Below are 288,358 nucleotides of genomic sequence, written 5' to 3' on the forward strand. Positions count from 1 at the left end.
CTATTCCAGTCTGGCAATTAACAGAGTTTATTAAGGAAAATTTACACACATGGCATGTCTTAGGCAGCTGCAAGATGAAGCAGATAATCCTCTACCACTTGAATGACACCAGAAAATTATATAAGGTAAAAAAAAAAAAAAGTGGGAGAATAGTCATGGTATTAATACATGAATGCTAAGGTTCAGAAATTACCTTCATGCTTGATCTGGTCAGGACAGTAACCTGTTCCAGGAATCAGCACATAGCAGGAGGCAGGGGAGGGTTGCTGATTTATGTTAGAATGAACATTGATTATAAAAAGACAGTCTCTAAGAGGTTTTTGAAGTAAGCAATCTTCATTCTGGCCTGGGTACAGCTCATAGGTTAGACAGCAGTCACGTCATAGAACACTCTCTCCTCCACACCTGTTGGCTTCAGCAGAAAAGTAGGGCAGACTGATTGTCTTGACTTGGATTAGGAACCAAAATGTAGAGGGGAGTGAGTGGGAGTGGAGAGGAGAGGTAATTTTCTGATAGGACAGGTCTTGATAACATTACACTCCCTATAGCCAAGGAAGAGAGAGAGAGTCCACATTGAATCAAGCCCAAGAGAGAAGAGGAGTTTTATCATCTGAAGCCAGGAAGAAGTGATGCTGAAGAAACTAAAATAACAGATATTCATTACAATATTCATTCTAGACTCTCATAATAATAATATTGAAGTTCTTAAAGAAGTTCCCACAGAGTTTTTAAGTGCTTAAAAATTAGAAACTACCATTCAATATGTAGACCACAATACTTATCCATTCAGTAAATATTCATCATGTGTCTACTATGTGCTTAGTAGATGAGCTCAGATAAGCTGGAAATAAGAAACAAACAAAATACCCCTGTCCTCATGGATCTTAACATTCTCAGATATCAGTAACAATTCTAAATAATGAGTCAAAATTGGCATCTGGCTGGAAATTTTATTGTGATAGCTGATATAAAAGAAAATGCAATTTAGTTTTCATAAATTTTTTTATTTGTCTGTAAACACCATAGTAAGATCCTACTGAAAGAAACTAAGCTGAGATGAGTCATGAGATTTACAAGCAACTGGGAAGAGTACTGGCTTTTGTGCCTTGATATTAATGGGAAATTACATTATCTAGTTACACTCAAGGTGTTCTGTAGCATTCTTGAGCTTTAACTTTTGTGTTACCTAACCTGCCCTTAATAGTGACACTGGGAAAACCATTCTTGTAGTGTATATTTAATTTCAAGCCAAAATCGTTTACAGTTGATTCTGGTAGCAATAAGCAAACTTCCCTTTGTAGGTCAATAGGTTAAGGTACATGGATCAAAACAAGATATTCTTTTTATTTATTTATTTATTTATTTATTTATTTATTTTTTAAATTAAATTTATTGAGGTAACATTGGTTAACACTATTATATAATTTTCAGGTGTACATTATAATTTGACATCTATATATTCTATTGTGTGTTTGCCACCCAAAGTCCAGTTTTTTTCAGCTACCATATATTTGATCCCCTTTACCCACTTCACCCTCCCAATACCCCCTATATTTGACCCCCTTTACCCTGTCTACCTCACCCCTCCTTCCCAACCCCTACCCTCTGCTAACCACTAGTCTATTGTCCATGTCCATGAGTCCCTGTTTTATGTCCTGTTCATTTGTTGCTTTTAGGTTTATATCCCACATATAAGTGATATCATGTGATTTTCAACTTTTTCTGTCTGGCTTATTTTGCTTAGCATGATGATCTCAAGGTCCATCCATGTTGTTGCAAATGGCAATGTTGCATCTCTTCTTATGGTTGAGTAATATTCCATTGTATACATGTACCACAGCTTCTTTAGCCAATCATCTATTGTAGGACACTTTGGTTGCTTCCATGTCTTGGCCACTGTGAATAATGCTGCTGTGAACATTGGTGTGCAAATATCTTTTTGGATATGGGTTTTCAAGTCTTTGGTGTAAATACCCAATAGAGGGATTGCTGGATCATATGCTAGATCAATTCTTAGTTTTTAAAACAAGACATTCTTGTTTCATGTGTATTTTGTTAGTGTTTATCTGCTGGAGATTGAAATGTCTGTGTCCCTCCATAAATTCATATGTCGAAAACTAATTCTCAATGTGATGGTATTTCAAGGTGGAGTCATCGGGAGGTGATTAGGTCATAAGGATGATACCCTCAAGAATAGAATTAGTGTCCTTATAAAAGAGACCCCAGAGAGCTACTTGCCCCTTCTGCCATGTGAGAACACAGGAAAAAGATGGCCAGTGATGAACCACGAAGTGGCTCTCGCCAGACATCGAATCTGCCAGTACCTTGATCATGGACTTCCCAGCCTCCAGAACTGTGAGAAATAAAGTTTTATTGTTTAAGCTACCGAGTCTATGGTATTCTGTTATAGCAGACAGAACAGACTAAGATATTATTCTTAGTATAATAAAGACCTAACACTGGATGTAAAAAGCTTTGGAAGGAGAACAGACACAAGCTTTGGCAAATATATATTTATGCTTCTTTTTTTTTAACACTTGAAGAACATAGAAACTATAGTTGTCTAACACAGTGATGATCAATTTTGGCTACATATTAGAAGCACCCTTTAAAAAATACTGGAATGGGGTAAAGAGAGAGAACTGGGCATTGGTGTCCTTTAAAAAATATTGAAGGTGATTTTAATATGCAACTAGAATTGAGAACTGCCCGAAGAATAAGACGTATTCATTAGAGGGGGAAACAGTAAATATTTTTAGTCTAGAACAATTAAGTATGTTTATTTTATTGCCATTCTGTCTGTCATCAGTGAATCACTTTAACTCTCATTATTTATCCACCTTTAAAAGAGGAATAAATTATCCTACATACATTTATCCATCTTCTTTCTTTTCATTCTTTTTCTTCCTCTTTTTTTCTCTTTCTCATGCATTTATTCATTTAATCACTCATTCATTAAACAAATATTTATTAAGGGTAAGTACTGTGTTAGGTACTAAGGATACAGAAATAGAATTCATACTTTCAATCAAGTATTACATTATTGATAAGGTAGCACGTATAAATTAGTCATCCTGAGGTTCTCAAGTAAAGTTCAATTTTTTAGAAATATATGTTAATCTTTCCCTTGTTTGATTTACTTTGTAAAAATTTGTGCTGAAGCTTGAGTTGTTGTGTTAGGCAAACCAACATTCCTGACCTACTGTGCTTTCAAAGAGTCCTACAGTAAGCTATTCATCTGCCATAGTGTAATTTTCAATCTTTCATATATTGAATGAAAGGATGTTAAAAAAGATTTTTTTGAACATTGTTAGCTTAATGGGGATAGTAGGTGTGTTGGGCTGAAGTAGCAACTTTAGTCTCTATTGGGGGAAATTATGCTAATAATGTGATAGGGAAGTACTGTCATCAATTTTCTGGGAATTTTTTCAAAATGAAGATTCTCTGGCAACACTGACTTTTTATATTGCACCAAGTGGAATAGGCTGACTTCATTAGGAGTTGATTGTGAGTTGCTAAGGACAGAGTTTGGCCCACGATATATATTTTCATTTGCTCTGAACAACCTATATACATCCAATGTAGGTTTCTATTCTTTCTACCTCTGAATTTTAAAACTCTTTTCTATTTTAAAATTCAATACCAATAATCTTCAGTTTAATGCATTTCTGTGGTACTTAACCTCCATGCATACGGAAGGTTAAAAAATATCACTGAATCAGGAAAGGAGGAAAAGAATTTCTGATAATAAAGCTTCAGGAGATAAAAACATGCAGATGTGTAACTTCTTTGGTAACCTCTTAAAGTGTATATACATGAACATTTCCAATAGATATAGGAAAGTTTTGACTAACAGTTATAGGCTACATATCCTGTTTTGGCCATGGTGTCAGAAAATCCAGGGTCACAACCCAAAAGTCGATATTGCTGCTTGGTCCCCCAGCAATATAGTTGAATCTAATGGTGGTGATACAGAGATATCACAGTTTAACAGGGGCATCTAGCAACTGCAAGTGATCTAAAGCAAGGCTTCTCACACTTTATAGTACATAAGAACCACCTGGAAAGCTTGTTAAAGTAGATTAGTCTGTACCCCTGAAATTCTGATTCAGTAGCTCTGGGGTGGTATGGGAAACTTCTCATTTCTGATGAGAGAGAAGCTAGCTATCCAAGGACCATGCATTCAGTAGTACTGATCTAAAAGTATATGTGAATTAAGAAGTTCACAAATTCTGAACTTTAATCACATTCCTATCTGAGTAAAAATCTGATGGCTATAGAAGGTAAACTCCAGAGAAATAAAAACTGGCAAAAGGTGCATATCCTTTGGCTGGATAGAATCATAATTCTTAGAATACTAGTAAAAAGTTATAAGTATTCAATAGTATAACCCTTGAAACAATTAAGAAAGGCTCTTTTGCTGTATGATGATGCTGGGATGATGTATACAGAAATGAATGGTAGTTTGTCGAATGGATGAGTTTAAGTATAGAGAAATCATTCAGCTTGAAGGTGCTATCCTGATTCCAAGCCCTTTATAGTTGTAATTTAAAGTTCCTGGACCAGCGATTACTAGATCAGCAGCATTAGCATCACCTGGGAATTTGTTAGACCTGAAATCCTTGAGCCACACCTCAGAGTCATTCAATTAGAACCTCTAGAGGTCTGGACCAGCAAACTGTGATTAATTGAGTCCTCCAGGTGATTCTAATGCTTGCTTACATCTGAGAATCACTGCCAGACTAGTGGTTCTCAAATTTAGGGTGCATCAGAATCAGAATTACCTGGGAATACTTTTTAGAATATAAGTTCCGGTTCCTTCCTCAATGTGGGCCTAACTTTTAAACACTTTTGGAGAGTCCAATATATACGATATTTTGAGAAATAATGCCCTTAACCAGAGGCTTTCAACTTTTTTTAACCAGGACCTACATTTTACATCGGGACTCATTAAATATAAACATATTTATAACTAAAACAAGACTGTCACAAAACAATACTTACTTTTATACATGCAATACATTCTAATATTTTTCATTCTATTTCATTTAAAAAGTACTAGAGGTAGAAGCAGTAAATTGATTTCATGATCCACTAATGGGCTGCAACCACAGCTTAAAAAAGACCTTCTGGATCAGTGCTTCTCAAACTTTACAGTACACTTGAATCACCTGGAGATCTTATAATGCAAATTCTAATTCAGTAAGGCTTGGATGGGATTTGAGATTCTGCATTTTTAACAAGCTTCCAAGTGCTGCTAATGCTGCTGATGCGTGTGTATTACCTTTCTAATGGCAAGGCCCAGACCATAAAGAGTGCAAGAAGGTAAGGGCAAACTTGATGCCTCTCCCTGTCATGAACCACTTACCTCTCTTTCTGACAGAGTTTTAGAAGAAATTGCAACTTGACTAGTGATAATTTTCTGTCCAGATGTAGTAGACAATGAGTTGTCTTAACATCATTGACAGCAGTTGTGGGGGTCAAACTCTCAACTTATGTGAGTGTATGTAGGCACTGATTCTCCACAGATCATGCCAGATTAGTGCATTTATGGGAACCCATTAGGAGATTTTTGTCTTTTAATCATCTCCCGATTAAATACCAGAACTGGAAAATAAAAGACTAACTAGGATCATTTAGTTCTAGAACAATGATTTGTGTCTTGTGTCATATTACTAAAATATCCTTCATACATACATGAGAAAATTTAAAGGAGAAGGTGGAAAATTTAAAGGACCTACCCTAGGGAGGTCAGGGTATTACCAAGGCAAAACTGACTGACTGATTCCTACAGGTGGCATCACCTGGGTGAATACACAGGTTAGGATGTGGCCCTCAGTCTTGAAGGCTTGGAGTCCTGATGTCAGCCACAAAATGGTCCCAAGCCTCTCAAAGGGCTGATTGACATTAACATAGCTCACAGAGATTAATATATAAAATAAGAATACTGGATTGTTTCTTTTACGATGAAAAGTATAATTGCCAAGAAGACTACCCTTGTGTTTTTAGGCTTGTGTCCTTTCTCTCCCTTTAGGGACTTTATACGAGAAGGGAAATTATAATTATATACAAGGTGGCTGGATGAACATGAAATTAGAGAAAAACAAGTTTGTTAAATATAAATGTTTGTGTGTCATCTCCACAATAGAGCTTGCTATAGAGCACTGCTATAGGATGTAGAGCACCTTTTTTACTTGGCCAGGCTTTAGACAGGTCCTGCCATTGTCTGTCTCTGAGAGTCTCTGTTTTCTAGACTGCAGCTGACAGATCAACATTCTTATCGAATCTTTCTTTAACCATGTTAATGCATTTAGTCAGTACATTAAGTATTCTGTATCTTTTAGATGCATATCTCTACTCTAACCCATAATTATGGGTGATGTGTGTGGTCTCTCAAAGGGCAATTTAATTTCCATTTTTTTGAGGGACATCTCATTTGCTCCTTTTTATTAGGTACCATAGATTTAACTATTAGACTATGAGCATCAAGGAAATATCATTCCTTACCATTTCAGTCTAAATATTTTCTCATTCTTTTTTAAAATTGTATTTTAATCAGATTAATATAATACATTTCATAGATTTAAAGACCAATAATGCTAAAATGATTGTAACAAAAAAAGGGTGGAACAATGCCACTTCTCTCCCAACTTGCTACCCAGCGGCAGTCATTTTCAACTTTTAAAAACAATTCCTACTGGCACGTACCTCTATCCATGTTTCTAATTAATATCTCTATGCTGTTATTTCTTGAGTTTTCCATTTTAGACATTTAATGACTTCTTTCTATGGAAGATGAGGATTTACAAATCTTATACCACGTCTATACATTAACTTCTCCTCTTTCTAAACTCTCAATTTAATTGTTTTAGCAAGTCAGTAGTGTGTACATTATTAGGATTATTTGAATATTATGCATTGCTGAGCCCTGAGGTATACTTTCAAAGCATTCCCTTTCCTGTGTAATTTCTTGGCTTTCCTGGAGTTAATGATTGCTTTCTATTTCCCCTAGTTAGCTCTTTAAAAAACAAACTTAGAATGGTGTTAGATTTATAGAAAAATTGTAAAGCTAGTACAGAGAGTTCTCATATATCCCATACCCAGTTTTTCTTATTATTAACATCTTACATTAATGTGGTACATTTCTTACCATTAATCAATCAATATCAAGACATTATCATTATTAACTAAAGTTCATACTTTATTCACCTTTCCTTAGTTTTTATCTACTCTCTTTTTTCTGTTACAGGATACCACATTCTAATTTGCAGTCATGTTTTTCTTGGATCTAGGTTTGAGAGTTTTTGAGGTTTCCCTGTTCTTGATGACCTTTACTGCTTTGAGTACTGGTCAAGTATTTTATAGAATATCTCTCAGTTGAGATTTGTCTGACATTGTCATGATTAGGCTGAGGTTATATGTTTTGGGGAGAAGGATCACAGAGGTAAAGTGCCATTTCATTCTTTCAATATGGTCGTTGTATCTCTCCCTCCCCCTCCCCCCCACTCCTAGTGGCATTTCTTCCAGACCCTCTGCCCCGCTTCAGTTTGGATTTGGTGTTACATATAGGCCTGCTTTCATTCTAAGATTGACCTTCACAGTTTTCCTTGAGATTCTCTTCTCCTTCCTTTCGTGGTAGATCTCTGTTGTTTCCCGGATCTCCTCTTGTTGTTGTTGTTGTTGTTCTTCTTCTTCTTCTTCTTCTTCTTCTTCTTCTTCTTCTTCTTCTTCTTCTTCTTCTTCTTCTTCTTCTTCTTCTTCTTCTTCTTCTTCTTCTTCTTCTTCTTCTTCTTCTTCTTCTCTTCTCCTCCTCCTCCTCCTCCTCCTCCTCCTCCTCCTCCTCCTCCTCCTTCTCCTCCTCCTCTCCTCCTCCTCCTCCTTCTCCTCCTCCTCTTCCCCTTCTCCTCCTCCTTCTCCTCCTTCTGGTTCGGCTTATCATTTGGGTATCCTCTAGTAGTCTCTTGAGGAAGAGTATAAAGGAGATAAATTTTTTAGTCCCTGTAGTCTGAAATGTCATTATTTTCTTACACTCAGATAGTTTTACATTTTTTGATATATTATTTGTTTGATAACTTCTTCTACTCCTTGTTCTCTGTTCTCTCATAGTCATGTATATGTTGAAACTCCTAAATTAATTTTTACATTTTCTTATCTTTCTTCTCCTACTATTCATCTCTGACTTATGTTACCTTCTAGTAAATTCCTTTAAGTCTTTGATTTTATCATGTTTAATTTGCTAGAGTTATTTATTGTTCTTTAAATGTTTTTTTTAAAAGCTAACTGTTCCTATTTTGTGAATGAAATATCTTATATGAGGAAACTAATTTTAAAAAATATTTTCTTCAGCATCCTGTACTTTCTCTGTTTCCGCCAAGTTCCTTTTCTCTGAGTCTGTTTGCGTGTTTCTTGTTAATAGAGTTTCTTCACTTCTCTGGTACTTCTTGACTATCAATATTTGAGGGAGGGATTAAAAAATCCGATTGCAAATTCGGCGTGTATGAGTGAGGCTTGTTGACTAGTGGAAGAGGTTGATCAGAAGCTTCTGCTTGGGACTATATGACTTGTTGCTAACATTCCAGGAGTCAAGTGGGGATAGGGCAAGAAGGGACAGGAGGTGGTCTCCAGATTCAGGAGACACACTTAATCATTTTAAATTTTATGTCTCATCCTTGCCCTCTACTTTGCCTAATATCTTCGACTTGAAGGCTTTCTAGTTCAGTAAAAAAGAATATTGCTATAGAGGAAAAGAGATACTTACTATCTCTACCAGGGGGAAGGAGGGAACCTGTGGGTCTAACACTCTATACATTACACACTTGACCTACTCATCTGTTTTCAGTTTACTGCTCGGCTTCTGATATGCCTGGTACCTACAATTACTGAAGTTTTCCAGCTTCTGCAACATAATCATCTTGCTTTTTTTTGTTTTTCTGTTTTTTGGGGTTTTTTTTTTTGGCTTTTTCCTTTGGCAAGACAGATTTCGATTTCTCTTTCTGTTTTACCAAATTAGTGAATAGTCTTCCATCTATTTTGCATCATCTTAGTCTTCTCCCTTTCCATCTTCATCCACATTTAATAAGTCATCAGAACCTTTTGATTCCACCTCCTAAATATCAACGAAATTCACCATTGTCATTGTTCTAGTTTAGGCCCTTGCAACAGTGTCCTACATTGTTGCAATAAAAGTCTATGTGCTCCTTATGTTTTTAATCTTTTTCTATATTTACTGCTCCCTAAAATTTCTTTCTAAAACAAAGATCTTATTTTTCACTTCTCTGTTTAAAATCTATTGAAGGAATTCCTGTTACTTACTAGAATAAATTCCATACTCTTTATACACACACACACCCTTAAAATTCGAACCCTAAATACCCTGTCCAGTCTCATTCCTTGCCATCATTCCCAATGTAGTACTCTACATTGCAAACTATTTATCATTTTCTGACACACTTAAGGACTTCTCGTATATTTCTAATATTCTAGTAGATGTGGCATGAACTGGCTCCAAAATTTGTTATGACTGAACTCACAACAGTTAGAAGATCTTAGGTACTTGTGGCTAAGCAGGGCAAGACAGGAAAAGGAGTAAGGAACTGCTTTCATTTCTTTTCTCCCCTCCATTTAAAATTTTTTTTCTAAATTAAGCAGAAGTTTTGGCTGTGAATGTTTAATTAAAACAAGCATATGAGATCATAACTACCATATACTGAGTATCTAGTATGTTTTATGTTTTAGATACATTCTCATTAATCTGCATGACAATTCTGTAAGGTAGATATAATTATACTTACTTCTCAGATGAAGTTATGGAAATTTAGAGTAATAAAGCAAATAAGTAGTAATTTTAGAGTTTTGATCCAAGGGTTTTGTTGGCTTTCGTGACAACCTGTGTGGACTTAGTGGATATTATGCTAAATAAAATAAGTCAGAGAAAGAAAAATACTGTATGATTTCACTTATGTGTGTAATCTCAAAGCAAAGTAAATGAATAAACAAAACAACACAGAAACAAACTTAGTTGGCTTTAAAGCCTCTATTATTCCTGATACTTCAGCTGCCTATGCTAACCCATTAAGACCATGATTTTAACCAACTTCAAGTCTTAGATTTCTCAGGGTCATCATAAATGATGAGGACAAGCAAGCTTAATGTGTCAAGGCCATAGGAAGATAGGTATCAAGTCCATTTCCTAATATTAACATGTTTAAGAATAACTGAAATGTTTTATTCATCTCTTAATTTTTTTCATGTCAATTATTATACCTGCCATACTCAAAGTACTAAGAGAAATCACCTCACTCATGGTTTCCTGATGACAAGGCAATCATACTATGTTACTTTTCTCTTTCATACTGCTTTGTGGCCCAGAGACAAGCACCTATCCTAAGAGCTGTCAGGCCTTAGGCTAGCCTGTGGCCTCCCACACAGCCTGGCATGAAAAAACAAATTAAGTAAAATGCCCGAAATTTTCTCACTTAGATACGGAAATTTGCAAATACAAAGAATGTCAGGCAAGGGTAGAATTGGAGCCATGGTGGATCATGGCAAACTGAAGCAAAGCTGTGAAATAAAACAAAACAGATAAAGACGTAATGCAGGGTCCTAACAAGAAACAAATGGCATATGCAAATGAAGATAAGTTAAAGAGAGTTTATCAAAAAGAAATTAATTATAGATGTGTGGGGCAGGTGTAGGGGAACCACAAGGATGGTAGAGGAACCTAATCTCAGTAGCTCAGTAACACCCCTAGACCTGAAGGGACAAGGGAAAGAAGAGGTTGGAAGAGGAAAGTTGTGTAGAGTGACTCATCTTGAGAGGACCTGTGATTTTGGTTGAGGGATACAGTCTGCCTAAAGAGGTCTTGCAGTGAGAGAGCCAGGAGAATAAATACAGTGACCTCATTCTGTTCATGTAATCTATACAGGCCAGGCTTTCTGGAAGGAGAACACTATGGAGAAGGATGAAGAGTGGACCTAGAGGAGCAAAGTAAGAATATTTAGTCACAGCAAGTTAAAAAGAAAGAATAAAACACTGAATACAGAAAGGAGAAGAGAGTAGACATGTAGAGCAAAAAGGTGTTATGATAGAGAAAGAGATAGTGAACGTTTTGTCCACAAGAAAGATAAAAAAAGTAACTTTATTCCTAGAGATACAGTGGATTCTGATGACTTTCCAGTTTGAAATCCAGTTCCAATTTTAGTCCGTGTAGCTTTACAACAGACTCTCCTCCTTCAAAATAGTCTATTAGTAATTCTGTTTCTTGCAACTCCAAAAGCCTAACAATATGCTGGGTAAAATGAGAATACAATTGACTCTTGAACAAGCGGGGTTGGGGGTACTGACCCTGTGTGGCCAAAAATCTGCATATAATTTGACTCCTCAAAAATATAACTACAGTCCACCCACCACATGCACAATTCCCAAACACAGACAGAAAAGTTGATGTCCACATTTCAAACCCTCGCTGTTTAAGGGTCAGTTTATTCCTCTTAGAAATCCTGAAAAGACGTTTGAGACAGATATGCCACTTACTGAGAAAGAATAGCACTATCTTTAGCTTTTGGTAAAGTGTCCAGATTTAAAAATAAAGGTGTCAGTGTCATGAAAACCACTTACTTTCGAAATTGAGAAATTATAAAACTGACCTAATTAAATTAACTCTTGAATTATGGAAAACATAGACTGCTCTTTGAAATAATCACAGACCCTTCTACAAGAAATTAAAATCATTTTTTCTTCAATTGCCTCCCCCCAGCTTATTGATTTATTGATGTTCTAAACTGCTCATATTGAAATGTACAATTTGATCAGTTTTAACATATGTATTTATCATTACAGTCAAAATAACATTTCCACCTACTACAAAAGTTACTTTGTACCTCTTTATAATCCCTCCCTCTACTCACATCCCTAGGCAACCATTAATCTATTTTCTGTCACCATAAATTAGTTTGCATTTTCTAGACTTTTATATGAATGGACCAGTTTCTAGGTTTTTTGTCTAATTTTTTTTTTTTTTGCACTCTGCACAATTATTCTGAGATTCAGAATATGTTGCTGTGAGTATCAATAGTTTTTTCTTTTTATATTGTGGAATAGTTTTCTTTGAATGGATATATCTTAATTTGTCCATTCATGTATTGATAAACATTTAGGTGTTTCTAGTTTGGGCTATTACACAGTTAATTTTAAGGCAGAAATAGGAATAACATTTTTCTAGAAGACCAAGAGATGTTAGTATCAATTGCTTCAGTAAATGGAAAATCAAAGTGCTAGACCTAGAGTTGGAAGATCTGGGCTGGTCATTTATTGGCTGTGGGGCTTGAGGCCAATAACTTTAAACTTACCGAGTTTGGATCCCCTCATCTGTAAAACATGTATATATACACATACATGCACACACACATATATGTATGTATATATATGTATATATGTATGTATATATATGTATGTATGTGCTTGTGTGTATACCTGCCTCGCAGTTTTGTAAGAATAAGACAGTTCACATATTTAAACTATCATTCAAATATTAACTTTGATTACTATGAAAGACCATTGAAAACTTAGGAAGCAACCCTTTTTACTTTTCTAAGCCTCTTTGTGGACTCTTGTGTTTGGGACCAAAAGACACTGTCGAACCATGACTCTGAGCAAAAGATGAAATATGTTGGTAAATACTTTTTTCTTCTTTGTCTTTCAAGTCCTTCTCTCCTATTTCTTCCCCTTCTCTTCTCCCTTCTCCTGTTTGTTGTTATTGCAGGGTGTCTTTTTCTTCTTGAGGGCAAGATTCATAACTTTCTCTTTGCTTTTATATATTACTTAATATGTTATTCTTATATCGGATTTCCCATGAATATATATTGAGGTAATAGTAAGTATTTATATAGTGTTTTCTAGATTACAATGCATTTTCAGATATATTATCTCATTCTGGCCCTCAAAATTCCCCATAAAAGTAAGCATAGCAGATAATACTATTCTCATTATCAAATGAGGAAACTAAGACTCAGAGAGGTTAAAACCAAGCTGCGATAATAATCTCTCTCTTTAAATACGAGCTCAGAGTGCCTTTTACTTTGGCAAACTGTCTACTAGCATTCTTGACAGGATTTAGGTGGATGCTTTAGCCTCCATTTAGTACCAATATAGAAAATCTTTGAAGGATTAAAGGACCAAACTGTTAAAGAAAACTAACAGTTGGTGGCATTTTGATGCTTACATTGCAATATATGCTTTTATAGGGAACCACAGGTCTGAAATTTTTCAGGATATAGTATTAGAACTGTAACTATTGGTAAAATTTGAGATACATATAACTCTTATTCTCCTTCCTCCTAAATATAATTCTAAACAAAATAAGAATTTAAAGTTACTATAAGTACTCCATACCACTTAAAAGTAATTTCTTTCTAGAATATTGTTTCTGATTTAACCAGTATATGAAACACTGCTTGAGGACAAATTATTTCCAACTTTTTTCTCCTTTTATCTAATCTTACTTAAAAGTTTTTTTTTTTTACCTATTGCAAAGGTGTAATAATTGACAGCACATAGTACATCTATTTTGCATTTTTATGTGTACAGAAAGTTCAAGGTTTTCATTTTCTTTTGGACTAATCTTTCCTCCTCTAACTCTCTCATGAAAGAGAATTTTTTCCCTCTTGTAGGTAAAAAAAAAAAAAAAAAAAAAAAAAAAAAAAAAAACAAGAAAACAAGAAATGGGTGGGGACTTTTCTTAGGTAATCACTTTGTACTTCTATTGCTTGGACTTAAATTAGATGTTATCTCATAAGATCTAAATTCATACTTTATATGGTTACCACATGACAAAGGGGTTAGCAAATGCACTTTGATATGATATAAGCTGAACTGTGTACTCTTCATAATTAAGGTTGTTGATATTATTACTATAAATTCTTGTTTTGAAAATATAATAAGAGCTACTTATTTATAATGAAGGACTTAATCTAGTTGAATTACAATAATTCTATTTCTTTCTCTAATAAAAGTGAATCGTTAAAGTGATACCAAAAAAAAAAAGGCCATAAAGGCTTAGGGAATTATTTTTCTATACATTTTCATATAAGTGAGATTTCACATTTCATAAAATTTGAGTTTATAACAAAGCTTGTAATATATTGTTTTGCTCAAAAATCTTAAAATGTTATAAAGCTAATGTTTATTTTTTATTAGTATGATATTAGATGTTCCATGAATTAAAAAATACTAATAGCTTTCAACTCCATAAGAATTATTGGCTATATTTTAAGTGCACTAGATAATATACCTGTCTTACTCTAGAGATTGATAACAATTCTATGATACTTTAGCTGCGTGAAATTTAAAATTTATTAAACAGAAATTTATAGATTAAGAAAGCAATACCCAAGTATATTATTTAAAGTTATTAAGATTACTACCAGGAAAAAAAAAAAAACAATAAAGGGAAGAGGAGATAAGAAAAAATGAAAAGTAATTTAACAGTGCTAAATTTTGTATCTTTCATAAGTAGCAATCAATAGATATTGTTGAAAGTTGATAAAAAAATGAAAATACCTTTTAAAAACTTAATACCATAGTACTGTTTAAAAATTTTAGTCATGTGCATACATTATATTTACAATTTAAAACATTAAAACTTAACATAGTACTATTTTTTTTTATGTGACTTAACTAGAGTATTTTGAGCTCCAATTCTCTATCCCTAAACTGATTCAGGAGACAGGAAGGCAGCTTCCCAGTGGATATGGCTGTACTTTAATTGCTACTCAGAATGAAGTCTTATTTAGGCTGTGGAGTTTTATTCAGCACTCCTTACTGAGACACTAAAGTAAGTGGATTCATCCTACCTAGGTCACAATGGTGGTAAGCAGGGTAACAAAAAGAGATGATTTACCATCCCCTAAACAAGTAGTAGTACAGCAGTCCCCCTCTTATCTGTGGTTTTATTTTCCATGGTCCAAATATATTAAATGGAGAATTTCAGAAATAAACAATTCATAGGTTTTAAATTGTGCAATGTTCTCATGGACATGGACCTAGACTAGTGGTTATCAGAGGGTAGAGGGTAGGGGAGGAGCGGGGAGGTAGATGGAGTAAAGGGGGTCAAATATAGAGGGGTAGAGGGAGGATGAAGTTGGTAAAAGGGATCAAATACATGGTACCTGAAGGAAACTGGATTTTGGATGGTAAACACACAATAGAATATACAGACATGAAATTATAATGTACACCTGAAAAATATATAATTTTATTAACCAGTTATCCCAATAAACTTAATTAAAAAAATAAAAAATATAAAGTTTATATGGAAAAACAAATTTGCAAGAAAACCTAAAAAAAAAAAAAAAAAGATAAATTGTGCACTATTTTGAGTAGCATGACGAAATCTTGCGATGTCTCACTCTGTCCTGCTAGTACATGAATCATCCCTTTGTCCAGTGTATCCACAATGCATATGCAGCCCGCTCATTGGTCACTTAGTAGCCATCTCAGTTATCCAATCGACTGTCATGGTATCGTATCGCGTTGTTCAAGTAACCCTTATTTTATTTAATAATGACCCCAATGCACAAGAGTAGAGATGCTGGCAATTTGGATATGCCAAAGAGAAGCCATAAAGTGCTTCCTTTTAGTGAAAAGTTGGAAGTTCTCAACTTAATAAGGAAAGAAAAAAAATCATATGCTGAGGTTGCTAAGATCTATGGTAAAAACAAATCTCCTATCCATGAGATTATGAAGAAAGACAAAAAGAATTATGCTAATTTTGAAGTCGCACCTCAAACTACAAACGTTACAGACAGTATGTGATAAATGCTTAGTTAAGATAGAAAAGGCATTAAATTTGTGGGTGAAATTTCAAAAATTAAAATTTTGAGAGACCACATTCACATAACTTTTATAGTATATTATTATAATTGTTCTATTTTGTTATTAGTTGTTGTTAATCTCTTAATGTAGATAGTTTATAAATTAAATTTTATTATAGGTATGTATGTATAGAAAAAAACATAGTATAATAGGGTTCAGTACTATCTGTATTTTCAGGCATCGACTGTGGAACATATACCCTGTGAATAAGAGAAGACTACAGCAGTATCTTGGAAAAGAAATATTTAATGTACTTTTGGAGAAATAGGACATGCAAGGGTTGGATTACCTATCTGTATATAATCAGATTGCTAACTAAATGCTTTAGTTTAGAAAGAAATTAAGTATTGAAGAGGCTGAAACCCGAGCACAGTATTTTGCACATAGTGAGTATTTAGTCATTTCTTTTGAACTGAGTGAGGGATGTATAATGATATGTAATGGTACTAATACTGGGCCTATCCCCAGGAATCCAAAGTCATTCAACCTGAGAACCCAAGCCTAAGAGGTAAAAAACAAAAGTAGTGGGGGAAGTCACACCACTTGTAAAAGAGCCCAGAGTGGCAAATGTTTGTTATTTCTTTTATTTTTATGAAAATTCCTTCTGATAGATTCTGACTAGTAAATAGATTTCCCAACCATCTGGATGGAAGCTCAAGTGTAGCGAAGTATGACACACCCATAAGGTGTATCATAGTTCCATGACTGCCTTTGACCCACAAGTCATTATTGTAACATCTTGTTGGTATGTGTTCTTATACGTATTACATTATATACATTCTTGAAAACATGTCATTAAAATTTCAGTACAATTAAATTAATTACTTTTAAAGGAAGTTAAATTAGTCTCATTTTAGAGTAAACAGCTGCATGGAAGTTAAGAAGTTTATTATGCTACAAGGTATGGTAGTTGAGTTCATCATGATTAAACGACTCTTATATTTATGAACAAAAATGTTGAGTTGAGGTGAGGATGCCCTAATGTTTACTTTCCTTCACTTGGTTTCCCCTATAAGCACATCCAAGAAAAAAATTTAAATGCAAGTCGTTTATGTGGAAGGGCAGGAGAATAAAGAAGTAAGACAGGAAAAGAAAGACATTCAATAAATGGTGCATTATCAAGGTGGCTAACTGAGGTAATACTTGCTTTCAAATTGGTGCTATGACTTCATTTTTTTTTAATTACATATCATTCCTTGGGCATCCAAGTTTGTTGAGTGAGATTCACATACATTTAGTTCACCATCTATAGTTGATACTTGTTACATTATTTAGCTTAGAAAGAAATTAAGTTTTGAAGAGGCTGGAACCCTAGCACAGTATTTTGCACATACTGAACATTTAGAAATTTTCTATTGAACTGAGAGAGGAATGCATAGCAATAGATAATGATACTAATACTTGGTCCATTTCCCTCAATCCAAAGTCATTTGAATTGAGAAGCCAGCCTGGAAAAAAATAGGTGATGGTGTGGGAACTCTACTCCATAAGAATTATTCTAGACCCTTTATGATTCTGGATTACAATTCAGGGTCATCTAAGAAGTATGTCAATCAGATTTATGGCATAATATTTGAGTATGTGTTCTTTATCCATTTTTACTTTAGGCAATTCTTTTTACTTTTTTTTTTTTTACATTATGAGATATAGCAAACACACAGAAAACAGTATAACTGGCACTTATGTATTCACCATGCAGAGTTTATTTTGTTTCAGTTTTCTTAATAAACAAAGTCTCTAGATAAGTTAAAGCCCTGCCTTTATATCATTCTCCTTTTTCTCATGATAATGACTATCATCAAAATGGTATTTTTTCCATGTTTGTTTTCATATTTCTACTTTATGTGTATCCATTAACAACATAGTATTTTTTGTGTGTTTTTAAACTTTGGTATAACTTATATTGCCTTTTGAAACTTTTTTTTTTAACGCAGAATTGTTTTTTACAGATTTATCTATGTTGTAACATTTAGTGCTATATAGATTTCTGTAGTCTAAATAAATCACATTAATTGCATTCTTCTATTCATGGATATTAGTGGTGTCCAGTTTTTGCTATTATAAAAAATGCTGCAAAGCACATGTGCTCAGTTTTCTCTAGGGTATCTACATAGAAATAGCTTGTCTTTTCATGTAGATTATAATAACTTTTGCAAGATGAAAGTTTTTACTTTTAGATCTTAAATAGTTGGAATTTATTTTTGTTTTTGCTATGAGATAGAGATCTAATTTTGTCTTTTCCCATAAGGAAAAAAATATGAAAAATTTCCATTTTTTCACATTAAACTAAAATATTTCAGATATGTATCTAATAAAGGCTTAAAAAAACACATAACCACAATTCCATTATCACACTTAACAAATTAACAATAATTCCTTAATATTATTTAACCTCTCATCCATATTCAAATTTTACCAAATATCTTTTACAGTTGATTTCTTTGAACCAGAATTCAAACCAGGTAAACACATTGCATTTAGTAGACACATCTCCTAAGTCTTTAGTCTATTATAGTTCCCCAACTGCCAATTTTTAAATACCACTTATTTATTTAAGAAACAAGGTCATTTGTAAAAATCCCACATTCTGGATTTGATTCATTACATTCTTGTGGTATTGTTTAACATAGTCATCTATTTACCACATTTCCTATATACTGGTAATTTGATCTAGATGCTTGATTATATTCCAAATTCAATCTTTCTGGCTGGAACATTTTGTAGGTGGTTCTATGGAATTCCTATTTCATTACATCAGGAGGAACATAATATCTAGTTGTCTATTTTTTAATAGACTTTATATTTTGGTTTTAGATTATAGTAAAACTGAGCAGATAGTACAGAGTTCATATATTTCTCTACTTCCACTCTTGCAAACATTCCCTTATTACTAACATTTTGCATTAGCATGGTACATTTGTTGCAATTAATGAACTAATATTGATACCTTATGATCACTGAAGTTCACAGTTTATTCAGATTTCCTTAGTTTTTATTTATTTATTTATTTATTTATTTATTTATTTATCTCTCTTTTTTTTAACCTAATATCTTTAATCTGTTCCAGGATACCAAGGCTGTCTCGCTTTTAGATTTTAATTTTGACCTGTGGGTTCAAGTGTTTTCAGGTGGATGGAGTCATTATAAAGTTCTCCAATCAACCTTTATTTTAATGGTTTTAGCGTCTACTGGTAATCATTGCCTAATGGTTTTAGCGTCTATTGGTAATCACTGTGTAGGTCTATTTCATTAGGAGTTGCAAAGTTGTAATTTTTTAAAGTCTTTAATTTTTTCTGCAATTATTCGTTAGAATTCTCCTGTAAGGAGGAACATTCCCTTTTCAGCTATTTGGTTACTTTTGAAATACTGTACAATTTATCCTACATAGATTTTAATAGTTCTAAACATTAGTGAGTCTAATATGTCCATGTGATATATGTGGGAAATTTCAATTACTTTTAACTTTTAAATTATGTGCATAAAAGTACAAAGAAAATATTTTATACTGCTAGTCAAAAGCTGTGGCTTTCATCTTCCTCTAAGTAATTTTTGCCATTTATGCAGACAGCCCAAAACAATGTTTAAGAGCTAATTGTTAAGTTGCTTAAAGAGAAAACTGTTACAGTATATTTGTTTTGAGCCAAACAAATTCAGGCACTTAATTGGCATTAACAATTAGTAGTCGCAGTTTTTTTTTTTTAAGACTTAGTTATAATAAATATTCTTTCTAATTAATTCTCATGATGTAGTAACAAATACCATAATAATTTATAGTTGAAGAATTGAGACCCAAAGAGTTAAAGGAAGCAGCCTGAGGAATTCAGTAATTTAAATACACAGGCCTATTAAAAAGAATTAGTAATAAAAATATAAAAGAATTTAACCCCTGTTACAAAAGTATGGCATATCATTGGCTTTACTTTTCTCAAATACAATTTACTTGTGTAGGCGAACTTAATTTTCTAATGGTAAAAAAAAAATTACATAATATTAGAACCATAGGGGGAAAAATACCTAGTAATTAGTCAAAATTAGTTTCCAGTGAAGCACAGTGGCCTCTTGAGGTCTAATTAACAAAATATTCCACATGATTCACTACCTACTTTATTTTGCTTACAAACATCAATAACACAATCGTTTAGAAATTAAGAGGGCATGATCCAAATTTTTAAATGGATATGAAGATGGGGTCCTTGGCTAGTTCTCAGAACTTTTCATGTTGTCCACCTTATGAACATATCAGAAAATATGTTCTTAAAATTGTGGCATTTGAATTGAATATGCTAGACTTAGCTGATTCATGCTAATGACCCGTGGAGGTAATAGTTGAGGGTGAGAAAAACTTAGAATGAATAATGAAGGAGGGAAATGATGAGAACCAGTTGTACCTGATACTAACTGCACTTATGGAAGACTGTAGCTCATCCTACTAATCTTCCTTTTCTAAGTTTTCCCTTAGGAAAAGAAGCCAACAGGAACTATAGCCAAGCTGCTTCCTAAACATACATGGAGAAATAGATTGGTGCAGAGCAAGAGGTAGGCTTGCTCTGATCATAATGGAGATATGCCACACAGATTCCCCTTCAAGAAATTCTTCTGCAGAGAACCTAGCTGCTTAATAGCTGACACACTTGGACTCTAATGCATTCGTGTCAGACCATGCTTTCCTTAGGCTGCTCCTAGTCAGTGACAACAGGGTATAAGAACCAGTCTATTTCTGTACAAAACAACCCTCCTTTAATTGGCAGCTTCCTGCTGGCCTGGTTGAGATTTTTCAGAATCGTTCTATGGTCTGAGGCTATTCTTGCCCAATTCTTCCCTTCCCCCTCTTTCCTGTCACAGGTGTAGGGCCCGCATCACTCTCCCTGTCTACTCCTGCTCCCTTCCTCTTTCTCTTTCGTAAGCATGCCCTCCAACGAATACCTTGCGTCTCTTGTCTTGGTGTCTGCTTCTCCATGGATTTGAAATGACACATTTACAAAAGAGTCGAGCCCACTAGATTGAACTCACAACTGTTCATAACAAATATAAACAATTTCTTTGCAAACTATATAGATCCATAGATGGATTATGATTAGAATATATACTTTAATTTTAAAATATATCAATGCAAATTTACATGTATATTATTAAATAGCTTTAGGATCTTAATCAGCCATCAGAATATTTCCTGGGTTTTTGATCTTGGAAGGTACATCTATCCACTATGTAAATGCCATTGTCTAGTTTGGGGATATTGTAATTATGTACATCAGAACTTCCCTTCTAAACCTCTTTATGAACTTTATAGTAAAAGCAATTCAGAATTTGAATTCTACTTTTCACTTGTTCTTAGCTCTTAAAGGTAACCATGATACATTAAGGACTATGTGTTAAGTAAAGCATATCAGCAGAAGTAGAAACAGAAAGTAAAAGAAGGAAGAGGTCAATCATAGTTCATAGCTTATTTGTATTTTTCCTCCTACCAGCAGCAATACTGTAACTTTGGTGTGCTTTCTTTCTAGTGCAAATCAATAATAAACAGAAACAACAAACTCTGGGCATCCCTAAGCAAACTGATCCTGGACTTAATTTGCTTACCTTATATCTCAAATACTATTTTATACCATGCTTAGGAAGCTGTGGATTCCTTGAGTGTTTTCGTTTTGATTTCCTAGAAGAAAAAATATTGTCACAGTCAACTGGCTTTGCACAAAATCATATGCTGTCCATCAAAAAAAAAATAAAAAGAAATTTGATTTGGGAAAAAAGGAGCAGTATCATTATATTTTCTTAACTTTAATCCCCTGGCCTTGGAAAATATCCAGCACTTAATAAAAAAAAGATCTGTATTACATTGTTGATAGTTAATATCAAATATCAAAATGATATTGAAATATCAAAAATAATACCTTTTTATTATAGCAAAATAGCTCCCTTTCCTCCAGAGTGATTGTGAACCGGGACTCCAGGTTGACAGAGAAGTAAGTGTGACAAAAAGTAAATATGAAATCTCAATTATTTTAAATGTCTTAGGGATAAAATTAGGGATTTCCAGAAATAATGTTACTTGGGATGTATATGTATAATGTTTATTTTCTATTATCTAAAGAATATTTTTAAGTATAAATACTTGCAAAGGACAACAATTCATTTGATTAATATTTACCCATTTTCCACAACATGCCAGGTACTGTTTTAGGTTTTAGAACATTTGAGGATCCTGAAAAGGGGAGATGACTCCCAGTTAGGCTTAGAGACACCTTGAGCTCAGCTATTCTTAGAGAGTGACTGTGTACTAATTTTGTCTCTTAACAAAGGATTTTATGTGTTATTAAATCCTGGAATATGTTGTTTCTTTCAGTTCTCTTTCTGTACTTTTATGCAAATTATGTCTAATAAATAGCAATTTAGACACCAATCTGCTGAAAAGAGATACCATATCTAAGAAATTTTAGAGAGAACAAAGAAAACAAACCGGAAGAAATAATTAAAGAAATAAACCAAGATTTCCTAGAACCAAAGGTCACAAATCCTCTGATAAAGAACATACCGAGTGGTCAGCAGATAAAATAAGTAAAAGGCTCACAATGTGCACTAGGAGAAAAATAAGAAAGAAGACTCTAATAGTTATCAGAGAAAAAAAACTATGAAAGATCAAGAATTAAAATTGCATCTCATTTCTTGAGACCAACACTGGAAGCTAAAAAACAGTGGTATAATGTCTTTAAAACCCTCCAGGAAAATTATCTCTAGAGTTCTACACATAGTCATACCATCAATTAAGCATCTAGCTGGACTAAAGACAATTTCAGACATATAAAATCTCAAAAACTTTACGTTCTTTCTTGGGAGGCTACCACTAAAAAAAGAAAGAACAAACTAAGAAAAAGGAAATGCTCATTGAAAAATGAGAAACTCAAGGAAGAAGACAAAGGGTCTAGGAACTAGGATATCTACCACTGTAGGAAAGAAGTGAGGAGGATCCCCAAATTGATAATAAAGACAAATTTATTTTGCTGTACAGGAGGCCGACAAAACAAAAGGTGGAGAGACAGGTCTCCCAAGAAGCCAGAAACTATGGAAATAATAGCTTTTCTGATGAGTCTCAACATAATAAGATCATTATTCACAATAAATATTTATTGAGTGACTGTCTTGAACCACAAACATTACTATTTTCATGGAGCTTTCATTCTAGCAGAGGACAGAAGATGATAAACAAGTAATTTCTATGTTAGAAAGCTGTAAAAACTAATAAAAATATAAAGTAAAACAAGGTAAAGAAGATACTAAAATTGCTCTAGGTGGAGAGGCGGATGATGAGGATAGACCTCAATGCAAATTGACATTTTTGCCAAGGCCTGGGGAAATAAGGAAATTAGTCACGTGGCTACGTGGCAGAAGAAATTTCCAGGCAGAAGGAATTGCCAGTAGGAGTAAAAAAATGTGAGAGGGAGAGATGTAGAAGCAGCAGTTGGAAATAAGGTCAGAGAGGTACAGGGTGGGGGCTGTGTCATGCAGGGCATTATAGATCACTGTAATAACTGGCTTTTCTTTGAGGGAAATGGAGATCCACCTTAGGTATGAAATGATTGGCTTACATTTTAAAAGTATCACCAGCTGCCACTGAGAAGAGATAGGCAGATAAGGATGGGGAATGGAGATAATATGGAGGCAATTGGATTGCCTAATAATTGCCTAATAAAGAAGCAATTATTCTAATAATTTAGGCAAGGATGTTAGTAGCACAGACTAAGGTGGTACATCTGTTGAAGGGATGAAAGAGGAATTAGTGATACACACATAAATAATGAAACAAAGTTAAGAAATGAGCTAATTATTAACTATAGGAAAAATAGACATGAGATAAGAAAGGAAAGGTAATTATAGTAGTCCATGCAACTCAGTTGTGAATAATATTCCTGTAGTCACAATCATGTAAACACATAATGTTAATTTAATCAAATATCATATGGCTATATCAGGAGGGTATGTGATGAGAGTATGGCTAATTTCCTTAACATTGAGAGTTCCTATATATCACTTAAAAAAAAAAAATCAACCAAATAGGGAAATGTGCAGAGGACGCAGACAGTTCAAAGAAAAAAAAGACAAATGGGTCTTAAATTTATGAAAACAAAGTTAACTTTGTCAAAATAAAAGAAAAATTAAAACTACACTGATATGTCAGTTTTCACCTAATCAGATTGGCTAAGACTCAGCAGTTTGATAATGTTCTGTGTTGGGGAAGATATGGGCAAATAGGCATTCCCATACATTACTGGTGGGAGTATAAGTTGGTATAGCGACTCGGCAAAATCTATCAAACTCACAAAATCTAGATGCTCTTTTGTGTTGGACATGAAGATGGGCCATTCTGATATCTCCTTTTAAGGAAGGTCTTGCTGTCAGCTGCTGGAAGTGCTGTCAGCTGTTGGAAGTTCTGTCAGCAAACTTCAACTGTCACCCCTTTCAAGTTTTGCCTCAACTGCAAAGCGTTGTCCCACCTAAAGTAAATGCCTTTCTGGGGCAGCCCACATCCAACTATTGATGAGGAGGGGATACAAAGGCCCATCCATTTCCACCTAATGTGGGCTGATTCTGATAGATCATGTTAGCTCTACAGTTTCCCTAGGGGGCTGGTTGGGGCTGTACCAGGCATCTCAAAGTTCAACTTCTCCTTCTGCTCAATCTCATTTCCTCCTTCTCCTTTCCCAAGGGTAGACACTAATAGCACATCCTGAACTCTAAATTTCTGTCCCAGAGTCTGTTTCCCAGAAAACCTAACTGATGAAACTTTTGACCTACAACTCCACTTCTAGAAATTTATTCCATGGATTACTCACACAGGCAAAATGACATATATTCCAGGTAATTCATAGCAGATTATTTGTAAGAGCAAAAACTGGAAACATCCTAAATGTCTGATTAAATTAGGTGACTGATTTAATAAAGAAATGTCGATACAGTGGAATACCATACAGCTATAAAAAGTTGAGGAAGACCTCTATGTAACATGAAAAGATCTTCAAAGTGGGTGCATGTGTATTTTTATATGCATGAAGGATGGCACAGAGATAGAAGGGAAATTTTTCATAGTATACATTTTTTTGTACTTTTCAATTTTAAACCACCTGGATGTGCTACATAATTAGAAACAATTATTACTCATTGAAGTGGACTTTCAAAACTACGTATTTACATCAAATTGGTACAGCCACTATGGAAAACAGTATGGAAGTTCTTCAAAAACTAAGAATTGACCTACCATATGATCTAGCAATCTCTTTACTAGGTATTTAACCCCAAAACTTGAAAACCCATATCCGAAAAGGTATTTGCACACCAATGTTCATAGCAGCATTATTCACAGTGGCCAGGACACGGAACCAACCAAAGTATCTTATGATTGATGATTGGCTAAAGAAGCTGTGGTACATATATACAATAGAATATTACTCAGCCTCAAGAAGAGATGAAATACTGCCATTTGCAACAACGTGGATGGCCTTCGAGATGATTGTGCTAAGCTAAATAAGCCAGACAGAAAAAGTTGAAAACCACGTGATATCACTTATATGTGGGATATAAACCTAAAAGCAACAAATAAACAGGACAAACAGAGACATAGACAAGAAATAAAAAAAAGAATTGTGCAGAATGATTCCTGTTTTTTTTTTTTTTAAACTGCGCACCTATACAGGTAGACACATTGATACAGTATAGAAAAAAGTCTAAAAGGATATAAAAACTTAACAGCGGTTATATTGTGGGGATAACACCAGAGAAAGATTAATTTTTTATTTCACGTGTTTGAATGTTTCTCAATTGTTTGAATCTAATGGCATGCTTACTTTTGTAATTAGAAAATAATGTTTAAAAATTGCGAGTCAAACTAAAACAAAAAACAAGAAAACAACCAGACTTACCGATTATTTTAGAGGAAACTTAAAATGATGCTTATAGGAAATAGAAAAACTAATTTTCCAAAATAAATAAGAAAACTAGACAAAGTCTACTAACTTTGCTTTTTCTCTCTTGTTTCATCTTGATTAACTGAATAACTGGCTCAATTTGTTAATTTCTTAAAACATCTAGAATCAAATTTTAGTTGAAAATCTAAAAAGTTCCAGCAACAGGGATTAGGAAATTTTGGGGCCTTTTGTAAATCCAGCTGCTTTTCTTCTTACTAGCAGCATATAATAAACCAAAATAATAAAAGATAACTAGTGGAATATTATTTATTAAAAGATGAGTGGAATATTATATTCAAAGATGAGTGGAATATTATTTATTCTTCTAATAGTAATAGTGAAAATAAAATGACTAGATAAATTAAAAGGTGAATATTCATGATGAATATTCTAGCACATTTTGGAATGAAGTCTAAGAGAAATTGAAGAGCGCTTAATTTCTTTTTAAAAACAACTTACACTTACAGAAAAATTGCAAGAACAGAACTACTGAATATAATTTATTCTAGTTTACCAATTTTTAACATTTTGCTGCATTTAGTTTATTATTCTCTCTCTAGATACTTTATTTTTTCTGAACCATTTAAGAATAGACTGTATACATCATGCCCCTTGACCTATTTATAGATTAATATTTACTATGAAAAAAATATTCCTTTATACAATCATCATACAGTTGTCAAACGTGGGAGCTACTTTTATTTAATCTATGTTTCATAGTCCATCTTTGTCAATTGTTTGAATAAATCTTTTATAGTCTTCTCCTCCTCTGGGCAAATTCCAGTTTATTGATCATGTAGCAACATTAGTTGTTGAGTCTCTTTAGTCTCTTTTAATACAGAAGTTAGTTCCTCAGCCAATTTTTTTTTTTTGTCTTTCATGACAATTATTTAATAGAATGTTCCTCAATGTGTGTTTGGTTGATATTTCCTTATGATTAGATTCAAGTGATGTTATGTCCTTCTTGGGTTGTTACATTGGGAAGCACACTATCACTGATCAAAGTGTTTTCTACTTTCCCCATGGTATAGTCACTATTTCCTCTTCCAATAAATATACAATCTGTGAGGAGACAACATGAAAATATGCTGCTTCTCATCAAACTTCCTTCCTAGATTTAGAATCCATTGACAATGTTTCCCGAAACCAATCTTTTCCATGATAGTTGGAAAATGGAGATCTTCCAACTCCACCACTCTCTCTGTACTTATCAGGGGGCCATTTCTTTTAAGGAATAGCTTACCCTTTCCCCACATCTGTCCATCTGTCTGTGTCTCTCTCTCTCTCTCTCTGTCTGTCTTGTCTGTCTCTCTCCCTCATCAGTACAGATGAATGGATTCTTAGTCAGTAATGACAATTTATTACTGTTCTTATCTTGGCACTCTAAATAATTATCCTAGAGTTAGCCAATGAGAGGTCTTCAAGCTGGCTCCTGTTGTCATGCCCACTTTATTTTCTGAGCACTTCTTTATTTGTCACACAACAAGGTGTTCCAGGTCATCTTGTATCTTCCTGTCCTAGTCCTGAAATCAGCTGTTTCTCTAAGAAGCCCAGATTCCTTTTCATGAGGAAAGGTATTTAGAAATGAAGATCTGGGCAAGGGGAATTTAATCTCGAAGTTACTTTCAATCACAAAAATCAAGAGAAATATATATATATTTTTAAAAATCTTCATATTTATGGCTGATTTAGCTATTTCCTTTCTTCCCCTTGTGGTAAGAAGGAAGGAAACTTGAAGCTTGATTTTTGGATTTTTTCTTATTTATTTTAATATATGATTAATTCTGGCAACAATTATTAGCAAAGAACACTCACTGCAATAGCAACTATGGATCATAAGTCTCTAGGTTGCTACTAAAATATAACACATCCTCAAAAGAAATTTGTGATGGAAGTCAACATAGGTTTCGAAATACTATAAGGTAATCTGTGGAACCCTGAAGGTAAGCATAATGAAATATGAGGCATCTCACTGAATTCATTTTAAAGAAATTGAATCAAAACTCTATAATATAACACTTTTTGTAGTTAGATGCTTGTTAAAAAAGACATTTTGCTTTTTCCAGTAGTGTAGCATGTTGAAACTGCAGTGGTAACATTATGCATTATTATTTTATGTGATAAAGGCAGATATACTATATACAAAATGTTTGAAATAAGTACATCGATTTCTACTTTAACCGAATGAAATTAAATATGTACTTTCTCTTGGTAACAGATTTTTAAATAATGATATGCTTTTGAAATACTGAAGATGAAATAAACAAATCATATTTTATGCGTGATAGTACTAGGGGCAAAGACCAAACAATTTCTTTGTTCCATGTGGTTAGTATTCACTTCCAAAGCCATCATTACTTGGGAATCACCTGGGTCGCTTTTTAAAAATCCAAGTATCTCAGCACCACTCTGGTCCACTTAAACAGTATATCTCAAAATCCACGAATCTGTATTTTTAAAATCTCCCCAGATAATGCAGAGACATCTGATCATCAAACTGATTTAGGAATTATTGAACATGGCAAAAAATATATTTATACCAGTGTGCAAGTAAGTCTCTTTATAGATATAAGTTGCCCAAGGGCAGGAACTGTACTTATAAATCTTTATAAGCCCCGCGCCTATTATGAGCTTTGTATATAGCAGGCATTGAATACTTGCTTCAGAAAATAATTTTAACTTCAAATTTTACTGGAGTCTTAATATTAGTTTGCACAGGGGATATAAACCCACTTTAATGTTATATTCATGTGACAGGAATCACCTTGCACAGCAGCCTGAAAGACAAAAATAATTGAATTGGTAGATTGATTTCTAATGCAGAATGTGGTTGTATTCAGTTATGACCCTGAATTCTGCTAACTTATGCTATGCTATTGAAAAATAAAGAATACTCACATTTTATAGATTGGTTTAGTCTGTAAATTGTCTGTCTTGTTCCACTTCCCAGTAAATGTTCTACTTGATGCCAAAATGGTTAGACCAAAAAAAAAAAAAAAAAAAAAAAAAAAAAAAAAAAAGATCCTATTGTAGCTAACATTTGTATGGTTTAAAACTGTTGTTATCAAAGTGTGTTCCATTAACTCCTGCGGGTCCTGAAATCCTTTCCAGTGATCCATAAGGTTAAGACTTTTTTCCTAATAATAGCAAGCTGTTCTTTGCTTTTATTACTCCCATTATCTGAGCATACAGTGGAGATTTCCAGAGGCTACATGATGTGCGATACTGAAACAGATTAGTAAAGAAAAGATGAGAATCAGCTGTCTTCTATAAGTAGACATTAAAGAAATTTACAAGAATGTAAAACCAGGCTGCTCTTCTATTTTTTTTGGAAAACGATTATTATTCATAAAAATAGATTATTTGTCAACACATGATATGCTTATTATTTTTTAAATGACTAAATAAATTTTAAAATTTATTAAGTTAGATGACTTTAATTCAAAAAAATTTCAAGGTCCAGAAACAAAAATTTTAACATAAGCCTAAACCTAAATGCAGTTCAAAAGGAACAATTCTCAATTCACTGAGGTCCAGCTCTCTTTGACTCCTTTTTGCTTAGCTAACACAAAAACGGGTACCAACGAGGTGGCAGAAAGCACCTATACACCTTGTGTATATGGCAAAGATAACACTACAGAAAAAGCCCCAGGGCTTCTGGGAGCTCTCTTGCTTTCCCGCCTAAACGAAGAGGAGGCGGGACCAAGACAAGGGCACAGCGGGTTGCTTCCTTCGTCCCTCCTCACTCCTTTTTCTCCGTGCCCCACCCCGCCACACACGCGTTTCGCCACGATCCCGACAGGCCCAGCGGCAAGGAGAGTCACGTGAAGCTGGGCGGTGGACGCTTGTGTCGCCCGTTTCTTCATCTCTATGGTTTTCAGAGGTGGGCGGTTTTGACGCAGAAGCTTTGGAGTTCGTGCGTGGACGGGTGAGTCCCGGACTTTGAAGGGTGTCAGGAGACAGCCATTTAGGGAGGGCGAAATGGAAGGGGGTAGGGTGGGGGAACGAAACAGCTTTAGAGACCTGATCTCCGGGTCCGGCTGTTTGTCCGCTCTGGGATCAGGCGACTTCTAAGCTCGGTCAGGGGAATAGCTGTCTTTCCCTGATGCATTCCGTTTAGGGGCTTGAGAGGAGTCCGTAGTCCTGCCTGCCTCCTGTCCTCCGCTTTACTTCACCCCACTAGATCCCTTCTCTCTGTCCCGGGAGAACTTCTCTCAGTGTCGAGTCGCTCTCTCTGCGGGTGACCTGGAGACACAGGTAGACTTGATTGGTTCCCTTGGCATTTGTAGATGTGGTTGGAAGTGGGTCGGGAGTTTACAGTTTGATCTCTGATGGAGTGAAGTATTAATCATTGAAACGAAAACAGAAGTGGAAAATCAGTGGAGACGCGAAGGAACAAAACAAACAGCAGGCTTCTTGGACTGTTCTGTTTTTATCTTTTCCAGTGCCTTCCCGTTCCCATTCTTTAACTAGTTTCCTTCTCATCATCCCATCCTGGGCCACCATAGGATGTTTCGAGAATGAACCAGGCGTTACTGGTTCTCTGTGAACGTTGGGAGAAGAGTTTAAAACGCGCTGTTTTAAGTTGCAATTTGTAGTCTTAATGTTTATGGTTTCTTTACTGTCTCTTTCAAATGCCTAAAAAAGATTGTAGGTCTTTGCAAATATAAGTAAAATAACCATTTTATAGCTATAGGACTAGAATAACATATTTTATTCTCCCTGTGGTTCCTGGAAAGACCCATTTTCTTCAACTGTAAGAGAGTTTAGGTTTCATTGAACCATATGACAGATGAGTAAAATGTCAACATCTTCAGACATAAATGTTGGCCAAGATGACCAACATGCTCTCTTTCAGGTGTTGGACAAGATAATGACTTGTTAAATATCGCCTATTCTAAAAACTTTTTGGAACTTACTACCACTAGTCTGTGAAAAGGTGGCTCTTCCATTTAAGAACATCAATTTGGCCGCCTAATTATGTCAGGAAAGGGTCCATGACACCTTTTAAGCGTCTTTACTGAGGATTATAAAACACAAAGTAATACTGACAAAAAGTAAAGATTCAGGAGTGGGTTGTGTGCCTGGAGAGGAAGGGAATAAAGAAAGTAATAGAAACTAATAAAAACTAAAGGAGAACAAAAGCATGTCTTGCTATCTTCCTTTATAATCTATAGGACATTTACTATATTCAGTAGGTTTTTTACAATCTCAAGGGGTGCATCTTGAGACTTACTTTTCAGGAGTATTTAAGAATAAAACAATGGTGTGTAATTTCTCCTATAATGCAATCTGATGTAAAATCATTATAACTGAAAGATCTTATTTAGAATTATAAGACTAAAGTAATTGATAAAGTTATTAAAACTAATTTGGCCACTTAATCTTTAGTTTTATCTCTTGAGCAGTTTTACAATGGCTGCAGCACTTGCTGAAAGTTAACTATTTTTTTCATACAGTAATGTTTAATATATCCCTTTTAAAAAGAGAATCAGTTTTTTAAAAAGTTTACTAACAACTTTTTTCCACCAATCAAAACAAAAATAACTTCCTCTTGTACCAAGGGAAAAGGTGGATTCTTTTTAAATAGGTGTTGTACTCACTTTGGTAAATTATGAGGAAATTGTTAATGCTTTTAAGCTGTTAAGTATTGCTATTTGGGCATATTTAAGAAGAAAACACATGGGCAGTATTTTTAAATGTTTTATATTTCCTATTATAAAAGTACTAGGTGTTTATTTTGGAAATATGGAAACATTATAGAAAATATAACACTGAAGGTCAAAATCCTGATTTATCTTTTCCCCTGCCACCTGGTAGCCACTTGTTTCCTTTCATATTTGGGAATCTGTATGGAAAAGTAGAGTTGAGTCAGACTCCGTGGGGAAAGATGGTACTAATAGAAATAGGCTTACATCCTACAATCTTAGAAATCTCAGAAGAGAGAGAATATACTTTCTTTCTCTGTGATTCCAGTGAACTACTACTATATGGGAGTCTCATTGGCCTAACTTGGGTCTTTGCCTGTCCTAGAGGCAACCTCTGTGGCCAGAGTGTTGGAATGCACTGTGTGGCCAGGATTGCATCTTGTTTTTACCCTGGAGTGGGGTGCAGCAGGAGATACAGTTTCAAACCACGTTTACTAAGGGTAGGGGGCATGTAGTTCCTAAAGGAAAATTGAGGTGTCATTTCCTGGAGAAGGGAGAATGGTTGCTGGATAGGCAAAAACAACAAATGCTTGCTAAAATAATTTTATATGTATTTGTTTTCCTTTCCCAATATAAATTAATTTTACAGTTTGTTGATTTTTCCTTTTTTAATGTCTATTTTATTTATAAAACTGAAACTCTTCAAGTGCATATATTTGCACTGTTATTACTTGTCTGTACCGTTGCTCTAGCATATTCTGACTTTATTTTGACTTTAAATATTTTGTATATTTGGCCAGCTTGTTAAAATTGATTATTGATAAATATTTTATCTACTGTAGTGAATTTGATTAACAATCCAATGGACATTGGAACTTTAATTGCTAACATTGGTGGCACAGGCTTTAGTTTAGACAGATCTATGTTCTAAAACCCAACTCCATCACTTCTGAATGTTGAGCAAGTTACTTAATCTCTGTGAACTTGAGTTTATTCCATTTGCAAAATGGAAATGATAATACTTATAGGGATCTTGTGAGGATTAACTTGATAAATATATGGCAGGTGTCTTGGATATAGTAGGTTCTTGTTAAGTGTAATTGTTTATAATAAAAAATAATCTCTAAAAAGATTTTATTTTCCCAATTTCAGAATGTTTAGCCATGGGGAGTTTAAAATATATAGGTCTGAGGAATTAACTATATTGTTCTTCATTTAGTTTGTCTTTATTTTAGCAGGTTTTTAAATTCCATCTTGAATATATAACAATAAACTAGAAAACTGCTTAAACAAAATAATTTTTAGTCGACTGCCCAAGTATTTGAAGATTGCCCAATTTAAGTATGATAACTGTCATGCTGGGGGAATGCATTGAGAGACTTTTACACAAACTCTGAGCTAAGTACAGTTTAATATTAAGTGGAAGATAGTACATTCTTTCATTATACAAGGGGAGCTTGTTGAGCATCTTGGAAGTTCAGATCAGAATTTATGGCGACTTTTGGTAATAGGCGGAAATGATAAAAAATGGATTTGTTTTTATTTTTAAGGATAAGTTAAATTCTGAAGAAGTAATGCTTTGAGAATATGATATGCTGGATACCTGCAGGTGGAAGAGATAACAGTTTAGAATGTTACTTGAAAAAACAAAAAAGGCAACTGTGGAATTGAACAACTTGTGAGGAATTATTGACATTAAATATAATTAATGATCTGGCATTAAGAAGTTAAATATTGCTGCATTAGGAAGAAAGGTGTTTTAGCCCTGTTCATGAGAAGAGAAACAGCTAGAAATGGATTGATCTCCCCTTCCCCCCACCCCCAAACTTAATAATCAGTTTTTTTGCAAATTGTAAACATTTGCTAGGCTAACAAGTTCAAGGTGAGTTTTACTGACACGAAAAATTGAAAATTTAGTGTAATCTTTGAGAAATAGATCTTCATCATTCATGTCAGCCGTACAAATAATATTTGCATTTTGCTTCAAAGTGATATAATGTTGGTCATTTAAAACTTAAAATGCCTTTTCTAATAACCTTGCTTGTTTAGACTTGGACAGTTGATTGATGTCTATTTATAAGCACCAAGTTCTAAATTATTTAGATTTTGCTTTTTCAAGTTTATTCAGTGAGTATTGGAATTAAATCAGCAACCTACATTTTTTTTTCCTTTTAAAAAATAAGCATCAGTACTTTGTCTATTATCCTAGTAAGATTAAGTGAGCTTTCTATTCCATGGCACCTAAAGGGCATTAGATTCTAAGATCTAATACAACTTCCTAGATTAGCTCTTATGTCTATACTTTCCTTTTCCATCTGCCGTGTTCTAGTCGTAGTGAACTACTTTTGCTCCCCCTACAAGCCATGTCTTTTTGTGTCTTTTATGCTTTTGCATAGACTGTTTGTTGTACTTAGAATGCCTCTCCACTGTCATACCATCCTCCAACTGGTGAGCTGCTACTCATCTTTAAAGTAGATTATTGAGTTATTCAATTTATAAAACTTTCCTCCACTATCAGGTGTTTATATCCTTTGTAGTTCCCATAATAATTATTTTTAGCTTTAAAAAATACTCTTCTTTTGTCATGCTATTGTATGTATTTTCTGAGACTGAGTGATTCTTAATGCCAGAAACAAGTCTTATTCATAATCATATTCTGACCACCCAACAGAGTGCCTGTCATATATACACGTTGGGTGAATAAATGAGTAAATAAGACATTTCATCTGCTTTAAAAATCAGAATAGAAACAGTATAATCCAATAGGTTAGGTCTGCACTCTGATGCATTTAGAGAACCTACTTGGACACATCTAGAAAATTCCATCTATACATTCTACTGCACATCAATAAGCATGTTTTATCTGTCTACTATGTACCAAAGCACTGGAGAGAGAGAGGAAAATCATTTTCCATTCATCAAGGAGCCCACAGTCTAATGGTGGAGACAGATGAGTTGATAATTACAACTTAAATTTATGCTAATTAAAATGTAAAATTCAGTTCATCACTTTCATTAAACACATTCCAGGGGCTCAAAAGCCATATATGGCTAGTGTTTGCTGTATTGAACAGTACAGATATAAAACTTTCTATCATTGCTACATGTTCTATTTGACAGAGCTGTTTTAGAAACATTGTAGATATGCTTGAATCTACATTCTCTATTTTCAGATGATAGTTAATTTTCATTTCAACTATGTACCTTCCTTGTTAAATAAAACTTTTAAATTTAGAAATCGGATTTTTTAAAATATCAAGTAGATTCTATTATATTTCGAATAAAGCAGCATTGTTTATTTTCCCAGGTCTTTGATCTGTGGTAGCATTTAAATTAAGTGGTTTCAGAATTTGAATTTTCAACTTCAGCATTGATATCATCTTTCTATCCTAATAATTCCTGAGATGATGAGGGAGTGTAATGATTAGAGCAGTGACTTTGAGATCAGAGAAACTTTCCTCTGCTATCTACTGGCTGTGACCTTAGGTACGTTTCTTAAAAGCGGTGAGCTTTGGTGTCCTCAGTGAAGTAGGAGTAATAATAATACTTACCTCAAGTGTTATTGAAGATTAAATAAGGTAATGGATATCAGGCACTTAGTATTGTACCCCTTCACAAAGTAGTGTTCATTAAATGCTAGTATTAAAAAGAAAATTTCAACAACTAGTTGCTTAAAAGAAAAAAAAATTTTGACAAAGTTGGGGAAATGGAGTATGGACCGATTATTAGATCATACCAAGGAATTGTTTAATTTGTTAAGTATAGCAGTGACACGATTATCAAGAAAGTCCAGATTTTTGGAGAGACATACTAATATATAGCAGTGAAATATGTCTAAGAGTTGCTTTAAAATAATTCATGAAGACAAAAGGGACAGAAAAATTGGTCTTAACTTCCATTTCTGGTGAAAGAGTGCCATATTTACCCTCCTGCCTGAAATAGCCAAAAAGGCAAACAAAATGTACAAAACAATGGTTTCCTAGATTTTGGACGTTGTACAGCAAAAGAGTGATTCCTGAGAGATGAGAAACAGATGAGGTGAGCTTTATGATTGCTCTGGCTTGCAACTTGAAGAGAGTTTTCCAGCTGCAAAGCAGGAAGGGGGAACTCAGGCAGAGTACGGTGGTCTCCCTGAATTGAGAGAGTCTGCGGAGGCCAGGGAAGCTGGTGTTTACAGGGCAGAATCCTAGAGAGGAGAGAGCTGAAAGGAGAGAGAAACTCCTGAGATCTGCAGAGGCTCCCCCTCAAATATTCAGAGGTGAGAACTGATCAGTGCATACATGTGAGGAAACTACCCAAGGCTAGGAAAAGAATCACTTGAAAAGATTAGAAACAATAGTACTTGGAGTTCTTGTAGAGGCAGGAGTAGTGTTTTTTATTCCTATCAGCCAGAGTGGAAAATGTCTTATCAGGTCATCATGTAGAGTTCTCAGAATGGTTTGGTCTTAGTAATGGGGTGAATTAGCTTTAACAAAATGCTGTGCCACCCCAGCCTAAAAGGCTTAAAAGCAAGACCTGAAAGGGCCAAACTGTTTCCCAGATACTTGTGTCCAACAACTAAGCAAGAATAGTTACAGGTTTACAGAACTATCCAGCACCCAACAAGGTAAAATTCAGTGTCTGGCATCCAATCAGAAGTTATTAGGCATGCAAAGGAGTAGGAAAATATGACCATAATGTTGAGAAAAAAAATCAAAACTGAAACACGTGACACAGGTAATAGAGAGGGATATCAAAAGTTTTTAAAACTATTCCATACAATCAAGAAACTAGAAGATTGAAATGTTAAATAAAAGCATGATCTATCTATCTATTTATCTATCCATCCAAATTGCACCTCCAGAGATGGAAAGTACAATGACTGAGGTGAAAAATACACTGATGAGAATAATGGATTAGACATTGGAGAATAAAATTTAAACCAAGGCTCATGAAATATATAAAATAATCTGTGAAGAGTTCTTGATAAAAGCTTTTAGATGTAAAGTCTAGATTACAGGAGATGAAGGGACTAGAGAAACAATGTAAACCATGCCACAAGGAAACAATTACATAAATTCAGAATTTGAGAAGTGCTGTTATATAGTGCCCCGTTTTCTTAAAAAATTAGGATTGTGCTATGATTGAGCAACATGGTGAATATACTTAATGTGACTGAATTGTATGCTTAAAGGTGGTTGAAATGGTAAACTTTATATATATTTACCACAATTTAAAAATTTTACTATTTTAACCATTTTAAGTGTACAGTTGGTAGGAATTATGCATTGTTGTACAACTGCTATTCATTTCTAGAATTTTTTTCTTCTCAAACAGAAAACTATATCCATTAAACAACTCTTCATTTTCCTCCTCCCCCAGCCCCTGACAACCACAATTCTACTTCCTATTTCTCTGAATTTCACTACTGTAGGTACCTCATATTAGAATCGTACAGTGTTTGCCTTTTTGTGACTGACTTATTTCACTTCATATTATGTCCTCAAGATTAATCCATGCTGTATGTAGCATGTGTCAGAATTTCCTTTTTATGGCTGAATAATATTTCAATGTGTATATAAACCACATTTTATCTGTTCATCTGTTGATGGACACAGGGTTGCTTTCACCCTGTGAGCATGGGTGTTTTTTAAAAAATTGTTTGCTAGTTAATTTTCCCACTATTAAGCATTCCCAGACTTATTTCTCTAGTATAAGTATGATGAGAAGAGAATTAGACAAGGAGTTACTAGGTCTGATTTCTGTTTCCAGCTTTGCTGCTAAATAGTTTTGTGATCTTGCTGAAGTTTCTTAAAGTATCATACTCTCTGGCCTGTTTCCTGTCATATTGAAAATTTGAAAATTTCTAAGATCTTCTAGAGCCCCAGTATTTTGGTATATTGTTTCTTTTTTTTTTCTTTGTATTTCATCAGAATGTTTTGAGGATATTGGGGCAGACTGTGTACAGAATCCTCTTATCAAAAATGCGTGTGTGTTTACTTTTTAAAGAACAAAAACCTTTGCCTTTTAAGCCACTGACCCTCCAACTTTTTGTGGCAACAGGAACTTTTTTTTTGCACTGAAAAATATGTTCATTATAATTCTTCCTTTTGTATAGTAAAATAGAAATATGAAGTAATGTGTCATGTTGTGCCACGTATTTTCCATCTGTCCCTTTATGTTCACTCTTTACCCTTTCCCAGCCTGTTTTGCCCTGTATAGGCTCCATTCCCTCTATTCAGTAGGGTGTAGCCCAGTGACAGAAGATGGTAGGAGAGCGAGTTCTGTGTATATATATTTTTGGCTTTCTCCTTGTAAGTTGTGACAGTTACATTTCTCTGCTGAAGGCCACACAGCTCTTGTTAGGCAACTCTCTCCCAAAGCTGTAGTCACAACTGACTGTGAGTTCTGGTAACTAATATCTTCCCTGGCCCATTAAGGCCTTGTGGTTTCCTCCTGTTACTGTCCAGGGTACTTCACTGTCCACGATGTTTGTAAACAGACGCTTTATTAAATTCTCCCCGATTACACCATCCTTGGCAGTTTCTATCCTTTTAAACTTTTAAATCTCAGATAAATTATGAGTGAATTGCCATATTTCTAATAATAAGTTTTTTGGATTAGTTTTTTTTTAATAATGGTAAAATACGCATAACAAAATTTGCAATTCAATCACTTTTAAGTGTACCATTCAATGGCATTAAATACAGTCACATTTTTGTACAGCCATTGCCACTATCCATTTCCAAAACTTTTTCATCAAAGAGAAGCTCTCTCTGTTAAACAACTTCTCATTCTCTCCTCCATCTAGCCCCTGGTAACCTCTATTCTATTTTCTATCTTTATGAATTTGCCTAGTCTCGATACCTTCTACAAATGGAATCATACAATTTTGTCCTTTTGTGTCTCGCTATTTCACCGAGCATAATGTCTTCAAGCTTCACCTATGTTGTAGAATATATCAGAATTTCATTCCTTTTTAAGGCTGAATAATATTCCATTGTATGGACCCACCACATTTTGTGTATCTATTTTTTTGCTAATGAACATTTGAGCTGTTCCTACCTTTTGGCTATTGTGAGTAAATGCCGCTATGAACACTGGTATACAAGTATTTGTTTGACTCCCTGATTTTAGTTCTTTTGGATATGTACTTAGGAGTAGAATTATTAAACGGTATGGTAATTCTACGTTTAACTGTTTTCCATAGCAACTACACTATTTTACATTTCTAGCTGTGCCCGAGGATCCAGTGTCTCCATATTTTCTCCAACACTTATTGTTTTCTGGATTTTTTTTCCTGATAATAGCCAAAATAATGGGTATGAATGAAAATCTCATTGTGGTGTTTATTTGCATTTCCCTAATTCATAATGTTGAGTGTTTTGTCATGTGCTTTTTGACTGTATATCTTCCTTGGAGATAGATGTGTCTATTTAAGTCCTTTGCCCATTTTTTGAATTGTGTTGTTTGGTCTTTTTTATTTTGTTGTATTAGTTTAGTTTTTAAATAATAACACAAGGTTTCTTAGAAAAGGTAGTGATTCCATGGGTTCGAAATGCTATTTAGGTTAGAAGGAACAAAAATGTCCATTTTCTTTACTAGAATAGGAAAGATAGATAATAGATTAGTTTATGATGAGTCTTACTTGGCAATGGAATTAAATATTTGCATTACAAGGGAGATATTTAGGTGTTATGTATTTATGTAATATATTAGCGAAATTTATATAGTAGTTTTTATTGAATTATCACTATCAGCAGCATCCTCTTGTATTGTCTTCAGAAAAAAACAAATTATTTGTAACTTACTGTATGTTAGGCATTGTGCTTAGGTTTTTACAAGCATTTTCTCATTTAATCCTCTTCACAGTAATTTGCAGTGTATTTTATGGCAGCACAAAATTGCCAAGTCATTAATCACAGGTCTGACTAACTTCAAAATGAATGGCTGATAAGAAGTCAAGTTAGTACATTCTGGTATCTAGAATTAACTAGATTGCCTTGAGTAAGACACTTTATACAACAATAATACAAACATCTACATGTTCAGGAGACCTTTAATTCGTGATGTTTTAATTTCGGCTTTAATTAAATCCTAAAGTTTAAGACAATATCTTCATGTAATCAGGGAAAATCTTTTTATAAAAAGTACCTGGGTAAATAGAAGTTGGAATACAGATTAAAAAGACAGGAAAATATCCTGTGAAATATATAATACGGTTGTCAACCTAGCTGGTTTGTGTCTGGAGAGTACATAAATATAGATAGATTGTCATAAAATAGTATCTATAAAGAGGTCTTCCTATGAATGCTAAAAAGAAATTCCACTGAAATTATCTATATAGAAAGAGACTTCTTTTGGCAGAAATGTATTGGTCTTATAAGTTGTCCCAAAGTACTAAGCAATTCTTTGCTGTTGAAGGAAACTCTGAGTAACATGTCATGGACCCACAGTGGAGTTCTGACAAGGAATTATTATGTTTTAATACAGGTAGGTACCCCATTTTCCATGTCAAGAAAATAAATATAGTGCAAACGAGAGAGTACTCATTGGAGCACTTATAAAATACAGAGTTCTCTGCAAATGCGAGGTGACATTCTTATTAAATACTGATTCCTTCATTCTGTCTTTACATATCATTTCCATTCACAGTAGAATTTCAAGGTTTTAATTTAATAGGAAAACCTATAAAGTATTCTAGGTGTGTTCTGCAGTGCATATAATGCATCATCGTTGATTAGTATTTTATATTTTTCTTGTTCTTTAGAAGAATTTACCCTTTCTAGGGTTATTCTGAGCCTTTTTTAGAGTTAGGCTAAGTCAGCTAGAACTTTAGCTATACATTTCCATATTAAAGCTTTATGGACAAAGCAAATAGGCTTAGTAATGAATGAATTAGCTTATTAACAAATTACAAATGAGGATATGGTTGCAGGTTTACATTCTATTGTATAATTAGATTAATTCATCCTAATAACAGCTTTTTAAATAGTTGAGTGTCATTAAAAAAGAATTTTACATGGTATATACCACATGTATACAATATATATCATAATAGATACAGCATATATAAGAAAGACTACATGAGACATATATGTACACTTTAAAGAATAATTGTAAAAGTGAACTGTGCGGGTAAGAAAGAAAGAACATTTCCATCACCCCAGAAGTCTCCCAGGTACCTCTTTCTGATCACAGCCTTCTTCAACCTCAAGAGATAAATTGCTATCTGGAATTTTGGTGATAATCATGATTATGTGTCTTACTAAAAAGTTAGTCTTTCCTGCCTTTGAACTTTATATAGACGAAATCTAGCCATATATATTCTTTTATGATTTGCTTCTTCACACATTATTCTTGTGAGACTTCTTATATGTTACTAGTAAAGCAATTTTTAGAGATATAACTATTCCTAAAATTAATTTTATAATTCTCTATCTTCTTTTTCAAAAACTATTTTGTTTTGAAGTAGAAAATATATAATGAATAATTGTATTGAATAATTATAGGGAATAATTATAAAGTGAATGCATTGCTGGCCCCTCAGACCACCAGTACTCCTGTCTGTTATGTTCCTATCACAATTCTGTCTCTTCAGAGGTAATCCCTTTATGACTTTTATGATTATCAATTTCTTGGTTTCCTTTAGTTTTACATCCCTAAACAATATGGTTTAATATTGTCTTTTTAAATGTCATAAAAATGGAATACTCATGAATTTTTTCTTTTATGTCTTTATTCATTTTATTATTTTTCAATTGTATTATTATTTGTAAGATTTATCCTTGTGTATAGTGTAGTTCATTTTTTTGTTATCATATAGTATTACATTATAAGAATTACTATTATTATTTTTATCCACTTAACTATTGATAGTCATTGGGTGTTATTAGTTTTTGGTTATTACAAACAGTGTTGCCATGAACACTCCTGTACATATCTTTTGGAATGTTTCAATTTTTCTACAGTAAAATTGCAGGGTTACAGGTATTCATGTCTTTATCAAAATAATGTCAAACTTTTCTAAAACAATCAGAGTTAATTTACGTTCCCAACATGAAGTATGAGAGTTGTCATTTCTCCACATTTTTGCCAATATAATATTGTTGAACTTTAAAATTTTATCAATCTGTAAGGTGTGAATGGTATTGAGAATACTGTTGAGCATCTTTTCATATGTTTAATAGCCATCTTGATTTCTCTTTTGCCCATTTTTTCTTTTGATTTTTTTTCTTTTTTAGGAACTCAATATAGTTTGGCTATTAGTCCTTTGGTGGTTATATGAGTAGCAACTGTTTTGTCCCTCTGTGAATTTAACTTTTCACTTTTTTTGTACTGTTTTTTGATGTCTTTTACAATGTTTTCTGTGCCTTCTATGCCATGTTGTTTAAGGATGTAAAAATAAAGGAAACCAAGAAATTGATTATCATAAAAGTCATAAAGAGATTACCTCTAAAGAGACAGAATTGTGATAGGAACATATAACACATGAGAGTGCTGGTGGTCCGAGGGACCAGCAATGCCCTAATCTGAATAATGAATAAACAGGCACTCACTTTCTATTCATTAAAGTGAGTTGCTATCTTTTACAATGCCTCGTATTTTTTTTTTACGATTGCTTTTCTTATAGTTATCAGTTTTATATTAAATGTTTTCTATATGTTTTAAAAAACATTTTCCTACTCTGATGTAGTAAAGATATTCTTTTCTATCTCATCTAAAGGGTTTACATTTTTTCTTTTATACTGAAGTGTTTAATCTACATACAATTGATATTTGTGTATTATATGATTATTCTTTTCTTAATGCATACTTGATGTCCCAGCTCCACTTACTGAGAAGTCTTACATTTCTTACTGATTTGCTATCCTACCTCTGTGAAACATGAGGTATCTGTATTCTGTTTTGGGGCTTTTTAATTTTTTCATTGTTCTATTTGTATCTCTGTGCCAATATCACGTCGTTGTATTTGTAATCCATTTTACTGTTAGAGCATGTTCTCCTACTTTTTTAGCTCCCCCCTCTTTTTTCAAGTGTGTCTTCGCGTTTCAAGTGTTTGCCAAGGTCCACTAAAATCCCATTGGGATTTTCATCGGGATTGCATTGATTTTGCTGTTTAGTTTGGGGAGATTTGCCAGTTTTACAAAATTTTGTTTTTCAGTTCATTAACATGGTATACCTCTACATTTATTTGGGTCTTTTTTGAAGAATCTTTTAATGGAGTCTTGTAATTTTTTTCTATAAAATTTTGCACATCTTTTATTAGACTTATTCCTACATCTTTCATATTTCTTTTTATTTTTTTCTTCTCCTTTTGTTTTTATTTTAATTGTTAAGACAGATACTTAATGTATTTTTTCTTAGTAAATGTATTCAAAGCTATTTTAAATAGTACATCCCACAAGTATTTTTAAAAAGCAACTGTATTGAGAGTTTCTGAAGTATAGTTTACTTACAATAAAATTTACTCTTTTTCGTGTATGCTAAGTTTTGGTAAACATTATGTATTCATCACAGTAATGAAGATATAGAGCAGTTCTTTTGCCCCTAGAAATTGCTTCATGCCCCTTTGTAGTCAAACTTCTTCCCCTCACCCTTAATCCCTGACAACCATCATTCTGTTTTCTATTGCTGTGCTTTTGCCTTTCCTACAATGTCAGATGGGCGGAATCCTACAGTAAATAATCTGGCTTTTAAAACTGCTTCAGAATTATCATATAGTTAATTGACTTTTTTATTCTTTTGGTGTACAGCTCTATAAAATTTAATACACGAATTTTGACAATATAGATTTAGTTTACTACCACCATGATCCGGATACAGAGAAGTTCCCAAACGGCCCCCTCCTGCTTTCCCTTTATAGATGCACCCTTCTCTGCTATTCATTGGCAATCACTGATAAGTTCTCCATCACTAATTTTTTTCTCTTCGAGAACGTGTATAAAGGGAATCATACAGTATGTAACCTTTGATACTGGCTTCTTTCATTCTGTATATTTTGAGATTTATCTAAGATACTGCATGTTTCAAGAGTTCATTCCTTTTTTTTATTGTAGTTGTATTTCGTTGTATGGGTATGCCACAATTTATCCATTCAGCTGTTGAAAGACATAGTTTTTGGCAATTAGAATAGAGCTTCTGTAAACAGTCATATATAGGTTTCATGTGAACATAAGTTTTCATTTCTCTAAGGGAAATAAGAGTGGATTGTTGGGTCATATGGTAAATACATTGTTAAGCTCTATGAGAAAATGTCAAACTATTTTCAAGAGTGACTGTACCATTTTTCATTTCCACCAGCAATGTATGAAAGTTTCACTTGTTTGCATTCTTGCTGTACTTAGTATTGTCAGTAATTTTTCTTTTAGCCAACTACATGTGTAGTGGTATCATTGTGGTTTTAATTTGTGCTTTGCCGATGGCTAATGATGATGTTGAACACCCTTTTATGTGCTTATTTGTTTATGAATAGAACTGCCGCGAACATTCACTTACAGGTTTTTGTGTGAACGTGTTTTCATTTCTCTAGGATAATTACTTGAAATTTAGATACAATTTTGCATAAATTGCTAAAGACCAACTTGAGGTAGTATAGAATCTCTAGAAAGCATAGACACAAGGAGAGTTCACACACCCACTCAGAGGCTTTTCTCAGTGGATATCAATGAGAAGCTCACCAACAAGATTGAGACAAGGACAGGAGACAGAGAAAGCTCCACTTGAAGATTAAGCCCATAGTAGGGGAGCATCCACCGCAAAAAGCTCATTTCAGACCTTTTTCCCTAAATAACAAAACCTTTAAGCTACTGGGAAAGGATAGCAAACCCTGTCACCTTAGAGTACAGAGGAAAATCCATTGAATTAAGAGGAGGAGAAAAGTGTCAACCCCTGGGGGATGGACAGAAAACTGTCAAAAACTCACATCATCAGATACAACTGAGGAGAGAGAAGGTCACTGAGAAAGCCCCATGCACAGCTCCAGTGACGCAGGTTTCTGCTGAAAATTGTTAGTATATCAGGACAGTAGAGAACCCATCACTGTAAAGCTAGCATGTTCCAACTAACAAGCACTCAGAAGAAAAATGACATACTACATACAAAAGAACAAAGATAAAAATAACAGCAAACTTCTCAGAAATGATGAAGCCAAATTCTGTTGCTTTTCCTTAACTCTCGAATTTCCAGTTTTCCTTCTAGTATCATCTCTCTCACTTAATACGTTTAACAGCCCTGGATGAAGAGCCTTTAAAAAGAACAATAGTTCATTTATTTTATATATATATATAACGTTTAGTAGTTTTTTAGAGCAGGTCTTTGGGCAAAGAATTCAGAAATATCATGTTTTGCCACTACATATTTTATTTAAATACAGATTTTATTTAAATCCTATGAAGAATGCTGGACATATTTGCTTTAGCAGGCATTTGGCTTAATACGGTTCAGGCCACAAATTCTGACCCACTTTTTATGGGTCGTAGTTCCAATGTCAGTTTAGTGTTGATAGCCGTTGAAGTACTGTACAGATTTGTCCCTTGTGGCCAGCCTTGGACATGGGTGCTGACTACCCGGTATTTTAGTTCACAGACTCTTTGTTATGCTGTTTAGAGTAAGATCCATATGGGTGCATCTTGGAGATAAGCTCAAGAGATCATACTTAGCACCTTGTGGTTTCACTTTATTGAGATCCTGTTCTCTGTGATATCCCCAACTTCCTTGCTCCCAAGGACCCCTCTTTTTTTGACTCAGTCCTTTCCCTACTCTGTCACATAATTCAACTTCATTAGCCTCCTGGGTCTGGTGACCAGAGAGGATTGAAAAATAAGCAAAAGTGATCCCTCCAGTGGTCTCAGAGCACAGTTCCTCTGGTCAGAGAATTTTTCCTTTCTGATTACAGATGCTTTCCTAGCTGCTGGTTCCTCTGCACTACTATAAGAGTGCTTTGTCGCTGGGGTGGGGGGAAACGAAACACACACACACACACACACACACACACACACACACACACACACAAATCCAGGGAAGTTCTCTACTCTTACTCATAGAAACCCCTTTCCCACTCATCAGACCAGAAATAAAGAGCTCTTTTGGGAGATCTTTCTGTCTGTACACAGTATACACTTTTGATGTCAGGCTAACTTTGAATTTTGGAAGGAGAGACCAGGGGAAAAAATTGCAAAACTCACTGCCACTTCAGTGAGATCTGTTTTTTTCCATTCTGCCTGCTAATATTTACTTTTCAGAAGCCTCAGATAGTTACTTCATCCAGGGCTTTTAAATGCTTTCAGTAGTAGAGACAGGAGGGAGTATGTTTGACTTCATCTTAACTGGGACCAGAACCTCCATAGTCAAGTTTTAAATATTTTCATTATGAAAAATTTCAAACATATACAAAACTTGCAGGTACCCATATCCTAGCTTCACCATTTATTAACATTCGGCCAATATTATTTCACCTGTAATTCCTCACTCCCACTGTCGCTTGACTTTTAAATGCAAAACCCAGATTATCATTTCATTTTATGTGGTCATTGCTATAAACATCTGTATGAAGTTTTTTTGTGTGGACATAAGTTTTTAATTCTTTTGGATAAATACCAAGAAGTGCAATTGCTGAATCACATGGTAAGAGTGCTTTTGGTTTTAAAAGAAACCACCAAACTCTTCCAAAGTGGCTGTACTATTAATGCATTTCTGTCACCAACGAGAGTGCCTTCGGCTCCACATCCCCTTCGGCATTTAGTGTGGTTAGTGTTTTAGATTTTGGCCATTGTAATAAGTGTGTATTAGTATCTTGTTTTAATTTGCATTTCCCTGATGATATATGATGTGGAGCATCTTTTCATGGCTTATGAACCATTGATATATCTTTGGTGAGGTGTCAATTTCATATGAATTTTAGGATAGGTTTTTGTATTTTTTTAAATGCTGGAAGTTTAGTTTTTTAAAGAAGAAACCACATATATTTCTATTTAATAATTCTTTTTCTTATGTCCATTAAGGAAATGTTTTAGTCCCTGTTTAAGTTTTTTTTTTCATTTTCTGCCAATTAACACCACCAGTATTTTAATGTTTTGACTTAAAATTTTTTTATTCATGCAGGCTATTTAATTTTTTTATGAATAAGTAGATATTATATTGCTTGCCTTTATTGTCTTTTCTTGTTAACAGGTAACAAAACAGGAATTACAAATTACTAGAAAGATGAATCTATGGGAATTAATCAAGAGATTAAAGTATTTGGAGAGGATAATGAAATCTGACAAGTGCTTTCTCATATTGTCTTATAAGGTGATAGCACGGGGTCACTCGTTGAAGTTACTAGGCAAACAAATTGAAGGTAGAAGGAAAAATAAATGTCTTGTTTACAACTTAAATGTCAGATGTTAAATTCAGAATCAGGGATTTCTACTATCTTTAATTTGAAGTTTTAAAAAAAATGAAGAGAGTGAGGAAACCTCGTATTGTTTGGTTGATAAAGTTAAGATGAAAATATTTGAGGCTACAAAGGATAGACTTGGAAGGTAGAATATCCTTTTTTTTAAAAAATCTCAATTATCAAGAAAATCATATGTTCTGATTTACATTTTTTATAACAACTTTATTGAGATATACGTCACATACCATATAATTCACCTATTTAAAATATACAACTCAGTGACTTAGTGTATTCACAGAGGTGTGCAACCATCACCAGATTCAATTTTAGAACATTTTAATTGTTCCAAAAAGAACTTTACCCTTTAGTACTCACTCTTCATTTCCTCCTATCTTCCCTCTTGCCTACCAGTCTAATTTCTGTCTCTGTAGATCTGCCTGTTCTGGAGTTTCAGATTTGCATTTTTGAAAGATTATTCTGGCTAAGGTAAAGAATAAAGCAAGGAGTCCACTTAGGAGACTATTGCAAAAATCCAAGCTTGATAGGATAATACTATGGACTTGGCTGTTGACATTGGAGCTAGAGATAAATTTGTGGGTTAGCATATTTTTAGAAAACTATGACTTTTTTGAAAAAGATACCTTTAAAATTGTTTTTTGAAAGAATGTTTAATTTATGGATAGATATTATAATATACAAAGTAATGAATTTATTCTTAATGAAAGGGTTCAGATGCTACAAAGAAGACCATAAAAGCTTCACATGCAGTATGTGAGAAAATGTTTATTAGTGGGATATGTACTGGGTTTTCAAACATCTGGAGCTTACAGTGTCATATGGCTTTACCCAGGTCGTGTCAGATTGGGCCTGCTGTGAAAAAGACTGAAGTGGTGAACTGTTTTACTAGTTTAACATCATAGTAGGTGAGACTGTATGTTTAGTTTTAATGATTGATATCATTTACATTTTTTGGCTTACACAAGGTAGAACTGATATTCAGGGTTAAAATAACAAATTTATGGGAAAGAAAAACATAAAAATTGCCCTATATATAAGACTCTCTGGAAATAATTTGTATATTAGTTTTCTAAATGACAATTGCTTTTTATTTATAATAACTTTTTTTTTTTAAGGTCTTTAGACTTAGCCGTGAGTTTCATTCTGGCCTGGACCTTTATTATGTGTTCTTAGAGGTACTTAACCTTTTCTAACTACATTTTCATCACTTATGAAATAGATAATTTTAAACAAACCACCATGAGAGAAACTGAAACATTTCGTGTAGAACTACCCTTCAAAGAAAAAAAACGTGATTCGTTAGATGGTTTAAGAGGTGCGATAGTTAAAGAAACAGTTAATATCATTTTAAACTGCCCAGAGCTCAGCAAGAGAATCATTGCTTTACTACATTATTTAAATTTCATCTATGTCCACGCCACCCTGAACAAGCTGGATCCCATCTGATCTCAGAAGATAAGCGGGGTCAGGCCTGGTTAGTACTTGGATGGAAGACCTTAGGAAGACCAGGTGCTATAGGCGTAAAAAATAATAAGGGATTATAAACTGACAAGGTCCTTGCAATCTGTGAGGTCAACCAAAGATTGCTCCACCTAAAAAATTAATAATAAAATAAAATAAAAATAAATTTAAGCAAAACTTGACAAAGATGAAAAAATAAGACTACAATCTATAGTAAATATAGATGCAGAAATCTTAAATGAAATAGAATTTTAAACTCATTTTAAAATTTTATGTACGGTAAAACTGACTTGTTTTTTGCTGTACAGTTCTATGAGTTTAACACATGTATACATTTGTTACCACCATTACAGTTAGGATACAGAGTATCGCCCCCAAAATCTGGTTCCTTGCTAGGCAAACCATCTAGGTACGTACTTGTAACTTCTGACAATCTGATCTGTTCTCCATCTCTATAGTTTTACTTTTTCAGATTGTCACTTAAAAGCATGTAACCTTTTGAAACTGGCTTCTTTCATTATCAGCATGATACCTTTGAGATTTCTGTTGAGCATGTCAGTAATTCGTTCTTGATTGATCCATTGATTGCTGAGTAGTATTCTATTATATGGATGTACTAGAGTTTGTTTATACATTCAACTGTTGAAAGTTATTTAAGTTATTTTCAGCTTTGATGATTATGAATAAAACTGCTAGAAACATTCAGATACAGGTTTTTGTGTGAATATATTTTTTTCATTTTGAGAGTAAATACCAGGAGTGTACCATCTTGTTATCCCACCAACAGTACATCATCTTTGGTATTATCAGGTGTCATTGGTTTTAATATTATGTTTGTTTCTGGTTTTTTTTTAGGCATTCTAGTGTGTGTGTGTGTGTGTGTGTGTGTGTGTGTGTGTGTGTGTGTGTGTAGATAGATATATTATTCATTATCATTTCTCTAACAGCTAATGATGTTGATCATCTTTTCATGTGCTTATTTACCATTTATATATCTTCTTTGAAGGGTCTATTCAAATCTCTCCATTTTAAATCGAGCTGCTTCTATATACTCTGTTATGATTATAGAAGATTCTAAAATATGTAAACTCAACTCTAGGGTAGTGCTAGTGTACTGGCACTATGCAAGCACCTAGAAGTCTGAGAAGATGAAACTTTCTGACTAAAGGAACTGTGGTTCCAAGAATGTAGGGAGAATTCCTATTGCTTCCCCCCACCCCTTATCTAGTAAAGTGGTTTTATTTGGGAAGTTTGGTTACTAGTAACACCAACACAGATAAAGAGAGAAGGAGCTTTGGGTTAGAGAAAAGAGAAATAAGTGTAGGAGAACTGAAGGGCTTTGGGATTTTTGGCTTCTGAGAAGTTTGGGGAGGTGAGATGATATTTCTGTGAATCTTTGACCTTTCCACTACAGAATCACAGAAAGTTAGAAAAGAATCTGGGAGACCATGTAACCTGATTCTCCTAATTTTATAGATAATGCTGAGACCAGATAGCTAGATAGTATCCAGAGTTTAAATATGAGTAGCTCAAATTTGAATTTAAGACTTCTAAGTCCAGGGTACCTAATTTTTTTATACATCATTGTTCCCTTCTTTCTCTTTGTTTTTAGGAGTACTTTGTTTGCAATAAGGCCAGGTGAGAGCTGCATATTAGGAAAAGATGAAGGGATCACCATCTATGTTGGCTTGTCATACAGAAGCTTTGTATGGGGATAAACACTGGGCATTTGTGTTTTCTTTGTGCTGTGACTTAGAAACCTTACACGAGGAAACTCAATTCTTAGGATATATTAATAGCTCTCTTTACTCTTGAGAACTGTCAATGAGACTAAAAATGCCTTGCAATGACTTGCAGACTTAAGGTATGAACCGCAGAAAAGAAAAAGAAAAACAATCAGGGGAAAAGAAAGAGAAAATAGGGTTGCATTTCATGGGGCTGGTAGGATGCTCTGAAACTGTTGTTTCAGATACTAACCTATTTTAAAATAAATTTTAAGGATGGTATTATTTTAATATTTCATTTTTAGGAGCTTTCTATTTTCAAATCTGGTAAGAATAATTCTGGCCTTTTTCCATAACCACCATCAAGATTTTGGTGTACTTACTTTTTCTTGTAGTAAGTATATCAGGAAAATATTAATGGTTATTCTCTGATCTGTAAAGTTTAGCAGAGGCAGCTTAAGAAGGTATTTTGAAAGATGAAGTAGTTTCTTTACCGGTCTTACCCAGTGTTACACATATGTTTTTATTAACTCTTCTTTTGTCTGTATAAAATAGGGATATGATGACTAATAATATTAACTACTCTTAATGCTATAAGTTAGTTCTGGTTATTTAGTTCTTCATATCTCTAATGGTCTTTCTCAACCAGAGTTTCTCCTCAACCAAAGGGAAAAAAAAATATTTCAGTGATTATTTTCTTAATTCTCCTATTGGTACAAAACCACTGCCATTCTAGAGGTGTAGGAGAAAAGTTAATTCATTGCCCAGTAGATTTCTTCATTCTCTTACGGAACACCTGTTGAGAAAGGCCGAAAGATTTCAGTGACTTGCCACTATTGTTACATAGGGATAAAGCAGGTTGCAGCTGATGAGAGTGCAGGACTGTGGGGATTTTTATGTTTCGTCGGTTTGGAGAAATACTGTGAGCAGTCATAGGTGTAATTGAGTATTAAAGAATATGAAACATGTATAGTCATTATGATTGAATCTAGGCAAATGAAATTGAAGTAGTTTCTTTACTGGTCTTAACTAGTGTTACACATGTTTTTATTTTATTAGTTTCTCTTTTGTCTGTACAAAAGGGATGTGATGACTAATAATATTAGCTACTTTTAATGCTATGAGTTAGCATTTAAAAATGGAAAGTGACTTTTCGTAGGAAATACTCTTTATTTTTATTTTTGTCATTTGCTTTACACGTTTTATTTAATCCCCACAACAAGCCAATAAGTATTGCCATCATTCATTTTATAGATGAGGAAATCGAGGTGCAGAGAGCATTTGTGGCACATCCATGATTAAATGGAGAGAAAGTGACAGTCCTGGAATTTAAATCCTGTTCTATCAAATTTGGCAGGAGAAATTTAAAATTTTTTTATTTTTCAATTATGATTGGCATACAATATTAGTTTCAAGCATACAGCATAGTGATTAGACATTCATATAACTTACAGAGTGATCATCCTGATAAATCTAGTACCCATCTGACACCATAAATAGGTATTACAATATAATCGACTATATTTCTTATGCTGTGCTATATACCCCCATAACTATTTTGTAACTACCAATTTGTACTCCTTAATCCTTTCCCTTTTTTCACCATTCCCCCCAACCCCTCTCCCATCTGGCAACCATCAAAATGTCCTCTGTATCTATGAGTTCATTTCTGTTTTATTTTGTTTGTTAAATTCCACATGTAAATGAAATCATATGGCATTTGTCTTTCTCTCTCTGAATTACCCTACTCAACATAATACCCTCCAGGTCTGTACGTGCTGTTGTAGATGACAAGATTCCATTCTTTTATTTAATGACTGTGTAATATTCCATTGTATGTATGTACCACCTCTTCTTTATCCATTCATCTTTTGATGAATACCCAGATTGCCTCCATATCTTGGCTATTATAAATAAGCCACAATGAACATGAGAATGCAAATATCTTTGTGAGATAGTAATTTTGTTTCTTTTGGATGAATACTCAGAAGTGGAATTGCTGATCACAACACATTGGTACATTTCTAGTACATCCTAGAAATTTTAGAAAATTTATATTGATCATTATTGTTTCTGTAGTTTCCTGGGTGGTTTGTTTGTTTTTGTTTTAAGTAGGCTGTTTCTTTTCCTTGTCCACACTTTGTTTTTCAGTGCAGTTATTGAGGAAGGGAAATTGCTACTTTTTACATCTTCCTTTACCAGCCTTAAGTTTCAAGTTTTACTATTGTAGTAAAAAGGCTCTGTATTGTATGTGTTTTGAGAAAGTGAAACATGTAGGTACTTGATGGATGCAGGAATGCTTTAGGGTATCAGAAAGTTGGGTCCTATAGGATATTGACCCGCTTTTCCATAGCATCTTAATTTAGCATGAATATGTACAAAAGTTGTTTGTCAAGGCTAACATTTCTGTGAGATGATTCTTGTTCCTACAGTAATTATTTTTTTCTGTTAGAGACTTGTATGACTTAAATTAACTTTACATTCTCACCCAAATCATTTAAAATAGCTCTTTCTCTGCTGAACAGAGTTAGCTGAAGTGTGAGCTTTTCTCATTTATTCTGTCAGTAATGTCACTTTGAGGTATGAAAATGCATCTTTTCTAGACACGAACGTTAATCTCTACTGTATTTTGGCAGTCATTTTGGTGTCTTCAATGCAGAACTTTCAATCTGATTAATCTCACCTAAAAGAAATGTATGAGGATGTTTTAAAAATTATTTGGCATAATTAAAGCCTAAGATATTATTGTATTTTTAGAAGTACCATGGTTGTGTAGTAAAGATTATATTTCTGGTAGCTTATTTCATTCCACAGATAAAATGAAAAAGAAAAAACTATTGACAAAGTTTTCTAAGATAATGCATTCAACCAAACTCTTTTATAAATGTTTAGTTTTGTTCTACCCTAAGTAAATCTTCCTTGGAGCTGTTCTTGAGCCCGTTCTACTTTATAAGCTAATGTAATATTTCATTTCTTTGAAGTCCTATTAATATGTTCTTGTAGCTCTTTTTTCCTGCCTTGCATTATTGTTAAATAGTTGTTACATGTTCCCTACCAAATTATAAGGTTTTTGTGGGTAGACTTTGTTTTGCTCATTTTTATACCTGTTGCAGTGCCCTCACAGTATCTTCTCAATAAATAGCCGATGACTTGAATGAAATAATGGCAGCCGGACATTATGGATTATCTGAAATAAAACAGTGATGCTAATATAGGATGTTAATCTCATTAATAACCATTCAGGATGGCTTTCTTCTAACAAAAAATACAAAATACTTTTACATTTTGTTTTTCTGAAATGAACTCTTAAAGCCAGAAATGACTTAGAATACAGTCTCAGGTCAGGCTTTTCCTGGTCACATAGTTAGCTAGTAGTAGAGCTAGAAGAAGAACCTAAGTATTTTATATCTATTCCAGTGTAACTGAATAGTAATATTTGTTATTACTGTTAGTAATAACTTCAAATTCATTAATTGGCACTGAGGAGACAAGCCTAAAACATACTTCATATCTTTAGATCTCCATAGCAAGTTGACAGGTCTACATTAAAATGATTTAATAAAAAAGGTACCATGATTGTGATACAGAATGTTAACCCTGCAGGGATTCAGAGGAAGAAATGAAGAGTGATAATGATTTTACATGAACTGTTATAGATGAAGTGAAATTTCATTTGAGCCTTGAGGAAGGGCTGGTCTGAGGGATAGTACAGAAATAGTTTTCCATGTTAAGACATTTAGAAACAATTATAAAATCAAGCCAGAAAGTTGACTATCCTTATTTCCAGTCGAAGAGCTTACCTATTATATAGTAAACATATTTATAATTATTTGGCATTATTCAACTTATATTTATTTTTAAATGACTAAATATTTGAATGTGTTTAATGCTCAAAATACTGTGTTAGGCTTCGTGTATTGTATTAGACTCAGTACTCATGTTTCAGCTTTCATGAAGATACATAAGCCAAGTTTAGTGAGCTCTATGGGTATATAAACTATGAATATGAAATTGATTATGAAAATATGTTAAATGTAATAATTTTTGTAGTCTGCACAAGGAATAGCTTGGCCAGCTAATCCGAAGCTACTTAAATCTGCTCTCAGAAGTCCATGCATATATATTTTTAAAATACAGCAATAGCAGATACTCATTTTTTTCTATTCTATTAGTTCATGGAAACTGTTGTTTTCATATATTCCACATGTTTTGGGGCTAACACACACCCTTCCCAAAGAACCATTGCAAATACTAGTGAACTTACTTGTTTATGTCTGCATTACTGCCTAGTGTGTACTTAATAAGTTGTTCTAGGTTGTAGCTTTAGTAAAGTAAATTAAGAAAAAGTGCCTCCTTCTGTGTTGTGAAATACTGAGGTAATTATGTCACTATATTGCAGTTGAATTGTCATGTCTGTTTTCAAAAGGGTAAACATGATGGCAGAATGATGTGTAATATTGTTTTCCAGTGGAGTGTGAAGGTGAAACACTTTGGGGATATTTTTGAGAACTTTGTTGCTGTTTAGATTAAATCATTATTTTCAGTAATATAATGAATGAATAATCTGTTCAGGTATTTTGAAAGTATAGCCAGTCATTAGAAAGCAAAATGTTATATGGAAATAATCCTTCCAGTCAGTTCTGGTGGAGCTCAATCAAACTGAATTGGGAAAGTATTGAAATGGTTCAGATTGAGAAAGTTTTAGACTTCCTTTTAGTTGATTAATAAAAATGGCATTCTACTAAAAAATAATACTGGGTAAAAAGTTAATATTGTACCTGATCAAAAGATATTTTATCTAAAACAAATCTAGATTAAAAGAATGCTCCATTTTTACAAGGAAGGAAAGATGAAGCCTAAGGCCTAGGAATATGACCGGAACAAAAGAAAATAAATACAATTTAATATTCAAATATACTCAGTACAACAGCGATGAACTCTTAAAAAATAAAGATTATAAAACTCATTTACTATAGCAAATATACTAATTAAATAAGATAATATTTTGTGTTCATCATATAAATGGAGAAGGTCGACAATAGCAAATATAGGGAAAGGAATACCCTCTACACTGCAGGTGGATGTGTAAATTGGAATGTCAGTATTGAAGGTTAATTTGGCAGTATCTATCAAAGTTAAAATGATCACACTACTTTTAACCAAGCAGTTTCATTTCTAGGTATCTGTTCCACAGATATACTTGAATAAAAATGAATAAAAATAAATGTATAAGAAAAAAGTCTTTGTAGCTGTATTTGTAATGGCAAAGTATAGAAACAGTTGTGCTCTATTGCCAAATGGTTAAATTGTGCCGAGTTATAGAATGAAATTCTCTGTTGTAGTTAAAAAGAGGTAGATGTGTATATTCCTTGATGGAATAATTTTAACTTTATTATAAAATTGAATAAAATTGCAAATGTGTATGGTATGATTACATAAAAAGAAGTAATGTAAAGCATCTCAAATGCTAAACATATGAGTATACATGTGTATATTATTTATATGTAAATAACTAGAACAGTTTCAGGAAAGATACACGTGAACTTTGTGAGGTTACTTCTAGGGAGAGTGACAGGATTTCAGAGAGATAAAAATGAAGACAGTTTCTGTACAATAACATTTTCAACAACAAAAATGTATTCTTATATTATTTGTAACTAAAATGCAAGTGGTCTTCTTGTTCCACACAAAAATATGTATCATATCCAGCAAATCAATATTCCCATCATTTAACTTCTGTAGATTCTTCATTTATTGCCTTCCCCTAACTCAGTTACAACAGGGTAGAAGGAAAGTGAGTGTGCTTCCCTAGGTTCAGTGATTTTGGGCATACAAAACTTTGGAGAAATTCTCATTGGTATCTGTTCCAGCAGTGGAGTTTGAATAAAATGGCAGAGCAGAGGTGCAAAATGTCACTGTGGTCCAATGTCAGGCCCTTGAAACTTGAAAGTCCCCAAACTGGATCTGATCCGTGCCTTGGAATTTATAGGATTCAGAGAAGCTTCTTTAGGCTGACTAATACCATGGGAGATTGAAATTATAAACTAGATTGCCAATTTATTAATTTACCATGAAAAATATAGCTAGTGTAAGATAGTCCTACTTTTATTTTTGCCAGATGACAGAATTTGTGCTGATAAAACACATATGAAGCATACACATGCTGTCTATTTATTTCCTTCTCCGTGCAGCCTGGAATTGGGATTGGTGGCTGATAGCCAGCTGGGCTGCCCTTTCCACAATGGCTTTACAGTTCTATGAGGAGACATTGTGAGCAGTCTCAGCGCAGTAGGATTTGTTGCACATCAGCAGCACTTCAAGCTCCTTGACATTGTGGACCAGGAACTTACAAAAACACTGGGCAGCATGTGTTTCATCTTCTTGTTATTCCCATAGCCAGTATTGGGCATCAAGATCTGACCCTTGAATCTTCTGCTCACTCTATTGTCAATGCCTCTGGGTTTCCACCTGTTATACTTAATTTTGACAGTGGTCTAGCTGATGCCAGATTAACTTCTTGGTCCTCTTTGATAGTCTTGGGTTTCATGAGGGGTCTGAGGGTAGCCATGATGCCGAAAATGATATAGCTGCTACCTCCATAGGCAGCACCGAGGAAGGGAGCGATACTCCTAACTTCTAATCCATGTATTCTCTCTTTAAATGCAATCTACATAGGAAGCTGAACTATAAATTGTAAAGTTACTCAGTGAGCATATAAATAGAATAAAGGAGAGTTAAGGATATTGTTCGCATACAGACCTATTTTGGGGATATTGCAGGTTTGGTTCCACACCATGGCAATAAAGTGAATATCTCATAAAGTAAGTCGCACAAATGTTTTTATTTCCCAGTGCATATGAAAGTTATATTTATGTTATATTGTAGTCTATTAAGTGTGCAATAGCACTGTGTCTAAAAAACAATATGCATACCTTAATTAAAGATACTTTATTGCCAAAAATTGCTAACTACCACCTGAGCTTTCAGTGAGTCATAATTTTTTTGCTGGTGGAGGGTCTTGCCTTAATGTTGACAGCTGCTAACTGACCAGGGTGGTGGTTGCTGAAGGCTGGGGCAGCAATTTCTTAAAGTAAGACAACAGTGACGTTTGTTATATCAACCAAATATTCCATTTATGAATGATTTCTCTGTAGCATGTGATGCTGTTTGATAGCATCGGCCCCAGTAGAATTTCTTTAATTATTAGATTCCTCTCAAATCCTGTTGCTGCTTTATCAACTGAGTTTATGTAATATTCTAATTCGTTTGTTGTTATTTCCACAATCTCACAGCATCTTCACCAGGAATAGATTCCATCTCAAGAAACTACTTTCTTTGCCATCCGTAAGAAGCAGCTCCTCATGTTACAGTTTTATGAGATTGCAGCAGTTTAGTAACATCTTTAGGCTCCATTTCCAATTCTAGTTTTCTTCCTGTTTCCACCCCATCTGCAGGTTCTTCTTCCACTGAAGTCTTGAACTACCTCAAAATCATTTGAGAGATGGAATCAACTTTTTCCAAATTCTTGTTAATGTTGCTATTTTGACCTCTTCCCATGAACCATGAATATTCTTAATGGCATCTAGAAAATCGATATTTTTCATAAGGTTTTCAATTTACTTTGACCAGATTCATCAGAGGAATCACTACCTCTGGCAGATACAGCTTTATGAAATGTATTTCTTACATAATAAGACTTGAAAGTCAGAATTACTCCTTGATCCATTGACTGCAGAATAGATGTTGTGTTAGCAGGAATGAAAACATTAACATCATTGTATAGTGCCAGTCAGAGCTCTTGGGTGACCAGGTGCATTATCAGCAAGCAGTAATATTTTGAAAGTAATCTTTTTTTTTTTTTCCTGAACAGTAGATCTCAGTAGTTACCTTGAAGTATTCAGTAAGCCATGTTGTAAACAGATGCGCTGGTTTTGTTCTGATTGTAGAGCACAGGCACAGTAGATTTAGCATAATTTTAAGGGACCTAGGATTTTCAGAATGGTAAATGAGCATTGGCTTCAACTTAAAATCACCAGCTACATTAGCCCCTAACAGGAGAATTACTCTGTCCTTTGAAACTTTGAATCCAGGCATTGACTTCTCTCCAGCTATGAAAGTCCTAGATGGTATCTTTTTCTACTATAAGGCTATTTCATCTACACTGAAAATCTGTTGTTTAATATAGCCACCTTCATTAATTATCTTAGCTTGATCTTCTGGATCACTCGTTAACAGCTTCTACATCAGGGCTTGCTGCTTCACCTTGTACGTTTATGTTATAGAGATGGCTTCTTTGCTTAAACTTCATGAACCAACCTCTGTTAGCATGAAATTTTTTTTCTGCAGTTTCTTCACTTCTCTCAGCCTTTACAGAATTGAGAGTTGGGGCCTTACTTTGGATTAGGCTTCGGCTTAAGGGAATGTTGTGGCTGGTTTGATCATCTGTCCAGACCACTAAAACTTTCATCATATCAGCAATAAGGCTGTCTTACTTTAATATCATTTGTGTGTTCACTGGAATAGCACTTTCAATTTCCTTTAAGAACTTTTCCTTTGTATTCATAACTTAGCATTGGTGCAAGAGGCCTACCTTTTGGCCTATCTCGGCTTTCAGTATGCCTTTCTCACCGAGCATAATCATCTCTAGCTTTTAATTTAAAGTGAGAAATGTGTTACTCTTTCTTTCACTTGAACACTAAAAGGCCTTTATAGAGTTATTAACTGGCCTAATTTCAATATTGTTGCATCTCAGAGAATAAGGAGGCCCAAAGAGAGGGAGAGAGATGAGAGAAATCAGTAGAGCAGTCAGAACACACATAACATTTATCGATTAAGTTTGCCATCTTACATGGAGCAGTTCAGTGTACCCCAAAACAATTACAATAGTAACATCAAAGATCCCTGATCACCATAACAAATATAATAGTAATGAAAAAGTTTGAAATATTGTGAGAATTACTAAAATGTGACACAGACATGAAGTGAGAAAATGCTGTTGGAAAATTGCTCTGATAAACATGCTTAACTCAGAGTTGCTGCACACCTTCAATTTGTAAGAAAACACAATATCTGAGAAGTGCAATAAATCAAAGAGCAATAAAACACGATATGCCTATACCTAATGGCCAAGGCTCTCATGGCTCGCTGAATCTAATTCTGTGATTAGTATATCGCTGCCACTTGGATGAATAGGGTAAATTCTTGTGGCTACCCCAGATAGTGCTGACCTTACAGTGTAGTTCTCAGAGAGCAACCATATTTGCAGGTTCACAAGGTGCACTAAACCATCACCTACATATGCCAGATGCTGTGTTAGATTCTGGAAATACAGATGTACAGGAAACTCATTTCTTATTTTTTCAAGCCCTTAGTTCATGTAAACTAAAGACTTCGGAACCTCGAAGTTCTGTTTAATTGAGGTCTAAGTTTTGTTGGTAGATCTCAGAAATTTATCTTGGCCTCAGAATTAGCCGATACTGCTTTTAACAGTAGTGCTGGTAATAGTTGGTAATAGTACAGCAGAGGTTTATTTAGACCAGTGTCAAGATTGGAAGAGCCAGATAATTTGTTAAATGTACAGTTGTCAGAGGTCAGAAATACAGAGGGTAAATCTCATAGAAAAGTGCAAGCAGATATTTTAAGTCAGGATCAGAATAAGGTCTGGAATTCTAATAGTTTGGTAAGTTGAATCAGATTGTGTCAATAATCAGAGTTTTGGGATATGAATTTGACTTAAACAAGGATTATCTTACTAGGGAACCTTGTCATGATACGGGTTGATAGCTGAAATATTTTGGGGCCTGAACCTGCTAGTAGGGCTAGTAGATGATAGTTCCTGGATGAAATATCAACCTCTGGGCCTGCCTTTATTTTTTTGGAAATAAAAAAATTTAAATAAACTCTTCCCAGAGTATCATTAAATTTTATTTGCATCACCTAAATTTTCTATAAATTAAAAAATGCAAAAATAAAAATTCATATATATTTTACCTTAATTTGATTGGCATGCACATATTATCTTGTATTTTGCATTTAAAGTTCATTTAAAATGCTTATATGTAATATTAAATATTTGTTTGCATGGATAAATACATAAGCATTGCTTAAAATACATATATGTTGTGCATCTATAATTTCATTGACGTGCAATATATCATAGGGTATTTTGTCAGAAGTGGAATTGCTGGGTCAGTGTATGCAGTTTCCATGGGTGATTTTGGTGGATGTTACCAACTTGCTCTTCCTTCACAGATTGTACCAATATACACATTCCTCAGCAGTGCCATTTCTATAGCATTGCCAACAAGTATACATTTTCAAGCTTGGATTTTTGCCAGCTTAATGCATGAAGAGCAGTATCTCAGTACAGTTTTAATTTGTATTCTCATTATGAGTGAGATTTCATAATTTTCAAAGCCATTCTTCTTTTTCCAACTTCATTTTATATCTTTAGGCTAACTTTCTGTTGGTTTGTGAAATAATATTTTAATAATATTTTATGATTATCACTTCTAGTATTTATAGTACATTGTATTATGTTATACCATTTTTCATCTTTCTGTAGTTGTGTATTTGATGTCCTTTTGGAGTGTGGATATTATATTTATTTTGCTAAGAACAGTTGTTGAAAAGGTTTTTCCACTTTATTTGGGAATCAAGAACTCTAGGATCTATTGTAGCTTTTCATACTAATTAGCTATGAGTAAACCACATTACTTACATGAATCTCAGTTCCTTCATCTATAAAATAAGAATGTTGAATTAAATGATTTCCTGGTTCTATGACCCTTTGAAATATACCAAAAGCTATACATGAAGTTTAATAGTCTTGACCTTCTTCAAAACTGCTTATGCACGCTCGCTCTCACTTTCTCTCTCTCTCTCTCTCTCTCTCTCTCTCTCTCTCTCTCTCTCTCTCTCTCGTGCACGTGCACATACCCGTCATTAAAAAAAAGTTTTAATAGTCTTAAAATAATAGAAACAGAAACAGCAATGATATACTGTAACAGGTTTTTAAAAAACCTGTTCTGTTTCTTGATGAATAGATAATACTTTCCTTTGGTAACACTATTATCTTGCCTCCCTTGACATTTTCTGGTTAGAAATACCTCTTCATCTTTTTTCAATTCATATCAAAGTTATTTTCTAGAGGCATGCCTTTTCGTGTGTGCGATTAGGGGCTGTTAGTAGAGAAAAATGCGCTGGTTTTGCTTTTATTTAATCCACATCATAAATGTGCATGTTAATGTTCATTACTGCTTAACTCCTGCCAATTTGCCCATTCAGTTTTCTAGATTCAGTTGGAAAGCCCATCTTTAATCTGTTTAAATTGTCTCTTATCAAAAATTAGCACATCCAACTAGCTACTCTATTTCTTCACTACATAGTGAGGAATTAAATAGTAATAGAACCTGTTCTCAATGTTTTTTTTTCCCTCTATTTACTAGGCATCTATAAAAATTACACTAGTAAAAATGAATAGATATATCTTTTGATGTGTACTTTGGGGAATGAAATTAGAACCAATGGTGAAATGAGATGTTGACAGTAACATTCGAATTACACTATCGAAATGTAGGTGGAATGTTAATAAAAGTCAGAACTTCCAAAGTTTAAAAGTCTTCTAGAGCCATCGCATACAGACGATTCTCAAAACCAATAAATCTTAAGTATATGCTATGTTCTTAGTCTCTCCCCCCAGGCAAACTAGGTTAAAATTTTGCCATTCAGTTTTTCACCAGAAATATTGAGCAACACATCTAGGCAATTCTCTCATTTTATCCATGGGTAAAGCCTTCCCTAAGGAGAGGAGGTGAGCTTCCTGTGTACACAACTGTTCAGTAGTAGAGTTGAGACCAGCTTCTGGGTCATTGGGTTTCTAGTCCATTTTACTTTCTAACATAATACTTAGTGTTGTCAGTATTGTTTAATCTCTTTCTTCTTTTTATCTTCCACATTTCTTAGGCAGTTAGATAGTTTTGTGTGTTGAACATGGATATCTGATAGTTTTGTTTCTCTTTGGAAATTTTTATTTTATTTTTGGTTTCTATGCTAATCATCCTAATCTAGGCACTCAACACCCAATACTTAAGTTATTAGTTGCCTTCTGACTATACTCACTACTGCCCTATTTGCTATTTTTCGCCTTTGGTTCTTTGCCCCTTATTCCATTCACTGCTAGTAGATATTCTTTAAAAAATGTTTTCATTATGTTCTTTTCCTGCTTAAATAGTTTGGTGGCTTCCTGTTGTATATTTTATCAAAATTCTCAGCCCACCATTCAGAGGGTCTTCTCAAGTGATCACGACTAACCTATTTGATCATATGTTTATTTATTTTCCTTATCTGATTAGATGCCTGTTGCAGCCTGTGAATTGGTTGTTATTTGTCATACACATACGAAGTGCCATTTTCTTTCTTTTGTCAGTGATGAATAATGTTTTCTCCAAATACGTATGTGTTAGTTGTGCTCATTTTCATTTCAGAAAAAAAACAGTGCTACGTATGTGAATGCCCTTGTGGGTTTGGAAAATGTTAATTTAAAAATGAACTAGAAACTGACAGGAAGATAATATAATGGATAGTCTTCTTGGTGCTTGATTTTGCTAGAAGTTAAATATTTTAAGCATGTAATAGGCCCTGTACTAAACTATGTATTTATAAAGAGGAAAAATAATAATTTGGGCCTTCAAGGAAGCTCAGAGCCAACTGGGGAAGGCAAACTTATATATGAATAAATATGTAATTGCAATAGGAAGATACGTACAAAGTGCAAGATAATTTAAATTTGGAAACAATGAACTATACTTTAGGAAAATCAAAAGGGAGGAGCATGGATACTTCGATTTGAAAGTCATGTAATCAGAAAGAAATGACCCTTTTTCCTTCATTCTGTCTGGCGCAATAAAAGAATGAGGGACTCTGGTCTCAAGATCATTGCCTAGAAGAACAATTTCATCTTCAATTCTTTGGACAGGGGTGCCAGAGATGATCCTAAGTCTTTTGGGGTGCCTCTGACATTTCTATCACTTGATTAAAATTCTACAACATTCTGAGACTCAAGACTAAACAAAAGCCTTTACTGACTAACCCATCTTGCCCTGGTCTTTCATTTTATTTTGAATTCTCTAACATGTGTATCTTAATATGTTTATATTTATGCAGGATGGAAATGTATTATTTCAAAAATGTTTTATCCACATCTTGCCCAATTAGAATGTAAAAATTTTTTTGGCCTTTTAGGTCTTACATAGGGCTGAGTAGTATGAACTTAATTAATTTTTGTTGAATAAGAATTTGCCAGTAATTCTCTTAAATGCTTAATTAGTCAGCTTTTGCTGTGGCAACAACAACAACAAAAAAAACCCAAATTTTAAAGGCTTATTTGTCACAAGCATTTGGTTGGCCATGCTCAGTTGGCTCAGCTGGTCTTGACAGTGCCTGACTCCAGGCTAAGATCTGTTTATCATTGAACTCAGGTAGAAGGATCACTGCCTGCCTGGGGTATGATCTTCTCTTGGGAGAGTGCAGGAACACAAGGTGGCTAACAGAAATAGCTCTTAAAAGAACTTTGTGGAACTGGCCCACATCCCACTGCCTAGAGTAAAGAGTATGGCAAGGTACACACCCAAAATGAAAAGAATCAGAAAGTAGTATTTCTCTGCTGGGTGGGGGATGGGGGATTGAATGTTTATTGAATATTATGACTTAATACAGATGTTTCTGAATTAAAACAAAAAATTAAAGGAATAGGCGAAGTTATAAATATGAAAAGACTGATGGGGAGGAGGGATTCTAAGGACCTAGGAGTGAGAAAGATTTAATTAAAACAAACTATTTTAACAAAAGCAATATCAGCATTACAAGATATGGGGCAGCAAGTATCCTAGTTAAAAATAGGTTCTGGAGTCAGTCAATTCTTGGTTCAGATTCTAGATCCACCACTTCCTGGCTGCCACAGCCTTGAGTAAGTCACTGTATCTCAGTGTCCACATCTGTAAAATGAAAATGCCACTTATAAAACTGTTGATTTTCCTCTCTAAATCCATCTTTAATTGTCCTATTTGTAATACTGGAAATTTCTCCCTTGCCAGCTTTTGTTAAGCTTTGTCAGTAGAGAAACCAGAAGGAGAATGGAGAAGGAAGGGGTGTTTTCTTCCTGATTCTAGTGTGTCCTTTGCTGCTTGCTCCTGTAGCATGCAGTGGCTAGCAGTGTGTGAGACATCCAATAGCACTCAATTCCTAGGGAGTTTTAGTGGCAACACTCCTACATGCAGTTTCTCAGTGAGTTCCATACTATGGCATCTTCCCATGGGTACCATCTCAAGTTCTGCTGGCATAAGTTTTCCTAGTAGATGGCTTTACAGTGAATTGTGTTGGTGTGGCATTTTAGTAAATTTCTCAGACATCCTTACCCCAGAGTCGGGTTCTCAGCCCTGTTAGGTGTTGCCCCTTTATAGCTTTACTTTCTCGTTCTGCATCAGCCCTTGATGTAGTGGCTACTCCCTGTATCTGCTATCTTTTTAACCCTTAGTACTTATGTCCCTGTTGTAATTAATAATACTGTATACTAAATTTTTCTTTTTTAAATTGTCATGTGGTTTCCTGTCTTCTAATTGTACCTTGACTGATAGCAGGTTTATGAGTAATACTTTCCTCATATGATTCTTCTGGAGATTAAGTGGAATAACACATGGTATTGCAAAGTTTAGAATATTATCTGCCACTGAGTAAGTCCTTTGTTGATGTTGATATCATCATCACTGTCACTACCACTAGTTAGGAGTAACATTTTTACTTTTTTTTCCGCAGGATGTTTCGTCTTAACTCATTTTCTGCATTGGCAGAACTGGCTCTGGGCTCTCGATGGTACCATGGAGGAACACAGCCCACCCAGATCAGGCGACGACTAATGATGGTGGCTTTCCTGGGAGCTTCTGCAGTAACTGCAAGTACTGGTCTTTTATGGAAGAGGTGAGTGTTCCCTGAGCATCCTGTTCCTGAATAGACTTTTATTCTTCCATTTGTTTCTGTTATCTAAAAGGAATTGATTTCTGGCTTACCTTTGTATCAAAAATTTTTGACCATATCATTTGGAATTTATAATATTTATCTATGAAATAACATGTTTCAAATAATTCAGCTATCTTGTCCAAGTAACAAATAGGAAGTCTTCTGCTTCAAGATCTGCCCGTCTTCTTTGCTGAACATTTTAACTAATTTAGCAATTTAATAATTATAATAAATTTATAATAAGTAATTAATATGGTAATAAATTTAATAACTGAACAATTTAACATGTAAAGTTCTATTCCTAGAGTTGTACAGCCATCACCACTAATTCTCGAAAACTTATATTACTTTCTAAGAAACTCCATGATATTAGCAGTCATTTCTCACTTTCTCCATATCCACAAGCCCAAGGCAACCACTAATTTACTTTCTATCTATAGATTTGCTTATTCTGGACATTTCATATAGATGGAATCTTATGTGGTCTCTTGTAACTGGCTTCATTTACTTAGCAAAATATTTTCAAAGTCGATCTACACTGTGCCGTGAATCACTCTTTCATTTCTTTTTATGGCCAAATTATACTCTGTCAAATAGAATGTATAATATATTTCGTTTATTCATTTATCTGTTGATGGCTCTTTAGATTGTTTTTAATTTATGGCTGTTACAAGTATGTGGCTGTGAACATTTGTGTACAAGTTTTTGGGTGGAATATGTTTTCATTTCTAGTGGGTATATACCTAGGAGTGAAATTTCTGGATCATGTGGTAACTATTTAAGTATTTGAGGAACTGCTAGACTGTAGTTTACTCCTACCCATAACATATGAGTGTTTGTGCTTGTGAGTGTGCATGTGTGCACATGGGCTTCATCTTTAAAATGGGGATAATGATAGTAACTATCTCAGGGTTCTTATGAAGATTAAATGAGTTATTTATTTGTTAAATGCTTAGAACACTACCTGCCACATAACTTTGTAAAATAAATGTCTTGTGTAGAAAGCACTTGGCACATAGTAAGTTATCAATAAATGTTAGCTATTACTATTGGGTATAATATGAGGGCAAGTGATGGTGAAGAAAGAAAGAGAGAGAATATTAGCAGAAAAGAATGACTTTCCAAAAAAGTTGAGATCATGATATAAAAAGTCTTATACATGGTGCTAAGGAGTTGAACTTTTAATGTCAAAGTGTACAACACCAAATTTAACAACCTAGGATAAATGGGCCAGTACGTAGAAAAATACAGCCTTCCTAGACTGAATCAAGAAGAACTGGAAAATCTAAATTGACTGGTCAGCAGTATGGAAGTTGAAACAATCATCAAAAATCTATTTAAAAGTAAAGTCCAGGACCAGATGGTTTCACCAGTGAATTCTACCAAACATCCAAAGAAGATTTAATACCTATTCTCCTCAAACTCTTCCAAAAAGTCGAAGAGGAGGCAATACTTCCTAACTTATTTTATGAGGCCAGTATTACTGTGATACCAAAACCTGGTAAAGATAACACGCAAAAAAGAAAACTACAGACCATGAACACAGATGCAAAAATCCTAAATAAGATACTAGCAAACCAAATACACCAACATATTAAAAAGATTATACACCACGATCAAGTGGGCTTCATCCCAGAGGCACAGGGATGGTTCAGCATATGCAAATTGATTAATGTAATATACCACATGAACAGATTAAAAAATAAGAATCATATGATCATATCAATAGATGCAGAAAAAGCCTTCAACAGGATATAGCATCCATTTATGTTCAAAACACTTCACAAAATCGATATAGAAGGAAAGTATCTTAACATAATAAAAGTCATCTATGACAAACCCTCAGCCAACATTATACATAATGGTGAAAAACTAAAAACCTTTCCTCTAAGATCAGGAACAAGGCGAGGCCACTGTTATTCAAAATAACATTGGAGGTCCTAGCAAGTGTTATCAGTCAAGAGAAAGATATAAAAGGAATCCAAAAAGGAAACGAAGAAGTCAAACTGTCACTATTTGCAGATGCCATGATTCTCTATATAGAAAACCCTAAAGACTCCACAAGGACAGTACTAGAAACAAAAAGCAAATACATTAAAGACTCTGGATACAAAATCAATGTTCAAAAATCCTATAGTTTAATATCGAAGTATCAAAAAAAAGTGGAAAAGTAATTTTTTTTTGCAACTGCAACTAAAAGAATACAGTACTTAGGAATAAACTTAATGAAACAAGTGAAGGACCTATATAATGAAAACTATAAGACCCTATTAAAAGAAATCGAAGAAGATACAAAGAAATGGAAAGATGTTCCATGTTCTTGGATTGGAAGAATCAACATAGTTAAAATGGCCTTGTTATGTAAAGCATTATACAGATTTAATGCAATCCCCGTCAAAATCTCATCAACAATTTTTAAAGAAGTAGAGCAAAAATGCATCAGATTTGTATGGAAGCACAGAAGACCCCGAATTGCCAAAGCCATCCTGAGAAAAAGGAACAAGACTGGAAGCATCACTCTGCCTGACTTCAAATTATACTGCAAAGCAACAGTAATCAAAACGGCATAGTATTGGCATTAGTATTGGCAGAAAAACAAACACACGGATCAGTGGCACAGAATCGAGAATCCAGAAGTAAACCCATATTTATAGGGGCAAATAATTTTTGACAAAAAAGCCAAAAACATACAGCGGAGAAAGGAAAGCCTCTTCAATAAATGGTGCTGGGAAAACTGGAAAGCCACCAGCAAATAAATGAAACAAGACTGTTGTCTATCACCACTGCACACCAAAATTAACTCAAAATGGATTAAGGACCTGAATATAAGACCTGAAACAATAAAATGCATAGAACAAAACATAGGAACTAAATTCACAGACCTTGGACTTAAAGAAGATTTTATGAATTTGACCTCAAAAGCAAGGGAAGTAAAAGCTAAAATAAATGAATGGGACTACATCAAACTGAAAAGCTTCTGCTCCACAAAAGAAATTGTCAACAAGGTAAAGAGAGAACCATCTGAATGGGAAAATATATTTGCAAGCAACCTCTGATATCCAAAATATACAAGAACTCATACAACTCACTAACAATGAAAAAAACAAACAGTCCAATCAAAAAATGGCCAGAGGACCTGAACAGACACATCTCCCTAGAGGACATACAAACAGCCAACAAATACATGAAAAAATGCTCAATATTGCTAGCTATTAGGGAAATACAAATCAAAACCACAATGAGATACCATCTCACACCTGTTAGAATAGCTATCATCAATAGGACAAGTCATAACAAATGTTGGAGAGGATGTGGAAAAAAAAGGAACCCTCATACACTGCTAGTGGGACTGCATATTGGTACAGCCACTATGGAAAACAATATGGAGGTTCCTCAAAAAACCACGCATTGATCTACCGTATGATCCAGCAAACCCTCTACTGGGTATTAACTCCAAAGACTTGAAAACCCGTATTTGAAAAGATATTTGCACACCGATGTTCATAGCAGCATTATTCACAGTGGCCAAGACACAGAAGCAACCGAAGTGTCCTACAAATAGATGATTGGCTAAAGAAGCTGTGGTACATATATACAATGGAATATTACTCAGTCATAAGAAGAGATGAAATACTGCCATTTGCGACAACATGGATGGACCTCGAGATGATTGTGCTAAGCTAAATAAGCCAGACAGAAAAAGTTGAAAACCACGTGATATCACTTATATGTGGGATATAAACCTAAAAGCAACAAATGAACAGCACAAACAAACGGAGACTCATGGACATGGTCTGTAGACTAGTGGTTATCAGAGGATAAGTGATGGGGGATGATGGGGGAGGCAGATGGGGTAAAGGGGGTAAAATATAGGGGAGTAGGGGGGAGAGCGAAATGGGTAAAGGGGATCAAATAAATGGTAGCTGAAGAAAACTAGACTTTGGGTGGTAAACACAATAGGCTATACAGATGTCAAATGATAATGTACAACTGAAAATTATATAATTTTATTTACCAATGTTACCCCAATAAACTTAATTTTTAAAAAGTATGCAATTTGGAATGTTTGCTGGCAAACAAAAATGAATGTGAAAAACCGGATATACTACCTAGATTCACTAACACGAATTAACTTAAATATGATCCTTAGAAACCATATTAGAGTACTGTTAGAAAAGGAGCATTTGTCATATTTTACTTTGTTTTCACTTTCTCAATTGCAAAAAAGATACCTAGATATAATAGTAAGGATTCAGGGTTTGGAGCCTGAAATCCTGGGTTCAAACTGGCTGTATCATCTATTCTTCTTCAGCCTAAAGTACTTTCTTTACTAAGGGTGCTTATCTACTGGGGATGGATCCTGTCAGATTTTGTCTAGAAATGTTTGTTTTGCCTTCACTTTTTTTAGGGATATTTTCACTGGATATAGAATTCTAGATTGATCTTTCTCTTTCTAGCACTTTAAAGATGTCTTTTAATTGTCTTTAGCTTTGTTTTGGTTTTACTTTTTCACTATAGTATCCTCATTATATGCAAGTATCCTTTTTTATTGTAGTAAAATTATGTATGCATAAAGTTTACAATTTTAACCATTTTTAAGTTTAGTGACATTAAGTACATTCTTATTATTGTGCCACCATCACCACCATTCATCTCCAGAACTCTTTCATCATTCCAAACTGAAACTTTGTACCTATTAAATAATAGTTTTCCAATCCCTTCTCCCCTTACTCCCTGGTATTCTACTTCTCCCTTCATCCTCTGGTAGTCTAGTCTATGAATTTGGCTATTGTAGTACCTATATAATTGGGATAATACAATATTTGTCCTTTTGTTTTATGGCTTATTTCACTTAATGTAATAATTTCGAGGATCATCTATGTCATAGCATGTGTCAGAATTTCCTTCCTTTTAAAGGCTAAATAATTTTTTTTGTTGTATATATACCATTTTTTTTTTTTTTTAGGTGAGGCAACCCTTGGTTTACCTCACAGATTACAAGTACCTTGTCTGCTTACAATCCCTTATTATTATTATTTTTTTATTTTTTACTCTTACAGCACCTGGTCTTTGTAGGTGGTCTCCTATCTAAGTACAACCCTGCTTAGCTTCCGAGATCAGACAGTATTGGGTTTGTTCAGGGTAGCATGGCTGTAGACATATATATATACCATATATATACCATTTCGTTTATGCATTCATCTGCCACTGGATACTTGGGTTGTTTCCACCTTTTGGCTTTTTTGAATAATGCTGTTCATGAATATTTATGCACAAATATCTCTTCAAGTCACTGCTTTCTCTTCTTGTGAGTATATAATCAGAAGTGGAAATGCTGGATCATGTCTTCAGCTTTTTTATAAAAAGCCAATGGTAATTTTTTTCTTTGTATTTATGTATGAACTATATCTTTTTTCTTGGCTTACTTTTATGATTTTCTTTATCACTTATTTTCAACAATTTGATTATGATGTGTTTTGTGCTGTTTACTTGGTTTATTCTGCCTAGGGTTTATGGACTTTCCTGGACTTTGAATTTATAGTTTTCATGAAATTTGAACAGTTTTTGCCCATCATGTCTTCATTACATTTTTCAGTCTCCTTTGCCACACACACTCCACCCCCTCCCCATACACACACAGTGTCTGAGACTTCATTAACACAGATTGTCTGATATTGTCCCACATATCACAAAGTAATGTTTGCATTTTGTAGAGCCTTTTTTCTCTCTGCGCTTCAATTTTGGAAGTTTTTATTGCTCTTTAAGGTCATCGATTTATTTTTCTGTAGTATCTTCTGAGTCTACCGGGTGATTTTTAAAAAATTTTAGACATTGTATTTTTAATCCCTTTTAAGTGCCATTTTAAAAACATCGTTTATATTTTTCTTATTTATATTCAGATTTTTCTTTAAATTCTATAACATATTTATAATTATCTTTCGGAAGCCCTTTTTATTCTATCATCTCTTTCATTTCTGAGTCAGTTTATGATTCAGAGTCTCATTTACCTGTCTCTTTTTTTTGTTAAATAATTTTTATGAAACCGCTGCTTATTTATTGTGGTAAATATATGTACCATGAAATTTATCTTTTTAAATATACACTTTAGTGATTTTAAGTACATTCACATTGTACAACCATTACCACTTTCTATCTCCAAAATTTTTTCATCTTTCCAAATTTAAACTCTATAGCTATTAAACAATAACTCTCCATTCCTTCTTCCCCTGACCCCTGGTAACCACCATTCTACTTGTGTCTCTATGAATTTGACTAGTCTATGTACCTCATATAAGTAGAATCAAGCATTTGTCCTTTTATATTTTGCTTATTTCACTTAGTAAAAAGTCTTCAAGTCTCATCCATATTGTAGCATGTGTCAGAATTTCCTTTTTATATTGTATACCCAGTAACTTATTTTTATAGCTAAAGTTCTATTTATACTTGATCTTTTAATGTCTGTTACAGAATTTAAAGTGATTTACACATCATCATTATAGCATAACAGTATTCTGTATTTGTCTGTGTATTTACCTTCACCAGTGAGCTTTATAAACTTTCATGTTGTTGTATAGTTTTTTGTTTGTTTAGCATTTTTTTTTTGTAATATAGGTTTAGTATTTTGTTTATCTGGGAATATCTTTATTTCTCCTTGATTTTTAAAGGATCATTTTTTACCAGATACAGTATTCTATTTCCTCTAGCACTTCTATATATCATCCTATTTCTTTACGGCATGCAAGGTTTCTCTGAGAAACCTTATGGGGTCTGCTTGTACATAATGAATTGCTTTCTCTTTTCACCTGCTGTTTTTAATATTCTCCCTTTGTCTTTGACTTTTGACAAATTGATTGTGATGTGTCGCTATGTGGATTTCTTTGGGTTTCTCCTATTGGGAATCTTTTGGGCTTCTTCAGTCCGAGTGTCCATAAACTTCTACATATTCAGGAAGTTCTGGGTCATGCTTTCTTTAAACAAACTTTCTATTCTGTTCTTGCTCTCTCTTCTTATTTCTGGAACTCTCTACAATGTATTTCTTTGTTTCTTCATGTGCTTTTTAACTTTGAAATTTGTGTTTTTAAAGAATCAGTCACTTGTCACAGTCTTTACAGACTAGCTTCATACAGAGGAAGAACCTCAGCATTCAGCCCAGCTGTAGATTTTAGGTGTCTCTGAAACTTTTGGGGGAGGATACAGCTTCCCTGTGGGCAATTTCTCAGAGGCCTGCCAGTTTCTTTTTCAGGAGCTTATAATCTCTTGCTTCCTCTGGTATTTATCTGTGACACTGCACATTCTTTGGTCAAGCTACCCTATTCTGTCTTCTCACCAGCCATCAGGCATTCAAAATATGCCAGTTTCCTATTAGCACCCAAAGTCAGATGAAACAGATACCAATCCTTCAGACAGCTCTCTGAAGAGCTAAAAAGCCAGGCACACATTCCACGTTTTTCCCTCTCATCCGAGGGAGAAGCCTTAAGTCATGAGCCTTTTCCCAACTATTCCAAGCTGTGACAGCTGTAGCAAGCCACCTCCTGCTTTTCTTTGTTCTCAGTGGCTCCCAGACATGCAGACTGTGCTACTTCCATCTGTGCTCCATCCAAGTGAGGTGAGCAGAAACCAGACCTTCGGGCTGCCTCCGAATAGGCAGAACATCTGATACCCATTCCAGTCTTCTCTTTACCCTCTGTGGAAGAAGTTGCTAATTGGAGCATGCACCCTGTGCTGAGCTATGCCTGCTTGAGGGAGGAGCTGACATAAAGTGAAATTACTCCTCTTAACTTACTTCAATGTTTCTGTTCTTGGAATTATGCTTGCCTGGTGTACTGCACTTCTTAACCGGATCTGAGAAATCTCATAAAAGTATTTTGATCTATATATCATTGTTGAATCAGTGCTTCTGTGGGGGACAAAGAGGGGGGCCTTCCCATTCCACCATCTTGCTGACATCTAAGAATTATGTTATTGGATATTTCACATTGTGAATGTTACTTTGTTGAGTGTCTGGATTTTGTTGTTTTCCTTTAAAAATATTTATTTTCATGTTGGTAAGCAGTTCATTTATCGAAGAACCTGCTTGATCTTCCAAAAGCTTTTTAAAGCTTTTTTTAAAAGCGTGATTTAAAATATCTTTTGCTCTAGGGTTAATTTAGCCCTACTAATAAAATATGACCCTTTTACAGTAGTTATTAAATGCCTTAAGTGTTCAGTAATTTGTCAGAACTTGAACATTTCCTGCTTGTGAGTTCTAGAAATTATTTGACCTACAACTTGGTTTGTTCTTTGCCTAATTTTGGATAGTTTAATCCTAAGAATATACTGTTTATTGTTAAATCAAAGAGACTCCATGTAGATTCATGGAACTTTGTCTTTGTTAACTTCCTTCTCTCTGATCCTCTTCCCCACCAATTCCAGTCACCTCAGTCTCTCCAAACTTTGACCTGTCTTCTCAACTTAGCATGATTACTGTATTTTGCTTGGGATCCTGCTTATGATCTGAAAAATGCTTCCAAACACAAATTCATGGCAATTATATGCCTCCCTTTTCTCAAAGAGTTGCTATCTCTTCTTCAGTATCGAAGACATTTGTTCCAAATAGTTTGTTCAATTTTCTGTATTTTTTTCCTCTGTAGAAAAGCATGTCTAGCGCAGTTAATACATTGTGGTTGGAAACGGAAGTCCTCTTTCTGTACATCATCATATTTCATCAGTTCTGTGATATTCAATCATTATTACATTGTTATTGCAATGGCTTCAATTATGAGGAAGAAAATAGGAAAAAACAAAGTGACTCTTGTAAGCCTGTAATTCCTAAGGTAGTATAAGTTGTATAGATGTAATAGTGTGTAATCCATCAGCTACACATGAGCAGCACTCAGACTATCATGGATATCAGCCAGTAAGTATTTTAGAAGAAATTATAAATGCTATTTGATTAATTGAACTGAGTGAAGCAATGTAGTTAGGGGAATTTCTATTATACCAGATGATACTGGATGTCTGTAGATTTTCTTTTTTAGAACTTGGGTTTTTGAGAAGTCAGCTCACAAATCACTTTTTCCAGGAAACTTTTCCTGGTCCTTTTCTCTGTCCTTACATGTTCCTTATCAGTTTATTTGTTTTACCTATTGATTGTATACTACTCGAAGTCAGAGACAGGCTTATTTATATTCATCTTAGCAAGTAGTGTAGCTCTTACAGCATTTGATGATTGATTAAGTGAATGCTGTTTCTTTTCTTCATGGAAAAATAGATTGGGTCTCCACTTGACCAGCTCATCATCCTTTAGCTACACATGACTCTTCAAAGGGAAATAAAGCAGTAAAATGATCCAATATATCAGTTGGTCAAAGTTGAAAGGAAATTTGAGCTAAAGTCAAAAGCTCTCTTTTGGACCAGGCCAAAGAAGAACTTAAGTCAATGTGGTAGTTTCTTGTTGTTTTTTAAAATGTTTATTTCTAGGCTTTTATAAAAAAATTTATTTTTAATCTTTAAGAAATCAGTTATTGAATAGTCACATGAAAGGAATACATTAACTTTGGTGAACACAGAATGCAATATACATATGATGTTATTGAATTGTACACGTGAAACAAAACAAAAACAAAAAATCTGTTATTGTTCTTGCTTATAAATTCAAATAATTCTTTGCCTTCATATTTAGAAAATATTATTTGCAAGTAAATGAAATAAAAACTATTGATTTAAATTTTCTGAGTTACATAAAAGGAATACATTAAGAATTTTATCATATTGCAGTATCTTAATCCCAGTGTATTTTTTCCCAGCCCCTTTTCTAGTTAACATAGATGAGGATTTTCATTTGATTTCCTTAATCAGCAACAGATATTGCATGCTTTCTCTGTGTGAGGTACTGAGTTGGAAACTCTGGATACTTAAAAGAATACAGAATCCAGTCTCTTGTTAATGACTTTATCTATTAGGTCGAACTGTATGACATTGCTGATATTTAACAGTTTTGATTTGTAGAAACAATATCTTTTGTGTCCCCCTAATAAATAAAGAGCAAGATGGATTCTGGGAAAACATAAATAACCATACAGAGCACTAAATTACATGTTATGATTTAGTTACTAAATGGTATAGGAGTTTGAAGGAATAGAGTCCTTACATTACCTTGGATGAGGAAGTTGGGAAAATCTTCATAGAACAGATTGTCAGTTTCAATCTCTAATCAGCCTGAGGGGCTTCTACTGAACATTCAGTTTTTTATTGCTTTTGATAATTGAATGAAACTGGAAAGCCCATCAGAGCAGTTGTATTCTGGGGAATATTTTTTTATTTACAAATTTTAATTCGAATATTTGTTTTTGATTCTCTCCACACACATTTTATTCTTTCAATGCACTTTTTTTATTGTGGTTAAAAAAAAAAAAACCATAAAAATGACCATCCTAACCACTTTTAAGTGTACCATTCATAGTATATTCACATCATTGTCAAATAGATCGCCAGAACTTTTTCATCTTGCAAAACTAAAACTCTACACTTATCAAATAGTAATTCTTCTATTCCCACTTCCTGCAGCCCCTGGCTACCACCATTCTACTTTCTGTCTCTATGGAGACCTTACATAGGTGGAATCTTACCGTATTTATCTTTTTGTGACTGATTCATTTCACTTAGCATAATGTCCTCAAGGTTCATCCATATGTGGCATATGACAGGATTTCCTTTTTTGTATTTTTCAGTTTCCTTTTTAAAAAATTTTTTCAGCATTGAAAAAAGAGTTGTACATAATTAGTGCATACAACTTGATGGGTTGGAGATAAGTATACACTTGTGAACCATCACCACAGACTGTGGCATAAACCTCCAAAAATTTTCTCCCACCCTCTTATTATTATTACAATGGGTTTTGTTTTTTTGTGTGTGTGATAATTAACATAAGATTTTCTCTCTCAGCAAACTTTTTATTATATGAAACAGTGTTGTTAACTATAGGCACTATGTTGTACAGGAGGTCTCTAGGACTTATTCACCTGTGTAACTGAAACTTTGTACCCTTTGACTAATAACTCCCCATTTTGCCCACCACCACCTCCTGAAAACCACCATTTCACTCTGCCTCTATGAGTTTGACTGTTTTATATTCATCACGTAAGTGGTAATGTAGTATTTGTCCTTCTGTGTCTGGGTCATTTCACTTAGCGTAGTATCCTCCTAGGTTCATCTAAGTTGTTGCAAATGTCAGGATTTCCTTCTTTTTTAATGCTGAATGCTATTCCATTGTATATACATACCACATTTTCTTTATTTGTTGATTGATAGACATGTCTTGAATAATGCTGCAGTGAACATGAGAATGTAAATATCTCTTTGAGATCCTGATTTCATGTATTTTGGGTATAACCCAGAAGTGAAATTGCTGAGTCATATGGTAGTTCTATTGTTAGTTCACACTGTTTCCATACATTAGTTTACATTCTCAACTACAGTGAGTGTGCTAGGGATCCCTTTTCTCCATGTTGTCACCTACATTTGTTATCTGTGTGTTTGTTTGTTTTTTAATGAATGCTATCCTGACAGGTGTGAGGTAATATTTTGTTGCAGTTTTGATTTATATTTCCCTCATGATTATAGATGTTGAGCACCTCTTCATCTATATGTTAGCCATCTGTGTACCTTTGGAGAAATGTCTATCTATTCATTCGCTTGGCCCATTTTTAAATTGTATTATTTGTGGGGTTTTTTGCTATTGTGTTTTAAGAGTTCCTTACACGTTTTGAATATTAACCTTTTATTAAATATATGTTTTTTAAATATTTTCTCTCATTCCATAAATCTCCTTTTCATTTTGTTTATTGTTTCCTTTGCTGTGCTGAAGCTTTTTAGTTTCACGTAATCCTGCTTATCTATTTTTGCTTTTGTTGCCTGTGCTTTTGGTGTCATATCCTCTTCTTTTAAGACTGAATAGCAGTCTATGTGGATACCACATTTTCTTTATTCATTCATCTGTCAATGGACATTTGGGTTGCTTCTGTGTTTTAGCTATTATGAATCATGCTACTATTAATCATGCTACTATTAACATGAGTGTGCAAAAATCTTCTTATTACCCTACTTTCAGTTCCTTTGGAAATATAATCAGAATTGAGATTTCTGGATCATATGGTAGTTCTATTTTTAATTTTTTGAGGAATCCCTTTATGTAGAATTTTTCACAAATTTCATTGTTTTTGCTCTTGCTAAGCGGTATCTGAAAAATCTTTATTTGGCTAATATGATGGACCTTCATAATTAATACAGATTTCTTTTTTTTTTTTTTTTGCATATCCAGAGCCCTTGCAGAATCTCCACCATCTGTAAACAACCTAAAGAGTGAACTTGATGATAAAGAGAAGAATAAAGATGAAGGGGAAGTTTGTAACCATGAAAAAAAGGCTGCAGGTATTTGTCTTGAGCCTTATCCAGAAGAGAGAAAGAAGAAACGTTCTGGATTCAGAGACAGAAAAGTATGGAACACAATTTTATAAATTAATCAGAACACTAATTAACCCAAAATTAGAATAATGCAGTTGAGTCTCTTTTATGATGTGCTTCAGATGGTTCACAGTCACTTTGAAGTTACTCACCTCTTTGCTATTTTTCATGTTTTAAGGCAAATGTACTCTTGGAATGTAAAGTTAATGGGGGTAGTAAAAAGGATCTAAGATTAGTAATCGGGATTAACATGTATTTTCATTCTTTCACTCTGACTCCCTAAGGTGATTCTTTCTTTCTGGATCTTTCTGATGTTGAACGTTCACATATATGTTAATTGTGTCTTTGCGGTATTACTTATTTATGATGTCAGGTTCAAAAGGCAGAATAAAATCTCTTTGGAAATATACAGATATTTCCAGAAAATAAACTAATTTTGTGAGGACAGTATAAACTTCAAATGACTTCAGCATTCTATATCTTTAACATAACCTTCTGGTTATACAGCTCTATCTTAGAAAAGTTTTGGTTCCTCTATAATAATGCCTGTGATATTGGGCATTTGAATTCAACAGACATGAATGATGAAAAGTCAAAAAAGAGTGAATTTATTAGATATTTTGTATCTTAACATTAAAATTCGGGAAATTACCTTCACTTGCTAAAATATAGCTAATCAGTGCAATAAGATAATTTGAATTATTTCTGTGTTATGTGTGTTTGTGGCAAGAAGGGTTTCTTTGAGAAATTTGCATCTTCTGTTTGTTTGGAGGAAGTTATTACAAATGTCTTCTCATTTCCCAAATCTATTTCTTATTGAGGTGAATTTGAGCAAATTATGTATCACAAGTAATTGTCAACTATCTCAGTGTTTCCACAGTGATACATTTATTTAATATTTTGTCCTGATTTCAAGGAAAGTTCCAATTTATCTTGCTGCAGCAGTTTCATTTAGAATCAAACTTTTATAAAGTGAAGCTAAAATGACCCAAATAAACATGTGTTTTTGAACCTTCCATTTTCTTCTCCCACTATCTGCTTAGCAGATGTCCATATCTCATACTTCACAGAAAAAAATGAAAGCTATCAGCATAATTAATTTGTAACTCCCATAGCTATAAACGCTTTCTAATCTATGTTTAAAATAGTACTTATTTCTTTCACTACAGTCTCAGTGGAAGAGCTGTTTTTCCTGTTGGAGAATGACCATTCTGTGTATTATCCTGTTTTCCCAAGAACCTATTCAACGCTTATTCCTTCTCTGTGCTCTTTTTACAGTTGCTCTTTGTCTATTCATTCTTTCACATAGTCTACATAGGCATGTTAAAAATTCTTCTATTTTTAATAAATAATAAACCACATTTTTGATCATGCATTTTTTTTCTAGCTACTGTCCCATTTACATTCTTTCCCTGTAATACCAAACTGCTCTAGTCTGAATGCTATTTTTGACATCCTCACTTTTCATTTTATCCTTTTTTTGCTTTTGTTCTTTTATGTTCTCTTGATTTTCATGTAGTATTTCAAATATTCAAGAAGGAAATAAAGACTACTGTAATGAACATACACATACCCAACACTTGTTTTTGACAAGTTTTAATGTTTTGCTATATTTGCTTCATTTTTTTTAAGAAAAAAATGCAATGACTATAAAAGATACATTGCTGTATACTATCCTCAATCTCATTTTTCTCTCTGCCTCTTCAGAGGTAAGCCGGTGTCCTGAACTTGCTGTTTATTATTTCTGTGTATGGCCTGCTTGTTTTATATATTTGATTTTATTTTAGCATATAAAAATATTTTTTAAATATTTTTATTTTTTTTAAATTATTTTAATTAGTTTCAGGTATACAGAACATTGGCTAGACTCCTATATAGTTCATAAAATGATCTCCTCAGTTGCTCCCTTTCTCCCCTGACCCTCCATCTAGCCAATGTATTAATGCTAACTGTATTCTCTATGCCATGCTCCCAATCCCCATGGTCATCCATCAGCTACTAATTTGCACTTCTTTAACCTTTTGCCCCATTCTCTTAGCCCCCCAAACCTCCCTCCATTCCGTCTGTCACCAAATTGTCCACTACATTTGTGAGTCTGTTTTTGATTATTCTTTTTATTCCTTAGATTCCACATAAGTGAAATCATATAGTGTTTATCTTTCTCTGTCTGACTTAAAAACTTTCTAGGTCCATCAAAGCAGTATCTTTTTCCATCCCCTTCCTTTTCATATGTTGGGGTCTTGTTTTCTTACCCTTTCTATCTTTTGGTTGGAGCACTTAATTCTTTTCCATTTTAGATACTTACTAGGTACTTATGTAGTTGTTACCATTCTTTTTTCCTGTTTTTGATACGTGTTTTTTCTTCTTAAAGAAGTCCCTCCAACATTTCCTGTAATACTGGCTTGGTAGTGATAAATTCCATTACCTTATTTTGTCTAGGAAGCTCTTTATCTGTCCTTCATCTCTAAATGATAGCTTTGCTAGATAAAGGATTCTTGGTTATAGATCCTGGGTCTTCCTCCTGTCAAATATTTTATGCCAAGCCCTCTGTCCTGCATAGTTTCTTTTGAAAAATCAGCTGTCAGTTGTATGGGTGTTCCCTTATATGTAATTTGTTTTTCTCTTGCTGCTTTTAATATCCTTTCTTTGTATTTAACCTTTGGCATTTTAATTATGATGTGTCTTGGTGTGGGCCTCTGGATTCCTGGTTTTTGGGATTCTCTGACCTTTCTGGGATTTTATGTCCGCTTCCTTCACCAGGTTAGGGAAGTTTTCCATCATTATTTCTTCAACATGTGATTTCCTTCAGTTACACCGATTAGATAGATATTTGGACCCTTCATTGTGTCTCATGGTCTCCTTAAATTATTTTTATAGTCTTGGCATCTTATCTCTTGCTATGCTGATTGTGTGTCCTTGGCTTTCCCGTCTTCTAGATAGGGCATTTGATCCTCTTTATTCATTTTGTTTATTCCTTTGTTTATTCCATTTAATATACTTCTCATCTCAGATAATGTGTTCTTCATTTCAGACTGGTTTCCTTTTAATAATTTCCACCTCCATTTTTATGTTTTTTAATTCTTGGTTGAAGTTCTCACTGAATTTTTCTACACTTCCCAAAAGTTCATTGAGCATCTTTATAACCAGTGTTTTGAACTCTGCATCTGTTAGATTACTTGACTCCATTATTCCTGGGTCTCTGTTCTTTTCTCTCATATGGTTTCTGCTTCTTTGTCTTTTCATTTGGCTGCCTTTCCATGTCTGTTTCTATGTACTAAGCAAAGCTCCTAAGTCTCCCAGTCTTATTAGTGTGGATTTGTGTACTATGTGTCCAGTGGCACAGTCCTGAGAGGGGTTCAGCTGCAGGCCAAATATAGTCCAGGCCTCCCTCCCTCCTGGACCACCTGTTAAGATTCAGCAAGCAATCCACAGATGCTGTGCTTATAGTTGCCTCAAAAGGCCACGCTAGAAACCGAGGCCAGCTGCCTCCAGTGTGGGTCTAGGCGCTGCTCAGCAAGGAGCACCTGACTTGCTGAGGATACACTTGAGTGTGGTTTGGGTGGGGCTGCGAGTTAGGGGAGGCTAGCTTTCAGGGAATCCCTCTGGGTGTAGCGACCTTTGTTATCCAGTTTGATGATATCATTGCTATGACAGCACTATGTCTGGAGCACTGATGGGAGGTAGAGCTCAACGTGGAAATATGGTTACCACCGGCACTTCTGTACAGGGCAAGTCTTGCCTCGGCCCTCACTCCAACAGTGTCTTCCCGGAAGTCTCTGGTGCCCCCTGTGTGTAGCCCAGTCGGCACTGGCGCTCAGAGCGAGCAGGTCCGGCTCAGTGAAAATCCTCTCATGGATACAGCCCCTTTAAGAGGCATCTGCCTGCTGCTGCCGCAGCCTCCATCCCATTCAGTCGCTCGAGACCAGGCAGCCTCACATCCTCGCCCTGTCCTACCTTCTGCTGTTGTAGGGCGATTTCTTGGGTTTCTCCCTAATTGTATGGTTTATTCATCTAGATCCCAGGCAGTTTTCCTTGCTGCTGCTCCTAGTTTCTGTCACAATTTTGATTTGCTCGCCAGAGGGATGAACAGAGCCTCTATCATCTATGGTATTTTTTTCTTCTTGCAAAAAAAAATTTTACAGGTGCGAAGAGTTAGGACAGTCATATCATTTAATTTATGTGTACGATTTTTGTTTGTGCATCCTTCTCTTTTTAGTTTCTTAATTTTTAATTTTTTAACTTTTTATTTTATTGTCCATTCTGAAACTTCAAGTCCTTAATTTTGAAGTTTGTTGTGATATCTAAGAAATCATTGCTAAATCCAATATTGTGAAACTTTTGTCCTATATTTTCTTCTAGGAATTTTATAATTTTAGGTCTTTCATTTTGGTCTTTGATTTATTTTGAATTAATTTTTGAATATAGAGTTGGATAGGGTGCAACATCATTTTTTTGCACGTGGATATCCAATTTTTCCATCACCATTTGTTAAAAAGACTGCCCTTTTTCCATTGAATGCTTGTGGTGCCCTTATCAATTTGACCATGTGTGTGAGAGTTTATTTCTGGGCTGTCTATTTTATTTCATTGGTCTATCTTTGTCTGTCTTTATGGCGGTATCACATTTTTTTCATAACTGTAGCTTTGCAATACATTTTGAAATTAGGAATTGGGTGGTCTCCAACTTTGTTTTTCTTTTTCAAAATTATTTTGGCTATTCAGAGTTCTTTGAAATTCCATGATGAACATTTAGATTGTTTTCATACCTTGGCTATTGTGAATATGTTGCAATGAACATGGAAATACAGATGTCTCTTCAAGATAGGAATTTCATTTCCTTTTGGACATATACACAAAGATGGGATTTCTAGATCATATGGTAGTTCTGTTTTTAATTTCTTGAGGAACTCCCATATTGTTTTCCATAATAGCAAAGGGGTGCCCTCTCTCTACATTCTCGCCAACATTTGTTATCTTTTTTCTTCTTAATGATAACCATTATAATGTGAAATGGTAACTCATTGTGGTATTGATTTGCATTTCCCTGTTGAGCACCTTTTCATGTGCCTGTCCGCCGTTTGGATATCTTCCTTGGAAAAATGTCTATTTAGGTCCTCTGCCAATTCTTTCATTGGATTGTTTATTGTTTCGGTTTTGAGTAATATGAGTTCTTTATATATTTTGAATAGTAACCCCTTATCCAGTATGTGATTTGCAGATATTTTCCCCTATTACATCAGTTGCTTTTTCATTTTTTGATTGTGTTCTTAGCTATGCAGAAGCTTTTTAATTTGATGTAATCCCACTTGTTGATTTTTTGCTTTTGTTTCTTTTGCTTTTGGAATTAAATCTAAAAACTCATTGCCAAGACTGATTGAGCTTACCACCTATATTTTCTTCAGAAGAAGGCAGGGAGGTGGGTATTTTTGTTTTCTCCCCCTGCACTGATCCAAGGTGATAGCCACTGTGAGTCCTCTAATGCCTATTAAGAACTGTTTTGTTTTCTGTGGTCTTCTGGGTCTGTGGATGCACTTCCCATTGGCTTTCGGAGCTAGCTGTTTAGGGGCATATCCCTCAGGTAGGAGTCTTAAAAGTTGGGATGCTGGATGTGAAGTCTAATCCCTTCGCTCCTCAGGAGGAAGCTGGGATTTGAGAGTCCCCTTCCAATTATATGGCACTGTGCTGGAGGTGGAGTCTATGGCGAGAGTGTATTTCAGCCTTTCCTACCCGTTTCAATGTGGATATTTTCTTATTTACCCAATATATAGGCATTATTCAGCTAGTAATTGTTCCATGGAGGAGGGGAGTCCAGGATCCTTCAATGTCACTATCTTGGAATGAACAGCATCTTTATAGTAAGTCAGATAATTTAGTTCAGTACAGTTGTAAATTTTAAACTGATTGATAGGAAAACATGAACACTAAAAGATCCTAAGGAAATTACTCAGGTGACTAGAAAAACCAAGTAAGTTTTCTTATTACACAAATAACAGAATAAATATAAAACAGAAGGAAAGTAATATTTATTGAGCATTTTCTGTCTGCCTGCCAGACATAGTATATAATTATATATATATATATAATTATATATATACATGCATGCATATATGTGTGTGTATGTGTATATACAGACATTTTTGCCTGTATACACATGTATATATACATACCTAATACCTGGAGTAAATAGAGTAACTTGTCTAAAGTAATATAGCTGGTTACTTATAGAGGAAAGTTACTTATAGAAGAAAGAATCATATAAATTTAATTCTAAAACCTTGCTCTTTTCACTGAATTCTTCTAACATAACATGCTTTGGTTACAAAATTTTGTTCATGGTATGCCCTAGATTTGCTAACATCATGCCATTTCAGATTTTTAAAGACATTCCTGAGCCTGATTCCTCATTTATCTGTTTGAATGGCGATTACTAGTTTGCTGGTTGTCCACTGAATGGAAGTGATGTGAGGCACTTTTAGGCCCAGCTTATAAAGTCTACCACAGGGTTTTTCAGTGCTCTTTCTCCCTTTCCTGAGAATGGTCATGATTATAATTGACCGCATATTGGTTACCTTCAGCTTGAGTTCATTTTTTTCTGTTTAAAAATTTTTTTTCCAGGGCATGTAGTTCCCAGGGCTATGAACCAAAAAATTGGGAGGGGCCTGTTTTCCCCCAGGCACATATATTGGGGGTGAACTGGGAGTTCTTCCACCAACGTTGGTCTGGGCCCTTGTGTGTGGTCTCCTGGGCTTTCCTAAAGACTTGGACAACAGAGGCTGTAGCACAGCCTAGACTTGGCCTCCATACGTGACCCTGGGTCAGCAAGGGAAGTTGAATAAAACTACGGGAAAGGAGAGGTGCCCTACAGGCAGACATGGGGTGGGGACAGATCAGACCCTTAGGATGGAAGACTGTATCTTGGGGTCCCCAGCTACAGGTAGGACCTGTGGTATTGGATGCGGCGAAATGTGCAGGGGAGGGTTAGGGTTACATAGCCCCAGAGGAGGGTTTCTAGGCATAGTTGGCCTGTAGAAGGCACAAGTCTGGATAGTGCCAGCCACCCAAACAGTTCATTCACCCTGCCGCCTTACAGACTACAGCACCACTAGGCCCATAGCCCCAACCTATCAATACCACTGTAGGGATCGAGGACATGCCTCTCAGCTTGAGATTCTATTAGCATTTTAACCTCAGCAAGACACTATTAAAAAAAAAAAAAAACTTTAATTATGAACATTTGAATTTTTAAAAATAATTGTTTTACTGTAGAATAATACACAGATATAGGAATCCAGTAAATCCAGTAAATTTCATTTTTTATAGTTTTATTACCCAAATGTGTATCCCTAGACATATAGATTAACTTTGCCTATTTTGTTTTGAGGATGTCTTTTAAGCACAGGGAACAGAACCCAGGCCATTTCACCAATAAGGTCTCCTACTGTTGAGACTTTACTGATGTTTATTTTTAGTGAAATTCAGCATGTTCCTCTGTTCCCTGTATTATGTGACTATTGGCACCTCAATTTTGAGGCTTGTTCAGGCTCAGATTTGATTCTTGTGGCAAGACTATAGGTTGTACTCTATTCTTTTATCAGGAGGCACCTAATCACTAGTTGCCATTCTTTTTGTGATATTAGTAGCTATTGATGTCAATAGCTAGATCTGTTAATTCATTGGGGTTGCAAAATGTTGATTTTTTTTTTTTTTTTTTAGTGAGCCTTTTATTGTTGTGTGCCTTTTTTTTTTTCTTAACTGAAGGTCCCTTACTGGTCCTGCTTCCGTGAGTGGCTATGACCAGATGGAAAAGGGGAGGGGTCATCTCTACAACATTTCATTTATACACTAAACAGACAAGCATAGTCACTATTGTGGTTAGAAGTTGGCAGCATGGGAAAAGGGAAGAACAGGTGGGGATTTGGGATGTTGTTTAAAAAACTACAGACCTCCCCCAAACTGGGATGCCTGAGGGAAACATGGTCTGCTTCAACCCAAGAGGAATCAGAAGATCAAAAGCAGTTTGGGAAGGCCAGAACCCAGGGATAGAGGAGGAGGAAGGTCTAAGGGATGTGAGGGACCATTTGTCATGGATGAAGAGATTGCCCCCTTCCTGCAGAGATTCGTTCAACCCCTCCAGTCTGGCAGGAAGGGGGCAGGCAAAATGGTAATATTCTAATTCTATCATGTCTTTTACATTTATAAATTGGAATACTTTCCCTCATCTGTTATTTGGTTGCAAATACAGTTTGCCTCTCTGGTGTAGTTAGAAAACATAACATTTGATTTTTTTTTCATTTGTTCTTTCTACTTCTTCTTTACCTCCCCCCTCTTACCCTTCTTCCTCCTCCTTCGTCTTCCTCTTCTTCCTCCTCCTCTTTCTTTCCCCCACTTCTTCCCCTTCCTCTTCTCCCTTCCTCCTCCTCTTCTTCATTTTATTAAATTTATTGGAGTGACAGTATCTGAATCTTGATCCTTAACATCATGATGCTCAAGAACGTTTTAAGTAAATGATAGAATGTAACTATTATAATCCCTTTGTAAGTTTTTCTACAGGCCAAACTTTCCAAAATCCTTCAACAGTTTTCTATATATCTTAGCTTCCAAGCCTTTGTTATCTTGGATGCTATATTCTAAACCATATATATAATAATTTGTTAGTGTTCCTTTTCATATGACCACTTAAAAGGAGGCAGCTCCATATCAGTTGATATAGAATGATCTCCAAGATACATTCTAAGTAGGAAAAAAGCTAAATATATACTATATAGTATGTCTTTACTAAACTCTACCAATGCAGGCATGCAAAAAGTATATTACTTTTTTTTCATCTATTGTTTCAAACAAAGACTAATTAGTAGTACTAAACAGCATAATTTAGTCACTCTTGTAACCACAGAATCTGATTTTCAATATGAAAGTCAGTGACTTCTAAGTTGTCTTTCTGCCTTTCTCTTGTATATGATTAACTTTTTAGCTCACAAAGCTATCTTTAGCAATAGCTACAGCTTATACCCTAAACATTGCAAGACAATTATTTTTTGTTGTTATTCAGAACAAGTAGACAGATGGCCTAGAGAAAGTCATTTCTACTGTAGCCAATATTACCCGGCAGACAGTTGTAGTATAATATAAAATGCCTTTGATTTAAGGTCTATAACTAAGTCTCCAGGCTGCTAAGGGGTTGAAAATCCCCTTAGTGTGTTTGCCCCATCCCATATCTTTTGATAAAATCTCTAAATCAGTATTCAGGTTTTAATGAAAGTTGGCAAATTAATCCTTTCTTAGTTACTGACAGCACATCTGGTAGTGGAATCAAGACTGTAGTTAAAGGAGCAATATGGAAAAATGGCATAGATGATAGAAGCTTCGTTCATCTCATGACTCTTGCAACCACCTCAAAGTTATGACGGAAGCACAGAATAAACAGCAAGCAGAGTCACCTGGGGTATAGATGAACAGAAGCCCTACAACTAGGGAGAGAAATAAGAAATCACCCTGCAAGGGTTGGAGGTAGGAGGGGGTGAAGACATGAGGCTGCCCAGTCCCCAGCGGCTGAGTGGGACAGAGGCTATGGCTGCTGCAGTTGTTCCTCTTAAAGAAGCCGTGTCCATGACCGGACTTTTGCAGTGACAGACTCACTTGCTCTGAGCACCAGCTACAGGTTGGAGAGAGGGCCAGAGGCGAAGCTTTTCCTGGGCAGAAGTACTGGTGTTATCCATTGTTCTTCTGTCGAGCCCTCCCTATCCCAGTGTGCAGATGCAGGACCGCCATGGCTGAGACATTATCCAACTAGAAAACAAGTTGCACTGCCAGATCATTCCCTGAAACTCTGCCTCTCCCAACTCACATCTCTACCCAAGCCACATCCAATATGTCCTTGATAAGTCCTGTGCCATTCGGTGATCAGAGCCAAGAGTCGCACTGGTGGCCCCAGAAGGATAGGGCTAAACTTGGCCTGCAGCTGAACCTCTCTCAGGACTGCGCTGCTGGGCACCTAGTACACAAGGCCATGCAGTAAGAACGGGAGACTTAGGGGCTTTGCTTAGTACTTAGAAACAGACACAAAAAGGCAGCCAAAATGGGAAGGCAAAGAAGCAGAGACCATATGAGAAAACAGAACAGAGACCCAGGAATAATGGAATCAAGCAATATAACAGATGCAGAGTTCAAAACAATGGTTATAAACATGCTCAATGAAATTAAGGAAAGTGTAGATGAACTCAGCGAGAACTTTAACAAAGAGATAAAAAAAAAAAACATAAAAATGGAAATGGAAATTATAAAAGGGAACCAGTCAGAAATGAAGAATACATTATCTGAGGGTGGCTCCATAGTGTAGTAGTTAGCATTTCTGCTTTACACTCAGAAGCTCCTGGGTTCATACCCCAGGTGGCACCATGGACCATACCCCAGGGGCACCAGGCCTTGGGGGCGCCAGACCTCGGGGGCACACGGGCGGAGATGCCCTATCTTCAGAGATCCAGTTCTTAAGGGGAGATGGCAACATCCGTAGGTCAGGGGTGGAAGTGGAGGGGGAGCGGATTAAAGAGGGGGAAAAAAAATACGTTATCTGAGTTGAAGAGTATATTAGAGAGAATCAACAGAGTGGTTAAAGAAGAGAATTGAACCACTGATACAGAGGATGGAAAAGCCAAGGACACCCAATCAGAATGGCAAGAAAAGAGTAACCAAGAATATAATAGTAATTTAAGAAGCCTATAGGAGAAAATTAAGGGTAACAACATTTGTGTCATTGGGGTACCTGAAAAAAGAGAACAAGAAGTCAAATATATATTTGAAGAAATAATAATGAAAACTTCCCTAACCTGGTGAAGGAAATAGACATACAATCCCAGAAAGCTCACAGTCCTCCCATCAAAAAAAAAAAAAAAAAAATGAAAAAAAGAAAAAAAAAAGAACCCAAAGAGGCCCCTGCCAAGACACGTCATAATTAAAATGCCAAGGTTAACTACAAGCAGAGATTCTTCAAAGCAGCAAGAGAAAAGCAATTAGTTACCTACAAGGGATCACCCATAAGAGTGACAACTGATTTCTCAAAAGAAACTTTGCAGAACAGAAGGGTTTGGCACAAAATATTCAATGTGATGAAAACCCAGGATCTACAACCAAGAATATCCTGTAAAGCTATAATTTAGAGTCGAAGGACAGATGAAGAGCTTCCCAGACAAAAATAAGCTAAAGAAATTCATCAGCACCAAGTCAGTATTACAGAAATTTTTGGAGTGACTTCTTCAAGACGAAAAAACATGTATCAAAAACATGAATAAAAAATGGTAAAAACTACGTTCCTCTCAACAAGTACCTCAAATAGAAAAGGAATAAGTGCTCCAACCAAAAGATAGGGAAGCTGAATGGATAAGAAAACAAAGCCCCTACATATGTTGCCTACAAGAGACTCACTTCAGATTAAAAGATACACATAGACTAAAAGGAAAGGGAAAAAGATATTGCCTTCAAGGACCTAGAGGGTATGGTGCTGAATGAAGTAAATCAGATAAAGACAAATACTACATGATTTCACATACATATGGACTCTAAAGAACAAAATAAACAATAAAAAGATGGAAACAAACTCATAGATACAGAGACTATTTTGAGGGCTACTAGGTGGGAGGGGGTGTTGGGGGCCGGTGAAAAATGGCAAAGGGATTAAGAAGTATAAATGGATAGATAAAAAATAGTCATGGATATATAAAATGCAGCATAAGGAATATAGTCAACAGTATTGTAAAAATAATGTAAAGGGGAAGAGGGGTACTAGATTTAGTGAAGTGACCACTTCATGAGTTATATAGATCTCTAATCATTATGCTATACAACTGAAATTAATATATTATTATATACCAGTTATAATTGGGGGGAAAATGCAGTGAACTGTCCAATGTGAATATGAGCAATTGTATATTATACTTGAATAAAGCTGGGGGAGAGGGAGAGCGGAATAAAGGCTATAGTTAAACAGCTGCTATGAGTGACCTCAAAGTGACCATCTATCTAGGACTGACAGTTACAGTAATTGCTATGTCAATATGGTAAATTAAAAACATTAATAATGTTTCACTTAGTATTAGTGAATTACTTTATAGACGTTGAACTGAAGGGTTTTTAGTTTCAATTGCCTTGACACATTTTCTAACCAGTTATTTATATGATTCTATTTATATTGATTATCACAACATATAAAATTTAAGTATGAAAGAATCTCTTCACCAGAGTATTATGTAATTGGTATTTTAGTAAAAAAGATTTCTCTCATACCTAAATTTTTAAATTCTCATACGCATAAATTATAGTATTTTATATATTCCATGCACAGAATGGGGGGTTGGATTCCAGATAAAAAAATGTGTTTTCATATTAACATTATGCTCTTTTAGTTAAATGTAAGCCTTATTTGATTTTGTTCCTATTCAAAGATTTGCTTGTGTTCTTCCCAACTCTGCCTTTTTCTAAATATGTGTATGTAAATGTCTCTGGCAGTTTTTATTAAAGTCAAAAGTAAAAGTCTTACTGCTTGAGACCTGTTAAAAATTGAGCTTTCATGATATGTAATTTTATTTTTTTATGCTATTATTTAATATACTTTGTATTTGAAAGACTGTTAGCAGTTCAGATCTCTGAAGCCCCAAGTCTGTTGGTTTTAGGATTCAGGAAATTATATAGAAGTTAAAACTTAAAATCAATCCCTTTTTAAAAACTTGGTATTTAAGAACCTATAATGCCTATAGTATATGGCATTATACTTTGTTACTGAGGTCTTTTGACATTTTTCAGTTTTGCTAGCTTTCAGTGATTTAAGAAATTAGAAAATTTTTCAGAAAAAAATTTAAACAAAAGTTACACAAACATTGCCTCAAATGGACTATGAATGGCATATTGTAAGAAAGAGCTTCAAAAGATTTTGAAATTCAAGTTCTAATATAAAAAATCAAGTTATAGAAAAAAAGATATAAAATTTCCCCAAAAATAAGATACAAAATATGAAAATGAGAATTGCTTAATATTAATCTTCGCTGAATTTCTGATTTTAGGTAATGGAATATGAGAATAGAATTCGAGCATATTCCACACCTGACAAAATCTTCCGATATTTTGCCACTTTGAAGATAATCAGTGAGCCTGGTGAATCTGAAGTGTTTATGACTCCACAAGATTTCGTGCGATCCATAACACCCAATGAAAAGCAACCAGAAAGTAAGTTGCTAAAGTTAAAAAGAATATATTTATTTTGTTATATGCTACTTTGTTTCTTTCTGTGTATTGCCTAAACTTTATAGATTCATGCAATAATTCTATTCACCTGTGTAGCTACTGACCATCAGGTATTATGATAGGCTTTAGGAGTACAGAAGAGGAGCCTGCAGTCTAAGCGGCAGTCCTCAATCAGGGAAAAGAGTTGAGGAGGTTCTACTCCTATGGCAGAGAGATTCATTGCCTATAGTGAGAATGTTCCTGAAAGCAGTGCCATCAAGTTACTCTTTAATGAGGAAGAGAGAGACAGTAACAGATAATTTCAACAATGTAGTGGTTTTTTAAAGAACAAGGGTGCTGTGGCAATATAAAGAAGAGGCAGTTAGCCAAATCTGAAAGTTTGGGGAATGGATTATAGAAAATACATCTAAGTTTGGATAAAAGACAAAGAATAGTGAAAAAGATGTTTCATTAATAAGAAACAGCCTGAACAAATGAGATATGAGGAAATAAAATAAATGATTTAATATTATAAGTTAAATGTAACAATTTACAAATTATATGGGAGACATGATGGCAAAAACGACAGTAAAGAGTTCGAAGAATTAATCCTTCCACTGAAGCAATCATTAAGCTGCCAGAAATGGACAGAAGCAGCCTTTTTGAAACTCTGGAATCTAATTTAAAAAAAAAATTTATAGCTGCTAAATTTTGTTAAGAAAGTATTATGTGGCCTTTTGCTTACCTGCCTATCACACTATTTCCCAGCTCACCAACAGCGTTGGGGATAGCAGCACACATTCCTAATGTGGCTTACTGGTGATGGGGAGTTCAGTGGTAGGGACAGGGGCAATATAGACTTCATTCTCAAAAAATCATGGTTGTGCATTTTGATTGATTTGGCAGCTCCCTGAGGGACCAGCACCAAGGCTTCCCTTTTTTGTCACCCACCTCAAGCTGCACTGGCTTCCCAGGTGTCATGTACTGAAAAAAATTTAAAAACATATACTACCTGTAGCTGCCAGGCCAAGAGAGGGCAGATGGGACAACAGCACACAGACTGAAAATCCTAGGAAGGCAGAAGCTGAGGACAAAAACATTTCAGGAGATAACTTAGAAGGGCTACCGCATATACAGTGATATCCAAAGTGCAGTGTGCATGCTCAGGGCCAAATACATCTTTAGAAAGGACTTGAGTGGGCTTGAACGTCTTACTATTTTTGTGCTCCATGCAAGAAGGAGTTGAAAATTAAGGCAAAGTTGTAGGAAAGCTAGCTAAATATCAAAGAAGGGCCCCAGGTCAGAGCCGGTCTGCCAACAGCATTTAAGGAAATCTCTCTCAGGTCACTTGCTGACTGCTTAGGTAATAGAACAGAAACCTCAATGACAACACATTGAGAAGCAATATAGTCTTTGCAAAAATAGTTTGGAAAAATCACTAAGCAAAGTGATGACAGTAGTCCTCAACAAGTTACAACATCACACCCTGGGAAGCAGGAAGAATTTGATTTTATGGTTATAGTGTTGTAATATTCAGAATGTCCAATTTTCAATACAAAAATTGCATGGCGTATCACTAATTAAGAATATATGACCCATTAACAGAAAAGAAAAGAAAAGAAATTGACAAAGAAAAGAAAAGAAACTATCCTGAGGGAAGCCTAAGGCATTGCACTTACTTTACAAAGAGTTTAAATCAACTATTTTAAATATGCTCGAAGAACTAGATACAAATAACTGTAGGAAACAAGGAGACTGTCTTAATAAAAAGAGAATATCCATAAAAAACAGAACATTTTTAAAAAGGAACCAAATAGAAATTCTTTAACTGAAAAGTACAGTAGCTGAACTTAAAAAATTAACTAGAGGAGTTCAGCATCAGATTTGAGCAGGCAGAGAAAGAATCAGAGAACTTGAAGGTAGGTCAATTTATATTATCGAATCTGAGGAGCAGAAAGCAAAAAATATGAATAAAAGTGAACAGAGCCTGAGATACTTGTGGGACACCATCAAGTGTACCAACATGCATAATGGAAGTCCCCGAAGGAGAAATTAAGACATTACCAGATGATCAAAGGAGGAAGGTTGTTGCTAATAGACCTTCCCTTTAAGCTGAAATGGAAGGATACTAGACAGTAACTCAAAGCCATACAAAGAAATTTTCAAATAATGAAGACCAGTAAAAGTAACTGCAGTGGGTAATGTAAAAGCCAGTATTGTTTTATTTTTGGTTTGTAATTCCTTTCTGTTTCCTATATAATTTAAAGGTAAGTTTAAAAAACGAGTCAGTTTCTTAACTTCATACCTTATAGAAATTTTAAAAAAAGATGAGCAAACAAAACCCAAAAAGATTGGAATATCCACTACTTTTTTGTGAAGCTTCTCATGCTTATAAAAATGTTAATAAAATTTGTATGCCTATTAGAAAACAAAAATTGCCAAAATAAGGAAATAACAAAAGTTAAAACAGAGATAAATGAAATGGAAAATAGAAAAACAATAGAATCAGTTAAACCAAAAATTGGTTCTTAGAAAAGATCAATAAAATTGAGAATCCTTTATCTAGAAAAAAAAGAAGCAAATAGATAAAATCAGACATTATTACCTACTTTATAAAAAATAAAAGAGATTATGAGAGAATATTATGAACAATTATATTCCAACAAATTAGCTAGGTGAAATAAATAAATACCTAGAAACACCCAAACTACCAAAAGTGAAAACAACTCTTAGAACTCAACAAAAGACAGAAAACCCAATTAACAAATGGACAAAGCACTTGAATAAACATTTCTCCAAATGAGATATACAAACAGCCATTAAGAACATGAAAAAATGAAAAGAAGCATATTCTGCCTTTATGACTTCAATATCGTCTTATTTTTAAAATTTCGTTCTGTTTCCTGACATCTCTTTCTTTTGCAATCAATGGTTCATTTTGTTCAGGGCAGGCTTCTAGAAGATGAAACACATTTTAGACAAGGAGAATGTGTAACTAAATGTGTAGAAGGAGAAATGCAAAAAACTTCCTCTGGGAGCGATGATAATTTGATCATTATAATACTGTGGGCATAGTTAAGATAAGGGTCTGAACTAGCAGGAATACAATGAGTACTCAAAGAAAAGAACTGAGTAATTATGCAAGAAAAATAAGTATAATTGGGAACTGATTTCCCCACTCTAAAAACTCCCACAACACCCTTTTACTGAATTAATTGTATGCTCCCTTGTAATGTTAATATTTACATGCATATGTCTAACCAAACTGTGATTCTTCAAGGCAAGAATTGTATCTTACTCATTCTTTAATAGAAATTTATTGATCAAGCACTATTCCAAATGCTGGGGTAAAAGCAACAGCAAATACAAAGAATCCCTGCCCTCAAGGACACTTATATTTGTTTACATCTTTCACAGTGCTTAGAATTCAGTGCTAGGTATTCCCAAGGTAATATTTATTATTTAACCCAATTTTAAAAGGTAATATCTGTTTAGGTGTGTTGCAAAAATTTATTTTGATATTAAACTCTTATCTCTTTAACTTGATACAAAAATTATTATGTATTCAGATTGAATTAATATCCCACACCTCATTTAGAGATAATTAGCACCTAATGTAATGAAGAGAGCACCACCCTGGGAAGAGTCCAGGGTTCTAGTTTGGCTCTACTGTGAAATAGGTTTGCACATGAGCTTTTACCCTCTTTTTCTTCTCAAGGCCTCACTTCTCATATGTGAAATAAAAAGTATTTTTTAGCACTGACACTTAGAGTCTGAAAATACAACAAAATTTTCATTCCTGTGACTTTTGAATAATGATGCAGCTAAACTATCTTTTACATTTAATTGAATGATGAAAAACAAAACTGAGAATTGTCGTTTTATGTTTCATTTGAGTTATAATCAGTTATAAATATTTACTTATGTAAATATATGTAAATATATATAAATATTTGAGTTATAAATATATTTTTTTCTCTTTTTCAGACTTGGGCCTGGATCAGTATATAATAAAACGATTTGATGGGAAGGTGAGCAAACTATGACGTTGAGATATATATCCTGCTTATTAAGAAGATAAAATTCTTCTAGAATTATTTTATGAGAGATTTCTGAATGCCTGTCTGTCTTATCAAAATAGTATGTCGCTTAGGTTGGGGGGCCTGTAAATGCCTTCAGATGCTTCTACAGAAGTTCTGCTTAATTCTTGTATTTTTCCATACAAAGACAACATGGATTGTCTGCTGATCATATTGAAACTAATTCAGTGTATGTTGACATTTGAGTTTTAATTCAAAAGCAATAATGAAAGTTAATAAGCCCCCTAATATTGCATTTCGTATAAAAACACCTGTCTGATTTGACCTTTCTCAAACTTTGATAGTATATAGCAGTAATCTTAACTAGAAAATTACAGAAGTCCTTACTAGTGCTTTTATAATAATTATGAAGACAAGACACCCAAATTGACATAAGTTTGCATTATACTTTCAATTCTTTCCTGAATAAATAATATACTAAGCCATTCTTAAGTATAGAAAATGAAATTTTCCATTTTATTATCTCAAAACAGTTAGTTAAACATGTTTTTCCCTTTCAGGCTGAATTCTACAAAAAGAGAAAGAACGCTTTACGCAGGGTCAGAAAGAAAAGTAAATGGTCAATTTTAAAGAGGAGGAAGAAAGAAGAAAGAGCCAGGAATGGCTCTATAAATCCTAAAGAGAAGGAGATCAGAAGGAAAATCATAAAGTGGCTGAAAAAGGCAGGATCACAAAACAGAGTCTAGATGGGTAGAGGTCAGGGTTAGTAGGAACTGATATTGCAGGAATATGCCAGTCCTACATAATTATGTAAATTCCGTATACTGGTAAGGTGAAACTGTAAGTGCTAACTAGGGTATTTTGCACAAGTGGAAAGAATGAGTGGCTGTCGTAGGAACTGAGAGATCAGCCAAGGCTTCCAGCCTAAAAATTACCTTTCCCATTCAGGTGGCACAGGGCCTCTATCTGTGGATATTCTCTTTATAAAGTCCCGTATTCTGAAAGAAACAATGATCATAAAGACGCATCGAAGTCAATGTTAGCAGACCTAGGTTCAGAGTCCTGGCTCTGCTTTGGGACAACCGTGTCTTCCTTCTGATCCTTGGTGTCTTTGCTTTATATATGATAAAGCATGATATCCCATGTTAAGGGTTACTCACAGACACTGATGTCAGGGTCTGATTTCAGAGTCTCTGGCAGGTCGGGCCTCTGTCTTACCTGTTTTTGTGTCACTCAGAGTCCAACATGTGCCTGGTACACAGGAGGTGACCAGTAAATGTTTGATGACTTGGAAAAAATCAACTAGTCAATATTCCTTTGAGGTATGATTCACTAAGTAATGTCTTATAGCAAAATCAACTTAACAAATCACTTTTTTTGGTCACTAAAAGAATCCAGAGTAGCATGAAAATTCAGTCATCTGTTGTACGTATGTAAACCTGAAAACACATAAAGAAGTTGAACATGTGCAAGTTGAACAGCTAAATTACATGTTATAAGGGGACTTTACATTTTTAGAGATCTCCCAAATATAAAATCGATAAGGAAACTTGTGTTTCTTACATGCTCTTTAATTTCTTCCTGTTTCAGCCAGTAACTGTCTACACAATGCTAAAAATTTGCAGCTTTTGACAAGATTGATGAGCTCCTTCTTTGTCTCAGTTGTATTAAATGTATGAGCTCTGCATTTCTTGGTGTTATTTGCATTTTTCTGATATCCACTTATTTTTATAAAATAACAAAAGTAAAATGCAATCAAACATTAAAGTATTTGAGTGCCCACCTTGCCATGGAGACGTAAATGGCAATGCTTCTGTCTTTGGAAGGCAGACTTAACAAATTATATAAATTGCAAATGTTTATATACTAAAACATAAAACTGAAATCAGAATAGGAAAGACAAGATTTAGGTATGTCAGTGTATTACATTTGAAAGTATGATTCATATGAAAAAGAATAGAGGAATGGGAGACTTGTACAAGGAGGTATATGAGCCAGTGACCCTAGCTAGCCAGATTGTCCCCTAGCAAAAATGCAGTTTTTCTTTCATCCATGTTATAATGTGCATATTTAATACCTTTGACCAGATTCTTCACAAAATCCTATTGTAATTTCCATCAAATCTATTCTTGAGGTCTTGTTTTGAAGCAAAGGTTATGCCTCTTAAATAGGATTTTTAAACTGAATTCACCTCTAGTTTATATCTTTATGAATTGTCTTTTATTTCATAAGAAGTTTAAGAAGGTAATTTTGATACTGTTTTTAAGCCTAAATATAATGAAGATTGTCAGTTTAGACATTTTTCGAGGGATTTTTGCCATGTGTGAAATCTTTCATTTGATAACTGTTAGGCTCAATGCTTACTCAACTATCTATCTTAATATTTTCCTTTAGATCTTCATGACTCTTTTGTTCTCTGTCAGGAAATTTTAATGTTTAAGTAGCAGTTTCTAGAGTATATAATCCTAGAACAATTACTGAATTGAAAAAACAGATTCATGTGGTAATTATAGTAAATTTCACACATGGTGGCCAGAAGTAGAAACCTAACACCCTAGAGGAATTTCCTTTTAAACTTGCTTTCATTTTTAACTGGGTAATTTTCTCTCTTGCCCTTTCTCTCTCATTGTTTTTTTTTTTTTAACTTGGAAGATAAACTAGTTATGAACTGCTTAGAGAAAGAAATATTGACTCCCATCCTCATATCCCTCATTGTTTTAACTTTTAACACACCATTTAATAAAATCCATCATTTGACCAGTAGGAAACACTAGCTTATTTTATTGCCTGCTAATTGAATTGCACTTTAGCCATTTGTCATTGAAAGCAAGAACAAATGTAGAAGTAGTATCATTTTCCTGGGGTGTTTTCTCATTTACACTTAAACTTCACACAATCTGCAGAAGAAAAGTAGAAAAGAATGACCCAACTGATATTGACCAATAATTGGATAGTTATTTCTTGCTTTAATACCTGTCATCTTTTCTCCTATTCTATTTGAGTAGAAAATTCCATTAAGAAGTAAATGAAACATTCCTGTTTCAACTGATAGCCAATGAAACTGAATTTGATTAAGTGGCTTCGGAATTTGGGGGAAGATCTTTTTTCAGAGCCCATCACTACCTTATGTTAATGTACCCTTACTCTATGGATACTAACAATTTCCTTTGTGCAGAAGTCATGAAATACATTATTGTTGGCGCTTACATTACTTATGCATTTCAAAATTACTAACACAGGCTGTGTATAAAGAAGCTATAGTCAATGGCCTTTGGTTTTAAGAATATATTTTATAAGTAAGTGACATTTAAAAAAATATTCAGATTAGGTTTAAAAGTTTAAAAACCTCAAAGCTTAAACCAGTTAAGATTTTCTCTTAGAGAATATTTGAAAATCATTATAAATAGTATATTAGCACTATTTATAGATGGTAATATAAAATATGGTCTAGATTTTGTTTTTGTGTAATATGTCATAGGTTTAAAAAAAACACACACACCCTCTCCCTGCAGTGTCCATGCATTCTCCTTATGACTTGTTAGTGCAGTTATTTCACAAATTTTGGATTATTTCTTTAATGAAAACTATGGTTTTTTTCTGGGTTTGATTTTAATCATCTAATAATTGGTCTATGAAACAAAACATTTCTAAATGGAGCCTTTATATTATATAATCATCAAATATTTCTTTCATTTAATCTTTTAGTTTCTGTCTTTATTGGTATGATTTATACTCTTCATTTCCCATTTCTCTTACTACGCTTTTTTTTCCTCAGCCTACCAAAAATGGAAATATTGTTTTGTATTTTCTGTTTCTGTTGCATGTAATAAATGATAATAAATGATTTTTTTCCAGATCAAATACCACCATGTTTTTTAAAATTACAGTAGAAAACTTAATGATCTAGGTAAAAATTGTTTCTTAAGCAAAGAATGCCAATATTCTAGAGTCCTGGCATAATTCTCTTTTGTTCTCTCTTGTAAAAACTTTAAAGTTCACGCTAGTTTTTCAGGTAAAAGGGAATTGACCATTGAAACTAATTGTTTATTGTGATCATTACATCATATACTACTTTTTCAGAAAATCGATTTTTTATTCTTTCCTCCTTATCAAGTTCCCTTTTCCCCCAACCTCTCCTGAATATGTCAGAAATAATGCCTTTGGATTGAATTGTTTCATTATTTATAATTACAGTCCCCTAGAGTCTCTCCAATTTGGAAGAATTAACATATAAAGGAGATTATTTCATCTCCTTTATGATACATACCAGAATACTTGTTCACATGGAACAGGAAAACACTTGATATCAAATTAAAATGAAAATTGTCCACTTTCAAGTAAAAGAGATAAAAGTATGGTTAAAGCTTAGAAAGGGAGGTATTGATTACAGTGTTTATAACAGAAAAGATGATCAGAAGAAAGGAGCCATAGTTAAAAATTCAGAGTTTTAATATAACTAAATGCTTCTAATTGCTCACTATGTAAAAGGTCTTTTAAAACTGTTAATAAATGAACTTAAAATACTATTACCTTTAGGGGAAAGTCTTGGTCCCCCAAGGGTAGTGTGAATACACATTTTTCTCTTAGTGCTTTCTCTATTTGAGTTGTGATTATTTGCTTCATATCACAGATAAAATATGAATTTGGAATAAGGTCAAGTATTATTATTATTCCTTGACATATATAGTAAGTTTTATAAGAAATTTCTTATCTTTAAGACTAAGACGTGTTGCAAATCAAGGAAATGTAAATTAGAAGGGGAGGAGAACTAAAATTCTCATGGGACAGTGTTTGGTGAATCTCTACATTTATTTGAGCTGCTTTAATTCTGCTCAAATTTATGTAGCAAGTTATGATATTCTTATGAATTCTGAATTGTTAATTTAAGTATGCGCCTCTCCCTCCCCCTCCCTCTCTCTCGACTTCCAGAAACTTGACGTCAGTCAAATCTATGATGAATTGACATGTTTATTCAGGTTTTTCTATTGATAAATATGAAAAAGGCAGAATTTTATTGCTTTTGCTCCATGTTTTTTTGATCTGTGTTTTCATTTGCCCTACCAACCCCATCTTTAGAGTATATCGTTTGAGTTCTCTTTTATAATAGGGAAATTTTTACTTTAAAAAGACAACAGATTCCAAGAGAATGCATAAAGCATTTCAGTTCCTTGAAGCCTGAACTTCTCCACAAATATTTTATAGTCACATTATTTTAGGGGACATGATTTAGCCCTTTAAAAAAAAAAACCTGTTAACACATTCACTCATTCTTGTCAGTGTTTTATTTTTCCAGTTTAAAGTGAAATCTCTAAATGATAAATGCTTGACTCTATTTGTCTCTTGAGGCAATTATAACCAATAATAACATGAAAAAGAATAGTTGAGGATTTTTGAGTGTTTATTATGTGTCAAGCACTGTTCTAAGTGCTTATACATAATAACTTGTTTAATCTACACAGCCACTCCTTTAGATAGTTGACTTTTTATTATTTTACAAACAAAAAGCTAAATACATGACAATTAAGTAACTTAACTCTTTTTTTTGAACTAAGATCATATACCTAGTAAGTAGTAGAGCAAGGATTACAAATTGGTAGTCTGGCTCCAGAGTTCACTGTCTTAAGCACTATGTTATATCATGTTTCATATATCTAGGTTATTTGTCTATATGATCTGTTCATAAATAAAAATTTTCCTTGGCAGATGGTTGCTTATTTTACTACCTTAATGCTGTTTGTGCAGAAAATAAAACTTGATGTTTCACTTTCTTTTTGCTAAGAGTGTTGAAGTTAATTTTTTTCTACTCTGATTAAAGTATAGCTAGAAACATAAATTTTTTTTATATTAGTTTCAGGTATGCTAGAAACCTATAATTAACATGAGAAACCACATAGTGTTTCATTTTAAAGAAAGAAAAGAAGAGGTATACAAATTTTAATACCTGAATGTAGAAATCAGAATTTCAACTTTGCCAATATTCTGTTAACTTGTTCCATTATTTTCTCATAGACCACAAACACCAGTTGGCATTTTGAAAAATGCTTTTCTTTTCTTTTTTTGTTTTAATTTTATTAAAGCCATCACTCTTAGAGTGAGCACTGCCATCTGTATTCGAAAAATTGGATCTTGGCTCATTGTAATCAAGATATTAGAGAAAATAATGTTTCTGCTACAGGCTAAACTATTTGGTCTTTCAAATATTGATTGGTTATGTTAAATGTAGCATCATTTGAACGGGGCTACTCATTATAGTCAGTCTTTAGACAAGCGAATGTTTAGAATTTGTCCATATTACCAGAGTGAACTCAAGAACTGATTCAGCATTTCAGGAAAACCTTTGACACCTATTTTATTTGTTGTCTCAGATTTTTTCATCATCCTACTTTCCCATCCAGAGATCTTTAAGTTATTTTTAAAACCACCTTATTTTTCTCTTGTCTTACAAATTAGCAATTGTAGCTCTTTTGTACACAGCCCTAAGAAAATCTGGCTTTGGTGTCTGAAATATTTTCTAACAGATTTTCATTTTGAGTTTGACAACTGTATGTAAATAATTGGTAGATGTTATAAGTATCCTGAATTCAGTATGAAAAATACATTATAGATTGCTGTACTTCATGTGTAACAAATAGTACAAGATGAAAAGAGTGTAACTTTGTATATAGACAATCTTTATTAAAATATGGACTCTGCCACATACTTGATGGGTAACTGTGGGCAAAAGACCACTTAACCTTTCTGAGTGTCAGTTACCTTCTCAGCAAAATCAGAGCAATAGGTAAAATATCTGGCTCTATGAATTATACCTATGTCCATCAGTTTGAGCTCTTTACTCAATTTAGGAAAGGAGTTCGTTGTTGTCATATGTATTACCTTCTTTCTTGGTTTGTTTTACTTAAGAATTTTATCATGCCTACTAAGCAGGTCAAATTTTATTTCACAGGCAGTGAAGTTTATTTGTTGAAAAATATCTTTAAAATCATTTGATATTCGAAGATATTTGGAGTGGTATCCAGCTAAATTAGCTAACCCAAACTGCTTCATCAAATGCCAGTGTTCGTGATGGCTGGCTTTTTATTACTAATGTGAATAGTACTTTATTTAGTGCAACATAATTTGCAGATCTTTTTCTAATTGTCATTCTGAACTCATTCTTAGAGTACTTACTAATCCTCTGACCTTGAATAAGTTTAGCTACCTGTATGTTAATATGAGTGTTTAGACAACAAATGTGTCATGAAGTTAAAAAATATCATATCCATAAAACAATAGTTGAGATATCCTAATGGAAAACCTTAAAAAATGCTTTGACTACTCATGTAAAAATGAAATGTTTGCTTTCCTTTTTCTTTAAGAAACAGGTAATTACTTGTGTGTTTTCTTTTTGTGGTAATAGGAAGTTTTTAAACAAATGTGTTTCATTTTGGGGAGGTTAGGAATTCAATTGTTAGGGATTTTGTTGGGGTTTTTTTGTTTTTTATTTTATTGTACCCTTAGCGGATAATATATAAAACATTTCTAAGTATTCCTCATTTTCTATTTCCAGGTGTTCAGTGATTTTATTACAGATCTTAATTGGTCCTTTATATGTTATTATATTTTGTGATATATATATATATATTTTTGATTTGGGAGTTTTTGTTCATATAATCAAACAATGTCAAATTTTTTTTCTTTTTCTCATCTCTGATCAGGATTTCTGGCAGGTACCGACTTAGTAGCATGTGCTTTAAATTAATTAATACCCAAATCCATAATGGTGCTTTAGGGACAAAGATTCAGTTAAGTGCATGCTCATGTCCTTTCCCTGCTCCCTTTAGAGAATGATTTTGTCCCTGTCACTTAAATTAACGTACTTTATCTTTAATATGACAATTCAAACGCTGCACAAATCCTTGAAAATATAGTACCTAGCATAATTTAAAAGGAAATATCAACACTGTATCACACAAAAGGTCAAAAAACTTTTAACCACTGTATTATAGTATAAAGGATACTCAATTAATTGGGTCATTTAAATAGTCTTGGTTGGGATGCCATGTCCCTAGTTGAACTGTAACAGGAATGGTGAGACAATAGTACCCTCAAGTGAAAATTAAGTTTTTTTCTTTTGAAAATTTTTACATAATAAATACAGATAAGCAGTTGCTTAGTTGTACTTTGTGCAACAAAATGGCTTAGCAGGAAAGAGATGGAACATTTTGAAAGACTTTATTATTTTGCTTTTTTGAGCTAATCAATAACTTTAATTTGGAAAAGCTAACAAATACATGGAGAAAACCATGAAAAAGAATATATAGATTGTAGGCTTGTGACAAAGGAGAATTTCAAAGACATGCCTAAGAAGTACTTTTTAAACTGATTTTTGAAGGCTCAGACTCTTCATAGCTTATAAATTATTAAAATTTATTCATTTAAGAAAAACATTACTCTCACATTTCTAAATTAAAATATAAACTAAATTCAATTATAACGTCCTTTGAGTTAAACTAATTAATGATATAATCAGTGAAGATCACAGGGTGCTCTCAATTTTTCTAGAACATTTTTCCTGTGCTTCCTTGTTTTTTTAAATGGGGTATATTTTTAGTAGTTCCATTTCCAAGCCCCAAACCAGTCATCCTTTTATTGGCATAATAGATTATCTATTTAACTGCATTCTGAAACAAACCAACAAAAATACTTAATTATGTCAAAATAGTTTATCGATAATCCCATTATCAATTCTCTTATTCCAGATGTTCTGTTTTAAAATAGCAATGGCAGAACCATAATGGTAAGGAGAGTAAATCAGGTGAGATTCCAACACCTGTGATTGAAGAAAGCCACTTCCTGTTCTTTATGGCAGGACAATTTGTAGAAATAGCTAAAAACTCTTCTTCTTTAATGATTGTCTGGTTTCAGACTTAAAAATTTAGAATTACTTGCCTCAGATAGGTGTCCTTCTTTCCTAGAGAATGAGGAGAATAGAAAAGAGATAGGAGTTCATAAGTGCTTGGAAGTCTTGGGGATCCACTGCATTGATTGGTCAACTACCACTGTTGACAAAAGAGCACCAGTCTTCTTTAAACTTAGACTATTGAAAGTAATATTCTCTGTTGATTAAGGATTCAAATAAGCTTGCTTGCTTCCTTACGGGCATTTTTCCTTTGCATGCCACGTTCCTGTTGCCTGTGATAAGGCTGGATTCATCTTGTTTTCCTGGTAGCATAGAGTGCTGTTTTTCAGATGCAGCTTATGAATGGTGTCAAATACATATATTGCTGTGTGCAGTATCCATAATGTCTCTTTCCAGTCTCTGAGTTCCACCACTACTAAAGTCTGTTAATTTAACCCACATGTCTGACTATTCAGGTTTAAAAAAACAGTATATAATCATTAAGAGCTCCCAAGGAGGGCGTGGTTTACTTGGTTGTCCTAAATATTCAGACTTCTTTTACAGTGTCTTTAAATACATTTTTATTTTAGATTCTGTTGCATTTGAATTTGGGGTCAACTGAACCCATTCGATTTGTCATTGTTGATTTGAAAGCATAAACATAACCATTACATTTCTAACACCTTCATGTTTAGCTTTTTATCATGAAACAAGATTTGAAATTCATTTTGACATAAGAGGACTTGGTCTCGACTAACTTCACTTTTTCTTATTACTTTACCAGAAACACTCTAGCATGTTTTAGGGTTACACAATAAAGGTCTATTTCTCATATTCTGGTAAAATGGGTTCTTGGCCTAAATATTTAATGATGAGCTTTGGTTGCAGAGAATGTGTGAGGAGATTTCTTGCTTTATGTATTTGTCTTTGCTGTGATACGTTTTTAAAAATTTTAAACTTAAATGTTTCTCCAATTATAGATTAATCTGAGATTTATTAATTAAGAAGAGTATAAAGAACCATTACATTTTAAGTGATACTTATTTTGAAAATGATTAAAATATCCATTTGAACAAGTCAAAACATAAAAACATGATGTCCACCTACATCATTCGCTAGACTTTCCTCTTCAAATTTCAAGATAACCAACCTGATATAAGCTAAGCCCCAGGGTTAATGTTTTACAATACTGAACTATGTTTTGCTCCAAAAATATTCAGTCCCCCATTAACAATTTCAGAAAGCGTAAACACTATAGATACCTGGTGTATTTCTGTGCACAAGATGCAGTACAACACAGGATGGTTCATGGCATGAGTGCTGAAGTCAGACTATGACCTGTCCTGCCACTTTTTAGCGTTGTGGGCTACTTATTTAACTTCTCTAAATCTTTGTTTACTTATCCGTTAAGTGCCGATAGTAGTGTAACCTTCCTCATAAAATTGAAATGAGCACTTAAAGAGATAATGCAAGTGCTTAGCACAGTGCCTGGCATAGACTATGCAAACTATAATTTTTAAATTCTTGAAATGTCTTAAATGGTCAGCGGTGTTCAAGGGATACCTATATATATTTGATTTTAAAAATTCATCCTTTAAAGGGTTTTCTGAGGGATGATATTAACCACAACAGTCGTAAATCAAGGGTATGAATAGAGATCCTCAGGGTGAAATTCTTTTATTTTTGTTCTTATTAAGCACTTTGGGAAATAATTTTTTCCAAATGGGAGAAGATGAAATACTAAATTAACATATTTTTCAAAATTTGTGTGTTAGGTGGTTTTCCACGAAGTTATAGGGAAGCCTTTTATAACCCATGTGACTAAAACCAAGACTGCTGCTGAGCTCAGGACAGTTCTTTTCAGCACTGATGAATTTGAGCGGCCAGCGTTCAAAATTAAATTTACAGATTTAGGTAGCATATAATCAGTAATGGTAAAACATTGATTCTTTCACCCAGAGAAAGAATCACACGCTTTGAAGCAAGTGTGCAGGCTTAATGTGGTAGAAAATAATAGAGTTGGTGATTTTGCCCACGAGGGTTTTGATAATACCTTATTAGATACTGAGGACTTAATAAATCACTTCAATAAGTTGTATCATTTCGTTGAAGTTAATGCTATTCCAGTAGACTTTTGAATTATTATCATTGCTCTAATCAAATCTTCTGCCACTGTTTTTTTAAGCATCTTCATCTGTATCCATTTTCTCTATAGCCATGTAGTTAATGAAATTGGAAAACATTTGCATTTTAGGTATTCAGAGTTATTCTCAGAGCTAAAGTGGTTAGAATTGGGACTGAAAAGAGAATGGCTTTCTGGCAGAGTGAAGTTTTCAGCATCTTAAGCATTCACCTTCCACATATTGTTGCATGGTAATTTATGTTTCTTTGCCTCAAAAGCAATATTACCTTTGAAAAGATTAGAAACTCCAAGTCAGAAAAAGAAGACATAAACTAAATTAGAACCATCTCATTTCAATTTTTATCTGACATACCCCCAAATTCTACCTTTTTATCTGACATACCCCAAATTCTACCTTTCTGTAAATTTATCTGACATACCCCAAATTTTACCTTTCCCCCCTTATGTGATGGGAAGAGAAGAATAACATGTACTTTAAGTGTGCAACATTTTCTGTTTGATTTGGAATAATGTGATTGTTTAAGATCAGTATCTTACTAAGGCTTTGGCATCTATCTGTGTACCAACTAAATAATGATGTATGAACATTAATTGCATGGGAAAAACTGCTGAATTTTTTCTAACACTTCAACCCTCCCTGCCTCAACTCCAACCTTAGGTAGAAATACTGTTTCTCATTTGGAAATGATACGCCACAATTGCATTTTCTGGAAGAAGCATATTATTATCATTAATTTGTTTTTTGAAGAACACCTTCAAATATTTTGGTGGGGGGGGATTTAGATAAACTTTGAAATATATTTCATCAATATAGAGAAATGCTAATATTAAAACAGTCCAATTATTTTGGTCTCATAAAGGATGGCATCCTAATTTAAATAAAGTTGTGTTCTTTATTAGATTTTCTCTATACCAGAGATGCTTGAGAATCTAGATGATGTGGTAGCATCTATTTTGTTGACATGGTTTGTCAACTTTTGTTTGATAGAAAATGTTTATTTCGAATGGTAGAACTTGAAAGTTGGGTCTTAACTAGAATAAATAATGAGATTAAACGCCTAGATAGGATTTTTCTTTTTGGCTTTATCCAGTTGAATCCTAGAAGGCAAAAATTATTGGCCCTATTTTGATCTACCCTATAACAGTTGGGATTCATTGAATCGTGTCTGGAAATCCTAGTCCCAGAACTCCTGATGGCACCTATAGCTTTTAGCCAGATGTTTTATAAGTTTATGTGATTGGTCAGAAACCAGATGGTGGATGCTTTAGCAACAAAGCCATCCTTGTAAAACAGTTCAGGTATAGACTCACTGAGAAGTATAGCAGTTATATATAGGGTATGATTTGCTGTGAGTTTACCCATAAGTCTTTCTGCTTATCTGAAAAATAAAAATGATTCAGGATATGGTTCAATTGAGATCAATACCAGTACCCTTTAAGGTTATTTATTTATTTGCCTTTACTCAAGGTCAGTAATTTGAATGTTTTAGTGGTATTGAGCTTATAGCTATGTTTTAAATTTCTAAGCAAATATAATCAAAGACTAGGTCATGTAAATAAATAGCAAAACAGTTAAATATCAACTTAAGTCAGTGAGCTCATTGCTTTGAAATGTTTTTGCATAATTTTGTGCTCCAGAAGTGGGTAACATTTGTCAGTAAATTGAATAGAAATACTGTTCTGATCAGTTAACCTGCATTCTGCCTTCATAGCCTTAATTTCAGAGATTTAAATGATTGGAATAGAGTTAGGTATATAACTTCTGAGATGCATAAAAAAAGTTACCTCTGTAAGGCATCTTTAAATGCAATCTCTTTTTTAAATACCCAGTTTTATTTACTTTTCAGCATATATACTGGCATATGGTTAGACTCTTAAGAACTTTAATATGAAACACATTTCTCTTAGACCCTTACTATAACGTTTTTTACTGAACCTATATCTTAATGTTACTTAATCTCACATTATATGCCCTTACAATAGAAATGTATTTATTATATATTTCTTTTGACTTTTATTTACAGAAATTTCTTCCTTTTGGTTTGTCTATTTATTATATATATTGAATTTATTATATATATTGAATTAAACATCCTTATAGGTTTTTCTAGTAAAATATATATACTGATATAAATGTTCATTAGTAAAAAAAAAAAATTATAAACCACCTCTGAGAGAGGGAAAATGAAACATTATTACCAAGTCTGTTAAGAAATGTTTTTTTCTTGGACTGTGTCTCCAAATCACCTCTGAAGTGTTTAAATGGTATTTGCTTAGGGAAAAAATAACTTAAAATTTAGTCAAAGATTAAACATTAAGTGAAGGAACATTTAACTTGACATTCTCAATTTGCAAAATTAAATATTGATAAGACTTTTGGAATAAGAAAACAAAAAACAGATACCTTCCCTCCACTTCCCTTCCTTGAATCTTGATTTTCCATGTCACCATACTTTAGGGCTTTCACGGATGCTGTATGTGTCATGGCTAGTTGATCTGAGGATATAATTTATGGTGGATTCAGGCCTTTGATTTAAAATGACCAGCTAAGAATCAGCCACACAACTCAAAATAGTCTAAAGATTGGTTTTCTAGTAACTCCCATTCCCTCCCAAATTTTGACATACTTATTTAATTCTCCCAGCTTTAAATAATTTGAGGAATCAAATTTAATGGTTTTATGACAGTTTTGGTGTTCGTGATTAATATATGTCATGAATTTTGTAAGAATCATCTTTGGAGTTTTGGATACTCAAAAACTCACTTATAAATTCTTAGAGTTAACAAATAGAAGTGAAATCCTAAATGTACCTGAACCTCTTTGACAAGTGGATGCCTTAGAAAGCATGCCTGTAACTTCTCTGCAGTTCCCCTACTACCCAACTCCAATTCCAGAAGAATGGAAGAACAATGTAGACCTTTACTCTAAAGAATTAGGAGATTATACTGCGCAGGGCACATCAAAAAGCATGGCTAATTTTAAAGTCCTCTTTAAATGCCTTATTTTTAAGGAGGTACTGTAAAACACATTCTCTGTTCTTTCAAACACGTGTGTACACACATGCACACACATGTTTTCTCTTTCCTGTATTTTTTCTGACTTTAATACTTTCTATTCCTCTCTTGCCATATCTCCTTTCCCTTTTCTGTTCATCTTTGTAGGGTCCTTTTTTCTTCTATATCTTTTCTTCCAGATGTTTTCTTCAGTTTTTTTCTTATATACAGCAATTTGACATTCTTTTGGCCTCTCCTCCCTATCACTGTATTCAGTACAGCAGAGGTGTCATATATAGCCACATGAACAAATTTTTTCTCCTTTAGAGGACAGAGGGTTGCAAATATGGGCGTATCCCATCAAATGCAGTAGAGGAGGGAGTGCCTTCCTGGAGAAACTCCCAATAACTGAATTAACATTGTAGAATGTTGTTATAATATAGCCCCTATGGAGATATGTTCTAATAATATTTCTTAATTAATAATACAGTTGAAGGTCTATTCAGTGACATCTATATTATTTCTGCACACTTTATAATGGTTCTAATGGTGGAGGTGGTTAGGCCTAAACCATAACCCTAAATGCATCTCATGTAGAGTCTCTCAAGCTGCCTTTTAAACCATTTAAACAATTCCATGTTTATTTATACTTTGAAAAACAATCATACACTTTGGTAGTAATCAAAATACCTTCAAAAGAAATTGCACTACTCAAATCAGAAAATATCATAGAATAGACCCACACTTATATGGTAAATTGGTTTTTTAATAAATGGCTTAAAAACAACCATATGTCCATATTTCATAAAATAAACCTTACCCCGTACCTCACTATACACAAAATTGACTTGAAATGGATCATAGACCTAAATATAAAATCTATAATTAAAAGGCTTCTAAAAGAAAATATAAGAGAATATTTTTATGGACTTGAGATAGGCAAAAATTTATCAGCATATAGAAAGCAATAACATAAAGGAAAAAACATAAATTAGACTTCAAAAAAATTAAAAACCGATTGTCAAAATAGAAATTATAAGCCACAGACTAGCAGAAATATTTTTAGTAAATATATTTGATTATATTTGTTACCTGTTGCTGAGTAACAATTTAAAAGCTTAGTATCTTAAAACAGTAATAATCATTTCTGTCTTGTGCTTTCTGTGAATAAGGAATTTGGGAGAAGTTTGGATGGTTCTGGCACAAATTTTTTTTCATGAGGTTGCAGTCAAATATCGGTCATTTAGCCTTCCTGAGAGTGTAAGATTCATTTCTAAGGTTTATACCCCAAAGAAATGAAAGCAGATAATCAAACATACTTGTTCATGAATGTACACAGTAGCACTAGGTAGAAACAACCCAAATATTCTTCACTGAATGAATGGATAACAAATTGTTGTATACATGCAATAGAATATTATTTGGCAATAAAAAGGAATGAAGTACTGATCGATGCTACAACATAGATGAACCTTTGTGTTGCTTGAAAGAAGCCAACCCTATTGTATGGTTAAAATGGTGAATTTTCTCTTGTATGAATTTTATCAACAACGAAAAATAAACCTGCAAAGGAAAAATAAAGAAGGGCAAAGAAAGTTGTTCTGGGTTCATGGAGATTAAAGAGACATGACAACTAAATGCCATTTATGTCTGTGGATTGCATCCTGGACTGGAAGGGAAATAGCTATAAAGGAAATTATTGAGATAGTTGACTAAATTTGAAAGGCTATGGATTAGATAATAGTATGTATCAGTATTAAGTACCCTGGTTTTATTGAATTTATACAGTGATATGTAAGAACATGTCTTTGCTCGTAGGAAATATATACCAAAGTACTTAAGTATAAATGGGTATGTGTCTTCAACTTACTTTCAAAACAGTGCAAAAGAAAAAATATATATATATAAAATGATAAAGCAGATAAGGTAATGTGTAAGCTATTGGTAAATCTGAGTAAAAAATATACAGAAGTTCCTTATATGGATCTTTCCACTTTTCTGCATTGAAATTATATCAAAATTTAAAAATTAACAACCAATCTAGATTTGTCTTTTTGTTATCTTCTGAGCAGCAGCATTGTCTGGTTGATTATTCTAACAATAATGTTAAATATGTGTCTTTGGCTTAGCTGCCTCATTTTACTCTGTCATTAGAGTTCTGTCTGTTTTTCAGCTTCTGGATCCTACTGGTTACTTACTTCATTTGCTTATAGCATTCACTCCATAAGATTACTACATAATTAATATGAAGTAGTCGGCCTCTGTACACATTTATTATTCTGGCTAGTAATTGTATGCCTTTGGTGGCTGATTTTTATTTCTTGTATTTTTTCTTATTGACATGCTTTACTTTTGCAGTGTTTTGTATAATGTAAAAATGTAACCATTTGTTCCTTTTATTCTGAGAAATTAAAATATTACCTTCCCAATGAAAAGCTTTTCTGCTATTGTTCTCATCCAGTAGCTTTTTTTTTTTTTTTTTTGGTCTGAAAATTGTGTTTAATTTTTTGGTAGAAGATCAGGTGTGAAGATCTAACCTTAATTTGAACATACTGGACTATGTGCTCATTTTTGTTGTCAGCTCAAAGAAGTAATCTCTAAATGCTGTCAAGTAGGACCATGTTTTCTGTCCACCACAAATGAGTTAGGGAAGCCTTTTCCTAAATAGAAGCTGCCATCAAATCCTTATACTGCTTTGTTAACATTCAACTATGGATTTTTCCCTTTCTATAATTACTGTTTCATATGAACAAACAAATATCCAGTAAAGGCTATTTTGAGTGGATTTGCTAAGATCATGATAATTCACTTGGTACTTGTGTTTTCAATTGGTTAACCAATTTTCTTTCCTTTGTGGTGTATGATGGGATCTTCACTAGACAGAGGTAACCTATTGGATAGTTGTGTACCTGGATGCTGGTGTGGTGGTGCTTGTTGGTTTAACTTTCATGATACTCCTCCCAAGATTATGTTTGCAATGCTGCTTATTATTTTGCACTTGCATGACATTGCTTTGTACTTTGTTTAGGTTCTTGAAACCTCCTATTTCTTTTTTTGGTACCCAGAATAATTCTTTGACTACCTTTGGTTGGCCCAGAACTTACAAAATTAGTTACAAAACTAACTCTTTGGTGGATCCTTTTCAGTTTTTGAAAATATCTTCAATGTCACCACCAAGTTTATAATTTGGCTTGGAATTCAGAAAACAGGGTAGGTTTGTTTAAACACCCGGGAAGAGACCACTTGCCAGACAAGTGATAACTATCTCTGTTAGCTTTATAGATTAAAGCTAACTAACTCTGTTTCCTTTATAGATTAAAGAAAAGGAATATTTACTTAAAGTAAAAGCTAAGTTTTGGGAGAGTTGCATCAAATAGCTGAAATTTAGGAGTGTCCACCAAGATAATAGTAAATATAATTAAATTAAACCATGCCTAAAGTTTTGCATGCATGTCTGATTTGCCATTATATTTTAGAGATGTTATTTACTCTGCAAACTGTTCTACATTCCAAAACTAAGATTCTTGGGAATCATAAAGAAAAATTTAAATTAGCATTTTAGAAATTAGTTTTCTGAGCATTTTGTGGAAATGATTGATTACCTCTTCATTTCTAATCATTAGTAGTATAGTTTTTTGGGCAGTAGTAACTGACTTCGTTTACAATTTTTTGTTTGTTTGTTATTTTTTTTCTGCCTTATATACTTCTATAGAAGAAGGTGAATTGTTTTTAAAGCTAAGAAAACTAGCCTTGAAGTGGTCCTGCATATGTTAAATGGCAGGAGTTCATAAAATTGAAGTTATTTTCTAATATTCATATTAAGCCACTGTTGAAACAAACATTATATTTTATCACTTTAATCATCTAGAAAATTGTAAAGGATCCATTAATTTGGAATGGCCATCAGAGAAATGCTTATGAAAAATATCATAAAACTGTCAGATAAATAGTAATTCATTTTTACCTTTTATGTTCTCATTCTGTTATATCTTTTTATCTTTTGGTGGAACCCATACGTTTAATAGAAATTTGCCCAGGAACGAGAAAAATTTGCTGATGAAGGGAGTATATTTTACACCCTTGGAGAATGTGGACTCATATCCTTTTCAGACTACATTTTCCTTACAACTGTTCTTTCTAGTAAGTATAAACTTTTCTTTTTATTCATTTATAGGGAGAGTTAAGTTGATTAAAAAGAGTTAAGTTGATTAGAGGGAGAAAGAAGATATGTTTATAGAGTTAATTGATTATAAGTTACATAAAATTTTATTTATTTTGAATTCTCTATAACTTGTTTATAAAACCACCTGAGAAAGACAAAGAAAAGTAAAGTATCAAGGCAAAGTTTTTTTTAAAAAGCAGCTATGAAGTTAAATCTACCTTTAACTATTTGAAGTTCTGTATTTTATCAAGATAAATATAGATCGCCTCCTCCTATATAGCTTTCTGCTTTCCTAGCAAAACATGTATTGATCTATTATTTCCTCCTCTAAAGGGGAAAATTAGTTCAGTTGTTCTAATTGTGTTGAATATTCATTTTTCAATCTCAGAGGATAACTATTTAAGACACAACACTCATATTTGACTCATGTAGAGCACCGATGACTTTCTTGATTTTTTAAAGCTAAACAATTTTGTCAATTAGTATGCTACTCTAAGTGTTTCTTAATTTTATTTCCTTTTAGTGGGATATTTTTAACTATAGAGAAAAACATAACAAAAAGTATGCCTCTAGCTCTCTGTGTACACACTATTAAAAGCTACCTAAATTGAATCAAAGAGATCTGATATGTGTTTGAAAAAGGTGATTCTCAATTTTTTTCTATCTGGGACATCTCAAACAAAAATAACCACCCCTTTTTTCCCTTCTCCAGGATAGTGATCTATAAAGATAAAACTATAAGACAGTTTTTAATAAATAACATATAGAGTCCCTGCCCTGGCTGTGAGCACTTTTACCCTTCTCTCTGATTGACAGGAAAATGAAGAAATACAGACTGATATGCCTTACCACAGCTGTCTTTGGGGTACCAAGGTGTCTGAATAAATTTATGTGGTGGACCAATACTCTAGCAATGTAAATATACATTGATTTGTTATGAAGGTCCAAAACAGTAAACTAATTGAAAACACATGTATGATTTCAAATTGTGTAATGTTATTAGTTATTATTTTGGTAGGGCATGGGTTTTCTAAAGTTTCAGTTCAAATCCTAGCCCCACCAACTCTTAGCTTTGTGATGAGGGGCAGAGCAATGAACTTGTCCATCTCCTTTGTCTGTAAAATGAAGAGGACAATAATACCAAACCCAAATGATTTATTTGAGGATTAGGAGATCATGAATATAAATAATACCTAGTTCAGTGCCTACTATTTAGTAAGTATTCAGTCTGTCTGGGTTTTTATTCTTAATATCCTGTCATAACATGTTATTTCATACCTAAATTTAAAAGATCTATAAATTTTGTTACTTAAAAATGCCAGCAAAATTGGTGGGGATTTTTTAAACTTTTTTGTGACTTTGGATAGCATTTACATTAAATAAGCACAATGTGGCAAAAGGAGTACTACATTGAATGATAGACCAACTTGGAGAACTTCACTGATATAGAATATGTACTGTGGAAGTAGTCCTAGTAAATGTTTGTTGAGCTGAAATGAGATTTTAACTTGAATCCACTGCTTAGTCCTATTACTTTCATTTCATATCTTTCTAAGTGTCAGAAGGACCACAGAGCAGAACCTTCATAATACCTGGCATGTTTTGTAACTCCCTTAGTCAACCATTTAAAAGTAGGTAAAAAAAAATTAAAAAGTCACGTTGGCCCTTGAGTTCTGGAAACCCCTCCAAGTAGCTCTGCTGGTCCTGACACGTTTACTTCTCAGAGCTGAACTCCTAGCTTAAACATGGTGAGTGATTTTCGAAAAGTGCTTAGTATTATGATGTCATATCCTTTCTGTTTTTGTCAAGAATGAGAAAATATAAGGGTATGATTTTAAGATTTTCTCTTTATCACTGTTTTTAAGCATTTTGGTTATTATATGCCTTCAGTGTTTCTCAACCTTAGTACTGTTGATGTTTTGGGCAGGATAATTTATTGTTCTGGAGGCTGTCCTGTACGTTGTAGGATGTTTAGCAACATTCACAGCCTCTACCCACTAGATACCAGTATTATACTCTCTCCCCATCCTAGATGCAGCAACCGAAAATGTCTTCAGGATTTGCCAAATGTTCCCCCGGGAGGTGGGCATGGAGAGGAATCATCCCTGGTAGAGAACCACTGATGTAGTGTTTGGCAAATTGGGTTTTGAGGTTTTCTTGTTGGGGTTTTTTGTTGTTGTTATTGTTATTTCTATTATTATATGCCTTGATGTATTCTATATGTTTCTTGTCTTGAAGTTCTTTGTACTTTTGGATCTGTGGGTTTATGGTTTCTATCCAATTTGGAAAATTTTCAGCCATTATTTCTTTGAATACTTTTTTGCTGTTCTTTCCTTTCCTTCGAGGACTCCAAATAACATAGATTTACCTCACATCAACCCCATAATATTTGTACTATTATTATTTTCATTTTACAGATGAGAAAATCGAGACAGAGAGAAAGTGACTTACAAAGAACTTGCTCTGAATCCCACAAGAAATAGTTGATTCAGGCTAACCCCAGCATCTGGGCTCCTGTTGCTTGAGTTTTATTTTATTCAATAATAATTTTTTATTTTTTAGTTATAGTTGCTATATAATACTATATTAGTTTTAGGTGTACAATAAAGTGATACACATCTATGTAACTCACAAAATAATCACCCCAATAAATCTAGTGCCCTTCTGACACCATATACAGTTATGACAATATTATTAGCCATATTCTTCATGCTATAATTTCTATCTTCATGACTACTTGAAACTACAAATTTGTAGTTCTAAATCCTTTACCCCCTTTTACCAACCTCCCGTATCTCCCTGCCATCTGGTAACCCTCAAAATGTTCTCTGTGTCTATGAGTTTGTTTCTGTTTGTTTTTTATTTTGTTCATTAGATTCCACATATACATCTGCTCATATGGCATTTGTCTTCCTCTGTCTGACTTATTCCATTTAGCACAATACCCTCTAGGTCCATCATGAAGTATGTTTGTTCATCCCCTTTTAGTCTGTGTGTGTCTTTTAATCTGAAGTAAATCTCTTGTAGAAAGCCTATGTAAGGGTCTTGTTTCCTTATCCATTTAGTGACCCTATCTTTTGATTGGAGCATTTAATTCTTTTTCACTTGAAGTATTTGTTGATAGATATGTAGTTATTGCCATTCTTTATTTAGAATTTTGATACATATTTGTTTCTTCTTAAAGAAGTCCCCCCAACATTTCCTGTAATACTAAGTTGGTGGTGATGAACTCCTTTAGCTTTTTCTTGTCTGGGAAGCTCTTTATCTGTCCTTTGATTTTCAATGAAAACTTTGCTGGGTAAAGTAATCTTGTTTGTAGGTCCTGAGTTTCATCACTTTCAATATTTTGTTCCAAGTCCTTCTGGCCTGCAAAGTTTCTGTTGAGAGATTGGCTGACAGTCTAATGGGTGTTCCCTTGTATGTAACTAATTGCTTTTCTCTTGCTGCTTTTAAGATTCTCCCTTTGAATTTAACCTCTGGCATTTTAATTATAGTATGTCTTGGTGTGGGCCTCTTTGGATTCATCTTGTCTGGGACTGTCTGTGCTTCCTGGGGTTGTATGTCTATTTCCTTCACCGGGTAGGGAAGTTTTCTGTTATTATTTCTTCAAATAAGTTTTCAGTTCCTTGCTCTCTCTCTTCTTCTGGTACCTTTATAATGTGAATGTTGTTATGCTTGACATTGTCCTTGAGGCTCCTTAAACTATCTTCATTTTTTTGGATTCTTTTTTCCTGTTGCTGTTCTGATTGGGTGTCCAATGCTACCCTGTCTTCTATATTGCACATTTGATCCTCTTCTTCATCTATTCTATTGATTCTCTCTAATGTACTCTTCATTTTAGATATTGTATTCTTCTTTTCTGAGTGGTTCCCTCTTTTGTCTCTATCTCCATTTTTATGTTTGTTTTTTTTTTTTAATCTCTTTGTTAAAGTTCTCACTGAGTTCATCTACTCTTCTAAATTTCTTGAGCATTGTGATAACCTATGTTCAGAACTCTGCATCTGGTAGATTGCTTGTTGCCATTTTGTTGAGTTCTTTGTCTGGAGTTTTGTTCCATTTATTCGTGTGAGACATGCATCTTTGTCTCCCCATTTTCGCTGCCTCCCTGTGTCTATTTCTATGTATTATGGAGGGCTCCTAAGTCTACCAGTCTTAGTAAAGTGACTTATGTAGTAGGTGTGCTGTGGGGCCCCTTGGCACAGACCTGAGAGGAATCCAACTGAAGGCCAAGCTCAGCTGCACCCTGTACACCTCTGGGGCCACCTAGTAAGAGTCACCAAGCAATCCAAAGATGACTGCCACCCATGCTAGGCTTATAAGTGCTTCAAGGGACCAAGTCAGAAACTGAGGCTGGCTGCCAGAAGTGCAGGGCTTGGGGTTGCCGAGATGCTGGACCTAGAGGGTATTGTGCCCCTCCAGTCCTTGCCTGAAGCCTGACAACTCAGTGCCTCCCTGTCTACCCCTGCCACCCTTCAAGCAGCTGCCCCAGTGCTGGGGCTCAGAGCAAGCAAGTCCATTAGCAAGTAAGGCCAGCATGGGCCTTATAAGAGGAAGGTCTCTGCTTCCTGCAGCCTTCCATCACACTCCACTTCACACACTGCTGGTTTTCACAGCCAGAGGTTACGGGGACTTCTCTGCCCAACACTGGAGCCCTGGGCTGGGGAGCCCAGTGTTGCCCAAGACCCCTCACTCTTCAGGTGAGGGAGGTGACTCTGTAGCCAAGATAGCTCTCCCAATTCTCAATTGCTGCACAAGGTTGCAGGGCCAGGTCATTTGCATCTCCACCCCTTCTACTATTTTGAGGTGACCTAGTTGTAAGGCATCTGTTCAGCCAGACCTCTGGCTACTCCGTGTACTGGTTACTCTATAGTTTTATAATTTTGGTGTGGTTGCTGGAGGAGGCATGTACAGCCTTTACCTTCTACGCCATCTTGAATCTCAGTCTTCCTGTTACTTGGTTTTACTGCTGTATTTGCAGCAATGACAAGCCATAACAGAATAGTGCTGCTTTTTTCTCTGAGGCTGGACTGTGGAAAGGCTAGTCATAAACTCTTCTGTGGATAATGGGCAGGTCAAGCATCCTTGCTATCTCAATGTTGCACAATGCATTGTCCACTTTATCTAACAAGCCACGGGGAAAATGTGCCACATAAATTCCACTGAGATCATTTCTTCCCCATGTCTAAATTGGGGCTAGGACAATAAGAAATGAGGCAGTCAGTGGATGGACTTCCTTATGGGTTACAAGGGATCAGTACAGTCTAGATGTACTAAATGGTTCCCAAATCAGCCTGCAAGAGAAAATGCAACAGTTTTAAAACCAAAAGCTTTGTTTAGGAGTGGCTTGGGACTAGAAGTGCATTAGTGTATTCATTAATATGTTACTCTGGTGGATAGTAGGGACTGTCCATGAGATTTCTGACAGAAAACCAGCCAGAATAACGTGAACAACATAATTCAGATAATGCAGGACTGCCATATTTCTGATTAGCTGTTTTTTTTCCAAAATTAATGGACTCAGTGTTAATCAAGAAATTGCCATCATTTTGAAAATAAGAATCCTCTGCCCTAATGGATTGACATTTGGAACCTCAGAGTTCTTTACAAACTATGCTATATTGTCTAAAATAAAATTTGACAGCCATATATAGTAAATCATTCATTTCCTTTCTCAGTTTATAATTACCTCTCCTAAAAATAAAATAAATCTGCTTTTCTAAAACATGTTTATGCAGTATAATTTCCCCTATTAAATAGAGTTCATTCTTCTTTAAACGTTTTAGAAGTTTGATTTTTTTAGCTAAGCAAGAATTTCTTGGATACACACCCAGAATAACAACCAATTTGGCTGCAGTGTCTTGTAATTATAATAAGCAGTGGCATGAATTTCTCATTCTTCTCTGTATGTGCTTTGGGTAATGGAGGCCTTCTTTGGCCAACCTAAAATTGTAAATACTGTCTTACACATACATGTACACACCCCTCCTAAATTCCTTTCCTACTTTGTTTTTTCTCCCTGACATTTATCATTATTTAATAATCTGTAATTGATTTTTTAATCTTGTTCATTATTACCTAGAATGTAAACTATATGACAGAGATCACTGCAAACATATCTACTGTATACAAAGCCTTGTGGCAAAAAGGTGCAACTTTTTAAAAAATTTTTCTCCAAAAGGAAGTTTAGCAAACATAAGATTTGACATTGTTACTTGTTTCCTAAATTGAGAACAATCCCTGTAGCCCTTGATATCTTCGGGTTGCAGCTGAAGTACAAGTGGAGTCAAGGAAACATGTTTTTAAATTAATATATTTCCAAACAAACTTGGTTTTCTAGAATTCAAAATTCATATATTTGTATTCCCTCTTATTCCTAATTCATAAATTCTATTGCTTTATATCCTGTCTCCCTGATCAGTTTTGGTGGATTAATTTGAAGAATTTTTAACATGAGATGTAGCATCTGTATTGATAAGAATATTAAGTATTTACTAAATAAATACTAGTGAATCAAATAAATTCAGATTCTTTCTAGGCAACATAAAAAAAACTCTTAATAATTACTTATGAAATAACTTCCAAAGAGCCTCTGATCCTTAAAGTAGGTTAATAGGATTTGAATGAGAATACAGAAGCATGAGAATACAGAAGCGTTATTAATGGCTTAATTCTCAGCAGTAACCAACGGCAACATTAGCTGATGGTCTTAAATCTTATAATAGAAGTCAATTTTTTTCCTATAACTAGGTGCAGAAAAGAGTCAAGAATTGTCTAGAATGTTACATATTTATTGATTCGTATCATTCTTGTTAATGCTGAGATTCACTGGATAATGATAATATAACTTAGAATCTAGATCTTGGACATTAATGATTATGAAATATAAATTTTACATTTTGTCTTCATATATATTGTAACTAAAGTTAGTAACCCTGTGGGCTAATAACACAGAAACAATTCTAGATAATTTAAGTAGGCAATAATAAACCAATTATAAAAGTTAAATATTAAGCATCTTCCTTACTATTTACTATTAATTTTTGAAAAGCCACCAGAAATATCAAAAGCAGAAATGCTATGGTATATTTAGAACCTAGGAACAGAAAATGCTTATTTTTTGTACTAGGGAACTTAAGGGTACAAAAAGGAAATCAAGCCAAGAAATAGCAGTTTTCAAGAAATGGTTTGCCTAATCACTGCCCAGTCTGGAGAAGATACCTAGCACAGAATCTGGCATTTAATAAGTATTCCATCTATATTTGCTAAATAAATATCTAAGCATTTTTCAGAAGTTATTTTAGTACACATACTAAAATTTTATATTACTCCAAATACCCTTAGTATCCTGCCTCGTATTTAAAACTGTTTTAAATAGTATTCTCTATGTATATATACATGATGAAAGGTAGAAAATTATTTTAATAGCTGAATTTTTTTATTTGGACACTAAACTGAAAACCCAAATAGCTTGTGGGTGAATGCCAAACCTAGTCACATGTACAGAGGGTCCTTCAATTTAGTATAATTTGACAAATATCTAAGCCCTTTATTAAAACAGGTAATTCTTAGTATCTATGCAGTAAATTGTATCTTGGCATAAGCTGTCACTTTGGCTATTATTGAGCACATGTAATGGAATGAAACCACATAGATTGAAATGAAAGTCAAGCAGATGATTATTTTTTTAGATCTCTGAAAATAGAGGTGGGGGCCTGTCACACAAGTTTGTATAATTTGGGCATAAAAATAGTAACGTGCACTTGAAGAAAATATAGTTCTAAAGGAGAAAGTGACCTTAATGCACGGATAAAGCTCCGGCATTCCTTTTAGAATCCCTCCAGGAACTCGGGGAATCCAAGCTTTTTGACATCTCTGGCATTGAGTATTCCTCCTGTAGCACAGTTGTCAAATAACACTATAAGGAAGAGCAACTTAAATGAAAGACTTTCTGGCAGCTCTGAAGGTTATCAGTATCTGAGGCTGATACACAACTCAAAGATAGGTTATATCTGTGAACTGGAAACATCAGCTGTTTCTTTTCTTCAGGTGTGAAATTATAAATCTTAATTTTTTTAAGAATCAGGACTGGAATGTATTTTCTAGGAAAAAAAGTAAATAAAAGAAAAGCAGTACTTAGAAGGAATAGTATACAACGGAAGCCTTGCTAAAGGAATTCAGAAAAGTTTCACAGTCTTCTTAAGAAGTATATAAACTCAGTATTTAAACTCAGGTTCTTGACATGTAGTTGTTTATATTATTTAGGAAACTTTGCCAAATGACGTTAAATAAATAAATTACCCTGAGATGCAATAAAGAAAAGAGCTCTCTTTGTAGCCCTTGTCGAGTCGATATGTAATGATAATAAGCTCAGTAACTGTCTCATGTAGTTTCTTTCATTGTCTTAAGATTTTCAGATAAAAGCAAGATTAAGTCATTCTGAGTTTCAAGTTTGTTCTAAGAATATATATTTAATTTCTAAGTGTGTTTTTCTTATGGTCAGAATTTGGTAGAGTAGAAACATGGGTCTTCTAACAAGATCCTTCCAATAAGTGCTGTTAAAAATAGCAACTTAATTCCTTATCTCCCCCTTCCTGTCTGAGTGGAATCCTGGCTACCCTGTGAATGACTATAGACCAGCGAATCACAGATTATGGGCTTGTGTAGGAGCTATACAAAGTTTAGGCATCATGGCTATACCTCGCATCTTGGGCAGCTTTGCCCCATAGGTCTGCTATAAAAACTACCTTAGTTCCTCAGAACTACATGAGGTGAATGAAGTCTTTCCTAAGCTTAGATCACACTCAGAGATCTAAAGGACTCCAAGAAACAGATAAAAATTAGAGTTGATTACCTCTTTCCAAGGGGCGATTAATTGTTCCTTCTCTCATTTGACTACCAAATCTATAGTGTTTTTTAAAACCATTTGTGCATCAGAATTAAGTATTGGAATGACACTTAAATTTAATTGCCTATTTAGTATTGGGGAGAGTATAAATTATTGATATACCTTTTTAGAATCTTAACAGTGTTTACCAAACACTATCATAAGTGCTTACCCTTTGGCCCAGCAATTCTATTTCTACAAATTGAGGCTAATAAAATGATTGGTAATCAAAAAATAAACTAGAAGGAACTCAAATATCAAACAGATGGCCAAACAAGTTACAATAAATCTATGTAATGAAATTTAATACAGCACTTTATGTAATGCAGAGATTTATTAGCATAGAAAAATGTTCACAATGTATTGATGAGTCAAAACATATTATTCCATTTGGGGAAAAGAAAAAATGTTTGTGTGAGTGTGTATATGTATTTTAAAAATTGTCTGGATACTTGTATTTCTGATCTGTTTGCAAATCCTGTCAGCTCTAACTTGAAATAATTTAAAATACCACCATTTTTTTCACTCTGCTCAACTGCTGCTGCCCTTCTCTAAGACACTCTCATCTCTCACTTGGATTATTTCCATACCTTCCTAATTGGTCACCCGTCTTTCACTTTGCTTCTCTACAATACATTCTCAACACAGCAGCCAGAATGATCTTGTTAAATTTAGATAAGATCATGTCATTCCTCTGCTCAGAATCCCCCAAAGTCTTTCAATTTCTACATAAAAGCCAAAGTCTTCGGAGTAGCCTACAAGGCCCATGACCTCTCCCCATCACCATCCCTTTCAAGGAAAACATGAATATCAGTGGGCACTGGAATTCTTTACACTTAGTATTTTTTCTTTTTTCTTTGAGCCACAGTGAAGAAAAAGGACAGCTACTCTTAATTATTGCTAATTAACAATAATAGGGATATTTGGGATAGTAGACATAGGTTATTAAGCTTTTCTAATAGTTTTGAAAGATTTTTTTACGCCTCATAAAAATTAATTATTTTTAGTGTTTGCAAAGCCCGTTTTTCAGTCTTACCTATTTTCACTGGTACTATAGACTTCTAAAGGTTCGTTTTGCAGACATCTTAGTGTACAGAAATAAAAAAAAAAAGTTTTTAGATTTGTATAGTGAAAAACCTAGAGGCTTAGAGTACAGTTAAAATGTATTTATGGACCTAGAATTCCACCGTGGGCTTTGGATATCTAATATGTTGTCTAGGACCAAATTTGGTACTTTAACTCTACAGGTCCCTAGGCAATTACATAATTAACTTCTGTCTCCCTGTGTCATTCACCTATCACAGAGTTGCTTTTAAGCTGGGTGAATATAAATTTATGAGACAAGGGTGTTGGATGCCTCATGTTAAGTAGTGATGCATAATCTAGGCTTAAAAAGCAGGTGTATTAAAGGGTAATTTCTCCACAGAAGGAGTCACTGCAATGTTTTTTAAATAGTTTCTTTTCAAATATAGGCGATATATAAAGTAACATTTAACTGTATTTGATTCTAATAAAGAGAAATTGTTTTACAGACTTAGAATAATCATATGTTGGGAGTTATTGCAAAATAGTACAGAATTCAACTTGTTTCAGCACCTAGAAATGAAAATATCCAAATATTTTGTCCTAATATCAAAATATTTATCCTAACAGCATTGTTCTTACATTGTTCTCTGTCTTCTTGAATTATGCTAAATTCATCAGGAAATCCTTCCCTGGCCTTTTAAAGGACTAATCCTGCTCATGGTTCTGTTTTGTGCTTGGCCCCCTAGGCTTTCCAATAGTGGAACATTAGTTAGACATATAGTGCTTCCTTCCTTCTTCCCTGGGTTCTGTCCACAAATGAGAGGAAGCCCTTAGATCTATACCAACAGAGACTGAGGGAGACTGAGGAGAAAAGACTTGTCTTTGATGAAATGTCAAAGTAGACTAAATTCTCAGCCTTCTAGGAAATTTCTTCTTCTAAAAAAATTACTTTTTTCCCCTTTGTTGTACAAAGGTAGCACAGACATGTGTAGACTCTACTGCTACTACGTTGTCTAAATGTAATCTAAGATATGGTCTAGTGGGGAAACTCACAGGCAGAAAGGCAGCCAATTTACCCAGTCCTCATCCTTATACCATTTACAGGAAAATGTACTGAGTTAGATCAGACACAGCTGGAGCATTTCATGGAAAGGGCCCCTGGAAAAAGTCTCTGCCCCCATATTGCTCCCTGTAGTTAGAGGGATGGGAGGCAAGGGACATACAGGAGGCTGTGTAACAATGGCAACTTCCTGGTTGACATGGCATTCTTAGAAAGAGGGGCTTCCACTCTTCTGGTGGCATCAGCCTCTTTATCCACTGAGCTAGTTCAGATCTACAAAGCCAACGTTTTGCTGAGCTACCAAAAGCACATCTATATTTGTCTCTCCTCACCCTTCATTCCAAAAGGCAAAATTACCTTTCTCACAATAAAACAAATTTAAGTTAAAAAAAATTAATCCTGGGATTAAATGAATTCACATTAAATTATAAATAACCAATAAATTTCCATAATAGTTCTAGAATTATTTTCAACAAAATGCTTGTAAATTCATGAGATTCCTTAAATGGTAAGGTTCATACAGTAGCATAATAAGATCTTTGAAAATAGGAATATGACCTGATGTTAAAATTCTCAGAAGCTTCTTTAAATATGAATGGAGACTGCGAAGCAGATTCACCAGAACTGGGGTCCCACTTCCTGCTGTCGTGGTCAAGATGACAGAGTAGGAGACCCCAGCCTCCATTCCTTCACAAAGATCTTCAATTAGACAGCTATCCACAAACAAAAATAGCTTTGGGAGAGCTCTAGAGTCCAGTTAAGAAACTTAAGCAACACAGCGGAACAAAAAAAACCAAGAATAACGGCGCAAAACAAAAGAGGAAGAATAGCTCCATTTGCTTGCATCATGCTATCCCCCAGGCCATTATTGCTCAGCACCAAGAGGGAATTCCACATCTAGAAAGAGTTCCCCTCACCAGAAAAGGAAGAGTAGAGTGGGCAACCAGCTTCTCCAGCCTTTCAGAGCACTGCACAAAAGAATTGCCTCAATTTCACCCCAGCAAAGCTGAGACATGTAGAGATCACAAGGAAGAATGAAGAAAAGCAGGGGATACTAATATCAGTCACACAGTGGGAACAACTGAGATTTCCAGTGACCTGTTCTGTAGAAGACCCCAGAGGATTTTGTCACTGAAGAATCCAAAGGCCAGTACAGCCACCGCAGACTCCCTGCAGATTTCTCCAGTTTTTGCCCAACAGATATTTGCATCCACTGAAGCCAGCTGCCTGAGTTCCTCTCCACCCACCACGCTGCTTGGCAGACACCCTAGGACTCTTAGGCTGCACAAATGCAGGACTCCGGTCTAGACCCTTGAAGCTGACTCCCACAGCTGTGTGTGCTCAGGGCTAACCCTTCTCTAGCTGTGCTCTTCTGCGCACCACCAGCCCGATGCCTGTCACTGACTTCCATCGCTGTTTGCACACTCATGGCAAGACCCTGAAGCCATGAAAGTGCACGCAAGTAGCCATGGCCCCCGCACAGCTGCTTGTGGGCCCAGATTTGTCCTTGTGTCCTGTCACTGGCTTGCCCTACTAGGTTCATCTGCAGCTCTCCTCCCTAACTGCCCATCTGCATGTGGCTGGCCCAACTACTATCACAAGCTTCCACTACCATGTGCATACCTGTGGGGAGATGGTGCAGCCATAGGAGGACAAAGCCAGTTAAAGATACTACAAGGAAAAAAAAAAAAACTACAGGCCGATGTCCCTGATGAATGTATTTGCAAAAAGTTCTCCACAGAATATTAGCAAACCAAATTCAGCAGCACAATAAAGGGAACATACCATGATTAAGTGGGAGTTATGGCTGGGTTGAAAGAATGGTTCAACATATGCAAATCAGTGCAATTTACCACATTAACAGAATGAAAGAGAAAAATCAGGATCATCTCAATAGATGCATAAAAAGTATTTGGCAAATTCAGCATCCTTCCATGATAAAAATGCAACAAATTGGGGATAGAAGGAACATATTTTAACATAATAAAGGCCATAGGTGACAAACCCATAGCTAACATCTTAACGGTGAATGGTTCAAAACTTTCCCCAAAGATCAGGAACAAGACAAGGGTATCCAATCTAACCACTCTTCAGCATAGTACTGAAAGTCCTAACTAGAGCAATTATGCAATCTTTACATAAAGATTTATCTTTTCCTTTGGTTCTTTCACTTTCATCTTGGTCAGCAAGTAATATATATAAACACATACATACATATATGTACATATGTATGCAGAGCAGCTGCAGTCTAGTGGAGGCATATAAATAATCAATATATTTTAAAAATACATCTTTTATGTGTAAATGGGTATTATTCCCTCCAAAGTAATCTTCCATTCCCACTATTTTGTCCCTCCTTCCATATACGTACCATTTAATAAGTCTGCTTCTCTGCAGACTAATGTAGTAGAATTATTCTTATACAGCTTTGTATACTAAATCAAAAGAAGTCAGCCTTCTTCAACTTCTAAAATTGTTCCAGCCAATATTCCCGATGAGTTTTTTTTTCCCCCCAAGAGAAGACTTCCCAGTTGCATTTATATACTCTGCCACTTCAGCCAGAAGTGGCTGCAATTTCTCAATTAGTCATTTATCTTCTGTTCTTCAAACCAGTCATTTAAGCAAATCTTATATCTTGATTGTGGTCACAGTCATAATCATTTACTCTAACAATTCTTGCCTCCTTTTTTCTAGGGAATTTCATTTTTAATTTTAAAAATTGTATTTAGATTTTAAATATAAAAATGAATTTTATGTTCAAGAGACAGGAAAGTGACGAGCTATCCAGTCTTACAGTGCCCTTTATAGCAAAGGGCAACCTTTTCTAGTTAATTCAGTCTGCTGGTTTTTATCCTGACAGCTGTTTATCACAGTGGACTCTGAATCCATACCACTAGGGTTAAGATTTCAGCTCTACCATTTACTAGGTATGCAAGCCTCAGTTTCTTCATCTGTAGCATGGTAATACTACTAGCGCCTACTTTATAGGGTTGTTAAATGAGTACTAACTTATCATGAGTAACTTATGAATTACGTGGAATAGTTTCTGATGTGTGATAAGCCCTCAATAAATGCCCTCAAAAACAAATTTTTAAGTTCATAATTTCAAAAAGACTAATTGATTATGCATGTGGAAAATAGATCTTTTCATCTCTTATAGACTTGGGCTTGAGCTTGTCTCAAATCCTAATTCCTTCATTCCTCCATCCCTTCATTTATGTTAAATTTAGGCATATCTTGATCTTTCCTCATAAAACATTTTATTTGGTCCATAAAAACTATAGGCCAAAAGGGAAGAGGAATTATTAGGAAAATGCTGTGGGACATTTAATTATTTTAGTTTCCCGGTTTATAAATATCTTATGTATTTATTTTGTAATTGAACATGTTACTATTATTAGTAGTTCTGAGTTTTTTGTTCATTTTCTTGGAGTTTTTAGGAAGACATTTATATAATCTTCAAATAATGATAATTTTTTTCTTTTTTTCCATGTTCGCTTTATTTTATTTTATTATGTTTTTGCTTTAGCTAGAACTTTTAGAATAATACCAGTAATAGTGAGCATCCTCTTTTGTTTATTATGTTAAAATTAATGTTTTTGGCATTTTTAATTTATATCGTGAATCTTGATTTCAGATAAATATTATTTACCATATTGAAGAAGTCTCTTTTCTGTTTCTCAGAAGGAGAAAAAAAAAGAATAGTAAGAAAATTTTAAAATTTTGTCAGATGCTTTTTCAGTATCTAGCCTGATGAGCAAGGTGATTTTTTCCTTTGACCTAGTTTTATTGCATCATATCATTAAAATGCCATATTTGCAATTTCTTCTTTTACTTATGTTTGTGTGTGTGTGTGTGCGTGTGCGTGTGTGTGTGTGTGTGTGTGTGTGGACTGATATATAATCAGTCTTTCAGAATTCCCTTAAACATTTAAAAAATATATGTAGTCTCTGTTTATCAGAAAGCAATAGTCAATACGTATCTATTAAATCGAACTCGTGGTTTTTATTATATAAAGTCTCCATGGCTTCATTAAATTGTCTGCAAAACATGTCAAACACTGATACGGTGATTTTTAAAAATTTCTCCTTTATATCTATCTGTTATATATTTTGATGCAATATTGTCCTGTACAAAAAGATACATATATTAGGTCTTCTTTATAAATGGTGCCTATTAGTAATATGAAAATGGTATTTGTTCTTAATAATCCTGCTTTTAGTTCATTTCTGTCTCAAAATAATAGTACATCTCTGCTTTCTTCCTGTTTTAGTTTTCTTGTATCTTCTCTTGTCTTTCTATGTTATTTTTTGATACATTTCTTGTATCTAACATAGTTTCATTCAATCTGAGAGCATTTGGCTTTTAAAAAAGGACTTTAGGCTGTTCTTAATTTTGTTGTGATTGATTTAGTCTTACTTGTGTTGCCTTATATTTTCTGTGCTTTCTGGCCATTTATTTTTCTTTTAAACTTTTGCTTTATTCATTGAGTTTTTCACCCAAGTAATTTCAATGCTGTCCTGTTAGTGGTAACATTTGAAATAAATGTGTGTATATGTGTGGGGTTGGGAGGTGGCATGGCTTTTCTATCAAGGATGAAGTCATTCATTTTTTTAAATGTCTTCTATTGGAAGTGGAGAGAGTTAGAACATTTTTTATGCTTTTAAAAATTTCAAGCTTATTTTATTAGTTTCAAGTTATAGTACATTGGTTAGACATTTACATAGTTTATAAAATGATCCCCTAATTGCTCTTTCTCACCTCTGGCTCTCCACCTAGCCAGTACATTAATGCTAACTGCATTCCCTGTGCCGTGCTCCTCATCCCAGTGACCATCTATCAACTACTAATTTGTACTTCTTTAACCCTTTACCCTATTCTCCTAGCCCTCTAACCCCCCTCCCCTCTGGCTGTCACCTGATTGTCCTCTATATTTGTGAGTCTGTTTTTGATTAGTTTGTTCTTTGTGTTCCTTAGATTCTGCATATAAGTGAAATCATATGGTATTTATCTTTCTCTGTCGAACTTATTTCACTCAGCATAATAAACTCTAGGTCTGTCCTTTCTTTTACTGTTTTCTCTCCACTTATTTTTTATAATTTTAATAATCTGTATTTTAAAATAATTTTACATTCTGTATTTTCTCTTTTAAGGAGTATTTCTCATACTTCATTATTTTATAACCATTTTGTTATAATAGCTAAGAGTAGATTGCTTGGATTGGAATCCTGTCACTGTGATCCCGGACACACTATACTATGTATACCTTAGTTTCCTCTTTTTTCTTAATGGGATAGTTTTTATACTACAATGGCACAGAGTGATTAAGAGGATTAAATAATTTATATAAAGTGCCAGATGTATAATAAACATTTAATAAATGCCAGATGCCATGATATATTTAATAATAACCATTATTTAAGCTTAACTCTATTCCGAGTGATTTTATTGGTCACTTACTAATTTATCTCATCTTTCCTGTCTTTATTTATTTATTTTGATTGATTTTCATTGTTGTTGGCTGAATAAGTTCCTCAACCACGGGTTGACAAACTTATTCTTAAAGGGCAACATAAGTATTTTAGGCTTACAGGCCATAAGGTCTCTTTCATAGCTACTCAACTATGGTTCAAAATTAGCCAGGCCAATATATATAAACAAATGGCTAGCCAAAAGTCATAATTTACCAAGCCTTAATCAAGACTTTTGTTACTCTTTTTGTATGGACTTTTATTAGGATAGGTATGTGGATTATACAATTTCAAAGTCCTTGCATGTCTGTGCATATCTTCTGTAGCTAATAAAGGTAAATGGTGACTTCACTTGTATGTAATCCTTAGATCACATTTGTTTTCCCTCAAGATTATAGAACTTGCTCTGTAGTGTTCTTTATGATAACTAATTTTTTTTCCTCCTAGATAGTTGAGGATCCCTTTTCTTTATCCTTGGCATCATTTCATGAGGGGAATTTTTTTTCTATTCTTTGTTAAAAGACCAAAGCTAAGAAGAACTAGATTGATGTATTTACATATCACAAACTTCAGTTATTTTATATTGTTTTATTCTCTTTCCCCTACTAAGGAAATTTTCTGGATACTGTGTTCCAAAAGTTGGCAATGAAAAATTTTTATCATTTTTTCACTTTGAATTGTATATCATGTAGGAAACTAGATATTTTAAGTGGTAGAATGTTCACTATTTCATATTATATAGTTTGGTCTCCTTGTAGTACAATTTAATAGGAGCATACAGCTGCACAACCATGGAAAATATATTCAGGAAATAGTCTAATTAATTTAAACCTCTTTGAGCATATTAAATTACTAAGTGATAAGAAACTAAAATTTGTTGTATAGCCAAAGAAATTACAGTGTTTTAAATTGTAATTCTAATACAACCAATCAAAAACTTAATTTTAACTTTATTTCATAACACTGTCTTCTATAACCAATTATAGTTCATGTAGAGTTTATTTGCTAATTCCAGATCTTGCATTTCAGGAATAATTATTTGTCATATTTCAGGGCAGATTTCATAACTATGAAATCCTGTTAATCCTGTTGTCTCCATTGACTTAAGGTGGCAAGATTAATAGTGGATATTTTGGTCAGTAGATAATTCTAGCCTGAGTATAGGACTTCTGAGTCGAAGCAGAAACTGTAGTAGTTGAATTTTTGAGCCACTGAGATTATTCACATTCTGTCTTGTTTCACATAAATATGGCTTTGTATACAGTTAACTGTGTATAAAACTCAAATATAAAGTATATAGCTTTATAAAAATAAATATTTCTTGACTTTGTGCTTATCTTTCATCATTTTTAAGTCTTTTTTTTTTCCAAACAGTTGCAGTGTTAATATGGTACTTATCATGAAACTAATAGAAAATGCTAAAAAAGCTAACAAATTATCTTAGTGTCCCTGTAAAATAGTTACTAACAGAAATGAAATCAGACTTACAAGGCAACTAGGTCAATGAAAAGAAAATTGATCTGCTGTTGCTTATGTGTGTTTAAAATAATTTTTATATCTTTATTTTGTGTAGTGCCCTTCTTCTGAAGCTAAATCATCCCAAGGAAATACTGTAGTACAACTACAGCACATCATACCATAAGAACTTTTCCTTGGAGGACATTTGTTCCTGTCTAAAATGTTCACACTTAGAAAACTTCCCTGATTTCAAAGAGCCTATAATGTTTATTTCTACTTTTGGTTTACAGGATTAAAAATACTATCATGTTTTTTAGTAATTGTGTTTTGGCTGTCTTGCCAATAATAACCCTTCTTGCCTCAGTAGCCTAGCTCATAGTGGTGCATGGGCGAGGTGCATGGGTCAGCCTGGACCAAATGTCTGCTAACCAAACTTTTCCCTCCACACTATGTGTAGTGTAGAAAGATTTCTTCCAGACTGCACCTAGCCATCATACTTTGAAGAATTAGGAAGAATTGAGGAAGGGGCACTTTTTTGAAATCGAATCTTATAAGTTTTTCTTCCCCTTTTTCTAAGTCTAATGTTATATAGAAAGCAAGATACTAAAGCCCGCGTATAAGAATAATTCTACTACATTAGTCTGCAGAGAAGCAGTCCTATTGTTTCTAGAAAGGATAATCATTTTAGAATTGACTACATTTAGGTACTATGTTCATGGAAGACATTGACCATCTAAAGTACCTCAGAGGAGAGCTGTTAGAATGTTGACATTCTGGAAGTAACCTCTGAGAAACCTAGTAGAGACATGGTAATATGTTTTTATGTATTCCGAGGGTCATCAAGTAAGTGAGGAAGCAGATATATGTTCTATTTCTTTAGAAAATTAAACTATGACATTTTGTAGGAACTACACAAGATTAGATTTGGGTTCTGCATGAGAAAAAAATCTTAATATAGACAACAGTGGTTAGACCTCAGAAGTGGTGATCTCCCTCTCAGAAATAATCAGAGGCATGTAATCATCCTTACAAATTCAGTAGGCAGGTTCATTTACTAGAAGTTCATTATATTCTAAAGTTTTTTCTAACTCAGTTCTCTAATACTGCATGTTAATTACCTCATTTGTCCTATAGTGTCATTTTTAAACAGGAATGGTGCAGTTAGAAATTCAATGATAGAGAATCAGACCAAAAGAAAATAAGAAACTTGTTTAGAATCTAACATCCATTTTTTTAGTTCATTCCGTCAGTACTACCAGAAAAGAATTTAAGGCATAATGACTCATGATGTTGTTGGAAGAGACAGAATTAGAGTCCTAGGTTTGTACATTTTCTATTAAAGAACAGTAACTGAAACAGTCGTGAAATTCTTGAGACAGCTAGTGTTGTTGCTATGTGATTATTTGATTTACTACACATAGAAAAAGATGCTTTTTTTTTCTTATTACTAAAGTAGAAAAATCTGTGCTTCAGAGGAACAGTCTAGAGTTGTTGTCATTATTGTTAATGATAGAATAATATAAAAATGTATACTCAAGTAGAATAGACCCTAATGTGTCTCCATTTACTAGCAGCAAAGATTGTCATGGAATTCTAAGTAAAAGCTGTATAGTAATGAATTTTGCATAGAATCTTATTGTTTGCATCAGTTATAATATATGTTAAGATCATTTCAGAAATCATTGTACAGGAAATAGATTACAATGTTAAGACAAGGAGGAGAAAGCTTCACTGTGTACTCTATAAGTAGCCTGCAATGCAAAAGAATTCTTTCTCCGTACCTTTCTATGGAAATAGGTTGTGAGTTAGCATAAACCCAAGGCACCTTAAAGCTTTCCCGAACAGCAAGATTTCAGAATTATTCTGAAGCCTACATTTAAAGGGAGACAGGGAAGTACAAGAGAATTGCCTAATGGTATATTCTTGTGTAGCATATTTCACTTAAAGCAAACTGTTTTTTCTGCTTATCTTAAATGCTTTGACATGATCAACAGATGGAGATTGGATCGGCTTAGAGAACTACTCTTGGAAGGACCTTACCTAAGAGACTGGTAAAGCCTAAATGAGAATGTGCAAGGCTGCTGCCCTCACTTGCCCTGTCAGTGACCTCCACATACGGACTCTGCTTCTGGAGTGTCAGCACATATACCTTAATAAACACTCTGTGTAGCTCCACATAAAGCAAATACTCTGAAAGTAGCTAAGCCAGCATAAAAAGATATAGAAACCTCAAGCCATACAGGGTGTGCTTTGGTAAACGGAATTCACTTTTTTTGTAAGAGGACATATTAGCTATGATTTAATAGAAAAGCTCATTTAAACTCAGTCATTTAAATGATCTGGGTAAATACCGTTATAGAACTCACAGGACTGTAAGAATAAAAGATTATGCTAAAGCTAAAATTTTAAGCACTCTGTGTTATCAGTGTAATCTGTGGAGATAGGGAATGAAACTGCTGCTTTAATTCATGTGTGACAACATATTGACTGGCTCTTGCCAAATTTTTTCCTGTTTTCTTCTTTGGACGTTTTCTTCTTGATGTTGTGGTGCCACCTCCTCTGTCACTGCTTCCTTTCTCTTTTCATTCAACCGCTCTCCACCCTTTTTTTACCCTTCTCAACCCTCAGTTTAATTTGGGCAACTGCATTTCAGGCTCTTTGCAGCTAACCACTCTTATGCTAATGACTTCCAGCTTTAACCCCTCTCTTCTAAACTTTAGATTCATATTTCCTACTATCTCCTGAACTTTTTCATCTGAATATGCTGTTGACCCCTTGAATTCAACATGTCCTTTTTGAACTAATTTTATTTCACAAACCTTTTCCATCTATTTAATCTCTTGGTTAATGACATACAAGCTGCCGAGTAGCCTAAGCCAGTCATACTGTCATCCTTTTTCACTCTTGTCTCGTCATACCTACTTAATCATCAAATTGTGTAATTTCTGCCTCCTTAAGTTATTTCAGACTTGTTTCCTCCTCTCAATTACACACTGCCATCACATCAGTTCATATTTTTAACATTTATAAGAGCTTCAGTGATCTTCTCTGAAACCAGTTTTCCAGCTCACCCTTGACGCTGTAGCCAGAAAAGACCTTTATAAATGCCTATTTGATTATGCTACTCTACTTAAAACTTTCAGTAGCTTCCTATTATTTGTAGTCATTACAATTTCAGGTATCTACAAGGATTAAGCAAATAATGTATATGAGTGAAGTGGGCCAAGTGTGAGACAGTAGAGAACAGGAGAGTGCAGTCCTTTCTAAAGAAATTTATATTCAGAATTTTTAAAAACATTTGACAGACATACCTGGTAATCTAGCATTGCCTGTGGGTCTCCAGTTAGTGCAACCAAGCCTAAACCACTGAGCATGGCATATGCAATGTTTCTTTGATATCAGGTATGAGGTAAACAACTTAGAATTCTCAGCTATTGCAGAGACTGGTATAACCAGTGAGTCATGTTTTGTTGTGTTGTTTCTAGGTCAGACATATCAGAGTAAAGAGTATGTGTTTATTATTGTAAGTACTGCTGTCTTCGCATAGGGGGCCATGGAGCATAATGAAAAGTTTATGGGCTTTGGAGTCAGCATTGACCTGGGTTCACTTACTAGTTCTGTCACATATTAGATGTGTGATTTTGAGCTAGTCACTTAATGGCTTTGAGCTCCAATTTTCTCCTCTGTTTAAAAAAAATAGAGAAATAAAAACGTTCAGGATTGAGAATACATCAGATAATCAACATCTTTAAATTATCCAGCTCAGTGTTTGGCACACAGTAACTCTTCATTTAAAGATAGCATCCAGCCAGGTAGGAAAAATTTAAGAGGTAGCCATAAATATACAAAAATATAATTCCCACACTTGTATTCATCTCAGCAATTGTGTTTGTGGCCTAAAGAAGAGCAAATCTGTTGGAGGCCATTATCAAGTGAGGCAGGCATCTGGAAACAGAGAGACACGTAATTTATCCATGCAAGTAAAAACCTAGACAGTCATCCTGCTGTTGACAGATTCACAAGCAAAATGAGAATATAGACTTCCTACAACTATGCATAATGTACTAAGCCCTTTTTTACTTATTTTGTCTATACATAATCTTTAAATTTTTTAAGCAAAAGCTACATTAGCTGAAAATTTAATTCAATAGTATTAGGATATTTTATTTTGGTTTATTCCCTACAGCTATATAAATTTGAAGCACCAAAGGAAGTAAACTACTTAGTTTTCTTTACCAGAACATTTAGCATAGTAAAGAAGGAGAGCTATTACGTTTATATTTTATTTAAAATAAAACTATATTAATTATGTTTTAATTGATCTAGTAACAATAAGGAAGTCTTAAAGAACTTTTATCATTCACTTAAGGGAAAGAAAATATACCATCTTCTCAGACTTTGCATTTTTCATTTTTTAAAAAAATTTTATTAGTTTCAAGTATACAGTACATTGGTTAGACATTTTTATAGTTTGTAAAATGATCCCCCTAATTGCCCTTTCTCTCCTCTGGCTCACCACTTAGCCAATCATTTTGTTTTTTAAACTTCAGCTTAATTTTAACATTTAAGTATACTTTACTCAGTAATTTGTGTACCCTGCTGACATGATTGAAATAGGGGGTTGAGTAGCTAACAGTATGCTTTTCTGCCTTACCACAGAGCATAATGATAATGAGTAAACTAGTATACTCATTAGTAAACTAGTATAAAACAGGTTATTACCTATTGGCAGAATGACATCCACTCAACTCCTGATTGTACTTAAAATGGAGAGACTAGAAAGAACAAAGTAGAAAGCTAGCTTGTTTTTAAAAAGCAAGACAGAGTTTCAACTTCTTTGCGGTAGTATGTCTCACCCCAGGTAATAGAGCGACATTGGTATTATACGGCTAAGAGGAGAGCATCTAAGAAAGCAAAGCTGAAATATTTAAGAGGGTGCCGAAATGCAAGATAGACAGGTGCTGTCTTTACTGGCCTTGGTAAAATTCTTTTGGTTTTAAGGAGTATTGCTAAAAGGTTAATCTAGATAAATATGGTGGTATTCTATGACTTGACATTATATTTAGTGTTTGAACTGTATTTTTTTAAAGGACTGATTTTTTTATTTTTGGTAAATACCATCTAAATGTTTTTCTCTTTCCTCCCTCTCTCCCTTTCTCCTTCCTTCCTTCCTTTCTACTTGCAGCTCCTCAGAGAAATTTTGAAATTGCCTTCAAGATGTTTGACTTGAATGGAGATGGAGAGGTAGACATGGAGGAGTTTGAACAGGCAAGTTGTCCTGGAGAGTTTCTTTAAATACATTAATATTTAAACCATTTTCATGTGCCTTGGAGTTATTTCGGCCTTAGTCAGTATACTCAGATGCTATCCAATTTTTGAAGTACCTCATATGTCATTTTTCAAAATTATTTTACTTCTAACAAGTAGGGTTTTTTTGTTGTTGTTGGTTTTTGCTCTAAACATAAGGAATTATTTGAACATATGATTAAGAGCAAGATTGCTCTGCTTTCCCAAAATTAATTAGACTATAATGCTGAGAGGCTAGGCTAAGTTATGGATATTCAATCATATGTTCAGTCAACATTTATCAAACAGCTCCTTTGTGCCAGGCAGTTCCAGAATACAAGGATAAATGACATGTTCTGAAATTATTTCCATAAGAGAAGGAAAAATGGTACCATGCCTTTGACTGTAGCAGGTTCCAGCCAAAGATGTGTGTAGTTTCTTCTGAATCCTAGGAAGAGATTACATTTCCAAAATAAAACTTCTGTCATTGGAGGGATATGGTACCTCTCCAGATATAATTATTATGATTTTCAAAAGTAGTTTCAAAACAAAAAGTACCTATGTAGAAGACAACATTTTTGTACTCAAAATGAGGAGAGGAGTTAAAAAGAAAGGGTGGGGAGAGACTATCAGGTATAGTGTATCTTTAAAATAAAAAATGCACAGAGACAAATATTTCAAAATACCTGAAGACATTTATTCAAATTTGTACCCTGTGTCCATCATATATCATAAGTACACACAATCTACTTATAATTAGTATTATATTGCTTCACATAAAATGTAGAATTTACAACCATATAGTTCCATTTATCCCTTCTCCATTTTTTTCTGCTATAGTTGTCCTGTGTGATACATCTGCATCCAGTAGTCCTCCTTTATCTATGGAGAAAATGTTCCAGGACCCTTAGTGAATGCCTGATACTTTGGATAGTACTGAACTCTGTATATACGATGTTTTTCTTAAATATACATACACTTTATGGCTTCTCTTTGGCATATCCACATTGTCAACATCACTACTCTTGTGCTTTGGGGCCATAATTAAGTAAAATAAGGGTTACTTGAACGCAAGCATTTCAATACCATGACAGGTCATCTAGTAATCGAGATGGTTACTAAATGACTAATAAGCAAGTAACATATGTAATGTGGATATCCTGGACAAAGGGATGATTCACATCCCAAGCGGGATGGAGCGGGCTGGCAAGAGATTTTCATCACACTACCCAGAACAGCATGCAATTTAAAACTAATGAATTGTTTATTTCCGGAATTTTTTATTTAGTATTTTCAGCCTATGATTGACTATGGGGAACTGAAACCACAGAAAGTGAAACCGCAGATAAGCGGGGGCTGCTGTAGATTATAAACCCCATAATACATTATAATTTTTGCTTTGATAGCATTTTTTAAAGAAAATAAGAGAAAAAATAGTCTGTTATATTTACTCACATATTTACCATTTCTGAAGCCTTTCATTTAATTCTTCCTGAAAACCCTAGTTTCCATCGGTATCATTTCCCTTCAGTTGGAAAACTTTCTTTAGCATTTCTTGTAGTGCATGTACATCTGTTGATGATGAATTAATTTATGTCATCATTATTTTTGGAAAGAAATTCTAGAGATAGAGTTCTAAATCTAGGTGTAAAATTCTCAGTTATTGTTTCACTACTTCTGATTCCTTCTGATGAATAGTCACCGGTTATTTGAATCACTGTTTCCCCTCTGTAATATATTGTTTTTCTCTGTCTGCTTTCCAAATTTCCTCTTTATCTTTGAGTTCTAGAAATTTGATTTTGATATGTCTCAGTGAGATTTTCTTTGTATTTATCCTTCTTGGTTTTTGGTGAGCTATTTGTATCTATGAATTTGTGCTTTTTATCAAATTTGAGACGTTTCTGGTCTTTATTTCTTTAATCTTTTTTTTTTTTTTTACTTGGTCCCATTCTCTCTCACTTCTCTTTTTGGGACTCCAGTAACACAAAAGTTAGACCACTGCCTCACAAATCTATGAAGCTTTGTTTATTATTTTTTCAGTCTTTTCTCTCTACTTCCAGACTGTATGATTTCTATTGATTTATCTTCATTTTCACTGACTCTTTCTTCAGTCATAGCATCTCTACTGTTAAGCCAATAAATTTTTATTTCAGATGAGCCAAATTTTACCATTTCTTCATGTGTCAAGTAATTTTGGATTGTAATCTGGTATTATAAATGACATGTTATAGACTCTAGATTTGATTATAGCCCTCTAAAGAGTATTAATGTTTTGTTTTGTTTTAGTGGGCTATTAGCTCAACTGAATTTGCCTGGAGTTTATATACAGAATTTGAGGCTTCTCTCTGGATTTCTCCTTTCCAGGATTTCCCCCTCATTTTCCAACAGTTGTAGTTGCCCCAAATTCTGTCCTTTGTTTTTTCAAGCCAGAAAAATTGAAGACACCAATCCTCCTGATGCAGACTGGGGACTTCCTTGAGACTGAAAGCTTTGTAATGTGGGAAACTCACCCAATGCTATTTCCTTCTTCCGAGTCTCAGCTCCTCTCCAATATCCACCCATAATCATGCTCCAGTGCCTTCAGTTTAGTTGTTTGGTGTATTTTGTCTATAATGTGTTATTGTCATCTCAGGGAGGATTGGCCTGAAAGGAGCTACTTAGGCATTCCCAAAAGCGGATTAAGGACTGTTTAGTATTAAATGTTAAGAGAGGGCTTCAGACAGGCCTACAAAGCAGGAAGGAGAGAGATAAAAATGGGAGAGGGAGAGAAAGAAGGGATAAAAATAAAATATAAAAAGAAAAAATGCGGTTTTGAGATAGCCTCAGAAATTACTTAGGATACCCCTCAGGAGCAAAATTGCCATGACTTCCTTACTCCTATTATAGACACTAAACTCTAGATTTGAATTTAGGGCACATGGGTCTGAGTTTTGGCATTATTGCTGGCATGCTGAATGATTTGGGGCAGTCACATCACCATTCTATTCACTTGTCATAGAAGGGAATGCTAATTCTGTCTGATGTGATCCTTTGATAACTGGCCTTATTAACCTGATATAACTTATAATATTGATCATAGGGAAGTTTGATGTAAAAACTCTTTAGAAGAAAATCAAAAAGTAATTATAAGGCAGCTCATGAGTGAACAGCTCTCAGAAGTTTCTCTACTTCATCTTCATACATTTTACTTTCTTAGGAAATACAATAATTTATTAAGTTAAGTACACTAGACTTTCAAACATTCAGACTTTGCTCTGATTTCCCAGGTAAACAGGTATTTTCTTGACGGTGTATCTGTCAAGCTTATAAAAAAGTTAAAGCAGAACCAGTATGAGGACATCTCACATTTCATCATCATGTATCTTCAAAGTTAATGTTGCATGAGCAAACTAATAGCTAATACTACTCTTTTATTCATTTTTTTCCAAAATTAGTTTGATCATGCATAAGCACAAATTACTAAAAAGGGTTTATCAACTGTAAAGTGAGTTTTCTCTGACCTTTCTATCATGTAGATTTTTTTTTTAACCATTTCATAGTGAATCATAAAACAAAACTAAGCTAGCAAAAGATACCAACTGTTAGGGCTACATTCACCCAAGCCATAAGAGAAATTTTTTTAATATAAAAGTATGAGAAGTAATAGCTATCAGTGTGATCCAGAGATCATGTTTTATATTTCTCATGATTTCTCCACAACATGACTAGTTGAGTTGATATGTTTTGATTTTCATGTGATACCCTTAACAAGTTGTCTAAATATAAATATTTTAAGAAAATATATCCCAACTGACAAATTCTAAGAGAACAATCTCTCTCCCCTCTCAAAATCTAGTGATATATACTTTTTTAAAAAGTTTTTAATGAAAGAACACTTAAAGTTAGCAATAGTTTACACATAATTGTGACAATATTTGGACTCTCTTGTTATTAATCATTAATGAAAATGCTATAGCATTAGTTAATTTTCCCTAATCACTTACACACATACTCTCAGCAATAAACTTTTGAAGCTAATGTTTACAGTTTTTACAATAGGAAGGATATAAGCTGTAATATTTATAGCCACAGGCAAAATTTAAATCATGGCAGGTCCTGACATCCAGGCTAAATACTGGTTCACTGCTATTAGAAAATCCTTCAGTTCTCACACTTAGATAAAATGAATTGTGTATTACCTTCAAATAGAAGTATTTTTTCTAATTAGCCTGTATTTCCATTTAAAGTCTAAAAGACTTCAACTTAAATAATTTTAAAATTAATTGTATACCTGTCTTTCAAGTCTCCACGTGCCTGAAAAACAAGTGTCAACCAATCTTATTTACATGATAAAACATGAACCCAGAAAAAAATCATAATCGAAAGCATTTATGGTATTAACCTAGAGCTATGAGGAGACTTAGAAATAATGTACTCTGTGAAATTTTCCAGTGAGAAAAGTATGGCTTAAGGAGGTTAAATGACTTGCATAAATTCTGTTTTCACTGCACAGCAGCAGATTCAAACTCCATGTCTCCTGACTCCCTATCTCGTTTCTTTCCGTTATATTGTTCCACCCTTTATAGAGCCAGAGACTTTTAAATTATCTTAAATAAATCTTTTTTATGGTTATAGGTAATAGATAAATAAAAGCCATTTAACCATGGTAAATTTATTGTTATAAAACATTAAGTTTCTAAGTGTTATACTTTTCTAATTTGGCAATTTAAACATTACCAACAAGGCTATATTTTTGTATTGTAAGGTAGTTTTATTATTTATCCTTACATATCCCAATTTTAATTCTTGAGAATAGCTTGAGGGTTATTTTATTTTGATTTTTTGGGTTTTGGGTTTTTTGTTTGTTTGTTTGTTTTTAGCTTGTAAAGAGGTAGAAAAGATTGCAATAACTAGTGAAAAAAAATTACAGCAATTAGAGACTTACCTCAAAAAGCTCTCTATTTAGGCCACAGTTGCTAGTCCCAAAAGTTATCCTTTCTCAGAAATCTCATTTAAAACTTCTCAAAAATTAAACTCATTCTCCATGTTTTCTTTGAGAATTATTTCATACCTACTTTGTATTTCATGTATCATTCTAATAAATATGTTCTCTCTCTTAGATGTTAAGTATGTGGGTATATCTGTGCTGCCCCTTGTCATAATTAGAGAGTCAGTAGTGACATGTGAAATTTTTCAGTCTCCTGAGATATTATTTTAGTTTTGTGAGAGAGGTATTGAACCTCTAAAAAAATGCATATTATTTTCTGAAGAAAGATGTTTAAGAGTGTCCCAATTTTACAGATATCAGGCATTTTTATTAGAATCATGATTCTGCTACTTGCTAGCTACTTGACCTTGAGCAAGTTATTTAACTCCATGTGCCTCAAGTTCCTTATCTGTAAAATAAGAATAATCATAGGACTTAACCTCCTAGGATTATTGTCAGCATTAAAAGAAAGAATTGTAGTATAGTGTAGGGAAAAAATAGTTAATAGTCAATTATTGTTCTTATTTTTCTCTCTTTTTCCACTTTGTAATGTTTTTCTGGATGGGGGTTTGCTTTTCTTTTAGGTTCAGAGCATCATTCGCTCCCAAACCAGTATGGGTATGCGTCACAGAGATCGTCCTACTACCGGTAACACCCTCAAGTCTGGCCTGTGTTCAGCCCTTACAACCTACTTTTTTGGAGCTGACCTCAAGGGGAAGCTAACAATCAAAAACTTCCTTGAATTTCAGCGTAAACTTCAGCACGATGTTCTGAAGCTAGAGGTAGGTAGAAGTTCTTTGAATTTCAGAAGATCAGGGCACTGTCCATCACATATGCACATAGAGCCACTGGTTTGGGAAGGCATGCATTATAGGCCTTCTTTCAGTCTGCCGCCAACTGTGAGAACCGATTGCTTTGAAACTTATCAGTGATCTACAGTCTGACAGCAGGTAGGAAATAACATGTTCTATGAAAATGTCTTGGTGTAAGGTAGTTCTGGGCCTGAAAGCAAACACATTTAAATTGAAAATCTTAGTTGTCTTGAGATACGCAGTCTAAGGAAAAAGAAATGCAGGAGTCAGAACAGTTCTCAACCTGAGCATGACTCCCCAGTTTTATGTATATTGTGTAGAAGGCACCAGGTGGTGGAGATGAGGGGAGATCCTACTTAACTCAAATGAGACAGTTTGAAAAATCACAACTGAATTCCCAATATAATGAGAACACTCATTATAAAAAAAAAAAAAAAAACCTCTTAATTACTCATGCTCTATAAGAGAAGTAAAAGTACAAATAATACTAAAATTCAGATCAGACTTCGAAATGTGCTTTTGTACTTGTTTTTGGAAATGGTGTAACTGATAGTCAAAAAATTTACCTCAAAAAAAAAGCAAAGCAGTGGATCTCTACAATTCAGCCTTCTTGAGGAGGCTCTTGTAGCCTCTGTGATAGGAGATATACATATATAAAATAATGAGATATATATAAAATACAGATTTTTACATGTACATGAGAACTCCCATAGGAACATGGAAAACTCAAAGAAATGGCTAGGCATAAGTGTTTATATGCTGGGTCGAACAAAGAGGGGCAACTTACCTTTATGAAGTTTGCATACTTATCACCAGAGAAGGGGAAGGAAATTCAAGAGAAATCTGTACAAACAGACCTTTTTAAAATAATTCTTATCTTCCTTTAGTCTTCCCATTTATTTTAGTTACTTTTCCACAATTGCTTCTCTTTGTTTCTTTCCTGCTGATAGAGAGAGGGCATCTTTCACATAAGAGTTTTATTTCCTGCTTTCAGGAGTCTGACAATTTTTGTATAAGAGTTGGTATGTATTGGATTCTGGAAATATGCCTTGGCCCCTAGTATGCATACTTAGAGTGACCTTCTTTGGAAATGTTATAACATAACCTGGAAATGTAAATTACTTAACTATTATTTATGTAATTACAATATAACACAGAGTATAGATCCATAAAATATAGTTAGAGAATAAAGCACAAGCTAGAATGGTACTTTTAACAAACTTTAAACAACAATACAGGATCATCGAGAGCATGGAGCAGGTTCCAGGTCCACAATCTAACCTTAACACCCATTCCTGGACACACAAGTGGCAGTATTAAGAGAGAGAGCATGGGACTTTTGTCTTTCATCCTGAGATGCTATCAAGCTAAAAACCCACTAACAATAGATTCCCAATGAGGTAGAATATTATAAAGCAAATTAGGGATTTTATACATATGTACCCATACATAGCTTATACCCAAATGAAGAAGAAAGGATATCTAATAGACAGTTATATCTAAGCTACTTATTGTAGAAAGTCCTCTTGTATTTGACGTTGACTTAGGATCATCTGTATGTAGGCTTTGGGCCAAGAGGTACCAAGACTGTTCTGTTTGCTAGTCAGCAATTCCTCATGTAAGGGGACCAACAGACTCTTTTGTGAAAGAACACAGCCTAACATGTAATAAATATTCTACAAATGTTTATTAATCCAATTTCATTCTTTTCCATATAATAGTATAGGTCTAGTGAATAAGTGACTCCTTACAAATAACACTCATTTTTAAAGCTTTATGAATCAGTATTGTGTCTTCCCACCTAGATTTGTAATTCTTTGAGAAGATGTAAATAGCAGAAAGAGCACATGCTTTGGTATTCCATAATAAAACCTTGGTTAAAATTTTGTTTCTACCACTTACTGGCTGTGTGACATTTGATTTATTCTCCCAGAGCCTAGCTTCTCTTTTGTAAGACAGGGCAATGTTTAAGTGAGATGTCATTTCTTATGGGCTGAATTGTGTTCTTCCAGAAATCTTATGTTGAAGCTCTAATCCCCAATACCTCAGAATGTAGCTGTACTTGGAGATAGGGCCTTTAAAGAGGTGGTTAAATTAAAATGAGGCCTTTAGGGTGGGCACTAATCCAGTCTTACTGGTGTCCTTATAAGAAGGAGCGATTTGGACACACAAAAAGACACCAGGAGTACACATGCACTGAGGGACAACCATGTGAGCAGACTGCAAGAGGGCAGCCAACTACAAGTCAAGGAGACATGCCTTGGAGGAAACCAACTCTACCTAGACCTTGATCTTGGATTCCCAGCCTCTAGAACCGTGAAAAAATTAATTTCTGTTGTTTAAATTACCCATTTGGTGGTATTTTGTTATAGCAGCCCTAGCACACTAATACAGTGGTATATGCTTAACACAACCTGGCATGTACTGTGCCTTTAATAAGTATTCTTTTACATTCTCTTGTATACCCTCTACCACTTGGTATGGCAATTGGCATATAGTAGGCACTTAAACAGGTCATCTCAGTTGAATGACTGAGAGACCTTTCATTTTGAAATAGTTTTTTAATAAAACAAATGGAAAATGGAGCAATTTTTGTTTTTATGAAACACTTTTCATTTTTCTTTTCAAAGTTTGAGTAATATCTCCCCTCGTTAAGTATGAAAAACAATATCATCATCATAGCCAAGAGGAGAATGGAAATGATTTATAGTAACTTTCATATGGTTCTTATAATTCCATTATTCTATCTCTTACTAGTTTTATTTCTTATTTACGTTAAAATTCCGATCAAAGAGATTTATTGTTCCATTTAGTTTTTTCTGTCTTTTTCTCACCACAGTTTTGAGAGTGAAGAAAACACTATTTATCTGTCAAATTTAATTTTCAGAGGGGTCATGAAAGAGGGAAAAGTCCATACATTTATCTAGTGCCTGCTATGAGCCAGGCAGTTTATGTGTATTACATGCTTTTTGTTTGTTTGTTTGTTTTAATTCTTGCCAACCTTATTGGTTTTAGTGGTATTATACCTGTGTCACAGATGTAGAAACTGAAAGATAAAAGTCACAGAGCTTTTAAATGGTTGAGCCAGAATTCCAACTCAGTATTTCAGAATGTATTATTTTTTATTCTTTATCTGGTTGTTATTTTAGTCTGGGATGAGGTTTCAGTGTATGACTTACTTGGAGCTCTAAAGAAAAACAAAATGTTCTGAATTTTAGGAACAGGAAAAGACCAAATTTCTTGAAAAACTGTAGTCTACCTTTTACAGCACCAACTTTTCCTAGTTTCTTTGCCTCTTCCTCAAGTTGAGTGTTATGATTAAGAAGAAATATACTGTTTTTGTGCGTGTTTATAAAGTACTACCTAAATTAGTCATTTCTTTTCATAAGAATCATTAGCTTGTTATATATTTTTTAAATGTTGTAATGCTCTTAATTTTGGGCAGATTTGTTTTATTCTACCCTTATTTCTCTCTTTGGGAACTCAAGAAATATAGGTTTGAAGGAATAACTTAAGAATACATAATTGGTTTTTAAAAATACCTTTTGAGGTTATTAAAAATTCCATCTGAGGCTACCAAGAACTATTGAGTTGAGTTTCTTGGAGACAGGTGCCAAGTCTAATTCCAATTAACATATTCATTGATTTCTTGAGGGCTACCACAAGTAAGATGTCAGTCAAAATGAAAGGTAATAGAAAATTCTTTGAAAGATTATGATTAATTTTAATTTGGGGGGAGAGGAGGGAAATGACATAAAAATGTCATTATGTCAAAGAAAAGCAAAAACTAATTTATACAAGAAAGAAGAAGCCAGCTCTAGAATATACAACAAAGAAACTGAAATAGTATCATCTTCCATCCAGTCTGTAGTATTATCTTTTTGTAAGTTGTGGAATTCATATGTTTATTACATAACTAATCAGATTATCACACTTTAAAAAGGCATGACTATCAGTTATCTGAAGACAAATGAGGCATAGTTTAAAGGCTAACCGTGACTCTTTTATTCTCAGTCTTTAAGAAAAAAATATTAAAATTAACGAGATTTGTTCAGTCAGGAGGAAGGGGAAAGGGGGGCCTAAAATACTATGCTAATTATTCTCTTCTGTCATTAAGAGCAGGGTAAAAAATAAGAGGGGTAATTTAAGTTTAATATTAAGGAACTTAAAAAAGTTATAACCATAATCACATAATTAAAAGTACCTATGGAAATTCCAGAATCACCTTTCCTTTTACATCATTAAGCTGACATCTTTGTACTCAGCTCTTTTCCTGGCCAAAAAAATTGTGGGAAAGGAGATCAAAAGACAAAAACTTTCAATAAAACACTTTCTGCAACTAGAACAGTCTTGACAACATGGATTTATTTTTATTTTAATAGCAAGTTTTTTTTGGGGGGGGGGTTTTCTGGGAAACTGACTCTTATTGCTTAAACTCAAAGGTGAAATTTGACTGACATTTGATTTAATTAAAGTTAAAAGTGAAGTTTAAATATGTTCGATGAGATTTCCTTTTGTTTTATTCTCCCACCTTTGCCTCTGCAAAGCAGAATGTGGACAGTGATAAATCTATAATTTTTTATTCCATCCTTAGGTGTTTTCAGCTTGAATTTTCCAAAAATAATTAAAAGGTTTATTAAAGAATACTTATCTCTGTCAGGTATTTATAACTTTAAAGATCCATGTATATGTTTAAGGGTTTTTTTAAAAAATCATTTAAAAAATAACAGTCCTCACTATAGAAAAATTATAACTTTAATATATGGTTACAATAATAAAATTCTTTTATGAATTCATTTTTTTCTATAAAATTTAAAATATTTAATCAACATGAACTGTTTTATCCTTGTAAAAATTTGACAAGGAAAGGCCATAACAAGCATTATTTTCCCAAATGTAAAAAAAAAGGGAAAAAAAGGAATCTGTTACTTTCACCATATAAAACATTTTTATTTTTTGCTTCTTTCTAGTTCTTTCTTTTGATCCTTTTATTTATTTCTTAAATCCAGATATTTGTTTATCCTATAAAAATTAACAAATTGGATCAGTAACGTGATCCATCCAACCTATTAGTCTTTCTTTGCCTGAGACATAAAGGGATATTCTGGGAAATAATCATTTTAAAAATAGAAATGGGATTGAAAATTGGTACAGCCGCTGTGGAAAACAGTCCAGAGGTTCTCCCAAAAATTAATAATGGAACTACCTTTGACTTAGCAATTGTACTTCTGGGTATTTATTCAAAGAAAATCAAAACACTAATTTGTAAAGCTCTATGCACCCCTTTGTTCACGATGGTGCTATTCACAATAGCCAAGATATGGAAGTAACCTAAATGCCCATCAATAGATGATTGGATAAAGAAATTATGGTTCATATATACAACAGCATGTTACTCAGCTATAAAAAAAAAAATGAAATCCTACTATTTGCATTGACATAGATGGACCTAGAGGTTATTATGCTGAATGAAATAGACAGAAAAAGATAAATACCATATGATTTCACTTATGTGTGAAATCTAAAGAACCAAAGGAACCAATTAAATGAAAATAGACTCACAAATACAAAGGATAGTCTGGTGACTGCCAGAAAGGAGGAGATTGGTGAGGGGCTGAGAGAAAAAGGTGAAGGATTGAAGAAGTACAAATTAGTAGTTAACAGTTATCACAGAGATATAAAGTACAGCATAGGGAATATAGTCAATAGTATTGTCATGGGTGTGTGTAGACCCCAGGTGGGTGATAGAGTAATCAGGGGATCATTTCATAAACTATGTAAATGTAACCAATGCACTGCATACCTAAAACTAATTTTTAAAAAGACAAATATTAAAAGACGGGCATTAATTTATGATGGTAGTGATCAGACATTTTGTAAACCAGCGCTGATTCTTTAAAGCTTTTAAGTTTAATAATGGAAACTTGAAATAAAAATTTAATGTTCTTCAACAATTCTTTATAAGTCAGTCACCCATGACCTGATATCAGCTAATATATTTTTTTCTCTGTACCACACATTGTGATGTAGGTCTAATATCGTACCCTAATAAGACCAAGTTAGCTCTCTCAGGGTGAATTAGTCTGACAAGGAGTTACGTCAAAACCAAAGACAAACTCTGATTTAATATCTAGCAAATTCCTTTACACCCTCTATCTCAAGTTTGCTATCTTTTGTGGCTTAGAGGTTCTCTGGCTATAGAATCAGACTGAAAACACGATATGTGGTAGAATGTCCATGGTGATATAAATCTCCTTTGATGTTGTAAATGCAACCTTGATTATTATTTTGTTAAAAGTATTACAGAACAGTGCTGTTTTGTTTCATATCTTTAGGAGAATGAAGAAGTTTTCAAGGTGATAACGTTGTTGCTTAAAATATTGATCTAGACATCATTTTTAAAAGGCATCAATTAATACTTCTGAACGTGACCTTCCAGATTGATCAATAAAGGGCAAAACACTGTTAGAAATTGATATTTTTCTTTGATTTGCAGATAGCTTTGCAATTCCAAAGTCAATGACATTAGTGATACATTGACAATCTTCAGGATTTTCCCATCATCAAATATCTTTAATTTTAAATTCTAAGTTAATTTTAAACTAGCCACAAGAAAAAGGAGAATGAATCATAAAGATTTGATCTTTCATGGAAATTTTTCCTCATTCTTTCATTCAAATAGTCTTATCAACTATTCTTTAGTCAAACTCAGGTGCTTTTTAACTTATGAATGAGCTGTGTACCAATATATCTAAAGTTCAGAGGTTAATTATTTAGAATTCAGAATACAGTGATAATTTTTTCAGTTGGACATACAACAGAATATTTAACTTAGAATATAGTTGGAATGCAATGTAGTAATATGAAAGAAGACAATTGCACATTTTACAGTTCAGTGTTTATACATACTCTTCTAGCTGCAGCAGTCTGTAGGTATAGTCCTCTAGTAGTATCAAGTGTTTTAACAAATATTTGAGTACATGTGACATAATAAAATACTAGCCAACATTTTTGAGAGTTTAGCATGAGCCAGGCATTATTCTAAGGGCTTTATATACATTATTTCATTTAATCTTCACAGTGCTAGAGGTCAGTATTATAATTATCCACTTTTAACAAGTGAGAAAACTAAGACACAAAGAGGTTAAGTAACTTTGCCATGGTCTCACACATAATAAAGGAGGAGCCGACCTTTGATTCTAGACAAGCTGCTTCTAGATTATGCTATTAACTATTAATTTACATTAGTTTTCCAGGAGTTGTGCTAAAGATACAAAGATGAACAAAACTGTCTCTGCTTCAGAGAAGCTTATAAAAGTGAGATGAACGAACCAGAAATTCTTGCAGTGTTATAAGTACATCACTGGAGATGTCTTATGATGCAGTGAGGATATAAGAGGAGACATGTAAATCCTTCCGTGAAGCAGAGGGCAAAAGACTGCTCAGGGAAGTTTTCCCAGAGATGGCAATATTTGAGTCAGCTCTAACTTTGATATTCATTCTGTCGAAAGAATGAAGTGGTTAATTTTCATTTACTCTTTCTTCTGGTTGAAGGATAGATGAGAAGAGGCAAGGGAGCACTGAGTGGCACTGGGACTGGAGCCAGGAGAGGATGACAGAGAAAATGACCTTTCTTATCAAGTGTATCCCAAACCAGGTTTAAGTTAATGTGTTGCCTAGATGTCATCATGTCTGTAAAGGGACACTGTGCCCTCAAGTTTGGGACTGCTGAGATCATTAAGAAACAGATGAAAAGTAGGGGGAAGGATAAGAGAAGAGAAACATCTCCAGATTACTCAAATTCTAACTATGCCTTTAGGCAGATCAAATTCGGCCTCTAAATCGGACTTAGAATAAAGGTTGATCTAAATGATGTCTAAGGTATCTAAGTAGGTCTTTTCATTTTTATCCTCTTATAACCACCTTTAGCTGCAGATACCTTTCAGAATTACGGGCCTTGGAATTTATGGACATTTTAAAACAAAGAATGGGGCTTTAAAGAATGACAGCTGTGCTAATAAGTGGAAAGAAGCTTATTTGTCTTTTTTTTTTTCCTTTTAACTAATTTGACTTCAACTAACTATAGCAGACCTAATTTTTTCCACCCCTCTCAGGAAAAAATGGAGACTTTAAAAATAGCTTTATCCTCTAGCCTGCCATACAACCTTAGGAGTCTAAGGAGCCTAGACAATGTCTTAGGAACCAGAGCCAGCTTTGCACTAATTTGTGAATTAATAATGTATTACAGCCTGTTGAATTCAGACTCTGGGTAGATGCTACTTTAAGGGTCATATATTCTATCAAGTTATTATCCTGAATTCAGTTAACAGTATATTAATGATTTTTTGTCAAATCTTTCATTTCTTGTTTTTCTTATTATAATAGAATACCTTTTCTCCCTTCCCACCCATGTTCTCCTTATTTGTGTTGTATCAGTCTACTACAACATTAGCATGACTGTTTTTTTCTTATTACAGCTACTTGGACTAATGAAATAAAAACTACTTCAGTGAAATTTTTTAGCATTAAAATAAGCTTCTTCAAATAAAGGGATGCCAAAAAATGTTTTTGAGATGCCCCTTTATTAGTCTTTCCTTAACATCTGATAGCCTATCCAGCTAGCAGAAAAATAAAAGCCAAAAATGTTTTACTAAGTTTTATAGTCATTTTTTGACTAATAAATTTGAATAATTAAATCTTTAGGTATATACCAAGTATTTTGTTAGGCACTGGATATATGAAAGCAAGTAGACCCTGGTGCCTGAATTTAAGTAGTAACAATCAGACTGGGAAGCTAGACAGTTATTACTGTACAGGAAGAAAAGTACAATTAAGGTCTCCATGGATTCGATACACAATAAATATTTGTTAAAAGAATAGTCAGGATACACTACTGTTATTTGGATTTTTTAAAAATCGATCCGAATTTGAATTTTACCTTTTCGACTTTGGGAGCATTAATTTCTTTACATGTGCAATTAAGATAATATCTACCTCACAGAGTTGTAAGGAGGACTTTCCAAGATAATAAATTACCCAGCGCAATGCCTGGCACCCATGATGCACTCTAGGAGGGTTCATCCATTTATTCATTCGTTCATGGTCATCCATTAGTGATTTTGGTGTTCAGCTTCAGGCTGTTCCACAGGGCACCCTCCCAGAGACTATTGGTGTCTCCTGCACGTCTTTCTTTCTTTTTTTAAATATTTTTTATTTTTCAGTTATAGTTGTCATACAATATTATATTAGTTTCAGGTGTACAACATAGTGATTAGATACCTATATAACTTACAAGTGATCACCTCAATAAATCTAGTACCCTTCTGGCACCATACATAGTTATTACAATATTATTGGCTATATTCCTTATGCTATCCTTGAGGATTCCATGACTATTTTCTAACTACCAGTTTGTAGTTCTTAATTCCCTACCCCCTTTTTCACTAACCCCTGCAATGCCCCTCCCAACTGGTAACCCTCAGAATGTTCTCTATATCTATGAGTTTGTTTCTGTTTTTGTTTATTTTGTTCTTTTGATTCCACATGTATGTGCAACCATGTGGCATTTGTCTTCCTCTATCTGACTTACTCTACCCAGCACAACATGGTCTAGGTCCATCATGAAATATACTTTTCCATCCCCTTACTTTTTACTTTAATCTGAAGTGAGTCTCTTATAGGCAGCCTATGTAGGGGGCTTGTTTTCTCATCCATTCAGCCACCCTATCTTTTGATTGGAGCATTTAATTCTCTTTTCATTTGAAGTACTTGTTGATAGATACGTAGTTATTGCCATTCTTTATTCAGATTTTTGGTACATAATTTTTTCTTCTTCTTGAAGAAGTCCCTCCAACATTTCCTGTTAACTGGGTTGGTGGGGATGGACTCCTTTAGCTTACTCTTGTCTGAGAAGCTCTTTCTCTGTCCTTCAATGCTAAATAGTAGCTTCAGTGGGTGGAGTAATCTTGGTTGTAGGTTTGGGTTTTCAACACTTTGAATGTTTTGTGCCAAGCCCTTCTGACCTGCAAAGTTTCTGTTAAGAAATCAGCTGACAGTCTTATTGGGGCTCTCTTGTATATAACTAATTGCTTTTCTCTTGCTGCTTTTAAGATTCTCTCTGTATTTAACCTTTGGCATTTTAATTATGTGTCTTGGTGTGGGCTTCTTTGAGTTCATCTTGTTTGGGACTCTCTGAGCTTCCTGGGGTTGTACATCCCATTTTCTTCACCAGATTAGGGAAGTTTTCCATCATTTCTTCAAATAGGCTTTCAATTTCTTTCTCTCTTCTTCTGGTACCCCTATGATGCAAATGTTGTTACACTTGATGTTGTACCAGAAGCTCCTTAAACTATCTTCATTTTTTTTCTTCTTCTTTTTTATTGTTGTTCTGGTTGGGTGTCCTCTGCTACCCCATCCTCTATGTTGCTTATTTGATGACCCTCCGCTTCAGCCACTCTGTTGATTCCCTCTACGATACTCTTCATCTCAGCTATTGTATTCTTCATTTCTGACTGGTTCCAGATTATGTTCTCTGTCTCCATTTTTATGTTTTCTATCTCCTTGTTAAAGTTCTTACTGGGTTCATCTACTCTTCCCCTAAATTCCTTGAGCATCCTGATAACCAATGTTTAAACTCTGCATCTGGTAGATTGCTTGTCTCCATTTTGTTGAGTTCTATGTCTGGAACTTTGTTCTGTTATTTCATGTGGGACATGCTTCTTTGTCTCCTCATTTTGGCTGCCTCTCTGTGTCTGTTTCTATGTATTAGGTAGAGCTCCTAAGTCTCTCAGTCTCAGTAGTATGGCTTTATGTAGAAGGTGTGCTCTGGGACCCAGTGGCACTGTCCTGGGAGGGATCCAGCTGCAGGCCAAGTTCAGCCACATCCTGTGCATCTCCAGGGCCACCTGTTAAGAGTCACTGAAGCAATCCACAGATGGCTACCCGCCTACCGAGCTTATAGGTGTCTCAATGGCCAAGCCAGGTACCAAGGCCGACTGCCACTAATATGGGGCTCGGGGCTTGGGGCTATAAGAGGTTCAAAACACACTAAAGCCAAATGGTGCTTCTTTGGGTTTTGTGATCCTTTGAGAGATTTTAGGAAAGTCTGCAGCAAGAGCCAGGTCAGGCTGTTTACATGGAATAAACCACTGGAAGCACCTTGGGCGAATGCACAAGTTGGGAGAGACGGAGTCTCAGAGTCCTCTGGGTGGAGTGACCTATAGTATCTAGGTTGAAGGCAACTCAGATAGGGCAGCACCTGAGTCCACAGGCTGGAAACAGGGAGGGTTCAACAAAGGTACAAGATATGGAAGCAACCTAAATGCCCATCAAGAGATGATTGGCTAAAGAAATTATGGTTCATATATACAATGGAATATTACTCAACCATTAAAAAAAAGAAATCCTATCATTTGCAATGACATGGATGGACCTAGAAGCTATTATGCTAAGTGAAATAAGTTAGAGAAAGATAGGTATCATATGATTTCATATGCAGTATCTAAGGAACAAAAAGAACAAACTAATCAAAAACAAACCCACAAATGTAGTGGACAATTTGGTGATGGACAGAGGGGAAAGGGTTTGGGAGGCTGGGAAAATGGGGTGAAGGGTTAAAGAAGTACAAATTAGTAGCTGATAGTTGGGCACAGGGAGCATGGAAGAGGAAATGTAGTTAGCATTAATATGATGGCTAAGTGGAGGGCCAGGTAAGGGAGGGAGCAATTGAGGGGGATAGCTTTATGAACATTATAGATGTCTAACTAATGTACTGTATACTTGAAACTAAATAAATAAACTTATTTTTAAAATGGAAGAAAAAAAAGGAACAGTGGATACTGCCAACACTTCTGTTCATGAGAAAGCCATCCCTCTAGCCCTTGCTCTGAAGCTCAACAACTCAGGGCCTCTCTCTATGTTCCTGGCACCCCTCAAGCAGCTGCCCCCGTGCTGGAGCTCAGCAAGCGAGTTCGTCAGCATATAAGTCCAGGCGTGGGCCCTGTAAGTGAAACATATGCAACTTCCTCAGCCCTCTGCCTCACTCAGCCACAACCTCCACTGATTTTCACAGTCAGATGTTGTGGGGACTGCTCTTCCCGGTGCTGGAACCCTAAGCTGGGGTGAGGGGCGGAGGGACCAGGACCCCTCACTCCTCAGGTAGGGGAGGAGGTTCTGCAGCCAAGATAGCGTTCCTGATTCTCGGTCACTACACCTGGTTGTAAGACCAGGTCATTTCACTTCTCCCACCTTCCCCCTGATTTGAGGTGACCTGTTAACTTTTGTCTCTAGTTGTCAAGCTTCTGTTCAGCCAGACCTCATGTGACTCTGCGTGCTATAGTTTCATTATACTTTTGGTGTGGTTGCCAGAGGAGGTGTGCACAGCCTCTACCTTCTACACATTCTTGAATGGGCTCCCTCAATTCTGCACTTCTTTCATTGTTAGAAGTGAGGGTACGAACAGTCAGTGACCTGTGTTTTCTGACATCTCTGTCCAGTGGCCCACTTTGATATTTTTTGCTGCTCTGTAGCCTTTAATGTTTGAAAAGATTCCAGAGTATTCCTAACCTATTGTCATTATGTCTATTAGCTTTTTAATCCCAAATCAGTGATTTCTAGTATATCCAACTATAAAAATAAGTGAGGTATGTTGAATTAATTGTGCTGGAAGATATTGCTTTAGTGAGATGTTTGCTAATATTTTTCAAAGTTTTGTGTAGGTACATTTATGGAGCACGATGCCAGAAATTAAGGAACTGAAGTAGTTTCTTTGAATATAGGATTGGCCACTTTCTCTTTATTGGACAACATATACAAAACCATTAACACAAGGCTATTGCTGTCATCACTGCTAAGAATATTAATATAGTCTTATTTTCCTTTCAATATAGAAATAGTTTTCATGGATTATCTATGCTATTAAGGTTGGCAGGCACAAACTGAGAAATTCTGGAAGCATCTTATTTGCTGTAGTGGAATTACCTTACCCATGTGGTGGTTTTTATTATTGTGGTGGTAATTTTTTTGTTCTCTCTCACTCTCTAACTAAATGGCATTTGAGGTAAATCAGTATTAATTGGGTCAATTTAACCATTGTTCTTGTTCAAGTTAATGTGTCTTATGCTGTGACTACAGCTCTGATGTCACTGTTGCTACCACTACTAGTACAGATTTCTGCTCAGGCTCTAGTGGTTTTTCAAAGTAGTAGGATAGTTTCTAACCCCTTCCCTCCAAAATCGAAGCATTACAACTCTGTATTTGTTAGCTATTATTGCATAAGAAATTACCCGGAAACTTAGCGACTTAAAACAACAAACATGTATTATATCACACAGTTACTAAGGGCCAAGAATCCAGGAGCAGCTTAGCTGGGCAGTTCTGACTGACTGTATCTCATGAGCTATAGTCATGATGTCAGCTGGAACTGCAGTCCTCTAAAATCCTTACTAAGCTGGAGGATTCTCTTCCAAGCTCCCTCACATGGCTGGGGGCAGGAAGCTTTAGTCCACTCTGTGGACCTCTTCACAGGACTCTCATAACATAGCAGCTGACTTCCTGCTCAGCAAATGATCCAAAAGAGAAAGCGTAACCAAAGTGGGAGCCATCCACACTGTCTTTTATAACCTAATCTCAGAAGTGACATACCATCACTTCTGCCATATTCTTATGGTCACACAAACTGAGCCTGGAGGAGACTACACAAGAGTAAATATTAGGAGATTGAGGACACTGGGTGCCATCTCCATACAGGCTACCACATGTATACACTCACCACCTTCACCAGAGCATAAGAGTGGCCTTTGGAGGGCTGTGTGTCAAGAACAGCCCCAGTGACTTGGACTTGCTCTCTCCACTAATGCTGTCTCTTGGATCTAGCACCATCTCTCCCTTTCCCAAAAATTGACTCATAGTAGAGGACATTCTTTCTGCCCTGTGGTGATTTTATTTCAGATGCCTCATTGCCTTTCTCTACCACCCGGCACTGCTTAGAGTCACCACAGGCCTCCCCTACATGTTTTATTAGCTTCTAATCTAGTGACTAGGGAGTTACAGCTTCTTTTTCTTCCTTCCCAGAAGGTACTTGCTTCCTAATAGTATGCAAGCACTGTATGTCAAAAATTTCTCTTCTCTCTGCTTGACATCCAGCTGCATGTCCTTGTGATCCAAACTATACAAATGGCTTGCTATATCCTTATCCCAGTCCTTCCTTCGCCAGAGAAATATGCCCTACTATACAGTTTTTGAACTGATGAAGAGGCCTCTAAATCTCTAGGATTCATTTTACTGTTTTCAAGGGGTGGAGACCTTTTATGCTTTACATCATGATTTGTTTTTCCCATTAGTGGCAAAAGTACTGGACATTTTAAACAAATATCATTTACAGGCAAAACAATGTAGCATATTTTCATTCCCATGCTTGTAATTCATTCCTTCAATTTAAGGGACATAGCTGTTAAGATCACTTAGAAATTCAGTATCCATTATGAGAGTACTTCGTAGGTTTTTTCCTGATATTTTGTAATCAGCTTGGGAAATTCCCACTGTGACAAATGATAGTGCGATAAAAACCTAACAGATTACGTTTTTACTCAAGATTTTGAGGATTTTACTCTCACGATACATAGAATATGATACCTGTAAAAATGCTTGGATAACATTAGCCAACTTAGTGATACCTTCTGGGTATTTGAGAATCTTGATTTCTTTGATCTGATGAATTTTGAACTTTTAAGCAGAAAGTAGCTACTGTTTGGTTATCATCTTAAATAGTTTTCAATTATCCACTTAGGTGTAAACTCATTTCTTAGCCATCTGTGATATTAATTAAAGAAATGGAAACAAATTCTGCTGTCCATTATGAATTCCCCTATCAGCTTAAATTAAACTAGACTTTTCAGAGAATTCCTAGCATTTCTTAAGTAAATGTGTATCAGGTTAAAAATGATGGACTCTTGTTTTGTATTTGCACCTAAAGTAATGTGAGATTTTCTAATGTTCTGGAAATTGTATTGGTTGGCTTACTGATCTTGTATTCTGGCTTCAGAGAGCCCATGAGGGCTTTCTCTCTTCTGCATCAGCAAAAGTTAATTAAAACTCTCCTGGTATAATATCTCCACAGCTTGTCTTAAAGGATATTGTGGTAGAATTAGAACTGTGGATTTGAATTAAGTTTTATAGTTTACTTTTAATATATATCATTACGCTCTCAGGGTGGTGAAAGCAGTGGGAACAGTCTCATTGGTTTTCCTCACTTGTGAGCATGAATAACCTCAAATGTAATGTTAATGTGGTTTTGCAATTTCTGCCAAAGAAAAATAATAAATTGTGGAGTTGGTTAATCTGTGAGTGTACTAAGTCCATTTATTTGAACATGCAATCATTAGTTTACCAAAGCTAATCAGATTTTATAAATACTTTGTCAACTGTGCCCAGGAGCCTCCTCTGCCTAGTGAACATAATTAATATCAAACTGGCATAATGAGTCATATAACCTTCCAGTCCCTTCTAAACCTGCTTTATAGAGGTCATCCAAAAAGACTCACCTTCCCACTCAGGTTTTTCAGTAGTTACCACATCCATCTGCCAGAGGGCTCAACAGAGAAGGTTATGTGATTTTAGTAAATGAATACTAAAGGCTATAATTAGTATATGTCAAATCCTTGTTGCTAGACAGCTTCAAATATTTAAAATACCTGGCTCTGTCTTAAAAACCGAGTGGCTACTACATAATTGAAAAATATCTTCCATGTTTCTTAAGTTGCTTTAAAAAACAAAATGAAAAACCAACACTTAAGAAAAACAATCTTAATTAGCTTGGTGACTTAAAAAAAATAAACAACAATGCTAAGGGATTTAAAACATAACCTCACTCGATATCTAATCGGCCAGCTGGGACAGCTGAACTTATTGTTAATCTTGAATACAATAGAAATAGTGCATTTTTTTTCTGTCTTATTTTTCATCATTGTCATCATAAAAGAACTTAATGACTTTCCTCTATTTTCCTGTTCTCAATGGGAAAACATAGTTTTTTTCCCCTCTTTTTTAATGAAAGAAGAATTATACTGATGTGGTCTTGCCCATTAGATACCTTCGCCTTTCACCTGCCTGTATTTGGACTAATCATTTCTTCCCACTGTCTATATTAAAGCTTCAGTGAACTGTGTATTTCTAAACTTTAGTCTCCCAGTCTTTCCTACATTTATCTTATTCTTGTCAGCTTAACCTGAATTCTAATTTCTGTATATTATGTTTCACTCTCTAGCTCACCATTTTCTGTTCTAAAAAACCAGCAGTTTCCAACATAATTTGTACTATATTGAAAAAAATTAACCAGTTCTATACTATCTAATTAACATGAGCCTATACAATGGCTCTCTGACTGGTCAGAAATAAAATGGGTAATAAGGCTGAGCCAATCAAAAAGGGGTCAGTCATTTCAAGAGAGATAAACTGAGATTTGAGATCTGGAGACCAATGAATAGAATGTGTTACTAATTTTACAGACAGTGCTCTCAAATTATGTTTTTTAGTGTTTTCTAAATATAGTAGAAATTCGAGAATATGCAACTTAATATTTAGTTCAGATCATTTGGGTAAAACTAGATATAACCTTAACTGTTTTATTGTTCTAGTATAACAGACCTATGTTTCTACCAGTTAAACTATCTAGCTTTTGTGGAGCATAGAGAGTTGTCATGATAGAGTCCTTGAGCACAGCTTTTTTCCTAACTGAGCCACAATTGACTTTTTCACATCTTGTATCTGTGACGTTGTTCACATAGAAAACATCAAGCAATAACTATGTTTAATGATGCTGTCTTCTCCTAAGTACAAACTAGCAATGTAACTTATAATTACCTAACTACATTTTCTTTTTTTCATGTTTATTAGGAATATATTTACATGATCTTAAGGTCAGCCTCTAGAAATGGGCTTGTTAAATCATTCATTTATAGAAACAATATTATGCAGTTTACCATTGCTGCAAACATGGCAGGAATACACATCCATGTCAAGTAATTTTAAAACCCACCAGACCATTGTGGTTCTTGGCCTTGTCCCATCAATCCTTCAAATCTCCATTTCCTCTTATATAAGTGGAGGCAATAACTATTACACCTTTGTCAAAGATAGTTATAAGACTCAAATAAAAGCATGAATACGAAGTATTTTATACATATCCCTTAGCTCATTTGTTTGTGTCCAGTATGTAGTACTTGCGGGGCTTATAATTTATTCTTACAGCTCATATTTCCATGAATTTTTGCCTAAGTCCAGTTGTTATACAGGAATAGTTTATAATTCAACTTTCCATGCCCCAAGCATAGTTCCATTCTTGCCTCTTTTCCTTCTCCTATAATAATGCAAAATGTTCATGTGAAGAGTAGCAAAGAGAGAGTTAAGAGAATTACTTAGTTGTAATATTTCTTTATCACTTTTTTTTTCTGTATTGTCTTTGCAGAGGACAGAAAGTTTGTTATTCTTTAACAGAGCTGAAGATAACAGAAGCAAGCGTGACCTCAAAACTATTATTAGTTGTAGCTAATGTTTACTGTTAATAATAATACTATTATTAAGAGCCGCTAACATTTACTGAGGTCTTAATATGTGCTAGGCATTGTACTATCGTATTTCATTCAGTCTAAAACACAGCATTGGTAAGATACACCATTATTTTATGTACCACTAGAAAGAAAAAAATGCTGTCAAGTAAACCATGACAAAAATACTTTCTTTACACTAAAAATACTTAGTTAATACCTATTCAAATATTCTTTTAGGTTTAGGTTTTTATTATATGTCATCCTTGTACATACATAAAGGGAAATTATAAGCAAAATAAACTGATCTAAAATTTCTTCACATTCTGGGTCCAACTCATCTAAATTTCTTTTCAGCTCAGAACCATGAATGTCTGCGTGTTTCCACACAGTATTGTCCTTTGAGCTACCAAGAACATTATGCAACATTTCTTAAAAGAATACTTCACTGTTATCTAGGATTTTCATTCAAGCCACTGACACCCATTCTGCAAGCTTTAGTGTGTTTGTACAGGCAGTGACAACAATATCACAACTGCTGCCTAGCTAACAGCATTTGTAAGAAGCATAATGATTTCAGAGTATTAAAATATAAAAAATACAAATAAATAAATACATCTTGGAAAAGATTAAGCTAATCATTTTACGTGTATCATCTAACTTAACTTTCATAGTAATCTCAAGAGGAAAGTACAGTTATTATACCCATTTTACAGATGAGAGAATCAAGGCACGAAAATGTTAAAAAGATTGCCCAGCAGTTCACAGGAGGTAAGTAACCAAAACAAACCAAACCTGAAGGGAAAAAAAATAATGTAGATGATAGAGGCTCTGTTCATCCCTCTGGCAACCAAATCAAAGTAGTGACTGAAACAAGGAGCAGCAGCAAGGAAAAATTACCTGGGATCTAAAGGAACAAGCCATACAACTAGGGAGAAGTCCAAGAAATCACCCTGCAACTACAGAATGTAGGACAGGGCAAGGACACGGGGCCGCCCGGTCCAGAGCAGCTGAGACGGAGGCTGAAGCAGCGGTAGCAGAAGATGCCTCTTAAAGGGGCCGTGTCCGCGAACATATTTTCGTGGTGACCAACCCGCTTGTTCTGAGCACCGGTGCTGATTCATCTGTGCGCAGGAGGCACCAAGGGGGCATCAGAATGAGGGCAGAGGCTAGACTTGCTCTGTAGAGAAGAGACGGCGGTATCCATTGTTCCCTCTTGAGCCCTTCCTGCTCCCAGTGCACAGACACAGCGCCCCCATAGCCGTGACATCATCAAACTGGATAATGGAGGTCACTCAGCCCAGAGGATTCCCTAAAACTCCGCCTCCCCCAACCTTGAGCTTCGCCTAAGCCACATCCAGGTATAGTCTCAGCGAGTCAGGTCCTCCCTGCTAAGTAGCGCCTAGACTCACACTGGAGGCAGCTGCCTCAGTTTCTAGTGTGGCCTTTTGAGGCAACTAGAAGCACAGCATCTGTGGATTGCTTGCTGAATCTTAACAGGTGGCTCCGAAGGGGCAGAGGTTTGGGCTAAGTTTGGCCTGTAGCTGAATTCCTCTCAGGACTGTGCCACTGGACACCTACTTCACAAATCCACACTAATAAGACTGGGAGACTTAGGAGCTTTGCTTAGTACATAGAAACAGACATGGAAAGGGAACCAAAATAGGAATACAAAGAAGCAGAAACCATAAGAGAGAATAGAACAGAGATCCAGGAATAATGGAGTCAAGCAATCTAACAGATGCAGAGTTCAAAACACTGGTTATAAAGATGCTCAATGAACTTTTAGGAAGTGTAGATAAATTCAGCGAAGACATAAAAAACAAAAATGGAAATTATAAAAGGGAACCAGTCTGAAATGAAGAACACATTATCTGAGATGAGAAGTATATTAAATGGAATAAACAAAGTGAATAAAGAAGAGGATCAAATGCCCTATCTAGAAGACGGGAAAGCCAATCAGGACATTTAATCAGAATGGCAAAAAAAAAAGATGCCAAGACTATAAAAATAATTTAAGGAAGATATGGGACATTATTAAGGTTCCAAATATTCATCTGATCGGCATAACTGAAGAAAATCAAGATGCTGAATAGCTATTTGAAGAAATAATGATGGAAAAATTTCCTAACCTGGTGAAAGAAATGGACATAAAACCCCAGGAAGCTCAGGGGATTCCAGAAATCAGGGATCCAAAGAGGCCCACACCAAGACACATCATAATTAAAATGCCAAAGGTTAAATACAAAGAAACGATATTAAAAGCAGAAAGAGAAAAACAAGTAATTACATATAAGAGAACACCCATAGGACTGGCAGCTGATTTCTCAAAAGAAGCTATGCAGGACAGAAGGGCTTAGCAAAAAATATTCACCATGATGAAGACCCAGGATTGACAACCAAGAATACTTTATCCAGCAAAGCTATCATTTAGAGTTGAAGGACAGATAAAGAGCTTCCCAGACAAAAGTAAGCTAAAGGAATTTATCACCACCAAGCCAGTATTACAGGAAATGTTGGAGGGACTTCTTTAAGAAGAAAAAACATGTATCAGAAACAGGAATAAAGAATGATAACAACTACATTCCTATCAATAAGTATTAAATGGAAAAGAATTAAATGCTCCAACCAAAAGATAGAGTTGTCTGAAAGAATAAGGAAACAAGACCCCTACGTATGAAAAGGAAGGAGATGGAAAAAGATATTGCTTTGATAGACCTAGAAGGTATTTAAGTCAGACAGAGAAAGATAAACACTATATGATTTCACTTATACGTGGAATCTAAGAAATAAAGAGAACAAACTAATCAACGAACTCACAAATATAATGGACAATTTGATGTCGGACAGAGGGAAGGGGGATTTGGGGGTCTGGGAGTATGGGGTGAAAGGCTAAAGAAATACAAATTAGGAGCTGATGGATGGTCACAGGGATGGGGGAGCATGGCATAGGGAATGTAATTAGCATTAATACATTGGCTAGGTGGAGGGTCAGAGGAGGGAGGGAGCAATTGGGGAGATCATTTTATGAACTATATAGATATCTAACCAATGTAATTTATATTTGAAACTAAATTTTAAAATTGCATATGAAAATAATTCAAATCCAAGTCATTGTGACTACAAATCCTACATTCTTGCCACTGTAATATACTGGCTTCATTTATATTCCCCAAATAATCAAAATTCCTGATATATATGCAGGAAGAATATCCTAATCCTTCCAGAGAGCCAGAACAGAGTGCATGAAGTGCTACATAAAGTATTTTTCAGAGGCTAGAAATTTAGTGAGTAAAAACTAAACAAAAGTCTCTACAAATATCTTCAACTGAATATAGATTCTATCTCATAATTCTAATATAAATGGGTGGGTCTCTATATTTTGATCAAAATGTTCTCATTTTCCTAATGGGCTAAAGTATGACTATAATGTTTTTTGGACATCTACCCTTGTTTGAACTTTATGAAAATTTTTGATATGGTAGTTTTCTAATATCAAGTGACAGAAAAAGGGGAACTTTATTCATAAGTTTTTGTGGTTTTCACTTAAATGCTGCCATTTTCACCTAATTTATTATTCCAGCATAATTTCAGACTCTGAGTACAAATTGGCCTACGGAGTCTGGCATTGCCTATCTGACCTGCATTTGCCTGTGTGCTTGTTGATTTACTTACCTATTGTTGTTTTTTTTTTTTAATGTACAAAATCAAGTGTTTATTAGAAGTGGATGTAGAATCATACAGAGAATATATTGTTTATATTTGTCCCACACCTGTTTAAAATTTTTTTAAACGTTGATTATAATAAGCAAAATATACTCAGGAAGAAATGTGGTAAGGAAAAAATTTAAAAATTGGTTATTTTCACAACTTAATTTTTGGAATAAATCTTGCAATAGTATGTAAGAAATATAGAATTAAACAAAGTTATTGTGTTTTTTAATTAAATATATTGGGATAACATTGGTTAATAAAACTATATAGGTTTTAAGTGTACAATTCCATAAGACATCACCTGTATATTGCATGGTGTGTTCACCACCCAAAGTCAGATCTCCTTCTGTCACCATATTTTTGACCCCCTTTACCCTTTCCTACCTTCCCCTAACCCCTTTACTCTCTGGTAACCACTGAGCTATGAGCTCTTGTTTGTCTTGTTCATTTATTGCTTTCAGCTTTATATTCCACATATGAGTGAAGTCATATGGTTCACAATTTTTTTCTGTCTGACTTATTTTGCTTAACATGATAATCTCAAGATCCATCCATGTTGTTGCAGGTGGCAGTATTTCTATCTTTTCTTATGGCCGAGTGGTATTTCATTGTATATATGTACCACATCTTTATTCAGTCATCTATTGAAGGATTCTGGTAGTTTCCATGTCTTGACCACCATAAATAATGCTAAAGTGAACATAGGGGTGCATATACCTTTGTGGATAAATGTTTTCAAGTTTTTTGGGTAGATACTCAGAAGAGGGATTCTGAAGTCATATGGTAATTCTATTCTTAATTTTTTGAGGAACCTCCATACTGTTTTCCATAGTGGCTGTACCTTACTTGTTTTATCATTTATTTTAATTTGTTAGATGTGAGCTGAATATTATTGAGAAATTTTATGTATAACTGGACTCAGGTAAAGGAGCAAATGGAGCTTTATAGCAGAGTTCACAACTAATCATGTCCATGAAATTCTAGGGGCAACCTAAGAATTTTTTTCCCCTGGGAATAATTACCAACTTTAAAGAAGAAGCACAATCTCTTTTTAGGTATTGAAGTGCATAGGCTGCATAAGATACACAAATGAAAGGTGTCTTATGCTCCTACCAGATGATAAATATGGAATTGGTAAGTGAGTCTAATAAATGAGGTAGAGATTTAATCAGTCAGCCATAAGTATTTATTAAGCACATGCTGTGTGGCCCAGCTCTGGGTATGACACAGTAAAAATAATACAAGGCAAGACATAAACTCCTCCTTCAAAAAGTGTATGGGCATACCTGGGAGGTACTGAGAGTTCAGTTCCAGACCACCACAGTGGAGTCCCACAATAAAGCAAGTCCTAATCTTTCTGCTAATCTTGTTTTCAATTTGGAAAATACACATCTGTGAAGTGTAATAAAGAAGGGTGCAATAAAATGAGGTATGCCTGTATAATGTTATGAGAAGGATAGGCACTCTCAAAAAAATAAAAAAATAATATAATGTAAAGCATACTCTCCAATGAGGTCTAGATTTTGCCTACTATAAAAGCTCAGAGGATTCAGGAAAGTTGAATGTGTTTTGGAATAATAAGTAGGGCCCATGAAGAGGAGTAAAGTTCAAGGAAGTCCAGGATTTGTACAGATAGATAAGGGAGACAATGTCTCAGGCAGGGAAAATATCCAATGCTTAGCATAAAACAAGTCTTTTCTCTAGAACCACGAAGTATTCCAAGACCTGTCACAGTTGATGAAAGGCTCCTTTGGAATACAGAATGTCTAAAATTGATTGGATTTCACTTGCTGTGTGTAGCAAGGCCTTTCAGTTTATATTTTAATGTTAGGAAAAAACATTAGGCACATGATCGGCACAGCTTGGAGGAGTTTATATTCCATAATTTAATTAGGTGATGGCTAATTTGCATTATGCTGTAGCCCACTAAAAATGTATACCCTCCTAGGCTCTATTAGGCAGGTTTTGATATTCTGGTCATTAGCCAGTGATTTCTGTGTATTGACTTAGAAAGTTTTCTCTCATTATAGTAATGGGAGAAATTACCCATATTATCATATGGAAATGGTAACAGAAGAAATTTTTTCGTCTCTCCCTAAGATTGCTGTTAAAAAGTATTTGAATTAGTCTTTAATTTTCTACTTTTTCTTTTTTAATCATGCAGATTTTAACTTTTATTCTATTGATATGGTATATTACATTTATTGATTTTCAAATGTTAAACCACCCTTCAATTTATGGTATAAATTCTACTTGGTCATGATATATAATTCTTTTTATATGTTACTGGTTGGTTTGCTAATATTTTGTTGAGACTTTTATTTTTCCTTATGTAGTCACTATGATGAGGAAGCAATCAACTATGAATACACTAAGCCCAAAGTAAATCGTATATCTTAATTATCATTATTATTTTTTAGCAGGTTTCACACTAGCTGGTGCCTTCCACAATTTGCCACAGCTTTAGGAAAAATAAGCACATCAAGCCTTGGATAGTGGTCAGAAGATGTCAAGTCCTAAAATTGGAGCTTTTATATATTTTTCTAAAAGTCTTTCAGTTTCCAAAAAGTCTTTTGATCTTATATAAAAAAAGAATGTCCTTGAACTCTGAATAATGTTGGGCCTCAAATTTCAAAGAAATATATAATGTAAGACAAAGGTGAAGTTTTTTTCATATTGCTGTAATTCAGAATAAAATGGTTATTGAAAGCAGAAGTTGGATATGATAATATCTACTGTTTGCTGAAAGAGATAGCTTAAAGGAAAAAATAGCTTGAGACTAACCCTATATAGTAGTCCATGTGGAAACTTTAATTTCAGAGATCGATTGGAATACTAAATAGCAGTTAATTTCACCAGAATTTAAGACTTGTTCGTATTGATCAAGGTCTTAGGGAAAAATGACCACACAAACTTTATGTAATTTAAAACTGCTATGTAGTTAATATATGAAAAGCACTTAGAACAGGATCTGGCACTTAATAAGTGCTATATAATGTTTGCTATTATGAATGATAGAGTATGGATTGATTATTCTTTAACAACCTATGGAATTTGTACAAGTAAGTATAATAGCCCTTTTAGGCCTTCTTTGGAACTGAACTGTTTTTTCGCCCCTTTTTTTTCTTTACCATTCCATAGTTTATTATATACCTTTAAACAAAAAGAAATTAATTAGACTGAATTCACTTGAGTCTCAATAAAAGGGATATCTGGTTAAATTAGACTTAAGTGACCCTATTTTATTTTAAATTCCCAAACATTCAGACTAGTTAAAAATTTAGCAGATTGGAGGACTTTTTAAAACAAACTTAGCTGATGATCTATTCTTTTGTTCTGAGGATTTAATCATTTTCATTGATTGGTACTGAGGAATATGTGTTAATATTTTAAGTTACGTTTCCTCTTTTTAAAATGAAAAAAATTATAAGTCAGTATTTCATTAGCCTCTTCTCCAACAAGGAAAGAGTTGCTAGATAAACCAGTGAAATAATTTGCAAAGAAAAAGATCTGTATTTTTCACTACAATAAAGATTTAAAATTTCAATATATAAAATAAACTTAAAATTAAAAGATGGGTAAACTGGAAACAAAAAATAAATAAATAAATGTGATGTGAAAAAAAGGGGTAAACTGAGCAAAAAAAATTTACACACTATATTAATAAAAAGCAAATATTTTTAATCATAATTGAGATAAATATCAGCATTTCTATTTCAAAAATAGGCAAAGAACATAAACAAAAATTTCAGAGGAAGACATAGAAATAACCAGAGCACATATTAGAAAAATGACCACCCTTATTACTAATCAAAAAAATATTAATTAAAATGAGTTACCATTTTTCTTCTAGCAAAGATATTTTTTATTATCATACTTTGAAATGAGTCTATATTATTAGAATTATAAATTGATACATCTTTCTGGAAATTAATTTGATAATATATATCAAGAGCATTAAAGAGTTTATACCTAACATTTTTACTCATGCTAGATTGGCAAAAAGTAAAGTCTAACAATACCAGGTGCTGGTGAAGTTGCAAAGCAATAGGAAGATGTGAAGCAATACGTAACTGATAAAATTATTAGTGTGATTCTTTTGGAAAATATTTGGATATTACCTTGATAAGCCAGCAGTTCCACTTCTAAATATATGTCCTAGACTTGGAACTCTTGTTCCTGTCTCACCAGGACACTGACATGAGAATGTTTATAACAGCATTGTTCATAATAGCCAAAAGCTGACAGTAACTCAGATATCCATTTATAGGAGAACTGATAAGTAGTTATATTTTCAAACAACAGAAATCTCTGACAGTAAAAATGAAAGAAATTATGTTTGAATGTATCAATATGGATAAATCCTGGAAATGTGATATCAATTGTAAAGAGTAAATTGTAGAATATATCCAATATGATACCATTTTATAAAGTTCAAAAGCAAGCAGAAATGAACCATTTTCCTTAGAGACACAAATGTGTTTTAAACTGTTAGATAGATGATAGATGATTGATTGATAGATAGATAGATAGATAGATAGATAGATAGATAGATAGATAGATAGATAGACAGACAAGAGAAAAGAAATCTAAATTGTGGTTATCTCTTGGGAATGCAGGGAGCTATGACCTTCAACCATTGAGCTAATGCTTCCTCTCATGATAAGTGGTAGGTTCATGATGTTTTTATGTTTCATGACTTGTCTATCATGTATATTATTTTACATATATTAAATATTTAACAATAACATTATAGAGCCTATAGATTTTATTTCGTAATTTTATTCTTAGAAATCAATTCAAAAATAACAATAAAAAGTAAGTACTGAAAAAGTTTATCCCAGTGGTAGTATTTATTACAACTCAAAATTGAAACAATCTAGTTGTCCAACATCATTTTTATATCCTACTTTGTTCACGAAAGGATTTAAGAAAGCCTTAAAAAAATGTGAAATGTTATTCTGTAAGGAAAGATTGGGCAAAAGCAATGATGAAAAGAGTGAGAAATAGTAATTGAACTTAGTTAAAACCCACTAAGAACAGAATAATCGAGGCTTTGAGCTTCCTGGGAAATGATATCATGGTGATAAAAATATTAATTACTACATTTGTTGAATGCTAACTATGCACCAAACTATGTCAATTTCTTTTTTTTTAATTTTTTTTCAGTTACAGTTGGCATACAGTAATATATTAGTTTCAGGTATACAACATAGTGGTTAGACATCTGTATAACTCACAAAGTGACCACTCCAATAAATCTAGTGATCTTCTGACACCATACATAGTTATTACAATATTATTGACTATATTCCTTATGTTATACTTTTATATCTCTATGACTATTCGGAAACTACCAATTTGTACTTCTTTTTTATTTAAATTTAATTAGTTTCAAGTGTACAGTACATCGGTTAGACATCTATATAGTTCATAAAATGATCCCTCAATTGCTTCCTCCCTCCTCTGGCCCTCCACCTAGTCAACATATTAATACTAATTGCATTCCCTATGCCATGCTCCCCATCCCCATGACCATCCATCAACTACTAAATTGTACTTCTTTAACCCTTTACCCCATTCTCCCAACCCCCTCCACTCTGTCCATCACCATATTGTCCACTATTTGTGAGTCTGTTCTTGATTAGTTTCTTTTATGTTCCCTACATTCCGCATATAAGTGAAATCATATGGTATTTATCTTTCTCTGTCTGACTTAAATACTTTCTGGGTCCATCAAGGCAATATCTTTTTCCATCCCCTTCCTTTTAGTCTGTGTGTGTCTTTTAATCTGAAGTGTCTTGTAGACAACATGTAGGGGGTCTTGTTTTCTTATCATCCACTCTATCTTTTAGTTGGAGCACTTAATTCTTTTCCATTTGAGGTACTTATTGATAGGAATGTAGTGGTTACCATTCTTTATTCCTGTTTTTGATACATGTTTTTTCTTAAAGAAATCCCTTCAACATTTCCTGTACTACTGGCGTAGCATTGACAAATTCCTTTAGCTTACTTTTGTCTTGGAAGCTGTTTATCCTTCAACACTAAATGATAGCTTTGCTGGCTAAAGTATTCTTGGTTTCGATCCTGGATCTTCATCTCATCAAATATTTTGTCCCAAGACCTCTGTCCTGCATAATTTCTTTTGAGAAATCAGCCGCCAGTCTTATGGGTGCTCCCTTGTAGGTAACTATCTTTCTCTTGCTACTTTTAATATTCTCTCTCTGTATTTAACCTTTGGCATTTTAACTACAATGTGTCTTGGTGTGGGCCTCTTTGGATTCCTGATTTTTGGGATTCTTTGAGCTTCCTGGGGTTGTATGTTTATTTCCTTCACCAGGTTAAGGAAGTTTCCATCATTTCTTCAAATAGCTATCCGACATCTTGTTTTCCTTCTGGTACACCGATGAGACAGATATTTGGAGCCTTAATAGTGTCCCATAGGCTCCTTAAGTTATTATTATAGTCTTGGCATCTTTTTTCTTGCCATTCTGATTTAGTGTCCTGATTGGCTTTCCTGTCTTCTAGATAGAGCATTTGATCCTCTTCTTTATTCACTTTATTTATTCCTTTGTTTATTCTATTTAATATACTTCTCATCTCAGATAATGTATTCTTCATTTCAGACTGGTTCCCTTTTATAATTTCCATTTCCATTTTTGTTTTTTATGTCTTCGCTGAATTTATCTACACTTCCTAAAAGTTCATTGAGCATCTTTATAACCAGTGTTTTGAACTCTGCATCTGTTAGATTGCTTGACTCCATTATTCCTGGATCTCCATTCTGTTCTTTCATATGGTTTCCGCTTCTTTGTCTTCCTATTTTGGCTGCCTTTCCTTGTCTGTTTCTATGTACTAAGCAAAGCTCCTAAGTTTCCCAGTCTTATTAGTGTGGATTTCTGAAGTAGGTGTTCAGTGGCACAGTCCTGGGAGGAGTTCAGCTACAGGCCAAACTTAGCCCAAGCCTCTGCCCCTTTGGGGCCACCTGTTAAGATTCAGCAAGCAATCCACAGATGCTGTGCTTCTAGTTGCCTCAAAAGGCCACGCTAGAAACCGAGGCCAGCTGCCTCCAGTGTGAGTCTAGGCACTGCTCAGCAAGAAGCACCTGATTTGCTGAGGATGCACCTGGATGTGGCTTGAGCGGGGTCCCGAGTTTGAGGGGGCGAAGTTTCAGGGAATTCTCTGTGCAGAGCGACCTCTGTTATCCAGTTTGATGACCTCTTGGCTATGGCGGCACTGCGTCTACACACTGGGAGCGGGGAGGGCTCAACAGGGAATAATGGATATCACTGGTACTTCTATACAGGGAGAGTCTCACTTAGGCCCTCACTCAGACAACTTGTTATCCTTCTGTAAGTTTCTTCTGCTCCCCGCACACAGCCATATTGGCACTGTGCTCAGAATGAACAGGTCTGTCACTGCAAAAGTTCGCTCGCGGGCACGGCCCCTTTAAGAGGTGTCTGCAGCTGCCACTGCCGCAGCTGCAGCCTCCATCCCACTCAGCCGCTCAGGACCGGGCAGCCTTGCATCCTCGCCCCGTCCTACCTTCTGCCATTGCAGGGTGATTTCTTAGATTTCTCCCTAGTTGTATGGCTTGTTCTTCTAGATCTCAGGCAATTTTCTTTGCTCTTTGCTTCTTGTTTCCATCACAACTTTAATTTGGTTGACAGAGGGATGAACAAAGCCTCTATCATTCTATGCCATTTCCCCGCCCCCATTTATACTTCTTAATTTCTTCCCCCTTTTTCATCAATCCCCACAACCTTTCTCCCATCTGGAAACTCTCAAATTGGTCTCTGTATCTATGAGTTTCTGGGGTATTTTTTGTTGTTTATTTTTGAACACCTACTTCAGAAATTAGATTCCACATGTATACGAAATCATATGGCATTTGTCTTTTTCTCTCGGACTTATTTCACTCAACATAATACCTTCTAGATTCATCATGAAATATATTTTTCCATCACCTTACTTTTAGTCTGTGTGTGTCTTTTAATCTGAAGTGAGTCTCTTGTAGGCAGCCTATGTAGGGGGCTTGTTTTCTTATTCATTCAGCCACCCTATCTTTTGATTGGAGCATTTAATACTTTTTTCATTTGAAGTACTTGTTGGTAGATATGTAGTTATTGCCATTCTTTATTCAGATTTTGATACATAATTTTTTCTTCTTCTTGAAGAAGTCCCTCCAACATTTCCTGTTAACTGGGTTGGTGGGGATGGACTCCTTTAGCTTATTCTTGTCTGAGAAGCTCTTTCTCTGTCCTTCAATGCTAAATAGTAGCTTCAGTGGGTGGAGTAATCTTGGTTGTAGGTTTGGGTTTTCAACACTTTGAATGTTTTGTGCCAAGCCCTTCTGACCTGCAAAGTTTCTGTTAAGAAATCAGCTGACAGTCTTATTGGGGCTCTCTTGTATGTAACTAATTGCTTTTCTCTTGTCGCTTTTAAGATTCTCTCTGTATTTAACCTTTGGCATTTTAATTATGATGTGTCTTGATGTGGGCTTTTGGAGGTTCATTTGCTTAGGACTCTCTGAACTTCCTGAGGTTGTGTGTCTATTTCCTTCACAAGGTTAGGAAAGTTTTCAGTTCCTTGCTCTCTTTCTTCTCCTTCTGGTACCTCTATGATACAAACGTTGTTATGCTTGATATTGTCCCAGAGACTCCTTAAACTATCTTCATTTTTTTCTTCTTTTTTTCTCTTGCTTTTCTGATTGGGTATCCTCTACTCCATCCTCTATGTTGCTGATTCGATCCTCCACTTTATCCACTCTGTTGATTCCCTCTAAGTTACTCTTCATCTTGGATATTGTGTTCTTCATTTCTGGCTGGCTCCCTATTACATTTTCCGTCTCCATTTTTATATTTTCTATCTCTCAATTAAAATCTTACTAAGTTCATCTACTCTTCCCCTAAATTCCTTGAGCATCCTGATAACCAATGTTTAAACTCTGCATCTGGTAGATTGCTTGTCTCCATTTTGTTGAGTTCTGTGTCTGGAGCTTTGTTCTGTTATTTCATGTGGGACGTGCTTCTTTGTCTCTCGTTATGGCTGCCTCTCTGTGTCTGTTTTCTATGTATTAGGTAGGGCTTCTAAGTCTCCCAGTCTTAGTAGAGTGGTGTTATCTAGTAGGTGTGCAATGTGGCCAAGTGGCACAGTCCTGGGAGGGATCCAGTTGCAGGCCAAGTTCAGTTGCAGCCTATGCACCTCAGGGACTACCTGATAAGAGTCACCAAAGCAATCCACAGATGGCTGTCACGTGTATTGGGCTTATAGGTGCCTCGATGGCCAAGCCAGAAACCAAGGCTGGTTGCCACTCGCGTGGGGCTTGGGGCTGCTCAGCAAGAGGTACAGGGCACACTGAGGCCAGATGCTGCTGCTTTCAGGACAGGCTGTTTGTATGGAATAAACCACTGCAAGCAGCTTGGGCGAACGCCCAAGATGGGAGAGGTGGAGTCTCAGGGAATCACTTGGGAATCACCATCACCTGGATAACACAGGTGACGGCAACTCACATAGAGTGGCACCTGAGTCCACAGGCTGAGAGTGAGGAGAGCTCAAAAAAGGAACGATGGGTACTGCCAACACTTTTGTCTTGGAGAAAACCACCCCTCCAGCCCTTACCCTGAAGCCCAACAACTCATGCCTCCTCATCTGTCCCTGGCACCCCACAAGCAGCTGCCCCAGTGCTGAAGCTCAGAGCAAGCGACTCCATCAGTGTGTAAATCCAGGTGTGGGCCCTTTAAGAGGAAGGTCTCTACTTCCTGCAGCTCCCCTTCTCACTTAGCTGCAACTGCTGCTAGTTTTCACAGCCAGAGGTTTGGGGGATTTCTCTCCTGGCTCTGGAACCCTCTCCTGGGGAGCCCAGTACGAGCTGGGACCCCTCACTCTTCAGGTGTGGAAGGGGGCTTTGTAGCCAAGATAGCCCTCCCAATTCTCGAATGCCACATAAGATTGCGGGACTGGGCCATTTTGTGTCTCTGCCCCTCCTACTAGTTTGAGGTGACCTGTTATTTTTGTCCCTACCTGTAGTCAGCCAGACCTCAGGCAACTGCATGCCGGTTGCTCTGTGTTTTGTTATAATTTTGGAGTGGTCACAAGAAAAGGCATGCACAGCCTCTACCTTCTATGCCATTTTGACTGGTCCTGATTTCTTTGCATATATTATCTCTTTTAATTCTTATAATACTTTGAAGTTGTAAATATTCATTTTCTTGGTGGGAAGATTTTGAAGCCTTAGAAGGAATAAACCACTTGCCTAGAGTGACTGCAGCAAATACAGTTTCAAGGCAGAATTCAGACCGAGGCTTTGCTGATTCTAAAGCCCATATTATTAGTCACTGTAATGCATTACCATCCGTGGAAAAAAAACAAAACTCATTAAACCTTGAAAACTTTGTTCCAGATCTAAAATGTTTTTTCCTGACACCCTCAGTTAAATATATCCTGATTTTTATTCTGTAATAATTTCATGCATCAGTCTTGTCATATTCCTGGTTTTGACTATCAGACTGGAAAGTTAACCTTTCCCTGGTCTAATTATATGATTGGTACTCATGTCATTTAGTCACTTGATAAGATCACCAGCCTCAACTTTCTTAAAAACAGTTTAAATGGAAAGTATCCTTGTATTTGAACTAGAAAAGCCTAGCATCTTAGTTTGGTAATTTGTAATCCTATGGTCCCAGACTCTAATGGATTGTTTTGGCCCTTACTGAGGGTACTGAACCATGTTGTCTCAATTCCAAATTATGGGCCTTCTTCCTTACCTCACCAGTTAGCCAAAAGATACCTATAATACTGTTGACAGTGAAGGTACATCTTATATCAAAGATACACCAAGAAAATTCAGACTCCGGGCAATCTGATTTGAGTCTCTAATGTCCCTTGCCAATTGAAGACAGAGATTCAAATTCAAGCTGTCATGTATATGTCATGCTCACTGGATTGGTTTGCAGTAGAGAACTTTGCCTGTAATCATTTTTCCTTTTGAGGAACATAACAGACAGTTTTTCTGAGACTCCTGGCATGGCCTCCTGAGCAGCAATAGCAAAGTTAAGCTCTCAAAAGCCACAAAGTGTCAAATTGAAAAATATAGATGTGTTCAGTGCAGTGGCTTGAGATTACTCTGCATTACTTGAATTACACAGTTCAGAAACTAGAAAAAGCCTATCAAGAAAATTCTCATTCTGAAATGTTTGTATAAGGGCAGGATTTACTCTGAGGGAAAGACAACGCCTCCTGAAAGATAGTTTTATTAAAGAGAATAAGATTGAAGTTTACATTTGTTGAAATATATTAACTTCAGAAGTCTTTAATAAATCAAGACCTACTTGAATACTAGTTTCTTTTTCCTTTTACTATTTTTCTAGTCTTATTTTAACCTTTGTTCATAATTCAAGTTTTCTTCTCTTCCTGGCTTCCCATCTTCCTTAAATTATTTCATCTAGATATATGTAGACCATCTGTCCTTCCAAAAGGCTATTTCTTCTCTCAACAAGGGGCGGGGGTGGGAACGAGAGGCACAATATGGACAGAAAGCCAGGAAAAACCTTGCAGACAGTTTTTTGGCTCTTCTTCTCTGTCCCCCTTTGCCTACCCTGCAGCCGCCTGGGAAGCAACAGAGAGACAACAGCTTGTGTCCATGTGAGAAAGTGACAGGGCTGCAGAAGAAAATATCCTAGGCTGTTTAGCTCTCTTAGACACAGACAAGCAATGCATATGGTTAGTGATATACTAGGATGCACAGTTTCTGTGCAATAGTATCAGATAGAATGAAATTTCTTAATTGTCATTGATGTGGAACATAAAGAGGTTTTATCAATGTTTGACTAAGTAAAATACAAGCCAATCATTTGAATTGCTAATATACAATTAGAAACTTTATACATTGCGATCATTTTGTAATAACCTGTTTTTCCCCAAAGACCATCTCATGTCCTTGGAAATTACATGAATGTGATGCTTCAGGGATATACCCACAGGACTACGTAGGCTTAAGATACACACTTTAAAAAAAAAAAAATACACACTTCATCCCTAGCGCCACATGATGTCTAGCTATTGCCTTTGAAAATTTAACCCTAACAAAGTCCTTGAGAAATTCTTCTTGAAGCTCTCTGGCCTTAGCACAGTAGGTCTTAAGTTAATAAATGTTGAACGACTAAAACATTAGTTCAAATCATTTTTCATTTGCAGTTTTGTGTGTAAAGAGAAACAGCTCTCCCTTGCCTCCTGCCATGTTTAAGACCTCAGAAATAAGGTAGTCTTTTCTCAAAAGAGCTTAAAAACCTAAAAGGAGAGGTGCTGCCCAAAATCAAATTACAGAGGAGCTAGTAAACTTTGAAGTGAGCCATTCTACATAGAGCTGAATTTTAGTTTTTAGTTTTAGTTTTAGTTTTTAAGCCCTTTCAGTTTCCAACCACATCAAAATAATAGCAATAATAATAATAGAGAAATCTGAGTTTTCGAAGCACGTTAGTAAAAATGCTTACTTGAGTATTGGCATTGTTTCTTGGGGATCTCCACTGGAAATTGTCTTTACTGTTTTTGAAGTATAACAGTGGTGAGATTTTATGCTCCTGTAGCAAACAGAGGAATACACGTCTTTCATAAGTCTTGAGTGAGCTGCTGCTGCTGCCAACATTATGAACGAGAAACATTTCAACCTTAAATCTGTCTTGTGGAATAATGCTTAAAACTCATCTAATTCAAATATGTGGGATTTCTCTGCAGCTGTGGCATTTAAGATAAAGGTAAAATGAGCTCCCTAAATTGTTAAAGCCTAATCCTGAGAGCAGAACCACAGGTTTGTTTCACTTGCCCTAAAGAAGCCAGTGGACAAACTATGCATCTCCAGCTTTCACCCAGGTATCACATTTCACAAAAATCTGATTTAAAACTTGCGGAAAGTATACCCATTTGCAAAAATTTTGTCAGTCCTCCATTTTGGTACAAGATGGTAAATTGAATCACAAATCAAACTTAAATTGAATCCTGAAAACTTTTGGTGTTGTCAAAAATTAATCAGCTCCGTAGAAGTGATGGTATGACAAACATGAAATAGTAAGTGGCTGAGTTAAAAAAAGAGGCTTTCAGTTATATTGATGGTGTTGATGTCTTTGGAAATAATTTTGCTTCTCACTTTAAATATGACTAAATCCCACGGCTGTATAAGTTTTTCTAAAACAACATAGTTTTTTCCTATAGGATGTATGTGTACCACTGCTTAAAAAGACAAAACACTGATATTGAGATATAGTCTTTGGATCCAGACAGAGCTGAGTTTGAATCCCAGCTCTCCCACATGTTGCCTCAATTTTCTCATCTGCAAAATGAAGCTGATCGTGTTTATTCCATAGGGTTGTTATAGTAATTAAATGAAAGAATATATGGTGAAGTACCTGGCCCAGAGTACGTGCTCAGTAAAATGTAGTTCTTGTGTCTTGCTCACTTACACAGTCTCACCAGTGAGAAAATGAGGTGTATATCAACGAACCCAGCTAACTGAGGAAGTGAGAATTGAAAGAGAATTTCACTCTTGACTACATACTTCCTTATATTGTATCTCAAAGTAAGTCTTAGCTTTCTACTAGATGAAGACCCTAAGGACACAAACTGTACCCCACTAGATATAACACAGTGTAGACAACTAGTAGACACTCAAGAAATGTTTGCTGACCTGACCTTACCTAGCAACGTCTTATGTCTGTGTATACATACTCTTAGGAGAACAGGATTGTGTCCCACCATACAGAAATCTGAGAGTTTTCTGGTAACTGTTACTTTCTAATCAGACCATGGGGAAATATTTCCATCTTCAAATCATTTTGCTTTCCAATTAGTTTCTGGGCCCATCTTTAGCCATTTTACTATTTATGCATTTGTAAGTATCATTAACACTGGAGCTGACACGGAGATGATGTTCTGGTTTTCATTTTTAAATTAAAACCTTCATTTTCTGATATTACTTGGATTAGCGAGAGGTCCTTAATACTTAACCTTCCATCTGCATATTTAAATGTATATTTAATGATTTTTTTTTCCCAGTGGCTTTGTGGTGAGTAAGCATGTCTAATTAAGGTATCCTACCCATACTCTATACATTTTATTTCAAGCTTTGTTGATGTACCAGCGTTTGATTACCATTTGGGGGAAAACTTGAAATCCTTAAAGGTCTAAGTGTATAATAATACACATAATTGATCCAATTTATGTTAATTAGCTTTTAAGTCTTCTTTGAGATGCACAGATATGGGTGCTCCAAAGAGCACTTATTACCAATAATATTATTCTTGAATTTGAATGGAGTTTTAACATTGTTTTTATACCCACAAGGATGCTCCTGATCTGTAACATGTATGAGGTGTTATAGCTGCTCTGCCTTATCCATGAGGAAATTGAGGCCCAGAGTAGTTTCCTCAAGACATAAATATTTAGTGGCAGATCTGAAGAACCCAGATCTTCTGTTTTTGATGAGTTTTTTCAAATCTTAGTGAGAATTTTAGTTCAAAAATACAATCCTGGCCATCAACTATTTTTTGCCATCCAACACAATTGATCATTCCACATTCCATGTCAAAATACTTCTCATTTCACCCCAAGAACACTCTATGTTTTCCTTTTAGTTTGAACGCCATGACCCTGTGGATGGGAGAATTACTGAGAGGCAGTTTGGTGGCATGCTGCTGGCCTACAGTGGGGTACAGTCCAAGAAGTTGACCGCCATGCAGAAGCAGCTCAAGAAGCACTTCAAAGAGGGGAAGGTACGTATCTTTGCCTAGAGGAAGGAAAAAAAAACGAACCAAGGGAACGTATGATGTGATGAACCAAAGAAGGCAGTTGGATATTTAAATCTACTTTAGAGGACTGAGGTAGATTTGGTGATCATCACCACACTATTAGAGTTAAAACCAGAAGAATGATTGAGATTACCCATAGAGAGTAAAATATAGAAAAGAACTGTGGGCCAAAGATGAAATCCAGTGGAATACTAACATTTAAGCAGCTCAGAAAGGAAATCTTGAGGAAATGTTTAGGGAAATACCTAGAAAAATTAGTGAAATCAAAACCAGGGAAGTAGAGGATTCAGGAAATAAGGGGTCTGTCTGCACTGTCACATGTGACAGAGAGGGCCCAGTAAAATAAGATGATAAACATCCATTGGTTTTGGTAAAATGGTAATATTGGTTACCTTTGGGCGAACTGTTTTATTAGAGCAGTTGGTTGGAGGGCAAATTGGAGTGAGAAGTAAGAAAGTAAAGAAAGAGAAGAGAGGAAGAAAAGGAGGAAGAGTGGGGAGGAGGCTCTCAGACTAAGTGGCTTAAAGAACAGAAATTTAGTTTCTCACAGTTTTGGAGGCTAGATGTCCATGATCAAGGTGCTGGCAAATTAGATTTCTAACAAGGGCTCTCAGCCTGTGGATGACTGTCTTCTTGCTATAGCCTTACATGGCCTTTCTGGATGTTTGCACAGGAGTGAGAGGAGGAGCACGAGCTACCACTCTAATGTGTCTTCTTATAAGGACATTAATCATATTGGATCAAGGCTCCACTCCTAGGACCTCATTTAACCTTAATTATTTACTTAGAGGCCCCATATCCTAATGCAGCCACATTGGGGGTTAGGTCTTTAATGTGTAAGTTTTGGAGGGGGCACAAACATTCACTCCACAATAGGCATAAAAAAAATCAGGCATGTGTGATGAACTGAAGAGGACAGATGTGGTTGGAGCATTCTAGCAAGGAGGAGAATGGCCTAAGATGAGGTCAGAGAGGGAGATGGGAACCAAAACATGCAAGACCTGTAGTCATGGAATGAGTTTGGATTTTATTCACAGTGCAGTGGGAAGCTATTAAAGGGTTGTGAACAATGACATGGTTGTATGTATGTTGAAAAAGAGGACTCTGTCTTCTTTATAAAAAATAGAAAGGTGAAAGCATAGACGAAAAAGACTGATACTAAGATTATTAGAGAATTCAGGAAGAAATGGTTAAGCATTTTTTGAGCAGCAATGATATTGAAGACCATGGATTTGCAGAGGCACTAGTCAACACTACCCTCTGATACCTTTCAACACTGGCTGCATCTGGTGCAGGAAGAGGCAGATGGTAGAATTGACTCAGCATCTGGCATTTTGCCAGGAAGTGGGATGGACTAACTAAAGCAGAAATTAGTTAAGAGGCCATATCTCTCTTTTAAAGATCACACACACACACACAGAGAGCAGTGCCAGCAAACCCTTGTCTTCTCATTTTCAGCCCAATACCCTTTCTGGACAATGATTACCATTTGGCCATGACCAGGAAACTGATCTGGCTTGCCAAACATGGTATGGTAGATATGGAGCTAGAAGTCTTGAGTTTGGGTCCTATCAGAGGTTTCCATGGACATTAGACAAATTATTTAACCTTACTGGCCTCATGAATAGAGAAGCTTGTCCGAGGTATGTGTTATAAGAGTGCTGTAGCTTTAAAGACTCAATAACTGAAAATAAAAAATAGGATTGCTAGTACTTGTCTCAATTCTCTTAGTTATAAGTCTTTGTGTGGGAACTCTTGCGTGAATAGCATTGCCCCAAGTTGGCAGAAAGCAATTCTTATCACCCAGACTTTTTTTAATTTGTCTTGGGTGTAGGAAAGCTGAACGGACCTCTGAACCAGGCTGTGGACTGCAGCTGAAGGCAGGCTAGGCTCTGAGATCTGAGAGTGCCAGCTTCTCTGAACTCAGTTCAATCTGTCCCTGCAGCAGCTGTTCCCTTGGCTGCGGGGGAAAGACTCATCATTAACAGAAAGTGGCAAAGGCCAGTACTTCTACACTATTCAGTATAATTTTCAAGTCTGTTGAAAATTATACTTTCAAAAAATTGATTGCAAATATTTAGGTGGATTTTTAGTCCCAGTGCTGGAAGCATAGTGCTTGCATTAGGAAACACTCCTTTCTTTTGACCAGACTTATTTTTAAAGTTTGGTCCAGACATTGACTTGACTTAAAACAATGATCTATCATGACAGGCTAATTCATGTTTTTTTATGAATTTATATTTAAAAGCAGTAAATTGGGTGTTGGGGGTATCTACCTTGAAGGAATAGAGTATTTTAGCATTGGCAGGAGCTAATTTAGGACCTAAAGACCTTTCAAAAGAGCTCTAAAGTGAAAGGGAAAATTTTGTCAGATAATGAATATCTGGGGTGCTAAATTACTTCTGGCTGAGAATTTCTAGCCTGCTTTAGCAAGGAAATTAAGATTTATTGTCCTCTCATGGTGATTAAATAGTTTGTGAACATAGTAATTAACTAAAATGAGAGTTAATGAAGGGCCTTTGCTCTGAAAGTCACCAGCCCATCTCTCTAGGACCATTTCCCATTAAAAGGGAATCACCACCATCTTTTCTAATTGCTTCTTTATTCCACTTTGAATTTATTAACATGAAAATACAAATTTTCATTTGGATCCTGTTAGCATTTTTTGTGTGCGGTTCTGTATAAAATATCAAACTAGACCTAAAAGATTGAAGGTCCTAAATATTTCCATAATACTTAATGACCATGCAGTGCTTCATAGCCATTTTTCTTTTTCTGTGTTTCTGACAGTCTTGTTAGATTTCATTTTGCTTTTGAGAATACAGAGACAGAGGAAAAAAAAGAAATTAATGAACCACTGAGAGTTCAGACTAAAATCCAACACTTCCTGTTCCATGGCAAAATTGTCCTTTCCATGGCAAAATTTCATTTCTCCTAACCATACTCTTCCTCTGAAGCAGTGCTTCTCAACCCCGGTCACCCAGTAGGATCACTTGGGGAATTTTTAAGAAATGTGGTTGTTGGGGGACAAACGTATGTGTATGAAAATGACAAGAAATCGAGACCGTAAGGAGGAAAAAAAATAAATGGATTGTTGGGTCCCTCTTCAAACCAATTAAATCAGAAGCTTAGTGTGTAGGTCCAGGCATCAGTGTTTCTTAAAAGGCTCCCAGGTAATTCTAATGTGCAGCTAGGCTTGTGAGGCACTGCTCTGGAAGGGCCATGCTCCATCAGTGTCTCTATCTGTTTTGTGCCTGAATAGCTCAAAGAATTAGAAAAACTGCCATTCCTGGAAAAACGAATGTATTTAAGCCTCGAGTAACTACCATGTTTCTCATTTAACACACAGGTTTTTTTTCTCTCTTTTTTAAAATGGGGGAACATATTTTGTTTTGGCTTTATTTTAAAGGGTAGTCCCTATCTTCTACCAGATTTTCTCCATTCCCCTCAGTATTCTTTTTTTCTGTGAATTCTTCAAGGCCAAACCTGACTCAGCTCTAAATTTTTCTTACTTTTCATCCTTCAAATTGTCATCTTCTCATTAAAAGAAGGAATTTTCTGAGACTTTATAAATGTAATTCACAGTGGTGGTTCTCTATCCTTAAGAGTGCAGAAACTGCAAACTTTAATAATTTAGCAAATCCACTTAAGGATAAATTGAAAATTACAGTTCAATTCAATGGCAGATATTGCTATGTGTAAGACACTAAGTCAGTTGCTGTAAGAAAGATAAACAAAAACATCACCTATCCCCAAACAATATACTCTGTAATAGTTTAGTAAGAAAAACTATGTATGCAAAGAACTACATAATTTCATAATTGATATTTATTGAACACCCACTATTTGCCAAGCACTCTTCTCAATATTGAGAATACAGTAATGAGCAAAACCAAATCTCTGCCCTCATGGAACTTAACATTCTTAGTGAAGAGAGACATAATAATTATAATACAAGGCAATTCACTCAACTTTGAGCCTCTTGAGAGCAATGTCTTACTCATCTTTGTCATCCTCAATATAGTGAGTGTCTTATAGGCAAATGTTTTTCAAATGTATTAATGTATTAAATGCCAAAATAAACATTTGAGATCTTTTGGGGCACCAATAAGGAAGATCAAAACCAACTGAAGGGACTGAGTAAGAATTGTTGGGGGAGGTACAATTTGAACTTGGCCTTAAAATCAGAGTGGGATTTTGACAAGCAGAAGTTATAAAGGTATTTGCTTTTGCTATATGTTTCCCTCTTATAGCCCTATCCACAGTAGCCTTCTGGATATATCATTGTTTATTAATACCGCTACTAGCTATTAAACAGGGTTAGTACTTATAAATAGTTATAATAAAACAATGAAATTATTAACTGTCCATATTATCTATGGTTAATTTTCATGTTTGGCTCTCCTATTCACTTATTCTAGCAGATATTTGAGAGTTGAACCACACTGTGGTCATTATGGAATATCAGTTTCTAAAAACATTGCTAGCAGGTGATTTGGACTGATTCCTGGTAGATGGATTTGCTATGACCAATTAAAAGTCAAGGCAAGGGAATCATCCATTACAGTGTGTTTGCACTCACCCATGGCTAGTCAGCACTAGATATCTGGCTTACAGCTAACTCCAGAAAAAGCCAAATTTTCCTTACTCCTCTTCTCATCTACAACCGCCTTGTATTTCTTTAACAGCTTTATCAAGGTATAATTTATATAGCATAAAATTCACCCGTTTTAACTGCACAAAGCAATGATTTTTAGAAAATAGATTTATGCAATCGTCACTGCAATCCTGTTTACAACATTTCCATCACTCCAAAAAGATCCCTCATGCCAATTTGCAGTCAATCCCCATTTCCACCCTAGCTGCAGACAACCATAAATCTTCTTTCTATAAAGATTTGTCTTTTCTGGATATTTCATATAAATGCATTCATAAAATAATGTAGTTTTTTGTGTCTGAATTCTTTTACTTTTATTTTTGAGGGTTATCCATGTTGTTACTTATATTAAATAGTTTATTACTTTTATTGTTGAGTAAGTAGTATTCCATCGTATGGATATAGTATATTTTGTTTATCCATGACCAGTTTATGAACATTAGTTTTTTCAATTTTTGGCTATTATAAATAATACCGCTGTAAACATTTACATACAAGTCCTTATGTGCACCTGTGTTTTCATTTCTCTTAAGGAGATTCCTAGGAGAAAAATGCCTGGGTTGTATGGTAAAATTATGTTTAACTTTTTTTTTAAGAAACTGCCAAACTGCTTTCCAAAGCGGGTGTACTGTGTTACATTTCCACAGCAGTGTATGAGAGTCCCAGTCTCTCCACATCCTCTCCAAAGTTGTCTTTTTATTACAGTCACCCTAATAGGTATGTGGTGGTGTCCTCATTGTGTTTCGATATGCATTTCCCTAGTGACTGATGATTCTGAACATCATTTCATGTACTTATTAGCCATTCATATATCTTTTTTGGTAAGATGTCTATTCAAATTGTTTTTAATTGGGTTTTATTATTATCTTGTTGAGTTGTAAGAGTTCTTTACATAATTCTGGATACAAATTCTTTATCAGATATATGATTTTTAAATATTTTCTCCCAGTCTATAACTTATCTGTTTTCTTGGTATTTTGAAGCACAAAGGTTTTTAATTTAAATGAAGTCTAATTTATCAGTTTTTTTCTTTTATGGATTGTGCTTTTGATGTCAGATCTAAGAACTCTTTGTTTGCCCAAGGTCATAAAGATTTTTGTATGTTTTCTTCTAAACATTTTATCAATTACTTTAGTTTTGAAAGACAATTCTCTTTGCTTGCTTAACAACTTCCTAATGTTAATTATTTTAGCAACATAAAGAAGTGTTTCTACTGTCCATAAAGTACTTGTAATCTTTTTTTAGTCATCTGAAGCCCAGTTTTATATAAGTTTATCTTTCCAAAGGTAGATAGATTACTGGTTTGTTTAACAGCTGGTTACAGAATAAAATAACTCCTTCTTCCACGTCTCCACAATATGTCAAGAAAGTCTTTGATGCCAAGTCTAAAAGAAAGATATTTCCTTTGACTACTATCTCTGCATTTCAAGTCACCTGTCAATAGATTGTGCATATGCTGTGGCCTTCTAGTCTGAACAGCTCAACTTACGAAAAGCATATCCTTTCACTTTCCATCCATGAACCTCATATTATAGACGTACACTAGCTTTATTCTAAAACTCTCTGGATTTTTCACTAAGGTAAAAATAGGAAGTTTGTGACTAGCACTATCTTTTCTTTAACGAGGCCTATATAAATTTTAAGCTCTATAAAATCAAGACATCAATGCAGTTTTATTTCCCTCACTCTTCCTGGCATAGTGCTGAGTGGTTAGTAAGTGCTCAGTGGATATTTGTTATTATATCTATGTAATAAAAGGCAAAATATTACAGGGAGAAAAAAAAATGGCATAGATGATAGAGGCTTTGTTCATCCCTCTTGCAACCAAATCAAAGTTCTGAGAGAATCAGGAGCAAACAGAAAGGAAAGTTGTCTGGGATCTAGATGAATAAGCCCTACAACTAGGGAGAGAAATGAGAAATCACCCTGCAACAGGAAGGAGCTAGAATGGGGCGAGGATGCAATGCCGCACGGTCCTGAGTGGCTGAGTCGGACAAAGGCTATAAGAGCAGCAGCTGCAGATGCCTTTTAAAGGGGCCATGTCCGCCCAGAGGATTCCCTGAAACTCCACTTCCTGCACCTCATGGCCCCACCCAAGCCACAGGTGTATCCTCAGAGAGTCAGGTGCTCCTTACTGAGCAGAGCCAAGACTCACTCTAGTGGCAGCTGGCCTCTGTTTCTGGTGTGGTTTCTTGAGGCAACTATAAGCACAGCATCTGTGGATTGCTTGCTAAATCTTAACAGGTGGCCCTAGAGAGGCACAGGCTGGGGCTAAACTTGGCCTGCAGCTGAACCCCTCTCAGGACTGTACCACTAGAAACCTACTACACAAAGCTGCACTAATAAGACTGAGAGACTTAGGAGATTTGCTTAGTATATAAAAACAGACACAGAAAGGCAGCCAAAATGGGAAGACAAAGAAGCAGAAACCATGTGAGAGAACAGAACAGAGACCCAGGAATAATGGAGTCAAGCAATCTAACAGATGCAGAGTTCAAAACACTGATTATAAAAATGCTCAATGAGCTTAGGGGAAGTATAGATGAATTCAGTGAAAACTTTAACAAAGAGATAAAAAACATAAAAATATAAATGGAAATCATAAAAGGGAATGAGTCAAAAATGAAGAACATATCTGAAATGAAGAGTATATTAGAAGGAAAAAACACAGGGATAAAGAAGAAGATTGAACCACCAATATAGAAGATGGGGAATCAGAATAGCAAGCAATCAGAATAGCAAGCAAAAAGAAGCTAAGGCTATAATAATAATTTAAGGAGTCTATGGGACACTATAAAATAAAAAAAAATAAATAAATCATGTCATAGGGATACCTGAAGGAAAACAAGACATTGAAAAAATAACGATGGAAAACTTCCCTCACCTGGTGAAAGAAATGGACATACAACCCCAGGAAGCTCGGAAAGTCCCAATAAAGAGGAATCCAAAAAGGCCCACACCAAGACACATCATCATTAAAATCCCAAAGGTTAAAAACAAAGAATCTTAAAAGCATCAAGAGAAAAGCAGTTAGTGACCTACAAGGGAACACCCATAAGACTGGCAGCTGATTTCTCAAAAGAAACCATGCAAGACAGAAGGGCTTGGCACAAAATATTCAACGTGATGAAGACCCAGGATCTACAACCAAGAATACTTTATCCAACAAAGCTATTATTTAGAGTCAAAAGACAGCTAAAGAGCTTCCCAGACAAAAATAAGCTGAAGGAATTTATCAACACCAAGCCAATATTACAGGAAATGTTGGAGGGACTTCTTTAAGAAGAAAAAACATGTATCAAAAACAGGAATAAAAATGGTAATAACTACATTCCTATCAATAAGTACCTCAAATGGAAAAGAATTAAGCATTCCAACCAAAAGATAGAGTAGCCGAATGCATAAGAAAACAATACCCTTACATATGCTGCCTACAAGAGACTCACTTCAATTAAAAGACACACACAGACTAAAAAGAAGGGAATGGAGAAAGATATTGCTTTGATGGACCTAGAGGGTATTACACTGAATGAAATGAGAAGGATAGAGAAAGACAAATATCTCATGATTTCATGTACATGTGGAATCTAAAGAACGAAATAAACAACAACAAAAGCAGTAATAAATTCGTAGATACAGAGGATATTTTCAGGGCTACTAGATGAGAGGAGGTTTGGAGAGTGGGAATAAAAGGCAAAGGGATTAAGAGGTACAGTAATTCCCCATATCTTCCTCCTCCCAAGACCTTGGCAACCACCATTCTGCTTTCTCTGTATATAAATTTAACAACTCTGGGTACCTCACATACATAGGATCATACAGTATTTGTCCTTTTGTAACGGGCTTATTTCACATTGACACAATATCTTCAAGGTTCATTATTGTTATATGGCATGTGTCAAAATTTCCTTCTTTTTAGAGGCTGAGTAATATTTCATTAGTTGTATATACCACATTTTGTTTAGCCACTCATCCATCGATGGAAACTTGGGTTGTTTCCACCTCTGCATATCTTGTGATGGAGGGAAAGAGAAGACGGTATTAGTGTATCTATCCACAAGCAGGTGATACTGTAGAACTTGTACTTCTGGTTCAGTGGGATTCTCCTCTGTAAGGTTGATTCTAGCCTAGTGTTTACGTTAGATAGCATGCTCTAATATTCACATAAGGAGCGAGTCCTGCTTCTGGATGCTCTAAGTCAAGGCCAAGAGAATGACTTCAAGTTAGGGAAAAATTTAATATGGGCCTTCCATTTCACTGCCAAATATTATGGAACAGGATACATAGTAGATATTCCATAAATGCTTGAATGAATGCTTAAATACACATGCACCACTGTTCATAATTGTCAAAAACTAGAAGCAGCCCAAATAGAATAGATAAATAAATTGTGGAATATTCACACAATGGAATACTTAGAGCAATAAAAATAAATGAACTACAGATATACACAAAAATATAGACATCTTAAAGGGAGAAGTTATATAAAATACAGTCATGTACCACTTAATGGCAGAGATGCATTCTGAGAAATGCATAGTTAGGAGATTCATCATTATGCCAACTATAGAGTGTGTATTTAAACAAACTTATAGCCTACTATACACAACTAGGCTATATAGTATAGCCTATTGATTTTGGCTTACAAACCTGTACAGCATGTTATGTACTGAATACTTTAAGCAATTGTAACGCAATAGTATTTGTGTATCGAAATGTATCCAAACATAGAAACACATAAGTGTGTGTGCTATACTTTTATAGGACTGGCTACTGGCAGTGCAGTAGGTTTGTTTATACCAGCATCACCACAAACACATGAGTAATGCATTACACTATGATGTTACCACAGCTACCATGTCACCAGGCAATAAGAATTTTTCAGCTCAGCTGTAATCTTATGTGACCACTCTCATATACACTCTCACATTCAATCTGCCATTGACTGAAACATCATTATTCAGTGCATGACTGTGAATGCATACTTCATGATTCCATTTATAAAGTTCAAAAACAGACATAATTAAACTCTTGTTTCTGTTTAAAGATGCATAAATAGATAGTAGTGCTATTTAAACAACTACAACAACAACAACAAAAAAAAGGAAATGAATCTCCTAAAAATAAGTGATTACCACTGGGAGGAGATGCCTGTGTTTGGGAAAGGGCCCTATTGGGGGGACGGAGGGGGACTTCTAGGATGCTGATAATGGTTTCTTGACTTGAATGGAGGTTTTCTGAGTATTCATTTTACAACGGTTAAGTTGTACATTTATGTTTTCTCTGCCTGTCTATATGGTCATCATATTCCACAATAAAAAGTTTAAGTTCTTTGATTCTTGGGGGGTGGGGGGAGGACTATAAAAGATCATGTGATGTAATTATACATACAGTATTTTTGCTCTTAGTGTGATTGATAAAATGAGAAAGATACCATTGACATATTTGGAGAGTACCAGGAAAGTACAATAGATTGTCTATATTAAGTTTCTTTATTATCGAGTTCTAGGTATGAATTCCTGGGCTCTGTAGTGTGGGGAAATGGAAATCAGAAGAGGAACAGCATTAAGTGAAGCCAGTCAACATCTACAATCCATTAAAGACCTGATTTTTCATTAAAAGGCATTAACCTCAGTGTCTCTTCAGCGTTATTTACTTATAAATTGAATTCCTTTCCACCACAGCATGATGGATGGGGAAGTAGGAAATAGGCAAATAGGACAAATCTTCCTCCCTGTAAGGGAACTCCGCATAGCCCCTGTTTATGTAACTACTCTCTTGAGCCATCATAGAAAGTAGAATTCGACGAGATCAGCAAACTTTTGGCCAGCTTTTGAAAAGAACTTCATTCACAATTTCATCAGATTAAAGTTAAGGGGCAAATTGCTTCTTTAGTAACTTTTAAATTGAAATAATGAACAGCTTCCCAAGTGCTTGTGTTCTGCTAAATTCTGAGACTGTTCCAGTATGTATTACTGACTTTGGTAATTCTTTAATTAGCTTAAGCCTCAAAAGCTTAGTTGGCTTTTGAGTTGATCATTTAAATGGAAGTCCTGACTCTGGTCTCACCTGTTAAGATGTATAGCAGATCAAGCGGCTTTAGCTCATTTAAGAAGTGTCATAATAGATACTGCAGCTAATTAGAGGGCACAAAAATATTTTCATTAAAGATATCCAGCCACACTGTAAACAACTTCATGTCAGATTTTACATGTGAGGGTAAAGCAATTAGCCAGCTTGACTTTCTCAGGGTAAAATTCTAGAGTTTAGTTCCCCTATGTTGCACAAATTTGAAAATCTTTAATTCATTCAATCTCTGTTCTAAACACAGCATAAATTTCTGATTGATAGGCTTGAATAACAGCCTAGTTTTCTGCATTTTATGTGGCTTTTTGTTACAGGTTTCTGCCTTACCTTGTCTCTCTTCTTTCAGGGTCTGACATTTCAGGAAGTAGAGAACTTCTTTACTTTCCTGAAGAATATTAATGATGTGGACACTGCATTGAGCTTTTACCATATGGCTGGAGCATCTCTTGATAAAGGTAATGAAACACAAAAGTTTTTTCTTGACAGTATAAATATCGAATCTGTAATCTATTAGGTGACTATCCCTCCTTAACTGTAATATATGAGTTTGTCTTGACATTGTTCTTTGTTTTGTTTTGTTGATGTTACATGAGCCTTGCATGAGCCTTGAGAGGTCAAACTCAGCAAATATATTTTCTTGTGCCAAAGGCTACAGTCATGGCTCAGGCAGAGTGCATGAAACGTTGGAACTTCTCTCATTACGTATATAATGTGAGGCTTAAGTCACTATGCATTTTAATTCATTTTTGGTGAGAAGAAATGGCTTGGTTTATTTCTTATATTAAAATTTTTTTTTTTAAGATAAAATTATGACTCTGAGAATAGCATTCCCTGTTGGCTTGCTTTATACAGATTCTGTTCCAGTTTGTACAGGCAAGGTGAGAGAACAAAGGAATTGAAAACACAATTTTCCCCCAACATTTTATTATGAAAAGTTTCAAACATTTAGAACAGTCGAAATAATCATTCAAAGAACATCCATATATCCGGCTCAATTAACATTTTGCTGTAGTTCCCTGGTAGTATATCTATGCATATATTCATGCCTCTATCACTCTGTCATTTTTGTTGCATTCAAAGTAAGTTAGAGACATAAGTGCACTTCACTCCTAAATACTTTACCATGAATACTAACTGAAGTTCAATTTTGTTTAAAGTTCCCTTGTGCTCCTTCACAGTCAATTTCTGCACCAACTTACTAAGAGACCATCTTAATTCTGTGTATTTTTCCACCATAGTTTAATTTTATTTGTTCTGGAACTTACTAAAAATGGAATTATACAATGTACACTCTTTATATAACGTTTCTCTCAGCATGTTTTTGAGATCCATTCATGTTGCACATACAGTTGTTTGTTCTTTTTTTATGAATAGTAATCCATTGTATGAATACTCCACAATTTGTTTATCCATTCTTCCGTTGGATACATTAACTGTTTCTAGTTATTGGCTAGCTCAAATAAAGCTATGATCATTCTTTCGTTAGTCTTTTCTGAGGACATGTATTTTCATTTCTCTTGGATAAATACCTAGGAGTGAATTGCTGGGTCCAGCGGAATGTGAGTTTCTTTATAAAAAAACTGTCAGACCCTTTTTCACAGTGTATCTTTTTTCCTCTCACCAGTAATGTACAACAGTTCAAGTTGTTTCTCATTCTTGTTGGAAGTTGGTGGTATCAGTGTTTTTTAATTAGTGATTCAGGAGTATTTATAAAGGTGTCTCATGTTTTTAATTTGTCTTTTCCTGGTGGCTTCTGCTGTTGAGCAGCTTTTTGTATTCTTATTCATGTATCTTCTTTGGTGAAGTGTTACTTCAAATCTTTCACCCATTTTTATTAGGTTGCTCGTCTTATTGAATTGTAGAAGATCTTGAGATATTCTAGATACGTCCTATTATCAGATATATATCTTATGAATTTTTTTTAGTCTGTAGCTTACTTTCTTAATGGCATCTTTTGATTAGCAGTTTTTTATTTGGATAAAGAAGTCTAATTTATCAAATTTTTATTTTTTAGTTATTACTTTCTGGTACTAATAAACCAAACTATGAAGATATTCTCTGATATTTTCCCCTAGAAGCTTTAGTGTTTTAGCTCTTACATTTCATATGTGATTCACCTCAAATTAATTTCTATATATGGTATAAAATAGAAGTCAATATTTTTTTTTTTTTAACATGGCTATCCAGTTGTACCAGCACCATTTGGTGAAAAGGCCCTCCTTTGGTTTTCTTTGGCACCTTATCAAAAATCAAATGACCTTTTAAATGTAGATCTATTTCTGAGCTCTCTATTCTGTTTCATTGATCTATACATCTATTTTTATTCCTATACTCACTGTCTTGATTACTGTAGCTTGTCTTGATTACTGTAGAAAGTCTTGAAGTAGGAGGTGTTATAAATCTTTCCAACTTGATTCTTCCTTCTCTAGATTGCTTTACATATTTTAGGTCCTTTGTATTTCTGTATATATTTTAGAATCAGCTTGTCACTTTTTATGTAAAAAGGAGATAGGATTGTGATTACAATAACATTTAAAATGCAAATTAATTTGGGGAGTTGACATCTTAGTAATAATGAGTCTTCTAATTCATGAGCATATTTGATCTCTCCACTTTTTTAGGTCTTCTTTGATTTCTCTCAGGAGTAGCTTTGTAGTTTTTTATGTATACAGGTCTTGCACATTTTTTTTTTAACTTACGCCTAATATTTTATGTTTTTTGATGCTATTCTAAATGGAATTTTAATTCTATTTTTCAGTTTTTTGCTGCTGCTATTAAACTACAGTTGATTTTCTATATTTGTCTTGTATTCTGCAGCCTGCTAAATTTGTTATCCTAGTTGTTTTGTAGATTCCTTGGGTTTTCCATGTAAGTAATCATGTCATCTGCGAACAGAGATAGTTCACCTCTTCTTTTTTGGTATTTATGCTTTTTTCTTTGCCTTATTGCACTTGCTCTAACAACCAGTACAATGTTGAGTATAAGTGAGTGGCTGTCCTTGGCTTCTTCCCGATATTAGGTGGAAAGCATTCCATATTTCACCATTAAGTTGGATATTAGATAGATGCTCATTATCAGATTAAGGAAATTTCTTTCTCTTCCAAATTTAAAAAAGATTTTTAACATCAATGGCTGTTAAGTTTTGTAAAATATTTTTTTCTATATAAATAATGATCATCTAGCTCTTCTCCTTTATTTTCTTAATATGATAGATTATACTGATTATCCCTTATTGTCCTGAATGAAACCCAGCTTTGTAATGATTTATTAGGCTTTTTATATATCGCTAGATTTGACTTGCTAACATTTTGTTAAATATTGGAGGATATTTGTCAGTAATTTTCTCTTTTGTAATATCTTCAGTTTTATATCAGAGTATACTGTCCTCATAAACTGAATTGGGGAGTTTTTTCTTCTTTATTTTCAGAGATTTATATTAGATTACTGTTCTTTCTTTCAGAATTGTTGATAGAAATCACTAGTAAAATTGGGCCAGCAACTTTCTTTTTTGGAAGTTTTGATTATTTAATTTCTTTAGTAAACATATCGGTATTCAGAAAAGTATTTTTTAAGGAATTTGCCCATTTCATCAGAGTTATTGCATTTATTGATATAAAGTTGTTCATAATATTCCATTATTATCCTTTTGATGTCCAGAATCTGTAGAATCTGAAATTCCCTCTCTTACTGCTAACAGTGGTAAATTATGTCATCTCTTTTTTTTTTTCTTTTTTCTTATTTCATTTACCTAGGGGTTTAGCAATTTTGTTAAACTTTTCGAAGAACCAGTTTTTTACTTCGTTGATTTTTTTTTCCATCACATTGATCTCTGCTCAGATCTTTATTTCCTTACACTTACTTATTTTCAGTACATATTACTTTGTTTTTCTTTTCCTAGCTTCTTAAAAATAGAAATTTACGTATTCTAAGATAAACTTTTGAAACTAAATATTCTATGTCCCACAAATTTTGATATGTTATATTTTCATCATTATTCTGTTTGAAATATTTTCTGACTTTTCTTGTGATTTCTTTGGTGACTTGTATTATTTAAAAGTATGTTGTTTAATTTCCAAATATTTTGGGGGTTTTTAGATATATTGTTTTTTATTTCTAGTTTAATTCAATTGTAGTCAGAGAACACACTCTGTAAAATTTCAGTTCTTTAAAACTGGTTAGCATTTGTTTTGTGGCCTAGCATATGGTCACTTTGTTTGATTGTTTGTTTTGTATTTTATTATGCTGACATTGGATAACAAAATCCAGTAAGTTTCAGTTGTATAATTCACTAGTAAGGCATATATATATATTGCATCATGTGTTCATTATCCATTTTTTATCTCAAGGTCCATCTATGTTTTCACGAATGGCAGTATTTTATCTCTTCTTATGGCTGAGTAATATTTCTTTGTATGTATGTACCACAGCTTTTTTATCCAATCATCTATTGCAGGACATTTGGGTTGTTTCCATGTCCTGACCACTGTGAATAATCCTGCTATGAACATTGATGTGCAAATATCTATTCAGATATGAGTTTTCAAGTCTTTGGGGTAAATATCCAGTAGAGGGATTGCTGGATCATATGTTAGATCAATTCTTAGTTTTTTGAGGAACCTCCATACTGTTTTCCATAGTGGCTGTACCAATTTGCAGTCCTACCAGCAGTGTACGAGGGTTCCTTTTTCTCCACATCCTCTCCAATATTTGTTATATCTTGTCCTGTTGATTACAGCTATTCTAATAGATGTGAGGTGGTATCTCATTGTGGTTTTGATTTGCATTTCCCTAATAGCTAGGAATGTTGAGCATCTTTTCATATGTTTGTTGTATGCCTTCTTAAGAGATGTGTCTGTTTAGGTTCTCTGCTCATTTTTAATTGGATTGTGGTCAGTTTTTTTTTTACAAAAGTTTCATTCGAGTATTGTAAAAATGTCAGATCAGGGTAGTTGATAGTGTTCAGATCTTTAATGTTCTTACTGACTTTTTTGTCTAGTTAGTGAGAGAGGGACATTAAAATCTCCACGTCCAATGTGTGGATTTGTCTATTTTTCCTATTAAGTGATGTTAGTCTTTGCTTCATGAATTTTGAGCTCTGTGGTATTAAGTGCATACACACTTAATGATTATGATTATTATGCTTGCCTGATGAATTGGCCCTTTTATCCTTAAGAAGTGTTCCCCTTTTATTTTTAGTAATACACCTTTTCTTGAAATCTATTTTGTCTGATATCAATATAATTACTCCAACTTTTTTTGTGGTTATCGTTTGCATGGTACGCCTTTTTCCATTGTTTTATGTTCAACCTATCTATGTCTTTAGGTGCATCTCTTATAGACATATAATTGGGTGTAGTGGCCTTTTAGCAACATTTTTGCATTTTTTATTTTAGTGGTTTCTCTAGAAATTAAAACTTTTCATGATAAAGTTAATATTGTGCCACTTCTAATGAAACATAAGAACCTTGCAATCATATAGTTCCATCTTCCATTACCCATCCTTTATACTATAGTTGTCATTTATATATTATGGATGTATGTTGTAATCCCTACAATACAATATTAGGATTTTTGCTTTCAACAGTTACATTCTTTTAAGAAATTAAGAGAAAAAAATAATTTTTTATACTTACCTACATTCACCATTTACTCATATTTACCATATTGATTGCTTTTCATTTATTCTTGAGTATCTAAATTTCGATCTGGTATCACTTCCCATCAGTCTCAAGAACTTCCTTTATCATTCCTTGTAGTACACATCTACTAGCAATGTGTTCCCTAAGTTTTTGGTTTACCTGACAACGTCTGTATTACTCTTTTGGGTACTGCCGTGTGTGATTTTTAAATCTTTCCAAAGCACTGATTGAAGTTTTATAAACATAATCTCGTTTATTCAATACTTCTTGGTGGATTCCTTAAGATTTTCTAATATAAAATCATGCCATCTGCAAATAGAAATTATTTTATTTCTTCCTTTCCAAACTGAGTGCTTTTAATTTCATTTTCTTGATCACAACTTTTTAAATAACAGTTGTTTGGTTGTTTATTTGTTTAAAATAATACACCCTCCGATCTTTGTAGAATCCTTTGAAAAAAACTTAATGATATCATGGTGGTTATGTATGTGTGTGTAATATCACAGGGTAATTTCTCAGAATAGCTTTGGTTATATTGCTCTATTTCATAAAACAGATTTGACATCATCTGCAATTTCAAAAACATCAGATATAAAATCATCACTTATTGCAAAATTAATATTAATAAGCTCTTCTTTCTATTTGTATACCCTTTTTGACAATAGAAGTACTTTAAAGAACAATTATATAGGATGAATCACTGTTCATGTTAAGAGTATAGAGTGTATAAAATAGAAAAATTCAGGGTAGTGGTGGCTAAGAAAAGTGCAACCAGGTGGTTAAATAGAAAATACAAAGTGTTTCTTTCAAACAACTTCAGGCCATTTCCTGGGTTGTATAGTTTCCTTATAGTGCATGCCTCATTATCCTTGCTAATAGAGGCAGTGGTACAAATTACAGAGTCATATCTGATATCCAAAAATATGTTTGGCTTTGAGATATATGATATTTGGCATTTGTTTTGACTTCTTAGTTTGCTTTATCTGTATAACGCTGGATTCTCTGAGTGTAAAATGATAGATATCTAGGGGAAATTGGCCCAGATTCATGCACAGTGACAGGGAGAAGCCAAGTATATTCATTTCCTAGGGCTACCATAACAAGTTACACAAACTTAATGATTTAAAACAATAGAAATTTATTCTCTCATGGTTATGAAGGCCGCAAATCTGAAATCGAGATATTGGCAAGGGCATGCTCTCTAAAGGCTCTCGGGTAGAATCCTCCTTTGCCTCTTCCAGCTTCTGGAAGCTCTTGTCTTTCCTTGGCCTGTGGCCACATAACTCCAATCACTGCTTCTGGCTTCGCATGGCCTTCCTCTCCTTCTTTCTATATATCTTTCTTCTGTATGTCCCTTTTATAAGGAGACTTTTCATTGCATTTAGGGCCCACCCGGGTAACCCTTAACCCAGATCTCATCTCAAAATCCTTATCTTAAATGCATCTGCAAAGACCCTTCTTCCAACAGAGTCACATTCACAAGTTCCAGAGGCTAAGATGTAGACATATATTTTGGGGGGCCACAATTTAACCCACTATAGTAACCAAGAACTAAATATCACTTATATATAGTCTACAAAATAAGGCACAAATAGAAGCAAAAAAAAAAAGTAAATTGTGAATTTAATTCACTGCGAGAATATTTGTATTGTCTGTTTAAAACACTTAATTTTTAGAAACCTAATTTTACTCTTTATCTGAGTAACTTCTATTTATCCTTCAAGTCTCAATTCAAATGTTACTTCCTCAGAGAGGCCTCTAGCACGTGTTCCACTATTCTTTTCACGTTTCCTCACTCTGCCAGATTTGCTGATTTTTTGCAGGCTCTCCTTGCACCCTCCCCTTTGTTTTTAAACCCTCTTGATCCTGACAGTCCTACTAGTGATTTTCCCACTGTTTTGAGTTCTATACAAATTCTCCCTTTGCAGAATCATGGAATTTTACTGCTGAGATGACTCTTAAAAGAGAGGAAGGAAGGTGTATTGGTTAAGAACCCAAGTTCTGAAGTTGTATTGTCTGGATTTGAATCTTGACTCCATTGTTTACCAGCTGAGTAGCTTTGGGCAATTTCTGAATTTAGCTTCTATGGTTTTAAAAGCAGGATAATAATACCCACCTTATGAAGTTTTAATTTTGTGCCTATCATATGGTGAATGTTTAATAAATGTCAGCTGCTTCCATTGTGAATGTTTAGTAAATATTGATAAACCAGATTTTATGTGGTTCATCTATTTATTCAGCAAGCAGCATAGGTACTAGGCTATAGAGCTGGGCACAGTACCCTCAGAAAGCTCACGATCTAATAGGGGAGAAAGATAAGTATAGAAGCTGGTCAAGTTTGGTGCAGTAAGTGCTAATTAAATAAGATTAAAAGTAGATCCTCTGACCCATGTCGGGGGTGGAGAAATTGTGGAGTGGGTAAAGGTAAGGGTACTTCTGTCTTCTGCTCTCAGGCTCAACTGTCTATTTTTTCTCAAAAGGTTAGGACCTTCAGAAATCTAAACCCTTTTTAGAGGCCCTGGCACAGTTTCTTCCTTGGCTGTTTTAGAGCTTGCAAACCTGTCTTTAGACATAATTTAGCACAGAATTTCCCAAACGGCATTGTAAAGAACGCTATATACTGCAATATGTTAATGGTTCTGTGGGTTTCAAAAAAAAAAAAATGTTCCATGGTTCAAATAAGTTTGAAAAATGCTAAGTTATACAAAATTTCTTCCTGCAGCAGTACTTCTGCCAACTTTTTAATATGCTAATGTGCATTATTAATCTCCAAGAAAGCAATATAGTTCCCAAACTTAATTTGCCCTAAATGTCTTTTAACAACTTACAGAACTAATGTTCCTCAGAACAGTTTGAGAATCCAGGCAAGTGGCAACTGCAGATTTACTATATTACAGTATGATCTATTCCCTCCAGAGTAAAATGCCAAATTTTGTTGAGGCTCTTTCTTTAGTTCTACGTGGCCCATGTGAGAATGACAACTCTCATGCAAGGATGAAATGTCCTTGGTAAATTATGTCCGTTTGAAGAAAAAAACCTTTCTCCATGAAATATTGTATGTTTCCACGATAGGTTGTCTCTTTTGCTTAACACTTAAGAGAAATTGGTCCTACTGCATTTTTGTACACATACTGGGCATAAAATTAGATATCTAACTTCTGAAGGGCTGTCTGAATGATTTACCTAGTCTGCTGAAGAAGCAATGGAAAATTGAACGTTACTTTTTCCCCAATTGCATCCTATGATAGGAAAGTTAGATTTGAGTCAGAGCTCTAGAATGAGCTATAGCCTGTATAACTTAGAGTATACTAGTTTCTGCCAAGAAAAGTAAAAAGTTTCTAGGTATGATAAAGCCCCATTATAAAGCACCTCATGATCTTATAGATCATGTGTCCCCTGTGTACTTTAAACTATAATACAGAAAAATAATCACACAAATATAAAATATAGCCCATGGCCTTTAATCCTCATGCCCCAGCATAAGCCTATTTAGATTGAAAAATCATAATTTATGACATGGGTTGGCCTTAATTCTTTATAGTCATTCTATATGCCTTATTGTCTGACAAGCCAAGAGAATAAATAATAAAACCTGTGGCATAACAGCCACAGGATGCTCTCTGCAACCTCAGGTATTTTTTCTGAAATATCAGCCATATCACCAAATGATCTCAATTTCCTTTTTCTCTGAAGTGGCATGGATGACCTCTAAGATCCTTTGTGACTTTCAAATTCTTTGAGTCTAATAATTTTGAATGAATAAAGGAGTCTTTTTGGCATTTAGGTCCCTACTAAGTTGTTAGGGGAGTCAGAAATTTCTCATGAAGTAATTTCTAGAACACAACAAACTCTTATATTCTGAACAATCATCTTTGACAGACAAACCACCACCCTCTTCTGAGCCCTAATAATCCTGTAGCATTGCCCTTTGGAGAACCGTGAGGCTGGTTAGAACACTAATAGCAGCTAGTTATTTCATAGCAGCTTCCGTATGCCAGGCAGAACGCTAAGTTCTTTGTAGACATTGTCTCTCTTCATCCTTAAATTTGAAAGATATTAATCCCCATTTTATGGATGAAGAAATATAAAACTAAAGCAGCTTGCTCATGCTAAGCACTGGTAGAGCCAGGATTAAGCACAGGTCTCTCTAACCCCAAAATCTGTGTTCTTATCACACCATCTTGTTGCCTCTCTGTATATCCCAAAATGCTGCTGGAATTTGAAAATCTTTGCTGAAATAAAATCCGTGAAGCAATGCAGGTTTGCCATTTTTAAGTATGCTTCAGTAGCTTAAGAAAGACAGGGTCTAGGCTATTTCCTCCCATTTCCCTTTGGCTGAGTTAACCATACTTAGAGAAAGAATAAAGGCCTTTTGGAAACTGTGATGTTTTAGAGTTAGTGCCCTTCCCTTGAATATGAAATATGTATGACATTTTCCTTCTACATTTGTTTCTTCTGTTCAGGCCCAGGTTCTACAGACACACTCTAAAATCTGTAGTGCACACTTTAATTATAGTAACATAGACTCTCGGAGCTGTCTAATCTACCTTATCACACATAGGAGACGCACCTGTGTTTGTCACCTCTCTAAACATGTAACTCTTCAGCAAAGAAATCAATAAACAAAATCCTAAAGTACACGTAGCACAGAAAGAGACATACATATATTCTAAGCTTTCAATTTCTCAACATAGAAATAAAGGACCTACAGATGTGAACTTCTCAGCTTCTACTAATGAGGGTGTTCTTTACCACCTCTACTTATTGGTGTGGCAAGGATTTGTTACACTTTTAAATACCAATCTAACATCTAGCATTTATTGAGCATTAACAATTTGCAAGAAATGTATAAGCATAAATTTTGGTTTTAAACTCCAACCTGAGTTCAGTTACCTGCTACTCAGTTACCTTTCCTCTGCCTGCTTATCTTATTAAAGAGCTAACAGACTGAAAACAACCTATCTAACATGGAAACTTTGCAAAAAGAGATTTTTTAAAAAATGAAAATGACGCTAGGACCTGATGAGGCTTACTTTTGTTTTCTTAGGAAGTAATATCTAATGTTTTTTTCTGAGTCACTTTTGAGATTCAAATTATTTTGGAAGTTATAAGTTGTTAGTACTTATTAATGAGGAGGATTGGAGCTTTTTGCTTTTCCTAAGTTTCATCATTCATACAAATATTCTTGGGATCAGCACTTTCAGAAAGCATTATCATTATTTGTTCTCTGTTCCTAGGAATATCTATCCCCTTTTAGTATCTCTAATAGCCTCAGCATTCAAGGGGGAGTTGCTTTTTTTTTTACTAGAGTATAAGATTTTGAGGCTATTAACCATATTTTCCACATCTTTGTATTTTATTCTGAGCTTAGAAAAGTTCTATATATGTAGTAGATGCTCAGTTAATGTTGAATAAATGAGTAAACTAATTCTGAACATGATCAGATCCTGAAAGGATGGTGAAATGCTCTAATAATAGCCTAGGGTGAGGGAAGAAATGATAGGACTATGACATCTTCCCACGTAATTTATTTTCTTGACACCAAGAGCAAATCACAGCTTCTCGGACCCTCGAGTTAGAGTTATATTAAATATATCCGAGGTTCTTCCAGATTTGAAATTCTATGACTATAACTAAATCAGCTTTTTATGGAATTCAATAATGTTTTAAAGGACATGTTATAGCTTACAGTTATATCCAAATCTGTATGAAAATGAACTAACTTCAAATATATGATAGCTGAAGGAAACTGGACTTTAGGTGGTAATTACACAATAGAACATATAGATATCAAATTATAATGTGCATCTGAAAATTATATAATCGTATTAACCAATGTTACCCCAATAAACTTAATAAAAAATAATAAAACAACATTTTAAAAAAAAAAAAGGAAAAAAGAAAATGAACTAACTTATAATGATCAGATACATTTGAAACCAAAGCAAGGCTGTTGAATTCCCAAAAGAAGGGTGGCAGTTTTAATTTATTTTCTTTTTCAGAAATTTAAAATTTAATTAGACCTTGGCTAGTGCCTCTATAAGATCTAATTAATGGAGCTTGGTTTAGTAGTTGCAGAAGAGTGACAGTTCTATAAAATGTACCTAAGAAAAGCACAGGTATATATAAATTATGGTTTGGGGAAGCTCAAAAGGACATTCCCAACCATTAATACCTTCCCAACTTAGCTTACTTGCTGCATAACAGATTACTACAAATTTAGCAGCTTAAAACAATATCTATTTATTATCTCTGTTTCTGTACGTCAGAGTTTGGACACAGCCTAGCTGGGTTCTCTGCTCAGGTCAAATGGGGCTGAAATCAAGGTGTCAGAGGGCTACATTCTAATCTGGAGTTCAGGATCCTCTTCCAGACTCATTTGGGTTCTTGGCAGAATTCCTTTCAGTTGTAGGACTGAGGCTCCCTCTTTCTCGTTGGTCGTCACTAGGAATCACTCTCACTCAAGGGGCTACCGCGATTCCGCCAGGTAGCCCTCTCACGGGCCCTCTCACAACAGGCAACTCACTCCTTCAAAGCCCGCAGGAAAATCTCTTTCCCAAGTGTGCTGAGATGGATTCTTATGTTATACAACCATAATCGTGGGAGTGATTATCTCATTACCTTCTCCACATCAAGTAACCTAAATCACAGAAGTAGTATCCCTTGATGCTCACAAGTTCTGCCCACACTCAAGGAGAGGAGATTATACAGGGTGTGTATGCCAGCAGCAAGGAATGTCGGGGACCATCTCAGAAATCAGCCCACCACACCAGCCATAATTCAAGAAATTCCCACCTTTAGATTTTCTTTGAAGAGTTCTGAAAATAGGAACATTTTAACTAATTTAAGCCATATTATCTTAAAAAACAAAACTTTGGGCTAGAACGGAGTTCAGATATCATTTGATTTAAACCCTTACTTTATTGTTTTTAACCTCTTCATTTACACATGAAGGAAATGACTTGCTCAAATCACAGCTAGTGTGATATGAAACAGACTGGAGATTCAGATTCACTGACTTCCGTACCACCCTTCTCTTTGATACATGGTACCTAATGCCGCTAGAAGTACCTAAAAACTTACATAGGGGACTCAGTGCTTATATGTAAAGGTAGAAATAGGGGGAAATTCACAGAAAGAATGTATAGAGCGTCCCCCAGACAGCCATAGCAGAAGGCAGGAGACAGGAATGTCACAAAGATGTGAGAGAAAGCGGTTATGGGGAAGAAAGCTCCTATTTTATAAATTCTTTTAAAGTTCGTGGGAGGCAAGCCCCAGTGCTCCAGTTCATCATTTCATTTTGTAAAAACATTTACATGTGAAGAGGAGTGTTGGCCAGGATTCCATTCATTTAAGACAAAGTCATCCATTTTTTAGAGAAAATTATTCATGATGTAGACAAGGAAGCTCAAATCCTAAAAGAAATGTTTGCTCTATGAGGCACTTTCTCTTCTGAGACCTGGTTTATTTCCCCAGATTTAAAGTTGCTTAGCAATTCTGAAGATTGATTCAGACTTAACTACATTGCTTTGAATATCATGTGATTTAGTAAAATTTTATAAGTGCCCCCAGGAGAGAAAGAGAGCTACTTTAGGGATTTGCGATTAGCAATGGGAGAGAGAGGAGGCTGAGGGTAGGATAAACTGTCAAAACATCTACATGAGTAGGAAAGTTAGGACAAAATCAGCCAACATGACATCCTACTCAGAAAAGGATCAGAAAGGAATTACACCAACTGGGGAAATACAGCAATTTAGTATTTATTATAAGCACTGCTTCTTCGGAGACTTCAAGGTTTACTACTCTTAGAAGCCTCAAAAGCTTTCATAGGACACTTAATAAATGTGGAGAGTATTTAGCCTTTCATATAATGTCAGCAAACCAAATTTAAATATATCAGTTGCTCTCATTTAGCTGTCAGAGATTCAGACTCTGTTGAAGCTGACCGAAGACCACAAAGGAAATAATTTCGTAAAAGGTAAATAAAAGGTACTTCCTCCTCAAGATTGAAGTTAGAATAAATTAGGAATTGGTTAAATAATGATACATCCTGTCAATGGAATATGATGCAGCTATTAAAAGGAACTATTTACGAACTGGTGTAGAATTATTTCTAAGATACGTTGTTAAGTGAATAAAGCAAAACCACATATTTTATTAACTACCATTTTTGTGAGACGAATTGAAGAATAAATATATGATTTTATATCCAAAAATATTTCTGGGGAAACTGGAGATACTGGTTGCCTCTGGACAACTAGGTGGCAACTGGAGGATAAGGTGGGGAAGGAGCCTTCAGCTCTTTTGTGTCATTTGAATTTTGAAACAGGTGAAGGTATTAACTAATGAAAAATAGCTTTTTAAAATAAAAAGAATGAAATTTTAATGAAGCTAAAAGAAAAAAGCAAGTTAATATGGTAAATTGGTCTCCAAACAAGATCTGGCTTTGTTATAAAGATTTCCTTGCAAGGAGACTTAACTGGCCCTTTGTAAAATCTGTCCTGATGCTCTGCCCTATCCCCTTGCACCTTCTGTTCTAACTCTCTAGTCAGGCATTAGCATCACTTCCTGCTTTTGGTACTTTTTTGCAGCTGATTCCTCCACCTCCAACCCACATCACTCACTACCCATACATGCACAAATCCAGAGCAGTCTGTCTCTTTAATCATTTAGAATTCAGATCCCAAATATACCTCCTACCAAATAAAGACTATTCCACTGTAACTCATATGTATCTATTAATATGTCTGCTATTTCTCCTACATATTTCTCAATCTTAAGGGTATATATGATTTCCTCCACTAAACTGTAATCGCCTGCTGGGTGTGTCAGCTGAAATCACTGACTGCCAAATGGTGCTGGTAGAAATGCTTGGCCTTTATAGACAAAATATAATGAGGATTTTTAAAGGAGCCAGATATAATACTGGATGCTGGCAACAAATCTTACTATAAATCAGTTTGTACTAGATTAAACACATAAGTTCATTGAAGCAGTCATCTGGGATGATGCTCTGATGTTCAGAAAATCTGACTGCAGGTTTTCTCCATGGCATATACCTAAATATAGTATTTAGGAGCCGGGACCACCGTCATCTCTGACAGGTGGGCAGTCTGAGCACACAAGAGGGGTCAACCTTCCTGTGGCTCCAAAGCACAGTACAGAACAAGGAGTTGTTATAATTTCCATTATTAGTATATTGTATTGCTCTTGGCTTTTTAAATTGCTACTTTCCCTAAATGTTACCCCGCCCCTTAACCCTCGAATCTGGTTGAAATGTGTGTATTGCATTAGCCAAAGTATCTTGGAAGAAGATAAAAAAGAAAGGACAAGTGCTCTTTAAGGGAAAATCCTTCCCCCTGTCTTCATCCTCTCCCCTCCAAAGCCATCTAGGGATGGATTTAAGAAACTTATGACATATATATCGTAAGCCTTTCCAGGGCTAAAGCAGAAATATCTCCCCTCACTTAACCTTGGCAGTCACAAGCCAGCTTTTGATTCTCTCCACTGCAGTCCAGGAAGACAGGAATAATCACATGGCCACACAGCTAGAGACTGTCAGCCAAACTTGTCATATCACCTTTCCAAACACCTTTGCATTAGGAAGAGACAGGCAACTCCTAACTGGGTCACGCTGTCCATAATGGTATCTATGCGTCAGAGGCGGCTGTGGGGAAAAGCTCCCAGGATCACCTTAGTTCATATGCTTTTCATTGGGTTGCAGTTTAATAAACCTTTTAAGTTGTCCCTGAAATTGTCAGTAAGTTCCAAGGGAATGCTAATGGTCTTCCACTGTATAGATCTGTGGTCAAACTGTAATGTTGGTTCCTCACGACCTCCAGCTATTCAGTTATTCAGTCCTGCCCACTGGCACCGAGTACTTTTCTTTCATCTGAGCTCCTTCTCTTGTTTAGGGTAACAGATTCATGGAGGGGAATAGTATTGTCCACATAAGTGATCGAAAAGATCCATTGTATACAGGGAAAAAGATCACTGGGCTGGAGGTCAAGAGACTTAGATTCCAGACCCACCTGTTACCAGCTAGCTTTGTGACCCTGAACAATTTACTTAACTTCTCTGGATTTCACATCCCCTCTGAGGTCTCTTCCAGTTGTAAGATTCTCTGATTCCATTGGACATTTGGGCTTTTAGGACTTTAGAATTCTCCTTTATTCTGTTTGACTATTGTGGTAAGTAGATAGTTTTATGTAACACAGCTTCTGACATTATAGTCACACAAACTCGGCATGTGTTTCTTTCTACTATGGAATTGTCCAGGCATGGACCATGCCAGAGAGTAAATTGGGGACCTGGCACAACTCAGATTCTGCCTGGACTTTTCAAAAAGCCAGATGGTACCACATTTTTGAGTGCCAAGTAAGCCTGCTTCTACAAATTCTTCCCTGTCCTAGTCTAATGAAAATCACCCAGTCTCATGCCCATCTATTATTCAGGTGGCTGGGCCAGATTTGTTCAAAAGGAATACATAGGCCTTGGAAACTTAGGCCTTCTCCAAGGTGACTTCATGGTCCATGTGGACCTTTTTCAGTTTAGAAACTAGAATTCCAGCCATCAGTCAATTAGCGTCATCAAATAGGGGAGGCCCAAATTCCATTGCCCACAACTGGTCTGCTTGGGGAAGTCAACATCTGAAGGAGGACGGAGGGGAGTTGTTCTGCTTGCTGCGATTTAATTATGACTTTGTGATTGAATCAGGGATGTGGAAACAAATATGAATGAGCCAGCTCTCAGTACCAGCTGTCAAGCACTTGGCTTGTAATCTGCTGTCCTCCCACTTGTCCCAAGCACTACCAGCTTGACAGCTCACCAGCTAGTTCAGTGTTTCCTCCTCTGCTATGATTCATACCCTCAGGGCCTGAGGATCTTGTACTGTGAAAGGGCACCCCCACTAGGCTGTTTGCTGGCTGGTAACTTCCCAGTGGTTTGAGTTACAATGACTTAGGAGCCCTGGTTTTTCCTCCTAGAGCATGAATGGTGTCAGAGCCCTCATACCAGACGGAACATAATCTATAACTGTTCTGTCAAGAGATGGCATTTGTAATGAGGCATTCCTGCTGGTGGCCCCAGAGGTTCCTATTCTATAACCACTTAATACCACTTTAATGGGCTTTCACTAAAAATCCTCAAGAGCTCTCACTGACATCCTTGGATATCATTTTAGTTAATGGCTTATTTAGAGAAAAGGGCCCATCTTTAAGGGGAAGATAGACACTTGGAATATCAAGGGGAATTAGCAAGTAGGCACTCTGCCCTGGGAAAATGGAAGAATTGGGAAAGAGAAAAAGAGGATAGTTATTAGTTACGACAGAAATGTGGAGCTAATGTGAAATGCAGAAAAAGAAATGGTCAACCAAAAGCGTTCATGTTTCTCTAACACAGAACAGGTTTTGATCCACTTCTCAGGACACATTTCTGTGGTTGCAAAAGTTAATTCAGTAGGCGATCACAGTTTGAGAGCATCATTTCTCTTGATCTGATTGCATTTTTGCTGAGCAGTCTTTTGAGGTGAATTGAGTTTCCTTTGTATATTTTCCAACTGAGAAGTATAATAACCAGCTGTTGTCATTTCAGTTCTCCAAATAGTTACTACATTCATTGTAAATTGGCCTGATTTCTGTTCCTTCCTTGCACAGTTTAGTTACCTGGAATCAGTTCTTAACTGAGCCTGCTGAGAAAATCAAGTGTCTAGACCTACAAAGCTGTTTCTAAATTCTAAAACTTACACAGTCATGTAGATTCCCCAACTACCCTTTCAACAGTTAGCCACATCTCATAAATATCCACCACCATAGTATCTTCTGCTTTAGTCTTTTAGTTTAAGGAACATTGATTCTTCCCACACCCTAACTCACATCCTGGGAGAAATGACAATGTGAACAGTAACCCAAAGCTGCAGGAAAAGGAAACTGACTCTTATCCTCCCAAGTAGCCTACTCCCCCTTAAGCCAGAGGCTGTGAACACTGAGGTGTAGCTAGCTTATGGCCGATATTACCTCTCCTCTGCCCTTTGCCACTCAAGATCGTCAGCTATTTCTGTTTACCTCCACCTTCATCCCCACTTCAGATTCTAGAAAACACGTTTTTTTGCACTACTAAGCCACTTCAGCAGTTATATTGTGACATCCCCTCATTTGAATGTGAGAAATTTAAATCTAAAGAGATGAAACAACTCCATCGGGTTCACAAAGAATGTTGGTGATAGAGACAGGACTAGAGCTCAGGTCTCGTGACTTCATGCACAGTTTTCTACTGCATCACCTTGCTCCTCTGCATTGTATCTGCTGACCTTGGAGACACTGAATATATGGAGATGACAGAGGTGAGGTGAAAGAGCAAATGCAGAAAAAATGACAAGAAATAACTGAAGTTATAGGAATGAAATAAGCAGAGAAGGCACACTGACTAGTTTAAGTTCACATTGCTTCTAGATAAGTAAAAATTCTTATCTTTCCTCTGAGTTTTACCTCATCTAAGAGTATATCTGTAAACAATAACATAATTTGTAATGATATATGTATATGTAATTTATAGATGTAGCTAGATCAGGATAAATGGGAGAAAAGGCAGTGAAAATTGCCTAGTCTTTCCTGGCTTTTTTTCCCCTGAGAACCCAATTCTCACATGATTGCTAGTGTTTAACAGTAAATGTTAGAGAAAGAGAAAATGGCAAGAGAAAAGAGATTTTCTGCTGAGGTCTGAAAAAAGACGAACAAAAAAGCTTGCATACTTAACTAGTGAGATGGGGTCCACTGCTTATCCCAAGGGGCACAGTTGGAAAGGACAAAGTGGCTGGTGGTGGAAAACTTGTAGGGAGGAGGGGCAAGGAGCTCATCCACGCTGGTACTCAGCTTCCATCAGTAACTGAAGGGCGAAGCCTTAGCATTCCAAGACAAGCCTCTTTATTCCCCACCTCCAGTTCCTTTTGCTGCCTGGTTATTTCCTTGGCGTTTTGTTATCATGTTCTTTCCAGTAGGAGAGATGTACAAATAAGGAGACTATAGTTATCTCAGGCATTCTTTATATTTTTTCAAAGCACTCTTCCAGTAATAATGTATTAGAAAAGCCACCACTGCATGCTCTGGACTGTTAGAATCCCATCCTCAAATATTATGTGGATTTTCACTTTTTAAACTTTTTATTATGGTAAAATATATAACATAAAAGATGCCATTTAAACTATTTTCAAGTGTACAAATCAGTGGCATTAATTACATTCACAATATTGTACAACCATCACCACTATTTCTAAAACTTTCCCATCAACCCAGAGATCTATAATATCATTACCACTAACTCCCCATTCCTCCTTCTGCGCAGCCCCTGGTAACCTCCACTCTACCTTCTGTCTCTATGAACTTAATATCAGGCATTCTTACTTAATTGTATATACCTCCTAAAGCATGGCAGCAATAGAAAAGAATTGAAAACTATCATAACTGAGTACTTGTATCCCTCCCCCCATTCAGAGAAAGCAAAATGACAATTGCTCTGCTATGCAAATTTAGCCTCTTTCTTTCTTCTTTCAGCTACCATGCAGCAAGTGGCCAGAACAGTGGCTAAAGTGGAACTCTCAGACCATGTGTGTGATGTGGTGTTTGCACTCTTTGACTGCGATGGTGAGTGGGGCTCTCTGGAGTCAGCTGGGAAAACTGAGCCTTACTGTCCTTGTTTATGATGGAGCCTTGCAGGCAATGAACTAGGCCCAGTATACTAGCCTATACTTCCTCAGCTTACCTTTTTCACATATCAAGAGCTCAGTCCTCAGCGTCATGACACTGAGAAATATAACCCTTGGTCCTGGCTTGTATTTTCTATTTTTTCTTGTAATTCCAATTTGCCTATAGGTCTAAATTAATTTGTGACCATAAGTATCTTAAAAATGGAAACAATTAAACTACAGTAGTGTTTTAAAAATTAAATAAAGAATAAACTCAAATATAAAAGTTCAAAAAAATGGAAATAAAAATGTTGGACACAGCTTGCTGCTTAGTAGATTAGGAGCACTCGAGTATTTGAATGCCTCTTGGAAGAAAATGGTACTTCTCTCTTCACCTTCCAAGGCACGTTTCAGTCATTCACATTCCATCTTAGCATTCCAGCTCACAGCGGTCTATTTTGTCTGTCACCACCCTGTAGTTAGCCCATTTAAGAGATTCTCATTCCGTTCTGGCATTATTTCTCAGCTATGTTGGCTGAAATAATAATGATGATGATAATGATGATGATAACAGTAATAATAACATTCACAATGGAGACACACTTCTTTAATAATAATAATAATAATAATAACATTCACAATGGAGACTCACACTTCTTTCAGTGCTTACTATGAGCCAGGCACTGAGAGCTGAGCTGCTCATTTAATCCTTTGATGTAGAAATTGTTACTAACTACATTTTCCAGATAAGGGAGCCGAGACTCAGAGGTTGAGTAATTTTCCCAGGATCACCAAGGTAGTAGATGTCAAAGCCAGGATTTGAGTCGAAGCTGTGCTGCCTCCTTCATATATAACCTTCATTGCTTGTCTCCGGGTCAGGATTCATTGTTCATCTTCCTTCAGGAAACAAGGCTAATGGAATTCAAGAATCAGCTCAAAAGCTTCTGCCTATGTGAAAGCTTTCATTTTGGTCCCAGCATAATGAATCGCTCTGGTTTTTTCATTCCTTAATTTGGTTCAGTTTGTCTGCTTATCTGCTACATTACGCTCTATTTCTGTGTATGTGCCTTATCTTCCCTACTAAATTGTGAACTTTTTAAGGATGGACCTTACCCCATAGGACCTAAGATAGTACTTAGCACATAACAGTCGTTCGTTAACTTAAGTGATGTAAGTTATTAAGTTGAGCTTGAGTTGTTTAAATCTGCCACCTGCACCCACAGCCAAGGTCTGAGTCAAAGGAAGTCCCAGGGCTAGGATAAGGAGATGGCCTCATCCGCAGATAGGGGTGGCTCAATATCTAAGCATCCCTGTCCAATATAATACCAGTAGTTATATGTGGCTATTTAAATTTAAATTAATTAAAATTAAATACACTTTAAAACTCAGTTCCTTGGTCTCCCTAGCCGCATTTCAAATGCTCAGTAGCCGCATGTAGCCAGCAGCTACTGCACTGAATAGCACAGATAAAAAAGATTTCTCCCATCAAAGAGAGTTCTGATGAACAGCACTGCTATAGAGATGAACTGTCCCCAGATTTTGTTTTTATTCTATCATGTTTAGGTGGTTTGAGTTTTTTCCAAAAAAAAACCATTTATTTTTATAACTTTTGAAGCCAACATCCTAGAGCTGGTCTGTGAAGTGAATATGAGAATAAAGGCAGCCAGCTTCACACCATTCACCTCTTCTCTCGGGAAGACCTGGGAAATGGTGTTTGATTTTCCAACCTTTTAGAAGCAGACTTTGTCACTACCTATTTGAATCACCTTTAAGAAAATCATGTAACATCTCTGGGGCTTATTTTCTAAATCTACAGAAAAAAAGAAGTATATATTAAATTAAAAGGCCATTGTTATTTCTATCAGTGCAAGGTCTTAGGTCAGAATGTCAGAGGACAGAGAATTCCGAGTTTCAAACAGGCTTACTCATCACAGAATTTAGAGTTGCACTCAAAGGTCTCACACATGCAGATAAATAACATTCAGTCACATACTTGGTTCAGAGGCAACAGAAGCCAGTCTGACTGCTTAGCTTAGGGAAGCAGGAAGTAAATCCCATGACAGTTTAAGTGAAATAACCTCAGACTTTTTTCATCTTAAGCTTCTTTTTTTAATATAAAATATTAAGAATCTTCTTTAGAGATTTTTATTCTTTAGATTACACACTTAATAAGCCATGTTATTGATTACTTTTCAAGCTAGCCAGGCTACTTTTAAACTTTTTATATTGAAGTGTAATATACATACAGAAAAGTATAAATATCATATGTTAAGTGTACAGCTTAGTAATTTTATAAAACTGAACAAACCTGTGTAACCACCAGAAACATCACATTACCTGGACCACAGAGGCCCCCTGGTGCTGCCTTCCAGTCATTTCCTCTCCCAAGGATAGCCACTTTCCTGACTTCTAGTATCATTGATGGTTTTACCTGTGTTTGTTTGCTTGTTTAATCTTGCTGTGAGGTTATCTCTGAGGCTGTCCATGCTCTCTTCAGCCAGAAAACGTGGATCAGTTTAGGCTTTCAGGTACTCTCTACAAAAGTAAACCATTTATTCCCTGTTTCCACTCTTTCCAGACTGATTGTTAGTAGAGAGGTCTGTTTGCTGGTATCCTAGTACCTTATCACCATCAATAATGGCTGCCTTTCTTTTAATCAGCAGACTTTTTACTCCTGGGCATCTAGTTAAAAGGTAACTGTCTTCTCCTACTGGAGTGGTTACTATTCCATGTGATTTGAGGGGTGACCTTTTGTTAAAACAGATGCTCTCCAAGTTTTCTTCCAGACCTGAGAGTCTGCCACTGAATAGGGTGGGATGGAAAGCCATGAGATAATGGGCTTAACCCACAGCCAGATTGTGATCTTCGTTTTCGTCATGAAAAGCCCTCACTTCTCACCTGGACCATTGCAACAGTCTCCTGACTGGCTCCCATACTTCAGTTATGCCACTCTCCAGTGCCATCCCCATATATCTAACCAGAGAAATCTGTTCAAACTAGAAATCTAACTACATCTCACTCCCCTACTTCCAGTCCTTCCCTGGTGCTCCACTGCATAGAAGATAAACTGTAAACCCTTTAAAGAGAATGCAAGATCCTTCAGAACCTATCATCTCCTGCCCGCCTCTTTAGTTCACTCTCCATGCCCCATACCTCTGTGTGTCCAGCAACACCTCACTACTTGTACTCTCCATCAGCCGTGCTGCTCCCTGCCTATGCCTCTGTTTATGCTACTGTCACTGCCTAGAATGCCTCCCCCATCTCACTCCTCTTTACTTGGCCAATTCCAGTTCATCCTTTGGGATTCAACTTAAGAGTCACCTCCAGAAAGCCTTTATTGATCTGTACCTGCACCACCCCCCAGCCTAGGTTAAATACGTTTCCTCTGTACCCCATAGCATCCATTGTTCACCCATTATGGCATTTACCACACTATTGAGATAATGTTTTGTCTCTGCAACAACCTGAGAGTATTTCAAGGGACAAAGTCTTGTTTATCTCTTTATTCACAACACCAAGCACAAGACCCAACATATAATCTCATTCACCTTTGTCACGCTACACTAAACTGTCACTGAGTTGCATGCAGTTGGAAACACCAGGGAATGAGCAAACTAGTTCATTTTAAGCCAAGAGAACTTAAAATGGTTGTGAGAGAGCCCTGGGCTTTAGAACCCACATTGTGTGAAGAATGGAATTTTTCTCAGTGTCTTTGTTCCAAGGCCTTCTCTTATCTATCCCTGTTGTGTCTGCCTCTTCCTCTAGGCAATGGGGAGCTGAGCAATAAGGAATTTGTTTCCATCATGAAGCAACGACTGATGAGAGGCCTGGAGAAGCCCAAAGACATGGGCTTTACCCGTCTCATGCAGGCCATGTGGAAATGTGCACAAGAAACTGCCTGGGACTTCGCTTTGCCCAAACAGTAATCCCAAAGGGCAAGGGGAGCCCTTCCCCCACCCAAGCACCCTGGCCTCTCTACCAGAGCCTTGGCACAGCCGTTCCGGCTGCTCCTTCTGGAAGGTGTGCTCCCTTCCTTCTGAGAATGATCTCAGAATTCAACCAGTTTCCCCTCTCCACCTTTCCCCCATCCCAGTGTTCTGCTAGGCTCTGATTTCTGCCCAATGGTTATCCCCGTAGGTTTTCAAAAACATGAATAAATCCTAAAAAGTCAGACTTTTGGCACCTTCAACAGCACTACCCAGTCAAGCACCCTATGGACAAAGAATGCAAGGATATTCACAGCTATCTCCCAACCCTGGGAAATACGCAGTTCCCAAGTCATTTTTGCTGTGGGTTTCTATTAACAAGAACATTCCTTGCCTTTTCTCCTGCTGGTGCTTTTAAGCTACAAGCTGGGAAAACCTCTGGCAGGCAAAAGTTTGTCTGTGATGAATGATAATAAGGATGACTGGGCCACTGTGCACTGGCAGGAAGCCTGGGCCGGAGGAAGGACCTGTGTCAGTCCCCAGGGTGGCTCAGAGGCCTGCTCCAGGAAAGCGATGTGCACAGTGGGAATGGAGCAAGATTTGAAAATTAAAGGAGCTGCTCACTGGCTCTGTCCGCTCCCTAAGAGGACTCCAGCACAACTCTGTGCCTCATGAGCAGCAGTGACTGAGTTCATATTCCCTGCAAGTGCCATTGTGCTCTGGGAGTGTGTCTCTGAAGCTGAGCCTGGCTCGGGAGCCTGTCTGCCCTCTGTCTTAAACACTTGTAAAATATCACTTTAATTATAGCAGTTTGCAGTAAACCCACACAAAGGCTCTTGTCTCCTTTATTTCAGAATCCTCTGGGGCCCTTTTCATTTCGCTTCTCCACTGGGTTTGAGATCCTGCTCGCAACAGACCTGTTTTCAGAGTCTGGTTGTTCCAGTTGAAAGGCAACTTTAGGCACAAACAAGAAGTGAGGGGACTTGGAAGTTAGTGGTGGCACTGTCCCAGCATAGTTCGGACAGCATTTCCTCCTGAGTCAACATATATGGTCCTTGATTACTCATACCCCATACATGATAAGGAACTAAGATGGAGTGGCGGAGTATATGAGGAGCATCTGGCATGATGGACCTAAGTTTTAAGAACCATAATAACCAACCAGTGTTTTATATGGATTCAACTCTGCCACTAACTCAGTGTGGCCTTGAGCAAGCAAGTAATTTCCCATCTGTTTTTTCAACTGTAAAATGACAGATAGGATTGAGCTTAATGGGCTCTAAGATTTCTTCCAGATCTAAAAACATCTCCTTCAGCTCTCCTCCAGAATTCCTACAGCTTCCAAACTCCTAGTGGTTCCTACAAGGCCTGGAAGTTGGTAGAGAGTGCTTATCAGGCAAAGAAGAACAGAGGCCTACGGCTTCACCTGTGGCTCTGTGAGGACAGTACCAACCCCAGCGTTTTCTCCAGAGCAATTTAACAACCTCACTTCTCACATCCTTTCTGGGAAGAGATTATCTCTTTAACGAGTTTGCCACTCACCCATCTCACCTGTCTTCCACTCTTTCCTTTCTTGAGGTATGTATTCCTGGGACCCAAGTGTAGCCTTTGCCTTGCTCATTGTCCCAGAACTGAGGCATCAGCAAAATGTGAGCTTTTCTTAAAACTATCCCAGAATCCCCAAATCATTGTCTTCCCAGATCCTCATTTCCCTAGCCTGAAAGAAAGGTTCACATCACAGATTTCATGGGACATTCATTCCCCTATAAGGAGATCTGCTGATTGACCTGGGTTCACTGGAGCTGAAAGCCAGAGCATAGCAGGAGAGGGTACGGATCTCACCTATGACATCTTGAAACCCAGGGTCAAGGGCACCTTATCACAGGTACATGGAATTCCAACTGAACTCCATTAGCTCCTAGGAGTGCCTGAGGAAGCAAAGGTCTAAGTGCTCAAGAAGACAGGACAGCAACACTTTGGCACAATAGGGTAAATGTGCAGGTGAGAAGTACAAGTCACCCAGAAGAGGCCAGGGTCCCCCACGGAAGTCCTTGAGCAACGTGGCATAATGAATAGGCCAAGAGGATTTTAGCAGGCAGAGTGTGGAGGTAGGATAGAAGCATTTGAGAATACAAAAGACTGACTTGTGCTTCCCTCTTTATTCAAATTGTTTCGTCTACCCAGAAAGAATAACCTTCCCCTCTTCCTTCAAGACAGCTCAAACTGTCCCATCCTTAAGAAGCCTTCCATGATCCTCTTCCAGACAAGACTGGTAGCCTCTCCTTTGCCTCCCAAGGATCACTTGCCCAGCCATAACAACACTGGTGTAATCGATGTAATTTTTGTGAGATTGTCACCCACAAAGTTCCAACCCAAAGCAGTGACACAATCAAAGACACAGTTCACCACCAAAAGCTAATTTAAAAATAACTCTCAGACAATGTCAAAGTGATACTAGCACTACCTCAGTAAATTCCTCCCACAGCCATTCTCTACTTTTGTTGTTCTCTACTTTTTTAAATAACAAAACTAACTCTTTCTCCAGTTCTAGTCCTTGGGCTTCGGAGAGGGAAGGAAACTCAGAAGGGACCCAGGCTGCTGGGCTTCCTTGACTTTGGAGTAAACATCATCCACAAGGACAAGCAGGAAGAATATGGGAGGTAACTAAGGGAAATGGGCTTAAGAACATGCATGCTCCTTAAAAATTATTTTAATAGCTTTTAGTGCCCCACCTAGTTTTAGCTCTAGTTGGAGCACATGCACTTGAACCAAATTGGAGTCAAAGACAAAGGAGAACTCCAGACAATGACTGCTACCAGACAGGGAAGAAGGAACAGCAGCATGGGAACCAAGAGCCAGGTCCCCCAGCCACAGCATCCTCTCCAAACAGCTCAGAAAAGGAAGGAGGGAGCAGAGACAGAATTCAGCTTTCAGGCTTCAGGTGCCACCTACTGGCAAGAAAGCTTAGCACAGCAACTCACTGGTCTGGAGCAGGGAGGGAGGCAAGGCTGCTTGAGTCCAGTCTAGCCTCAGCTCTGCTCCTGAGAATAGGCCTCCCAGAGACCTGGGTGGAATAGGGTGGGGTGAGATGAACATCCAGAGATGGAGTAAAATCATAAAGAGAGACACTATGGATATGATTATAATTGAGATGAAGAAAGGAGCAATGCCATGTATTGTTCTCAGTGGCTCCAGAATGGGAAATTTTACCAGCAAACAAGAGGGTATGAGTCACTCTATTCATTCTGCAACTTTTTAATGATCACCTACTGTGTGCCAGGCACTCAGCAAGGTCTGAAAGGAGTTAGCATTCTAGTGAGGAAAACAGAAAAGAAGCAACAAAGTTAAGTACAGGCTGCAACGAGAGTACCTGGAGAAGTAGAAGTGTCATCTAATACAGATTTGGGAGTTCAGTGCAGGCTTGCAGAGAGAAAAAAATGTTTTTTAATAAAAATATACCAAGACCAGAGTGTCGAATAGGAATTAACAAAGGAAGGAAGAGAGTCCAGGGAGAGGGTACTGACTGTGCAAAAGTCCAAAGGCCAAACAGCATGGGAAATGACATTCAAGGGAGTGTCCAGCACAGACTGGGAAGTGACTTTGCAACCCAAGAATTAATTAAGATGGCAGTCATTCACAAAAAAAAAAAAAAAAAAAAAAAGATATGGGCATTTTAATACATAACTCATAGGTTATAGAAAAATGATGGAAATTTTAAAATGCTTAGAAGCGAATATGACAATAAAACAATAAGATATTAAAACTTGTGAGACACAGTTAAAGAGATGAACTTAACAATTTCCATACTTAATTACAGACAATGGGCTGATAAACTAAGCATTTGCCTCAAGAAGCTAGAAAAAAAAATTAAAACCCAAAACAAACAAAAAAGAGCAAAAATAAATAAATATGATTTTTAAATGCATATAACTAAATACTAGAGCAATTTAAAAAATAATATTGGGAACAACTCTATGCTAATAAATTTGAAATGGATAGTTTCCTAGAAAATGTAATTTACCAAACAGAAGAAAAAATTAAAAATCTGAATAGACTAAAACTATAATAAATCAGTAGTTAAAATCTACTTACAACAAAAAATACCAAACCCACATGGCTTTATCTGAGGGAGAAAAAGAACCAGATCCTCTAGGACCTTGTAAGCCCTTATAAAGAGTTTAGATTTTCATGTTAATGATAATTAGGAGCCATTGAAGGATTTTAAGCAGAAAGATGACAAAATGAGCTTTGCATTTTGGAATGAGGACTTTGCTTGCAATGCCACAGATGGATTGGAGTGGGATCGAGGTTGGAGACTGCTGTAATAACCCAGTTAAGAGATGCTGGAAACCTGGATTAGGGGGATGGCTGCAGAGGTGGAGAGTCATAACAGATTTGGGGGATGTTTAGCTCAGCCTGAGGGAGAGGGGGAGGGTATATAAACTGGAGGATGGTAGGGGAGAGGGAACAATTAAGAGTGAAACCTAGATTTCTGTTAAGGTAACTGGGGATATAGTAGGACTCTCCAGTGGGACTGGGAAGCTGAAGGAACCAGGTTTGAATAGAGGATGATGAGGCCATTTTTTAACATGTTGAGGTGACTGAGAGCCATCCTGGTGGAAGATTCTAGTAGGAAGTTAGACATAGGAATCTGGATCCAGGAAGGGGGTCTAGGGTGGAGATATGGTTTGGGGATCTCCTGAAAACCTAGGCTCTCCCAATTTCAAGGCCAACTAACCATGAACACATAAAGTCTGAATCAGTTTCCCAACTGTAAAATACTAATACAAACTCCATCTCTTCCCCAAGGGAAGATGGGAATAGAAATTATTAAAGTGAAAAGACTTTGACTCAAAGAACCTGTAATTGGTGGGATATCCCTGAGACAGACGAGTTTGGTAGACAGAGCTGCATGTACCCTGTGCCCTTATCTTTCCAGCCTCCAGCCTCTGGCTCTCCCAAGGTGTCAAGAACTCCTTCTCCAGGGACAAAAAGAGAGCAGAGGACTAAAATGAAGATCCATAGACGCTATGGGGGAGAATTCATATGTTCCTTTAACAATTTATTGAAGCCAAATTGAAAAATCAATTACCTATCAGTCATTCACACTCGGGTGAATTTTCATCATCCTCATTGTGAGACTTTTTTTTTTTTTCCACATAGGTAAACATTCACATGGTTCCAAAATAAAGCTTACATAAAAAGGCATACATTGGAAAGCCTCCCTATCATTCCCACAGCTGCAGAGTATTCCATTGTATACCATAGTTTAGTCAATAAGGGTAGTTTCTTCCAGGAGAGATTTTGGAGCCTGGGGATCTCTGAAAGGAAGGCCTTGGTGGGTCACATGTGGAGAGAGCAAAGCCCACTGGGGAGCCAAAGAGCAAAGGACAAGACGTGGGGCATACCCCACTGACTTGGCGATTCTGAAGACTTAGGAAGAAATGTATCCTTCAAGCTAGTTCAGGGAAACTCTAGATAAAGTGGGGAGAGAGAAACCTGTCTCTGGGATTCATTTAACAAATATGTATTGAGCCCATATGAGGTATCAGGCCCTGTGCTCAGACCACGGGGAACATGAAGGCAAGATCTCCACTCGATTTAGCTAGAGACAGGTGTGCTAACTGTGCAGGGCTGTGAAGGTGAGTGTCCATGGAGGAGCCAGGCTTAAGTGCTATGGGAATTCAAAGCAGGAAGAGCTCTTGGAGAAGGAAGCCCTTTCTCAGACTCAGACCCTGGCTCAGATGTCATCTCCCCCAGAGAGCCTTTCTAATTCTACACACACACAACCAGCAGCTCCCTCTTCTGAGCCTCCTCTGGAGCTTACACACAATGCCACTGTTGGACTTACCACAGTCCTCTAATTCGTTCAATATGTATCTCCCTTACTAGATTGTGAACACCTTAATATCAGGTTCTGTCCTTTATTCATGGCGCATCTCTGCATCCCTAAAGCTCTGCACAGTGTCTGGCTTTCAGGATAGACATTTGACTATTAAATGAATTCTGTCTCTTCACAGGGAAAATAGGTTTTAAGCTGAGCCCTGAAGAACAAGTTAGACCTGGACAGATGGAAAAGATAATTAAGGAGGGCAAGCAGATATATAGGGGTGGGAGAATTGTATCTTAGAGAAAAGGGGAGAGACAATAGAAGATTAAAGCATGTTAAGGTCAGACTGTGAATTCTTGATGTTCTCCAGAAGACAGAAATCTGGAGGCCAATGGTCACCTAATACAAGGATGGTTTTCAGTTCTAGGAGCAAAATGAGATGCTGAGATTCAGTTGAAGATGCATTTTCCCAGTGACTTCTAGGTACCTGTGGAGGCAATTAAGGATTTTGTCTCTCTTTTTGACCCTCATTCTACCATGAATACCATGATTCCAGCTAGTCAGGACAGAAGTTTCCAATTTTTTCCTTATATCAATATCATGACATCTTGATCTAAAGAACTATCAAAGAGAAATTATAATTTCAGGTCATCCCTGGCATACCAGTTCCATTTCTAAACTAAATCTATAAACCAAGGACCATAATGTTTTATGTGAACTGAGCAGGAGTGTGGCTCTCTTCCTGGCCTTTGGACTGAGAAGGACCTATAAAAAGTTAGATAGCCTCAGAACAAAAAACAACATACCCAGTTTGACTAAGATCTATAAGAAAGATAGGGAGTGATAACACGAAGGCTGGTTAGACCAGCATTCAGGCTCAAGCTTGTAATCCCTTCTGAAACAGAACCTTTCTGAATTGAAATGGTTCGGAGACCCAGCTCAGCAGCAGAGGGGAGGGAAGAATAATGAGAAAACAGGCATAAAGGGGTCCTACACATACACACTCAGCCCACCTCTCCAGATCTTTAGTGTTCCAGGTGCTGCCAACCAAGCCAAATTACTAACTACAGACACAAAGTTTAAATAAGATTTTGTCATTTGTGTGCATTGGGGGAAAGGAGAGGAGGGGTCACCAGCCAGTAGCTGGGCAATCACAGTCCAATTCCTTAATACAATTCCTTAATGAAATTACACACCTTTTACACATGAGTACCTTCTTCACAAAGTGAATTACCTGTTGTCAGGTGGATAAGGGGCCTTATGATACTCAGAAAATGGAAGAGGAGACCTCGTGATACTTAGCAGTATGGACGAAAAGGGGGCACTTTAATAAATCTAACTGAAAGTAACCTCATGGGGGAATTTGAACAAAAATTCCTAAGTGGGCAGGTCATGGTGGTTAGTCACGCCTCTGGCCTATAGCTTCTCTAGTAAAAGTTATTTTTGCCCTGTCCATTGTTTTTGTGCATCTTGGTTAACACACCTTTGAAATGCCTCTTTTTCCGACCCCTGGAAAGCTAACACCCTTAAGAGAGCACAAAATTTTGTTAACCATCCTGTAATTCAATCCCTGCCTTGCTTTCTCCCATCTTTATGTAACCATCCTATGTTCCCTCCTAAATTCCAAATGTATAAAAGAAACTACAAAGCTGTCACTTCCCAGATCACTTGAGATCTTACTTCCCAGCAGTGTTGTCAGGTTGGCTCAAATAAACTCTCCTAAAAATTCTCTGCAGGTTTGGACATTTCTTACATCAACGGCAGGGGAGAAGAAGGTGGATGCTGCAGTCCTAGGTCAACAAACCTTAGAGAGATTATTTGAAAGGAATCTGGTGTTTATCTATTCTATTAACAGGTATTAAGGACCTATCAATTTGTGAAGACCTTAACTTTCTGTAAGTGTAGGGCTCTTTTATTAAGGAGGGGCTGATTTCTCCATCACCAGGATACCCTGTATCGGGCCAAGTTGGAGTCATAAGAGTTTGCATTGAGAAGGGAATAGTGGGAATGGAAAGGAAGGTTGGATGTAAAGAAATTTCCAAAGAGTGAGCACAGCCTTGCTTCTTACTACACTGAGAATATAAAGGCTTCTGAATTTACCAGCGGCCTGCAGTGTACCCAGCTACACTCTCTTCCCTCCTGAAAATCAGTAAGTTGTCTATGCATGTTTCTAAGGCCGTCTCCTCACTTATGCCCCAGATTCCACTTCCTCTATTCCCATAATTGTCTTCGCTCTTTCCTATATTACCAAAATTCCTTTCCCACTTTAAGTAATTCATATCACAGAATGCTATAATAGATCTCATCTAAAAACAAAAACAAAACTTCCCCACATTCCTCTCCACTACCAATCCGTTTCTCTCTCACCCCTGCTCTCTTGAATCTATTCCCGAACAGTTTTCAGCTCTACCATCCACTGAAGGAAATCTTGTCAAGGTCACCACTGACTTCTGTATTGTCAAACTCAATGGTCATTTCTCAGTCTTCATATTGCTTGGCCTCTCCGCATGGTTTGCCAAAGTTAGACCCCTCCCTCCCTCTTAACAGTTGTTTCCTTCCTGAAATAACTAATTTTATTACCTGAAAGAGCTGCTTTTTCATTTTCTTTTCCTGGATTCTCCTTTTTCCAGGCCTCTAAAACAGTCACAAGACTCAGTAATCAAACTTCTACTCTTCCCCTATCTACACTCACGTCCTTGGTGCACTTAGTCCCATAGCTTTAAATACTATTTATATATACTGATAATTTCCAAAATTTTACTTCCAGCTCCACCCTCATCCCTAAACCATACATGTATACAACTCCCTACTTTACATCTCCACTTGATTCTAAAAGGCATCACAAACATACACCTTAAATTAAATATTTAATATTCTTCTTACCAAGCTGCTCCTCTCAGTCTTTCCCCAGTTTTGGTAAATGGAAATGCTGTTCTACCACTTACTTAGCCCAAAAACCTTGAAATCATCCTTGACTCCTTTCTTTCTCTCATGTCCCACATCCATTCCATCAGCAAAATCACTTTGTGTCTTCAAAATGTGCCCAGAATGTGATGATTTCTCACCACTTCCACAATCACTCTTATCCAAGTTACCATTAATTCTCACCTGGGTTATAGTAGTAGCCTCCTAACTCTCACCTGTAGTAGCCTTTTACTAAATCCTGCTTGAGAGGCCAAGTAATATAAAGACTGAGAAATGGCCAATGGATTTGGCAATATACGTCATTGCTATCGTTGACAAGAGTGCTTTCGCTGGAACGGTAGGCATGAAAGCCTGACAGAACTGAATTCCGCTCTATAGTGGAATCCTACGTGTTTCCTATATAGTGGTGTATTCTCCTTGTTGATCGTGTAATAACTTGCCAGAGAAGTTCCTGATTCAGAGACTTTGTTTTTCTCTTCCTTCTGCCTAGACCACCCTTTTTCATATAGTCACATCTGGAATACCTGCTTTCTCTCCTGAATTCAGATTTCTCTTAAAACAGTTTCTGAGAGATTTATCAGACCACTTAAAATAAAACCTTCAACTCTCTATCCCTTTATTTTTCTTCATAGCATTTATCACTATCTGAATATATCTATTTATTCGATGTCTTTTCACCCCCTACACACACTAGAATGTAAGCTCCATGAGGGCAAGGGCTTTATTTTGTTCACCACTGTATACCCGGCCTGGCAAATAGTGGGTTCTCAAGACATATGTTTTATAAATAAATAAATGACCTTTGTCTCAAATACACAGAGTTACTACCAAGAACGTGCAAGCATATTCAACTTTAAGAGCTCTGAATATAACCCTTCGGCTTCCAGAAATGTGGGCATGCACCCTTAACATCCCTTAAACATCGCCCTCTTAGAAGACATACGGTAGCCCTTCCGCCCTCGCCCAAACCTCAGAAAGGAGGGGCGGAGGCTTTATGTCATCAGCCTGCGCCCGCCTGCATCGCAACGCGCCGACAGCTGGCGCAGCCCTTCGCTCTCCCGGCCTCCCCCTCCCTGGTTCCGCGCTCTGGTTCCGCCATGGAATCCAACAAGGATGAAGCCGAGCGCTGTATTAGCATCGCCCTCAAGGCCATCCAGAGCAACCAGCCCGACCGGGCGCTCCGCTTCCTGGAGAAGGCGCAGCGACTGTACCCGACGCCGCGAGTTCGCGGTGAGTGTGAGGTGCCGGCGAGACAGAGGGGACATTAGAACTGATGGGGGGAATACGGGAACGGACCGACGGGAGCAGTTGGAGGAGGGGGAGGGGAGACGAGGCGCGGCTACGCCTGCGCACTGGGACGCGCGGTGGCTGCTGGGAGGTGTAGTCTTTCGCTCTCATGCCGCCGCGGGATGCTACAGATAGGATGAGAAGGGCCACCTCGACTTCAGCTTTCCGGGTGTTTGCGGAACCCTCTGAGATTTGGAGTTCCCAAGAATGAGAGGCACTGGCAGACGGGGCGAAGGGAACTAACCTGGAAGCGAAATCGAACTACTTTTCCCAAGCGGCCATTCGGTGGCCCAGGGGCCATTGCCGGCCTGGGAAATGTTATAGTTTAGGAAAATAAGCATAACTCCTCTGAAGGAGAGAAAGGGTTCTAGAAAGGGAAAAAAGACTCCGAACTTCTGACTGCCTGGAAAGGCGTCTTCATATCTTCGCTCCCTTCCTTGGTCGTCTCCAGATGAAGGACAGGGACCACTCTCCCGAAACTAGAGCTACCTTTCCCCTCCACTCCATACCACCACCTTGGACGGTGTGCCCAGAAACCCGGTTTCTCACTCCTTCCTGGAGCCTCTTCACCCGTTTGTGAGATCCAGAGCAGACTGTCTGGAAGACGTTGGCCGCAGCCACCCCCACCCACACTCGCCCCCAAGAGTCCATCAGTGGCTAGTCATATGGACGGCTGGACAGCACCAGGCTGTCATGCTCTGCAGCCCTGGACTGAAGCCTTCCAAACCAGGGAGAGAATAATGAGGTCGTCTCGACTCATCATTTCGCTGTACCTGGAAACCCTGTTTTTCTTTAACCTAAGTCTTCAAAGAAGTTTTTCATAATACAAACTGGAGGAGAGAAAGAGGTAGTCCGTTTAAGATCGGGTTTGTGCCTGCAATTACTATTTAGTAAACCGTCTTGTGTATGCCAGGTACTCAGAATCAGAAGACCAGGGTTATCATCCTGACTGCTACCATGTGATCTTTCTGAGCTTGGATTTACTTACCTAGAAGATCGAAGGGTTGGCACAGATATTGTGAACAACAGTAACACCCATAGGGCTTTTCAATTTAAAAATCTCTTTTGAATGCATTTTTTCACTTGAGCCTACCCTACCAGGGAGGTAGAGCAAAGATTATTATCTTTGTTCTATAGATGAGGAAATATCTCAGAGGCAAGAGACTTACCCAAGAAATCGTTAGAAATTGGAAAGCTCTGTGACTCTGTAAATGTTTACTAAAGGAATATAATGAAATTGAAGAGCAGCTATCGGCCTCCTAACCATCCTTGCCCAGATTATGAAATTGAGAAAGAGGAACCCTGGCAGAAGAGGCTGCCTGGAACGCCTGAATTTTCCTGCCTCCTGCCTCCTGCCTCTTGCATGTTAATCTTTTGGCCTAATTGCATCTTCTCAGGATTTCAGTCTGCATTTTCCAGGACTCCTGAGGTAACCTACTGAAGGAGCTTCTTTATAAAATAAATCACACTGTATAAGAGGAGAGCAGGGTGGGGTAGGGGGGATCTGAATTCTGAATTCGAAGCCTCTGGGGGCTCAGGAGCAGGCAGCCAAGAAAGGATGGTAACAATAGAGCTCGTGTAGATGTTCCTGTCAGCAGGCCTCCTGGGCTAGTTCAGGAGCGTAGATGTCCTTCCTGGGGCTCAAGCATTGGAATTTGCTCAGGCAAAAGAGTCACCTGCTGCATATTTGTCATATTTGTGATATTCTGGGAAAAAGTATATACCTCGTGCCTCTCTGTAAATGTCACCTGTACCATCTCCAGCCCTGCATTGAGCTGACAGGGACCTGGGCTTAATTTAGGCCTGGGATGGGGAGATCTTGGTCAGAAAAATACTAAGTAGTGTTGTCTATCTGGTATTTGATATTTTAGGTCCGAGCTCATTCCAGATGCTCATTAAGTGCAAACAAATTTTTTGTTTTGTTTGCGAAGTTCTCTGCTTGGTGCTAAGTGGTATAGCAGCATTGGCAAGACTTGATCCTTTGCCTTATGGAGTGTATGATCTAGTGAAGGAAACAAATTACAGAAAAAATTATAAGCCATAAAACAATGTCATTAAACAAAAAATAAGCACAGTGTTAGATGCTGAGGACTTAAGGATGGACATGAAGAATCTAGTCCTTGCCCTCCATGGATTGGTTCACAGTCTGGTGATGTGGAGGGGAGTGCCAGGAGTAGGGGGTGTGAAGGACGATCTTCTGAACATTAAATTATAAGCATAGTGAGGACAGAAAAATAATGGTGGATTACAGTGAGAGAAGGCTTTAGGAAGTAGGATGAGAGGCAACATTTAAACTACTTTGGCAGAGGGTAGACTTGGAAAAGGGCATGCTAAGAGAAAGACATGGAGGCTGGAAGTTGTAAGAGGTTTGGGGGAAGGAGTCAAGAGTGGCAAGATTTGGAGGCTGTGCAGGTGGTAATTTGAGTACAGAGAAGATTGAGTTTGGAAAGTAGAATGGGGCCGGATTGTGGAAATTCTTTCCTGCCAGCCCAGGATATTCACTTTATGCTGTATTTAGTGAAAAAACTATTGAAGTTTTTGATGGCAGGAATAAGAGAAGGGTATTTTTCTTAAAAGACAACAGCATGAAGTATTAATAAGAGAGAAGAGAGACTCAAGGTAGAAACCAGTTGGGAAACAATTGCAGGGCCTGAGATAAGGCAGTCTGGAGGAAGATAAGGTCATTGGAGAAAAGGTCAGAGGTACCAATTCTGTGTAAGAGAGGAATGCTGAGAAGAAATGGGGACTCAGAATCCAAACCTGTGTGACTGGGAAGAAACCAAGGCTGAAGAACATGAAAGGGAAGAAATAAGCAGAGTACAAGATGCTAGTGGCTTGTTCCAAAGGAGCTGTCAGGAGAGAGCTCCAGGTCTCAGCTAAAGTCTGGTCTCAGTTTGATGGAGCTCATTGGAGTTGTGCCTGGCTGAAGTCATTGTAGGAAAGTGCGAAATTTGTAGAGAAGGTTGCTATTGTCACTCCCATGGGGCACATCTGTTCTTAACCATAGAGTACAATGGAGCAACAACAGGAAGAGTCTATCCCAGGAGCGAACAGCTGCCAGGTAGCCATGGAGCAACATGTCAGGGAGGTGTTGAGTAGCACTGTCGGTTGCTGCAGAGGCCACATGGGAAAAGGACAAGTTGAGAAATGAAAGGTTAGGATCAAGAGCATTAGTGGAGGATTGGTCTTGGAGAAGTGGAAGGACAGACAAAGGGAAGGTTTAGGGTGAGAGGAGGCTCAGAGCAACCTTGAAGGGTCAAGGGACCTCACAGTGAAAAGGATATGAGGGGACTTGAAACTCAATCTGCAGAAGGTAGCACCGGGGGGCACCAAGGTCTGGACAGTCATGCTGTGCAGCCAAAGTCAGGCACTAAACTGAGATGCCACAGGGCAGATGTAGTAGAGCCAGTCAGTCCCTTTCCGAGAGTTTCTATACAGTGCCTGGCAACCTGGTAGCCACTGGCTTTGCCTGAGGCTTAGCAACGATGGTGGAAGGTACCAAGTTTTCTAGGGAGCTGATGAGAACATCTGTAGGCCTTAGCTTCCCCAGTATACAAAGAAAGGGTTGACCTGAATGATCCTGCAGTGTGTAGGCTGCCTGAAGTTCTATGAAATGGCTGGTTCTGCATCCAAGCTAAGTCAGGAAGGCCATGCTGGGAAGGCCAGTGCACGGGAATGGGGAGGATTAGTTGCCAAGAGGTTTTGGCATTCAGGGCCTAGGAGTGAGAGTTACACAGATACTGGCGAGGGCCAGGGTGGGGTTGTCTACTTGAATCAGCCTTCATGAACCTCACTGAGTGCTCAGCCCTTCCAGTCACCTGATTTCACTGAATCTTACCCCTCAGAGCAACCCTGTGAAGGCAGGGATCATGTCTTCACTGAGGAATTCGATAATTTGACAAGGCTACATGACTGCTTAGCAAAAGAACCAGACTGTCTAGCTCCACTCCCAGACTATTTCCCTACTCTAATCTCCCTTTCCCAGCTCACTTTGAGCATTACAGGTACATGGAGAGAGCCTGGAAATAAAAGTCGCAGTAACAGATGACAGTATTTGCTAGACATTGGGCCAAGTTCTTTATATATGCATTTACGCCTTTACTCTTCCAACTCTCTCATGAGAGAGATACATTTTCATGCAGAAGTTGTTAACTTGTCTAAGATGACCTTGCTAGCAAGTGGCAGAGCCAGGTTTGAACCCAAGCAATGACTCTCCAGTCCGGGTTTGAGGAGGGCACACGCCTGGTGGCTTCGACTATAGAAATGCTTTCACCTCTGCCTCAGCTACCACTCCTCCCACCCGTTTTGGTTTCTTCCACCAGTTTCCCTTTCTAAGTGTCTGCCAGCTTTACTGGGAAGGGGCAAATCAGGATTTGAATGTGGCCATGTCTGTCTACAAATTCCACACTTTCCCACAATGACTTCAGCCAGAGCCACATTAAGACGTTTTACCTCCTACTCCTTTGTGACATTTGCCAATCAGCCACTGTGCCATTTAGGGATGTAACAGTGAGTCAGGATGAGGCAGTCACACCCCCACGGACCTGGTAGAAGGGATATCTGGGCCACAAAAGAGACCTACTTGTCAGCAACCAAAAGTTTCTCATTGCTAACTCAAGCAGGAATCATCTTCTGAACCAGAGCTTTCTTTTTGCAGCCTAGGGAAATTAGAGTGGCTGACTCCGTGTAACTGCCCTGAAAAGCTTCCAGACTATTCCCTGAGAAGTACTGGAGAGAGTCCGTCCCATCTTCTGGCTGACATTCTTGTGTATCGCAATCTAATGGCTGGTCATGTTGTCCTTGGGGTATGTCAGCTCAGCCTGGACCACTGGGGCTTCCAGAAATCTAAACAAACAACTTTTTTAAAAGCCCTTAAAAACTCAGCAAACCAAGCTCCTCCCTCTGTCCCATTTGATCAGCATCTCTTCATCTTCGAGTTTCTTTCTTTGCCATTCCCTTGATGCCTGGCATGGACCTGGCACATGGGACAGTGTAAAATATCATGGTTGCAAGTGGGTCCAAAGCCTGCTAAGTGCTGAAACTTTGCTTTCCTAAGCCTCGAAGCTCCCCACCCCCACCACCTCAAGTCCTCTCATCTTCCTGACCAGCTAGTTCATTGGCCCAGGTCATAATAGCAGCTACTCATTTTGCACTCTTACTGTATGTCAGTCTCCATGCTGGGTGCTTGTACACATTGTCTCATTTCATCTTCATACCCCCATTGTGAGGAAGAGGTTTTACAGATTGACTAGGGTTATAGGATTTAGCTGAGCCGAGATTTGAAACCTGGGTCTTTCTGAATTCTCTTCTATACTTGGAATGACTGGGAAAGTGGTTTCCCCTGCCAGATTTGTGTGGTCCAGGCTAACAGCACAGTTAAGAGCAAGGTCCTGTAAGTTGGACATTATGGGATTCAAGTGCTGCCTACCGAGCTTGTACAGCCATGGGCAAGTTGATCAAATACACAGCTCCTCATAATGGGGATGGTAGTAGTAAGACCTACCTCTAAGGCTGTCGTGAAGACTGGATGAGCTAATACATGCAGCGCACTGTGCCCATACCCGCCTGACATAGTGAGCACGCATCACTGTTGCTCCTCTAAGAGTGCCCTCTCAGGGTTTGCTACAGGAGCTGTTTCTCCACCTCCCTCATGTGGGCCAAACTCAGCTATTAGCTCCTCTGTATGGATTTCCCAGCTGCTGGCTCGATGAGAGCCCGTGAGCAACTAACAGCAGTGGCTCAGGGCACATAGGTCCACTTGAGTCCCAGTGTTCTGTTCTGAGCAAGCCATGCTCAAGGTCCCTTGGGTGAGTCACAGTATAGGGTGTCTGACACCCAGCACAGTGCCTTGAGCCCAGCAGGCACCTGGAACACTTGAAAGAAGCTAGGGCGCACTGGACTATGATGCTGTCCTTTGTCAGCACAGAAGTGTCTTGGGTGCTTGCCTGGGTTCCCAGGGCATTGTGCCCCAGGCAAGACTAGGGGGTTCAGAACTGTTTTGGCTCCTGAAATGGCACAGGAGACTAATGCCAGATATTTGAGCCTGCCCTTACAGAGTTAGCAGGAACCAAGGACTTGGGTATGAATAACCACTAACCTGAGGGTGACAGCTAATGACCTGTATAGACTCTGAACACTGAAGGAGGACATTTGACATGGCCAGCCATTTGAAAAATTTTAAAAAAATCAGCAAGTAGTTAGCACAGCAGATGTTGATCCTGAGTCTCGCACTACCCCTGGCCCTCTGGGGCAAATTCATTGCCCCCGTTCCTCTTCATCGGCTAAGTGTAAGCCTCTAGAAATCCTTCTCGACCAATCTCAGCTGAATCAGATAGTCTTGCTAAGTGGAATGCCCATTGCACAGCACTTTGCTCATCTCAGCTTTTAACAGAGGATGGCTGTTGGACACACTATTTTAAGATTTAAGAAAAAATTGAAGGATTAATAGTTTATTTTGGGGAACAGAAAAAAAGAAAAAAATAGTTTTTTCTTATGCAGAGTTTAAAATGACCTATATATACCCTGCTGACTCCTGAGGACTGTGGGGCCTGAGAGAGCAGGTGACTATCCCGCTAGCCCCCCACAGGCTCGAGTCAGGAAAAGGGCTTGTGGCTTAACAGGGAAAATAAGCAGGTAGGGTACATGGCCTTGTTGGAGCAGGAACCTTGAATGGTTTCCTTTCCTCGCACAGGCCTGATCGAGTCCCTCAACCAGAAACCACAGTCTGCTGGTGACCAACCCCAACCTACAGACACGACACATGCAACCCATAGGAAAGCAGGTGGATCCGACACCCCCTCGGCCAACGGCGAAGCCGGAGGAGGAGAGAGCACCAAAGGCTACACTGCAGAACAAGTAGCAGCCGTGAAAAGGTAGAGGGCTGGGCCCAGAGGGCAGGGGTCGGGGCCCCATGGTGGTGGGAAGTTCTCAAGTCTAGAGACGGCTTCCTGTGGCACATCCTCCACCTCACTGCTACCTATGGTCTGTATGGGCCCTGGGAGGGTCTTAAAGATGGAGAAGGTTCCAGTGGTCAGGCTCACCGGGCCCTGGAATATAGTGTGAGAATCAGGGCTCCACTCTCTCCTCCCACCGAGACAGCCCACAGCAGAGGCTGGAAACGCTGACACCGCTGGCTTCCTCTGCTGCTGGCCAGGCAGGCCTGGCCTCTTTACACAGCTCTGTTTGTCAGATAGAAATGAAGCCTGGTCTGCTCCACCAGATTTTCCCCCAACCCACACCCTCAACAAAGACCCTTTCAGACCAGAGCCTGTGTGGAGTAAAGTGGAGACAAAAGACAGTTATCCCTCCACGGTTTGGGCTCAATACTGGCTGAGACGGTCCAGCCAAGGCTTCTCAGGAGTAGAGACCCCAGGTCTTATTTCTCCCCAGGCCTCCCCCCAAACTGTCCTCGAGATCCCTCCACAGTCATTCCCACATGGTCCTGGCTGCTAATTTCAGGACTGGGGTTCAGCCTGCGTGCAACCTAGCATGACTGTAGTTTGCCATAAATGCACATGACAAGTTTACATTTTTCTGACAAGACAGGGTTTTGACCAGACAAGTCTATCAGCTGTAAGCAGTAGAAACTGATTGAGGGGAGACAGGAAAGCTTGGAAAAGGCCAAGAATCAGGGTCTCCAGGGACCCAAGAAATAAGAATTGATGCAAGAGAAGCAGAGTCTCTTCAGGGTCCTGAGATAGGGTGAACAGATGCCTGTTATGGCCTTAGTGTTGCCCACTCGAGAATCAGATTGTCAGGAGGAGACAGCTAGCCGAGTTTGGGCCACACCTGCCCTTGGGCAGAGAACCCTGATTGATAGTCTTTCTGAGGTTTCCTGCAGTGAGGGTGCTTTTGGCAAAGGGCAGTGGTTCCTGGCCTGGCAAACAGAGCAGCTGCCCCCTCTTAAGTCCTAAATGTATTCTTGGTGTTTCCACGGGGCGCTGCTCAGATCCCATCCCAGCTGGAGCTTCCTGATGCTCCCTTGTTCTCTAGGTCTGACTTGTTCCCCTAAGTCAACTCAGAGCTGTGTACCCTTGCCACTTATTCCTCACCCACCTCAGTGCCACGGGCCCATGTAGAGCTCCCCCACATGCTCTTCTCTCCCATCAGGGTCAAGCAGTGTAAAGATTACTATGAGATCCTGGGGGTGAGCAGAGGGGCCTCAGATGAGGACCTGAAGAAGGCCTACCGCAAGCTGGCCCTCAAATTCCACCCAGACAAGAACCATGCACCTGGCGCCACTGAAGCTTTCAAAGGTAAGCCAGCCCTGGTTTTCTGACGTTTTGGTGTTTATATCTCCTGTCCTTAGGAGTGAATCAGAGACTTTTCCAGGAAGTAGTCTTGGATCTAAGTCCTACAGACTCAGGAGCTGCTTCCTAAGAAGGTCCTAGTAACCACCCCTAGCCTCACAGTTCTGTCAGAGCTAAGATAGTGCCACCTCTGCCCGGGGATTAGAGGAAGAGAACTGAAGCAAAGGAGGACCCATGGCTTCTCCAAGGCTGCACAGTGATTGAGGAGAGGCAGCAGTTCTCCTGACTCACCTCTATGCACTTCCCCATCTTGGGATCTTGGCAGCAATTTTCCTTGTGCTGAGAAATTGGGCAGCCCCGTGTCAGGGCCTCTGGCCTGGTGACCTCCTCAGCACCATAGCCAGCCTCCCCCCAAACCCCATTACACATACACTCTCTTTCTGTCTTACTCCACACATACCCTAGGGCCTGCAGCAGGGGACAACACAGTCTCTCTAGCCTCAGGGCCTGTTGGTTCTGGGATGAGTATTTTGTTCTGGCTAAAATCATCAGCTGCCCTTTAACCATTTGTATTTTCATTGAGTCTGTCAGGCATACAGGTGCAGACTCTGTGCCAGCACTATTACTGGGCATTGCAATTTCACATCTCCCCAGACATCTCTTCTTTCATGCTTGCCTTGTCCTCCTTGTCTTAGGCTCACCTCTCTCTGGGATATAGTATAGTGACTAGACCCTCCTGGCCCAGGTAGGGTACTGCACAGTACTGGGCCTGTGGCCATATCTGGGTGAGGAGCCAGTGGCAGAGCGGACCCCTGAGACCTAGTGTGCTGTCTTTGGGGGCCCACTGCAGGTATTCCATTCCAGACTGCTTGGGATTGGTCCTACACAGGACAGTCTGCAGGCATCATCCCCTGCTGCCTGTCAGCCAGCTCCAGAAGGACAAGGAGAATCAGAGTAGGGAGGCAAGGTAGCTGTAGTTAATGTTTCTCTGGCCTGACCTCTGCCTGCACCCTGCTCTGAAAGGCAGTGAGGGGCCAGATCTGACCTTAGAGCCTTGTCAGAATGGGAGGAGGAGGGGAATTCTCCTTATTCTCAGGGGTTGCAGGTTGCAGATGCAGGTCTGACACACTCTTGTAAAAGAGTGGGCTGCTTGAGAGGGAGCAGGAGACTCAGGAGAGCCCAAGCTGACATCCTTTGGGGCACAGGCTTCCCACCTGGGGAGCTCTCCTAGGGAGGCCTCAGGGCCAGGCAGAAGAACAACAGCTGGGACCTGGAGCTCGGGGAAGAGAGGGCGCCTCGGCCAGGCCACACTACCAGCGGCAGAGGAGCCTGGACTGGAACTGGGACTTTGGCCTCTCCTGGAAGTTCCTGCTGCTTCCAGTTCGCAGCAGCACATCATATGTCTGTTTAGACCTCATGTTACACTGTGACTTTAAGATTGCATAACCTGCAGATTGGAATGCCCCACCCCACTGGGCATCTCGCAAGGGAGGAATAGGTGTGGGGTCATAAAGTCAGAGAGCAGACTTGAAGCAAGACATACCTGGATTTGATTCCTGGCTCTGTAGTATCAGAGCTCTGTGACCTTACACTGAACTTCTCTAGGCCTGTTTTCTCATTGATAAAATGGAAATGGGGTTGCTGTTGGAATAAATAAGAGAATGCCCATAAAGGGCCTGGTGTGTAGAAAAAGTTGGACTCTCATCATGAGGTGGAGAGCGAGGAGCCTGAGTGTTAATCCTCCACCCAGCCCAAGCTGCCCAGATCCACTTACAGGTATTCCCGCTTGCCCAACAGCTGAACTTCCCAGTGGCCCCAAGGACTCCTGCTTCCTAAAGCACCACTTAAGTACTTTAGGAAGTGAGCTCTTGGCTTCCATGAGAGCCTCCACCCGCACTCCTAACATTCCGCAGCCCTGACCTTTCTAACTCCTTTCTAGCCATTGGCACAGCATATGCAGTACTTAGCAACCCTGAGAAGAGGAAGCAGTATGACCAGTTCGGTGATGACAAGAGCCAGGCAGCCCGTCACGGCCATGGGCATGGGGACTTCCACCGTGGCTTTGAGGCCGACATCTCCCCTGAAGACCTCTTCAACATGTTCTTTGGTGGTGGCTTTCCGTCTAGTAAGTTCCCAACCCTCCCCACAGCCAGGTCTCCCCGGAGGTGATAGTGGGAGACTGGATGCCAGCCTCTCCCTTTCCCAGCAGCCCCACTCCTGACTCAGTCCCTCTGACCCCCAGGTAACGTCCACGTCTACAGCAACGGCCGTATGCGTTATACCTACCAGCAAAGGCAGGACCGCAGGGAGAACCAGGGTGACGTGAGTGAGGAAGGCGCTGGGGAGACCTGGGGCGGGGGGCTAGTGACATGCCCAGCAGTGACATGCCCAGCTGTCCATTCTGGGATGGTAGTATTCCCACAACTCTCAGCCAAGGAGCCATCTTGGGCCTCCCTTGCCATTCTGCTGTGTGACACCAGAGGGAGCCTCACTCCACATCGTCCACTGGAAGGAGTGGGGATTTGATGGCTTCTTTTGGAGAATGTAATGCAGAATGTTTTCCACCTATAGGCAGGGTGGAGTGTGAGCAGCCTTTGTGCAGTTAGTTCATTTACTCATAGAGCGAAAGTAACATTTTCAAGCAGTGGAAAGTTTCATGAGAGAATTGTAAAAGGTGACAAATAGGTGCTGACCCTTCTTTTCAATACTCAAAAATGTATGCAAAAGCTATAACAAGACACGGCTTCAAACACATTTTGAATGCCACAAGAGCAGCTAGCTGAGTAAAATTAAAATACTGTGAACAACCCTGGAGCATTTAAAATTATGGCAGGCAGAGGGGTTCCCTTTTGCTCCAACAATGTGGCCTTATGCTTTGATTTATTTTTTTAAACTTTTATTTTGCATGTATTTAATACAGAGAAGAATTTTTAAATCACAGATTATCACACAGTGAAAAAATTGATATTTATGATTTTCTAACTGGTAATTTTTTAATCGGCAATATATTTGTATAGTTTAAAATTCAAAAAGGCAATGTAGTGAAAATCTCCCTCCAGCTCTGCCCCCCCTTCTCCTGGAGGCAGCCACTTTTGCTCATTTTTTTGGTAGTCTCTCAAAAGTAAATGCATATACCCACCTTCCTCCTGTATTTGACACCAGCTGCTGTTTTGTTAGTATCTGGGGAAGCTGGCAAGTAGAGGGGCGTATGTATTTTAGGGACCTATGAGAGGGAAAGGAAGAAGGTATTGTCATGGCCTGCTTTCATGGAAACTGCCTCCCACCACCCGAGCTACACTGTGCTGAGGGAGCTGGTGGTGACTGTGGCTGACGACAGACTCCCACCCAGTTCCAGCTTGGGTGACCACTGGCTCTTCCTTCCAGGGCGGGCTGGGGGTATTCGTCCAACTGATGCCCATCCTCATCCTGATCCTCGTGTCAGCTCTCAGCCAGCTCATGGTCTCCAGTCCACCCTACAGTCTGAGCCCAAGGCCGTGAGTACCTGTAGCTGGGGGTGAGGCTGGGATGTTGGGCAGATTGGGACTATATCTCAGCAGCCATCTGGGACTTTCCTTTCCATCCTACAAGTTTTTGATCACAATGCAGAAAGCTGGCTTAGAATCAAGAAAATATACTTTCCCTGTTGAGCAGAGGTTCTTGATTTTTATTTTTACTTTGCTTTTTTTATTTTAATTTTTTTTGGATAAGAGGAATTTTCGTTATATCCTCTAGTAGTTTGTTTGTTTGTTTGTTTGTTTGTTTCTCTTATGGTGACATCGGTTAACAAAATCCAGTAAGTTTCAGGTGTATAATTCAACAGGAAGGCATTGTGTAAGCAGAGAGGTTCTTAATCTTTTTATGATCACAGTCCCCTAAGAAAACTTAATGAAAACCTCAGATCTTTTCCCTGAAACACTGTGCACGCGCGCACACACACACACACACACACACACACAATTTTGCATGTGATTTCACGGACTTCATGACCCAACCCCCCATATTGTCTGTTGACCTTGAGATAAGAACCTCTGTTCTTATGCTCAGGGTAGGGGCTCTAGGGCCATGAAAAGAACAAGAGCCATGGAAAGAACAAGGGCTCTAGAGTCAGACAGCAAAATTGGCTTTCAACCCTAGCTCCTCTGCTACCTAAGCAGCTGTGTGACCTTGGACAAGTTACATAACTTATCTGAGTTTTGGTTTCCTCATCTATAAAATGGGAACAACATCTCCCTGCTTGTGAAAATTAAATGAACGATACACACAAAATTCCAGGCTCATTAGAAATGCTCAACAATATTTGTTGAATGAATATGTGATCTCAACTGCCAATAGTGAATTTGAGCAAGTTATTTGATTTTTAAGGTGTTAGCTCCCCTAATTTATTTCTAGCACTTGACCTACTAGATACTCAGCTTCTACTGATGGAAACCCTTTGCTCCCACCCACCAAGCAGCTTGGCTCTAGCAGGGAGCCTGGCAGCATCCCTCTCAGCCAGCAGGGGGCAGAGTCTGTCCACTGGGCCCACACTAGCCAGCGCAGGCTCTCTGTGGCCTAATGCCAGCCCTTTACAGCTGGAGAAATGAGAAGCAGCATTGGGCAGGCAAGGACTGTTCTCCCTGGAACACTGGCTCCTGCCTGCATGTTGAGGCTCTTTCCACAGCCTGTGAGCCTGCTTCTGGAGCTGGAATATAGAATCTGAGAGCTGGAAAGATACAACTCCTGGGAAGTTGAAGGCAGGCAGGCCTTCAGCAAGGATTGGCTTAGGGGATGAATGAGGAAACAGAGGCACAGGGAGCTCAAGTCATACAGCTTGTCAGAAATGGAGCTCAGACTCATGCCGGGTTCCCTACTACCCTGACCAGGATCTCTCAGAAAGGGGCTTCTCCCCAAAGTTCCCCGAGTCAACAGTGTAGTGAGCAAGGAGCCTGAGGAAGAGCTTGCCCTAGGCTGAGCCACTCATGGGAGAAACATCCTGCCTTTTCTTCAGACCTTCATTTTGGTTAGTGTGCAAGTTCCTCTTCTAGTTTGGGAGGTAAGCAACTACTGTGGCCTGCGTTGCACCTCCTGTCAGGGGCCTCATCTCCATAGAGCTTCCCTGGGCCTGGGACCAGTGCCCACATTGTGCCTGGTGTATTTCTGGCCAGGTCGGTGGGCCACATCCACAAGCGAGTCACTGATCACCTCAACGTCATCTACTACGTAGCAGACACCTTCTCTGAGGAGTACACAGGTTCCAGCCTGAAAACAGTTGAACGGAACGTGGAAGATGATTATATTGCCAACCTCCGAAACAACTGCTGGAAGGAGAAGCAGCAAAGTGAGTGTGCGTGTGTTGGGGGCACAGAGCTCAAGAGCAAAGAATGGGAAAACCCTGCTCCCTCTGTGATTTGTGGGCCCAGCACCTGCCACTGCCCCGCACCAGCCACCTCCAAGCTAAGAGCTGGGCTCTACTCCTGTGTTTCCCTGGGGCCAAAGCCAGGGGACACCTGGAGATTTCCTCTCAGTTCCCATAAATCACTGCAATCAGCCTGTTTGGCTACAGGTAAGTACATAGAGATTTGAGCAGATCTCCTGGTCACCCCTCTAACTGGACATCTGGCTCTATCTGTAGGACCCTGAGGAGGTCTTACCAGGATGACAGGTTCTTACCTTGGCTGGCCTCACCCATACTCTGTAGAAAGGGCCTCTGTCCCCCTCCCAAGTTGGAATCATAGTCTTTGCTCCTTCAGGGTCCTCCCTAAAGGGGGGCGAGCGTGGCCCCCGCTCCTGAGCCTGTCACAGCCTTCCTCCTGTCCCTGCAGGCTAGGCAGGTGCCCTAGCAGCCTTCAGTAGGTATCGGTTTGTGTCCTAACCCTGCCCCATTACTTTGCAGAGGAAGGCTTGCTATACCGGGCCCGCTACTTCGGCGACACAAATATGTACCACAAAGCACAGAAGATGGGCACCCCAAGCTGTAACCGACTGTCAGAGGTGCAGGCCTCCCTGCATGGATAGTCCTGGGCCAGCCACGCTACCGAGGTCCAAGTATGAGCCAGGGCCTCCTCTGCCCTGCAACTCCTGGCAGCTCTGGCCCTGATCATGAGACACAGAAGGGTGGGAGGGAGGGAGCCTGGTCATGATGGCACAGACTCCTTGTCCCCAGCCTGACCTCTAGCCTGTAGGGTTGGGGCAGCTCTGGGGCATACTGGGAAACTGAGGTCGGCTTCAGGCCTCTACTCTTCACCCTACACCCACCCTGTTCCCTGGCTCTGGGGCTATGGGGTACCCAAGAGCTAGGCAGAAGGGGGAGCCCAAGAGCCACTGTGCCTCCTTGGTCTGTTCCAGCCATCAAGTCCCTTTTTCTTTATTATCTGTGCCCTGATACTTAGGCCACTGAATATTATTGGGCCCAGAAGAGCCCCCACACACTCGCCACCAGGGAGAACCATGTGGGAACAGGTGGGCCAAGAGCCCTTCTCCCCCTGCCCTTCCAGACAGTAGGAAACAGAAAAAGACTGGAGCCCAACAGTGGGCAGGGGAGGGAGCCAAAAGGCTGGGAGCCTGAGAGGCCTCTGCGCCAGGACTAATCCTCTCTGGTGGGATCACATGCTGGCTCAGTCTTGCTCTCGCTCCTCCTCCTTCCCCCTCGCTCCTCCTCCCTCAGTCCCTTGCTGCTATGCCAGGAAGCCTGGAAGCCACAGTCATTCAGCCTGCCCAGGCGTCTCACCTGTGGTCTGAGGAAAGGAACAGAAAGTCATAAGTTCAGGGTCAACTGCAGAGCCCTCAGCACAGAAGGGACAGGAAAAAAATGAAAGTTACTGATAGCAGGCTCCCTGATTCCTTTACCCCTATGTGTGGGTTGTGGGCTCTGCTCCCAGCATTTTCCAGAGGGGACAACTTGGACCAAATCCAGAGGAATGTGGGCATAACCGGTTAAGGGCCTTTTCATGTTGGTACCCTGTCCACACCTCTGCCTGCGTCCCCTTGGCAGGGATCCAGGTACAGGCTCTCTGCTTTGAGCTTGTTTGCTTGTGCCTCCAGGAGAGTGAAGCAGACTGCAGAAAGGCAGTTGGGTGCGGCTGAGGTGGGCAGGACAGCAGCAGGGAGGGTTGCTTGTTCCTGTGGGCTGAACTAGAGACTCTGGGCACGTGACTGCCAAGCTAACTGTTACTATTCTCCTCCCCAGACCATGAAATCCCTGGAGAATTTTTGGTGACATGCACTGAGCCAAGGTGATGGACTTTATATTTAAGGAAAGACATAAAAAGAAAAAACATTAAAATGGAATTGGAGGCCGAACGCCGTACAACCGCCCTCTCTCTCACCCAGTTAATGCAGAAAGCTCTTAGGACAGACAGGAAAACTGGCCACGGGACTGCTTCCCTTCCTCCCATGGCTGGCAGAGGCTCAGGCTCCACATCAGCTCTCTCCTAGGATACAGAAACCATGGCAACGAAAGTAGAATGTAAAACTTGCAGCAAATGTCTGTGGGAAGGGCTGGGGGAGGGGGCACCCAACTGCCTTTCTTCCCCCTCCCAGGAGCTTCTGGTCACCTCTCAGTGCAAGCCAGTCAGAGGTGTTGGCCAAGGACAGAGAGGAGGCAGAGAGAACTCTCCAGAGAATGTAATTTATAGATGCACGTATATGTGTATATATATATATCTATTTATATGTAAATAGCATATATAAAGATATATATATATATATACACACATATATAGTCTACTTTTTAAACTATGCAGGGATTTGGTTAAGTTGTTTAGCTGATTTCTATTTTAGAAAACGAGGACTGTTTGGGGAAGGCAACCTGGTCCTTCAGAGGCTAGACGTTAGCCACAGCTGACAGCATAGGAAAGCCGGGTCGTAGCTTTTAAGAGTCCCCTCAATCCCAGCCTGTTTTTGATGGCAGCAGCAATCATGATAGTATAAATCTGTAGAAAACTTGTGACAGTTGCCAGGTTTTGAAGGTTTGTGGTTAAGCTGAAGGAGAGCAGGCTGTGAGGGGAGAAAGTGCCCTTAGGGCCACATGCCAGGTCAGTATTGAGTCATGGTAGAGGCCCCAGACTGTCTTCAGGGGTGAGACCACCCACCTCAAGCTTTGGCCAGCTCAGATGGGCTCTTTGTCCTGGTGCCCAGGAGCCCTCTGATCCCTTGCCACAGAGAACAGCAGGGTTGGGAGGGGGACCAGGTTTTGCCTAGCCACCTTCCCCCCTTATCCCTAAGTGAGTTTTGCCTTATAGGTGCCACAGGGCACAGATTCATTGTTGCCACTGGTTTTTCCTGAGTCATACACCAAGGACTCCAGAAGGCTCTTCCTCCAAGAGTCAGCCAGGTGGTACCCAGGACCCCAGGGCAGCAGCCGACTCCTGAAGAAAGTCCACACCTGCGGGCACCTCTGTCTCTGCCCTCCGTGGACATGATGCCACTCGGCCTTCTCTTCCACTTTGGACAAAGGATGCACCTGAACCAGAAAGGTTTTCTTATCCTCACTTTCAAATGAGGATTTTTCTCAAAACAGCAGTTGCTGCCAGGAAAAGGGAGGGAGATTTTATTTATTCCCACAGGTTCAACTGGGTCTTTTGGAATTACCGTTTTTCCCGAATTTCCCTCTGGCAGTGGGTGTTATTGAGCCTGCCATCTTCCAAAGCCTTACTTCCCCAAGCTACCAGCCAGGAGGTGATAACCATCCTCCCAGAGCTTCTCCTGGCTCTTTTTTTAAAGTCCTCCAACAAATGAGATTCCTGCTGGGAAAGGAAGCTTGGTAAAGAAATGTCAAATCTGGTTTTTGAACAAGGTCCTGCCCTGTGATGAAGCAGCCACCCGGGCCCAGAGAGATGATGAGAACTAGACATGGGCAAGAGTGCCCCATTGAGGTGGCCCTGGTGCTCTGCCCCACCACTCTGACCAGCTGGTCATGGTAGATGTCCCTAGACAGGCTGACCCATGTGCAATAAGAACATAGATCCTAAAGGATCCCCTGAGAAGCTGTATTTCTTGAATTAGAATTCTGAAATTGTACATCTATAAATATATGTTTATTATGTGATTGGCTGTGCTGGGTCTGCATTGAGCAAGGGGGCTAAGGTGGGGGCCACAAACATCTGTTGCTACTAACATCCCACAAAGAATTTTTGGTGTCAAGCCTGAATGTCCCCCTCACCCCTTGCTCCAGCTGACAGCCACTTAGGTCACCAGTGTTGTTCCAGGGCTGACTCCATCCAGGTAAAGGGTAAGGGACTCAAGCCAGGACCCTGGGGTCCCTGATGCCAGTCCTGGGTTGGCAACCAGGACATGATCTCCTCTGCTTCCCCCTGTTCTGCTCCCTCCACCCTTTCAATTCTATCAGGCCTACTGTGAGCAAAAGGATTCAGGATCTTTCTTTTCCCCTGCCTGGAGCTCAAGCCCAGGAGGGGAAAGTTCTCTGAGTTTCTATCTCTGGCTGCACAGTCTTCCCAGCCATCCTTCCCACACCACCCCCACAGCCCGCCCTCTCCCAGAGGTCGGAAAACTTAAAAATGAGGCAGCCCAGATCGGGGCTTCCTGTGAATGGAACAGCAGATTTGCCTGGGCCTCCCAGAGACAGAGCTCTGCAGCCCTGACTGGCGGCCCGAGGCCCCTCCCACTGCTGCTCCAGCCAAAGACAGGCGGGCTGCCTGGTGGTGCCACTGCAGCCTGAGAGCTTATTGGTTGCCCTGCCCGGGGTCACCACAGCCTGTCCTGCCTGGTCTGCGAGCTGCCACTTGTTAGCTGCAGTTGGCAGAGGCAGTGCCAGCCACCCCCATTTACCCAAGCTGTCCCGGTGCAGCTCAGCAAGCCAGAAGGGGCGGGACAGACTCCCTCCAACTGTTTGCTGCAAAAAAAGAGCCTTTGACAAGTGTTCCCCACCCACTGTCAGGTGGAAAAACCACTAGCCCATTCAAGCTCCCAGGACCCGCCAACTTATCTCCACATCTCAGGCTGCCCCCCAGGTCTCTAAGGGAACTGCTACTAGGAGCACATATTGTGGCCCAACTGTATCGTCATCCCCACCCTGGCAAAGTCACCTGGCTGTCTAGGGCAGGCACACGTAGGCACACAGTGCCAAGAGTCAAGTAAACAGACACAGTGTTCTGGAGCCACTCAGAATCTTTACCAGACGTCACACCATGTGATTTGGGTGAGTCAGCCCATTTCCCAGAGCAGTAAGCTGAGGCTTAGGGGAGGGAATGCAGCGACCAATGGTCTTCGTGAAGTTGTGCATGTCTTTATGGGTGTATATAGCAAAGTAATCATTCTGCAAACATTCGCTGAACCCAAATTCACTGTCCTCAAGGAGAGCAACCCCATTTGTGCCAAGCATAATGGTGTAAGACCTGAGTTCAAAAGGGAAGAAAGGCCGCACTAAGGAAAATGGAACTTAATCTGAGGGGCTTGGGCTGGGGATGGATGGGCTTCCCGCAAAAGCAGGCACACTCTCTCCTAGCTGACAAAGGTGTCCACCCAGTTGCGCAAGATAACTTCCCTAAGTTGGCATCACCCCCAAGAGGCAGCATAGTAGATCAGTTGTTGGGTGTCATTATGGACCCCGCAGCCCCACTGCCTGGGCTGGATCTATCTACTGGCTGTGTAGCCTTGGGCATGTCACCTAACCTCCCTCTGCCTGAGTGTCCTCATTTTCAAAATGGGAGTAAAAAACAAAACAAAAATCCACCTATCTCATTGAGTTATTGTGAGGAATAAAAGGGTTATCACATAGACAGCACTTAACAGGGTGATACATAGGAAGCTCTATTCTTAATCTACAAAGATTAACTGATTCACCAACTGAGTGTTAAGTCCCATTCCAGGCACTCAAACCACAAAGGTGACAGATGGGGACTGCCCTGGGGGAGCCATGGGGCAGGGGTAGAAGTCAGTGTTCAACAGAGTCCTGTGGGACTGTGATAAAACAAACCTGGGAGCAAGGCAGGTGCAAGCAGCTCGTGCTCAGGATTCTTGATAAAGGAACCGGCATCTGCGAAGGAGGTGAGAGTGTGGGCAGGGCTGGGGGCGGAGTGGGTACTCTGGCCGGAGGAGACAGTGTGTGAGCAAAGTCCTAGAGCTGGGAAAGTACAGAAGTGACCGCATTCAGGGAGCTGTATGTGGGCCAGGTCCCCAATCTATAATTGTCGCCTTGCCAGTCATACCCAGTAGTCTTGGGCAGAGAAGGAGCTTCACTGGGAATGAATGAATAAGAGACCCCGCACTTAGGGCAGCTGACAGAAACAGGCAACTGGGTAAGGCTAGCCATGTTGGAGGTGGGGAGATGGGGCAGAAGGGACTGGCAAAGCTGGAGGCCCTGGTGTGGCATTCACCTGTCTCCCGCTCTCCCCCAGGTTCTCATGGGGATGTTTCCCCAGGACAGGGCCCAGGCCTCCTGTTGCTTCCATAGCCCCACATCCATTTGCGTAAGAAATAAAGGTGCAGGGCCCAGACAGGACGAGGGGTGTGAGGAAGGCATTCTCTAGGACCCCGCTCCCAAGCAGCCCAACAGTTGGGATTCTGCTTGGGAGGAAAGTGGGGGTCTGACTGCCACACCTTTCCCCTACCCTCCTTGGACAATTCAGTCCAAACAGAGTCCTAGGAGAACAGGGCTGCCTTTTGCAAATCTGACTCTGGCTGGGCTTCTCCTTAGAGAGGGCAGTAGAGTTGATGCTGATAAGGGCAAGAGGTCAGGCTCCGGGCCTTCAGGGACTCCGGTGGCGGCTCCACTTCCTTAACTGGATTGTTGCCATTTTTCTGATGGACAGACACAGTGAGGGGCCTAAGAGATTTGTCTGAGAAGCACAGGAGGATGCTGGCAGTCTCTTTTTACAGATGGGGAAAGTGGAGGCCAGAGGGGCACAGTGAGATCCTTTTCCTGGCTCCACATTGCTGGCAGGCCCCTTATGCTCTGACCTGGCTGCCCGCTGGAGCTTCCTCCACCCACCCTTTCCTGACACGTTGCCCCAGTTCCTTCTGCCAGCAGCTGCCTTGCTACTCCTCCCACCCCCATCTCCTCTGGGAGGCCTGCCCATGTTCCCACAGCCTTGGCCTGGCCACAGCCTCAGTCCGGCCTGGCCTTCACACAGTGTAATTCCAGAGGTGTTCGTGCAGTTCTTGGAGGGAAACTTCACACCCTGGAGAGGCAAGGGCCAGTCAGGGGCCTGTCTTGTTCGGTGCTGTAGCCCCAGAGCCTGGACACAGTGAGGCCTCCGTGAACACTGCTGAAGGAAGAAAGGCCCCTCTCAGGACCCAGCCACCTTTCTGATGGCCACTCGTGGCTGTCTCTCTGCAGTTTTCTCCACCTTATCAATTGCAACTACCCAGGGAGCCCTGTAGATAGTTCTGTAGCCATAAACCTGCATGCAGGACCAGGGAAACTTCTCCCAGACCTCGAGTGAGGGCTCAAGTGAAGTGTGCACTTATGGGGAGAAGGACTGGCATACGGCTGGACAGCGGGGAGAGGTAACCAGTTTCTTGTGGGATAAGCACTGAGTGGGGCCTTTCCCGGTTTTCCTACCTCCTGGGGGAAGCAGAGTCCTGTTGAGAATGCCCCATGCCTCCTCTCCCTGAGTGAGGATGGGTGTACCAGGGACTAGTATGAGAACCATAAACAGTGCTCATCCTCGAGAAAGCCTCTGACCCTGGTCTGAAGCTGTTACCGCCCCTGATGAGTAGAAGAGGATACTCTCTCCAGCACTCAGGTCTCTGCCAGGTGACACCACCCACTCCAGGACTCAGACCCAGTTCTGTCCCTTGGCTGCCCCAGTGCTGACCTGGCCCCGGGCCTCGGGGTCACTGCTGACAGGCTTTGCTACCTGCTGGCCACTAGCCCGTGTGCTGAGGATGGCACCCCGGCCCCTGTATGTCAGACGAGATCCCACTACCACCACCGGACTGCAGGTGCCACACGGGCAGCAACTGTTTCGGTGACATTCAGGCTGTGAGCCCCAGGCTTCAAGTAGCATACGAGCTCAGGGCCACTTCTCCTTGGATGACTCTGGGCCTCAGTCTCCACTTGGTGCCTTCTCAGCACTGAAGCCCTGGGCACAAAATCCTGAGATCAGCTTTCAAGCTTCAGCTGTTAAGGATGTTGGTATCATTTAATATTTTGTGTTATAATTTAAAATTATATACATACAGAACTTTCACTTGTATCATTTAAAGTTTTAAATTATAATTACTATTATCATCCCACAGACCTCACCGAATTAGTCCTTAACGTAGGGGTTCATGCAGTGCGGTGAGATTCGGGCCACGGGATGGAGTTGCATGACCCACATCTGTTCATATTATTAGCTCCGGAGCTGGCAGGCCACAGTGTAACACAATTCAAGGGACTGTTGACTCTGCTCAGCTCATGTTTCCAGCCCAGCGGCTGGGAGGGACACATGGAGAGGGGAGGAGGGGCCTCTGGCATACTGAGCCAGAAAAGACTGCTTAGAAACAGTACGTTCTTCCAGGGCACTACTGATGTCAGTGCAGGCACCGGGACCTCCTGAGAGCCCTTGGGTGACCCTGGGTCAGCTGCCTGGCCAGTGGCAACCTTGTCTACTTGTTTCTGCAGCCCCGGTTTCTGAGGACCCAGCCTCCCCTCCTCCCCCTTCCCTCCCTGGCCCCCCTGCACCTCTCTGACTGAAGTCAGGACACGGGGAGGGGTGGGGGGTGCGAGGATTCACCCTTCCTCTTTGGCTAGCTGGGAAGAATATATCCCTAAACCTCTAGAATATGGAAGAAAGTTTTCTCTCTTTCCTACCTTCCTCATATTCTTACCTCCTCTTTCTGTCGTTGGTGCCTGCAGGTGCCAGCATCCAGGGATAAGCTAGGGAAAGTCTAGATCTGGTCCAGGAAAGGACCAGGTTTTCTGGCTATGTGCCCGGCTTTGCCCCTATAGGAAGAGGGGTCTTGAGGCAGTCTCCTTAGATCACTGAGCCCCTTTTCCTCATATGTGAAATGGGAATTTCAGACTTGTCTTGCATGCTGTTAGGGAGGTGGGGGAAGTATGAAATGAGGTATATGGAAGTCCTTCAAAAGTCCAGAAGTATCCCACAAGGTCAGCTGTGGCACAGAATATCTTGGTCCTATAACTTCCCTGAGGAGGGACCAGGATCTATGGCCCCACTGAACTCTGTAACAAGGGCTGAGACAGACCTCAGTGTCAGTGGGAACAAAGAGTTAGAGAATTTGAAGATTTTTATACTTGGTAGAAGGTGCCAGAAAGTGCTGAAGTGCTGGGCTTGGGGCCTAAATACTGGGCTGCCTGGAAAAGGAAATGAGGACATCCTTGCCCTTGAGCCACAAATAATAGAGTGTTAAGATAGCAGGCACCCTGAAGAGGGGTTCTCAAATCGTGTCCTGTGGAACCCTTGGGCCCCCAAGGTGTGAGGGTGAGCGTGAGGGGGCCTGGGGTTCCAGCCCTGCTCATATTTCAGTCATTCACTGTTAACTCTTGTTGAGTGTAAATAGAACTTTGACCGGGAAAGAGATTCTACTACTGAAATAAATATTTTAAAATATTTTTTAATATAAATATTTAAAAACCAGAGACCTAATCTAACCCCATGATTTTACCAAGGAGGAAACCGAGGCCCAGAAAAGGGAAGTGGTTTGCCTAAGGTCACCCAGCTCAGTTGTGTCAGAGCTGATGACTGGGCCACAGACCTCTGGTTGTGGGAAAAGAGCCAATAACACCCCGAGAATGAGGAAGACAATGGAAAAGAGGGGGTACCCCCAGCAAGGTCTGGGCCTCAGCCATAGCCCCCTATATGACCCTAAAGGTGAGGCCCCGGATGCTGATCTGGGATGGATAGGAGGGCAAAAGCATCCTCTGCACATTTCCCCAACTAGCCAAGATCTCAGCCTCAGTAAGGCCTCTCCAGCTGACCGAAGACCCCAGCCCCAGCTGTCCAGCTTGTCAATCACTGTCCAAGCATTCTCTCAGATTCCTCGCCTCAAATATCTGAGGCAGGTGGACAGATGCCCCTCTTTGCAGTTTACAGTTGGAGACCGAGGCACCTGGCAGTAAGTGGGCTCCCCTGATACAAACCCTGTGCTCTTGTCATTATTTCTTGTTACTCTCAGTGTTTCTCCCCAGTCCTCGCTGAGGGTGGAGAGTTGCCCTCCTCTCCCAACACCAGCTCGGCCCTTGCACACAACCTTTTGCTGACTTCCCACCATTCCCCTTCAAGGTGTTTCACGGGTCTCTCAGCCACCCCAGAAGTCCTGGCCTTTCTCACAGCCTAGGCCCAGTCCCTCTCCTGTGAAGGTGAAGAGAACCATCCCCTGATAGCAAAGAGGCTGGACTAGGCCAGGAAATCCAAACACGCTCCCACACCAGCCCTTTCCCTAAGATACAGCCTCTAACTCAGCACCAGGGTGACCAAGTGTTGTGGCTTGCTCAGGACTCTCCTGATTAATATCAGAAGTCCCAAGAAGCTCCTCAGACCTGGATAAACTGGGGCAACTGGTCACCCTACTTAGCACACTCATATCCAGATCCAGGGTTATCAAATCTCTCTCTTCCTCCACCGAACAGGGTCAGTCTTCTTTCTGTAGCCCTGGTCTCCGCTTAGGCTAATGAATAGAACCACAGTTAGTCCCCTCGACCTGTCTGGCCCCCTCAGACTGGATCGGGGCCCACTACAGGCCCATAGTAAAGTCAGAGGCTTGGAGTCTGATTAGATATGAGCAGAGGACCCACAACCTGTTGGAGGCCCAGTCCTGCCCTAGGTTCTGTGAGATAAATAGCAGAGACGGTCCCAGAAAAGTCTAGTGGGATCCTGGGCATCGGTCCCAACCCAACTTTTTCCTCAAGCTGGGGAACAGGCCACTTTGGGGTGACCCAAGTGGGGCAACCCTAGAGCTGGAGCCAGGCAGGGCCTGCCTGAGGCTCACTGAGGCTGCCTCTACCTGTCTGGGTTTGAGGTGAGTCATTTCCTCCCTCAACTGGTATGAGGTTGGGAGGGGAAGGGAGGGGATAACATCTAAATATAGCAGGGCCCAGACTTGGAGATACCCAAAGAGCTTCTCCTTGGGCAAAGGAGGAGCTAGCTTCTCATCTGAGCTGACACCAGCTATGACCCCCAGCCACACTCCTGCATTAGGCCAAGGAAGAAGGAGATGCTGAGATTCCCTGCCTCTCCCCTTCTCAGGCTCAGTGCTGGGTGCTAGCTAAGATATGGAGGAGGTGCCTTAAAGGCTGAGACACAGAGCAGTGTTGGGGTAGGTGGGAGTTTGAAGAGAAAAGAGACCTCCAGCAGACAGGGTATGGGGAGGAGCAGGAGGGTATGTGATTAAGAAGGCTTGACCCTCGCTGGGGCTAGCAGAGGGGACAAGGATTGGATCACCAGCCTAGATTCCCTTCCCACGTCATCTCCACAGAACCATGTTCACTCCACACCCCCACCTACACACACAGACACACATGCGGACACAGACACAGACCTCACACAGCCTGTGTGAGTCATTTCCTCCTAATAGAACTCATCTCCCTGCTCAGTGGGACTCAGTTTCCCTGGTCAGCAGCATAGACTGAGGCCTCACTGTGTGCTAGAGCTACACCCTAGAAGCCAAGGAAGCGATGATCATGACTGGGCATCTTAAGAGGCCCAGTCAGGAAAGAGCAGGACAACACCCAGGGCAGAAACACAAGAAGCAGGGAATGCCCTGTTTGGGTGGGACAATCCAGAGTCAGGCAGACCTAGGTTTAAATCCTGGCACTGCTACTTTCTGGCCATGTGACCTGAGACAAGTTATTTGACCTCTTCCTGCCTCAGTTTATTCATCTGTATGATGAACGTCATATAAGGCCTTCATCACATGTCAAAAACAATAATCTCCCCAAGCAAGCAGAGCTCTTTACATCAAAGCTCATGGTATGAGGCTAACCACTATTGAAAAAAAAAAAAAAACAAAAGAATTCGTGAAGATTTCAGTATAGATTTCTATCCCAAAGACCCAAGATAATAATATGCTACTTGGCTCCCACCAGTGATAGACAAAGGTGAGGGGCAGTGGGGAAAAAGAGCTGCATTTTACAACAGCAATGGCCATGATTATGAACTTCATATTTACCTCACTTTCTCTTATCCTCACAACGGCCTTATAAAGCAGGCAAAATGGAGACCCAAAGGCATTAAGTAACTTGCTCAACATCATACAGGTAGCATATGGTAGAGAGTGGTGTGGGCACCAGTCTGGGGTGACAAGGCTATGCCAAGCCTTTGAGTAGCGGCCACCATCTTTCTGTCTCATTTCCCTCACCTGAGCCCTCACCCTTAAGGCTCCTCCTAGAAACACAGAATTGGCCACACCTTCTTTTGGGGTTACAACCTTCACTCCTTACAAGAGCCCAGTGGAAAGTTAATGCCATGACCTCCACTTGAATGCGCTGATGGTCACAGAGCTAGGGGAAGCTGAGCCTGGACTGAGCCCAGGCCTCTTGGACTCCTAAACTGAGGCTCTGTTAGCACACCAAGGTTGGGGGTTTGGGAGAGTTTCCTCTGTTCTCCCCAGCTAATCACGCGTTCCTTGAGCCATCCCTGCTCCCACTTGCAAAACCTAAACCTTGCATCAGCCAGATGGGCCCCGACTCTAATAAGAGCCTCTTTCTGCTTCTCTGGGCTTTCCCTGCCGTTATCTGACGCATCCACTGCCAGTCCCAGGAGACTGGAGAGGGGAGGCCTCTTATCCCTATAGTACAGATGGAGAGACTGAGGCAGGAAATGACTTACTTCGATGAGTCAGCACCAGAGCTGGCAGAAGCCCAGGCTAGGAGGCTACAGGTGTAGCTGGCATGGCCTGGGGAATGTTCTTGGGGCCCCACACATTCAGTTAAAGAAGTTGTAATGCCACACAGTAGGCACAAAATTCACGAGATTTGTGTTGAATGAATGAACGTTATAGGCCTTGGATGAAGAGACGAGGGATGATGGTATTGCAGAAAGGATAAATATGATATATGAAAAGAGAGAAAACACATCACACACACACACACACACACACACACACACACGCACACGCACATGCACACGAAGCCCACTTTTGCTCCATCACAGATTCCTGAGCCCAGCTTGTAGCTCACAGTTCTCCCCACTATAAGAATTATCATGGCTATCATTGACTGAGTGAGTCCTGATGACGACTGGGGCTTAATGCTTTACAGCCACTATTTTATTTAATCCCTACTACACTCCAGTGAAGTTGATATGACTATCAGCAAGCCCCAGGTGACTTATCTGAGGCTCAGAGAGGTTAAGCAACTTCCTCCAAGGACATACAGCTCAGCTCTTGTTCCAGCAGACATGGGACAACAAATCAGGGAGATGACTTAAAATAGCTCTCCAAATCCAGTGGGACAGATGGGCCCTGGAGCGCATGGCACTCATGTGTGCGACCCAGGTGTGTCTGTGGTTTGGCACTAGGAACCCGTGTGTCTGTCAGTGCAGTGCAGGGGTGGAGGAACAGCTCAGAACAGAACACCAACAGCCTGTGGATAATGAGCAACAGCGCCTGGGCGACAAAGGGGATTGGAGCAAGGAGGGCTGCCCAGGCTATGTACCTACAGGTGCTCACCGGTGTGCGCACAGCCATGGGCCTGGCCTGTGCAGGTGCAGTGTGCCATCAGTGCGGTGCTCTCCCATGAAACCCAGCACAGGGGCCCGAAAGAGCTGCGGGAGGGGATCGACTGCTGCGAGCCGGTCCCTTCGGCTCCCCTCACCCCCACCCGCCCAGTGCCTCCAGACCGGCGCTGCAGCACATTGCCAGCGATTGCCCCATTCCGCCACATCCGCTCGCTCTGTCCTGCACGTTGCGCACATAGTGCACACGGCATGTGGAGCCGCCCAGGCTACTCTTGGCCACCGCCACCGCCCCGGCCCGGGGCCGAGACCCGGATCAAAACGATTCCCCAGGTGCCAGAGTCTCGTCCTGGACACCTTTGATGGTTGCCCTTTGCTCGGTCTACTCTGAGCAGACAAATGGGGGAAATTGAGTAAGCCAGCTCAGCAAGACAGGAAACTCCTGACCACTTTGTTACCCAGGATTTTTCAGCAGCCTTTTTTTTCTGGTGGGAGGGCAGAGGAGGAGAGTTTAGGAGTAAACCTCTGAAGAACTTTCCCGAGTGAAGGCGATTCCAGACTGATGCAGGCCTACAGGCCTGTGAGCACCCTTTAGTCTTATCTTAGTGACCTTGATCTACCTCCCAGGCACAGTGCTTGACACTTAAAAACACTTCTCAAATTCTTGTTAAAATATATTTCCTTACTCTCCTGATTTGAGTGGCTGCCAGAAGGAACTCCCAGGTGAAAGGGGGTATGGGTTTAGGGCTGGAGCCGAAGGCTGACATTTGGAGACTTAGGTTCTGCCTTTGGCATGGGTTTGCTGTTTCACTTGGGCAAGTCCCTTGACGTCTGGGCTGCATTTCTGTGGGGTAATTAGTGATAAGGTAACCTGCCTGGCCCTAAGCCTCAGGAGTCTTTGAACTTCTAGCAAACAGGAGAAAACACTTTCCTTCGGAAGCAGAGATTTCCTCTTGAACATTAAAATTCTTCTGAGTCTTTCAAGGCTAGGGCTACAGTATTCTGTGTCTGGACTCAGTGTAACAAGTGACTCTCTTTTGCCTATAGAAATCGAGTCCAAATTCCTGGGCTTGACATTTGAGGCTTTCTGACATTGAATCTACCCTACTTTGCTAGCCTGACTCCCAACTACGCCCCTACACTGTAGCCTTCGGAGGAGTCTCAGACCTCCCCAACATACTACAAAATGCCCATACTTCTGTGCCCTTGCTCATGCTGTTCCCTCTGCTCAAAACGTTTCCCTGACACTCCTTAAATGATTGGCTTCTTCTCATATAGCTCTCCACTTAAATGTTGCCACCAGTGACTTTTAAGACCAGAAAGGTCTTTCCTGGGTACCCAGTCTAAAGCAGGTCCTGATAGGTCCCTTCAGAGCTTCTTGTTCCTTCCCTCCACAGCTCTTCTTGGATCTCAGGAGAAGTCTGACTTTCTACTGAAATAGAAGGCCTGAGGAAGAGACTGTATCCATTTCTTTCATCTCCATATACCCAGTGCTTATTAAGGTGGCACACAAAAAGAGCTTATAAATATTTATAGAAAGGAAGAAAAGATGGATGATTGATTAACAAACACATTGAGAATAGCCTAAATGTCCGCCAGTAGGGGACTGCTGTTGTAAAGGATGGTATTGCCAGACAATGGAATACTGTGAGGCCATTAGATTGACATGAAAAAGTGTTCCCGATACCTTGAGAAGTGAAGAAAGAAAGTTAATCCCTTTCTAACTTAAAAAAACCAGGGGGTAGGGGTAGGCATGTAGTTAGATAAAGGCATAGAAACATCTGTAAACATAAGAAAAAGTCAAGACGGTATACACCAACTTAAATAACCCCGAGGAGTAGGAAACAGACATTGTAATGGTTTATTACATATCTAAAACCTTACTTTGACATCAACTCCTCTGGAAGTCTACTCTGATTCTGCCCTTGTAGTCGAGGAACTGCCTCTAAGCACACAGCCGTGTGCTCCGAAGTGCAGCGAGATGCTCCTTCCTCAGAGTCCAGTCCAAAGGCTGAGTATGTGAGGGCAGCCCAGACAGACAACAGCAGCTCCTCTGGGTGCATGAGTTTGTTCATTTGGTACAGGTCAAAACAGAGCTGAGGACAATGACGGCAGGACTGACACCAGACAGCCTATCTCCACCCACCCCCTAGGTGATATTACTGTAGGTGGCCTTGGAGTATCAGCAGAGACAAAATGTGACAGGAAGCCTGGCCTTAGTACGAGGCTAGGCCCAGTTGGCTCACTTCCAGATTCAGAACACTCAGCCTCTGCTGCCGGAGGCACACAGGGCAGCTTCTTACTCCACCTCGGCGTCGAAGAGAGTCAGATACAGCTTAGAGGGAGCCAAAGGCTTCTGACTGACTGCCCACTTGCTCACTGTCTGTCTCACAACAGCTCCCATGAGATCTGGAACAACACAATTCAGTACAACTGGGCCAAGGGAGAGGAAGGAAGAGCGGCAAAGGGCTCAGGGTCAGATGTCTGAGCGTCCATTCCCACGGGTGCCTCTCGTTATGCTTGTCAGGAAGCAGAAAAGAGTGCAAACCTTCACCCTCACTTTAATCTCACCCTGGTCTCTCTTTCCCCTGCTCTGAGACAGGCGAGGGAAAGAGAGACCAAGGTGACCAGTGGCATGACTGTGGACAATTGTCTTTGCCCCTCTGTGCCTCAGTTTCCCTAGTAAGTTAGACAATGCATGGCAGGTGTTTAGAAGCAGGCCTAAATCACGTAAGTGTATCTGTTGTATGAATGCATTAGCTATTATCATCTATGTGGCTAGGAAAATCTATATGGCCAGTACCTACTTCACTGAGCTATTGTGAGGATTAAATTAGATAATGCATGTCAAATGCTTGGCCGTGTTAAGCAATTACTTGTCTTACTAAAGATAATAAGATAGGAGTATAGATCTTGGTCCCTGAGATGGCAAGGGTTTGCTTCCTGGGATTTGAGTGCAGGGCCTTCCATGACCCAGGCAGCCTCATTTGTTCTGTGTTCGGTGTTGCTGAGCTGTTTGGTTAGTCGACTGCCTGCTCCCTCAAACCCATTTAAACCAGCTCTGTCTGGCCTGGCTTTCTCAACACGCCACCCTGGCAGCTGTCACAGGCCCAGAGCACTGGGCAAAGTGTCAGGCCTGCTGCAAAATACATTGGAACTTTATCTGACCCTTGGCTGCTGTCCCAACTAGAAATACATTGGCTGGAACTTGCAGCCAAGCCCAAGCAAGCCTGGGAGTTGGAGAAGGAAGGCGGCAGCCTCCTATCACAGACCAGATATTCCCCCCACACCTTCCATCCTTGTCGGTCCCCCTTCTTATTTGTACAAGTCTACTAATTAATGCTGTTTCTAGTTATGAAGTATCTTTTAAAATGTTGAGCTCAATCTTGAGCCCTGGATTTGTGAAAAGAAAGAAAAACATGACCATTCCACCCAAACTCAGGGAAGTTCACTGTACAGCTTTTCTCTTTTTCCTCAGTCAGTATTGATTTGCAGCAGCCTTTTGGGAGGCCGGGACAATCCTCTGTGTAGCAATGCCGTCTGGAACTCTCCAGAAGCTGCTCATGACAATGGCAGCAGAGGCAGCCCTGCCAGGTTGGAAACTGGCCAGCTCTGGAGGGGGCATTGCTCAGTCTGGGAGTCTCCACCAAAGTCAAGGGTGAGCCTCACACCCTATCCCCACTCCCTTTGGCAACTCCCACGCTGAAGTCCCCAGGAGTGTAGCAGGTCCCAGGCCAAACAGGTCTTCCTGCAGGTACTCCTCGAAAGGCCATTGCCAGAGAATAAAAGGAATTCCAGGAGCGCCCCACCCCAAACACTCATTTGAGCATTCAGTAGAGCTTGCTAGTGAAAGGAAACAAGGGAGAGAAACAATGTGTTGGGACCTCGAAGACCTTCAGTTGTTAGGTTACAAGATTTCTGATTTTACAGGTGATGTCTAAGCCTTACAGGTTTAGAGTCCTTAGATTAAGAATTTTTAAAAAGTCAGCCTGGTCAAATCTAAGTATGTACTCGATATGAGATGATATTATGCAACTATTGTTAGTTTTCTCAGATGTGAGAATTACAATGCGATTATGTAGCAGAAGAGCCGATTTCTAGGAAATTCACGTTGAAGTATCTGGGGATGAAACATCATGATGCCAGCAACTTCTTTTCAAATGGTTCACCGAAAAAAAATCCACATAAGGCACCTGTGGCATAAGGTTAACGATAAGTGGAGGATATCTAGCATAAGGTTAAGCTAGGTGGGGGATATCTAATTGTTCATCGTGACATTCTTGGAACTTTTCTGTATGTTTGAAGACTTTCTCCATAAAACATGAAGGGGAAAACATTTAAATAAAATAAGCTATTCACATGGAAACAAAACAATACAGAATTCAGCTTGCTCTAGCTGGATTTCACCTCTCATTAAAGGATAGACTAGTAGAAGCAAGATGGTGTCCAAGGCTGCTATGAAGACTTACTATGAGCAAAGCCTTGAGAGGTCACAAAAGGTATTTCCCCCTGCCTATAATCTGATATTGAGTACAAGGTAGCCACAATTTTTTTTTATCGTGGTTGTTATATATCTAACTGTGCCCCACCCCACCCTCATATATTAAAGTCCTAACCCCCAATACTTCAGAATGTGACTTTATTTGGGAATAGGGTCATTACAGATATAATTAGTTAAGATAAGGTTGGTAGGGTGGACCCTAATCCAACCCAACTGGTTTCCTTATAAGAAGAAGAAATTTGGGCACACAAAGGGGTACACAAATAGGGAGAACACCATGCAAAGATAAAGGCAGAGATCAGAGTGATGCTTCTACAAGCAGGAATGCCAAAGATTACCAGCAAACCACCAGAAGCTAGGAGAGAGGCTTGGAATTGATTCTCCCTCACAGCCCTCGGGAAGAAACAGCCCTACTGACACCTCAATTTTGGACTTCTAGCCTCTAGAACTGAGACAATAAATTTATGTTGTTTTGATCTCCCAGTTTGTGGTAATTTGTTACGGCAGACCTAGCAAACTAACACGGTGGTAAAGTATACATACCATGAAATTTACTGTTTTAATAATTTTTAAAGTGGATAGTTCATTGAGATTAAGTGTATTCACATTATTGTGCAACCATTTTTTAATTTTTAGCTAGGGCAAAATCCACAACTCCGGGAAGGTTGGAAGATCTAGTTCCGTATCTGCTTCTGCTTAGCTGAGTGACCTGTTTCATCATGTGTGCAGTAAAGAGACAAAGCAGACAACTTCCTGCTCTGATGCTATCATTGCCCATGTGTGGAGAAATTATAATAGCATAATAGCTCACAATTTACTGAACAATTATTATGTTCCAGGACCATGCTAAGGACTTTACAAGAATTATCTCTTTTAATAGTCACAATAACTTTATCAGGGATGTGTGGTTAGTCCCATTTGACAGATGGGAAAACTGAGCCTCAAAGAGATTAAGGGATATGTTCAGTTTTGGCAGCCCTAGGATTTTAATGCTGTGTAATAATGCCTTCTTTACCTTTTGGCCACAGTGGCCTAGGAGAAAATAAAAAGCTTAAGATATTGATCAAGTTGAAACACGTTTGTGCCAAATCAGCCAAATGCCCTAGAACCCCATTACACACATTGTCGTACCACCAGCCCCCTCTCCCATGTCCTCGTGTTCCGCGTGGGACTCTGAAGAGTACGAGAATTCTAAATTCAAAGTTGGTTTTCCATGTCATTCTGAAGGTGTATTTATGCAGGTAGGAAAATAAAACATTTTATTTGACAGCTTATTACCTCGACTTTACACATTTTGAATATTTAGACGAGTGCCCCAAAGCTTAGGGGCAGCCCGTTTACCATGGTTCCCTGAGCCAACAGATTTCTAGTGGCCTTCCAGTGGTGGCCAGAGCTTGACTGTCTGTCCCTCAGAGTAAAAGGGAGAACAGCATGGACCAGGCCAGCTCTACCCTCCAGCAATTTTGCGTATTTCCATCAAAGGGCAGAAAGTAAATTGGTATAGTAGGGGGAGAAGTCCAGCTCACCCACATGGCCAAACTTGCTGGTCCATACACTGTAAAACCTGCTTCTCAGTAAGCTGCACCTACCTGTTTGGCCTAGATTTTGCCTCACTCCTCAAATCGTGTTTGTTTTCTTTCCCTTCTGCATACATCTCTGTTTCCTAGAATAGAAAAGGCTAGAACAGGTGTGCTGGCCAAGATGAAAAGAAAAGGTTGAAAAGAGGACAGAAAGGGGCTCCTACTAGGCAGGGTCCTGGAGAAGATGCCCAGGTGGAGGGGAACACTGAGAAGGGTAGGGACTCTTCGCCTCTGGGGAAAAGGAAGCAGGATAAGACGGGTAAGCCAGAGGGCTCAGTACCGCAGAGTGGTTCTGCTGGGAAGAGCTGCTGTGTCTGACGGAATGGGTGCTTGGCTCGCGTGAGGCCCCCAGGTATGGCAGAGAAGAGCCAGTGCAGCCTCTTGGGCAGACTGCAGTCCCACAACAGGGCCAAACTTGAAATACTGACTCCAACTGAAGGTTGACTGAGGAGATGAGGGAAGGTGGCAAGTGGCTAAATGTGCCCAGGTTTGGCTGTTGCCCAATTCAAATCTCTTTCTTCCACAATGCCCTGTGCCGGGATTTGGTGGCATGAGGAAGAGGGGAAAGTCCCTCTACCCTTCTAGGTTCTTCCGGCTGCTAAGAATTAAATTGACATGAAACATAAAATCAAATTTAATTTCATGTGTACAGTGGACTCCACATTTAGCCAGGTAACTGAAGCTTATATAATTTCAGGAGCTAAGGAAAGGGGTAGGGGTATGGGGATACAAAAGGATTAGGACCATTCACAGGAAGGCAAAAGAGATATTTGGACAACAAAAGCTTGCCCTATTATGTAGATAAGTTTCTTAGGAAAAAAGGAATCTCAGGTAATGTTCTTCTTTACAGTACAGGTCCCCTTTCCAATATAAATTCAGGTAGTCGAGGGGGAGATAAAGAGCTTTCTTGAATTTACTGGATTTTGATTGCTTTCGTCAAAATAATTTTTATGCCAAAGTGGCACATTTCAGGGGGACTTCTTTTGAACCCCTTTAATGACTTCCAAAGCACTATGGGAAACTCTCCCTTGGCCCTGAATAGCAAGCCTGTGGGCTCAGCCAGGCAGTCAGTGAGGACATGAGAATTAAATAAGTGACTGCCTCGCTCAAGGTCACAGAGTCAGGAAGGTATGAACATGAGGTGAGGCCAACATCCAGCCTTGGGAAAGGAAAACCAAAAACCAGATTCCAGAGAGCATACGCTAATTCTCCTCATGACCACCATCAGAGTTCCCATTGACTGAGCACTTACTGGATGCCTGCTCTCTTGCCTAACCCCTTGAGCCTACGGGAAAGGTCCCATAAGGTCATTATTATCCCCATTCTATAGATGAGGCATCTGATGCCCAGAGAGGTTGTCACTTGCCCATGGTCACATAGTAGCAAAATATGAGATTGACAGCTCAGGTCTGAGGGCAGAGCATGTGCTGGCCTGGTTGCCAAAAGCAAGCTTCTGCCATGAGTACACATGTATGTTGAGAAAAACCCACGGAGAACACATGTGTTGTGGAAGATGGCGGGCCTGATTCCGAGCAGTGGGGGAACAGCTGTGTTGGTAGGAGCAGGTGAGAATATGTGATTGAGCACAGCTTTGACAGCAGCAAACAGCGTGTGGGAGTATGTTGACGGCAGGGTGTGGGATGGCAGCACCATTGCCATGTGTGTTTCTGCTGGCAGCAGAATGTTCTGGTCTGTGTTGATAAACAACAGTCTGGGCAGGCATAAGACTGGAGCAGGGACAGAAGAGAAGCACTGGTGGGGGGGTGGGGGGAGTTAAAGGCAGGAGGGAGGGGCCGTGCCCAGTGTTGACAGCGGTGCAGCTCCCAGAATGAGGAGCAGCAGGGTGGCGGCTGTTGTTTTCTCAGCTGACCTCACTGGGTGCGCATGTCTGGGTGTGGATTGTTCTACAAACCACCTGATGCCTATAAACATAAAAAACAGGAGCCGGGACACAGTGTGAGGAAGAGAGCGTTCTTCCTGGGGTACTAGTTGCAGAAATGGAGGTCTAATTAACAACTGAAGTCAGTACAAACATATCATGATTCCTATGGCCAGGCAGATTCCTCAAAAGCCAGCTTCTTGGAAAAGGCAGCACCCCTGAGACCAACCTGGCTCATGACTGTAATCGGAGCCCCTGCATCTCACCCTCTCATCTTGGCAGACACAGGTGCAAGCCTGCAAGGGCATCTCAACCTGGGAGTTATCCCAAGAGAGACTTCCTGTGGCTCAGCCCCTGCCTCATCACACCCCTGGCAGATCCACCCACCAGAACGCTCCCTTCACCTGCTCCCTCTCCAATATGTATTTCTCTATGTATTTCTCACCACGTCCTGAAAGACTTCCAAACCACCGTGGGAGGGCCTTAGAACTGCCTCCTTCGGCACTCCAACTGCTCTTGTTGCTGGAGCTCCTCTCACACACTCACTGTGTGGATGTTGCCTGAATATCTGCTCTGTGCAGGGCACTGACTTGGGCAAAATGGGGACCTACATAGACCCAAGAAGACCAGTAGCTGCCCTCAAGATCAGCCGGGGTGCATAGAGGTTAACCACATGAAAGAGGGTATGATGAGGCCTGAGTGAGGGTACATAATAAACGTGGTGGTAACAAGAAAATAAAGGGGGGGAAAAAAGAAAGCAAATAAAATCAAACAAACAAACTAATATGGTGGGACATCAGTGAGGAGAGCTATCACTTGAGTTTGGAAAAGGAGATAGTTAACACACAGGAGCGAGGTAATGGACCTGCCCAGTCAGTTTCAGCTCCTTATGTTCAGGGATCTTTTAAAGCCAGCACACGGAACCTGCTAAATCAGTGCTTGTGGTTTCTTAACCGAAAGTTTCCCAACCACTCTCTGAAATCCTTGGTTGGAATCTGGAAGCTTCCCCTGCCCTCCTGCCCTCCATGGGGTACAAGGAAAGAAGTCTTGGCTGGGCCACACTGGTGGAGGAGGCTGGTGCAGTTCTCCCCTGTTTTGCTGGGTGCCACCTTCCTGCAAAAGGCCTGTTATTCCCTAGGGTCGGTTATCACATTCCCGACTTGCTGCTGTGTGCCAGCCCTTCTTGTCCACCAGAGTTCTCAGCTCCTGCACCCCAAAGGCCAGGGCCCAGGAGAAACACCTTAGACTGAGGCTCCTGCCAGGATAAGCGCAGACAAATCCCCGAGGGAGGGCTGGCCTCTCTTCTTTCTTGGCTCAGAAGTTTAGCACAACGATGCTCTCCCTGTGCCTCTCCTCATGAGGCCTTATCAAGAGACAGCCCCGCTTTCCTTCGCACACCCAAATGGAGTTATTCTTGGTTTTAACGTTTTAACAGGACCAACCTTACCACCTTACACCATGCCTTGCTGCCTCTGTGTTTCCATTTAAACAATGTCACAAGGGTCCTTACCCAAAAACACCTTCCCCACTGGCCCACTGAGGTGTCTGAAGTTGCACGATTAGCCCTATCTTCAGAAGGCCTAATAAAAATATGATCCATGCACACTTAAAAATGGTTAAAATGATAAAATTTAGGTTTTGTATTTTACCATGAAAAAAATTGGAAGGATGTGCTCCAAGATGTTAATAGCATTATTTTTCTACATGATGGAAATTTGGATAATTTTACTTTTATTTTTATACTTTTCTATATTATTTGATTTTTTTTAAACAAGTAGGCATGTATTACTTGTATAATCAGAAAAGAAGATAAAGCTCTTTCTGTTCTGAAAAATAAATACAATGGCTTTCAAAAAAAAAAAACAACAACAACTTATAGTAAGGCAACACCTCAAGTCAGTATGTGTCTAGCTTCTTAGCTCAGGGAGTTTTGAAAAGAATTCCCTGGAAGGGATCGAAGAAATGCAGGCTCCCCAGTCCCGGCAGCCAACCAGCCCAAAGCCTCTGAAGGTAGGTAGGTCTTCCAATCCCAGCCTTGCAGACCTGGGGTGGAAGTCGCCAGGGCAGTGGGAAGGGAAGAGGGAAAAGGAATGCTCCTGGCCCCCAACCTGCTGTTGCTGACTGCTTCCTCTCAGGGGCAGGGCCAAGACGAGGTTTATCCCAGTTCCTGTAAATCAGAGCCACAACATGCCTTTCCTTCTTTAATAGATGCTTTGGGGGAAATGGCAAGGATAGCCACCTTGATGGTAGGGTGCATACACTCTTTGGAGCTGGACGAGGCCTGGAGAGGTCATTCAGTCCATTCCCCTGCCTCCAGGCAGCACTGGAATTATCCCAATTGGGCAAGCCTTTATCTTGTTTTGAGGACTTCGGAAACCAGGCATTCCACACCCTTCCTTGGTCAGGCATTCTCATGTCTAAACATTTCTACCCAGGAAGTCCTTCCTCATGTCTAATCCAAACTCTCTACACTATGAGTTTCCATCCTGCGGCTTGTGCAAGACTCACTGGACACAGAGAAATGCCTCCTGCTCCCCTGCCTTCATCCTAGGTCAGGAGCCACCAGAGCCTTGAATCAGGACCAAGGTCCTAACTTGCTGTGTGACCCAAGGCAAGTTACTACCACTCTCTGAGCTTCAGATGAGCTTCAGCCTCATCTGTAAAATGAGGCCAATGATGCCCTACGGTGCAGGAAGTGAGAGGATCAAATGAGACTGTGAATATAAATGTGTGGAAGAGGCATAAAACTCTCCATTAATGTAAGGTTATAATTGTTATTAATAAATACTGACCACCCACACTGGATGAACCAACCATTGTATAAGATGGTTTCCAATGTGTTGGTACATGAGATATTTTTAGGTGATATAAGAACAAATATTTTAAATTAAAATTTAATGTGTATTAGAAAAGAAATAAAACTAGCATATTAAATCCAGGGTTTCACAAGTATTATTGCTTAGAATAAGAACATGTTAAAACAACAATAAAGACTTAACTGTGTTTTAAAGAAAAAATATTGACTAAATAATACTCCAGACAGCACAAGACTAGGACAGAAGCGATAAAGGTGGTTTGAGAAATGCTGGCTGAATGGAGCCAGCAAAGGGGAAAAAAAAGGAGGTTGTTTCTTAAGAGTGAGCAAAAGTAGCTGAGTCAGAGGAGGGGTGAGAAGTTATGTCCCAGAGGACAGCAGGAGACTGTGAGTGGCTGTTGAGTGGCTGTTGAGTGTTCTATCCACAGATGCCCTCTCTGTGTTCTGGAACAGTCTGTCTCCCCCAAATCTGGGCCGTTAGCAGGTCCAACAAGGCCAGTGGGCAAGCAGGGCTGAAATTTCTTGTCCATATTCATAATTCCCAGGGCTCAGAGCAATGTCTGCATCCAGCTCTCCCCTGCCAGCAAGAATCGAATGATTCTAACTCCGCCCCACATTGAACTGCTCCTGAAACATCACTCATCCAAGGTTTGTGAGCCTGTGCTGCAGAATTCAGCCAGTGACAGGAAATTCACGACTTCCCAAACAGATCTCCCTCTTCTAAACTCGATATGGGATTAAGTAAAGAGGCCCTGGCAGTGAAGATCTTCTAAGACCCTCTGTGTGCCAGGCCTTAGGACAGAGAGGGAGTAAAAGAGACCCCTGTCCCCTAGGATCTCACAGCCAAGTCAGGGAGATTCCACTCTCAAGGCCTTCCCAGCTATGATGGAGCTAAGTCTAAGACTCAGAGCAGACTAGGGGAAACGGTCTCCTCTGTCTGGGGGTCCTCAGCCTCCTAGGACCAGGCATTCTACTGGAAGAGGGTATCATCTTCCTGAGGCTTGAAAAAAGGCTCCAGGCCCTTAATTTTACCCTCTGTGTGTAAAATTTCCTTTTGAGTCGAGATGTCTCAAACCCTGGATCTGGCTATACAGGGGTTTTATGGAGTCTGAGAGGTCTCTATGAGATTGAAATGTTTGTGTTTTCATTTTGGAATAATCTAAAAGAATCAACATAAATATAAACATTCTACATCATCTGGATGCTTGGCTTACGACTGATTATGTGATCACAAAATTTTAGTGTCTGCATTTGCACTGATGTTTATGGAAGCAGTTAACTTGTTGTCGTTATTGTTTAAGTAGGAGCCACGTACAGAAAAATATACAAACCTTAAGTATATAGCCGGATGAATTTTCACAAAGAGAACACATCTGTGAAACCAATACTCAGATCAAGAAACAAATTTTATTACTGTCACCCACCCAGGGACCTTTCTCAAGACCTTCCACTTCCCCAAAGAAAACCACTATCCTGACTTTGCCCATCACAGATCAGTTTTGCCTGTTTTTGAACTCGACGTAGCTGGGCCATAAGAACAATTCTTTGGTCCCTGGCCCCTTTGTCGCAACATCTCACCTATGAGATTCATTTATATTTTTGGCATGTAGCCAAAGTTAATAGTGGCTAGCTTCTAATTTAGTGCTTCTCAAACTAGGATCCTCACAAATGGTTCTTGGGGATCCATGAATCTATCAGTTGGAAAAAAGTGAATGTGGGCGCCTGCTGGCTCAGAAGGGGGTTGAAAGCACCTAGCTGTGTGGCACATAGTTTTGTCCTGGGCATTCACTCCACAGCCCAGATCCTGTCTCAGTCCCACTCCAGATTTGCAGTTTCCCCAGTGCACCATGCTTAGCCAGGCCTCTAGGTCTTTGCAGATGCTGTTTCCTCTGCCTGGGATGCCCTCCCCTTGCTTGTCTGCCTAGCAAAGGCCTGTGTGTCTTGTGTCCTCTGAAAGGCTGCTTCCTCTGTGAGGTCTCCCCTAGTTTTCCCAGGCAGACTTGGGCACCCCTTCTTTTCTGCTTCCACTAAGCTTTGTCTGCATTGTCTCTTCAGCACTTACCATGCTATGTGGTCACTGCAGATCTATTTCCCCATTAGACTGTGGGCTTTTGTGGACTCACTCTCAGAGTGAGGGAGTCTTGCTGCACTCCCAACCAGGACCACCAGAGGAAAGGGAAGGGTTCTCTGTCCTGGCTTACCTGCCTCATAAAACATAGGGTTCAGTTGGCCCCAGCATCCCTGCACCATTGGCAAGTGTGGACAGCATGGGACTGTGGCATAGAGCTTCTTTAGACAAGCTACCACACCAGGGAATTAAAGAGAGCTCTGCTTGGCCAGACCCCAGGTCCCAAGGGTGGAACACTTTACCAGGCAGGCACCAGTTTCCCAATCTGTGAAATGGATCCCCACCTATGAAATGGGAACAACTCTTCTCTTTCCTGAGAAGAGTTCCAGGTTCCAAGACAGGACATGAATATACCTAAGACAGAGGGCAAGCTGCCTCGAGGCTAGGGAATGGCCTTGGTAAACTTGGTTCTTTCTTCCTGCCGAGGACTAAAGGACAGCATGAATGAGACCCACAATTCAGCCGTGGCTGTTCATCTTGGTCCCCCTCCCTGCTCTGGGTGGGTCTTGGCTTGGAAGCCCAAATCTGCTTGCTAAGCACTCATTCTTACCTAAATTTGCCCAGCCCTGTTCCTTGCCCTGCAAGTGCTATGTCCACTCCATTTCAGTAAATTGAGTTTCTTTGTCTCTATTTGTAATGCCCCTCCTCTAGGCAGCCTTCTCTTACCAATCTTGGGCATGCTGGGATTCATCTACACTGCTTGCTTTCATTTGTGAAGGATTGGGTCTTGGTTGTCCCCCAACTTCCAATCCCCACTCTATCCTAAGGTAGAACTGGGGCCACAGAGTGTGGTCCTTGGAAGAACAGGCTCAGCCCTGTGGGGAAGCGACATGCAGCTCCCTGTTGCCAAGGTAACCAAAAAGCATGCCCCATCTCCGCGCCTCATCATTGGCTACTGAGGGTCGAGATCCCTCCTTTGCCATCAGAAGAGACCAACTGGAAGCAGACTGGGTGAGACCCTGTTGGGGGATGAGTGGGACTGATGCGTCTGGCTTCCCATCTGGCACGGAGACCCGCGAACACATGATTCCACTTCTCATGGCCATTCTGGCTACGATGGAGCTATGTTCAAGAGTCAGTGGATTTTGGGGGTGGGGCGGGGAGAGCATCTTGCAGGACGTTTCCTCAGGCAAGGCTGGGTAGATGCCAAGCTGGGTGGAGGAACCTGGGAGGAAACAGTTTTCCTTCCCAGCAGTTCAAGCCGCGAGGGCCAGGTCCCGAGGGCGGCGGACGGAGGCGGAGATGGGGGCGCGGTACGGCTGGAGTGGAGGCTGAGGAGGAAAAGTGTTAGACAAGAGGGGAGGATCCCACAGGCAAAAGGCGGGTGGAGCTCCTAGAGGTGGAAGGAGTCTGGGCTTGCAGTCATATAAGACGCGTGTTCGAATCCCCCACTCTACCCTCAGCGATGTGTGCCTTCCTCTCTCTGTTTGGGGGCGGGGGGGGGGGCGGTGTGGGAAGAGGATCGAACCCCTGTTGATTTGCTCAGATCCCTGTGCTGAAGACCCTAGCAAGTATTCTCTCCATAATGCCCTCAAAATGACCCTGAAATAGGTTGCTTGGGGAGCTATTTTACAGATGAGGAAATTAAGGCTCAAGGAGGCTACCCGAGAAAAGCCCAAGATGAGCTCAGTTCCCAGACTTGAGAATGATCTGGCAGGGTTGGTGGTTATCTAGGGGGAAGTGGGAGGTGTCCTTCCCACCCGCAGGCATCCCAGCTTTGACGGAAGGAAGGGTCCTGCCAAGCTGTGAGATTGCGTGGTTTCCTTTAGCAAAACTGCGTCAGCCTCTCTCTAGGGGGTAAACCGCTTCTAATTGTGACAGTTCCTTGACTACACAAGATCTGAAAGGGCAAACTTAGCCTTCTCCGGAAAGTTCCCTTTGCAGGAGAAGGCAAATTAAAGAAGATAGAGCTGGCCCTCAACAGGATGGAGGGAGAGTTTGTAACTCCTTTTTGCCCTTTCAAAACCGCCTAAGATTACTTCTGGAAGCCCCCACTTAACAGGAACGGACCAATCTAACTTAGCCTGGTTTGGATAGAGACCTGTCAAGGATTGACTCCTGTGGGACAGCACCAGTGTGCTCCAAGGGAGGGACTGAGCCAACAAAGTGGGTGATGGATTTAGCATTAGACTGGAACTAATCTCTGAGCCTCACATACGGGCTTGATTAGACTGAAGATTAAGAAAAAATAATAATGACACCCACTAGAGCCTTTCTTGGTGCCACTTGTTATCTGGATGGGTCAGGCAGTTCTCTCTGCAAAGTGTGTCCCAACCCTCACCCCCACACCAGAATTTCCTGGGATCCCACAGAATAATGGGAAGAGGCTTTTTCCCAAATGCCCTTACAGTTCAACTCCCGAGGCCAGAGTCATTAACAAACACTTATGGGGCACCTAAAAGTTGATGTTTTCTGAGTGCTTAGCATGTGTCAGGCTCTGATCAACTCTTTAAATCATCCCAGAATAACCCTTCCTTTATCCTGAGAATTACTGTTATCCTCATCCCCATTTTGCAGATGAGAAAACTGAAGTTTTTAAAGAGGTTAAGAAAGTTCATCATATGAATTTCAGACTCTTTCTGATGCAAATGACAAAAAAACCTGACTCAAATTGGTTTATGCTAAGAATAGAATTTTCTGGCCCCAGGAAGTGAAAAATCCAGGCATGACTTGATCTGGGGACTCAGGAAAACATAATAAAGACTGAATCTCTCCACTCTGCCTTCACTATCTTGGATAATATTTGCGCTCTGTGAGTGGTCTTGTGCAGCTCCAGGTTCTTATCATTCCAAGTTTTAGTTCAGTAGAAGGAAGGTCTCTTCTTGGTAATTGTGACACAAATTCCAGGGTTTACTCTAATTAGACAGTTGGGTAGTCACATGGCCACACTGATGAAGGCACTGGCCAGGAAGATTCACTGCTGATTGGTGGGTCTGGTGGTCTGGTCGGAAGAACAAAAGAGATGGAAAATGGGTGCCAGCAGCTAACTCAACCTGTGTCCTCCATGCTGAGGTCACGGGTCACATAATTGAGAAGAGGTGGGGCCTGGATTGAGCCCTGGCAGTCTGACTCCAGAATTTATGTCCTGAACTCCTCTGCACCTTCTACTACAGGTGCCAACCTGTGCTAAGTACCTAATAGAGAAAATATAGATGTAGAAGGTGAGGCCCCTGCCCTGGGAGAGAGCCCGCCGCTTTCTCCACGGTCCCAGGTCAGCCTTTATCACATCCTGTGACCATCCCCGCCTCCAGCCCTGGCCATTGTTGTTCCTGGAGGGTCCTGGAAGTCTTGCTGATAGTTGGGCCTGAATTATTACCTGCCATTCTACTGATGGCCCTCCACATTTAGCCAGAGTTATGCGTTGTCCTGGGGTCTAGTTGCTGCCTGTTTCTCCAAGTAGTGGAAAGGTTCTTCAGACATATAGTCTATTTTCTCCCTTCCCCTGTGTGTGGTCCCTCGGGCACTAGGTAAAATTTGTTCAGTAGGCAGCAACTGTGATTTTGAAGGCCCTAAGGAGGCCCTTCTCTACCCCCTATATACTTCCTCTACTTTTAAAATGCCATCATGAGGTGGGATTTCACTCCTTTAAATTCCTGTTAAGATGCAATTTCTGAGGGTGGGGAGGAAGAGAGAGAGAGATTGAGAGCACAGTAGGTCTTATCACTCACACTTTAACGAGGAGTTCACAGAATCCTTCCTGAAGGCAGGCTTCATTACCATAGGCACAATTTATTGAGTGCCCACTATGTTCCCTACACTGACTCAAGAACTTCTCATCCATTATTTCATTTAATCCTCACAAGTCTGTGAGGCAGGTACTATTATTACCTCTGTCTTAAAAATGAACACACCGAGGCCCTTGGCCTGCAAGCAGTGGGGCCAGGATTTGACTACACAAAGTCTGTTTCCAGAGCCTACGCTGCTTATCAGTCCACTAAGATAATCCCTAACACTCTTTAGTTTACAAATGTATTCAGTGTATTCATAATTATCTTTTGAACTTTCCTACAATTCAGCAAAGTTGTTAGTATGATCATCCTCATTTTATATAGAGAAAGGTGAGGAAGTAAAGTTCAGTCAACTGGTGTGTGGCAGATCCAAGATTTAGACTCAGTATTCCCATCTGAGATCAATTCTCCTTTTTGGACCCCATATAGCACATAGCAAGAGGAGCCTTGAGTCAGCTCACTGGTGTCCTGGGGACAGAGGGAAAGTGTGGTGGGCATGGAAACTGGGGGGTCCCAGAACATATCTGCTTCTTCCCCCTTCTTCCTTTTCTCTTCCCTCCCTCCTCTTCTGTCTCTCCCTCCTTCCGCTCATTCATTCAGCTACCTGAGTACCTAGTAATGGTGATAGCTATGGATAAGCAATGGCCAAAACAAGTGTCCCTGTATCCTCACAGGGCTGAGAATCTAACAAACAAACAAAGAAAAGATACTCGCAATTTCTTGAGTGTTTATCGTGAGCTGGGCACTATTGCACGTGCTGAACATGCACCATCCTGATAACCCTCTTTTTCGTATAGGGGACTCCAATGTGACTCTCGAGTCCGACCATCTCACCACGAGGCTGGACTGCCTCCCTCTAGTGTAGGCTTATGGAGTGATGAACACACACACACACACACACACACACACACACACACACACACACACACGAGTATCCGGGACAGGAAGCTGAGTGGGGAAGGGCCATCTCCAAGGCAGGCACAAGCTGGCACACTTCAGGAACTCTGGGTGGAAACTACCAAGGAAATTGGATGAGAGTGATCTAACCGGAGATTCTGAAAAGAGAGCTCCACTGGTTCCCCTAGGCAGCCTTTCAGCATGACTTCCTTGTGCCTTAGTTTCCTCTTCTGTAGGTTCACCTGCTCACAAGAAGAAACATCGTTGAACCGACTGGATGCTTTATCCTCCTCTATTTCTGACCTGGTTCTTTTCCAGGATCTTCATAGGGATTGTGTTTCCCTCGTTATAAATGTGGAAAGAGGCTCACAGAGGCTGACCCACAGCCAAATAATGAGTGTTAGGAATGCAATGAGAACCCACCTAGGTTCTTGAGTCTACTGCCTCGACAAGTACCTACTAAACAATAGATGCCAGAATCTGAGCTATGCCCAGGAGATATGGTAGTGAGCAACTAAACTTGTCCTACCTCTAGAAGTGCCAATTCTGGTAGGGGATAACAGACAAGAGAGGGTATGTTGGAGATGTGGGCAGGACAAAGTGATAAGAGCTTAAAGATTTTTGGTGGGGCAGAGGGCAGTACCCCCATACTTGGGAGGATCTAGCAGAGCAAAGGTTTGGAGGCTGGGGAGCTGAAGAGGGGGAGGCTGGTGTCCAGGACAAGTAGTCCTGGTTCATGTGGGGTGCTGACTGGGAGAGGGAATTGGAGCTGCCCCACCTCAAAAATCCCCAGACCAAGCCCACTTTTGGCTTCTGCCTGCTGCCTCTCAGGCTGTGCTCTGCCTGCCTGGAGTTTCCACCCCAACAGTTTCCTTGTCTTAGATGCTTTCCAGCTCTACCTGCTTTCCTGGAGCCCAGTTCATCCATCCATTACTCTTACCAGGCATATGCCAGTATCACCCTGAGTAACTCTAGGGACTCAAAGTGACCTCACCTGCTCCTGATTCAGTTTGACTCACCTTCCCCATTTCTGAAGGTAGCTCTTGGCCGTTCTTATCTCATTCTCTGCAACCCAGGACCTTTGGGAGTGGAACATCTCCGTCCTGACTCCCAGTGGTTAACCAGGTCTGTGTCATGCAGGAAAAATAGGAGAGTCCTGAGGAGGGAACTCTCGTTCACCTGGGATTAACTCCTTTCCTCTATTACTCACTTCAGACATCTTTTCCAGTGATCGTGAATATTCTCCAGACTACTCCTCTGTTCTTAACAGGAAAAGGACATTATCTAGGAAGAATAGCTATTGTTAATTGATTGTTTACTGTGAGCTGGGCACCCTATAGACATTATCAGACTCTCACCACATTTAGTTATTGGTTGTCATTCATCAGATGAGGAAACCTAAGCTCAGAGAGGGAACTTGACTTGTCTAAAGTCACATAGCAAGAAATTGGCTGAACTGGGATTGGAACCCAGGTATACTTGACTCCAGAATTTTAACCAAGGCCACACACCTGACCCCCCTCCAGCTGCCCATCAGGCAGGGAGGGAGAAAAGAGGAAGATCATTCTATCCACCAAGCTTGAGCCTGCTTTGTGCACCCCCAGGATTCCTTGTGGTAGTGTTCGAGGGAATAGAAGCTCTGAGAAGAGCTACCCAGCAGTCTGAGGGCCATCACTTTCTTGGTAAGAGGAAGCCCAGACCTACAGAAGGCCCATACAAGGTGCTCCCCTTGTGAGTGGGCCACGCTGGTGCTGCTTGGTGGGAGTCAGGGCTGTTCATCCCGACCTGAGGCAGCCCGCGCCTTCTGCCTCAGCTTTCCCTGCCTTTCTCTCTCACAGCTGGTCCCCAGTCTGCTCTGGACCCCTCCCACTGGACCTCTTTCCTCCATCCTACCTTCACACCAGATGAACCTGTATAGCCTAGAACTGTGCTGTATAGTACAGTGGCCACTAGGCACATATGGCTATTGAGCACTTGAAATGTGACTAATACAGCTGAGAAGCTGAATTTTAAATTTTATTTAATTTTAATCAATTTACACCTAAGTTTTGAAATTGATAATGTAGTTATTGGAAAACATTTAGGTATGTGTGGAACAACTTGGGTATGTGAATCTACTTTTTCAACTGCAAATTTTATGAAATCTAAATACAGATAATTCTGATGAAAATTTATCAAGTGCTATAAGTGTAAGCTAGGCACAAGATTTTGAGCACTTAGGAAAGTAAAATATAAAATCATTTCACTAATAATTTTTATATTGGTTACACGCTAAAATGATATTTTTAATATATCAGATTAAATAAACGATGTTATTAAAATTAATTTCACCAAATTATTTTTTAGTGTAACTACTAGAAAATTTTTCAACTACTTATGTGGCTCATATTATATTTCTATGAGACAGTACTAGACTAGAGGTTAAATGTGGGTTCAAGTCTTGGCTCTGTTTGTCTTTGCAGAACTTAACCAACCTCTCTGGAACTCAGTTTCCTCACCTATAAAACAGGGGTAAAAGTAACAAGGCAGCTGACCTCCCTTACAGAGTTGTTCAGAGTAATAAACGAGATAATGTTTATAAGGCACTTAGCACAGTGCCTGGCACGTAATAGTGCTCAGATTTAAAAAAAAAAAATCCAGTATCATAAGTTTGCTTTTATTGTAACACTCCAAGTGCAGTTCAGTTAAACTCAGTATTTATTGAAGGCCTGATAAGTGCTGGTCTCTGGGGATTTGATGGAGACAGGCCCCACCACTGCCTCTGCTCTCCTGGCCCTCCCATCTGCTAGGAAGGAGGCAGCTACTAAAAGAAACAAGATAAGTGCAGGTGGTGGTAAGTGCTGGGGAGAAAATGAAATGTGAAGAATAACTCCAGGCTGCTTCAACAGGAGTGGCCAGAGAAAGCTTCTCTGTAGAGCAGGGCACATTTGAGCTAAACCTGACCAACGAGAAACCAGCCAGGAGAGGTTCTGAGGGAAGGGTGTTCCCAGCAGAGGGAACAGCTAGTGCGGAGGCCACGACACAAACCCCTGCTTCTGCCGTCTGTCTGTGTTGCACAACCTTCTTCACCAAATTTTCCACTTCTTGCATCCAACTCTCTCTTGGGCACTGCACTGTCCCTGCACTGACCTTTGCAAAGTGAGTCCGCATTATCCCTCTTCTCATCTGTTCTTTACTTTCCATTCTGCCTTCAAAAACCTCCTCCTCCATTGCCCCTCCAGCTCAGGTACCCTGTTCTAGGAAGTTTTACCTGACAGTCTCTGTCCCTGCTGGTCTCTCTCTGGAGTTCTTCTAGACTGAATACTTTGTTCTACACCATCCTGGTTCCCACCCAACCCCCTTCATCTTTCTAGGGCAGTCATGCCTCCCAACACACTTGCCCCCATTCCAAGGGCAGGAACCAGAACCAGAAGGAGAACCAGGTCTCACAATCACCCCAGCACAGAGATGAGCCATTCACTAACACCTGTGGATTGCCAGATCCCTGATTTGAGAGGCATGTCTGCCCAGGCAGAGTGGAAAATCCCTAGCTAAAGGAAGGGCCATGGAAATTTCTTCTTAACGTTCCCTTTCCAGACTTGGACTCGCCCCAGAATGTAGTCAAGCATTTGCCCAGTGACCTGCAAGGCAGCTCTGTTCTTCCTCCTCCACCCCCACCCCAGGCTGGAACCCAGGGACAGTGATGGACAGTGGGGGCTGGGGAAAATCCACAGTGGCAGCAGTTGGCAGCTGAGCTCTGCCTCGAAAGATTGCTCTCATGTTCTCTAGTCCCACCCCATCAGTTCAAAGATGAAGAAACATGGGTCGGTGGCAAAATCATACTAGACTGCAGGTCTCTCCACTCCCAGTCCAAGCTCCTTCCATTGTCCCATGTGCCTTGATTTCCTCATCTGTAAAATGGGAATAATAATAGTAATAATAATAGTACCCACTTCATAGGATTGGTGATATGTTAAGTGAGGTAAAGCTGTAAAGCATTCTATAAATATGGATTCTGTATCCTCTCTAGTCCTGAGCCTACCCTTTTTCATAGTCCCACTGGTAGAGAGTACTATTCGCATTCTGTGGGCAGGACCTCTGGGGTGAGCTTGAAGTCATCACCGAAGGTGGGAAGGTTCTAATGAGGCCTGACCTCATCTTGCCTATAGACTGTATCTATAGCATGTCTGGCCCATATTTATCCTGCTGCTTTTTAAATGTAGGTGCAATTTTCATGAATAAAATATAAATTCATTTAACATTGTTATTGGAATCACATTTTTATCACATATTTTCTCAATCAATGACAGCAAAAACCAACTCAAATTTTTGGAGGTTCAGAATGGGTTGAGGGCCACTGGGACAGGTGCCCCAATCCTCAGCCCTTCTCTCCAGAGGAGCCCAGGCTCCTCTCCTGTCCTGTGAGACGTACCAGCCCAAATCAGCTCTAGTAATCTGTCCCCAGCCCTCAGACAACCCACAAGAGGGTCTCCTACAGGAGATTGAATTGCCTTGTGGGCGGCCCAGGAGAATGAAGAGAGCTGCCCTCACATCTTCAGGGCTGAAGTCTTGTCCTTCCTTCTCTGTCTGGCTAACAGCCCTCTCTCCTCTAACTTCCTAGAAGATATAGAATACCACAGATGCACAGCCCTCATCCACCCCTTCACCACTTGCCACCTTGTAAGTATAGGTGCAGTGAGACTTTACTGTTGGGGTAATTTTAACTTGAACTGGGATACTTAAAAGTACTTGGAAGTTTTGCACTGTTGGTAGGAATGTAAAATGGTGCAGCTGTTGTGGAAAACAGTATGGTGGTTCCTCAAAATTTTAAAAATAGAATTACGATATGATCTAGAAATTCCACTTCTGGGAATATACCCCAAATAAGTGAAAGTGGTCTTGAAGAGTTATTTGTATACCCATGTTCATAGCAGTATTATTCACAATAGCCAAAAGGTGGTATATACAGCAATGGAATATTATTCAGCCTTACAGAGGAAGGAAATTCTGACATGTGGATGAACCTCGAAGACATTATGCTAAATAAACCAGGCACAAGGTCTTAGTGAAAAATTTACCATATTTATTATATTTATTTACATGTTTACATATGATTTTTAAATTACCATATTTAATTATGGAGCCACAATTTATGTTTTAAAACTTCTAGAGCTCATTTTATATATCATATGTGTGTTAAAACACTTTTTTAAGTTGAGGTATAATTTGTATACAGGAAAATGAACCCTTTTTTAGGTGTACAAGTCTACGAATTTCCAAAAATGTATATTGTAAAAAGTAATTTTATTGATATAGTTTATACCATAAATTTCACCCTGAAAAGTATATAATTGAATGATTTTAGTGCATTTACAGAATTCTGCAAGCATCACCACAATCAATTTTGGAATATTTTTATCACCCCCCCCCCCAAAAGAAACTCTGTACTCATTAACAGCCTCCTCCACTCCTCCGAGGTCTAATCAATCACTAATCTACCTCATCTCTATGATTTGTCCATTCTGGACATTTCACATAAATGTCATCCTACAATAAGTGGCCTTTTGTGGCTTGCTTCTTTCACTTAGCTTGTTTTTGAGGCCCTTCCATGTTGCAGCATGTATCAGTACTTCATTTCTTTCTATTGAATGATATTCCATTGTATGGATATACCGCATTTTGTTTATCTATTCATTTGTCGATAGACATTTAGTTGTTTCTACTTTGATATGAATAATGCTGCTATGAATATTCATATGTAAGTTTTTATGTAGACATCTGTTTTCATTTCTCTTGGGTATATATCTAGAGGTGAAACTGTTGGATCATATGGTAACTCTATGTTTGCCGTTATGAGGAACTGCCAAACTGTTTTCCAAAGTGGCTGTACCACTTTACAATCCCTCCAGCAATATAGGAGAATCCTAGTTTCTCCGCATCCTTGCCAATATTTGATATTATCTCTCTCTTTGATTATAGGCATTCTAGTGGTTTGAACTGGTATCCCATTGAAAGTTGATTTACATTTCCCTAATGGCCAATAATGTTAAACATCTTTCCATAAATGGCTTATGGGTCATTTGTACATCATCTTTGGAGAAATATCTGTTCAGATCCTTTGCTCATTTTTAAAATTGACTTATGGGTTCTTTACACATTCTAGATGTAAATCATTTATCAATATGTAATATGCAGAATACTTTCTCCCAGTCCGTGGGTTGCCTTTTTACTCTCTTGGTTGTATCCTTCGAAGCACAAATATTTAATTTTTATAAAGTCCAACTTATTGATCTTCCCTTTTATCACTTGTTCTTTTGGTGTCCTATTTAAGAAATCATCGCCTAATCCAAGATCATGAGATTTACTCCTATATTTTCTTCTTAGAGTTTTATAGTTTAGCTCGTCAATCTAGGTCTATGATCTACTTTGAGTTAATTTTTGTGTATGTATGTTTTATCAAAAATTCATGTATTGAGGTATAATTTACATTCAATAAAATTTACCAATTATAAGTATACAGTTTAATTACTTTTATCTTATATACTCGTAATTGTTCTATACTGTTAGATATTTTTTCCTGGAAAGTTAGGGATAGGGAAAATTGGGTGTGTGCCCATTTTCTCCTCTCATTATGCTCCACAATTTTGCTTATAAATGTGAGAGAGGAAGAGAGAAAAAGAGAAGGAATTATCTTCTTAAGGGTTCCCATTTACTCTGGCTTTCTCTTACAGCCCCATGGACCCATTTAATTATATATAGGTTGAATGGGTGAATGCAGTGAGCAGACCATGAGTGTCTGCCTTCAGATGTCAGTACCATGTGGCCACAGATGTTGCCATGCAGCTGCTTATTGTTGGGCTTGAGATGCAGACTCCTCAGCTGAGCTTCTGCATGGACATGTCTGGGTTTAATGGACTTTTCTAATTTGTGATTCCTTCATAAAGAGCCCCCATTTCAGAATAATTACGGACTACTACAATAATCCATTAATTGGGCCTGGATTCTGTGCCTCATGTTTCCTCAGCCTTCTGCTGGGCTGCCCCAGCAGCACTTGGCCACCTCTGGCAGCAAAAGCAGGATGTGGCTGACCTGGGCACTCTGAGCAGCAGGACTCATGGGGTTGAGTGGAAAGCCTGGGAGGTACTAGGCCACACTTACCATCTCAGCACTGCAGCCCCACCCACTGAACTACTCTAGGCCTTTGAATTTCCTTCTGAATCATGAGGTAGAATTAAAGGAACCTTATATAAGGCGCTGATATGTTCCGGGCTTAGAAGAATACAGCTTTGGAGTGAAACTGCCTGAGCATATCAGCCCCAAATAATATATTTTTACAAGCATTTACTAAGGTTAGATGATGACATGACTGTTATTCAGATGGTGACTTCTGAAAAGATGTTAGAGGAAAGCAGGACCAGAGAGGAAAGAAGTCAAAAGTGGTCCCTAGTGTGCAGGGTACTTGATCTGCAGCCAATTCCACCACAGCTCAAGCCCCTAATCTCTTGCCTAGCCACTGGCTTCCTCACTATTGTCCCCATTTTACAGATGAGGAAACTGAAAATGATTTGCTCAAGGTCATCGGCTAAGAAATGTCTGAGCCAGGATTCGAATCCAGATTTCACTATCTCTACTGCATGATGGCCTTGATCACAAGGACCCTACTTCCCTTCTAGGATCTCAGCCTATATATTCCTCTACACTAGGCAGCATGCATAATAAAACAATGAAGTGTTCCTACCCTGTCCTTCTCTCTTCTTAGCCTGAGAGTCTGAGGTTGGTGGGAGAATCTGTGTTGTCTGAGCCAAGGGACAGGCAGAGATGATCAAGCAGTCAGACAGCCAGGTCTGAGGGGAACCCAGGGGTGTCCCACAGAACTGCGTGGATACAAAACAAGTGCATACAATGAGATCAGAAAACTGCAATTGTGGATAGTGAGGTAAGAGGAGGCAGAGGAGAGTCATAAATGGGCTGGAACTTACTCTGGGCCTTAAAGAAAGGGCAGGCTTTGCAGGCAAGACATCCCCGGTGGAGGGCAAGGGAATGAGCAGAGTTCATTCTGCAAGGTTAGACCGACCTGTACCAAAAGAAGCGGTGAAGTGGTAGGGAGTGATGGGCAGTCAGCCTGGGTAGGGTGAATAGAGCCCAATACCAAAAGTCTTGAGAGGCAGGCAGTGGGATCTGAAAATAGGGAACTACTTCAGGTTCTAGAGCAGTATCCTGATGAGGTGGAAAATAGAAATAAGAGAGGGAATCCTATACTAAGGGAGGTAATCAATACAGATTTTATAGGCCAAATAAAACATTTTCTGAAAGCATTTTCCAAAGTTGGGTTTCAGCCTTTGCAACAAAGGAGCCTGCCTCATGTTCTCCTTAAGAGCCCAATGCCTGGGGCAAAGCTCCCTGCCGCATCTTAGGAAGCCTAAGAGGTCCCACCCAGGGGCCCTTCAATTCTGTTTGTGGAAATCTTCAAGCACCATGAGAATGATAAAAGCCTGTCAAGCTTCAGGAGAGAGTGCCTCAGTTGAGCTTTTTTGGGAACCCAAGCTTTCCTCCAGCCAGTCTGACCATCTAAGAAAAGAAGCTGAATGTGTTTGCTGCCTTCTGGTCCGGGAGCCGGGTTAATACGTAATGTGCCATCCAACCTCCAAATGCCAACAAGACTCTGTTCTGGAGCTATACACAGTTGTTTTCCTCGCTCCTCTTTGGGGCCAGGAAAGCATAGCCATGAGCATTGGCACTGATCTCAATTCCTGGGAAAGTGCCCCTCAGACACCACTCAAATGTTAAGCTGGCTTCACTCCCAGCTCCCACCCTGAAGGGCTGAGTGGACAAGGTCAGTCATGGTCAAAAGATGATCATTCAAGGGCCTGAGCTTCTGTTTACTAATCTGTAAAACATTATAAACCCTTGTCTGATCCACCTCTCACAGGGTGGCTATTAGAAGGATGTGCTCAGAAATGAGTATGAGGGCTCTCCTAAAACTGCTGTGGACATCTTCTCATTTGCTATCATCATTTTCAAATCTAGTTCTAACCTAAGTTCATTCATTTTGGGGAACAAGTCACTCAGTTCTACCGAAGAGATGAGTCTTTTAAAACATCCCAAAGTTCAAGACCTTGTGTCAGAATCTGATGAAAATGTAGACTCCTGGGGCCCTCCTCCAGACGCACTGTCAGAATGCACCAGTGCCCAGGGATCTGTGTTTTAACTGGGGACCCAAGAGATTTGACTGCACACTCAAGTGGAAGAGCTACTGTTTTACAATAGGGAAAACAGGGCCTGAGACCAGGAAGAGAAACAAGGGAGATAACTCTCCAAAGGCCAGAATGGAGAGTCACAGGGAGAGAAAAGTGGGTAGGGCCATGGCCTTCGTTTGACCCTACCACAATTCCACTGATAAGGGAATTGGGGCCCAGAGAGCACAATGAGTCCAGGTCACCCAGGGCATTCATGAAGACACACCTGCAATTCCTTTGTTTTCTAAGCCCTCACTCCATCTCCATATGCATGCGTCCATGTGCTTGCTATACCTTCTGCCACCTACCTAGACCATACCTCCCAGTGGTTGGTCATTCTCCTCTAAGCCCTAGGTTTCTTGTCTAGTGAGAGGCTTGAGAAGTAATCCTTTTCAAAATCCATTTCTTGGTGATCCTGCTCTAGCCTTTTTATATCCAGATGAAATTTGTAATTTTCATGACTGCAGAAAATTACAGAAAATTTGTCATTTCCACAGAAGAGTGCCTCTTGCAGTCCTTCCAGTGCCTGTATGGACCTTGGGCTTATGGGACCCTTGTGTCTGAACCTCCAGACCCAGGGCAGCCAGGTAAGTGAGCTCTCCCTACTGAGACTTGCTCTGTGGGTTATCTGACACATTCCTTACCTTCCAAAGCCTTTCAGCACTTTCCCCTGGTAGCCTCGACCAGCACACACAGAGAAGGGAGCCAGGCTTCTTGGCACAGATGGTACACAACCCACATACCTCCATTATCAAGCTGGCAGGGAGCATTGGAAAGGAATAAGCACAGGTGGACCTGAATCTGATGAAACCCACCTTTTACCCACACCCACCCCACTCCCTTTTATATCATGACACTAATGAGACTCAAGCATTTTAACAAACATTTTTTATTAGAAAAGTAAAAAATATTGCATAGGTCTTAATACTTGAACATCAAGTGTATTCATGAACAGAGTATCTTCGTGTAAACAGTTCTAGATGGAAGACCCAGATGGCACTCCCTGGGTGAGGGGTTCCAGCCCCCACCCCATTAGCCCCACCTCTCACAGATAAACTCTTCAGTAGAGTGGAGGGATGGGCCAAACGCAGCTCCTGGGTGTATTTTCTTCAAGTGTCAAAGATCCTCCAAAGTGATCCCAACACCCACCCCTTCCTACTCTTACATTCATGAGTCTGTAAGATAGCTGCCTAGAACAGGTCAGTAGTGAAGCATAAAAAAAAAAAAAAAAAAAAAACCCACAAAAGATGCAAAAAAATGTACAAACACATTTGGCCCCTTCAGACCATGAGATACGCAGAACACCTCCATGACCCCACCCCCACCCCCACCAGGGCCAGCTACCATGAGCACACATCGCTTGAAGAGGCCAGTGCAGCCCAGCTGCTCTCCTGGCTGTCACATCACTGTTGTCTTAACTGTCAGTAACAATAAAAATAATAAAGTACATGCTACATACACATCCAGCCAGATGCCTGGTTGGCCTCTAAACCTTTGTTTCATGCTACAGTACTGAGAGACAAGCGAGTGCCCCCAAAAGGAAGCTACCTGCACACACCTCAGTGAACTTCCCAGGAAACACTCTCCACCCTCGACCTTCTTCCCTTCAGGTGGCTATTGTCAGTTTTACAACAGGCATCAGTCTCTTAGCTCCTACCTGCCAATGTCCACCCCTAAAGTTGTCTCTGCTGTGGGGGAAGTGTCAGCCCCTCCTCCCAGGCCCAAGTTCAACACTCCTCAATGAGCAACTGCTCAGAGCTGTACAGCTTCTTCTTGATGACTCGGAAGCCAGTGCTCAGCGTCAGGGACTGGCTGAAGCCAGGGACGAAAGGAGAGTTGGCGGAGCTAAAGAGCCCCTGGATCTTGGGCCAGAGGCGTGAGTCCAGGCGCAGCACGAGGGTCAGCTGGAAAGTGGGCACCAGGCTGGGGTCGAGAGCCAGCTGGCCTACGCTGTGGCAGCTCTTGCCCTGTTCTACGCAGACGTCAAGCAGCGCCCCCCGCAGGCCGCATGGCTCACTGTAGGCCAGACGCAGTAGTTCTTTGCCCACCTGGCTCACCAGCTGGCTGGGCATCAGCAGGCGCGCGGGGCGCCGAGAGCCCAGCCGCGCCTGAGCCAGGCTATCTTGTAGCAGCTGCATGAGGTTGGCACACAGGTGCTCGTCCTCAGGGTCGCTGAGCAGCTCGAAGTCGGGCAGGGACACCTCATCCAAGTATGCCGCGTCTAGGAGGAAGAGCACACAGGGAAGGATGTAAAAGCAGCTCAGAAAGAGGGAGATGCTGTTTCGCAAAGAAACCAGCACTCCTTTCCCACTCCGTGCCTCAGTTTCTGTCTCACGCTCGTACCCTACAATTCCCCCTCCGCCCCCGCTCCTCCACCCTTCCGTAATCTGGGTTCTGACGGGATAGGAAGCCAAGGTGGTTTTTGACTCCTTACAGCGCGGCTTTCCTCCCACCTCCCCGGCTCGAGTCGCGTTCTGCCCGCGACCACAGCTTACCTTCTTCCAGCCCAAAGCCACTGTTGCTGCTGTCCAGGGACTCGCAGTCCGAGCTCTCCAGGCTCGCGCAGCGGCCGAGGCCCTCTTCTCTGGCCGCCGACCTCCAGGCTGAGCGCGGCGGCTGATCTGGAGTGGGAGTTCGGGACAAGGACGAGGACGAAGAGGACGACGACGAGAAGCGATCCCAAAGGCTAGGCATGGTGAGGACTGACACCAGGACGTCTGCAGATGAGATCGGGGTGCGGGAAAGCAGAAGACGCTGCAAGACAAGAAGGGCATGGACCTGGCGTCAGTCTGTGGGTTGGACTAGCCTGCGAAAGCTAGGACCCTCATGGCTGAGGCCTCCCGGCGCAGGGATTAACACACAGAGAAGGGACGCTTACCAGCTAGCGCGTCAGCGAGAACTGCTGCGAGAAGTGCCGCTTGAATGGGTGCGCGAACTGGTGCCAACTCCTGAGTGTTGCCCAGACTTGTCTCTCCTACCGAACCGCACCTCCCCTGTGGCTTACTGCGGTCCGTAGCCCCAGCGCGGCGAGACCTATAAGGACTAGCTTGGAGAAACCACGCCCCTTTTGCTCTGCAGCCCAATCCAGACCCGGGAGTGTGGCCCACCTCGGCCAATAGGCTCCGGGCGCACGTTCGCAACGTTCTCTCCTGCCCGGTGACAGCGGCCTGGACCCGCCCCCGTTGAGCCCCAGAACGCTCCCTGCCGAACCCCAAGCCATGGCCACGCCCCCTTTCTGGAAGGGATCCGCGGCAGCTGCAGCTGCCAAGGTCCCCGAGGGCGCTTGCGGCTGGGGAGGATCAAGGAAAGGCTTGTTTATTTTAGGGTCGTGTTGCTGGGGGAGGGGGTAGCCCATGTCCGCGAGGTAGTAGAGGCCGGGGAACTTAAGGCGGTGTCGGGCAGGAGTTTAAAACGGTTGCCCCCAGCATCTAGGAGCCTGTGAGCTAAGGGCACAGCTGGGCGCACGGTGGATGACTGTGAGACGGCGGCGCAGGGAGCAGACGTTAACCCGGCCGGCCCTCGCGCACTTACCCCTGAAGGATTCAGATATAGATTTTGAGTCCAAAGACTGGGCAGCTCTGGACACTGACCACCCTCTTCCCCGTCGCCCATCTGCCCACCTGCCTGTTACACCTAAGGGGATAGGTTAATGAAGGAGTCCGTGCCCCCCATATGCTCCTGGCCCCCAAATCGTGTCCGCCCCTATCTCCCAACAGCTAGCTCCCAAGGAGAGGGTTTGGGGATGGTGGTTATTGGAGTGTTAATGGGCTCGGGTTCCCAGCGCCTGGTCCTGGGGCTGAGAACAGAGACCCATTTGGACATACTGACCCACTCATCATCCCAATAGATGTCCGCGGTGCGACGGTGACTCCCCGGCTCGCTGCGGCTGAGAGCCCCCGGGCTTCCGCCGGGTCCTAGCGCCCCTCGGGCTACAGTGCTTTGTGTAAAAGACCCAGAGAGTTGCATCAGGACCGAGGACCTAGATCTCCGGAAAAGCCCGGGAGTGCAATTGCCATCCCCTGTTTCATCATTCAGGCGGGGTCACAGGAAATTTGGCCTGACGGCGGTACTCGAAAACAAAGTGATTGCGGAGGGTGGGAGGAGGTTCCGACGGTGTCAACCTTTATTTCTTAAAAAGTTCATCAATCTGGGACACTGGGATCCTGATGGAATAGGGAACCAAATTTACATCAGATGCTTACGCCCCGGGGCGTGCGGGAACCTACCCAGATCCGACTGGTAGGCCTCGCCTCGGGGCAGGATTGCGCAGTGCTAATGACTCTGGCTGGAGAGGTCGAACCACTGCCTTCTCCACCCCTATCCCCATTTTTAAAAGGCTGTCCCTTGGGCCACCCGGGCAAATCTAGACCCAGAACTAGAAAGGACCAGAATTCAAGCCCTGCACCCCACCCCACCCCTATTTCCAAGATGGGAAACCACCTCTGGGGACAAATTTATGGATAAAATATAAATTAAGGGACTCAGATTAGAAGATATCTTCAAAGACTGCAGCAGAATAGAGTAGTCATTTATTCTCTGGGGCTTTCAAGGCCTGAACACGAGTCTTTTTCTATCCCGTCACTTGCTGGAAGCCTTAAAGACAACAGCTCCCAGCAGTTAGGTGAAGAGCTTGGAGGGCTGGGAGTAGATGACATCCTCTTGAGAGCACCCTGTACTAAAGTGGAAAGAAGAGAGGGGTGACCTGTATGGATATGGATATAGCTTACTGTCACCCACGAGAGAATATCAGAGAATTACTCCATCAGAGGACTGACCATTCACTCCTCTCTCCAGGCCGACTGGGCTGGGGACACCTGAGACAGCAGGAGATACTTAGGGTATTTTCTTTTGCTCCTCTCTGTCTCTCTCAGGAAAAAAAAAAAAAAAAGGAAATATTTTAGAAAATTGGAACACTAAAAAAAAGATTTTTAAAAATGGATCTTAATAAGCAAAAGAATCCAGAGCTAGTTTGGTAAGGTCCGTTTACTAGCAATCATTCATTTGTTCAATAAACACCATCATGGAAGCAGTGTGCTATAAGCACCTTTTTCATTCACTGTCTCTTTCTGTTAAACAACTTTTCCCAAATGGGAAGAACTGTGTTAATGGGCACTAAGTAATTTTATTTCTTTTCAAAAGAAATCTATGAATGGTGTTCTCTCACTGTGTTTTTTAAAAGTGTTGAAAAAAGGGTGGGCAGTCTTCACCCTGGAGCATTTTCCCAGAGTAGAAGAGAGTAAGGAACAGGGTAAAAATCACCTGCAAGGAGGCATGGCTGAGGCCTGGCAAGGGGAGCAGGGAGAGAGCTCTAAATGGCTTCCCCAGTGACACTCTTCACCCCTGTGAAGGATGGGCAAAGCCCCATATCATTGTCTGCCAGGAGAATTGTTGGACCTGGGGAATTAACCGTTAGTCCCTCCAAGGAGCCGGGGCCACAGGTCTTGGTTCATCCTGTGAGTTTAAGGGTAGGATCCCTTCCACCTTGCTAGAGATGGAAAGACTTTATTACCAACTCACACACCCTGCCCTGCATTGAAGCAGAAGAGGTCACTCCTGGGAGGAAGTAGCTCCATCTCCTGGCCTCTAAGCCTGGCCTTTTCAGAGTAGTCAAAGATCCTATAAATCTTGCATTTGGTATGCTTCTCTTCCTGTCCTTCTTTCTCGCCTTGGGCCTAGGCTGGCTGCAGGTCAGGCTTACCTGGACATGTTCCTGCCAGCAGCCTTGGAGACACAGCTCCAGCATTCCTTCTTCCAGGAAAGCCTTCCCCAGTGTCTCCACCTCAATCCTCCATCCCTCAGGTCCCCCTGCCCCCAGGTCATCCTTACACCTGTGCATATCTCTATTAATAATTGTTTTCACTTTCATCTTCCCACCGGACTATGAGCTTCCTGAAGGTGGTGGTCTGTTCTTCTTAACTTCCTGTGCCAGCTCATAGTAGAAGCTCAGTAAATATTTCTTGGGTGAATAAATGAGTGAATGGATAAATGGATGGCTAGATAAAGCAAGAAAGTGGGTTTTCTCACAATTGAAGTCCTACTTCTGGATTCTTAACATCGAGGTGGACCTTCAGGAGACCTTGATGCTATCTTTCTATATCTCCTTTCTTCCAAGTGCTGCCAAGAATCTTGAATGAATCTGAACATTTCCCTTCCTCCTCAGCTCAGGTCTGGGAGTGGGGCTTCTAAGGCAGGACTCCCCAATCCCCAGGCTAAAGACCAATACCAGTCCAGTGGCCTGTTAGGTGCCTGGCCACACAGCAGGACGTAAGCTGCCGACAAGTGAGCAAAGAAAGCTTCATCTGTGTTTGCAGCTGCTCCCCATTGCTAGCTAGCATCATTGCCCCAGCTCCACCTCAGATCACTGAGCAATAGATTCTCATAGGAGTACTGGTCCCTGGTGCCAAAAATGTTGGGAACTGTTGTTTTAAGGTAACCTTATTCTTCTGGTTGAAATATTGTCAGCAACTCCAGGAAGCTTGGGAGAGAGGTGATATTATGCGGATGGCTGATTTGTTGTGGGGAATCTTTTAAAGCGATTAGTATTTTACCTTCAAATGCCTCATAATACTTTACGGATTTCTTTTATCGAGATGAAATTCACATATAAAACTAACCATTTAAAAGTGAATAATTCAATGGCACTTAAGTATATTCACAATGTTGTACAACTACCACCTCTAACTCTAAAACATCTTTGTCATCCCAAAGGAGACCCTCAAACCCAACGAGCAGTCCCTCTCCTCAAAATACTTTTGAAGATTATATTCCTATGTTGGAAAGAGTAAAGCTGCCCCTTTCCACAACTCTAGAGGGCATTATTCCCACTAGAGTCTATGCATTTACATGACTCTGGGGAATTGTGCTCCAGGGAGCATTATTCACATAGACACAAGGTATAACATGGAATCTGTATCAAAAAAAACCCTGGTGGGGAGAACGAATGAACTCCGGGCAGGAGTGGGTTAGTGCCATGTCACAGGTGACTCAGGTTCCTGGAGTTGATAACCAGGCCAACCTAGTCTCTGGCCAGAGTCCTGACCATGCAGATGCTGCCTCTTGGGCTGTGCTCCATTCCCGTGGGACCCGATGCAGCCTGCAATTTAAAGTCAATGAGCACTCACGCCTGGCCACCTGCCCCTCCCTGTTTAGGCGGCTTCTGTCCTGCGCACCAGTTCCCAGGGCCTCAGTCTGGCAAGTCACCCCAATCGAGTTTGGGGAGTTAAACCAGATCTTAGGGTGGGAGTGTGATTCTAGGAACCCCAGAATTTAGGATGGGAACCCCTGAAGGCCAGCCAGCTTTCCTGCATGGCTCCGCTTGGGACGTCTTTGCAGCCTGCTGGAAACTTTTTGGGCTGTGGAGTGGAGATGGCAGGAGCCGCTGGTGGGTCAGCGTGGTGGGGGGAGGGTGGAGTGGTAGTAGGAGGTGGGACAATGAAGCCAGCAAAAGTGTTCCCAGGATTTCTTTTGCTTTTTTAGTTGAAAAATAACTTAGTAAAATGGCAAGGTTATAAGTGCACCTGGTTTACTTAGAGGGCTATGAAAGCTGTTGACAGCCCAGGGCTTCATCTATGATTTTCATTGTGCTAGTCTAGGGAAGAAGAATTTAAAACTCAGTGAGGAGTCTTTTTGCAAATGAAGCTCCTTTTTGAAATGGAAATTCTAATAATACATTGAATTGTGCAGCCTTTCAAAGAAGCTTTTGAAATGTATTATATCTACTTACACCCTGAGGAATGAATATAGTGCCATTATACAGATAAGGAAATTGAGGCCCAGCGTGATCCATCCATCAACCAATGGCTTTCCAATTATCAAGTCGGATTGATAATTGGAAACCTCTGAGGGGCTTGTAAACCATAGATTCCTATCTCCCTAACTCCCATTCTAATTCGATAGGTCTGAATGGGGCTTTATTGTACAAAAGCTCCTTTGGCTGTACTGAAGCTATTCTTCAGTTGGGACGTCTTCTGACCTCGCAGAAAGGTATCTATTGGAAGGAATGCTGTGTTGGCTCCCAGCCTATTAAAAGGCTTCCCTGTGGGTTGGGGATGAGTTTAGGAGCTGGTGAGATGACGTGCAGCTGTAAGGCTTAGCCCATGTGTGATAATGGTGAACTCACAGCCAGCAGGCTCTGCTGGGCTCGGAGGTTTCACAAGAAGTTATTTCCTCTGGGGACAGGACAAGAGCAGTGAGAACCCCATAAAGGGATGGCTTGAGAAACCACCATGAAAAAGGATGGGGGTTTCAAGAGCTAGAAGGGTACTCTTAAGATCCTGATAGACCTCCGTTAACCCCAACCAACTGTGGTGAAAGGCACAGAGGTCTACTAGACTTCTACTGCTCCTCACCTTGTTTCACACACAGCCAGAGAGGTCAAGTGCATTGTCCTGATAATGTAGGGAGGGAGCAAGAGAACTAAATGTTAACTCAAACTGCATTCAGAGACTGCAATGTGCTGATCAGCCCTAGACCAGACAGACTATGAGGAAACCTGCAGAACAAAGGAATATTTCTGCTGGGATTACTAACAAACCATTTACTCATACCTTGAAGGAAAACGGAATCTTTAAGTTGAGCCCTTCACAAACACAATCTTCATTCCCTATGCTAAAACCATGGGGTAACCTATGGATCAAAGGCTAGGAATTGCCAACAGAACTTTCACACTACATACTCTTACCTTTCACACTGTATGCCCACACCAACAAAGGAAAATAGGTAAACAAAGTCTTTAAATTGTAATTCATAGAAACTAAAAATAATACATAAACCTAATTCCCACTGGGGCTCTTTCTCACTGTCTTTTTCTCTGTCCCTCTCAGCTCTCTCTCTTTGTCTCTGAGAGGAGACCACACTGTCTAGGGAGCATTACCCTTCTCTAACAAACTTTCTTTTTGACTCAACCTCTATTGTTTTTTGAATTCTTTCCTGCGCTCAGTCAAGAACCCTTTCTCTGTTGGTGCAGGGCTTGGGCTCCCCACCACTAGGGGGAATTTGCCCTGTCCTGTGTCACTAAGGACAGACTCTGGAGTACCATGTCTTTTCTCACTACCCTAACCTGCCTTTCAGGAAGAAATCCCATCTGCTCCAGGGCCAGCTTTCAATCAGCTTCCCAGGATCCCTAGCTTCTGAATCTTTTTGAGGGGGGAGGGAAGACAGAAAAATGGAGGGAGGACAAGGCAACACCCCTCTTCTGTTAGTATCTGAAGCTTAAGCTAAATGGCTCTGAGGCAAGCCCAAGTTCTATGAGGGGACAGAAGTCAGCTGACCTGAGTTCAGGCTGTTTGGCCACTAAGGATGAACTGGGTTCTGGGCTGTGGCCTGAAAGAACTTCTAGGAAACATGTCTTTGAAGTTTGGTATTTTTATAACAAATAATGCAATCTTGCCTTCTATTTTTACATTTTAGTGGCAAACTTTTAAATTACTAGTTAAATTATTTAATAAGTTAAATTAGGTTTTAAATTAAAAAAATTTAAACCCTTTTAATAAACAAACAAGATACACTATGGTTATCCTGTGGCTTCATGTAGTGTTGGGGTTCTTAAATTCCGGTTTTGAAAACTTAAAACTAGAAAATCTCAAAGGCCCTTCAACTTCCACAAGGATCATAGGGAAGGAAGGAGAAATCATGACAAGTTCCATGGAGCTACTGTGCTAAAAATCCCAAGCCTGGCTTGTAAGGGGGTCGACCATCTGGAGGAGGCCTGCCAGAGGAGGTAGAAACAAACATTCCAGTTCCAGCCCTTTCACTGTTCTTGCCTTTTGAGGGTTTCAATGGCCATATATCAAAGGGGGAGGCAGGGTCAGGATGAGTTTTGTTCATTAAGCTGGGGGTGGGTTGGGGAAGGGGAATGACAAGAATGATCAGTGGGGACATTCTGAACCCAGACTCACTGCCTGCTTGGACAGCAAAATGAGATTTTTTTTTTTTTTCCCCCTCAGAGAAGAAAGACAAGAGGGCTGTCTAGCTTCTGGGTACCCCGAGGAGCTGTGGTGAGTAGGGCTGGATTTGAGTGCTCAGCAGAGAGAGGAGTTAGCCCTTTGACTTCTCAGGATTCTTCAACCAGTGGAATGAAACTTAAAATCTTTGAATGTTAGGGCCAGCAGGCCCTGGGAGAGCACCTCCCACCTACAAACTCCCCCCGCCCCCCCATACCCCTCCACACTTTATTGATGAGGAACTAAGCTGAAAGGCTGAGAGACTTAAGAGGTACCCAGGATCTCTCACTCTCCTGGCAGTTAGGCCTCACTCAGTTCCTAGGAACTTTCTTTTCTCAGGCACGCAACTACTTCCTTGCCCTTCTGCCAAGTCTCTAACCGCACTCATTTTTTTTTTTTTTTTTTTTAATCTCCAGTGCCCTTAGTAGCCAAAGGCTTGGGAAACTCAGGTTTATGCAAAAGATGGCTGCTTGGGATCTGCATCCTAGCCTTTTTCTAGAATTCCTTGGCTGGTAGGTGATGGGAACTACCAGGTCCACCTGGCAGCTTTGCCACCCTCTCACAAAGAGTTTTGACCCTTCTAGAGCTCTTCATGGTTTTTAAAAACACTTCCATATCCTTTAGTATTTTCATGACTCTGTCAATAAAAACAACAACTAATATTTGTGTAGTGTAGACAGTTTAGGCCTCGTCAATGTCATTTTACAGGTAAGAAAACTGAGGTTCAGATAAATCCAGTGACTTGTCTAAGGTCACACAGCCAGTCAGCAGTCTAGAGCCATGACTCTGGATCTAGGCTCATTTCCTTGAGTCTAAGCCACTAACATCCTTAGTTGTGAGCCCAAGGGGACTGTGTGGCTAGAAAGGGGGGCAGTACATGTTGGAGAGTGGCGGTGTAGAAGAGATAGTGTGTACCTTAGGAGTTGCTGACAAAAAACTTTCTCTCCTGGGTTGGCCCTTATTTTATCTGATAAGGTTCTTCCCCTTGCAGAATTAAGCAGGGCCCAGCAGTGCTGACTCAATGGCAAGGTAGACTGCCACCCAAGGAGTTTCCCTTTAGCTAGACACCCATAGGCTCAGAAGTGATGGTGATTCTGTCACCACATCCCCTCTCCAGGTATCGGAGAGCTCTGGTATCCTCTAGGAAGGCCAATTTGGGAAATGGTGCGCCAAAAGAGGGACCTCTCCGAATCCTTAAAGGGTCCAATTCATAACCCGCAAAGGGCAGACTTTGGCATAGAAATCCAGGAACCAATGTTGAATCTTCTTTGTACTGAGAAAACAAACTCAGGGAGAAACATGAAAAAAAAAATCTGTATTTCTAGAGTCTATTCTGGGAAGAGGTACACGCGAGAGCTGAACCCACTTCCCCCGCGGTCTGCAATGGGGCCAGGCAGGATGGGGGAAGGGAAGACCCCCTGCTTCCTCTCCCCTGTCCTCCTCCCCCACCCCTGCTCCCCGCCCCCCGCTGAGGTGCGACCTCAGGGGAGCCCTGCCGCGGAGGTGACAGTTGCTGAGCAGCTGACTTAGGGAGGGGTCAGTTTACGCGGACCCCCTACGGTGGGGGAAAGAGGGGACGTGACTTGGAAAACGTGCATCTCGGGGATGAGAGGAGGATGGAGAGATTGGAAATGGGCAGGAGGGCGGGGTTGATCCGGCCCCGCCCACCCCTGGGAGAAAGGAGACTCCTCCCACTGTCCGGGCGGAAGGCGGTGCGGCACTCAGATGCTGAGCTCAGCGCTTCGGTTGCCTGGCTGCTGGGTGGGGGCAGGGCGGAGGGGCCGGCGCCTTTCTGGTGAGCGCCGAAGAGGGGGGCAGGGCGGGGAGGGGGAGAGAAGCTGAGGAGGCTCTCACAACCCTGAGGCTGTAACTCTCCTGGGACCGGGTCTGCTAACAAAGCGGTCTCTGTTGGGGTAAGGGAGGCCTCCTGGGTGCACGCAAAACCTTGTGGGGGTGGGCGGAGGAGTGTTTGTGAGTCACCACTCTAAACCCCGAGAGCCCCAAGAACCCACGTCAGAAAGGCCAAGCAGCCATGCCCTCTGACCCCAGGATTTGTTTGATGGAGGGAGTGCAGAGAGTAGTGCCTGCCTCTGTAGGGCTCCCTGCCAGAACTGCCCAGGCCACCTCCAGCTAGTGCAGGAAGGGACTTTTATTTAAGGCAGCCTTGATAAAAGCAGGGAAGATCAGCTTTCGAGGAGAAGGAAGAAAACTCTTTGTACCCACCTGGAACAAATGGTTACCCAGGCCAAATGGGTGGGTGGCTATTTTTGAGCTGACCTACATACCTATTTGCCTCTTTATCTTTTTATTATCACACATGATTATTATGGGAGGTTTTCTTTAGCACTTGCTGCAGCTGCTGCATTTGCTGAGGGCTGCACAATGAGGAGTCTTGCCTCACTCTCCCAGGAAGTTTTAAGGGTCTCTGGTCCTGGAAAGAAAGACATCAACACCCCTGCAGAAGCTTCACCAAGCTCTTTCCCAAAAGAACAGGATCTTAATCCTGATGTACCAACTCCAGAGCTGGTCAGCCCTTGAGGCGAGGAATGACATTCAGATTTGACAACAGTGTGACTGGGTTATGCAGAGGCTAAAGACCCCTCAGCCTCTGGTTGCTTGCCTGAGTTGACCTTCTGGCCCTGCATCCCCACACTACAGCAGGCTTTCCTTTACAGATGGAGAAAGTGAGGCAGAAATGAGTTATGGACAGAACTGGTTTGGGATTTACTGCTCTGATGATGGAGACAACTGTTATTCTTAAGTAGAAACAAGGAGAGCCTGAAACTTTCTATATATTGTACCTTTGTGCAGCCTCCCTAGGACTACCATCTTGGAACCTGTTAATAGCTCCTCATTGTCTTTAAAGCAAGTCAGGCTCCTTACCTTGGCCCACCAAGCCTCCAGGACAGAC

At 38.4% G+C, this 288,358-nt stretch overlaps 3 protein-coding genes and 1 pseudogene across 9 annotated transcripts; 2 read left to right on the forward strand and 2 right to left on the reverse strand.

Moving 5' to 3' along the window:
- The first annotated feature begins 29,599 nt into the window (after window positions 1–29,599).
- MICU1 (mitochondrial calcium uptake 1) lies at window positions 29,600–212,747 on the forward strand. 4 transcript variants are annotated; one of them, XM_016162283.2, is made up of 14 exons: window positions 29,603–29,754; window positions 64,847–65,008; window positions 77,346–77,520; window positions 90,537–90,699; window positions 94,684–94,727; window positions 102,431–102,442; window positions 111,631–111,636; window positions 112,777–112,891; window positions 135,998–136,080; window positions 141,649–141,846; window positions 177,755–177,892; window positions 189,019–189,127; window positions 207,859–207,948; window positions 211,755–212,742. In XM_016162283.2, the coding sequence occupies exons 2-14, from the start codon at window positions 64,848–64,850 to the stop codon at window positions 211,913–211,915; spliced, it is 1,455 nt and encodes a 484-aa protein (XP_016017769.1). In that variant the 5' UTR covers window positions 29,603–29,754; window position 64,847; the 3' UTR covers window positions 211,916–212,742. The 4 variants fall into 4 exon arrangements, with proteins under 4 accessions (XP_036079698.1, XP_016017769.1, XP_016017765.1 ...); XM_036223805.1 differs by lacking the exons at window positions 102,431–102,442; window positions 111,631–111,636 and adding an exon at window positions 95,297–95,458 and having other exon boundaries at window positions 29,600–29,754; XM_016162279.2 differs by lacking the exon at window positions 102,431–102,442.
- Window positions 56,203–56,654, reverse strand: LOC107519506 (annotated as a pseudogene).
- Window positions 212,748–221,603: 8,856 nt separating the features above from the next.
- Window positions 221,604–239,231, forward strand: DNAJB12 (DnaJ heat shock protein family (Hsp40) member B12). Of its 4 annotated transcripts, none has more exons than XM_016162320.2 (9): window positions 221,604–221,900; window positions 228,649–228,829; window positions 230,067–230,212; window positions 232,146–232,331; window positions 232,449–232,528; window positions 233,591–233,700; window positions 235,351–235,523; window positions 236,079–236,176; window positions 237,372–239,231. In XM_016162320.2, the coding sequence occupies exons 1-9, from the start codon at window positions 221,768–221,770 to the stop codon at window positions 237,399–237,401; spliced, it is 1,137 nt and encodes a 378-aa protein (XP_016017806.1). In that variant the 5' UTR covers window positions 221,604–221,767; the 3' UTR covers window positions 237,402–239,231. The 4 variants fall into 4 exon arrangements, with proteins under 4 accessions (XP_016017806.1, XP_016017807.1, XP_036078842.1 ...); XM_036222949.1 differs by having other exon boundaries at window positions 221,699–221,900; window positions 236,079–236,230; XM_036222950.1 differs by having other exon boundaries at window positions 221,699–221,900; window positions 236,079–236,224; window positions 237,372–237,491.
- A 37,146-nt stretch (window positions 239,232–276,377) lies between these two features.
- On the reverse strand, window positions 276,378–278,573 carry DDIT4 (DNA damage inducible transcript 4). Its single transcript, XM_016162302.2, has 3 exons — window positions 278,385–278,573; window positions 278,002–278,260; window positions 276,378–277,727 (listed from the first exon to the last, which is right to left on the reverse strand). The coding sequence occupies exons 2-3, from the start codon at window positions 278,198–278,200 to the stop codon at window positions 277,234–277,236; spliced, it is 693 nt and encodes a 230-aa protein (XP_016017788.1). The 5' UTR covers window positions 278,201–278,260; window positions 278,385–278,573; the 3' UTR covers window positions 276,378–277,233.
- Window positions 278,574–288,358: the final 9,785 nt, after the last annotated feature.

Source organism: Rousettus aegyptiacus, unplaced genomic scaffold (assembly GCF_014176215.1).
Source record: "Rousettus aegyptiacus isolate mRouAeg1 unplaced genomic scaffold, mRouAeg1.p scaffold_m13_p_6, whole genome shotgun sequence".
Taxonomy (NCBI): Eukaryota; Metazoa; Chordata; class Mammalia; order Chiroptera; family Pteropodidae; genus Rousettus; species Rousettus aegyptiacus.

Coding starts and splice junctions, on each gene's coding strand:
- DNAJB12 (XM_016162320.2), top strand. CDS start 221,768: ATGGAATCCAACAAGGATGAAGCCGAGCGCTGTATTAGCATCGCCCTC. Junction 232,332..232,448: donor TGGTGGTGGCTTTCCGTCTA/GTAAGTTCCCAA, acceptor TCTGACCCCCAG/GTAACGTCCACGTCTACAGC. Junction 236,177..237,371: donor GCTGTAACCGACTGTCAGAG/GTGCAGGCCTCC, acceptor TCTCCTCCCCAG/ACCATGAAATCCCTGGAGAA.
- MICU1 (XM_036223805.1), top strand. CDS start 64,848: ATGTTTCGTCTTAACTCATTTTCTGCATTGGCAGAACTGGCTCTGGGC. Junction 65,009..77,345: donor ACTGGTCTTTTATGGAAGAG/GTGAGTGTTCCC, acceptor TTGCATATCCAG/AGCCCTTGCAGAATCTCCAC. Junction 189,128..207,858: donor TGGAGCATCTCTTGATAAAG/GTAATGAAACAC, acceptor TTCTTCTTTCAG/CTACCATGCAGCAAGTGGCC.
- DDIT4 (XM_016162302.2), bottom strand. CDS start 278,200: ATGCCTAGCCTTTGGGATCGCTTCTCGTCGTCGTCCTCTTCGTCCTCG. Junction 277,728..278,001: donor TGGCTTTGGGCTGGAAGAAG/GTAAGCTGTGGT, acceptor TCTTCCTCCTAG/ACGCGGCATACTTGGATGAG.